The 288358-nt window shown below is 39.1% G+C and overlaps 1 protein-coding gene across 2 annotated transcripts; it reads right to left on the reverse strand.

The window, feature by feature from the left end:
* Positions 1–90223: 90223 nt before the first annotated feature.
* TRPC6 (transient receptor potential cation channel subfamily C member 6) lies at positions 90224–238762 on the reverse strand. 2 transcript variants are annotated; one of them, XM_053562170.1, is made up of 13 exons: positions 238531–238762; positions 146059–146833; positions 131872–132054; positions 130021–130185; positions 113603–113819; positions 107993–108226; positions 105176–105440; positions 103782–103977; positions 102346–102549; positions 100631–100705; positions 92573–92656; positions 91119–91194; positions 90224–90640 (listed from the first exon to the last, which is right to left on the reverse strand). In XM_053562170.1, the coding sequence occupies exons 1-13, from the start codon at positions 238704–238706 to the stop codon at positions 90489–90491; spliced, it is 2802 nt and encodes a 933-aa protein (XP_053418145.1). In that variant the 5' UTR covers positions 238707–238762; the 3' UTR covers positions 90224–90488. The 2 variants fall into 2 exon arrangements, with proteins under 2 accessions (XP_053418145.1, XP_053418146.1); XM_053562171.1 differs by lacking the exon at positions 238531–238762 and adding an exon at positions 162629–162675.
* Positions 238763–288358: the final 49596 nt, after the last annotated feature.

The following is a 288358-nucleotide window of genomic DNA, read 5'->3' on the forward strand; positions in this document are numbered from 1 at the left end:
AAATTAATGAAACAAGGAGTTGGTTTTTTGAAAAAATAAATAAAATAGATAAACCATTGGCCAGACTAATGAGGAATAGAAAAGTAAAATCTTTAGTAACCTCAATCAGAAATGATAAAGGGGAAATAACAACTGATCCCACAGAGATACAAGAGATCATCTCTGAATACTACCAGAAACTCTATGCCCAGAAATTTGACAATGTGAAAGAAATGGATCAATATTTGGAATCACACCCTCTCCCTAGACTCAGCCAGGAAGAAATAGAGCTCCTGAACAGACCAATTTCAAGCACTGAGATCAAAGAAACAATAAAAAATCTCCCAACCAAAAAATGCCCTGGTCCAGATGGCTTCACTCCAGAATTCTATCAAACCTTCAAGGAAGAGCTTATTCCTGTACTGCAGAAATTATTCCAAAAAATTGAGGAAGAAGGAATCTTCCCCGACACATTCTATGAAGCAAACATCACCCTGATACCAAAACCAGGAAAAGACCCAAACGAAAAGGAGAATTTCAGACCAATCTCACTCATGAATATAGACACAAAAATTCTCAACAAAATCCTAGCCAATAGATTAGAGCTTATCATCAAAAAAGTCATTTATCATGATCAAGTAGGTTTCATCCCAGGGATGCAAGGCTGGTTTAACATACGCAAGTCTATGAACGTTATCCACCGTATTAACAGAGGCAAAAATAAAGATCACATGATCCTCTCAATAGATGCAGAAAAAGCATTTGATAAAATCCAGCATCCTTTTCTAATTAGAACACTGAAGAGTATAGGCATAGGTGGCACATTTCTAAAACTGATTGAAGCTATCTATGACAAACCCACAGCTAATATTTTACTGAATGGAGTAAAACTGAAAGCTTTTCCTCTTAGAACTGGAACCAGACAAGGTTGTCCACTGTCACCTTTACTATTCAATGTAGTGCTGGAAGTTCTAGCCAATACAATTAGGCAAGACAAGGAAATAAAGGGAATCCAAATGGGAGCAGAGGAGGTCAAACTCTCCCACTTTGCTGATGACATGATCTTATACTTAGAGAACCCCAAAGACTCAACCACAAGACTCCTAGAAGTCATCAAAAAATACAGTAATGTTTCAGGATATAAAATCAATGTCCACAAGTCAGTAGCCTTTGTATACACCAATAACAGTCAAGATGAGAAGCTAATTAAGGACACAACTCCCTTCACCATAGTTTCAAAGAAAATGAAATACCTAGGAGTATACCTAATGAAGGAGGTGAAGGACCTCTATAAAGAAAACTATGAAATCCTCAGAAAGGAAACAGCAGAGGATATTAACAAATGGAAGAACATACCATGCTCATGGATGGGAAGAATCAGCATTGTTAAAATGTCTATACTTCCCAAAGCAATCTACCTATTCAATGCCATTCCTATCAAAATACCAACATCGTACTTTCAAGATTTGGAAAAAATGATTCTGCATTTTGTATGGAACCGGAAAAAACCCCGTATAGCTAAGGCAGTTCTCTGTAACAAAAATAAAGCTGGGGGCATCAGCATACCAGATTTTAGTCTGTACTACAAAGCCAGCCAGTGCTCAAGACAGCATGGTACTGGCACAAAAACAGAGACATAGACACTTGGAATCAAATTGAAAACCAAGAAATGAAACTAACATTTTACAACCACCTAATCTTTGATAAACCAAACAAGAACATACCTTGGGGGAAAGACTCCCTATTCAATAAATGGTGTTGGGAGAACTGGATGTCTACATGTAAAAGACTGAAACTGGACCCACACCTTTCCCCACTCACAAAAATTGATTCAAGATGGATAAAGGACTTAAATTTAAGTCATGAAACAATGAAAATCCTCCAAGAAGCATAGGAAAAACACTGGAAGATATTGGCCTGGGGAAAGACTTCATGAAGAAGACTGCCATGGCAATTGCAACAACAACAAAAATAAACAAATGGGACTTCATTAAACTGAAAAGCTTCTGTACAGCTACGGAGACAATAACCAAAGTAAAGAGACAACCTACACAATGGGAAAGGATATTTGCATATTTTCAATCAGACAAAAGCTTGATAACTAGGATCTATAGAGAACTCAAATTAATCCACATGAAAAAAGCCAACAATCCCATATATCAATGGGCAAGAGACATGAATAGAACTTTCTCTAAAGACGACAGACGAATGGCTAACAAACACATGAAAAAATGTTCATCATCTCTATATATTAGAGAAATGCAAATCAAAACAACCCTGAGATATCATCTAACCCCAGTGAGAATGGCCCACATCACAAAATCTCAAAACTGCAGACGCTGGCGTGGATGTGGAGAGAAGGGAACACTTTTACACTGCTGGTGGGACTGCAAACTAGTACAACCTTTCTGGAAGGAAGTATGGAGAAACCTCAAAGCACTCAAGCTAGACCTCCCATTTGATCCTGCAATCCCATTACTGGGCATCGACCCAGAAGGAAAGAAATCCTTTTATCATAAGGACACTTGTACTAGACTGTTTATTGCAGCTCAATTTACAATCACCAAAATGTGGAAACAGCCTAAATGCCCACCAACCCAGGAATGGATTAACAAGCTGTGGTATATGTATACCATGGAATACTATTCAGCCATTAAAAAAAATGGAGACTTTACATCCTTCGTATTAACCTGGATGGACGTGGAAGACATTATTCTTAGTAAAGCATCACAAGAATGGAGAAGCATGAATCCTATGTACTCAATTTTGATATGAGGACAATTAATGACAATTATGGTTATGGGGGGGAAACAGAAAGAGGGAAGGAGGGAGGTGGGTGGGGCCTTGGTGTGTGTCACACTTTATGGGGGCAAGACATGATTGCAAGAGGGACTTTACCTAACAATTGCAATGAGTGTAACCTGGCTTATTGTACTCTCAATGAATCCCCAACAATAAAAAAAAAAAAAATACAGCTCTACAAAACTACTTCCTGATTTAATGTGTAAAATTTACTTTCTGAAATAATATTAACTTAGAATTAAATTTTAATTAAATTAAATTGAATATATGAATTTTCTTACCTTAAAATAACTAGTCCAAAATGCCACAGCTAAGTTACTGGAGTATGGGCTTGAATCGAAAGTTATCCGGCCTCAAAGTAAATCTAGGGTATCAACCATTATCAAATAGTGTGCTTCATATATGTACATAGGTACGTATTGTTATTTCAATATTATTATCATTAAGTGGAATTTCAAATATCAAAGAAAAAGAGGTGTTCACATATATTCATTTGGGGGTGAATCATTTTAATTGCTTACTATACCCCCAAAAGGAACAGTTTTAGAACAAAGCCAGAAGGAAAAGAAAAACTAGTTTGGGTGCATTTTTTGAACTGAATTCTTATACCTCCATATTTAATTGTTTAGACACATGCTATTATAGCAGCTATTACAATCTAATCTTTCTGTCCTCTCTTGGAAAAGTAAAAATGAATTTTCAGAGCAACCACAGAATTGTCTATGACTAGCAACCACATGAAAATTGATGCACTTCTTAAATTAGATTTAGGATGATGCAATGCTCCATGCATGATATTGAAATTGTGAATAAATACTTAAGTCCATTATTATTTAATTACATCGAGTAGGCTACTTATCTTTCAGTTGGAGGCACTGGAAGCAAGGAGGTTGGGGTGAGCAGCCCAAAATGAGATATTCTTAGTCTTTATACAATTTTCAGACAGTTGTGATTATGAGGCCTCGAGTTTATATTTTAATCATTCTAGGAAGCGTTACTAGAGCCCTGAATTTTACCTCTACTCTTTCAACCTTTTACAAAGCAAACTAAGAGAGCTAGTCCTTTCTTTATGGGACGTGAAGTCCATCAAGCTGTTCCCGTGGTCTCAAGACTTCTCTCTTCATTCAGACTCTTGCCATATCCCAGTGGAAAAGAACCGTCTTTCATTCAGCTCATAAGCATTTATTGACAGACTATAGTACTTTATGGTTAGCATTCTGTTAGCTATTGGGAAAAGAAAGTCAATTAAAGACAAAAATACAATCTGTATTTTCAAGAACCTTATTGTCCAATCCAGGGCTATTTGTCCTGGAGTCCATGGAATTCCTTAGTCAATCCGTGGGAGATTCTGCATATGACCTGAAATTGTGGGAACATTTTTGTAGCAAGTGGGTCTGACGTATTTATTAGAATCTAAATGATTTACATATAAGTGGGTCCCTCAAAAGGTTGAAAGTCTGATGAATGCACACACATAAAGAATAATTTTGATAAAGTATGCACTAGTTTTGTGGTAGCAGAGAAAGGTCATAGAACTGAAACTGGGCGGTGCAGAAGAGGAGGATAACTACCCTGACTTCTGAATACTGGATAATTACACGGAAGGACAGAAGAACATCCGAGGCAAAGCTGTGTTGGTAGGAGTAAAGGCATTATTCGCAGGAACACAAGGCCTTTGAGTTCCTGAAAGTTCTTTGCTGGAACTGAGAACATAAGGGTGATGAGGAAGCAGGAGGCTTGTGGGGAGGCCCGAGTACTAAGCCTGGAGAGACAGGGAGGGAGAGGTCTTAGGCACAAAGTCTTTAGTTTACCCAGGGTGTGAACTCCTTCTGATACTTCCCATAATAGTCAGGATAAATATCGAGTCAAGACAGTTTGATTGGAAACTTTGGAAACCCTAATCTGCAGCAAGAGGACAGGTGAGGACAGGCTGGCTGCAGAAAGACTATCTCAGAGCGACGAGCCTGATGGAAATATTGGCAGGTCATAGAGAGGGTAGAGCTGGGGGAGGTACTGATGAAGCAGAATTCCGAGGCCTTGCTGACTTTCTAAAAGAGGCAGGGCTGAGAGGCGGTAGGGGTCTCCTTCAGTCTTTTATCCTCTCAGTGGACTGTGGGCCACTCCAGGGAAAGGGATTTCGGGAGGAGAAGCATATGTGAGGGAAACTGAATAGGGTTTTGAACATAATTGAGTTTAGGCTCCAAGATAAACAAGTGGAGTTTGACGTGGGTTTGGAGCTGGGTGGCCGAGGAGTTTTCAGGCAGGTAACTAGTGCGCTGGATGGGATCCTGGCTGACGTGTAACTGTATTTTCTGTTCTGCTGGTGAGTAGTAAGCACATCTTTAACATCATCTCCTAGAAGGATCCAGTCCAGATTTTCCATGTTAGAATTGATCTCTCTCTCTCTCTCTCTTTTTTTTTTTTGGTTAAATTTTATTTTTTTTTATTAAGTCATATACACATAGATCATGAATACATTTATGCATATGTGGGGTACAATGTGTTGATTTTTTATACAATTTGACATGCTTACATCAAACTAATTAATATAGCTTCTTAGCTCAGTATTCTCATAGCATATTATCTAAAACTTTATGTTCCTTTCCACCTTTTCTATTTTATAATGTGTATTTCCTTCCCTCCACTAGATTGTGTCTTAAAGTATGGCAGAAACCATGTATTACTCATCACTGCATTGAAGACAGAACCTCTGGAGCTCTGGGCATAAAAGAGGTTCTTAATACATATCTGCAGAACTGAATCACATTGTAGTTTTGGTGGATATGCCCCATTTCCTCTGTTTGACTACATGCTGATGGAATGATTTTTGTTTGTGGAGTGATATTATTGGTACTTTGCTTCCACAGATCAATTTTCTCCTGACTCATTTCTTATTGAAATTATGTAACCGGGGTTTTAGGTAGCACTCAACCAGTAATTCCAAATTCTTATTTTGCCACATGGCCCTATCTCAGGTAGTTTCATTAAATTTTCAAAAAGATTTAAACATGAAATTTACTCTAAATTTAGAAAATTTGCCCATATTTCCATTTCTCTTTAGAGAGGAGGGAGCACTGATGTTTGGAAACCTAAAATGTTGTGCTGCAGAATTTCATAGCTCTGAACTGTTTGTGTATCAAAGTTTTGGATGTTCTTGTCTGGTATAGGAAAGGAAAAATTTGTAATATACGTACAGATCTTGAAATCCTGATCTCATCTGTGAGATTTTGCTTTCTTTTCCATCTTTTCTACAAAATAAGATTGTGGGTGATTCCTGCCTACCCTTCAAAATGAATTTACTCTCTCCCTCAGCGGCTACTTTATTTTTTTTTTATTAAATCATAGCTGTGTACATTAATGTGATCATGGGGCACCATACACTGGTTTTATAGACTGTTTGACAGATTTTCATCACACTGGTTAACATAGCCTTCCTGGCATTTCTTAGTTATTGTGCTAAGACATTTACATTCCACATTTACTAAGTTTCACAGATACCCTTGTAAGATGCACCTCAGGTGTAATCCCACCAATCCTCCTCCCTCTGCCCACCTCCCCCCGCCCTCCCCTCCCTTTCCCCCTTCCCCCTATTCTTAGGTTGTAACTGGGTTTATGGCTTTCACATGAAAGCAGCTACTTTAATGTAAACAAGGGCTTTGGAGTCTCTGCAAGCTTTTTTTTTTTTTTCTTTTTTTTGTAGAGACAGAGTCTCACTGTACCACCCTCTGGTAGAGTGCCGTGGCGTCACATGGCTCACAGCAACCTCTAACTCTTGGGCTTACGCGATTCTGTTGCCTCAGCCTCCTGAGCAGCTGGGACTACAGGCGCCCGCCACAACGCCCGGCTATTTTTTGTTGCAGTTTGGCTGGGACTGGGTTTGAACCCGCCACCCTCGGCATATGGGGCCGGCGCCCTACTCACTGAGCCACAGGCGCCGCCCAACTCTGCAAGCTTTTATCATAATAACCCAAGCCAACAAACACAACTGCAGAAAAGCAGAAGCTATGGTTTCTTCTCAAGTAGAAAATTTCTGCAAGACCAGCCTGGAAATTTTGTTTTATTTACATTGAGTAATGATTCCTATAGAACATTTAATATGAGAATAAAGATTTTGACAATGTTCAATTGTTAACATACTCCAAACTTAGAGCAGGGGGTGTACTGTGGAATGGGTCAAGAAGTCTGAACTTCAATCCTGACTCTAACCCTCACAGGCCTTGTGAGCCAGGACTTGTTCATCAGGGGAGACCCAGGCCTGAGCAGGGATGAAGCATCAGAATCCTGAAGTTTGGATCTAAGTCACTCTGTCTGCCCTGGGGCAAATTGCTTAACGTCTCTAAGGTTTACTTTTCTATAAAATGGGAAAAACTGACATAGTTTTTACCTATCAGGTAACATTATTATGAAGCAGAAATGGGATGATTATATGAGACACCCCAGGCATGTTATGACTTTGACCTTCCTCCTTATAATATTCACTCATCCTTCCAAAGTGCATTGAGGGACTAATATGTGCTTGTTACTATAGATACTTACATATATCAGGATCTTATAAGAAGAACAAACGAGATCGCAAGGGCTGGTAGAACAATCGTTGGTCTTAAACACAAAAGGCAGATTTATGAATTTGAGTTTATGAATTGATAGTTCATTTCCTTGTCTCCTAAGAAGGAATAGTAGCAACTTCCCAGCTGGACTTCAGGGATGTTGATAGGACCCAGGTAATATGTGTAAATAACTTATGTACAGTGCCAAGCGTTATTGATAACATTTTGCTACTATTATGATTTGCTCTAACTATTGATAACAATATGCTATGATTCCTCAGGCTAAAAGGACAAAAAGGGGGAAACTCATTGGTGACTAAGAATCCACCTCTCAGTATGATCAGGAGAGAAATGGACTGGCTGAAGACTATTCAGACTTTCCCCTCCTTGCTTTTGGAATTCTGTTATTTGCAAAGTCCTGAAATCCAAAATCATCTCAACTCCAGAAAGGATATTTTCACAGGATTTAAAGGTTGAACTTGTCTATGATAATGTGACATAGGCAAAGAGGTTTATTTAGTGTAAGCAATAGTTTCTGCCGTAATTCTTCTAGCTCTAATGTTGCCAAATAAATGACCATTCCATGCAAGACTAACCGTGGGATGCCCCACCCAAATCTAGATATCTCAGAAGGTGATTTAATCCCACAGAAATTCAGGTGGATTTGCTAGTATTTTGTTGTTCCACACAACACGCTGTCAATCTGTGCTGGCCTGGCTTGTAGGGGAATTGTCCAGACCAGCAACGTGCTGCTTCGTACTACCTTATTGGTAACCTGTTTTCTTCAGTTTCTTGTAAACAATATTTGAGACTTACAGTGTGTTGAGTGGTTCATACTGACAACAAGCATTATTGGCTGTTGCAGTCACAGTCTGTCCTGTTTCTGTGTGTAATCTAGAAGCCTAAAACCTTCAGTCTAAGAAACTATGAGGCAGTCAATAGTGGAGGTGCGAAGTGTAAAGGAGAGCTGGCCTTTAAACAAGCCTGGGAGCAGCTGTGAGATGCAGCATCTACATCCTGACTGGGTTTTGTACTTTCTCACATGGGGAGAAACAATTTGCTTTTCTGATACCAAATCTTTTTCCTGTTGTTTTCTCTAGACGAGATTGTCAAGGTGATGCCTTTATAAAAATCTTCATGTTCAAGGTTGAGAGTTAAAAAAAAATCATCTCAGAGATGCATTTTCCAAAATCTGAAAATGTTAGGCAAATATTTGTATTTAGTAAAATAACTTTTCTCTGAAGTAGAGATATTTTCTTACGTTATCCCCAGAAATATAAGTGGTTGTCCTGAGTGGCGGAACATCAAAGGCCATACATTTCTAAAAGACAAGAGAGCTTGACGCTGGAGTAGGGGCCCTATGTGTTGATAAAGAAGTCAGGATCTTTGGTGGTATAACGTTGTCAGAAATATCTCACCTCAATGCCTAGATCGCCCAGAGTCGCTCCTTTGGGAAACTGTTAAGGAAATAGGAGCAGTATTAGACAAATGGGCAAGCAGATCAAGATTCTGATAGAAAAGATAATATTGATAGAATGGATACCTTTTAACAAGGAGGAAACGCACCATGGAATCGTCTAGGTTTTCTTGAAGGTACTATGATGGTACTGGGAATATTAATTGGGGAGAGGCAAAGACAACTATGCTTCGTTTTTTCCATTAATTCAACAAATATTTAAGAGTATAAATATGTTAGGCTATAAAAATACATAGTTTCCTAGCTCAAAAAGCTTATGGTAGTGGGAGGTGTAAATGGGTGTAAATGTAAACAGTTAATTTTAATACCCCGTAGGGCAGACTGCAATGGGAACGTTAAGGGAAGACCCAGGAACGTAAGAGAGAGGGCACCTGACCACCCGGCCTCCCGAGCTCTTGGAAGAGGGGGATTTCCAAACTATGGCATTTGTAATGTCCAGGCTAAGAGAGGGATATTAGAGGAAACACCATGCTTTCCCTCTCCCTCCAAGGCCGTATTTCAGAACTGCAGTGAGTTTGGTACAGTTGCAATTGGGAGGAGATATTACCAAAAATGAGGCTGTTTAACATGGATTCCACCTGCCATTGTTAGGAACTGAATTTTATCCTAAGGGCAATAGGAACAGTGCATTTTCAACAACTCTTTGAGAGGAGGCAGCAAAATAGAGTGTTTAGGATTATGGGCTCCGGGCCTGAGTTTCCTTACCCATAAAATGGGGATGACAATATTAAAACCTCTCTTGGGACTGTTGAAAGAACTGAACGGCTTAAAACAATGAAGCCCTGGGAGCAGTGCTGAGACAGCGTAAGCGCTCTGTGAATGCTAGCTGTTGGCTTGGGACACGGTTTACTACAGGGAATGGCGTGATTGGATCTGTGTGGTGAAGAATCGCTCTAACTTCAGGAGGAGGAATGGTTTCTCAGAAAGAACTCCAGTTTATCCAAGGAGAGCACTCAGATGCATGTCTTAGTTGTGGGTAAGGGATGCAGGGGTCTTCCAAATTCACATTTTACTCAAGCTAAAGAGAAGAGCTTTTCAGTTTTAAAACCGAAAAGAATATTATATGATCATTTAGGTTTAACCCTTTTATTTACTGTATGAGTAAAGTGAGGCTCAGAGAGGTTAAATGACTTACTCGAAGTCCCACAGCCAGTGGGTGGCAGCTTGGTAATATGTATTGGGCTCTTTGGATCTTAGTCCATAGCTTTTTTTGGTTCTTCTGTCTTTAAAGGAGCGGGAAAGGAGTGGGTCAGCAATGGCTAAAGCTTGTTCTGTAGGCCCTTTTCTCTTTGGCAAGTCTTATTCAAGCTACCAGGAAATGCTCTCTCCTGCATTTAAATAGCCTCCCCAGGCACGCTCCCCTTGTTAGTGAAAGACTTTTTGTTGATTTTGTTTTCTATCTTACATTTCCAAATGATAAAAGGAGCTGTTATTTGAGGATACTCTATCTATTTTCCAATTTCTGAACCAAAACTCTTAGGGAGAGGGGAACCAAAAACAAAAAGGAAAAGAAAAAGTAAAAAAAACCTCTTGATTGCAAGTGGTTGTTAGGAGTGAAGACAAGCTGGGGAGTGTTTTTTTCCCCATGTCCCATAATATAACCTTTTAAAATCTGCTTCAAGAACAGCTTTTTTCACTGAGGAAAATGGGGAGCAATGTTGATGTTGCTTTGCATTACTCAGGGCTTTCTTTGAGCAAAGAAAGCGTTTAGGGCCTCGGGTTGCATTGTTCATCAGAAGGTCGCAGTGGCCTCGTCTGTGTCTAGATCCGGAGGTAGGATCATGGGGTTTGGTGCTGGCATTGTTTGTTCTGTGACTTTGTGAAAAAGATTTGCTCTTCCTTTTGACCCATCTATGAAATGAGAAAGAATGAAGTGATTTATAAACACTGCTCTCCAGGATGACATGACACAAAGCATTCTAGAGGCTTTTAACTCAAAAAATTGAGCACTGTTTATATTACTTAAAAAATAAACTGATTGGCAGAAAAGCATCATTTTTTTGATGCAGGTGCTGGGGTTACTAACATGTAAATGTGATCTATTGACACCTACCTCTTGCCACTTCTAAGATGGGGAGGGCTGCTAATAAAAATACTGGCTGTCAGAACAAGGAATCTCAACCCAACTCTTTTGCCTACAACCAGGCATACTGATAAGCAGGGTTGGATAATGACCAAGGGAAATGGGCATTTGCCTCATGATTTTATCTACTTGATTTACTCTAATACAGGGTGGGAAAAGGAATAAATAGGGTCTGCTACCCTTGGAAATGGAGCCTCACATTACTCAGGGCTAACTGGGGGACTTCTGTTTTCAGCATCTACCGTAGAGTAGTGACATTCTGAACAAGGCTCAGTGCAAAGTGAGTGAGTGTTTATTTTTTTAAGGAAGTAATTCAAGTTAACAGAGTTTATTTCACATGTATGTAAGAATAGAAAGAAGGAGGTAATCAGTGGACCTTAGTGAAGCAGGCATTTGGAAGTTGGAGAGATACAAATGTACTATTGAACTAATATTTTCACTGTTCATTATATTCTTCATATAATTATAAAGCATTTCTTTTTATTTTTTTTTTAGACAGAGCCTAAAGCTGTTGCCCTGGGTAGAGTGCCATGGCATCACAGCTCACAGCAACCTCCAACTCCTGGGCTTAAGCAATTTTCCTGCCTCCGCCTCCCAAGTAGCTGGGACTACAGGCACCCGCCACAATACCTGGCTATTTTTTGGTTGCAGCTATCGTTGTTTGGCAGGCCTGGGCTGGATTCAAACCCGTCAGCTCAGGTGTATGTGGCTGGGTGCCTTAGCTGCTTGAGCCACAGGCGCCGAGCCAGCATTTCTTTTCTGTAAAGGTATATCCCATCAGAAGATTTTCTTAATGACTTTCTGGCTAGAGCTTAGTAGAGAATAGTAGTATAATCCTGACTGTGGTGAATATTAATGGATAATCATTACCTAGAATACAGTGTACACTCAGAGAGTCCGTCATTGTACTAGACGCTTGGTCACTTGGTGAAGAAATAGTTCATTCACTTAAGAAATATCCTGGGAAGATCCTAGAGTTAGGAGAGTTAGTCCCTGCCTTTGACCAACTTTTGTTTGGGTAGGAAAGACAGTCCTTTCCCACATTTTCTTCATTATGAATTGAACTAGATAAATTATCAGTGTTAAACTCAACTCAATGACCTGAACCTCCCCATCATCATCTTGTTGCACTGAGTTGGGTTGAGCCTGAGTCCTAGTACAATAGGTTCTGCGACTCTGGATAAGTCATTCAACTTCTGACCTTCCAGGGTCTGCAATGTAGGGCACCGACAGGGCTGGTGGATAGGGCACAAAAGCTTTGGAAGGTTTTCAGCCCAGGATTGACATGATCTGGATTACTTTTTCAAAAGCTTAACTCTGTCTGCTATGCTGGGAGGCTATTGTACAAGTTCAAGTGGGAGGTCACAGCACCTCAGACAAAGGTAGCAGGAGATGTGGGGGGAAGTAAGCAGCTTCTCAGTGTGTTTTTGAAAGTGGAACCAATCAGATTTCCTTGTCAAATTGTCTGTAAGACATGAGCTAAAAGAGAAGTGAAAGACAATTCCAAGGATTATGGCCCCAGTAACTAAAATTCTGGAATCAACGCAGCTGCACTGGGAAGGTTGTCAGTGAATCAGAATTGGTTTGGGGTGGGGGAAGTGAGGCATGATTTGCAGTTCAGCTTTGGCACATTAAATTTGATATTCCTCTTTTTATTAACAGTTTAGAGGGAAGTCTTAGTCAAATGAGGTTAGAGTCTGAGATTTCCAGGCTCCAATTTTATTGTCTCATGGCTGTAAGATGACTGCTTTAGCACCAGGCACCTTGGCACCTTAAATAAATAAATAAATAAATAAATAAAACATAGTTGTTTTCTTTTATTAGTAAGTGATCTCTTGTAAAATATTTTCTGAAAAATTTCTTCTTGCCTAGAACTAAGGAATAAGCCCACCTCCAGGTTACACAATAGGCCACAATTTCCTGAAAGCAAGAGATCCCTTCTCAATACTATGACAAACTCAAGGTCCCATTTGTTTTTTTTTTTTTCTTTTTTTTTTATTAAATCATAGCTGTGTACATTGATATGATCATGGGGCATCATTCACTAGCTTCACATTTGTAAGAAAGAGAAAAAAGGCTGGCTTTTGGGTAGATGTCTGCCACAGTCAGTAATTTCATATGGATGGAGTGTATAAAGTGGGGAGTGGTAAAAAATAAGATTGGCCTAGTAATTGAGGAAATAGACCGTGAAGATCCTTGTATGTTATGCTAAGTAGTTTAGTTTTTTGTTTTAAAAGAAGTGAGGAATCATTTAACAGGTTTAAGAAAGAAAGTGCTTTATTGGTTCAGGAAAATGTACAAATGGAATATATCTTATTTTTATAACAATCTTATATATAACTGCTATATAAATTATATGATATTTTGTTCAAAAGTTTTTTCTTCATCCTATGTTTTTTCTACCTTCTCATTTTCTCATTTAAAAGTAAAACTCTCTCATCGACTATTATCCTAAATAATAATACTTGGACTTGTATAGTCATTTAACTTGTTCAGAAGTTACATGGATGTGTACAGGTATCTATCAATACCAGCTTTAATTCTGTGTCACTGAAATTCTTTGCCTGCTACTATACGTCTTAGTTATGTAAGTGGGCGAGCATCGGTGACTTAATCTATTTATTGTTGGATAAATGACTCTCATACTTTTACTACCCCAGTTGAAAAAATAGAAGACTTTTAAAAGTGCTATTATGACAGGCTAAATTTCATAAAGAACTTATCTGCCAATATACTAGATCCTGCATATTATAAAAATAATTTTTTTCCTGAAATTCCTTGACTTTTAGAAAGTAATGAAATCTATAAGCTTACTCCAGTCCCCAGCTTCTCAAGATAAAATTGTGAACTAGAAAAGCAAAGGCATCCTGAGGATTAGTGATGTAGCAGGGAAACTAAGGCACAGACAGTTGGCAGTGTATCATGATGCCCTAAATTCTAATAACAAAATTATCTTGGGAGAAAATACTTCCATTATAATGGCTTATGATTCTGACATATTAAGTTCAACAAAATATGATTTGCATTAGAGCATTACTGCACTCTATATGAACAAATCACTGTAAGGGATCAGCAAAACGGGGGGTGTGTGACTCATGGGGAGTGTGGGGCCGGGGGGCGGGGGGTGTGACTCATGGGGAGTGTGGGGCCGGGGGGCGGGGGGTGTGACTCATGGGAGTTGCGCCATATGGATGTGTTGATGTTGTTACCACAGAAGTGGATTAGTTATCATAAGAGCAGCAAGTCTGGGAGGCACCTGTGGCTCAAGGAGTAGGGCGCCAGCCCCATATACCAGAGGTGGTGGGTTCAAACCCAGCCCCAGCCAAAAAAAAGAGCAGCAAGTCCACCCCACGTGTTTTTGCCCTTTCTTACCTGCCGACTTCCCTGTCCACTTCTCTGCCATGTTCTGATGTCATAGGAAGATCTCACCAGATGCTGACCGGATGCAGCCACCTAATTTTGGACTTCTCGGTTTCCAGAACTGTGAACTAAAATAAACCTCTTTCCTTATAAATTACCCAGTCATAGGTATTCTGTTACAGCAACAGAAAACCAAATATATCAATTACTCTAATATGTGTAAATAACCCAAACTTCCCAATAAAAAGATAGGAATTGTCACTTTCAACAGAAACAAAAAACGAAAATCCATGCTGTTTATAAAAAGGTTCATGGAAAATATAAGGTCACAGCAATGTGACCACACACAGCTACTTGAGGGGACAGGAAATGTTTTCCTTATTGTATTTCAAAGCTTATCACCTGGCCTATAGCTGATGCTTAATAAATATTCAGCCAATGAGTTCATGAGCACAGCTTTTGAATTCAGACTGTCAATCTCATTTCATTGTATAAAAGGATAGCATGTAGTTATATAAATAAGATATAGACTAAAACAGAGGGTGTGGAAACACAGGAAAAATGGCTATTGGTAAGCAATGATTAGTGTCAGCATCAGTAGTAAGGCTAGAACTTCCACGGAAGGGTTTTAACTTCCGCTCTCTCCCTTCTCCCCCTGGCTTACTACCTAGTATGTGGCTACTGCTAATCCTGAAAGCATCTGAGAGGCAGCGCTTAAAACACCACATTTTGTTGCTATAAAAATTTGCTTAAGGAATAAATAGATCCCAGAGGGAAATAAGAACAGTAAAAAAAAAAAAAAAATACAATGCTACACATAGAAAATATTAACCACTTACATACTCACTGTCTTAATATTGTCATTCTCCCTTATGATGTCTTCCTATAATTCCTGCCACAGAGTTGCCAGACATGAAAGACTACTTCCTACTTATCTTCATTTGTAAAATAAGATTCATATCGTTGCTGCTTCCTGATAATTGATCTACATATTGCCCTCTGTTTTTCAGTGGAGAAAAATTACGTTCTGAAATAGAGCACAGATTTGTGTTTATCCCTGAATATTTGAGAGTTGACCATAAGAAATGAAGCTTCTATGTCTTTACCTGTTATATTCTGAAAATTGACTTGTGCTAGAAATGTTTTTTTAAGAATTATCTTCCTCTTGAGTCCTTTTGCACTTTCATTTTTACTTTAATAACTTGGTTTCACCAGGAAGAAGCAGCCATGTGTGGATAAACATTCTTTAGAATATAAGTAAGTGATTTTGCTGTCCAAAGTTAACATGATGAATAATGCATTTCTAGTGACTTACTTTCTCATTGTGTATGATTAGACAGGCATGAAAAGGTTCGTGGAAAAAACAATCGTTCATGTAAAGTTATTATCTATAGGAAATTCCTCTCAACAATTTCTGTTTTCCTCTTCTGATAAAATTATATTTCAAGATTTTTTCATTAGATAGATAGAGACTACTCACTGTTCAACCTTGTGTTACCTTTGATAAAGCACTCTAATTTATTGCCCAAAGGACTGCCAGCACATTTTGGTTTCGGGACTTTTAAGGACATTGGATTTAAATTTGTTTCGTTTATTTCCACTTCCATGGAGTTGCGATCAATTCTACAAGTGGTTCATAAACCAGCAAGCAGAACTCATTGAAACTAGGATTTGTTGTCTGTAAGAGTAACATTTCTCAAGTTCCTGTTTTATTTTGTTTTTTTAACTGCATTGTGATTGCTATTATTGAGCAAAGAGTTATACCTCCATATAACATCCATAACGTGCTGGAGCATTTTCTCAGTTTGGAATACATCTTCATTCTACATTTAGTTATTTTTCTTTTGATGGTCAGATCATAGGTATTTTGCACAAATTTATTTGATTTTTTTTTTTGACAACTCAAATGTAACATGTTTGAAACAAAATCTAGAAAGAATATGGACTTTAAATGCAAGATGTAACTTAAAATCTCAATTTATTCATATATAAACTGTATGTCTCTGAGATAGTTAATAGATCTGAAGCCTTAGCTCAAATAAGAATATTAATAGACGCAGCTCCAAGGATTATTGTGAGAATTAATAAGACCCAATGTGTACAATAGTGCACTGCTGAGTATTCAAGAAATGATGTTTGTATTTGCATTTGCATTCAAGAAATGATAGCTCCCTTCCCTTCCATTTTGTACAAGAGGTCAAGTTGTTTATCAGCTCTCAGTAGGAAAAAAAAAAAAAGAATTAGTTCCAGAGTTGGGAAATAATCCTTCCAACCTCTCTTCTTCTCACTTGCTTACAGCAATTGATTCACAGAGATTCATTTTCCTGCCTCATATTATTTTTAGAATTGGTCTTCTTTCGCCATCTCTAACATCACTAAAGAGTCTCTTTTAACTGAACATTTCACTTGTGTTTTAACTGGTCTCCCCACGTCCACTTTCATTACTTCCTCCTGCCTTTCCATTTTCTGAGCTTATTTTACTCATGATGGATGATCAATAAATGTTAGTCATTTTTCTTTTCTAACATAATCTTTCAAGGTTGTAAAATTATTGCTATTGCCTTAACTACATCCCCCACTTTTGATATGTTGTGTTTATTGAGTTTTAGATATTTAAAACATTTCATTGTGTTTTAAAATTTCCAAACATACACAGCTTATTTAGATATCTTTTGTCATTATTTCCTTTTTAATGTTATTGATCTCAGAGAAAAATCTCTATGATTTCTTTTTTTTTTTTTTCAAAACATACCTCCTTTTATTATCCAATCTACATTCTATTTCTATAAATATTCTGTCCAGGGTAGACAAAACAAATCCATATCCTCTTGTTATGTGCTTCCATGTTCTATATATTATGTACATCAAATTTAATTTGTTTTATTCAAATCTTCTATAATTTACTGATTTTTATCTGCTTAATTTGCTACTTAGACAAATATACAATCGTATCCTCAATACCTATATAGCAAAAATTCACAGATCATGGAGATATGTGTGTTACAAAACTTCTGCTGCTTTTTTTTTGTTTGTTTTTGGCCAGGGCTGAGTTTGAACCCGCCACCTCTGGCATATGGGGCCAGCACCCTACTCCTTTGAGCCACAGGTGCCGCCCAAAACTTCTGCTATTTTAAGTGACTACATTTTTAAAACAGTAAACTCTTCTTGGTGAATTGATTGCAATTTTGATAAAGTTATTGACTTCATTTCTATTAATACCTTTTCTTTAAAGTACATTTTATCTATTATTTGCATATTTTAAGTAGTTTTAGTTAGTGCTTAACTAAAATACAATTCTCATCCTTTTACTTTGAACATTTCTGTGCCCTTATCTTTAAACTTTTTTTTTTTATGTAGAGCTTATCCTTAGGTTTTGTTTTTATAGTATTGAGTCGGCAATTTTTCATTTTCAAACCAGGGAATTTAAGTCATTCATATTTGGCTGAGCGCCCCCAATGGCTCACACCTATGGTACTAGCACTCTGGGAGGCCAAAGCAATTGGATTGCTTGAGGTCAGGAGTTTTAAACCAGCCTAAGCAAGAGCGAGGCCCCATCTCTACTAAAAACAGAAAAAACTAGCTGGCCATAGACACACAATAGTCCAAGCTACTCTGGAGGGTGAGGAAAGAGGACTTCTTGAGTCCAGGACTTTTCAAATTGCTGTGAGCTAGGTTGATGCTACAGCACTCTACTCAGGGCAACAGAGTAAAGACTCAAAAAGAAAAAGTTACTCATATTTATTAAGATTACTGATACATTTTAGTTTGTATATACCATATTATTTTTTGCTTTCTATTTGTTCTGCCTTTTCTATGTTTTATTTCCCTCTCCTTACTAGTTTTCCTTTGGACTGATGGAATTTTTTTCTCCTATTTTTTTCACCTGTTTGAAAGTTTTATATCTTTTTTTCTTTACAAGAAGCAAGAAAAAATTTCCACATGCATACTAACTTCTCAAAACCTAAAGTTAGTCAATGTCCTAATTACTTCCTAAATAATACAAGAACTCAAAACAGTTTAATCCCATTTAAACCCACTCTTGTTTAGCATGTTTTATTTTTATCTCTCTTCAAAACGGAACGAGATATTATTATTGTTATGATTATGCAGTCAATATGTGTTAACGTGTATTTAAATTATTTAAAAATTTATTGGTTCAGTTTTTGTTCTTGGGCCTCCGTCATTCCTTTTGGTAGCCATCACTTTCCTTCTAAGCGATACATCCTCAGAACTTCTTTTACTGTAAATTTGCTATAAAAAAAGCTATTCTCCATTTATGTTTGGAAAGGTTTTTATTTTGCCCTCATTTTTGGAAGATGCTTTGCCTGTACATAATCTTTTAAAATACTGTTGGTTGAACCGTGGTACACAGGCAGATGATTGGCAATTCCTGGTGTTCAGTCTGGTGAGCGGAACACCCCCACAAAACCACTAATCAGACAGAAACAGGATATCCTGGGGCCCCTAGACCATCCCTTCTCCCTAACTTCCAGAGGTGACTTCTATCCTGACATCTGCCACAGATAAAGGTTACTTGTTTTCAAACTTTATATAAGTCCAGTACATACTCTTTGATTTCTTATTTTGTTCAGTAGTATGCTACTGGGATCCATCCACATAGTCGGTAACAATAGTTTGGCCATTTCCACTGTTCTAAGTGTTCCATTGTATAAATACAGTAATTATCCTTTCTATGGTTGACGGACATTTGGATTGTTCTTGTTTGGGGCTGTTACAAATAATACTGTGTGACATGTTCGAACATGTTTTCTATGTACATGTATTAATTTCTGTTGGTTGTATACCAAAAAGTAAAATTGCTTGGCCATAAAGTATGTACACGTTCAGCAATTCAATCAATTCTACCCAACAGTTTTCCAAAGTATTTACACCAGTTTCTACTTCCACTAACAATGTATAACAGTTGCACATTCTTGCCAACTCTTGGAGTTGTTGGTCTCCTTAATTTTAGTAATTCTAGTGGGTAGGGGGTGGTATCTCATTATGGTTTTCATTTGCATTCTTTTTTATTTTTTGAAGAAAAATCTTCCTTTGGAGAGGACTTAAAGTTAAGGTTGAGACACATATAATAATTTCAATTTAATTAGAGATTATAATTGTTTCAAAGCTGGCCTTCGGGGGTTGTATTTATTTTTAATTCACTGCTCTTCCTAGAGTGTAGCCCTTTTGGACCTCCATCTGACAGCCTGAGGTGTTTATTGGACCCCCAAATCCTAGCCCCCAATTTTTCCCAGCCCTTAAGACTCTTGAAAGTTCTGCTCAGCTTTTCAATCTCTCAGTGTAGCTTTCAAGACAGCATAGGCCTTAGTGAGAAAAATGACAATAAATGTGAATTCACATCACTCACACTTTCACATGAAAGGTAAATCACAACTATAGCCCAGGATGTAGGAGGGAAGATGAGGGGAAAGGTTGGGGGGAGGTTTGATGAAGGGAGAATAAACGGTGGGACCACACCGATGGAGCATATTGCAAGGGTACATATCAAATCTACTAAGTATAGAACATAAATGTCTTAACACGATAATTAAGTAAATGAGGTGAAACCCTATATTAACTAATTTGATCTAAGCATTCCAAATTGTATATAAAATCAGCACATTGTACCCCCCAAATGCATTAACGTATACATGATCTATGTGTATAAGATAGTGTATATGATAATAAAAAAAGAGAAGAAAAAAAACAAAAAAACAAACGTGCATTTACTTCTCTGTGCTTGGCCCCTCAAATTTTTGCTACCTGCAGGATAGGTACATGACATTTTCAAACACATTTTTTTTCTAATTCTTTTTTTTTTTTCATTTCTTTTTTTTTTATTGTTGGGGATTCATTGAGGGTACAATAAGCCAGGTTACACTGATTGCAACTGTTAGGTAAAGTCCCTCTTGCAAGCATGTCTTGCCCCCATAAAGTGTGACACACACCAAGGCCTCACCCCCTCCCTCCGTCCCTCTTTCTGCTTCCCCCCCCATAACCTTAATTGTCATTAATTGTCCTCATATCAAAATTGAGTACATAGGATTCATGCTTCTCCAACTAGAAAGGCTGAACAAAATGTAAAGAAATAGAAAAAAAAAAAAAAGAACATTTTTCTTTTTCTATTTCTTTACATTTTGTTCAGCCTTTCTAGTTGTATTTGGGAAAAGTAATGACCTATAGCAAGCTGGTTTGCCATTACCGGAGCATATTACAAAGTATTGTAGACTGAAGATTTTATTCTACTACATCTTCACTTCCATTGTGTTGCTTTTGATAAGTTGATTCTCGATGTTATTATTCTCTTTGAAAAACTATTTTTGTATGTTATGTTATGTTTGGTGTTCAGTACTTTCATTATGAGCCTAAATAGGGATGATTTTTTTCTGGCTTGGGAATTATTGAACTTATTGGATTTGTGAATTGGTATCTTTCATCAGATTTGAAGCATTCTCAGTAATTATTTCTTCAAATATTGCGTCTTTCTCTGTGTTTTTTGGAGTCTGGATTGATACATACTGGACTGTCCTACTCCTTCCTCCTTGTGTGTTCATTTCTCTACGTTTTGGCCCTTTTTCTGCCCTGTACATATGTTTTCTTGATGTATTTTCCAGTTCACAAATTCATTAATTTTATCTAAACCATTGTTAATACTACTATAATTATTTTAAATATTATATTGATAATTTTTTCTTACATTTCCACTTTATACTTTAATATATTTTTTCTGGGTCATTTTGCTTCCTTGTACCTGCATTGATATTTAAGTTATTTTTATCACATTAAACATAATAAACATAATTATTACATATTTTCTACAGGTGTATTTCAACTGTTTGTTGTTTCTGTTGGTTTTCATTTGATGCTTACTGATTTATTTTTATGTTATTTTTACTGCAATTTGCTCATTTTCTTTATAGGTTTATTTGTGAGAATTTTTTGAAGCTTAGGATAAAGGCAATTTCCTTCATGTAGATTTGTTTTACTTTTCTAGCAACTAAAGACAACACCTGTGTGAGACCACTTTAATTAAAATCACCACATAATGTATTTTGCTTTACCCCCTCAATGTGAATTTGAGCTACAAACTCATGACAGAATCACTCGTGTCACACTTCTTAGGAGTGTTTTCTCCTTTTTCTCATTGCCATCATTGAAACAGAAAATGTCTCTTGCAGTTTTCCCTGGCAAGAGAAGGTCAGGAAGTTATTAGTTTATTTCTAATTCATCCACATGCTGAGGGTACGACTTCTGGAGCACAAGATTTATGATAATAGTCTGTTGTTTTTTTCTTATACTTTTCTTGTCCCTGCACTGTGTCTCATTTTACCTGTACCAAAAAATCATGAAAAACAAAGCTTGAGTTCAGCATGTTTAACTGAACTCAAGCCAAAACATGGTTTCTGTGTTACTTTTATTTAGATGGGTTCCTGTATTGATGTGGATTTTGATGTCAATATTTCATATATGCCTATGATGTATGTTTTTCATATTTTACCTGGAATTTTAAGTTGTTTTTTTTTTTTAAGTGGGAAGTATGTTTTGGTTTATCTATTATAACTGAAAATGGAAAGCTCTTCCAAACTATTTTCTACTGACTATCAAATTATTTATTTTATTTTTGTTTTTAATTTGTTGTACTACATCAAAGCTGAAAACCCAACCCTTTAATGGATTTCTATTTCCCTCAGGATAAGGTTGAAACATCAGCTCGGCTTATGAAGCCTTGCGTGGTCTGCTTTCCTAATGCTCCAGTGCCATCTCAGGCCATATCATCCCTTGACCTTCTGTGCTTTGGTCAAACTGTTATTTTTATAGTTCCTCACATGCCTCTTTCAGATAATGGGTGATTTTTGATTGTGAGTTTATCTCTGAATTTAAGAATTTCTGTTTTCCCTTTGGTAGGTACTACTTATGTGCTTGTGGTAAAGTGTGGGATGTACCTCACCCTGGCTTCTAGATGTATGTGATCTCTGCTTCTCTGAGAGTGAGAACCTGGCTATTGACTCTGTCAGTAGAACTGAGAATTTCAGCTAGTAGTGCTGCTGCCCATTGCTCAACTCAAGTGGGGAAGGGCAAGGAGCCAAGTGGTCCATCTGCTCTACGTACAGAGACCAAGTTCATAACCCTGACAATTGCCCAATCACTCATTTCTGTTCATTATATCTGTTGGTGCATTGTGCAGAATAAAGTGGATTCTGGAAAAAGCCCAAGCATGCTCTTTTCCCCATATGTGTTGGACTATAATTTCCAACTTTCTCAGTAAGTAATTAGGATTGTCAACCACAACCCTTTTTTTTTTTTTTTGGAATTCCTCAAATATCATCTGTGATGGTTAATTTTATACATAAACTTGGCGAGGCCACAGTATACAGACATCTGGTTAAACATTATTCTAGATATTTGTATACACTTGTTATAGTTTTCTTCTAATATTTCTTTCTATTTTCTCACTTCATGGGTATTTTGTGGACAGATGTGTTCAATATGCAATATTGATCAAAATTTCTAGAACCTTTCTTTGAGAGAATCATTCAATAGCTGTAGAAAAACTGGTGAAAGTTTCATTTAAGTTTTCTAACTTGAGTCAATTTTGTTGACACATTTTTCTTCAGAATTTTTTTATTAAAAATATTTTTCACATTGATACAGCATATTCTGATTGCTTACCCTCCATGCCAATGGTGTTGCCTTGGCATTTTCTGCCTTTCTACCAACCTATCTTTTATCAAAAGATAAAAACTACCAGTATATACAGGCTTAAGGGAATGAGAGAGAGCTGGGCCCACATATAAAGAAACTAAAGTTGACATGCTATGAAGTCAAACAATTAAGTTCACAAACTCATCCTAGAAAAAGTTTTGCATACCTTACTGCTGAATATCACTATGGTCACTTTCATCATCTTCAAAGTACTCCCCTTAGCCATCTGGTGACCACAGTGATATTTAGCAATGAGGTACGTAGCACATTTTTCTAGGATGAGTTTGTGAACTTAATTGTCACATCTTGTATGACAATAGATCTGATGGCTATTCTAGAAAAGGAGTTCTAAGTTGCTTTGAAGGGTGAACTAGGCAGTCGTGTCAGTGCATAGCTTCCCAAGGAGAGTGCCTTGAAAGTGACCATAGTTATATTCAGGAATGAGACATGTAGCATTTTTTCTAGGATGATTTCATAAACTTAATTGTTGACCTTCGTAAGATGGCTAGAGAATAAGATCAATGGAAATGCTTCCCCTAGGCTATTGTATTTATTCAATACTGAATAAATTTTCCTTTTCTACAAAAAACCTTACTTGATCATGATATGGTAATATTCTGTTTCTAATATTGCATATAACTCAAAAATGGTTTTATTTACATTTCTTTATTGACATAACAGCTTAAGTGCCAACTTATATATTTTTCGTTGACCACGTTTTTGCCTCAATATTAAAATTGTGGGATCAGAGTATATTTCTTTTTCTTTGTGTACCATAAGTCTTACACTTTTAGTTTTGAGAGCTGTGAGCCTTTTACCTTTTCCAAATGAAAGAAATCAGCCTTACTTATACCCAGTGATAACTTTGAGTAACTCTTTTCACCAACTCTTTGCCTTCACCAGTGAAGTTTTTGGTCGCCTGTGATTGCAGGGCTGTCATGGGGCTTCGGGAAATATTTCACTCCCCCTTTTTTGCCAAGAACCTTGAAATGACTCAGAGGTTATTATTGAAATTGCATAGGAATGGAATTCAAACCACACAGGGTCAAAAACAAAAAGACGGAGTATAGTAATTTAAAGCTAAATTGTCCCCAAGAACCAAATAAAACCTGTTGCCAATGTGCAGACATTCTAAGTCTATCCTTTTGGAGATAATCTCAGACTTCTTAATGTATCAGCTGCCCCTGGAGACCCCATGTTGCTTGTATTCCTGAGCTGTGGACCTTTCTTGGCCCCTTATTGTGTGTTGGTACCTTGGTGGTATAAGTCACAGCTTTAATTATACTCTTATGCTGCTGACTAGGGAAATGGGAAAGATATGGTCCTGTGCTAGGAGCAACCAAGGGGGTGTTTAAGGGTAATCTTGAATCCATATGGTAGATTATTGTTTTACTATCTCTAACTGGTTTTGGTTGAACCCCCAAATTTGTCTTAAAATGATAGATGTTATAGGGTAGAATTAGTCTTCTGCCAACAGTCCTCTCAGGGTCTTTCTATGAGGCACATATCCTCAATGTCCGCATACTTTTCATCTTTTATTAGGCTCAAAGAGCATCTGCTTTCTTCCAGGTCTGCATTACATTATGAAACTTTCTTCAGGTTACTTACCTTGAGGACATTAAATCCCTTTGGCCCTTTTGGATTGCTTTGCCTCAACTCTTATTAACTGCAGTGTGAGTTTGTTTGTGTGTGTGTGTGTGTGTACTTTGCCATGTAACTGCCTTATTTCTGCTTTAGATTCACTAGCAACTACATCAAAATATTTATTATGAGACTGGAAATCTCACCAAAGTAATTCATTCATTTAGAAATATGTGCACATGTACATATGTAAACATATATGTAGTTATTGAGCATGTGATGTCCTACAAAATTCCAGTTGATGCAAAAAGAGAGAGACAAAACAGACAAATATATTCCCTTATAGTAATGGAGATTGGAGATGGCATATAAATAATTCAATAAATAGGGAAAGTAGTTTCAGGTTGTGATAAGCACTATAAAGGAAAAGCACAGAAAGAGATTGTGAGATGGAACACTGCTATTTTTGATGGAGTGGTCAAGGTTGCTCTCTCAGAGACCATCCTTTAATGAAGGATTAAAGTGACTTCAATAGGCAGATGTGGATATATTGTGAAAATGAGAAGACTGATCAAGAATTTAAATGTGGGTAACTGGCCCCCTCACCTGGGTGGGAGCTGTTGGACCTTTCCTGCACGGAGCAGCTCTCAGAGCTCCTTTAGTCACTGTCCCAGAGCCTATCTTCTCTGCTTCTATATGTGTTCTTCTGAGGAAAAAATACTTTAGTCAGTGTCCAAGTTATGGGATATATAGTAAAGAATTTTTTAGTCTTCCTTTAGAAAAAATTAATTCTGTGTTTCACAGTAAGGCATTCCTTGTCATTAATCCTTTTGTCATTCTGAATAATTTTTTACCCCTTTGGATTCACAATTTTACAAGTCCATTCAATTTGGGATTGCACATTAACTTTTCTCCTTGTTTCCTGCAATTGTCTTGCCCAACTAGGCTGGAAGAATATGAAAAATCCACTTAGCTTTCTACATATGCTTTGAATCTGAATATGTCTGTGGCAATAATCACTTGTCTTTTTAGACTCAGGACAAGTCAGATTACCACTTTTAGTGATATAGAACAATATTTCAACAGTCTTGCTTTCTTCTTGCACTGATTAAATACAAAATGACTGTCAGAGTTTCTGATGCTCCAGACTTGAAATGTGAGAGACAAGAACACAGTGGGCCTTTATCAAATTTCTCTATTGGTGACAGTCTGATTTTTCTTCTAAGGGAAAAGAGTGGTTCTTTTTCCACATGCTTTAGTGGAGTTATCAGAGAGTAAGTTAGCACAACATTCTTCTGCTAAGGTTAAGTGATAAATGGTAATAAAAACATTCCAATTATATACAAGTGGATTAGAAAATTAAAAAAAAAAAAATATATATATATATAAACCTGCTCTGGTTTTTGTAAAAAGAGGAATGCCTGGAAGAGAAGAAGCCTCATGAAAATAAAATAATAATTAAAAGAAGATTTCCCTGAATTGAGAAAGAATTAAAGAAATTTAAGAAGCATTTATTAAGTGTTCCCTAAGTACTAGTCACCATGCTAAGTGCTGAGAACTCCAAGGTAATCAATATGTTATTTGTGTCCTTAAAAGCCCTTTGGTCCATTATCATATGACAGTTTCACATTTTTGGCACATCATTTTGGTACTTCTATTGGACATGTGAATGAAAAATGAGGAAATACAGCAGAAAGGGTAGTAATCTATATTGAGGAGAGATCTACAAAGATGTCCTGAAAAATGTGACACTTGAGCTGCAAAAAGGGTATAATTGCAGTTAATTTTGTGGCTAGGGTGGGGGACTGGTAGTGGTTGAGTTGAAAAAGCATTTCAGGCAAATACAGATATATGCAAAGTCTCAGACTCATGAAATAGCCTGGTGAATGCAGGAATTCAGAAACAAGGTGGTCCTGGTAGGTTATTGATGCTCCAAGGCACTTGGTCACAGGCACAGGTGGCTCACAGTGTGACAGGAAAGAGGGGTTCCGATCATGACAAGTCTTATGTTTTCAGTAAAAATGCTTGATTTTTATTTTTAGGGCTATGATTCAAATCTTGATCTTGACCCCAGATTAGCCCCGTGGCATTATTCCCATAAACTTGGATTAACATGTGCCTGATTTCACTCCCACTCTTGCCAAATTTAAAAAGAACTTTAATGTTTGTTGCTCTAATTCAAGCTCCTACACTCTTGTGACAGCCCACAAAAACAAAAACACACAGCAATAATGAATGCCACTCAGCAAGACACTGCCGCACACTATGAACACAGCTGTTAGCACTGGTATACCAAGGTTATGAGATCTTACGGAGCTATGTGTACAGTGCTGCCAGTGTAAGTACACGGTGGCAAGTTCCTAAATTTAGTTGTCAGATTTGTTTGTCTGCATTTCTTGTTATGTGTGATAATATATTTCTTTATTGTTTGCCAGTTTGGATAACACTTCCAGTAACAAGAAGTATCCTAACCATGGATCAAATGCTCACTTTTTTGAAAACAGACAAATTTATTTTGAGTTTTAATAGATTGGACTGAATAAAAATAAACTTAGAAATCTGCCTTAGATCTGATTTAAACTTACTGTGAGTGGAAAAATAATTCTAATTGAATGAGAAAAGTCTCAGGACCATAATGGTGCATTAAGAACACAAGTGAGAAACTGTGAAACCCATGGAATACTAGGTTCCTGGAACAAATATGGCTTTGCTGTGACTCTGGGTATACTTGTATTTGCAACACCAGCCTCCAGGGAGATCATATGACATAAGGCAAAGTACAAGCTTCAGAGGATGACTGAATTAGTTTTACTTTATTACTAACTTAACTGTGTGAGGCTACTTAACCCCAATGAGCCTACCTTATGGTACCATGGAGAAAATGCTGCCTACTTCGAAGAGTTTGTAGTGAATATTAAATGAGATTTTATAAAGTATTTAGCACAGTACATGGTAAATAGTTATAAGAGTTACAACAGCACTGGTAAGAATACCCATTTGTTGAGTGATTACATGGAGAGAGAAAAGAACCATGTTCGGTAGTGCTGGCCCCACTGGGGTTGTTCCAGACTAAACCTGGTGGCCCAGAGCAACGTCTAGACAGACTTAGCCCCCAGAAAAGATGGTAAGGAGCATCAGGTATCTCATCGTCTAAAAAAATCTTAAGCAACTTAAACATAAGAGCCTTTCTTTATTCAGTGTAGAATTTCCACAGGATGTTGGAAATTCCACTGTTTTTATAAAAAAAAACAGAAATTGTAGTAAGCAGCATAATAACTTCATGCAGGAAAAATTTGGTACATCCTTAAAATACTTGAATGATTGATTACCTTTCAACTAGATTTTTGGCCTCTTTTCTTAGATCAACAGTCTGAATTTCAGGAATTAAGGAGTTACTGCATAGTGATTAATGTCCCACATGCTGAAGTGATGCTCAGACTCTGAGCATTCCAAGATAGATGAGATTTCCCTGGGAACATGGAACGTAATTTTTTTAGAGTAAAATGGCAAAACTATAAAATTTGCAAGGATGTCAGGGCAGAGAATAAAAAAACATATAAAAACAAGAATACTCTTTGGAGTAAGAAATGATGTTTAGTGCCAAGTAGTGTTACTTAGGAGTTAGGCGAGAGGATCTTTAAAGAATGGATGCAATTGAACTGTGAAACAAAATGAGGTGAAATTTCATGGACAAAAAAGCCTAGAATGAAGAGTATTGATGGACTGTTAGGAAAAAAAATGTGAGACTAGCAGGTTTAAGAAATGGACTTCTTCTCAGGATTGTTCCTAACCTTCTTTTTCATTGTCATCAGAAATCTAATCTGGTCAAAATCCTTACTCAATTTATTTTCTGGGTCATGCTACTCAGCCAACTCCATAAAAATCCTCAAATTAAGTTAGAGTTGTCCTCTGAGCCCCGCCACCACCTAGCCGTGTGCACAGCACTGCATGTGTTGGGTGTGTTTTTAACTTGCTCTGCAGCATAAAAAAATCTCATGTTGTAAAAATGGCAGAAACTCATCAGGCATTTAATCTTTCAAATAAAAAGCAAATAAAGCATGCAAGAATATTCTGTAAACAATTTTATTGTATAATGGAGGTTTTGTTTTTACTGTTATAGTTTTATAAACATTATCTCTGTTTTAGTTGTTATTCTTTAATAGAATGGTCATAAATTCTATGTCGATAACATTTTAAGTTAACTGTGAGAAGCATACCATGATTGACATGGGTATCTATTGTATGACTTTGTGTCTATTTGACTTCGTGCATTTTTTTAAAAATTCATTTAAAAATAATAAGTAACACAGATTAGACAGGTTACAGATTTCTGTAACCTTCAAAATTGTACTGGTTCAACTCCTTCATTACACTAATGAGGAAAAAGACCCAGACAGTAAAGGATGACGTACATAAGATGGTACAGGTAGTAAATCAAGGCCCCGCATCTCCTAATATGAAAGACCTTTCTAAAGTACAGTTTATGCCTGTCAACCAAATATGCCTGGTTATTTCCTAGAAGAACGTAGATATTTAGTTTAAGAATTAACTTTTTCCCATAACTTCTTTATCTAAAAATGTTTTATTTTAATTGGGTGATTATGAAATGAGAAAATAAGATTAAAACTTAAGGTGGTTTCTTAAAATCCATTAGTAATCTTTTGCTGGACCCAACTAAGTTTAATACATACAAAGTCAACTTAACTTTTCTAGAATTCTGTCATCAGAAAATTATTTTCTGTGGTGTTGGACAGGTCTCCAAAAAATATAAATGTCTCCCAGAGGTATTATCGGGAATCTCAGTTAGTTACTTACAAGTTACTGCTAATCATTCTAATCAGCCATCTCTTCACTCCTACCCCCAACAACAAACGTAATTTAAAACCCTATTTTTCTATGGAGAAAGGGATCTGATAGCAATGTGACCAGTAGAGATGGATGATGGTAGGTGATTGAAGATTGCCCCTTGATGGCGGATTTTCACTTACTAACAGGGACAGAGTAGGTGAAAGAATTCAAGGCACATGAACACAAGGAAACAAAAAACTTCAGGAAGATGAGTCAGCTTGGTCTCCCTGGCAACTTTACAGACATGGTCCTTAACACCCTCGTTCTAATAAATTAGACTTTCTTTTCTTTTTTTTCTTTTTTTATTGTTGGGGATTCATTGAGGGTACAATAAGCCAGGTTACACTGATTGCAATTGTTAGGTAAAGTCCCTCTTGCAATCATGTCTTGCCCCCATAAAGTGTGACACACACTAAGGCCCCACCCCCCTCCCTCCGTCCCTCTTTCTGCTTTTCCTCCCCCCCATAACCTTAATTGTCATTAATTGCCCTCATATCAAAATTGAGTACAAAATAGGATTCATGCTTCTCCAGTCTTGTGATGCTTTACTAAGAATAATGCCTTCCACTTCCATCCAGGTTAATACGAAGGATGTAAAGTCTCCATTTTTTTTAATACCTGAATAGAATTCCATGGTATACATATACCAACTTGTTAATCCGTTCCTGGGTTGGTGGGCATTTAGGCTGTTTCCACATTTTGGCGATTGTAAATTGAGCCGCAATAAACAGTCTAGTACAAGTGTCCTTATGATAAAAGGATTTTTTTCCTTCTGGGTAGATGCCCAGTAATGGGATTGCAGGATCAAATGGGAGGTCTAGCTTGAGTGCTTTGAGGTTTCTCCATACTTCCTTCCAGAAAGGTTGTACTAGTTTGCAGTCCCACCAGCAGTGTAAAAGTGTTCCCTTCTCTCCACATCCACGCCAGCATCTGCAGTTTTGAGATTTTGTGATGTGGGCCATTCTCACTGGGGTTAGATGGTATCTCAGGGTTGTTTTGATTTGCATTTCTCTAATACATAGAGATGATGAACATTTTTTCATGTGTTTGTTAGCCATTCATCTTTCATCTTTAGATAAGGTTCTATTCATGTCTCTTGCCCATTGATATATGGGATTGTTGGCTTTTTTCATGTGGATTAATTTGAGTTCTCTATAGATCCTAGTTATCAAGCTTTTGTCTGATTGAAAATATGCAAATATCCTTTCCCATTGTGTAGGTTGTCTCTTTGCTTTGGTTATTGTCTCCTTAGCTATACAGAAGCTTTTCAATTTAATGAAGTCCCATTTGTTTATTTTTGTTGTTGTTGCAATTGCCATGGCAGTCTTCTTCATGAAGTCTTTCACCAGGCCAATATCTTCCAGTGTTTTTCCTATGCTTTCTTTGAGGATTTTTATTGTTTCATACCTTAAATTTAAGTCCTTTATCCATCCTGAATCAATTTTTGTGAGTGGGGAAAGGTGTGGGTCCAGCTTCAGTCTTTTACATGTAAACATCCAGTTCTCCCAACACCATTTATTGAATAGGGAGTCTTTCCCCCAAGGTATGTTCTTGTTTGGTTTATCGAAGATTAGGTGGTTGTAAAATGTTAGTTTCATTTCTTGGTTTTCAATTCGATTCCAAGTGTCTATGTCTCTGTTTTTGTGCCAGTACCATGCTGTCTTGACCATTATGGCTTTGTAGTACAGACTAAAATCTGGCATGCTGATGCTCCCAGCTTTATTTTTATTACTAAGAACTGCCTTAGCTATACGGGGTTTTTTCCCATTCCATACAAAACACAGAATCATTTTCTCCAAATCTTGAAAGTACAATGTTGGTATTTTAATAGGAATGGCATTGAATATGTAGATTGCTTTGGGAAGTATAGACATTTTAACAGTGTTGATTCTTCCCATCCATGAGCATGCTAAGTTCTTCCATTTGTTAATATCCTCTGCTATTTCCTTTCTGAGGATTTCATAGTTTTCTTTATAGGGGTCCTTCACCTCCTTTGTTAGGTATATTCCGAGGTATTTCATTTTCTTTGAAACTATGGTGAAGGGAGTTGTGTCCTTAATTAGCTTCTCATCTTGACTGTTATTGGTGTATAGAAAGGCTACTGACTTGTGGACATTGATTTTATATCCTGAAACATTACTGTATTTTTTGATGACTTCTAGGAGTCTTGTAGTTGAGTCTTTGGGGTTCTCTAAGTATAAGATCATGTCGTCAGCAAAGAGGGAGAGTTTGACCTCCTCTGCTCCCATTTGGATTCCCTTTATTTCCTTGTCTTGCCGAATTGTATTGGCTAGAACTTCCAGCACTATGTTGAATAGTAAAGGTGACAGAGGACAACCTTGTCTGGTTCCAGTTCTAAGAGGAAAAGCTTTCAGTTTTACTCCATTCAGTAAAATATTAGCTGTGGGTTTGTCATAGATAGCTTCAATCAGTTTTAGAAATGTGCCACCTATGCCTATACTCTTCAGTGTTCTAATTAGAAAAGGGTGCTGGATTTTATCAAATGCTTTTTCTGCATCTATTGAGAGGATCATGCGATCTTTATTTTTGCCTCTATTAATATAGTGGATAACGTTTATGGACGTGCATATGTTAAACCAGCCTTGCATCCCTGGGATGAAACCTACTTGATCATGATGAATGACTTTTTTGAAGATAAGCTATAATCTACTGGCTAGGATTTTCTTGAAAATTTTTGCATCTATATTCATGAGTGAGATTTGTCTGAAATTCTCCTTTTTGTTTGGGTCTTTTCCTGGTTTGGTATCAGGGTGATGTTTGCTTCATAGAATGTGTTGGGGAAGATTCCTTCTTCCTCGATTTTTTGGAATAATTTCTGCAGTACAGGAATAAACTCTTCCTTGAAGGTTTGATAGAATTCTGGTGTGAAGCCATCTGGACCAGGGCATTTTTTGGTTTGAAGATTTTTTATTGTTTCTTTGATCTCAGTGCTTGAAATTGGTCTGTTCAGGAGCTCTATTTCTTCCTGGCTAAGTCTAGGGAGAGGGTGTGATTCCAAATATTGATCCATTTCCTTCCCGTTGTCAAATTTCTGGGCATAGAGTTTCTGTTAGTATTCAGAGATGATCTCTTGTAACTCTGTGGGATCAGTTGTTATCTCCCCTTTATCATTTCTGATTGAGGTTACTAGAGATTTAACTTTTCTAATCCTCATTAGTCTGGCCAATGTTTTATCTATTTTATTTATTTTTTCAAAAACCAACTCCTTGTTTCATGACTTTTCTGAATGATTCTTTTGTTTTCAATTTCATTGATCTCTGATTTGATTTTGGATATTTCTTTTCGTCTACTGAGTTTAGGCTTAGATTGTTCTTCTTTTTCCAATTCCATAAGGTGGCTTGTAAGATTATTGATGCGCTCTTTTTCTGTTTTTCAAATGTAGGCATCTAAAGCGATGAATTTTGCTCTCAAAACTGCTTTTGCAGTATCCCACAGGTTTTGGTAGCTTGTGTCTTCATTGTTGTTATGCTCAAGGAAGTTAATGATTTCCTGTTTTATTTCTTCCTTCACCCATCTGTTATTCAACAGAAGATTGTTTAATTTCCATGCCTTTGAGTGGGGTCGAGCGTTTTCGTTAGGGTTGAGTTCCACCTTTAGTGCCTTATGGTCTGAGAAGATACAAGGTAAAATTTCAATTCTTTTGATTCTGTTGATATTTTTTTTGTGTCCCAGGATATGATCAATTTTGGAGAATGTTCCATGGGGTGATGAGAAGAATGTATATTCTTTATCTTTGGGATGGAGTGTTCTATATGCGTCTATCAAGCACAGTTGTTCTAGGGTCTCATTTAAATCTTTTATATCTTTGTTTAATTTCTGTTTAAAGGATCTGTCCAGCTCTGTAGACTATTTTCTTTCTAAGCCATGCTGGTGAGTAGTTGCCTGACACCAAACATTGTAGTATCACCACTGCTGTTGGAACCACAAGGGACATTCTGTCCTCCAGCTTGCATTTCTCAGTGCCTCTTAGCCCCTGTCCCTGAAGGCTGCTGCCACAGACTGCCCAGCACCCCGGGGCTTCTACCCAGGGCGCTGAGCGTGCCCCAGGCACTGCACCACTGCTTCCTCCAGCCTCCCATGTGAGGCTTTCTTTAGGTGGAAACATCTTCTCCCTTGACGGCCTCTTTTGGAAAATGACTTATCTGTTATTTTCCTTCTCAACTCCCAGTGATTCGAATGCCTTAACAGAAATAGCCTCAAGTTCCAATGTTTTCCTGTTTATTCTTTGGCCTCTCTCTCACACTAGAACGTGAAGGACCTGGATGACAGGCAGTCACTGTCACCTACCGCTCAATAGTATTCCATGGCGTACATATGCCACAGTGTATTCATCCATTTATGTGTTGCAGGGCACTTGGGTTGTTTTTACAGCTTTGCAATTGTGAATCAAGCTGCAATAAACACTCGGATGCAAATGTGCTTATAGTAAAATCCCTTTGTTTCTTTTAGGTAAGGAGATTACTGGATCGAATGGTAGGTCTACTCCTAGTTCTTTGAGAAATTTCCATATGTTTTTCCATAGAGACTGTATTATTTGACAGTCCCACCAGCAGTGTATTAGTATTTACTTCTCTCTGCACCCATAACAGTATCTGGTGCTTTGGGACCTTGTGATGTGGGCCAGTCTCACTGGAGTTAGGTGATATCTCAAAGTAGTTTCGATTTCTCTGATGATTTCCATTCTGGATGTGGAGATCTAGCTGGATTTTGGATTACTGAATGTTTTTCAGCTGGTTGTCAAGGAGATGAGGGCTAGTTTTCCTATTCTGTTCTGGGAGTGGAAAGCTGTGCTGGTGTTGAAGCCCTTAGGGGTGGAGCCACGGGACTGCAGAGTATGCCAGACATTCTAAGGTATGGCAACCCAGTTATGTGACCTGTTAGGGTGTTATATGACTATTCTATGATGGGGGTCATGCCTCAGTGATGCAAGTGGAGGTTGAAAGGATGTCCATGGGGAGAATGGGAACTCCCTGATATGGTTAGTGGAGCTACAGAACCAGCCCAAGGATGGCTGCCCAAGCTTGGAAGGTGGAACCAAAGCTGGCCATGCAGCTAGTCCCTAGAAAGCTATGCCAAGCTGGGCCCATGTGCACTCAGCAGATTCAGGGCCTTAGTAAGCTGTGCCCACCCTGAGTCCTGTTGAAGTGGGTGGAGGGGTACTGTTTCTCCAATGCCTGTTAGGCAGCCAGGAATCTTCTCCTCCTATTCCACATCTGGACCTCCTGGTGCTTTGTGAGGAGACTGGCCACAATTTCCTGGCTTTGTCCCAAAGAAACTGCAGGTTAATCCACACTCTCTCCAGCCCTCCACAAAAGGGTGGTGTTTGTGCCACTGACATTCCTGTATGTCTCAGCTCCCACTCCCTTCATGCCACACCCTCCAGCCAGAGAGACAGGCCCACTCGGAAGTTGGCTGGGTCCTTGGTTCATGCCCACAGGGGATTTGGGGGAGTGGAGGAGGTTCTCTGGTGGCACTAATTCACCCATGATTCCACATACAGGCTCCTTCCCTGGATCATCACACTTCCCTGCCCCCACTTTCTGTGCTGGCCTCTCTCTTTTCTGAGCTTTTGCACTCCTGGTATCCCAGGCTGTCACTCTGTGCCTTCACAATGCTGTATCCAAGTGGGATAATCCACATGACAGCAGCTGGTTACTTCTCTCCACAACTCTCCAGAAAGAAGTTGGTGAGAAGTCTCTAAACCGCCTTCTTGGAGCACTTTCTCTATGTGTCCATGAGATGTTGAAAGCTTGTGTCCCCTGTGTCATTCAGGTTGAGGGATCTTTTGGTTTCCATCTTAATTTCATTATTGACCCAATAAACATTCAGTAGCAGGTTATTTAATTCCTATTACTTTGTGTAGAATTGAATATTTCTCCTGGAGTTGATTTCTAGTTTTATTCCACTGTATTATCTCATGTTTTTAATTTGGTAAGGCGTATTTTGTGACCTAAGATACAATCAATCTTGCAGAATGTTCCACATATTGATGAAAAGAATGTGTCTTGAGTAGTTTTTGCGTAAAAATTTTTCATAAATGTCTGCTAGCCCCATTAGTTGTGGAGTCCTGCTTAAGTCCAGTGTTTCTTTTTTTATTTTCTGCTTGGGTGATCTGTCCAGTTCATTGAGTAGGGTATTGAAGTCCCTTGCTGCTATTTATTTCTTTGCTTAGATTTAGTGGAGTTTTCTTTATAAATCTAGGCATTTCTGTATTAGATGTATAAATATTTAGGATTAGTTTGTTTTCTTGTTGAATTGTTCCCTTCACCATTATTTAATGGCCATCTTTATTTTTCCTTACAATTGCTGATTTGAAGTCAGTTTTATCTGATATGAGAATGGCTATGCCTACTTTCTTTTGGCTTCCACTGGCATGTAATCTTTTTTTCCTATCCCTTCAAATTTAGTCTGTATGTGTCCTTGTGGGTTAGATGTATTTCCTAGAGACAGCAGATTCTTGGGTTGTATTTTTTCATCCATTCACCCAGCCTATGTCTCTTGAGTGTGGCATTCATACCATTCATGTGGTTGACAGACTTGATATGTTTTATTCTCTTCATCCTGTTGGATAGCACCTTACTGCTTTGTTTTACCTCTTGTGCTATTGTTTTGTATAAGCTCTAAGCTTAAGCTTTTGTGTAATTTTACACTTTGGGTGTCTATTGTACTGGTCCATGTACAATGCAGTTATGAATATTTCCTGCAAGACGAGTCTTACAAATTCCCTCCGTGGTTGCCTGTCTGGAAAAGTCTTTATTTCTCTTTTATGTAAGAAACTTAGTTTTGTGACATACAAAATTCTAGGCTAGCAATCGTTCTATTTAAGAATACAGAAGATAGGGCCCCAATCCCTTTTTCTTGTAAGGTCTCAGTTGAAAATTCTGCAGTTAGCTTGATGAATTTTCCTTTGTAAATTACTTGATGTTTTTGCCTCATGGCTTACAGGAGTGCCTCCTTCTTGTTGACTTTGGCCAGTCTGGTGATGATCTCTTTGTGATGAATCTCCCAGATGTTCATTGAGCTTCTTGTGTCTGGTTGTCTAACTCTGTAGCAAAATCAGAGAAGTTATCATCAACTATTCCTTTGGATAGATTTTCCAGCCCACATGCATTTTCTTCTACACCTTTGGGGATGCCCATGATTCTTATATTTGGCCATTACACATGACCCATATTTCTGGTAGGCTTTGTCCATTCTTAATTTTCTGTTCTTTACTTTTGGCTGATTTAATTAGAAAGAGTTGTCTTCAAGCTCTGAGATTCTTTCTTCTGCCTGGTCAAGTCTATTCTTAAAATTTTCCATTGTGTTTTGTATTTCCTTAAATGAATTTTCCATTTCCAGAAGTTCTATTTTTTTTCTTTAATATGTTGATCTCTTTAGTGATCTTTTTCATTCATTTCTGGAATTGTTTTTCTGGTTCTTTTGAGCTGCTTTTCCATTTTCTCTTGGATTTCATTGAGCTTCTTTACAATCCATATTTGGAATTCTTTTTCTATCATTTTAATATTTTCATTTTGGTTGGTATCCATTGCTAGAGAGCTGGGGTGTTCCCTTTTGGAGGTGTCCTTTTGCTTTGATTTTTCTTACTTCCATAGTTCTTTTGCTGATTCCTTCTCATCTAAGTCAGCTGTTATTTCTTATTTTTAGATATTCTTTCATTTATATGCCTCCTCCCCTCCCTCTATTGTATGGGTGTGTTTGTAGCATATGTTGGGTAAGAAACTTTGGCTTTGCTTATGGATGCTTTGATGGCAGTGGTTCTGAATGGATTTCTTGGTTATAAATATCCTTGGTGTGGGGTTTTTCTCAGTTGCCAGTTGTTTGTAAGGTATAGCATTGGTGTGCCATGTGTATGCACACATTCCCTGTCTCTCTTTAATGAGAGAGAATGGAGGTCTTTGAATTCTTTTCCTGTTCCTTAGCTCTGTGGTCTTCTTAACAGTGTAAATCATATGGAACACCCAATTTAATCTCTGAGACATTAGGTGTTGCTGTGGGTGAGAATCAACCACAGCCTGTATGTTTCAGTAAAGGTGAAGAGCTGTGCAAATTGACCTCCCTGCCAGTAGGTGGCATTTGCCAGAAGAAACAAACAGCAGTGTTGTTCGTGGTATCTGTGACTGGATCTAGCCCCTCAGAAGAACCACTCAAGTACCCCAGGTGGTAGGGCCCTGGAACTTCTGGGTGAATTCTCCATCATTACAGAGGCAAGGCTGGGAAGAGGGCTGGGATTCTACAAAAGCTGGTAGGTAGCTGCATTGGCAGGAGTCAAAGGTTTGCTGCCAGCTCTAGGGAAATCCATCAGGGTGGGAATGAAGTGTCCCCACCTAGTCAGAGAGTCAGCCTGTGGAGATGGAGCCATCTGAAATCTACAAGCTGGCTGTCTGCAGTGGGTTTTGCTCTTCTCCCTCTGGCATCTACCAATAGGCTCAAACTAGCTGAACTCCCCTTTGATGGCACTGTGAGTTGTTCCATTTCTGTCCAGCCACCCTGAGCTGACAGCATGAACTTCTGATGTGGGGAGGGGTGGACTCTGTGAGTGCACTGGGGCTGGGACCCACACTGTGCTTTCTTTTCAGTTCTCCCTACATGGGCTCCCTTGCCTCCTGAAACTAGAAATTAGCTCACAAATCTCCCCTTTGTGCCCCTGAGCAACACAATCAAGTCCTGAGAGTATGGGATCTAGCCCATGGGACCATCCCCACATCCCCAGAGATTAATCCCTGACCATGCCAGAGAGAAGCATGCTGGTCCCTTATTGCCTGTGGGGTGCTCAAAAAAGCTTAATGTCCCTTCACTTCAGGGTGTGCCATATTCTGATGGAGAAGCTGGGCATACAGCACTGAGGAGGGCCTGCAAGAGGAGAACTCATAGCCCGAGCACCCCTTAGTGCTCTGCAGGTCTTCAAGAGGAAAGGCTTGAGCCCCTCTTTGGAAGGCTCAGTGTCTGCACCAACGTTGGGGGGCAGGGGCAGGGAAGCAGTGGCTCCTGAGAGCCCCAGCTCAATCATCTCTCTCAGCCATTACAGGCAGGGAAGGGAAAGGAGGGGAAAAGAGTCTGGGTGGAGGAAAGGTCATACTCAGATCCTCTCTGTCCTTCTGTCAGGAAGGCAGCCGCCAAGAATGTCCAGGCTCTGGGGTCACTCAGATCCCCTGGAGTCACTGGCTATCTGTGGCTCCCACAGTCTGGGCCAGAGTTGGGAAATGTTTATGTAAGGATGAGCAAGATAAAAATCAAGGTGCTGAAAGCCCCTCTGAAAGACAAAGGTGTAGATAGAGAAGTGATATGGTACCTACGGTCCTGGCTTGGGCTTTTGGTAACAGAAAGCACCTCAACAGGGCTGGCAGGCTGGTGCTTTGTCCTCAAGAGGCTCCCGGTTCACTGGCAGCAGCAGGAGCTTTGGGGATCATTAGGGTAGAAAGGGTGTCCAGTGCTTGGGAGCCTACTGACTGCCAGAGATCTGAGTCGGGGAGAAACAAACCACCCCACCTACCCTTCCCACTGGAGTCCAAGCCTCTGGGGGGGTTGTCCTCTGCTGATATCTTGCTCTTTCTTGTTTTGCTCCACAACTTCTTCCTGTGCAATCTGTTATAGGTTCTAGCAATTTTCCCTTGGAATTACACCCAATCTATGATTGTTTTTCTCTTTTTTATCTAGAACTTTTTCTTCTTTCTGAGATGATCTGGCAGCTGGTGTTTCTGGTCAGCCATCTTGTCTTACTGCTGGTCATTTTGTATTTTCGGTGCCTGGTTTTTACAGAATTCCTGTAGCATTCATAAACCATTGGTACCTTACTTCCTGAAAGACTATTAAATAGCATTAGTTTGGGTTATTTCTGCAAATACAAACCTTGCCTAAAACTCTATGTTTGTTTTAATCATATGATTGCCCCAGATAAACATGACAGATGTTGTTGTGGCCTTTGCTGTTTCCTCTTTGAAGATTAATGTGACAAACTGACTATGACTTCAGATTTGCAAACCCATGTCAAGGTGTTTTGTTTGAAATCCTACTCTGACACAAAATAATATGTGACTCAAATGGAGTATCTAAAAAGATCAGAGCACAAAGATAAAGATATAATCTCTTAAATTCATCTGTGGAAAGCTTTTGAAAGCCACTCCATGGTACCATAGGCTCAACAAGGTACCGCATCTTGGCATAACAATAACATATCCTAAAATATAAACATTTCATTTCCACATATATTGTCTCTCTCATTTCTATAACAATCTTCCAAAGTAGGTGTTGCTATGACCTTTACTTATTTTAAAATTGTTTCCAGCTTTATTGAGATACGATTTTTATATGTATGATGTGATGATTTGATATATGTATACATTGTGAAATGATTACCTTATTAAAATTAACACATTTATTACCACCCAGAGTTGCTATGGTGTGTGTGTGGGGTGGGGGGTGAGTACACTTAAGATCTACTCTCTTAGATATTTCATACCCTTAAAATGAGTGAGGTAACCAAGGCAAGCAAGATGTAGTAGCACTTAAGTTTCAGGACCAGGATTTAAATGCATTCAGTCAGCAGCAAGAGAGCCTAATGGTGGAGAACACAGACATTGTGATCAGACAGATTATGTTCAAATCATGCCTCCATTACCCATTAGCTGTCAGACAGTTGACAAGTTTCTTAACCATTCTGTGCTTTGGTTGAAATAATCATTATACTTACTTTAAAGGATTGTGTGAAGATTCAAAAGGACATTCTCTATGGAGATTATTAATTATCTATTATTACTAGTCTCTCTTCAGGTTTATTATTCTTTCCACTCCATTTCAGTCACAAGCAGACAGTCCTGGGTCAGAAATCAGCTTCAATCCAGCTGCTGGCAAGACAGCCTCTCGCCATCTCCCGAGTGCCTTGTGCAGCCATTTTTATCGTCAGTGCAGAACACACTGACAAGGAACAGCAATTTTTTCCTCCAAAACTACATCTTGAAGTGAAAATGATATTTGTTTCTTCCTTTAAGCTTATAATAATGTGAACACAATTTCCAATATTGATTACTGTAAAACTAAAGTATTTGAATCTCACCACCTGCCAAAGAAGATGAATTTCTTAAACACAGAAGTCTAACTGTATAGTTCCTTCTCAAATTCTTACAAATATCCCCTTCTAAAGGAGTAAATATTGAACCACAGGCAATTGTGGTCTCTGTGCTTGCAGAATAAAGAAATGAGGCTTCTTGCTTCTCATTGAATCTAGAAGCAAGAAGCAATGGTCATAGGGCTGGCAAATAGTAAGGACCAGACCTGCAGCAGCACAGGGAGCAGGGAAGGGGCTGGGAAGAGTGAGGTTTGTGGAAGACCCGGAGGCAGCCCTGCAGCCCCAGGGAAGCCATTGTTAAAGCACCTACATCAGGGTGAGAGGTGGGGACATGGGGTTAGAGGACTTGAAAGGGAAGGGAGTCTGGGGGGCTGGTCAAGTGTCTTAATTCATTCAAGCTACTATAACAAAAGGCCATAAACTGGTGGCTTGGGAAAACTGTCCTGGAGGCTGGGAAGCCCAAGATAAAGGCACAGACAGTGTCAATGTCAAAGGATGGCTCACTTTTGGGTTCACAGATGGTACTCTCTTACTACATAGCAGAAGGGATGAGGGAGCTCTCTGGGGCCTCTTCTTAAGAACGCTAATCTCATTCATGAAAAGCCCTCATCACCTAGTCACCTCATAACACCATCACCCTAGGGGTTAGAATTTCAACATATGAATTGTGAGACGATCCAGACATTCAGCCTATGGCAAGAGCTGTCAAAGTCTGAACACTCAAATAATACTTGTACAAGAATAGGAAGCTGCCTTTTAGCTTATGGACAGATCCTGTCTCAAATATGATCTCAAAAGCTCTCAAGCTCATAAAGAAGTCCAAAGTGGTAATCTTTCCTGGACCCTGTGCAGGCTGCTTCCAAATCCGGGAGGAATAAAGCCGGCTTGCCAGGGGATGATCTGCCCCTGGTCAAACAAGAAGAGAGAATAATTTCTTATTTTTTCTTTCTCCCACAGCAAAATAGAAACACATCCAAGGCCACGTAGACCTGTTTTCCAGGACATCATGACCCTTCACATCTCAATCTGGTCCAGTAAATAGGGCAGGATGCGCCACTTAAGTCATATATCTAGTTTGTAAAATTATTTTGCATTCAAGTTTCTAGAAAATGCCATGTTGCACACTTGTTTCTTATTCAAGATTTGATAAATGCAAATGCTTGAACATGAGATAAAAGTATAGATTTTGATAGATGCAATCCAGAAGATAATTTTCTGCTCTTTAGTAATTTAATACCTTTTGCAATGATTTGTCAACAACCATAAGTAGAATCAGGTTTAATTCCTCTCCCCTAATTCCATTTTTATGTCAAAGTCAAAAGTAAAGGTGGGTAAAGCATGCTGGAAGATACCATGTAGTCTTTGTAATGGTTTTTTGTCAAATGTTGACTTCATTGATAGTGATACTGAGACTCCATTTATGTCAAAATAAATTTTAGAAGAGCAATGCCAGAATAAAAGTTTGACTAAAGTGAAATTTAATTGAAAATAATTAAGCCTATCATTCTAGTCATTATAAATAGTAACACAGGATAAAGAAATAAAGTGAGAGGGATCGCAAATGCTAAAAATGGTCCATCACATCTTTTCTCTGAATCTGCATTGTCAACGATATTCTGCGTTATATAAATAATATAATCCATTCTTTGGAAATTGTTCCAAAAGTGGAAGAATATCATGACAGTCTTATTTTATTTCTAAAATGCAACTTTAAAAAACATTATCACACTCTGATGAAGCCATTATTATTTCAGCAGCATATGAACAGAAAATCCCAAATATGTCATGTTCTCAATTAGTTTTTGCTAAATTATACATTTTTCTAAAGTCATCCTAGATCAGCATTCAGATATACCAAGTGTTGCCAAAGACCTGATTGTGCTAGGAAATAGGTTGAAGATTCTTACATATTTTATCACATGTAATTCCTACCATAAGCCTTTGGAGTTGGCTGTATTCCCATTGTAACTCAGCCTGGGATTGGGTTCTGGCTCTTTCCCTTTGGAGTCATGTAACTCTGTACATGCCAATTGGCCTTAGATAAGGATTTTGTCTTGTTTTTCTTACTCTTATGTACTATAAAATCCTAGGGAGAAGTGAGCAGCATTTCTCAACAAGGGGATTTTACTCCACAGGGTGGATTTGGCAACATCAAGAGACATTTTTATTGCCACGAGGAGGGTGCTATTGGCATCTAGTGGGCAGAGTACATGGCTGTTGCTAAACATTTTCTAATGCAAAAGGATGTACCTTACAACAGTGAATTATTCATGCTAAGATGTTAACAGTACTTGAGAAATCCTGAACAAAAAAAGATGGCTAAATCATGAAAAAAGAGTCTTAAACTAGCAGTAAACATGAGCTCAACACAATTGAAAGAACAGAAGCATTTTTAAACTGCATATTTTTACTCATCTTTTTTTTTTTTTTGACAATCCAAGGGATTTTTTTCAGAAGCAGTGACCATAGATTTCCATATATTCAATATTTATTAGGCATTGGTTTGTGCCAAATATCATCCATAAGAACATAAAAATAAATATGACATATTCGCTATCCTTGGGAAGGTCAAAGCCAAATGAGGGGAGGCCGGCTGAAATCCTGGTCATTTTTACATAATGTGTAAGTGCTGTGATAGTCTCACATGCACAGGTCAAGTAACTCTGTCTGGGTCAGTCAGAATGGCTTTCAGTTATGAAAATTGGAAAAAAAAAACCATTTGGAGGATTTAGAAAGTTTGGCTACAATTTGAGATTTATAGTATGCTGGTACAATCTCAGCCTACTGGATTTTTTATGTGCTTAGTCATTATGTACTTTCTAGTATGCTTTTAAAATCCCAGGATTCATTTGAAATTCATTAATATGGGCTTATGCTTTTATCAAGCTGAGCAAACTAAAAGATGTTCTCTACAGTCTTTGTGAATAGAGCCACAAGTCCGAGTTAATAGTCTTTTTCTGAAGAAAATGGCCACCCCAACATCATCCATAGCATGTAAATTCTCAGAATTCTAGTAATACATTCACCACAGTCCTTTTTATTGCAAATCCATCAGAGTCATGTTCTGCTTATTCACATCTCATCATTGTCTTATCAATCTTTACATCTAGATAATTTTTATGACCTTTCCTGTCTATCTACTCCATTTCCCCGAAAATAAGACATCCTCTGAAAATAAGACCTACTTACAGGAAAGATAAGACGTCCCCTGAAAATAAGACCTAGCGCATCTTTGGGAGCATACCTTAAAATAAGACACTGTCTTATTTTTGGGGAAACAGGGTAGCAACACTTAGAAAGTAAATCAACGTCTCTTCAGGGTCATTTGGAAATAGGTTGTTGCATGAACTGATAAAAAAAGTGTACAGAACACCTATTCTGTGACAGATGCTATGCTAGGTAGGGGTCTACAAAGAAAATTAAGAGGGAGAGGCAAGCAGAGGAATGGAGATGACCAGTTTGCTATGTGCAATTGCCATTCCGTCTCTAATTCTGCTCAATGCCTTTTCAATCTGTGCACGTCTCTCTAACTTCAGAGTCATGACTCCAGCCAACGTCACTAACGTATTTCTTTGGTATCTTGCAATAGCTGCTTAACTGGCCTCCAAGCAATCGCTCAGGCTGTAGAACAAGCAATGGCATGGACGGGGGCTAAGAGTGATCTCATATTCAATTTTAATCACTTTACTCCTCTGCTTAAAGCTTCTACTAGTTACATAGGTCTTTTAGGAAGATTTAACTTTTAGAAAACCTTGCAGGAAATAAAAAAATTATCAAAATGACCAAACAAAAGGTACTTTATATTTATTTATAAATGCGTGTCATTTAGCTTTTCAAATTTGCTTCATAGTCTGCAAACTACTTTTACTAATTTCTGATAAAATCCATTTTTTTTTTTAGTGCTCATTTTTTTTTTTTTTTTTGGTCTTTGTACCTTCTTCCTTTTTTGCTTTATTCAATTACCCAGTTTCTTATCTATTTTATGGTGTGCACCTTTAAGGCACATCATATATGTACTAGTGCTCCCACTGTTTTTCCTAATTTGTAACTCATTAGTGTTTTTTTTATTCCAAGTTACAAGTTTCAAGGCATGTAGCTCATTATTTTATAATATGCTACCCTTATTTCCTTTATTCTTATAGTTTAGGTTCATTTTGTTGCCTTTTTCTGGCTTCTTGAACTGAAAACTTATGCTACTAAAATTATGTGAACTTTCAATAAAAATGATCTACACACTCAAATTCAAGTAATGCACTTTCTTCTTAGATTTAGTCATTTAGTAGATTTTTTTAGCATATTTGATATTAGTGTCTCTTAGATGTTCTGAAATTTTCTTTTTATTTCTTTGAAGCAGTTGTTTAAATTAAAAAATTAGCCATAGAAGTTTTTACTTTTATAGTTTTCTTTGAAATTATTTTCTAATTGTATTGCATTTTTGTCATATAATTTCTAATTTGGTAAATTTATTGAATTACTTTGGCGATTTAATCTTTGGTTAATGTTTATAGAATGTTGCATGAGCACTTTACTATGAATCTAATGAAAAGAAGGTCTATTCTGGTAAAGGTCTTTAGGTCATGGTGATGAAGAGAAGGTATAGTATTGTAAAAACAGTTGATGTCATAGAGGAAGATTCAGAAGTCAAAATTTCTGAGTAGAATGATTTCAGATAAGATCAAGTTACAATGTATTACCATAGTAACAGACAAGATGACAAGAAGCCAGATGTGTAAGACTTAAACAGTAATGGAATTAAGGCATGAAAACATCAGTGAGAAATTAGAAGGATCCTGGCTATGCCTTTTGAAATTACCTTATGTAAAATGTAAGAGAGAATAAATATCCCTCATGGAAGAGGGCTTCAGAAGAAGTTAGCTGTTGTTTTGGTCCTCTTATGTGGAGGAGGTAAGCTCTGGTGCTTCTAGTCAGCCAACTTGATGGACCAGTGCATTGTTGTAGTTAAGGAATTCACATGAAATTGTTTTCCCTTTTTTATTTTTTAATTGACGCTTTATACTTGTTTATATTTATGAAGTACAATTTGATGTTTCAATACATACATACAAGGGCTATCCGGAAGGCATCCAGGCATGTAACGAAACTTAAGAGACATACATGAATGGGTACTTTCTGGACAGCCCTCATATGATGTACAATGGTCATATCAGGGTAGTTAGTGCAGCCATCACTTTATATGTTTATTATTTCCTTGTGATAACAATGTTCAAAGGTCTCTCTTCTAGCTGTTTTGTAACATAGACTACCTTTTAGCCATTGTTTGCTCTACAGTGCAGCAGAACACCAGAATTTATTTCTCCTATCCACTTGTAACTTTGTGCCCATCCACCTTAGTTTCCCTGACCACCGTTGTACTCTCTGCTTCTATGAGATCAACTGTTAAAAAATTTTTTTTTAGATTTCACATATGAGTGACACCATGCAGTATTTGTCTTATGGTGTCTAATTTATTTCCCTTAACATGATGTCCACCAAGTCCATCTAGAGTGTCACAAATGACAGAATTTTATTCTTTTTATATGGCTGAATAGTATTCCATGATGTATATTTACCACATTTTTAATTCATCCATTCATTGTTGGACATGTGAGTTGATTTCATATCTAAGTAATTGCAAATAGTGCTGCAATAAACATGGAAGTGCAGGCATTTCTTTAACATACCAATTTCATTTCCTTTGGATATATACCCCCTAGTGGTATTTCTGGATAATATGACAATTCTATGTTTTTTTTAAATAACAATAACAATGTTTAAGGTAATAATTAGAAACAAAAACCTTGTGAAGAATGAACGAACATAAATACATTCAGAAAAGGAATCAGACAATTGCTTCATCAAAATATTAAGCAATAATAATAATAATGCAAAGAAAGTAACATTCACATTGTCAAATAAGAGTATGTCTATTATAGAATGCTTTGACTCTGAGATTCAGTATGGAGTCATCAGTGAACTTATTATTTTTTTAAGTATCAAAAAATAGACAACGAATATTTATAAATAAAAGTAAAAGATAATTTAAAAAAACAGATCATGCTAAATCTTATAGACAGTAGAAAAAGAAGAAATACATCAAAATCTTTCTACTTGATCTGGGTACACCTGATATTAAAGTTGGAGAAAATATATTATTATTAAGGAGAAATTATAAACATATGTCACTTATAAATGAGGATACAATATCCTAAACAACATATTAACATGTTGAGTTAAAAATTAATGTTTAAGTAATATACTTTGGTCAAAATTAAAACCAATTTATGTGAAAATTAGTCACTATTTTCTTTTCTTTTCTTGTTCTTTTTTTCTTTTTTTCCTTTCCCTCACCACTTCCCTTGTTCTCTGTCTGCTCTCCCCTTCCCCCATGCCCCACCATGTCATTAATTGTCATTAATTGTCTTCAAATCAAAATTGAGTACATAGGAGTCATATTTCTCCACTCCTGTGATGCTTCACTAAGAATAATGTGTTCTACCTCCATCCAGGTTAGTACAAATGCTGAAAAAAATCTCCATTTTTTGTGACTGAATAATATTCCATTGTATACATATACCACAGCTTACTGATCCTTTCCTGGGTTGAAGGACATTTAGGTTGCTTCCACATTTTGGCAATTGTAATTGGGCTGCAATAAACAACCTAGTACAGGTGTCTTTATAATAAAAGGTTTTTTTTTCCTTCTGGATAGATGCCCAGTAATGGGATTTCAGGATCAAATGGGAGGTCTAGGTTGAATTCTTTGAGGTTTCTCCATACTTCCTTCCAAAAAGGTGTATTAGTTTGCAGTCGCACCAGCAGTGTAAAAGTGTTCCTTTCTCTCCACCTCCATGCCATCATCTGCAGCTTTGAGACATTGTGATGGGGCCCATTCTCACTGAGATTAGGTGATATTTCAGGGGAGTTTTGATTTGCATTTCTTTGATGATTAGGGACGATTAGCATTTTTCATATTTTTATTTGCCATTCATCTCTCTTCTTTAGAGAAGGTTCTGTTCATGTCTCTTGCCCAGTCATATATGGAACTATTGGGTCTTTTTTGTTGATTAATTTGAGTTCTCTGTAGATCCTAGTCATCAAGGTTTTGTATGATACATAATATGCAAATTTTTCCCATTCTGATGACTGTTTGCTTTGGTTGTTGTTTCTTTAGCTGTACAAAAGCTTTTCAGTTTATTTAAGTCCCATTTGTTTATTTTTGTTGTTACTGCAATTGCCACAGAAGACTTCATAAAATCTTTCCCCAGGCTGGCATCTTCAAGTGTTTTCTCCACACTTTCTTCAAGGATTTTTTTGTTGTTGTTTTTTCATGTCTTACAATTAAATCTTTTATCTATCTTGAATCAATTTGTGTAAGTGGTGAGAGGTATGGGTTTCAGTTTCAGTCTTTTACAAGTGGTTATCCAGTTCTCCCAACAACATTTATTGAATAGGGGTTCTTTTCCCCAGTGTACGCTCTGGTTTGGTTTATCAAAAATCAGGTGGCTGGAACATGTTAGTTTCATCTGATGGTTTTCTATTCAGTTCCAAATGTCAATGCCTATATTTTTGCATGAGTATCATGCTTTTTTGATCACTAGGCCTTGTAGTATAGCCTAAAGTCTGGTAGGATGATACCTCCAGCTTTGGTTTTATTACTAAGAATTGCCTTGGCTACACAGGGTTTTCTCTGGTTTCATACAAAATGAAGAATTGTTTTTTTTTCCCCAAATCTTGAAAGTATGATGATGGTATTTTAATGGGGATTGCATTGAATCTGTAGATTGCTTTGGGAAGTATACACATTTTGACAATGTTGATTCTTCCCAGCCATAGCATGGTATGTTCTTCCATTTGTTAACAGCTTCTCCCATTTCTTTTCTTAGGATTTCATAATTTTCTTTGTAGCAGTCTTTCACCTTTTGTTAGGTGTATTACTAGGTATTTTACTTTTTTTGAAGCTACTGTGAAGGGAATTATGTCCTTGATTAGCTTCTCATCTTGGCTGTTATTGGCATATACAAAGGCTACTGATTTGTGGACATGGATTTTATATCCTAAGACATTACTGTATATTTTGTTCACTTCCAGGAGTCTTGTGGTTGAGTCTTTGGGGTTCTCCAAGTATAAGATCGTATCATCAGGAAAGAGTGAGAGTTTGACCTCCTCTGCCCCCATTTAGAGGCCCTTTATTTCCTTCCTTGCCTGATCATATTGGTCAGAATTTATAGCACTATGTTGAACAGTAGCAGTGATAGAGGATGACCTTGTCTGCTTTCAGTTCTAAGTGGAAAAGCTTTCAGTTTTACTCCATTCAGTATAATATTAGCTGTGGGTTTATCATAGATGGCTTCAATCGGACTAAGACATGTTCCCCTTAAAGATGCTAGATTTTATCAAATGCTTTTTCTGCATCTATTGAGAGGATCATATGGTCTTTGTTTTTGCTTCTGCTGATATGGTGAATTACATTTATGGACTTGCATATGTTAAACCAGCCTTGCATCCCTAGGATGAAACCTACTTCACCATGCTGAATGATTTTTTTGTTTGTTTTTTTAGACATAGAGTCTCAGTCCGTTGCCCTCAGCAGAGTGCCATAGTGTCACAGCTCACAGCAACCTCTAGTTCTTGGGCTTAAGCTATTCTCTTGCCTCAGCCTCCCGAGTAACTGGGACCACAGGTGCCTGCCACAATGCCCCACAATTTTTTGTTGCAGTTTGACCAGAGCCAGGTTTGAACCTGCCACCCTCACTATATGGGGTTGGCATCCTTCTCACTGAGCCATAGACGCTGGCCCATGATGAATGATTTTTTTTAAATATGTATCTGTAATCCATTGGCTAAGATTTTATTGAGAATTTTTGCATCTATATTCATTAGTGAAATTGATCTGAAGTTCCCCTTTTTAGTCGTATCTTTCCCTGATTTTGGTATCAGGGTCATGTTTGCTTCATAGAACATGAAGGGAGACTCCTTCCTTGTCAATTTTTTGAAATAATTTCTGCAGCATGGGTATAAGCTCTTTTTTGAAGGTTTGATAGAATTCTGGTGTGAAGCTATCTGGACCAGGGTGTTTTTTTGTTGGGAGGTTTTTTATTGTTTCATCCATCTCAGTTCTTGAAATTGGTCTGTTCAAAAGATCTATTTCTTTGTGATTAAGTCTGGGGAGAGAGTGCGATTCTAGGTCCTGTACATTGTGAATCCATTTCCTCTACATTGTCAAATTTCTGGGCATAGAGTTTCTTCTAGTACTCAGAACTGATCTCTTGTACTTCTCCGGCATCTATTGTTATTTCCCCTTTTTCAATTCTGATTGAGGTTTTTAGAGATTTTACTTTTCTATTTCCAGTTAACCTTGCCAAAGATTTACCAATTTTATTTATTTTTTTGAACAACCAACTTTTTGTTTCATTAATTTTCAGAATGATTCCTTTGTTTTCAACTTCATTAATCTCTCATTTAATTTTGGTTATTTCTTTTCTCTGCTGGTTTTGGGGTTAGATTGTTCTTCTTTTTCCAATTCCATAAAATGGTTCACGAGTTTGTTGATGTGCTCTCTGTCTGTTTTTCAAATGTAAGCTTCTAATCCAATAAATTTCCCTCTTAAGACTGCTTTGGCTGTATCCCATCATTGTTGTTATGTTTGAGAAATTTAACAATTTCCTCTTTTATCTGTTCCTGAACCCAACTATTATTCAGTATAAGGTTGTTTAATTTTCAAGTCTTTCTGTAGGATGAACTTTTTTTTGGAGTTGCACCTTTGTTGCCTTTTGGTCTGAAAAAATTCAAGATATAATTTTTATTCTTTTAATTTCTCCGGGTTTTGATTTGTATCCTAGGATGTGGTTTATTTTGGAGTATATACCATGGGCTGATGAGAAAAATGTATATTCTTTAGCTTTGGGATGATGTATTCTGTATATGTCTATTAATCCCATTTGTTCTAGGGTCACATTTAAGTCCTTTATACCTTTGTTTAGTTTCTGTTTAGAGGATCTGTCTAGTTCTGTCAGAGAGGTGTTAGAGTCCCTGGCTACAACAGTTTTATGGGGTATCATATTGCTCAGACCCATCAAGGTATGTTTCATAAATCTGGAAACATTTAAGTTGGGTGCATAAATATTTAAAATTCAAAGGTCTCTTGCTGTATTGTTCCTTTGACCAATAGAAAGTGTCCATTTTTTACTTTCTTAACTTGATTAGCTTTAAACCTGCTTGTATCTGAAAATAAGAATGCTATTCTTCCTCTCTTCTGATTTCCATTTGCTTGAAATACAGATTTCCATCCCTTAACCCTAAGTCTTGATTTGCCCTTCAAAGCTAGGTTTGTTTCCTGGAGACAGCATATGGATGGCTTGTGCTATTTAATACAGTCAACCAGCCTATGCCTCTTCACTGGTGAGTTCAATCCATTGACATTTATTGAGACAATTGTAAGTGTGGTGGAGTTCTATCCATCTTATTTTGTGAAAGGCCGTTGTGTAGTTTTATCCTTTATGCCATTGTGGAAGCTAAATTTTGGCCTTTAGCTTCTGGGTATTTACTTTGCTAGTGGTCTATAGTGATGATCAGGGTTGAGTACAGGTCTAAGTATTTCCTGTAAAACTGGTCTTGTGGCAAATTTCCTCAGTGTATGTATATCCACAAAAGATTTGATTTCTCCATCAATTTTGAAGCTTAGTATACCAGGATACAGAATTCTTTGATGAAAATTGCTTTAAGATTGTTGAAGGTGGTGTTCTTCTGGTTTGGAAAGATTCAATTGAAAAGTCTACTGTCATCCTAATGGCTCTCTCTCTGTAGGTCAGTTGGTACTTACTCCTGGCTGCTTGCAGAATTTTTTGTTTCATCTTGTCTTTAGACAGGTTCATTAAATGTGTTTTAGAGGAGCTCTGTTTGAGTTGGATGACCTGGGGTTCAATATCCATCTGAAAGGCGTGTGTCAGGATTCTTAGTAAAACATAGGAAGTTTTCATTTATGATAGTCTCCAGTAGGGCTTCCACTCTTTTGAGACAATCTTCTTCCCCTTCAGGAATCCCTGTTATTTGTATGTTTGAATGTTTCGTGGAGTCTCATAGTTCTCTAAGCAACTGTTCTGCTTTTTCTCTCTTCTTTTCTGCCTCTTTGACTACCTGGGTAAATTTGACAATGTTATGCTCTACTTGGAGATTCTTTCTTCTCCATGGTCTAACCTATCTTTGATACTTTCCACTACATCTTTACATTCCCCGATTGTCTCCTTCATTTCCTTAAGCTCTGCCATATCGTATCTATATTCTACATCTCTCTCATCCGACTTTTGGTCCTGTCTTTCCATTTCTCTTTCATTCTTTTTATTGTCTTTATCATCCATATTTTAAATTCCCTTTTTGTATAGTCCATTAATGCTTTGTAGGTGGAGTCTTTTGCAGTATCTGCCTCATGGTCCCTTGAGGGAATTGCTCTGTTTATGTTTTTCATGTTGCCTGAATTTTTCTGTTGGTTTATCCTCATGTGTTCTTTCTACTTGTTCATCTCCTTGTCCTGCTTTTTCCTTCTTGCTTCCTCCTTTGCTTCAAATTACCTTGTCTCAGAACTTAAGTCAAAAGGAAGACAAGGGTAATGTGCAAGCAGGGAGAAACAAGAGGAAAAGAGACAAAGAAGAAAAAAAGAAGGAAAGAGGAAAAAACAACAAAAAAAGGGAAGGGAGCTAAAAGGAAAGAATTGAAGAACAGGCATATGAGGACAAGAAGAGAGAATGAGAGTCATAGAAGAAACGGTATTGAGTGGCATGGTTTTAAGGCCACACCTATAGTTCAAGAATTTTGAGGGGCTTTGCTGGGTGGGTTCCCAGAAACCAGGAGCTTCTTGCTAGCCTAAGCATAGCCAAACTCTTCCTTGTGACCAAAAATTAAAGAGTCCTTGCTCTTGATGGACCAAAAAATAGAAGTTAAGACTAGAACCAACCAAACAAATTAGCAAAAACAAAACATCAAAACAAAACAAAAAAAAGCTCAAATAGCCAAAATCTGCAGCAACCTCAGCAATATAGAAAATAAGGGAAAGAAATAAAGAATAAAAAAGTTTTTTAAAAAAAAAGGCAGTGCCTATGGATCAAAGGAATAGGGCGCTGGCCTCATATGCCGGAGGTGGCAGGTCCAAACCCAACCCCGGCCAAAAACAGCAAAACAAAACAAAATTAAACATAAAATTAAAAAATACTAAGAATAAATTTATATATAGTGGAAAGGACCAACTTTAATAGGACTATACATGTTGCAAAATGTTGCCAGGACACCAGGTGTTGCTTTGCTTTTTTTTAGAAGACAGAGAATGCAGCAGGCAAGATCTGTGATTCTTATTCCTAACTTAGTTGCCCTCAGTGATCACCTAATTATTCCTTCAGCATTCAGACCCTGCCAAGTGGAATCCTAAAGCTCTCCAGAATCCTTCATGGGAAGATTTCACAGTGCCCGCTGACTCTAGTTCCCATGGGGTATGGAAGTCTCTCAGCCTATCCCAAGAGTGGAGTTCTGATCCTGGCAGGTGGAATTAAAACCACTATACTTTAGGCTCCTGCTGGGACCTTCTCACAACTTTCCCATAATGGCAGCCCCTTGCTGCCGAGACCTTCTCAGTATGGATGCTTCACCAGCCATCAAACATATGGTAAATCCATTTGAACCAGCATTCAAATCTTGTTGCTGTATACTGTTCAAGTCTGTCTACTCTTTCAAGATTTCCACTTCACACAGAGCTTCCTCCAACAACTTAAAACTCCAGAAAGGCTTCTTAACTCCTGGACCTCCATGGGGGCCAGCCAATGCCAGTGGGTCACAATCACTTGCATAATTCATCAGATCTCCACCACTCCAGATCATACACTGTATCCAGCTCACCACCTCCTTGCTGTGCTCCCTGAACTATGACTCTGGGTAAGGTACCCCATGCCAGTATGGCTGGGTTCTCTCTTTTTCCTCAGTCATTTGAGGAATGCTCAGCCAAATGGGTCCTTCTGGTCCACCATCTTTGTCCACTCCCAACAATTCCACTTTTATTTACAGAAAAGTTGACAATTCTAGAAGTATGATGTGTTTTTATTCTTGTTTGTTCCAAGAAATTTTCATTGGTTACTTAGGAGTATATTGCTTAATTTCCATGTATTTGCACATTTTCTGAAGTTTTTCTCTTCATCGATTTCCACCTGTATTCCTTTGTGGTCCCAAAAGATACATGATGTGATCTTTATCTTTTTAATGTTGTTAAGACTGGTTTTGTGGCCTATCATATGATCTTTACTGGACAGTGTTTCATGTGCAGAATAGAAGAATGTATATTCAGCAGCTGTTAGATGAAATTTTCTGTAAATGTATGTTAGGACCATTTGGTCTATGGTTTAGTTTAAGACCAATGTTTCTTTGTTGATTTTCTATTCAGATGTTCTGTCCATTGTTGAAATTGGGATGTTCAATCCCCTACTGTTACTATATTGAAATCTGTCTCTCCCTTTATATCTAAGTATATTGCTTTTATATATTTAGGTGCATGAATATTAAAAATTGTCATATCCTCTCATATGGATTTCTTTATCGTAATATAGAGTGGACATAATGTTCATGTGGAATTTTATTTTATTTTTCATGTGGAATTTTAAATTGCACATAAACATTATGGCCACCCTGTATAATGGCCTTTTTGTCTCTTTTTATTATCTTTTATTAAAGTTTATTTACCTGATATAAGTATGGCTGCTTCTGTTCACTCTTGGTTTCTGTTTACATGGAATATCTTTTTTAATCCCTTTACTGTCGGTGTATGTTTTTCTTCAAAAGTGAGGTAAGTCTCTTATAGTCAGCATACAGATGAGCCTTTTTTTATTTTTAAGCCATTCAGTTACTCTACGCCTTCTAATTGGAGAATTCAGTACACTATATTTAAGGTAATAATTGACAGGTAAGGACTTGCTACTGCCAATTTATTACTTGCTTTCTTGCTTTACATATTGTTTCTTCCTTTCTTCCTCTCTTTATATCTTCCTTTGTGGTTAAGTAATTTTCTTCAGTAGTACGTTTTAATTTCTTGCTTTTTTAAATTTTTTTTATTGTTAAATTGTAGCTGTGTACATTGGTGAAATCACCTGTACCCATTCTAAGATGAACCATAGATGTGGCCCCACCCATTACCCTCCCTCCACCAAAACCTCCCTCCTCCCTTCCCCTTCCTTGGCACTTTCCCCATAGTCTTGTGCTATAGTTGGTTTATAGTCTTCATGTGAAAGCTATAATTTAGCTTCATAGTAGGGCTGAGTACATTGGATACTTTTTCTTCCATTCCTGAGATACTTTGCTAAGAAGAATATGTTCCAGCTCCATCCATGTAAACATGAAAGAGGTAAAGTCTCCATCTTTCTTTAAGGCTGCATAGTATTCCATGGTATACATGTACCACAATTTGCTAGTCCATTCATGGGTCGATGGGCACTTGGGCTTCTTCTATGACTTAGCAATTATGAATTGGGCTACAATAAACATTCTGGTACAGATGTCTTTGTTATGTTGGGACTTTTGGTCTTCTGGGTAAAAACCTAGTAAAAGAATTATGGGATTGAATGGCAGGTCTATTTTTAGGTCTCTAATTATTCTCCAAACATCCCTCCAGAAGGAACATATTAGTGGGCATTCCCACCACCAGTGTAGAAGTGTGCCCTTTCCTTCACATCCACACCAACATTTCTGGTTTTCGGATTTTGTTATGTGGGTTACTCTTCCTGGGGTTAGGTGATATCTCAGAGCAGTTTTGATTTGCATTTCTCTGATGATTAAGGATGATAAGCTTTTTTTCGTGTTTGTAGACCTTGTGTCAGTCTTCCTTAGAGAAGTTTCTCTTCAAGTCCCTTGCCCACCCTGAGATGGGGTCACATGTTCTTTTCTTCTTAATACATTTGAGTTCTCTGTGGATTCTGTTATTAGACCTTTATCGGAGGTATAACCTGCAAATATTTCATCCCATTCTGAGGGCTGTCTGCTTGCTTTACTCACTATGTTCTTGGCTCTGCAGAAGCTTTTTAGTTTGATCAGGTCCCAGTAGTGTTTTTTTGATACTGCTTCAATTGCCTGGGGAGTCCTCCTCATAAAATATTCACTCAGGCCAATTCCTTCAAGAGTTTTCCCTGCACTTTCTTCAAGTATTTTTATAGTTTCATGTCTTAAGTTTAAATCTTTTATCAAGTGAGAGTCTATCTTAGTTAATGGTGAAAGGTGTGGATCCAATTTCAATCTTCTACAGGTTGCCAGCCAGTTTACCCAGCACCATTTGTTAAATAGGGAATCTTTTCCCCACTGAATGTTTTTAATTGGCTTGTCAAAGATTAAATAACGGTAAGTAGCTGGGTTCATCTCTTGGTTCTCTATTCTGTTCCAGACATCTACTTCTCTGTTTTTGTGCCAATACCATGCTGTTTTGATCACTATTGATTTGTAGTGTAGTCTGAGGTCTGGTAGCGTAATGCCTCCTGCTTTGTTTTTATTTCTGAGTAATGTCTTGGCTATTCGAGGTTTTTTCTGATTCCATATAAAATGAAGTATTGTTTTTTCAAGATCTTTAAAGTATGACAGTGGAGCTTTAATAGGGATTGCATTGAAATTATATATTGCTTTGGGTAGTATAGACATTTTAACAATGTTGATTCTTCCCAGCCATGAGCATGGTATGTTTTTCCATTTGTTAATATTTTCAGCCATTTCTTTTCTTAGAGTTTCATAGTTCTCTTTATAGAGATCTTTCACGTCCTTTGTTAGATAAAATCCCAAATATTTCATCTTCTTTGGCACTGCTGTGAATGGGATAGAGTCCTTAACTGCTTTTTCAACTTGACTGTTGTTGGTGTATATAAAGGCTACCAATTTATGGATGTTGATTTTGTAACCTGAGACGCTGCTGTATTCCTTGATCACTTCTAGGAGTTTTGTAGTAGAGTCCCTAGTGTTTTCCAGATACACAATCATATCATCTGCGAAGAGCGAGAGTTTGATCTCTTCTGACCCTATATGGATATCCTTGATGGCCTTTTCTTCCCTAATTGCGGTGGCTAAAACTTCCATTACAATGTTAAAAAGCAATGGAGACAATGGGCAGCCTTGTCTGGTTCCTGATCTGAGTGGAAATGATTCCAATTTAACTCCATTCAATATGATATTGGCTGTGGGTTTGCTGTAGATGGTCTCTATCAGTTTAAGAAATGTCCCTTCTATACCGATTTTCTTAAGTGTTCTGATCATGAAGGGATGCTGGATATTAACAAAAGCTTTTTCTGCATCAATTGAGAGAATCATATGGTCTTTGTTTTTTAATTTGATTATGCGCTGGATTACATTTATACATTTACATATATTGAACCAGCCTTGAGATCCTGGGATAAAACCAACTTTGTCTTTATGTATAATTTGTTTGATGTGTTGCTGGATTCTGTTTGTTAGGATCTTGTTGAATATTTTTGCATCTATGTTCATTAGTGATATCAGTCTATAATTTTCTTTTCTTGTTGGGTCTTTTCCTGGTTTGGGGATCAGGGTGATATTTGCTTTATAGAACGTGTTGGGTAGTCTTCCTTCTTTTTCTACATTTTGGAACACATTGAGTAATATAGGTACTAATTCCTCTTTAAAGGTTTGGTAGATTTCAGACTTGAAACCATCTGGTCCCGGGCTTTTCTTTTTAGGGAGGTTTTGTATGGTTGATGCTATTTCCGAACTTGATATGGGCCTGTTCAACATTTCCACTTGATTCTGGCTAAGTCTTGGAAGGTGATGTGCTTCCAAGTATTCGTCAATTTCCTTCAAATTTTCATATTTCTGAGAATAAAGTTTCTTATAATATTCATTAAGGATTTTTTGGATTTCTGAGGAGTCTGTTGTTATTTCGTCTTTGTTGTTTCTCATTGATGAGATTATAGATTTTACTCTTTTTGTCCTGATTAGGTTGGCCAAAGGTTTATCTATTTTATTGACCTTTTCAAAAAACCAGCTTTTTGATTTATTGATCTGTTGTATTATTCTTTTGTTTTCAATTTCATTTAATTCTGCTCTAATTTTGGCTATTTCTTTTCTTCTACTGGGTTTGGGAATGGAATGTTCTTCCTTTTCCAGTTGCTTGAGATGTGCCATTAAGTTGTTAACTTCCTCTCTTTCTGTTCTCTTGAGGAAGGCTTTCAGTGCTATACATTTCCCTCTTAGAACTGCCTTTGCATTGTCCCAGAGGTTCTGATAGTTCGTGTCTTCATTGTTGTTTTGTTCAAAAAAATTGGCAATTTCTTTCTTAATCTCATCTCTGACCCAGCTATCATTCAGCATAAGGTTATTTAACTTCCATGTTTTTGTATGAGTTTGCAGGTTCCTGTTGTTACTCAGCTGAAGTTTTATTCCATGGTGGTCTGAGAAGATGCACGGAATAATTTCTATTCCTTTAAATTTACTGAGCTTAGACTTGTGACCTAAGATGTGATCAATTTTGGAGTAAGTTCCGTGGGCTGATGAGAAGTACGTGTATTCAGTTTTGTTGGGATGAAATGTTTTGTAGATGTCTGCTAAATCCAAATGTTGGATGGTTAGGTTTAAATCTAAGATTTCTTTGCTCATCTTCTTGTTGGAGGATCGATCCAACACTGCCAAAGGAGTGTTGAAATCTCTGACTATTATGGAGCTGGAGGAAATCAAGTTGCTCATGTCTGTTAGAGTTTCTCTTATAAATTGAGGTGCATTCTGGTTCGGTGCATAGATATTAATAATTGAGATCTCATCATATTGAGTATTACCCTTAACAAATATGAAGAGACCATTCTTGTCCTTCCTTACTTTTGTTGGTTTAAAGCCTATTGTATCTGCAAATAAAATTACAACACCTGCTTTTTTCTGATTACTATTTGCCTGAAATATGGATGACCATCCTTTCACCCTCAGTCTGTATTTGTCTTTTAAGTTAAGATGTGACTGTTTTATGCACAGATAACTGGCCTGAGTTTTTGTATCCAGTCAGTTAACCTATGCCTCTTTAGAGGACAGTTTAAGCCATTCACCTTAATGGAGAATATTGATAAGTCTGGTGAAGTTTTGGGTATCGAGTGTTTCAAAACTCCAGTGGGCATTTTTAATCCTTTCACCAGTGTGGAAATTGGAGTTTGATCTGAAGTTTCTGAGTGAGTTTACTTTTGTGTTGTAGGATTGGGTTGGTCATTATGGAGGATAGGTCTGAGAATATCCTGAAGAGCTGGTTTAGTTATGGAAAATTTCTTCAACATATGAATGTCATTGAAGTATTTAATTTCTCCATCATAAATGAAACTCAGTTTAGCTGGATACAAGATCCAGGGCTGAAAGTTATTTTGCTTTAGGAGATTAAAAGTCGGTGACCACTCTCTTCTGGCTTGAAAAGTTTCGGCAGAGAGATCTGCAGTCATTCTAATATTCTTCCCTTTGAAGGTAATGGTTTTCTTTCTCCTGGCAGCTTTGAGGATTTTCTCCTTCATATTAACTTTAGTGAAGTTAATTATGATATGCCTGGGGGATGTCTTATTGGGGTCGAGTCGTGCTGGTGTTCTGAAGCTGTCCGCCACTGAATTTCAGAATCTCTAGGCATGTCTGGAAAATTCTCTTTCATAATTTCATGCAGAAGGGCCTCTGTGCCCAGCGAGGCCACTTCATCTGTTTCTGGAACTCCTATGATTCGGATATTTGCCTTCTTCAAATTATCCCAGAGCTCTCTGAGAGAATGATCTGTTTTTGCTCTCCATTTCTCTTCCTCTTTGAGAGTTTGGGAGTGTTCAATGGCTTTATCTTCCATGTCAGAAATCCTTTCTTCTGCTTGCTCCATTCTGTTGCTGAGGGATTCTGCTGTATTTTTCATATCTTTGAGGGCTGCAAATTCTTGCTTCAGTGTGTCTAAGTCTTTGGTGGTTTTGTCTTTAAATTCGTTAAATTCTTGAGACAACTTTTGAATTTCTCCTCGAATTCCTAATTCCACTTTGTTAATCTTGTCTGCAATCCAAATTCTGAATTCGATTTCTGACATCTCAGCCAGTTGTTTATGAATGGGATTTTTAATTGCATCTGCCATATCTTTCCCTGGTGGGGGGGGGGGGTGTTGATCTATTCTGGTTATTCATGCTACCAGAGTTTCTTCTGATTCCGGCCGCTGGTTGTTTTACTCCCTCTGATTTTTTTCCCCTGGGGCTTTGTCGAGGGCCTGTACAGTGTTGTGGCCTGAGAAACTGGGACCCTGTCTGGTTTGGTGGGGCTAAGTGGTTCTGTCTTGTTTTCAGCTCGTTTCTGTTCCACCCTAGTGAAACAGATACTCTGAATTGAAGTCTCAGCTGTGGAGAAATATCAGCAATTAAGTCACCCCACCCCCCACCGGCAAACAATTGGCAAAGAAAAATCAAACCTTCCTACCACCATGCACCCAGGGCACCACCTGATTTGTCCTCAGGTGATTGGTTCAGTTCAAAAAGGTCCAAATCAATTGTCTCAGTCTGCATCTGTCTTGGGTGAGAGAGTTTAAGTGGTATCTGGGAACTGAATCACAGGGGTCTGTTGACTACTCTGGTGTGGCTTGTTCCAGTGCTGCGTGGAGTCAGGAGAAGCCACCCAGCCAATAAATCAGTCTGGGAAGGTTGCTGCCTCCTTCCCCACCTTGCACCACTTCACACCCAGTCACTGATAGCCCTGCAGTTGGCTGACCCAGTTGCCTGTAGTGAATCGGTACTCCAGGAGTTTGTACCTGCCTGAATCACAAGGAAGTCTGCCAGGCCACTGCACTCTGCCTCTCTCCAGCAGGAGGAGGTGAGGCCTGACAACCTCGGGTGCTAGATGAAGTTTGAGGGGTTTTCACTCAGGTCCAGTCTCGCCCCTGATTAATGTTAGTGACAGAACAGAACAGAACAACTCTGCGGTTCCCCTGCAGAAGAGAAGCTGAATTGAGTTCCAAATCAGCTTGTCTTTGCTCTTGTATTGTCTACAGGCTGATGATCCCCTGAGGGCCAGGTGCGTCTTAGGTTTAGTAAAGCGGACCTCTGGGTCAGCCCCACCCTGGGAGTTTCCCTGGTTTGCATGTTGGAGTTGCCTCAGGCAAACTCAGAGTCTCTTGTTGCCCAGGGAGACAGGGGGTGTGGCTTCAGAATATTCGGTAGTGAGCTGTATTGCCAGCAAAAGAGGGCTGCTGCTTTATGGCTCAGGCAACCACTGCTCCAGTGTAGCTCCCCTCCGGCCAACCGTCCTCTCTCTGCTCCCGTACCCCAGAGTCTGCACCGATCGGCTGCAGCCCAGCACTGTCTACACCCCTCGAGCAATCGCCCAAGAGTCTGGACCCCTGGGGAAAGGCCTCCAGACCTTGGAGCGAGAGCAGAGGGTAGTGCGGGGAGCGCCGGGAGTCTGGGGCTGTGGGCAGAGAACACACCCAGCTTTACACAGTTTTATGCCTGGCCATATTGTCACCAAAAGATGGCTGTCGCACTGTGCCTCAGGGAACTGCCACTCTGGTGCAGTCCCCTCTCCACCAACCGACTGGGACTGGCCTCCAGACCCCAGTGTGAGCGAAGGGGAGTGCTGGAAGCTCAGAATTCCAGGTAGAGCCTATATACAGTTTATACAGTTTTATGCCTGGCAGGAGGACGTCGTGGCACCCTAGTAGGGGAGGTAGGTCCAGTTTTTAGAGGGTCTGTACCGTGGAGTGTAGTGGGAGGACCTTTGAACTCTGCCCAGTTGTTTTTGGGGCACTCTGAGCTGTTCTTATGGGGGAGGGGACTCCCGTCTGCTTGGTGATGGATTTTGTACCTTTTGTTTGTATCCTTGTGGTCGCAGCTCACCTCAGCGAGGTTGACGTGCATTCTACAACCTTCTCTCTTAGTGCAGCTCAAATCCACCAGGTTACTTGCTGAATTTTTGTCCTTTAACTCTCCTTCTGGACGGGAGCCTCTCAAACGGCTTCAGAGAAGATCTCTCCGAGGCGTCCTGGTGGAGGTGGCTGTCTTCCAGCCCGGTGTCCAGAAAGCCTTTCAGCTCCTTTGCGATCCCCTGATCCTGCCGACTACGCCAATATGTTGTGTGACCGGAGACAAGAGCGAACAGCAGCTTTGCCGTGGGTGTAAACTCGCTCTCAGGCTGGTCTCGAACTTCTGATCTCAAATGATCCTCCTCCTCAGCCTCTCAGAGTACTCGAAATGATTTCAATTTAACTCCTTTCAATACGATATTGGCTGTGGGTTTGCTGTAGATGGCCTCTATTAGTTTAAGAAATGTCCCTTCTATACCAATTTTCTTAAGTGCTCTGATCATGAAGGGATGCTGGATATTATCGAAAGCTTTTTCTGCATCAATTGAAAGAATCATATGGTCTTTATTTTTAAGTTTGTTTATGTGTTGAATTACATTTATAGATTTACGTATATTGAACCAGCCTTGAGACCCTGGGATAGATCTAACTTGGTCATGCTGTATAATTTTTTTGATGTGTTGTTGGCTTCTGTTTGTTAGGATCTTATTCAGTATTTTAGCATCTATATTCATTAGTGATATTGGTCTATAATTTTCTTTTCTTGTTGGGTCTTTCCCTGGTTTGGGGATCAAGGTGATGTTTGCTTCGTAGAATGTGCTGGGTAATATTCCTTCCTTTTCTATATTTTGGAAGAGGTTTAGTATATAGGTATTAGTTCTTCTTTAAATGTTTGGTGGAATTCTGATGTAAAGCCATCTGGTCCTGGGCTTTTCTTTTTAGGGAGATTTTGTATAGTTGATGCTATTTCAGAAGTTGATATAGGCCTGTTCAACATTTTCACTTCATTCTGGCTAACTCTTGGTAGGTGGCGTGCTTCCAGGTATTGGTCGATTTCTTTCAGATTTTCATATTTGTGAGTGTAGAGTTTCTTCTAGTATTCATTAAGGATTTTTTGAATTTCTGAGGGGTCTGTTGTTATTTCATCATTACCACTTCTGATTGATGAAATTAGAGATTTTACTCTTTTTTTCCTGGTTAGGTTGGCCAAAGGTTTATCTATTTTATTGATCTTTTCAAAAAACTAGCTTTTGGATTTATTGATATGTTGTATAATTCTTTTGTTTTTAATTTCATTTAATTCTGCTCTGATTTTGGTTATTCCTTTTCTTCTGCATTTGGGGTTGAAGTGTTCTTCTTTCTCCACTTGCTTGAGATGTTCCATTAAGTTATTGACTTCCTTTCTTTCCGTTTTCTTGCGGAAGGCTTGCAGTGCTATAAATTTCCCTCTTAGGATTGCCTTTGCAGTATCCTAGAAGAACTGGTAATTCGTGTCTTGATTGTTGTTTTGTTCCAAAAATATGTGATTTCCTTCTTGATCTCGTCTATTACCCATGTATCCTTCATCATAAGGTTATTTAGCTTCCATGTTTTGTATGGGTATGCAGGTTCCTGTTGTTATTTGGTTCAACTTTTATTCCATGATGGTCTGAGAAGATGCAAGGAATAATTTCTATTTTTTTAAATTTGCTGAGGTTAGATTTGTGGCCTAGGATGTGGTCGATTTTGGAGTATGTTCCGTGGGCTGATGAGAAGAATCTGTATTCAGTTTTTTGGGAATGAAATGTTCTGTAGATGTCTGTTAAGTCCAGATGTTGAATGTTTGAGTTTAAATCTAAAATTTCTTTGCTTAGCTTCTTTTTGGAGGATCTATCCAGCACTGCTAAAGGTATGTTAAAATCTCCAACTACTATGGAAGTGGAGGAAATCGAGTTGCTCATGTCTGTTAGAGTTTCTCTTATAAATTGAGGTGCGTTCTGGTTGCTTGCATAAATATTAATAATTGAGATCTCATCATATTGAGTATTACCTTTAACAAATATGAAGTGTCCATCCTTATCCTTAATTATTGTGGTTGGTTTAAAGCCTATTGCATCTGCGAACAGGATTGCAACGCCTGCTTTTTTCTGTTTTCCATTTGCCTGGAATATAGATGACCATCCCTTCACCTTGAGTCTATATCTGTCTTTTAATGTAAGATGAGATTCTTCGATGCAGCAGATATCTGGCTTGAGTTTTTTTATCCAGTCCGCCAACCTATGCCTCTTTAGCGGACAATTTAAACCATTCACATTAATTGAGATTATTGATAAGCCTTTCGAGAGACCGGTGGACATTTTTAATCCTTTTGCAACTGTGGAAATTTGAATTTGATCAAAAATTTTTTGGGTGAGTTTACGTTTGTGGTGGAGAATTACGCTGGTCTTTATGGAGGATAGGTCTAAGAATGTGCTGGAGAACTGGTTTAGTTGTGGCAAGTTTCTTCAACATGTGAATGTCATTGAAGTATTTAATTTCTCCGTCATAAATGAAGCTTAGTTTAGGTGTGTACAGGATCCTGGGTTGAAAGTTATTTTGTTTTAGGAGATTAAAAGTCGATGACCATTCTCTTCTAGCTTGAAAGGTTTCGGCAGAGAGATCTGCAGTTATTCTGATATTCTTCCCCTTATAGGTAATGGTTTTCTTTCATCTGGCAGCTTTCAGAATTTTCTCCTTCATATTAACTTTAGTGAAATTGATTATGATGTGTCTGGGGGATGTCCTATTTGGGTTGATTTGTGCTGGAGTTCTGAAACTGTCTGCTATCTGAATTTCAGAATCTCTTGGCATGTCTGGAAAGTTCTCCTTCATCATCTCATGGAGAAGAGACTCTGTGCCTTGTGAAGCCACTTCGTCACTTTCGGGGATCCCTATAAGACGAATATTGGTTTTCTTCAAATTATCCGAGAGCTCTCTGTGAGAGTGGTCTGTTTTTGCTCTCCATTTCTCTTTTTCTTTGAGGGTTTGGGAGCATTCGAAAGCTTTGTCTTCAATGTCAGAAATCCTTTCTTCTGCTTGCTCCATTCTGTTACTGAGGGATTCTACCGTGTTTCTCAGATCTTTGAGGGATTCAACATTTTGTCTCAATGTGTCGAAATCTTTGGTCATTTGGTCTTTGAATCTGTTGAATTCTTGTGATAACTTTTGGAATTCTAATTCGATCTTATTTGCTATCCATATCCTGAATTCAATTTCTGACATCTCAGCTATTTGTTTGTGCATGGTGTCTTGTGCTGTTTCTGCCCCATTGATCCCTGGGGGAGTTGATCTACTCTGATTATTCATATTGCCAGAGTTTTTCTGTTGATTTAACCTCATGATTGTTTTTCACCATTGCCTCTGGCTGTCCTCAGATTTGGGGAGGTGTCTCTCCAAGATTAGACCCCAGCGGGATCTCTATTGTTGCTGGATCTTTGTAGGGAGTGACCCTGTGTAGTTCCTCTGGGGCTGCTCTAGCTAGGGAGTTCTGGTTGTGGAAGCAGCTCTGGTTTGTGACACACCCGGATCCAGCAACAGGGCTGGGGGTGGTGCGCATGGTTCTGGGAGTGCCAGGCACCCAGTGACTTTGGCACAGAGAGCCCAAGGCTCCAGCAGTCTCTGGCCAGGAAAGGAGCTCTGTGCAGAGGCAGGGAGGGCTCCAAAGGGCACGCAGCTACCAGAGTCCCTGTCCAGGTGAATGGGCTAGTGTGGAAGCTGGGAGGGTACAGGAGGGAGGACGCAGGGTTGCGTGGCTCCCACAGTTCCTGATCAGGGAATGTGGAGGCCCAGTGGGTGTGGGTCACCGCTCGGGGGTCACTTTACAGCTCTTATGGAGGCCTGGGCGGCGCCAATCCCAGGAGTTTGAGGTTGCTATGAGCTGTGATGTCACGGCACTCTACCCAGGCCAACAGCCCAAGGCTCCAGTGTGCCAAAACCATCTCACTCTGCCCCTAAGGATTAAGGCTGTAAGGCAGCTCAGCCCCTGCCTTTAGGGTGCTCAGTCAGTAGGTTACTTTGACCCACCCAATCCTTGCTCTGAGACCTTGAGGGCAGAGCTTGCCAGGGCAGTTCTTTCACAATGGCTTCCTGAGCCCAACTCAGTGGCTCAGTCTGGGGCCCCAGACAATGCCCAAAGTTCTCCACACTCCTGCTCAAGCTCTCCCCAAGGCAGTTCAACTGAGTGCCAAGTTCAAGAACACCGAAACAGTTCACAGGTAAGGCCTTTCTGGTTTGCAGTCTCACTGCTGCTTGTACTTACAGTTGCCGACTTGATTAGGTCAATGGCACACACGCAACCACTTGCCAGTTTTCTACTGTTTTTGTCCTCCTCTTGGGGTCCAGAAGTCCCTTGCTAGCTCCCTGTATCCTCAAAGGGATGATTATAGGCATATCCCACTGGCCAGAAATGCCTGGAGTCTTGTCTCCCCAGACTCGCTGTTCCCATTTGCAGGGAAGCTGTTACTCAACCGTCATCTTTAGTCTGTCAATTTCTTGCTTTTTAATTTTAGTGTATCTGTTTTAGGTTTTGAGGTTTTCATAAGACTACAGTTTTAACCAGTTATTCAAATTTGATAATGACCTAACTGCGATCATGTAGAAAAAGAAATAAACAAAATAAAACTCAACAATTTAGCTCCAATTTTGAAATTTTTGCTGCCATAATTCCCATATTTTTATATTGCCTATTCCTTTGCAAATTGTTACAGTTGTAAACATTTTTTCATTCTTTTTATTAAGGGTATAAGTGGTTTATGTACTATAATTACCACATTGTAGTATTCTGAATTTGTCTCTGTAATTTTAACAGCAAATATTATACTTCAGATATTTTCTTGTTATACCTCTTCTTTCAGTTTGAAGAACTGCCTTCAGTATTTCTTGCAGAAGAAGTTTGGTGGTGATGAATTTTCTCAGGTTTGGTTTGGCTGGGAAAGTATTTATCTCTCCTTCATTTCTAAAGGATAACATTGCTGGGTACAGTAATTTTGATGGGCAATTTTGTTCCTTCAGCACTCTGTATCTCTGAATATGTCATCCCACTCCTTCCTAGCTTGTAAAGTTTCTCCGGAGAAGTCTACTGCCAGGCATGTTGGTGACTTTTATAAGTTATTTGCTTCTTTTCTCATGCTACATTTATAAGCTTCTCTTTGTCTTTGAGAGTTTGATTATAACATGTCTTGGGGTAGTCATATTTGGCCTGATTCTATTTGGTGATCTTTGACCTTTTTGTATTTAAATGTTTACATCCTTTTCTGTGTTTAGACACTTTTCTGTTATTATTTCCTTGAATACTTGTCTACTCTTTTGTCACTTCAAATCCTTCTTGTACTCCAATGATATTAACATTTATTCTTTTGATGTTGTACTGTAGGGCTCATATACTTTATTTGTCTTATTGTGTATTTCAACTAGTTTGTCTTCAAGCTTACTGGTTGTCTCTTTGGCTTGATCAACTTTGTTATTGTGGTCTTCTATTATATTTTTCAGCTCCAGGATTTCTGTTTGACTTTTACAATTATTATAATACCTTTGATAAATTTCTGCATTGCTCTTCTGTGTTAATCTAGAGTACATTGATTTTCCTCAAAAGTGTACATTTTAAATTCTTTATCTGAAAGATCACACACTGTCAGTCCCTGGGTCTTTGTTTTGCCAAAGATTTGAGGCTGAGGCTCCCTGTTCACTCTTGTTTCTTGTCATGTATATTTTTGCCTTTGCATTAAATTATTAGGTGTTTATTTTGGTATTCTCTCATTGACTTTATTTGTGCTAGTCTTTCTATAGCATGTTTGTCTACAGGTCCTATGCACATTGACTGGTGAGATCCCTTAGCTTAAGATTGTTCACTACTTTTTAGCACTAGATAACACCCTAAGCCAAGTTTTGCCATGGCTCTTGCAAAGGTTCTGAGTTTTGTGCAGAGCCTGTCCTGGATGGGCCTGGTCGGGTGAATAACTAGCTATGTGTGAAAGTTGTCTAGGGGTTCACACCCAAAGGACTCGTGGAGTATGCCTCCTACAGCATAGGGCTACTGAACAGGCTCTCTAATTTGACAGCTCCTTTGAAATGAAGGGCACCACCATGTTTTGTGCTCTGACTGATCTAGCCTCACCTCCATTCTTTGGCTGTAGCTGGCCTGAGGAATTTTTGCACTTCAGGCAAGTATAATATGCCCTATGTGTTGATGCAGGAACATTTGTCCTGCAAAGGAACCCAGGATGGTGAGGAAGTCAGTTGTCTGCCTCTATCTCAGTTTCCTAGTGTAGAAACAATGAAATGGGGGAGGGAGACCTTTCTATGTGCTATCCTACAGCTTGGAAGAGGGGTATCACAGATGCAAAGGTACATTTCCCCTGCCTTCTGCTCCTACTTTTTCACTTCCCTGTGAACTCAGGCATCGTCACAGCCTCAATTTTGAGTTCTAGTTTATTCTAAGTGATAATCTTACACTTCATAGTTGTTTTGTTTTTCTGAGGAGAACTATAAAGCCAGATTGCTCCAACTTTGCTATTTAATGATGTCACCAAATCCACAATAAATTTTCAATAAATTATTTGCTATGGGTGGTTGGAGAAGACACTTCAATGTTGGACATGTTAGGGAAGGATAACTAAGTGAAGAGGTTACATGGCAGAGTCAACTAAACAGCAGCTGTTACTAGAGAAGAAGGAAGGGCAAAGGGAGTCTCTTATGGTTCCTCTTTCTCATTGGTTTTAGGACTCATTCTTATAGAGAAGCAATCTTCCCTTTCACTCCCTTTTTCTTGAATTCTGTGGTTATTGTTATTGTTCTTCATTTTCTGCCTGCTATTTTAATTTTGAATTTTCATTTTTTACTTAAAATGAACACTGCTACACCATTCAGTTTTTGTTTTCTTCTTTTGCCACCTTATTCTATATTCTCCCTCTGCCTCTTATCCCTCTTCCATTTTTCATTTGAAGAGTATTTGGTAGGAAACAACTAGAGGGATAGTTTGTAGTTTATAGACTAGAACTCTTCAAGTTGTATATAGACTTCCCCAGAATGTCATTTCAGTGTCAGGCATGTCATCAGGGAAGCCACGTAGTACCAGGGAGAATGTGATAGCCTTGAAAATGTGCCACTAGGTTGCTGTCCTTCTGTATCCACCCCCTCGTGTTTGTGCTAGAACCATGTTTCCCATGGACTCCTCCCAGCTTACAAATGAGCATGGTGGGGTAGGGACACGGCCTAATAGGTGTGGGCCTATTCTTGAAAAATACAGGACTCCTGTAACAGGTGACTATACATGAGAACTTCCATTTGGATAAAACTGTCTTAGAACTGTGCTGCATCAGGGATCCTTACTTCTCAATCCCCCTTAATTCCTCCTTCAGAAACTCCAAAGATGTTTAAATGTTGAGAAAGGATGAAAAATGTTGAATAAAATTAGGATCCTAGAAAATAGGATGGGGCATCTGGATGGATGTCCCGAGGATGTTGGCTCTGCACACTCCTCCTTGGCACCCTGACAATTCTTAGAGCTTGCAGCAGTCAGGTACCCTTCTAGAGTGAGAGCTAATAGTACCCCCTTTTAGGAAGATACAGCAACAAGGCAAGAAGTACCCCACTTGAAATCTGCCCCTACCTCCTCTCCTGGATTCCTAGATAATAGCTAGCTGAGGATATGCTAGGCTAGATAAAGGAAGGAAGATACTATCTATATATACCGAAGAAACTACCAAAAGTAGCTAGGTTATACCAGTATTGGATCTTAAGGATGTCTTATCAAGGCTGCTGGAATAACAGAGTGGATAGGCAAGAAATCATTGTCTTGGGGGAACTTCCTCAAGACACTGAATGTAAAACTCTGACAAGGAACCCAAGGGATGAGTAAACTCATTGCTCTGGTAGCTACATATTAGAAGCCTGGGGACTGTGATGGCCCAGTCTGAGTCAAGTATCAATGCCTGAGTTACTCTGGAAGATAATAGAGGAGGGAATAAAGAAACAGCGGGACATGGGCACGAGTGGACATAACATGTGAAGTCAGAAGATCCAGCAAAGGATTCCGTCTCACAGGAAAGTCCAGAGGATACACCATTCATGGAGGCAATGAACAATGCAAGAATGACAGTGGCCACAGAATCACTGAAAGTTTAGTAATGGCTATCCTCCTCAGCCCAGGGCTGACATTGGAAGAGGCAGTCATAAAACCCACAGGGCAGGGCTTGTTGCTATCCATGACAGCAAAAGATTTTTGAAGTATTAAAGGTTAGGTGGTGGTCCTTAACAGCCAGAGACCAGAAAACCATAATTATCATAATAACTAGCAGCCAAAGGGTCAGGATCTTAGGGAGTTTTGGAGGTGGTTAATTGGGCATATGGTTTCTGGGAGCAAAATATATAGGAGCCAAAAAGGTGCTATAAAAATCTAGATTTCTGCATCTTGCATCTCCTATCTCAAAGAAGGAAGCACACAAGAGGCCCTTTAGAGTCAATACATTCCACCTTTAAAAGTGCTGACTTGATCCATATTCCAGGTGACACAGGGCTGCCAGCTTTAAGAGGGGTTTGGAGGAGGGAAGGTGTCTAGAGCAGGTCCAGGGTACTGTGCAAGCAGCCCTGCCCAGGGGGCAATGCGGGCCATGCATTCCAGCCAGTGGAAGAAAAACTTCAGTGTAGAGCTTGTGGTATACCCCAGTGGGAGAATCACAGTTCAGGCCCTTGGCATTTCTGGAGCAAGGCTATGGTTTCCATAGCTGAGAATTAATTACACAGCTTTTGAGAGAAACAACTCCTGATATGGAACATTTGGCTTGGAGGTGCCAAGTGACCATATATACAAAATTGTCCAGATGATAAGAGCCCTATCAGATCTACCAAAGGATGCAGTTGGGAAGGCCACCCTTGTGGCTGACTCAGCCAGTCACTGAGCACAGTGGGAGTACACTGCAGGCTCATTCCTGTGAGAAACAGCAAGTTGGGCTGACGTATTTCAGTCCTTTGGCTGGGGTAATTGTCACCTGGCTGACACTTCTTAGGACTGCACTGCGGTTTGCCACAGGTAGAGTCCCCTCCACCCAGGTGTTCCTGCCCTCTCTTCCTCACAGGTGCCTGTCTACCCACGCTCTTAATCCTCCCCTTCCTCCTTTCAGACAGTTCCCCAATAAATCTCTTATACATAATCTCTTGTCTTTTCTTTCTAGGAGGGTCCAGAGTAACACAGAGAAGCCTTCTGGTATTAACCTATGAGGGAAAAACCCAGGGAAAGTAAAAATGTCCATAAGGACTTGATTTCCTTGAGGAATTTTTCACCTGGAGTCCCCCCAACAAAAAATTTGGTAAACAACTTTCAAATTCAGTTTCCCAAGGCAACTCCCTCCCCAGTAGAATATGATAACACTCACTACAGCGGGGACTGAAGAATACGAGTTCCAGTTTATACTTCCAAGGCCAAAGGGCTCAGATTCTATCCTCAGGGCTCCCATTTCAAATTAGTTTTCAATTCGTGATTGTGAAAACAAAGGGAGCTGCTGATCATGGCCCTGTGTGGTCTCTCTGTGTGCAGAAACTTGTCTCTTGCCTCCTCCCTTTACCCCCCTGTTTAACAGTGTCCTAAGTGACCCATTAGGGAGCCATCTGGTCCATTCCCACACACGGCCCACCCCAGATGAATCCTTGTGTGGTTCTGATAAAGCCTCAGGATCCGTCACACCCAGGGCTCTTGTAATTTGACAAGAGCTGCCTTGGGGGTTGATGGAAATATCTAGAAGGGAGGGCCCAGGTTGTACCAATCACCTTCCCTGTGAACTATAATTACTTTCACTTTCCGCTTTCACTTTCACTTTACCACTTTCACATTCACCAAACACACCCTCCCTTTTAATTAAGACTCCTCTATTGCTATTGGCTGTCTTTGTCAGGCATTCCAGGGGGGCTCCTATATTATGTATTTATGCAAAAATTCCTCAGTATCCCTCCTCACCTGGAGTCATACACCATGTTAATTTGCTATGCAAGGTTATGAGGTGCAGCTTACTTTGTTATGCCTTTCCTGAAATATGTATTATGAGACAGTAATTTCTTGAGATATTAATCGTTTTTCAAAAGCAAATGGTTTCATAGTCAAATCAAATAAATTTAGAAAATACTGAGTTAAATATATATGTGTGTGTCTGTGTTTACAGGAACACAAAAATATTTCACTTTGACTTCACAGGGTCTTTAAGTTGACTAAGAATATTGTGAATCTTGAGAGACATACATAGAGAGCACGGTTCCCAAATTTATTTGGTTCCCAAAATTATTTATCACAGAAGTCATGGCATCCATCCTAGTTTCTGCAGGATAACTTTTCTCAAGTAATATACCTCAGGGCTGGCACAGAAGACTCAAGGCTAAGTGGTGAGAAGCATAGAGGGTGCCTGTGCCTTCCCCTGTCTAACAAGGAGTCTGCCGGAACCAGACCTATCCCTGTTGTCCCTCAGTGAAACTTTCTTATCATAGGCAGAGCCGTCGTAACTGGGAATGATTTGAGTTTTAAGTCCTAGATGCTTCAGTGGCAACATGAGAGTGTTCACCTCTTGCCCAGTCTTCAACTTTAAACACAGCCAGAACCAGTCTGTGAGGTGGCAGTTAATTATGTTAGTTCCTATTTCTCCCAGGTTCAGCTGGGTCCTATCAAAAAATAAAGCTCATGGAAGCTGAGAAAAACAGGTCACAGTTGGAATTTATTTGGCAATGGACGGTATTGGATTATGTCCCTGAATATCTCCCTTGACAACACTAAAACTTCCAAGCTTTTGCTAAACAAACTAATCCTGTGTGTGTATGCTACACTGTAAGCCACAAACCCAGATCGCCCTTCTGTTTGAAGGCCTTCTGAGTTGTAGTTTATATGCAAACCTATTGCACATCAAAACCCAGTGTTTAGCAAACCCCTCCAAGGTACATACACATCCAGAGACTTTCCGGTATGGCCTATGGTCTGATCACTACCCGGATTGCTTTAGAGTAGCAAAGGGGTCGCGACCCCTTTATAACAATGAAATACATTGCAGCATTAGGAAGGTTGAGAACTACTGCTTTAGAGTGAACACCTTTGCCAGTTACATTCTGGAGTTAGGGATAGATCAGTGTGACAGACCCAGACAGGAAAAGCAGCCTAAATCAAATGAAAAGATGTAAGTGCTCTGCTGATAGGTGAAATCCTAGGGATGTAGGTAGGATATGGGAGAGGTTCTTTTATTGCTGGTTTTCTTATGGGCTTGGGGCTCAGTTTGACTATTGAACATAATCTAATATTTAAATACTCAAGGGTCAGCTCCATGAGGCTCGCCTCAGGTAAATGTCTGGGAATATAGAGGGAACTGCTGTCACACTGTGGAATATCTAGTTATTGCATGCAATTTCTTAAAAAGTTTCCATAACTTTTCTTTATATACCATTGAGGATTTATTTATTTTCAGTATTTATTTTTATTTGAGTACATATCACTCACTCTGTTCTACTAAGGATCTGAGCCAGTGGATTGACTCCAAAAATATGAGATTTTTCCAAATCCACAAGGCTCATTTTCTATTTTTATTTTGCTCATTTTGTATCAGTTCCCCCAAAGTGGACCACACTGCTACCCCTACAGGGATAGGAAGCCACACTTTTCTCTATCCTTTTTGTCATTTTATTTTTCCTGGAGAAGTGTGGCAGTGTTTCTGGGGGAGGCCTGTTTGCTATAAAGCAATAGTTAGAAAACAAGCAAACAGGCAGAATGTCCAGAAAATGAGGGCTGGTGGAGGATCTGGTTAAGAAGGGAGGAGGGGACATTCGGGACAGAATTAACGATCATGTAAAGAAGTACAAGAGGTCAGGGTCCCTATCTATTTGACTTTTCCAAGTATCCAGTTTACCCACATGCATTCGCCTGTGGCTTAATGACATGGAGCCTTGACAAGGCCTTTTTCCTAAGGGAAACATTGGCACTTGTGGCTGGCAAAGACAAGAACGCTCCGACTGAATACAATCTCCAGGATCTTCTTTTTATGCCCCCCCCCCAAAAAATGTAAGGTAAGGGAATAATGAAATGAATGCATCTGGAGGCACAGCCCCGATGGCTGGTGGCACCCCCGGCAAGTGGAAATGATGGGATAGCGGCAAGGCGGGCAGACAGGCAGAGCAGCAGAGGCTCAGCTGCTGGCCTGGGGTGAGAGAGTGCTGGGAAGGGTCTCTATCTATGTATTAATAGACGAGATAGTCCTTTAACCTATCAATGCTTTTTAAATCAATTTGCTGGAGTAAAATATTAGGATTATGTACTGAAAAGCCATTTGCCTTCCTTAATACGGTGTTTTCATTTCCATGAGTTGAGTTTTCTATAATTCTTATTCCACAGCAAAAGAGAGAATCACTCCCTTATCTTTGTAGCTGTTGTGCCTGGATCTGTTGTTTCAGTTTCCATGCTATTTGATGACTTGTCTGTCTTCTGTATTAAACTAATGCTGGAAGAACAGCTAGCATGGTCACATTTATCTCACTTCCTCAGTGCCAAGCACAGTGCCAAGTATTCAGAAAGAACTCAAACGATGTTTATTAGACTTAATTGAATTGAAGGTGGCTACAGTGAGAGTACGGAGAGGTATAAAACTTATCTTCTTTTCATACTCAGAAGGAAATTAAGGACAGCATTCTTAGAATCATTAAGCGTCATTTTCCCACCTGCAGCCAAAAAAATGTGCTAACTCCAGTTAATTTGGCCCAAACATGCAAACATGAACCACACACCCTACCTCCATTGTAGCTCAGGCTGAAAAACCAAGGCTGTTCCCCATAGCTCACAGCCTGAACAAGCCAATCTGGGTTTATACCAGCTACCAGCTGCTCCTCATCTTTGTCAGACTGAAAAATAGATACATGACCTATAGATGTCACAAATTACAGTGCTCTTGCTTACCCAGAATAGGACAAGCTGTTCTTTCTTTTCTCAACAGTCAATCAGCCTAGATGTGGAAAACCCATTAGGGCATCTTTGCCCTGCCTCCTTCATCCTCTCAAGGCATCCCTGCTGGAAAAACTCGAGGCCTAACTATTCCTTTTTCTAAATTAATTAAGGCAGGGGACAGCCACTGCTCCTGATAGCAGGCAATTATACACATGAGCAGATTTTATCATTAGTGCCTCCCTCTTAAACTGTTCCATACTTAGTTTTCCATGGCTCAGTTTCATTTATTATTCCTAATTAGAGCCAGTGCCTACTTAATTCATCAGGTAATTTTCAAGCATATACCCTGAGAGTAAGGCTTTGTCCGTTACCACCGGCAGAGAAAGGACAGATCTAAACACTCCTATGCTGCTTGATCCTCAGCAGGCTTACTCTTTTTTTTTTTTTTTTTTTTTGTAGAGACAGAGTCTCACTTTATGGCCCTCGGTAGAGTGCCGTGGCCTCACACAGCTCCCAGCAACCTCCAACTCCTGGGCTTAAGCGATTCTCTTGCCTCAGCCTCCTGAGTAGCTGGGACCACAGGCACCCGCCACAACACCTGGCTATTTTTTGGTTGCAGTTTGGCCGGGGCCGGGTTTGAACCTGCCACCCTCGGTATATGGGGCCGGCGCTTACCGACTGAGCCATAGGCGCCGCCGGGCAGGCTTACTCTTAATACCTGCAAGGAGGTCAGCTCAAAACCATGGTAGGATGAGTAGCTGGGGAGCGTGGAGATCACCTTGCTGCTTTCTTTAAGCAGAGGCTACATTGACTGACTCATTCATTCATTCAACCACAATTTATTTATTTATTGTTTTCTTTTGAGATAGAGTCTCACTAGGTCGGTAAAGGGCTGTGGCATCACAGCTCACAGCAAGCTCAAACTCTTGGGATTAAGCGATTCTCTTGCCTCAGCCTCCCAAGTAGCTGGGACTACAGGCGCCCACCACAACAGCTGGCTATTTTCTTGTTGTAGTTGTCACTGTTTTTCGACAGACTGGAGCCGGGTTCAAACCCACCAGCCCCGGTGAATTTGGCCAGAGCTCTAGCCGCCCAGCCACAACCACAATTTATTAAGTGCTTCCTATGGACAGAAGTTCCTGCATGGCCCCATGTCTGGTAAGGTGGCTGGATAGAATTTGGAATTGGTAGTGGTGGTGATCATTCTATAATTATCAGTTTAGTAAACTCTCTGATTCTTCTGGAAGAACTGTGCAAAGCTGGTTATTTACAGACTTGCCCTCGCTTCCTCAAAGAAAGAAAACAGCATGGGCTACTATTTGCCATCCTGGGTCTCACTTAGTCATAGTGCAAACATTTTCTAGTGAGCCAAAAATATCCTTCAAAGTCAGTTTCAAACATACCTAGATATGGATACATATCTGCATCCATAATGCTCAGCTCCCTAGTAACTACAGGGATATTTTCTCACTGATCTCCTACCTTTCACGGAAAGAAGATGTAGGAGGTTTATGACCTTAGAAGTTGGGGCTTCTCCCCCGACCTCTTCCTGGAGGAAGGCCGGTGAACGCCTTGGGAGCCACATCCACAGGGAGGGGCAATGGCACCCTCTAGTGGCGGAACTATGTCAGGATGCTTTCTGCTTCTGCCCTGGACTGGCAAGAAACTGAAAGAAATTTGTTTCTACCTAACTTCCCTGCTGACAGCTGGGAGCAATCTGACCTGAGGATGATTTCCACTCTTCCTCTTGGAGAAAGTCTCTTTCGCTGTGACCGTACATGCTCGCAATCCCAGTAAAGTACTGGGGTTAGAATCATGGTTTTGGGTGGGAACAGTGGTTGCCACTTCTTGATCATATAAGCAAACGTGGTAAGACGTAATGTGGAAAAACATCCAGAGAAAAATGGTACACATCTAATAAGCATTCTATCCCGATCATCTATTTTTTTCTTACTCTGGGTATCAGAAGCTCAACTTTAATAGTCAGATGGGATCCATTTATATGAAAATAATTGGGGGGGCAGGGGGACACACGGATTCTCAATAAACCTTTCCACTTCCTTTATAAAATATTCAGTTACGTGCTTTACAAGGATTAAGCAAACTTATGCCTTTACCAGAAACTTCAGTATCCGTTTTTGGTCAACTATAGTGCTCAAGCTCTAAGGTTTTCTTTTTGTTTTCAGAGGTGGTTTTGTTCTCATGTTATCACTTCTCCGCCTTTCGGGTAAGCCAAGTGTTTTAACCCAGGTGACGGAGGGAAGAGAGGAGAACGCGCAATGAATGAGCAACACTCATTGCTGAGAAGATAATGCAGTGAATGACTTGGGTAAGGCCCTGTACAGTCAAGGCTGTGATTGCATTTGCTCTACTGACGGTCTTCAGGGCCCCATCTGAAACGCCATGATTATGAACAGGATTGTTAGAGCTGCAGTGACCTCATAAAGTTGAGGAGCCAGCGTGTCGGGGTGCTCGGGCCAGCGGGCAGGCTGCTCAGCAGCTGAGGACCAGGTTGTTCCGGGGGTGGGGGTTGGGGCTGCCCACCCAGCCCCAGCGGGCAGGACCACGCGGCCCGCACCGCGCTCTCTGGCCGCAGGGTGGCGCCCGAGGGACTCAAGAGAATGCGGCTCAGGGCCGGCCTGCGTCTGCCCCGGAATACTGGCTCAAGACAGTTAATTTCTAGAAGAAAAAGGAATTAAATTAACAGCTTTTAATTTCATTTTTTAAAATTAACTTTCCTATTTGCCTATAATTTCTTGATGCAAGCACTATGGTGATTTTATTGCCATTTCTTCACACAGAAGAACAGGGTGATGGAAGCATGGAAACTTACAAGTAAGCATCAAACTGCCTATTAACTGTATCAGAGAAAACTCTGATTTCTTTTTTTGCCAAAGAAATTATGAGGAAAGGGTAGAAGAAAGCAGGGAAGAGAAGCTGGCAGGAAAAGAAGGAAGCGTGTGGGGAAGTGGGCCAAGGTCAGAGTGTGAACAGAAGTCTGACTGAGCCAGGTCAGCTCCAGCAAAGGTGTGCAGAGAGTGTAACCAGGGGGTTCTTTAACCCAGCCAATTCTAATGCTCCAAACATCACACCAGACTTCCATTCAAGAGATGATAGTGATACAGGGTTCCCCCCATTCAAAGCTGGACAGGGGACTCCAGTTTTCCTGGCTTGGGCAAGTTCATGAAGGGAACACCCTGACTTTTTGCCCTGAGCTGGAGGGACTGCATTCTTCCTTTGTCAACAACACTCAATAATGATGAAAACATGTTTCTATTTGCCAAGTCCTGGCCAAGTGTAATTCTCAAGACCTAATAGCCCTAGACAAAGAGTCCAACCCAACTAGGAGTAGAGACTCCCCAGTTAGTTTAGTTCTTTGCCCCCTTCCAGAAGCTCTGGTGCTTATTACTTCTTCTATATTCCTTTCTAACTTTGAATAAAAAATCGTATCTTGCGTGGATGCGGAGAAAAGGGAACACTTCTGCACTGCTGGTGGGAATGCAAATTAATACATTCCTTTTGGAAAGATATATGGAGAACACTCAGAGATCTAAAAATAGATCTGCCATTCAATCCTGTAATTCCTCTGCTGGGCATATACCCAGAAAACCAAAAATCACAACATAACAAAGGTATTTGTACCAGAATGTGTATTGCAGCCCAATTCATAATTGCTAAGTCATGGAAAAAGCCCAAGTGCCCATCGATCCACGAATGGATTAATAAATTGTGGTATATGTATACCATGGAATACTATGCAGCCTTAAAGAAAGATGGAGACTTTACCTCTTTCATGTTTACATGGATGGAGCTGGAACATATTCTTCTTAGTAAAGTATCCCAAGAATGGAAGAAAAAATACCCAATGTACACAGCCCTACTATGAAACTAATTTGGGACTCTCACATGAAAGCTATAACCCAGCTACAACTTAACAATAGGGGGAAGTGGGAAAGGGGTGGGTGGGTAGAGGGAGGGGAATCGGTGGGATCACACCTGTGGTGCATATTACAGGGGTATTTGCGAAACTTGGTAAATGTAGAATGTAAATGTTTTGGCACAGTAACTGAGATAACGCCGGAAAGGCTATGTTAACCACTGTGATAAAAATGTGTCAAATGGTTTATGAAGTGAGTGTATGATGCCCCATAATCATATCATTGTATACAGTTATGATTTAATAAAAAAAAAAAAAAGAAGAAAAAAAAATCGTATCTTACCACTGATAGTCCGTGGGTTCATTCTTTAAATCCCCGAAACCAAGGACCTACTGAAGAGTGAAATTCCGGTATCAATACCTCTGTGTGAGCCCCCTATGTCGCCCCATGGAGCTTGTGTGCTCCACTGGAGACTTGATACTCCAAGATTCATCTGTTGTACAAGGGATATGCTGAGTTCCTCGTGTGTGCCAGGTACTGTTCTAAGTGAAGAAGACATCAGGGAAAACCTCAGCCCCCTTGTGCAAAGTGCATTCAGGGAGGCAAAAACAGACCTGAAGCAAAACAAGTGAGATCCATAGTGTATTACAGGTGTTAGGAAGAAAAATATGAGAGTTAAGGGAATTGCAGTTTTAAATAGGGAGGTCTCAGAAGGAAAGACCTGCAGTTGGTAAAGGAGGGAGCTAAGCAAATACGTGGACGTACTGGACGGGGTCAGCCTGAAGACAAAGACCCAGAGGCAGGAGTGCCTCTGCTGTGTTTGAGCATCAGTGAGGAGGAGAGGGGGCTGAGACCCAGGGAAGGGGACAGCAGGAAGAGATGAGATCAGAAAGGGAACAGACGGCCACGTCACAGAGGGCCATGAAGGCTGTGGAGGGCAGTAGCTTTCCCTGTGAGTGGAACGGGAAGCCATGGCAGGGTTTCAAAGGGAAAACACCATCATTCTCCTCTAGCTGTCATGGGTGGGGGCTGTTTCTACCCTCATTTCTAGAGCTGAGTCCTGTTTTTCCTTAATTTACATTGCTATTGATATCGGAATTTCATTCTTTTTTTTTTTTTTTGGTATTTTAATTTATTTTTATTTTTTTCTTACCTAGTTGTGAATTAATTTTTATGGTATTTTTTATTTATTATTTTTTATTATTAAATCATAACTGTGTACATTAATGTGATTATGGGGCACCCTACACTGGTTTTATAAACAGTTTGACACGTTTTCATCACACTGGTTAACATAGCCTTCCTGGCATTTTCTTAGTTATTGCGTTAAGACATTTATATTCTGCATTTACTAGGAATTTCATTCTTTAGTAGATCCTTCATCTTGGGTATTTGAGGAATGGACCCACAGACCACAGATTAGTGGCAAGGCAGGATTTTTATTAGAAATTAGAAAGGAATGCAGAAGAATTAAAAGGCACCAGAGCTTCTGGCAGGGGAAAGAACTAACTAACTGGGGGCGGGGGGGTCTCTATGTGGGCTCTTTGTCTAGGGCTATTAGGTCTTGAGAATTACACTTGGCCAGGACTTGGCAAATAGAAACATGTTTTCATCATTAATGAGTGTTATTGACAAAGGAATGAATGCAGACCCTCCAGCTCAGGGCAAAAGGTCAGGGTGTTCCCTTCATGAACTTGCCCTAGCTAGGAAAACTGGGGTCCCCTGTCCAACCTTGAATGGGGGGGAGAATCCTGTATCAGTATCAAGGTGGGAGGTTCTAATACGGCAGGGTTTAGGAGTGCCTGTGTGGCTAAGACTCGACAATATACCTTACTAGTGTGTGGGATGGTAACTCTGCTGACTTTGAGAATAGGTTTAAGAATGGAGGCACCAGTGACTAAGCCCCTCCTATCAAGGCCCTAGATACATCAGAAAATAAACCCAGGAGTAAGCTCTGTCCCCACCAGAGAGAGCAGACGTATGCGGAAGGCAAGACCAGTGTGAAGCACAGAGGTGAAATTTAGTCAGGACCCAAAGTAACCAAAGTTACAGACAAGGACCGGGTATATTTTCCTTGTCCTGCCTGGCTCTGCACCACAGCTTCCTATCTCCACACCCTGCTGTCTGCGCTACACCACTTACCATCTCCCCGGGAATGGTCTGCTCATGTCTCAGCCTGGTCTTTAATAGCCCAGATGCCCATGTGAGGCTTCTCCTGGGATTATTTTACAGGCATGAATAGCATCTCAAAATCAAGCTGGGTGTCTGGTGTCAAAGACGTTTAGAGCATTGTACCAGACTGGTCTTGACATCGGTACTCCACTGTTAGATCCTCAAAGACCAAGGCCTTTGCATATGTCTTCTTGTTTATCCTTCACTTGACCTCATCAAATTGGCATTTTTTAAATGAATGAGGAGATTGGGCCTCAGAAAGGTTCAGCATTTGTGCAGGCTCCCGTGGGAGGTAGTAGGGGGCAGCTCAGGGATTTCCCTCCAGGTATGTTTCTGGAGCAACATGAATGTCTCAGAACCACCTTTGTCGCCTGCCAGCAGCACCAGCAGCTGTAGCTTCTCCTGCCTCCTGTCACCAGGCTTTCTGAACTGTGTTAGTGTCACCTCTCAGTCTGAAGAGAAGACCACGTGGGTTGGCCAGCATCCCGGTATGACAGAAACAAAGACAGCCCCAGTCAAGCCAGGTTCGTAGGTTCTTTCTGACAGCCAGGCAGAGAGGTTCTTCCAAGCACTGGAGATCCACATTCTCCACTAGGTCTCAGTGCTGACTCTGCCTGGAGAAGGTTACTGAGGCATCTATGTCCATGAGGCCAGCGAGTATTGAAACAGTCTGGGAGTTTTCTCTGCCTAGAGACTTCCCATTTACTCCCTTCCCAGACTGTGTGCCAGCCTCCTAGGGTTGCAGGTGGCATCAAACAAAGGATTCATTCAATAAATATACTCATTCGGTAAATATTTTTTGAGCACCCAGTGTGGGCCAAGACCACTAAAAGTGCCTCTGAAATAATTTCTTAGATTATGGGTCTTGAAGGTTTGGGCGAGGTCATTTTTGGTGGTAACAGGAACATGAGTAGTCCTGTGAACTAGGTGACTCAAGGGAAGATTAGTCACTGTTGCTCATTGCTGCCCTTGGCCTTCTATTCCTACAGCTATCTACTAATTCCTGCTGGCCCTCAGGCCAAGGGCGCTGCTATGGTGTTCTCTGTTCCAAAGTGGCCTAGCAAAATAACCCCATATTCTAGATTCTTTCTTAGATCTACCCTCACCTAAAGTTACTAGTTCTTTAGAGGTCCAGATAAATTCTTTCAGGTTAATTCTTAGCAGGTAGTTAATGTATAAACCTCATTAAAATTGCATTTCAAAGGAATGGTTATATCTCCACTTAAAAGAGTGATAATCAGTGGTCAATTTGAAGGCCCTACCTGCCTCAGGAGGGAAGAGGTTGTTCCTGGATATCCCTGTAGCTCTCGATTGTATCATTTAGTTTGACAGAGTAGCCACCTCTGGAAACAGCTGTGTCCCCAGAGAGTAAAGACGTCACTTGGTTTAACTCCAGGTAACTCAGACATTCATCGATTTCATAAGGATCTGATCCATGTCCTCTGCGAACTCAAAAACAGATACTTTCCTCAAAATCCTGAAGTTCCATGAAAAGCCAAATAGCATTTTGGCTGAATAGAATTCTGGTGCAATCTAACCACAAGAAATGCTGTCCTTGGCACTGTGTGTTGAGTGTGGAATGAATGTTCCTCCCAGATCCCTTTTCAGTGTGTTTCTGCAAGAGGACCGTGGGCTTTTGCTTCTCAATGCCTGCATCTGCCTCTCTCTCCTGAGGCCTGCCCTCCGGATACTGGATGGAGCCTTTGCTCAAAGTGCCTGGGAGTTTGCATCCCTGAGTCGTTTGCCAATAACTATGGGCAAGTAGGTATAAAAGTCTATCTCAGAGGTATACCTTCAGAATTCCTCTTCAGGAGCAAGCTGAAATTACCCTTAGCAGGATTTTGCCCAAATTACCCAGTTGCTTGGCTTTCTCCTTCCCTGTCCTCCTTTTCCGACCTCTTTATCAGTTTTTCCTGGGAGGATTTCTTCATAAATCACTTGCACATGAATCCTCGTTCCAGGCTCTCCCTTTCTGGGGAAGTCTAATAAAGACAGGGTACATGAAGACAAGCGGTATGCCAAACATACATTTTTGGCACCATCATCCCAAGGAATGGGAAACCTTCAGTCTAAGTTCACATTTCTCCAAAATGTGTGACATTTTGCAACAGAAGTCCCTTTGAACCAAAAGTCCAACTCCCCTCCTCCCACTCCCATAGATACACCTAGATGTTCCACCTGGAGGCTTCCACGGCATTTAACAGGCTGTACGTCTTAGCCAGAACTCCTTGAGGACAGACACTGTGTCTTAATTATTGCTTGGATTATAAGTGAAATGATCAAATAAACCACATATTGCTGAGCACCTACGAAGTCCCAGGAGCTCTGCTAAGTAAAGAGATGCATAAATGCCATTGGAATGAAAATGACATCAGATACTCCTCTTGCAAATCACATTGAGTACCACATCCCTGTAATCTTCTGATTATGCATTTCTTATGGGTATTTTTGCAGTTTTCATGAAATATTGTAAAATACTAGGCCTGATGCCTGTATGGAGAGGTAGGAATTAGAAATGATAGCTTATCTCATTGGGTACAAGCAGCTGCAGATGGGTTACAATTAATGTCTAGTTTCTCACAGCAGGCATAAATTAATTGCTAGAAAAAATCATTATGTCATAACCTCAGGCCAGACTTCTTAGAGGAAAAAGTTTATTTAAATAAAAACAACTGCTGATCTTATGACATACTACATGCTTTTATCAACCACAAACAACATTTCAGGACTTCCAATTTGTCCTGATTGATAGCATTCAAAGGCCATAGAGGGCCTTAACAGCTCCTCACACAAAGGTTTTCTTACAAGTCCTCCCTGAACTCTTAAACCATCAGCAAGATGTCAATAGTTTAGGAGAGAAAAGCTTAAATGTATCATTAGGTCAATGTTGTATTTGGGATCTGTAAGAGAATCTATTAGGTCCCAAGTGCACAGTAGCAGCCAAAAGTGACCAAACTGAGATTCACTGTTGATGTCCTCATTAGTGAGGTTAAATGTCAGATGAATTAATGGCACCTGCCAAGGGCTAATTGTAACCTATTAGGGGATCATGGAAGACCCTGCATCATGGCTCTGAGGCAACCTGATAAATGAATTAACAGAAAAAGTTGCATGTGAGTAATTTATTATTTACTTCCACTTCTTGAGACACAGGATAAATTTCTTATTAAACAAAAGTGTGGAGTGAATGAGTCAAGAGCCATTAACCTCCCAAAGGAAGAGAGAGATCAATCAGGACCCCTCAGTCATTGACTAGATCACATCAAGGTTTTCTCACATGGGTTTGGTATGTCCTCTAAGGAAATGAAATCACGAAGTGAAGCAGGTAAAACTAAACCTCAGACAAATTAATCCAGTTTCCTTTACTACTTTGGAGATGATGAAGAACTTCTCAAGAGTTGTACATACAGCTATACAGGATGAATAAATTAAAGCAGGCTTTATGGAACTACCTGGTATTAATGAGGTCTGTTATTTATAAATAGATTACTTGTGTTCTGTTTCTAGTACTGCTATTGAAAATAGCACCCAGAACATTGTAATGAACATTGCAGGTTTCAAATAAAAGTTTTATAAGCAGGATCTAATATGGAACCTGACCCAGACAACATTATGATTCTATTATAAAATCACACAAAATTATTATGGTCAAAAATAATAAAAGTGCTTTGAAATTTTCCCAAATATTGGCCAAATGTGATACATCTTTTTCAAGAACGGCAAATCGTGGCATGAGGGTCAACTTCCTATGTCCACAGCAAGCATTGTTCAATGTCTGTCTCTCTCATTCTTTCCTACTGATTATGACTGGGCCTCAGAATCCTTCTTAGTGTAATGTTCAAGGCACTATGTACCAACTGGTTGGAGAAACATTAGTTAAAACCTAAATTTCATTAGGCTTATGAGATTTTAGAGAGGGTCATTTAAGACAGGGTGGAGAATAAATTTTGTATTCACATTCTTTCTCCATAATGGCTACCCTAAACCAAATGCTTACTATAGGTCACTATTCTCTGAATGTAAAATGTATTAATCCATTTTATCCTCATAAAATCTCAATGCGGGAGATGCCATTAATTTCTTATTCTATATAATTGGGATAATGAAAGGTTAAGAAACTTGGTGAAAGATACCCAGCTGGTAATTGTCAGAGCTGGGTTTTAAGCCACTTGTTCTGGCTTCATATCCTCCGCTTTGAACCACTAGGCAGAATAGAACTTAGAAGAAAAGGTAGTAACATAGGGACTAGAAAAAGAGTGAATCATTGAAATAAAGTATAAAAGAAAGTAAAATAACAGTAAAAAAAAGAAAAGCATTCTTTTCTAGAATTATGAATAGCTATGCTTTGAAAAAGTCTTTGATCATATATACATGTATGTGTATTATATGATTACCTATTATATTTCATGGCAGACTACATATATATCCATATGTGCATATATATTCTACATGTTAACAGTAGCTACAATATGACATGTTAATATTTTTCAAAATACAAGAAAACTTTGTAAAATTTAACCTTTTTCAGTTAGTCCAGCGGAAGTCTATTTTCTGCAGAGAGTGCAGGGTAAATGTCATATAGCTGAATCACAGACTACTGAAAAGGTTAAGGCAAAAGCAGAGCCTCGCTAAGTTTTTTGGCCTGAGACATAATAATAAGTAAACTTAACTTTATTCTGAAAAGATTCTTCTTATGTTGGTATGAGAGTCTATTTTCATGAACGGTAATTACAAAAAAAAAAAATGCAAGACAATGAAGTGAAAGATCCACTTCTTGAATGTCAGCATCAAGGTTTTATCACATGATTTGGAAAAAAATTCATAATGTTCTATGTCTTTCCTGGAGGATATACCTGTTTGTCAACCTTTTGTATTCTGTTCCTGCCGTGGGCAATGATTAAAGAATTGTGGGTTTCAGGATAAACCTTAGAAAAGGAAAAATGGTAAGAAATTCTTAGATTCTATACATACCAATCACTATGGTCTCAATGATTGTGTCCCCTCCCCCAAATTAGTATGTTGAAATTCTAACCCAATGCAACTTAATGGCATTTGGAGCTGGGGACCTTTGGGAATATTAGGTCATGGGATCAGAGCTGTCATAAATGGGATTAGTTTCACAAACCAGCACAGGGAAGGAGAAATAACCTGAGTGGGAATGGTAGGAAATGAGAAAGGAAAGAGACGAGGGAGTGGATGGGATTGGGAGGTCTGAAGCAGCTGATGACTGCAGCCAGCCCGAACTGTGGAAATAGCTTTATTTATACAGTATCTTTAACAAGGTAAATCTTAACACCTGAGGTAAAGATTAACTTTAAGGAGGAAAAGATGTGTGCTTGTCCATACTAAGGAAAGTACGCATGGGCTATGTGACTTCTGGTAGGTGAAAAGAATGTTTGTTGTTAATGGAGGAAAAGTGGTGGTGGGGAGGCTGTTCCCTGAATGTCTCCCCAGGCTGTGGGGGCTCTGCCTCCTCACAGCCCATATTCCACAGATTAGTGCCCCAGTGAAAGAGGCCCGGGATGGCTCTGTTGTCCTTCTTCAGTGTGAGGACACTGCCAGAAGGTGCCATCTACAAACCAAACCCTGACTCTGCCAGCACCTTGGTCTTAGACTTCCCAGACTTCAAAACTGTGAGAAATAAAATTTTACAATTTATAACCTGTCAAGTTTATGGTACCTTGTTATAGTAGCCCAAATAGACTAGGAAACCAATATTCCTTCTGTTTTTTTTCCTTCAATGTTCCAAGCAACATCATAGTTACTTAGGAAGTATAACGGTCATTATGAATATGTGATCTCCTTAGTAGATATAATTACCTTTACTATTGACTAAGATAGGTTTCAATGTGTCATTTTCATGAGAGTTTGAAAAATATGAGTCACTATCCCTTATGATCCTCTTATCCTGGTTAAATTGACAATCCATTAGATGGCACTAATACAAAATAAAACCTCCTCTCCCATGGTTGGTCAGTGTCTCTAGCTATTTACACAGTCATACAAAAGGCTCTAATAAAGGGAAAGTTTTTGACATATGTTATCATCAAATCCATCCTGGGGAAATATTTTTTAAATGTGTATAGCTGTAGCTATCAACACAGAGTAAGGAAGAAAATTCACACAGTCATTCCAAAGGTTCACAAAAAGAAAAATGCATTTGCCCCAATTACGCAGGTCTTTTAGAGAGTTCATTGTGTTACCTCTCACCTCAGCTAGCCACATATGAAAGGAAACACTCAGATGATGAGACAACATTTTGTACAGTAACAGATGTTTAGCTGAGTTTTCAATTGTCTCCTTTTTAGGATGCTGGGCTGCACTCCCACACACGCCCTAACTTGGAAACGTGTGCTATCTACCTCAAAGCGCAAAGACTCTCCAGCACAGGAATCCATTCCCAGTGCCATTCAGCAGAGCTGTAGGATGGCTGGTGTGACTCCTATAAACCATGCTTGCCACCCCTAACAAAGGAAGGTTTCAGAGACTAGGGAGATGACAGCAGCATGTTGGAATGAGAAGGGATGCAGGGCACAGTTTGAAAGTGCCACTGGAGAAATGTCATCTGTGTCTGCAAGTCTTCCTTGGCCTGAAGCAGGTAATGTGTCCTGACAGCAATTTCACTAGGAATTGGTCAGTCGACTTCCCCAGGGGGACAAATACTGACTTACAGTCTCTCCATTTTAATTGAAAGTTTGGTTTGTTTTTACTATTCACATGGCAGCAAGAACAAGAGTCTCTCAGATGGAAATCATCCTGGAAGGGTGGGTGGGATAGGGGAATGTTTGCTCCCGATCAATCCATCTTCCTCCCTGGCGCATAACCTCTGAGTGTGGTGCTTGTCCCTGACGAACTCCCTCCATGTCCCGACTACCATAAATATATATCTCCGTCCTTTATAACTGTGATGGGGTTCAGAACATGCTACTCCAAAATGTGAAACCTTGGTACATTGACTATTTTTAGCTGAAGGAATTTGAGAAATGGCATATGACCTTCCTGCTTCTGCCATTTCTCGAATTGTGGGGAGGATTTTTTGACCTTCTCCCAAAGCAGATCATAATGCTTTCATTTGAGAGTTGTCCTCCCCGTACCAGGTGAAGGAAACATCCTTATCTCCAAAGTCACAGAGCCACAGACAAGAATATGAGCAGAAGGGCCTTGCTAAGTCCTCCAGTTCACACCACGTCATCAGGTGACGTTTCTCCATGACTGTTCACTCTTCACCAAACTTAGCATAAAAATACATAAGTTCAACTTCTTTAAGTCTTCACTTTTGATGGCTCCTGTGTCACATTAAACACATTAAATAAACGCGTATGGTTTTCTCTTGTTAATCTCTCTTTTGTGTAGGAGCCTCAGCCAAGGACCTCGAATGAGTAATGAAAAAACACATATTTCTCCTCCCCTCCATTTATAATCCTTTTTAATCCAAATCTTCTCTTTATCCACCATCTTCCTCACTTAATGCTATTGTCTATCCCTGGCCTGAATGATGGAAGTTGGGATTTTCTAGGACAGTCCATTTTTCATCACCTAGAAATGGGACACAATGAAACAACTCCACTTCAATAAGGCTGACCAATTAAGCAGTGGGAAAGGGGAAAATTCATACCTACCAGGTACACTCTCCCCAGGGTATGGACACAATTATAACCTTGACTCAAACTATAGAAAAGTAATGCACGTAACCCAAACCTTTATACCTCCCATAACATTCTGAAGTATAAAAAGAAAACACAGTAATAATTTTTTTAAAAGACCACCAGGAAATGAGAGACAGGCATAGGTTTTTTCCCTGGCCCTGACCCTTAGCCCTATTTGCAAGTTACCTAGTCTCCACACACCTCAGATGTCTCATTCCTAAAAGGAAGATAATAGGATTTGCCTCATACAGTTATGACAAACATTGTTATATTAAATTTGTCGGCACATGGAAAACATTTACCACAGCGCACATGGTGGGCGCTCAGTAAATATTTCTCTTAGTTGCATGAGGTCACGTGACTATTTCATTGCAAGTACGTGGAGTTCACACACTCATTTTCTGTTCCTCTCAATCCCTGGTAGTTTTAAGCAGTAGCAGATTCTGGTCATTTATTTTATATGCCCAGTAAAATCATATGGATGGATGGAGTTTGTGCTATTTCTCAGTTTCAGATACTGAGAGCAGCAGAAAGTAAAACCAGGCATTGGTAGAGAAAACAGGCAGGGCTTGTGTGGCCACAGGGACCAGCATCACCACTCTTTCCTCCTCGTGGCACCCTAATGCACCTCCAGAAAGCACCAACTCGGAGGGGAGAAACACAGCAGACAGAGCAATTGTGGTAAAAACACAATTAATCTCTTTATTTTAAAGGGTGACCTGAATGTAGGATTTAAGCCAATGGTCTTGCAACCTCCATCCTGCTTATGATCATCTGTTGACAATGTGGCTTTAATTAACCTCTTGTTGGAATTTTAAAAATCTTTCTTAAAATATGTTTGTTTCTTTTTTTCTTTTCCAGTTTAAGGGAAACTAGAAGAGCCGCCATTTCAGTTGCACTTTGAGGAAAGTCTGCTGACTACAGGTGACTAATTTTGAACAGCTGGAACCACCCAGAGGGTGATATGTTTTACTGAGGAACCCACTGTTGTGCCTGCTGTATCTCCCAAAACTTTAATCTTGTCGAGTCATTCCACCTTAAAAAACACTGAGGCATTTGAACATCTTTTCTTGTGTCTTCCGCTGTTGCAGAGCAGTCCATGGCACGCAAGCCCACCCTCTGCCTGGCAAAACACACAAACTTTGCAGGTGTTAGATTATTTTAATTTGCTGACAGCACATTTGGTGTGAAGTTGATTTTTCACAAATGCTGATTCAAATATTGTCACAAAACATTTCAAAATGTAACTTCTTCATAAGTAATACCCACAAATACAAAATCACTGAATAAAATTTTCAGCTGTATTTTCTGATTCGGTTACATAGATGTTCTTGATTTTAAACTAAGCTACACAGATTTCCTGTGACCATTTCATTTTTAAAAATGAAGCTAAAGATTTGCATTTGAAGTCTCCCTTAACTGAATCAAAAGCAGCATTTCCAAGTTAATGCCCAGCATCATCTGAATGTCAATAGTCTTTGAGGAAACAGCTACTCCTTCATTTCTCTTCCTTTAGTTAAGATACCTCTCATATCATCAGGAAATAAAAACTGCTGAATGCACCAGAATGCGAATTCCTATTTTATATATTTGGGTAAGAAAATGATACATGTTGAGAATAGCAGATAAGTGTTAACAAGTTCCCATGTTGCGTTTTCCTTTCCATCAATGGCAAATGTGGGAATTTATCTGTAAATGCCTTTGGAAATGGCACAAAATTGTGCTACAATTGGACCAGATAACCACATTGCTTGTGGCTTTGATACTTCCCCAGTAAAAGGTTCTTATTTGGAATGAAGAGATCACAAGTCCTCCTTGTTTGTGGTCACAACAAAAAATTATAGCATAAAGAGCTTTTGCACATCCCTATTAGCTACAAAAGAAATGGCAAAAGACATACAAAAGCATCTCATGTGTGTGCACACACGTTCACATACATACATACAAAATACGCACGCTCACACACAAACACACAACTGGACCACCTGTCTAGGGTCCAGTGGAGGAAACACTTTTTCCATTGCTAATTATAATGTTCTCAAAGAGACGAGTCAGAAAAAAATTACCATAAGAAATATAAGCCCAATTTGTGCAAATAGTACCGATTATATTCTCTGGGGGCTACGTGGAATAGACAACGCTTAAACAGTATTCTTTAAATGGCCATAGATTATTATTCCCCAAATTTCAGGGATGGGAGTCACCAACAGAGAATCCACAGAGGACACAAGAAGGTTCCTGAAATTATCTTCCAGGAAAAAACCACATGGAAAATACTGTGTTTTTGCCCCTACCAGCTGAGACCCTTCCCAGGCAGATACTACATGCTGATCACATTAGCACAACAATTACACCCAAGAAAACAGTTTATAAAACAAGCACCACGCAACTGGGCATCATTTTCATTATAATCTACAACCTTTATCCTGAACAATACAATCTAACCACCAAAATACTAGGTACTGCAGTTCTAGATAACAGGATGGCCCAAATTATCATTCAACTTCTTTTCTTGTTTAAAAGGTGGGTCCACTGGCACTTAAAAAAATAAGTCAGAAAATAATATGGCTTCAAGTGAACAAATAAATAAAAATTTCTTCGGAAGTCTTTGCGTTATCTACGGCTTTCCTCTTGATCTGGTTCCGTGGATAACTTTTCCCCCAGTTTTCTAATAAGTTCTGCTAGATCTTCTGTGTTCTGAGATTTTTCTTCCAAGAGTTCATAGCGGAGACTTGAGATGTCCTGCTTGATTTCCTTCAGTTCCCCTTTGAAAAGTGAGAGGCACACTAAGTCAGCCGTTAATACGTACCACATAATGCCAAGTGACTCTGGGGTGGGACAAAATCAGTCCTAATTTCACATACATGTGTGTTTTGAATCCTTGGAAGGGAAAAACACTTCAAAATGGAGCAGGTTTCTATTTACTCAGGTTAGTATTTTGGTGAATCACAAGTCCTACTAAAATAATATAAAAGCGTGGCAGCCACTCACTTTTCTCAACCACTTCCTGCTCCCTCCAACCCTCTCTGAAAACAATAGCTTTTGATCTAGCCAGTGACATCTGTCCTCCAGCTGTGGAGAAATAGCCTATTTCCCACTATTTATGGGAACCGATGGTGGGTGAGAGCCTGTTGTCCTCATCCCCTGAAGCTCACTCCCCAGGCCCCTGTCTCCAGCCCTCTCAGCTCTGCGTCAGGCCCCAGGTCACATGTTGGGGCTCATTTGTCCCTGTGTCATACTCACCTTCATTCACTTCATCACTTTCCTTGTCTATCTGAGCTTGCAGTACGTATCTTTTTATGAGCCTCTTCATTATTTTCTAGACAGAGAAAGGAGAAATGCACCTCAGTTTTATGTTCCTGAGAAATCTCTCATTTGCAGTAAGTTTCTGAGTCACCCTTCCTTTGGAAGTGACGGCTATCAGAGATTAAGCTGACAGAGCATGCAAAATATTTCCATTTTTGTTTTCTTTTTTTTTTTTTTTTATTGTTGGGGATTCATTGAGGGTACAATAAGCCAGGTTACACTGATTGCAATTGTTAGGTCAAGTCCCTCTTGCAATCATGTCTTGCCCCCATAAAGTGTGACACACACCAAGGCCCCACCCAGGCTAGGACTCAAGAGTGAATTCTTGAGACAAAAATAAGTTTCTGACAAACATCTAATTCTTTATGTCCACTGCTTATATTTGATTTGAAAAGTATTAGAGCTAGACAGAGCCTTTCGGTTGGCAGGTTAAAGGTAAGCAGTATTGCATGTGGTAATGAGGATTAAGCGAATGTCTGCTCATTTACGCCCCACCCTGAACCCACCAAAAATGTAGCCAGTTATGATTTTATACTTGCTGTTAATTTAGGAATGGCCAGTTTCGATGTATTAAAGTGTCTCAGTATTTGATGTCGATCATGCAGACATTGCTTTTACTGTGTAGTTTTCATAAAAGACTGGAGTCTTAAGGTATGCTGAAGGAAGTCTTGGATTAACATATGGCTAAACCAATTTCACACCTAAGTCCAAGGTTAAATGGTGGGTAGTAAAATCTTGCTTGCAAGAATCTATTTTTAAGAATATAATCTGGTCCATGGACGAGAATGTTCAGATTAGTAATACTAACAATAGTAGAAAAAATAAACCCCTAAGTGTCCGTCAACAGGGAATTATCGTAATACATCTTCATTTATTTATACAAAGGGATAGGATACATTCACTAAAATCAAAAGTATATATTTTATAGAGAGAAAAACAGACTACAAACTATTACTTGTAAAAGTACTATTTAACTTGTTTATATAATATTACATGTACGTTTATATAATAATAAAAAAATGTAAAGTGCCTGTAAAATTATGCACATAATTTTACCCATACAGCCATCTGGCAGAATATTAAGCAAAATAAGCTGTCTTTGTTTCTTTATGATTTTTGTAATTTTATAACGTTTCCCTTTTTGCAATGAACATGTAAACTCTAAGCTACGTGATTCTAAAACTTAGTCTACTTGTTTTCTCATGCACCTCTAGTACTTATAAAATGTCTGGCACGTGGTAGTTACCCAATGAATTATTATTTGTTAAATTAATGCATTACTTTGATTTTGATAAAAATATCTTAATAGTTCAATTTCCTTTAAAGAATCACATAGTTCAATTCTAAATATTATAACAACTAGCCTTACTTCTTTCAAAATTCATGCTTACCTGATATTGTCTTGGAGGATTATTGAAACTATTTAAATGGAAATCTTCTGAACTCCTTATACTTAATTGTTTATTGTGCCCAACCTGTAATTTGTAAAGGATTGGAAATTGATTCTTAGTTAATTTTTCTTTTAAATAATAACATGAATTGTTAACGAGTTATATATATGAACTAATGAAATATCACATATAAAAATTACATTATCCATAAATATAGTGCCATTTCACTTCACATGCTTAATATTTTATCTTCCAAAACAAATGAGTGGCACCCTGAGTGTGTTTGGCTTCTCTGTGGCTGTTAGAGGCTGTCTGAGGAGGCTCTTAGACTTCATGGCTATCCGTCAGGTCATGGTGAGAGTCATGCTTCAACCTTCCCCAAGACACACACATGGCAGAGAAAGAGGCGAGTGAGTCAGGGAGATGATGGTGGTGATCTCAGAAGTCCGCTGATGAGGGGTAACAATCAGCCTGAGGGAGTCAAACATCCATACCTGTGCCAAGGTCTGATGTGGCTCCTAAAGAAACTCCCGGGGACCAACAACGTGGGACATAATTTAGGTACCAGGAAAGCATTAATTAATCCATCTGAATTTTAGGTGCCATATAATATCCCATTTTGTTGGCACTTTTCAAGTCATATATTTGCCTATTCAGGCAAATAACAAATTAAAAAAATGTGAAAGAAAAGTGGTCGTGGACCATGTTAACACGTAAAAGGATGATTTTTAAAACTTTTAAAATGCACTTTCTAATGGGGAAAAAAAAACAAAACAAAACTGGTTTTACAAAAAGAAAAAAAAATATGTAGAGGAGTCTGGGCCAAACAGAGCAGCCCCAGATTTGCATGTGCGTGACCCACAACTGTCTTCTAGGTGAAAAAGAAACTTCAAGACTGACGTCAAAGACATCCATGATTTCTATTTCTCAGTAACATTGAAGGTGCTATAAGGGAAGCTCGATGAGACTGAATTAAACCCTTGCCTTAACATGAAAGTTTTCATCCTTTAAACGGCCACATGCTGAGTTAAAACCACCGTGCACACATTTATCCATTGAACAAATGTGAGGTGCTGTGCTAGGCTCTGAGTATTCAATGAAGAACATAAACAATTACGGTCCAATTATGTTATAATAACAAGAAAAACATGGCAAAGCTGATAAGATCCATAAAAATGTATAAATCTGAAAATATTACATCACATAACTTTTCATGCTATTGCCTTTTTCCTTTCACTTCCTCTAAAAATGTCAGCAAAATATCCATATATTTTTACTTATATTGACTTTCATGAGGATAAAATGACATAATTCGCCAAATTAATCAAAGAGAGACAGCTTGGATACTCAGAAAGAGCACTTGAAGGGAACCTGAAGACCAACTACCATCTGGTTCCTCCGCAAGCTAGCAGATTGTTGAGATGCTTAAACTTTGTCTAACAATGCAGGGAATAGTCTAGATCACTTCTATCATCCTTCAAGCCCTACTAAAGTATGACTTTGTGAAATATGTGAAAATGTAAACGCAACATTTTAAAGAATTTAACGGGAACTATGGGTTTTAAACTGTAAGGTATGTCTTAAGGATGTCATTAAGTGTGAGGACCTTGGTTTAAGCTCATGTCATCCCATTATGATAGAGCATGGAAGTGAAGACAGCCTCATAACCACAGAGGAGTTTTCTGGACAAAGGAAATACGTGCAGATCATGCCTTTGATTTCTTCTATTCATTAACTCACTATTGACATTGTGGGCTGGATAACTCTTTGATGTGTGCAAAAGGGATTGTCCTATGCATTGTAGAATGCTTAGCTGTATCGCTGGCTTCTGTCCACTAGATGCCAATGAAAGCTCCCTCGTCAACCTTGTGACAAGCAGAAATGTTTCCAGGTATTATGAAATGTATGTTGGTAGAGATGGGGGGAAAAATCACCACTGGTTGGGAACCACTAGTATAGTTAAATGATACATAACTAAACAGCTATACATTCATTTACAGCATTTTTATATGACTAGTTCTGCTCTAAGCCTGACAGTTTTAGATGATAATAGAACTTTTTTGGGCAAAAAGAAATTTGTAGTCATTTTCTAATGCATCATAGAAATTCAACACTTGTTAAAAATTGAATAATATAGAGAAATAGTTATCTAAGAATGGTGCAAAGAAGCATTATTACCACTTGGTGGCAGAAAATCCTAATATATAATTGGTTCCATGTACAATTACTAAAATAATTTCATATCTGGAAAGTCATGTCTATAATTCTTTTGCACATATAAGGAAATTCAACTTGCAATATGAATAGTATTTAAACCATAGGGATTTGTGTATTTATAGATTGTACCAACAAGTATAATGCCACAGGAGCCAGAAGTGAGCAGCTGCTTGACTGGAAGCCATGGAAGGATTGGGTGCGAGCTTTGTTCTGGACTAATATACAAATAAACACTCTCTTCGATACAGATTGAACCATTGCCTATCTTTTTTCATACTTTCTACTGCATTTTCTCCATTCTTTATGCTTTTTCTTTTCCCATTTCCTAACAAATAGTGGGATATTAGCATTTCTCATCTTGTAGGTTCATTGTAGGGTTAGAGTTACGAACATTAAATAACTTGTCTGTTATTCATTAAAAGGAATAACTCTGAAGTTTTGGCCTTCAGAATTTCTTACATTGATGTACATAGCAAGAGTTCTGGGAGTCTCCCACTTCCCACAAGCATTAAGGTCCTGAAGCCAGGAACAAAGCTGTGAACTAGAAGGTATAGGCAATATATTCAGATGGAAAATGGGGCTGGATTGGACAGTACCTGTAAACATTTTGCTTTGGAATCAAGTAGAAATGGATTTAAATTCTGGCTCTATCACTAATCTGAAATAGGACTTTGGGTGGCAAGTCATTTCACTGCTATAGTCCCAAGATCATCCAGTACAGAATAGGAAAAATAACATGACCTATCTCCTGGATATGTGAGGATTAAAAGAGAAGAGGTGTGTAGAATTTGTAGTGTGGCAGATAGAAGGCATTCAGTGATTGTTGATAACTGCTACCATTATATAGAAGGAGGAATATCTACTTTGTGGCTTTAGGTCTGGTTCATGGTGAGCTTTACTCTACAGATGATGCTGGATTTACAATAGAGTCGTGTCCTGACAAACCTATTAGAAACTGAAAATGTTGTAAGTTGAAAGCGAATTTAATATGCCTAACTATTGAACATCATAACGTAGCTTCGCCTATTTTAAACATGTTCAGAACACTTACCTTAGCTTACAGTTGGGCAAAATCAGGTAACACAAAGCTGATTTTATAACAAAGTTTTAAAAACTTCTAATCAAAATTTTAAATTTGAGGTATGGTTTTCACTGAATGCAGAGTGCCTGCACACCATCATAAAGTCAGGTGAACTAAGTAAGTCCCAGACTGTAGTCAATCTATTCTGCAGATAGTTCACCAAATATTGCTTTTTACCTCTGCGCCCAAGCACATGTAAGTCACTCAGAGAATGAAATATTCAGTGATTCTCACACCCAAATACCTTGAATCTCCCAAGGTATTTCCAGACTAAAAGATGTATTTCCAGACCTTATGGCCAGAGGTTTTACTCTAGACATCCGGAGAGGAGGATTGGAAATTTGTACAAAATCACATGCAGACTGGTCCTACTGAAACTGACCCAGCTGGAACCATGACTTTCATCAGATGATTAAAAGAATATTCTCTGCCCTAAGTAAAAGGTAAACCACAGTTCCTGGTACATAACCAATTAAAAAAAAAATCTCACTCAATCCAGTGTAGACTGGGCCTATTTTACAGCACATAAACATCTGCTCTGAAACGGACAGCCTCAGAGTGACCTATGCAGAAGCTGGAACTCGGCAGCTACTCAAGAGATAGTTTGGCGTTTTCAGGTTTACAATGTCATAGTGTATGCAGAGATGGATTTTTAATTCATGCCATCCTTTCAGATTGTTTATCTGTAAAGCTAATGCTAGCAACCACCTTTAGAGTTGAAGGGTGTGACTAAAGATAATGAATGTATGCCTTGTTTCAAAAAATATTTTATATATGTAAATAGAATATAAATAGTTGCTATACTATACTTCTTTTTATTTGTATCATTTTTAACTGTTTTCTTTTTTGTTATTTTTTTCCTAATATTTTCAATCCTAGTTGGTTAGATCCATGGACGTGGAAACCGAGGCCACTGTGCGTGGCCAACTGTGCGTACATATGTGCACACGTGTGTGTGGTCTACACAGTCAGTTGAAATGCCCTTTGCAAAATTATAGGAAGTCTCTTTTGTATTAGATATTTTGTATGTCATAAATGGGAATAGGTGAAAAGAGAAAGAGTCATGTCCTTGGATTATTCAGTTAAGAATTAGTAGTCTGCATTGTCAATGTAGTGAATGCAGACTACTCATTGTATGCTTTAAAACAATTAAAATGGTAAATTTTATGCAATTTATATCTTACCACAATAAAAATAAACTTAAAAAAATCAGTTGTCTGTATATATATGTACTAAACTGAAGTTATCTGGGCTATTATGCATCTATAGATTTTGTAGAGGAATACTGTTATTCTCAAGACCAATACTTCATGACTCTTAAGTGTAAGAAAATACAGTGAGCTATATTGTCAATTAGAACTCAGCTCTCACGGGCGTAAGTAAGTCTAAATAATATTACTAGCTGAAATTTCACCCGGTCTTTACCCTTTAAGCAACATAATATTTAAAATACATAGATGAATCGCATTAATGTACACAGCTATGATTTAATAAAAAAATACATAGATGAAGTTAAACTTGTAAGATGGATGACATCATTTACAAATGTTTGCCCCTTATTGAACTATTATTATTTATTACTTACTACACATGGCACAAGTGATTGGGACCAAGCAGCGTGTCACCAGGGATAGGACTTATTTCCGAGTATATCCACTTATTAGTGAAACCTTTGGGAAAAATCATTCAATCATTTCGCTTTGCTCCACTTTTCTTTTGTGATATGTGCATATGATCTAATGACATAATTGATGAAAATGACCTATCGAATTATTAAATCTTTTCAGTTGGATACTTTGGGGAGAGATGCTATTCATACTCCTCCGTTCTCTCCTGCCCCTTCGTCCTCCTGTCTATGTGTCTATCCTTCCGTCCACTCATGCCTTCCACAGACGCCTGTGAGTACCACAACACGGATATTAGATCTGTCCTCCTCAAGTCCACACCTTCGTCAGTTAGGCTGCCTCGGCTTGGAGAGGGGGATTAATCAGTTAACACACGGTGACGAGTATCACCAAGGAAGAAGAAAGGAAGGAACGGACTAAGACGTTAAGTCGGAAGACACATTTCCTACCACGTGCTTCGTCAGGCCTTTTATTCCATTCATGTTCATGACCCTTTGAGGTACAAACGAAGTAGCTCAGGTCTGAGAAGGCCATGAAGCTTGTCCAAGTCCATTGCTAGAAAGTGATGGGACCACAAGATGATGTGTGCGTATGGGTGTGTGTTGCTGGCAACCATACTCTAAAAATCTTCATTTTGTTGCCATTATAGGGTTAATGTATGCTGACTTTCAAACTTACTCTGATACTACTGTTATCTTGACTATTTCTTCTATTCACTACTTACTTTTTTTCAAATTCGTTTTTCCAGATTTGTAACTTCTTTCATTTTCTGTTGGCATTCTTTCTCTATGACTTTCAGCCCTGGTAATTATTTCTCTGTCCTTAATGGACTAGTATCACTACCAAGTTGTGTGGTTCTATTTATTCTTGCTGTTCTCTAATAACAATAAAAATAACAAATCGCTATTACATACCTACGTGTTATGTGCCAGACCCTGTTGTAAGAACTTCAGTGTATTAGCAAATGTAATGTTCAAAACAACTTTTGGATGTTAGCATAATTCCTGCCTATGTTCCACAAATGAGTAAATAGCGTTAGTGAGACGCCATTTTAAGTAGAACACACACAGACATGCATTATAATAGAAATTGCTTATAAAATATTTGAGCTTAATTTTCTGTGTTTCCTTATCATTTTATTCATGATAATCAGGAGACTGAGCTGGCAGACTTTTTCTGTAAAGTGCCAGATAGTAAATATTTTAGGCTTTGTGGGCCATATAACAATCTCTGCCACTTATTCTTTATTTTTTTCTTAACCCTTTAGAAATGTTAAAAAATAGCCGGGCGTTGTGGCGGGCGCCTGTAGTCCCAGCTGCTTGGGAGGCTGAGGCAAGAGAACCGCTTAAGCCCAGGAGTTGGAGGTTGCTGTGAGCTGTGTGAGGCCACGGCACTCTACCAAGGGCCATAAAGTGAGACTCTGTCTCTACAAAAAAAAAAAAAGAAATGTTAAAAAAAATAAAATAAAAACTCTTTCATTCTAAACAAAAACAGACTGAAGACAAAATGTGGCAGAGGGCCCTGGTCTGTTGACCCTCTATACTGACCTTCTCAGCACCAAGCTGTCTTTTCTAGAGTGAAATTGATTTCTAGCTCTATTATCTGCCTTATTTCCTATTTCATAAATTTCACTTATCTGAATCATTCGTTAATGCAACCTAGACTCACCTGGTAATCAAGAGGAAGCCAAATAAATCTGACCCAAATAGCAAGATTCTACCAACTTGTAATGGTCTAATCTGTTGACTGTCTTGGAAGACCAGGGATATATCCATTTTTGCCTTCTAGCTGCCGCCACATTGCTGTGGTTGAGTCCCAGACCATGGCAGGTCTCACAGAATCTGCACTTAGATCTGCACACACCTGCCACCTCCTGCTGTGGCCCTTCTTGCCTGTGTGCTGTTCTTTGGAAGGGGACTTCTCCCCTACAAACCTCCTACTCTTACTAGTGCCATGGCCCAGGGTTTCTCTTATCCTCAAGCTCTCCTTTGTGTTCTGATTTGAAATGGGAATGGTTGACAAACTTGTGGCAGGGCCGATCAGAAAGAAAGCTGGGAGGCTGGATACCACATAGGCCTTAAGAGGATTTCCATGTGGTTGAGGGAGGTAATGAACTCAGCTTAAAAAAAAAAGAAAGAAAGAAAGAAAAACAACAACAACAACAAAAATAAATAAAAAATAAAATAAAAAATAAAACCACATGGACTCTGTCCCTGGCATTTGTGTTTTGTGGAGTGGGTGCATAGCACACCTCTGGCCAGTGAGACATGGTAACAGAAACTGTTGGGAGGTTTTTCTTAGGCTGGCAGCAGATTCAGCTAGCAAGCCTCAGCTTTCGTTTGCCCCACTCTTTCTACATGCCTGAAAAGTGACTGTGATGGCTGGAGGTAAAGATGTCATCTTACATCAGACGAGGACAAACAATCTAGGAGAATCACAGAGTCTCACCCCTGACAACAGCCGTGTCCTGCCTAATTCTGGACAGTTATGTAAGGGAAGGGAGAAACTATTGTCTTGGTTTGGATTTGGATTTTACATGACTACGTGCAATTGAAGGCAAGTCCTACCTGACACTACCCTTCTCCTAATTCATCCTTTCATCATTCCCCTTTAGCAACAAGCATTTATTGCCCCCCTATTGTGTGCATGCTACAAGAAGGAAGTGCATGTCCTCAACATTGAGAAGTTTGCTGCTCCTAGTTAGGGAGCAGACGCATCTCTGGGGCACACTGGTCATTATTAACTGTGTCAGTCTCAACAGTGCCCCTCCTTGTCACTTCGTCATCACTGACAAGTAAGGGGCACCACGGGCTGTGCAGAGAGCTAAGTTAGTCAGACCCTCCATCAGGTTCTCGACAGATTCCTCCCTTATTTTAATTTTCCCTCCCTCACATCACCACTTTCACATCTCATTACAAGCACCCATAACCATGTGCTCAATGTCTTAAACCCACATGTGGTTCCATTTGCTAACCTAGCCACGGCTTACTTCTACCTCTCAATAACTGATTGCTTGAGAATTATTAAAATAGCTAATTCTTCCTTTCGAAATTCTTATTCTGAATATTCGTTCCTTTCTCTGAAAGGATAATCCTGATCACATGTGCAACTCTGTATTTTCAAACGGCACCTTACCTGCTTTTTGCCGAGTGATAATTTTGAAAGGTCTTCATGACTTCCTAAGATTCCAAATTTCTTTTCTTCATTTCTCTTTTAAAGGTAGAAAGTACAATGAGTCCAGTAGCACAGCCAATTTCACCGTTCAGTCTGTATTTTAAAAACCACCGGTCTCATTTCCCCAATAACTTTTAAGGAGAGAAGCTTATCCTTCCTGCGTTCCTCCCATTCCCAAGTGCTTGGACACTTCCTCTGGACCCTGGATTCCCTCGCACGCAGCTCTCACCAGACCCGTGAACTACACACCTAATGACGTTACTAAAGTAAGGGAACTGCTACTCCACTGAGTTCTACAAGTTGTGCAGCCAGAAGAATGCCAAAGATGGCATATTTTCCAAAGTTCCTACATAAAATAACCATACTAACTACATTTAAAGAGGGCTTTACCATTCTCAAAGCACTTTGACATATTTATCTGATAGGTAGGATTTTTATTCCCAAATTACAGTTGAGGAAACTAGAACTCAGAGAATTGGATACATAGGAGAGAATCCCAAGCAGTAAAGGGCAAACCCAGCATGATTAGAATGTTTCTTTTTAATTCAATGATGGAATCTTATCATTACAAGGAACCTTCATAATCATTTGGACCAACTGTCCACCCAGTGCAGGCAGGAAGATATTCAGTAGATTCCTAACAGCCATCTGGCACTCGTAACTATCTCCACCCATGGGTAGCTCACGCCTTCCAACGGCAGCTCCTCCCTCTGTTGGGCAGATCTTGCTGCTACGAGTTTGCTCTTCCATTGAACTAGAATTGAACTATTTGAAACTCTTGCTATTAACCCTCTTTTTATTTTTGAAGGGACAAAAAAGCAAGTGTATTCTCTAATAAATTGGGAATTCTAAAGATATTCTTGGTCCCCTTCAATCTTCTTTTCTTAGAAGGAACAGCCAGCTCCTTCACTCTCCCCTCTTAGGACACTGTATCCATAGCTGTCCTCCTCCTGTGGCCCTCCCAGTGGCCCAGTGCTCCCTGAGGACAGTTTCTGCACTCAGCAGCGATGGCTGATCAGGGTCAGCCTCCATCTCCCGCCTCCAGTTACACACACTGTGTTCTCTACACACGGCCTAACATACTGTGATCATCCTGCCTCCTCGTCGAAGCACTATATCACGTTTCTGATGCTTCATTGCCTAGTGAGATTATTGTTTCTAATTAGTACACTTATAGATTTCCCATATTGCATGTCAGCAACTAATTTCTGAGTTTTGCAATGGAGAACTTATTTAAGAGTCTGTCAGGTTCCCCTGAGTCATGATCAGCTGATGATTCTTTACCTCGCTCTGTAAACTAAAGGTGAAATGAGGGACATGTAACCACATCAGCGAAAACAGAACCTAGAATTGCTCTCCCTTTCCGTACTGACTCCAGATAATATAACATTTTATTTTAGCTATATTTCACAAATTTTTCATATGCCCTTTTAATTATGAAATGTCCAATGAGCTCATATTAAGCAGACAACAAGTCAAAGGACCAGGCTACACTAAGTGACTGCGTCTGAGACTGGATGGACATGTCATGTGGAACCACTTCTTTTTAAATAAAAAAATGTTTACATTATTATATTATATTAATATATAATATAAAATGTTTATATTATTTTATTCTAATAATCAAAGAACTGAAGAATACAATTATATAATAAGATATTGAGCCAAATATATACCTTGTTCATCTCTGCATCCTCCTGGAAACCTTTTTTATGACCCTGGAACAGCTCAGAAATCCATTTTTTAAGCTTCAATAAGAGATAAAGCAGAGACTTTGGACTTGGCACCAGGTTGAAGGGAACAGGAAGTGTTCTCCCCTCTTCAAAGTAGGAAAACCAAAGTTTGGCCCTTGCGAATTTCCACTCCACATCAGCGTCATCCTATACACACAGACGTGAGATTCAGCAAGGAAACACGTACACAGAGCTGCTGGGATGCTTCTAACCTTGTGTGGCGAGCTGGAAGAACAAGGTCTGCGGATACTCTCAGACCTCAAAGAATGCTCCAGGATTTTTTAAAACGTTAGCTTTACACACTCTTTCCTAAATCTGTCAAAAATTTTCTCAGGCTTACAGGACTATAGACCTCAAAGCTAACATATGTTTATAGATATTCTGAAAGATATAAATGTATTTTCCTACATTCTGAAAAACACTATGGAAAATTACTCTTTCATTCTGCCCTAGGTGACTCATTAATTTAGGACACAAACCAAGACTGCTGGAATAAAAATTTTACATTATCACTCTTAACTTGGAAAAGGGTCATTTTTGAACATCACTCTAAAAAGACTAGGGGAACAGTAGTATTCATAAACAATAATGTTAGAACAAAATATAAATTCATGCTGATCTAGTATTCTTAAAGGTTTTTTTAATCAATTAAAAATCAAATCAGACAACATTTCTACTTCTCATGCCTTACTGCCCGACCATGTGCTAAACATGTTGCATGTTGAGGCAAAAAGTTAACATTTTCTAGATTGCTGACCAAATGAGATTGCATGAATCATTATGAAAGTTTTACAATACACAAAAATCAAGAATGATAAAATCTGCCCAAATGAGGGCGGCGCCTGTGGCTCAGTCGGTAAGGCGCCGGCCCCATATACTGAGGGTGACGGGTTCAAACCCAGCCCTGGCCAAACTGCAACCAAAAAATAGCCGGGCGTTGTGGCGGGCACCTGTAGTCCCAGCTACTCTGGAGGCTGAGGCAAGAGAATCGCTTAAGCCCAGGAGTTGGAGGTTGCTGTGAGCTGTGTGAGGCCACGGCACTCTACCGAGGGCCATAAAGTGAGACTCTGTCTCTACGAAAAAAAAAAAAAAAAAATCTGCCCAAATGAAAACAAATGAGGCCCTCTCAGCAAGACTGATAAGTCAACAAGTAGGAACTTGCAGGATGAGGCAGAAAGGACGCTGTCAACTGTGTTTTTTTAGAAGTGAAATAACAGGCCATAACCATTTGTCTCCACAATTTCGTAGTGACCCAAATATATGAAATAGAAAAAACAAAAGAGGAATAGCCCTCCATGCTTTCCTGCTCATTGATGTGTCAGCCGTTGGAACAGTGAAAACACATAGGCGTGAACCATGAAAAGAAATATTGATTATACCTCAATTTCCTGGAATGAGCTGTTGATCATTGCAATTAACATATTTAGTAAAACGATGACCATCGTAACATTATAGACTCCATAAAGAACGTAACCAATGTTTTCAATGAATTTATGATTATAGTTGATGACCACTGATTTCACTTCAGAAAGTCCAAATATAGCCCAGAACAGTGTCTTAAAACTCTCTTCCACTCTGGGGAAAAATGAAAGAAAGAAAAAATAATAAGAAAGTGTATAAATAAATAATAATAATCCCACAAGAGTGATTTAATTTAGTGTCTTTGCAAATACTATTTACGAGAAAATTCTTTACTTCTCTGAACCTAATTGTTCTCTTCTGTAAATTAAATGAGGCATACCAGGATTGTTGCAAGGATGAAGTAATATTATCATGTGAAGTACATACTCAGAGCTAAATATCTGGCACATTATAAGCTCTCAATAAATGCTAATGACATAACCTTATTACCATAGATATTAACATTTAAATACTCCATAGCTCTGGCAATGTATTAATAAATGTATTACTCAAAAATAATAACATTTCTTAGAGCCCTTTCAGGTTTCCTGCTGATCTAAATTTCTACACATATCCAATAAATAGAAAATAAAATAATATATGTCTTAATATCAAAAATGACAATATGTATAAACAGACAATGTAACTCAAACCAATGAGATGTTTCAGGAAATTAAATGCTTTAGACATAACTTATTGACCAAAACTAAGACCAACTACTTAACACAGGTGGTTTCATTTCCTGCATTTCAGACGAATACGGTAAACAATAGGTTATGCTTCAGCTGATGCTTCTTGTTGTAACACTGAAGACCCAACATTTGAGTAACCTGTTCCAAACATACTTGATAAAAAACACATGTGCCCATAATGACCTAAGTTAAAACTCTTGTCAGTACTAATAACTCAGATCTTCTCAATGATAATATGGGAGAAATTGAATTAGGACAGCAGCTGTTTTCACAGTCGGTTCCCCAGGAGTCCCCAGTTGACATAGGGACTAAAGAGCTACAGATGTAAGAGGCAGTAACAAAGGGTCACATCCTTGCTCTTCCAAATAGTAGCAGTTATGGAACATTCAGCAAATTATTTAACTTTTGTGAAATTCAGTTTCCTCATTTTGTGAAGCACAGATTGTGAAGGGTTGCATGTGAGGTATTTACCACACCCGGCTCTAAAACTAGTTGTTATCATTTAATATTAGGAAAGCTCTTACATCTTAGAGTTTTTCCAACTCATTTTAAAATTCTCTCATTTTGTGAAAGCATAGAGGTGAGGTCTTCATCAAAATATGATTTATCCCCTGAACTTACATAAACAAACATTTATTTAATTTGCAATAACTATCACCAGAACATCTGAGTTCACATACGTTGTGAAAGCTTCATTTTGTTTTGCCCCAATGTAGTAGGAGTAGAGGTTGAACATTCCAATCATGAAGGCCACAAACACCATGATGAATATGACCATGAACTTGAAGATGTCCTTCACTGTTCTCCCAAGTGAGATCTGCAGAGGTCCAAAGCTCTCATTTGCTGGTAAAATATAAGCTATTCTGGAGAAACTTAAAACTACAGCAATTGCATAAAGACCTTCAGATATAATTTGAGGATCAGAGGGGTCCCACTTTATCCTGGCTAGGAAAAAGCAAAGGCAACAATTACGGTGAGTTTCTTTAAGTTGTTTATTTGGATAACTTCTTTTCCAAGAGAGACATATAATTAGCAATCAAGTTCTTAAATGGAATTCTCAGATCTTAAAGGGCTTAAGTGTCAACCATATTTTAGCTTCTGAATTTATTGAGAAGATGACCCCTTAGGTTTGCTAGCAAGTTTCCAAAAGATATAGTATAACAGTGAAGAGCTCAGATTCAGAGTCTGTATCTGCAAAAATTCACACACACATATATATATACACACAAATATGTACACACAGAGGGTGCCAAAAAATGCATATTTTAAGAAAGAAAAAACTGTATTAAAATTGTAATCTCAATACATTTGACTTTGACGATTATAAGAGATACAAGATACAAGATAATAAACATTATTGGTGTATACCGAGAATAACAATTTTAATACAGTTAATGTGGGTAATACATATATATAATTCACATATATAAAATCTCAACTGAGAGAACTTGTGAAAATTACTTAGCTTCTCTTAGTTTTTTCTCCATTTTTGAAAATGCGATAATATAACTCCTACCTCTCTCATCTCTGTGAGAATTCAGTAAGTCAACATATGCTCAGTGTTTAGAAAATGCCTGGCACTTAATAAATGGTGGCATTTATTCTTTAATCTTAAGCTATAATGACACTATAATGTAATCTAGGGCTTGTAGAATGCTTGTAGTTATTTAAACTTATTAGAAGCAATTTTTATTGGTCATTCAAACAAGTCTATTTTTACCATAAAATGTAGGAATTATTCACTTATGAATTTTTATGGCATTATTACATCAAGTCATCAAAACCCAATTAAGAAACCATTATGAATAAAAATGGAAAACAGTATGCTAGAAGGAGGAAAAGTATGATTATAAATTTGTATTTATTTGCTGAGAAGTAAAATTAGGAAAGGATAACAAGAAACTAAGAAAAGCAGCTTCCTTCTTTACAAGTGCTTTGAATATAAGTATCATCTATGAATAGACAACTGTGACATCTAAAAATCTGTATATATTCTAACCAAGGCTGTGGTAGGGGCCTGTAGTACCAGCTACTTGGGCGTCTGAGGCAGGAGGATGGCTTGAACCCAGGGGTTGGAGGTAGCTGTGAGCTAAACTGACACCACAGCAATCTAGCCTGTGCAACAGAGTGAGACTATGTCTCAAAAAAAAAAAAAAATCTGTATATATTCAAAAAATGTTTGAATTAAACATTAAAACAGATACTAAAAATAATAATTAAAAAGAGTTTCTGGTGTGATATAACAATAAATCCATACAGGTGCCAAGTGAATGTTAACTGATTTCTAAAAAGAGGGAAGGAGGGATTATCCCACCGTTAGTCACTTTCCTCCTGCTAAATCGGGATGAATAACTGGGCGTCCGTGACTCAGCAGAGAATTCTCCTCTGGTCTTCCCTGGAGGAATCTCACCTGATGACCCTTGCTCCTCTGCGCCTTACCGGGAGAACTGCCCTGATGCATTGTTTCTGGAAATTGGAGGATACATCTGCCTAATTCTGGGATATTACTGAGTCCACTGGCTAATAGATTCGCGTCTATGTCATCCACCCTGGATTTTATCAGGATTACAGGTGTGATCTGGTCTGCACATTAACTTCTTGTTTTATTTCTTAACTAGTTTGGGTTCTGGCTGGGAAATATTTATTAGATATCCCAACAATTCTTTTGCTTGCAAATAGGTTTAAATGGACATGGTACTCAAATGTAAGCTTTTTGTTGTACATATTTATAGGATACGATGAGATGTTTCACATATGTCTATATTGCACAAAGATTAAATCAAGCTAATCAACATATTCATCAACCTACATACTTACCATTTTCTTCGGTGTTAAGAACATGTAAAACCTACCATGTTAGCAATTTCCAAGTTTACAGTATGTTATTATTAACTATAGTCACCATGTCATACGATAGACTCCAGAACTTATTTCTCCTACCTAACAGAAACTTTGCTTCCACCCTAGCCCCTGGCAAACACCATCACTCTCTCACTCTATGAGTTTCACTTATTTTATGACTCCACCTATCATTGAGATGACTCAGTTTTTGTCTTTCTTTGCCTGGCATACTTCACTTAGAATAATGTCTTCCAGCCTCATGCGTGTTTTCACAAAAGGACAAGATTTCTTTCTTTTTTAAGGCCAAGGCCAAATAGTATCTATTACACATACGTGCCACTCAAATGTGAACTATTTTTGACAGAAAGGAGGAAAAAAATAAATCCAAGACGTAAGAAAGACATTTTCAATGAAGTTTGAGATAAAAGATGATTTCTTGTGACCTAGGGAGGCCTCCAGCAAGTGGAAAAATCAAAGGAAGAAGCAGAGTGTACGCTTCTTCAGAGAGGTGCTCATTCTTTAGATGAAGATGCCGAAGCTAACCAAAAAATTCATGAAAATGGGAAAGTCACTCAATTACTACTGGCATCTACTAAACAAGAAAATTCTGAATTTTTATTAATTTACTATATGTTGACTATGTACTGTAAACTCACCCAAATTGTAGTATTTCACATTGTCTCCCAATGTAACTTTTGTCAAGTCCTTCAAAGTGTCATTTGCATCAATGATGCTCTGGGCTTTGGAAGCATGCCAAAAAGCCATGAATCTCGCAATGAAGGAGGCTGCAAAGATGGCCAACATGCCAAAGTCAAGCATATTCCACAACTCGAACAAGTATTCCTTGGGACCCTGAGTCCAAATTTCTTTACATTCGGCCCATATCATGCCTGCATTAGAAAGGGGTCAAAATGTCAATTCAACTTCATTCCAGCCTTAGTTGTTCAATAAAACAAAATAAATTTTAAAGGTCTCAGTATGACATTGAAAATTTAGCTCCAACCTGCTCATCCAGCCATAATTCCCACACTTCCACAAATCCCAAATCCCAGCAATGTCAGTGCATTACTTGGAAGCAATTTGACAAAGTTCATTGACAGCCTGTTGATCACCTTGGTTCATGCATTATATTTTGGGCCGGGCATGGTGGCTCATGCCTGTAAACCTAGCACTCTGGGAGGCCGACAAGGGTGGATTGCCCAAGGTCACAGATTTGAGACCAGCCTGAGCAAGAGTGAGAACCAGGCTCTATAAATAACTAGCCAGGTGTTGTGGTGGGTGCTTGTAGTCCTAGCTACTCCAGAAGCTGAGGAAAGAGAATTGCTTGAGCCCAAGAGTTTGAGGCTGCTGTGAGCTATGACGCCACTACACTCTACCAAGGGTGACAAAATGAGACTCTGTCTCTTAAAAAAAAAAAATATATATATATATATTTAAAAGGTGTTTATTATAGGATACATCATAATAACCAAAACACACAAACATATCCACACCAGCACCCTGAAATATAAATTATCACAGAGCTTTGACAGATGGAGTATTTTGAAGCCATTTAATATAATATTGTATTAATTACCTTGGAGTAGTGGCTATGAGAATGTCCCTAGCTCACTGCCATCTATAGGAGGACTTCAGCTACTACTCTCTGAAAAGCATTGCCACTTTTGTCCAAGGCCATGCTTCCCCTCCCAATGATTGAGGGTGCCTCTTCTTGGGAGACATGGAACTCCTTTGGTGGATGACTGGCTCAACTATCTCGTGGCAGCCCTGCTAAACTTTGGTTAGACAGAAAGAAGATCAAGGATGCTTCTGTCCCTCTTTATGCCCCCCGCTAATCCCATCCCTCAACTTGCGTCCCACTCTAATGGCCCTTGTGACCTTCCTCAGAAGTTCTCTCCCCATTTTCTCTCGTAAGACATTTTCCTTGATAAAATTTCCATTGTCCTTAATAAAACTCTAGTACATTTAACCTTTGTGCCTACTTCTTAGAAGACGTGAACTAATGCAATTTGGAAAATCTTTACATCATAACGTTAAGTAAGAAAGTTTAAAATGTTATGTAATCTATGACTTCATCTTTAAAACAGGCTTTGTAAAAGACAGAAGAAGTTACAGGAACATATTAATAGTAGTTATCTTTCTCTGATGGAATTACTAATAATACTGTACATGTGGTATTCAGGACATTGGAATCAGACTGCCATGAATTTGAAACCTTGTTCTTCCTCTTATTGTCTATAAAGTCTCCAGTAAGTTACTTAAACTTTCTAAAATTCAATTTGTAGAATGTGGAGGATAGAATTATTACAAGACAAATAAAATAGTACACGTAAAATGCACAGCATAGTGCCTGGCACTTGGAAAGAATTATGACTAACACAGAGCACTTACCACTTTAAATTTTTCTTAATTGGCATATATTTTCTTTCTTCTTCATTTGAAGAAATCACTTTATTTAAAAAGAAGTTACATTACCCCCATTGTCTTTAAGATACCCCACTCTGACATCCTGCCTCTTCTTAGAGGCATCTGGAGAAATAAAATACAAACTCCCAATAATCAATCCAAACCTACCTCCATCAGAAAGTCTTTCATAACTTCTGGCTGAAGTTAATCTTCTCTTACCCTCAGCAAACATGTGCCCCAGATTCTCACAACCTTTGTCCTGTCAGTCATAGAAGCTGCTATGTGAATGGCTGCAGAGCCCTGTAGGGCTTGTTAAGAACACACCACAGCCTCTGCTCTCCAAGGGTACATCCTGTGCTCTTTCTCAAACCAGCAATCAGTCCAGCACAAAGGACGTGGTCTAAAGAGCAGACAGCGTCATTACTTATTTTGAGTTACTTCGGGTTAAGAGGTAATGAGTATTGAATTCACATATACTCTAGTGGATCAAATCTACTTAATATAACAGGGAATACTGTAGGGGCCCTTGAGCACACACAACCACACTCAACTATGAGTGGGAGTGACACAGTCCAAAGGCAGACTCTGTCCGTGGTCCCTGGGCTCCTGCCAGCCTCCGTCGGAGGTGAGGACAGTTCAGAGTAACAGCCACAGGAGCTGAAGGGACATTGAACTCGTATGACTTAGTCGTTTACAAGGTTTCCACTCCGCTTTCCCCTCCTCTTCTCCTCCATCTTTGTTTCTTTCTAGATAGAATTCTTGGTACAAATAATGTCTCACTGAAGCTCAAGAACAAAAACAAATACATTGACCTCTTCTGCCAGAAGGAAGAGTTCCTGTCTTGGTTCTCCCCAGGACCCCCGGAAGCTGTCAAGCACAGTTTGAAATCTGCCCTGTAGTCCAAGCTCTCTTCCAGGCAGAGGACTCGGAGGGCTCAGGCCTCCGCGAGAACACGCCTGGAGACAAGGTGCTTACGAATAATTCTGACGGTTGCTCATTCTGTTGTTGAATTTTTGAATTCCATGTGGAACCACTGGTTCCATGTTTGCCCCCTAGAGCAGTAGCAAATGGGTTACCTCCCTCTGCCTTCAAATTTCGGAAAATAAAAAAAAAAAAAACTCAAAAAATCCCCCAACCACCTGTGTGCTCATCCCTAGCACAGGCAGATTTACCATGAAGGTAATGAAACTCAAATTTCAAGCCACTTACTTGTCCAGACTCCCTCTACGTCATTGTCTGTCTCCTTTTTATTTTTTTTAATTAATGGGGCTCTCCAAGTAAACAAGCCTCGGGGTCCACAGTGTGTGGGTCCCCCCTACTCCTCATCCTCTAGGGCCATCTAGAACCCAGTCCCTTAAGTGAAAGCCCCTCACCCTTCTGGCTGCTGGGCTTGGGACTCCCTCTTTTGTCTATGGCTATGGGTGGTGCCCAGAGCCAGGCCCAGTCCTGCAGCTGTGGTCTGGCCAGGGGTAATCATAGCCCCGACTGTCATCCCCTCCTCTGTTAAAGAGTCACCCAGCACTGCTTCCTCCACAGCTCTCAAGCCACCAAGCTACAGGAGCCGCAGAGGACCTTCCACGGGGCTGTCCTCAAGCATGTCTCCTCCCTGTGTTCCTGCTACACGTCCTCCCGTCAGTTTGAGTTCACCATCTGTCTTGTCAAGATGTCCTGGAACACCACTTCTGTCATTCAGCCTTTCAAATATTTTGTCAACTACAATTTGCTTTCTGTGACTAACAGTGTCAGTTTTCTCCCTCAAGCCAACATCACACATTCAACATCCAACCTAAGTAGTCTAGTTCTTACTAATATTTCCAGAAGGTGCAACAACTTTCTTTGAAAATAAATACCAGTGTTGAAAACTGAGCCCGGAATCTAACACATGCTAGAAATGCATCAGTTGTCTGTTCTGAGTTATTTATTAGTTTCCCATTAGATAAATACTGTGAGGTAATCTCTGAAGCCAAATACAAAGGTTGGTGGAGATCAGCCCTATATTAGGCTGGAGGAGAAGGCAGTCGGGAGCATGCGCATTCTATCACGGACCCGCTTACTCTGACTCTGTCTCCTCTCCTGCCTGCAGAACGCCAGCACGGTGTCTCTCTGCTAAAGATTACCAAGCTCTGCTAAAGACTAAGGTCTGTCTATTCTAAGAAGAATGCTTTACTCTAAGATAGCTCTCTCTCTCTCTCTCTCTCTCCCCCCCCCCCCCCCCCCCCCGTGGAAGTAGATAGCCCTCAGGCACCTAAGAGAAATTGCTCCTAAGCAAGGTAGCTTAGCAGTCCATGTCCGGAACCTAGTTAAGCCGCCCGAGACCTGGCCAGTCCCAGGCCCTGACAGGATAGAACCAAACTTATGGCCAGGAGCTGTACTTTCTACTACTTCATGAACATTTCCACCTGAAAATCCCATGGGCATCTCGAAGTCCACCACAAGGCAAACTTAATGATGAGCTTTCCATTCCCCAGTCCCAAGCCCGACCTTCCTTTTATAGCCTGCCTCTTGGAGAACTGCAGTCTCTACCTGCTGACAGAATCCGCAGCTCCCCTTGTTGATGTGCAGTGATCTCCAAGTTCTTCGGAGTGTATCTTGTAAGTAGCTCTCAAGTCCTCTCTCTCTCTGTCTCCTGAGTTCTAGCCCTCATGCTTCTCTCAGAGGTCACTTCAACTATGTCTCTGAACTCACTCCTGCTTTAAACCACTGTCTATCCCACAACCAGAGGGACCTTTCCAAAATGGATCTGACCCCATCGCCAAACACTGACAATCATCCTCTGGCCATTTCAGTGCCCTGATCTCCCATCACCCACACCCACACCCACACCCACAAATGCTCCTGGCACCAGCTCTGCCTGACTCAATGTCTCAAGTGCCCCCCTGTTGTCATAGTTCCACATCTCTGCATCTGGTTCTGTGCCCTGCCGTGTCCTTCTGCCCCAAACACAGCCCCATTAATATCCTCTTATCCCCAAGTCTCAAAGTGAGGGTACTGCCCAGGGAGGGAGTCTCTGCCCCTTCTACATCCTGCCCCACTGAGATTAAATGCCCGGTCTTTGTGTGTTGATAACACCCTAACAGATGCTCAGATAGGGCATTGTCACACTGGGTTTTAATTTCCTTACTGACATTGTCCCAGACTTAACTAACTTCCTTGGGCACAAGGACTACATCTCATTACCCATCGCATCCTCATTCCCTGACAATGGCACCTCGTTGCTGTTGAATATATTTATTCATAAATATTCAATTGAAACATTTGCATATTTAGTGATAAAACACATGTATGATTGATTCTGAAGATAAACAGTGTAATCATTAAGACCAGATTCTTTCTCTTTCACTTACATGGGAGACATATAGCAAGGTAATTAAGTCTCCCACAAATCTTTTTCAAAAAAATCTAACTCTATGTTACATATTGGAAAATTGAGGCACAGCGAAATTACATGATGTAAAGAGGTTTGAATAATTCCTGGAATGTAATAAATAAATAAATAAGAATGGCTACTAGCTTCAGTTCCTATTGAACATGAACTCATTTGGTTGTTTTTAAGCTTGAAATTATAGCTTTTCCAAAATATGAATGGCTGATTTTTATTATTGGTGGGGTTTGATTAATACTATCCTGTTGGTTTTCTTCCTGGGATTTTTTGTTTAGAAATACAAAAAACACATGGCATGCGAGATGACTAGGGCACTGAACACAAAGCAACGGTTCTTCAAGAACACAAAGCAAATCATGATGCGTGGTGTGCTATGCCGCGCAGCGCACGTCTGTATGACTGACACGTAAAGAATCAGTGCCATTCAGTCCAACTGCTAAGGCTGCAAAAAGAAATGATGACAGAGATTAGTCTTTACCTATTACCCAGGATATAATGAGCATCTCCATCCATGAGAAGCAGGAGGTTTTCATCCTGAACAGCTGTTTTGCATTATCTGTGCTGGTTTCATTAGGAAGGAGTTTGGTGCCTTCAAATCTGTCAGCTGCGTTCATGACGAGCAGTCCCAGAAAAATGGTGAAGGAGGCTGCGTGTGCTACAAACTTCATGAACGGCCCGCGCATTATCTTCCCCATCTGCCACGACACACACCCAAAGAAAATGTTAATTTGTGTTGTACATTTTGCAAAATACACAAGAATCAATATCCACATAGCCCCATAATGCTCGCTTGTACAATGAGTGATAGAATAATAATAGTTCGTGCTGTTCTGAAACGTCAGTCTCACTCTCCATCACCATGTGCTGATGCTCCTGATCGGTAGTTAAATAAACTTACTTTGCTATTGAAGGATTTTTAAGTTCTTAAAATATTATATAATGTTGGTGACAAACTGCAGAGCATAATATCAACATTAGTCATGGAGCAGGAATGGCTGAGGAAGCATTAATGAGAATAGGAAGCTGAGTCTACTTTGCATGCAGACATGCCTGGTTGCTGTCCTCCAGTAAATCTCACTGGTACGTATGCAGTCCAGGCATCAGCTGATGCTGCTGTCTTGGTGATATTGTAAGTGGAGGAGAAAGTCGTAAGTACCAAGAAAAACTTCCAACTGAGGACAGGGCAGCAGGGCAGCTCCCAGAGCATGTTGAAACAATCTCCTGGGGGGCACATTGATTTTAAAGTCCAGAATTTTCTTTTCAGGTTCCAGTTTCATTCCCTCATTAGCTGAGTGACAATGAGGATATTTCCTAAATTATGTGAAAACCAGCTTTTTTCCTATGAAATATGGGGATAATGAAAAAGCTATTGTGCCACTTACAGGCAAGACTCATTTCCGCCTGAGATCTTAGCCTGGGCAGAGAGAGAATCCAGGTGTGTCTCCTGGGCCCTGGGCATCCTCTGAAAGGGTGAACAAAACTCAGAATGTGCGTACAATGTGTTTTCTCTTTTCTTTCTTTCTTTCTTTCTTTCTTTCTTTCTTTCTTTCTTTCTTTCTTTCTTTCTTTCTTTCTTTCTTTCTTTCTTTCTTTCTTTCTTTCTTTCTTTCTTTCTTTCTTTCTCTCTCTCTCTCTCTCTCTCTCTCTCTATTTCTCCCTCTCTTTCTTTATTTCTCCCTCTCTCTTTCTTTCTTTCTTTCTTATACGACCAATACTGAGTCAGTATCTGTATATGCCAAGTGCTGTTTTAAGTGCTTTGCCCTGTTAATTCGTGTAATCATTACAATGATCCAAAGGGGAGGTGCTTCTAAAATGCCTGTTTGCGTGAAGAAATGGAAGAAGTGAGGCCAGGAAACTTTTCTTGGGTCACACAGCTCCTACGTGGCAAAGCTGGATATGAACACAAGCATTCTTGTTCCTGAGTTAATTCTTCCATTTGATTTACAAAACAATTTCACGTTTTCTTCTCAAAGTGCACACATATGTAAATCATTAGAGAAAATAAAGAAGTATCTTTTAGGACTTGGAAAAGATAAATGCTATAGTGGAAGGAACTCAAGGAATGTTCTGTGTTCTCATAAGCTTTATTTGTCCGCATGTTTTTTTAAATCATAAGTTAGGAATGATTTCATAGTTCAGTCTCTTCTCTCAATATTTTGAAACGTGCATGTGTGTATAGGTATCCTGGATATATATAGATAGATAGATAGATACCCATGTTCCTAGGTATACACAGGGGATTGCTTGTAAGACTTTTAGCAGATACGAAAATCTGAAGACGCTCAAGTCCCCAACGTAAAATGGGATACTATTTACAAATGACCTATGTCCATCCTCCTGTGTACGTTAAATCATCTCTCGATTACTTACATAATATCTATACCACCTCTGGTATATGGGGCTGGTGCCCTACTCCTCTGAGCCACAGGCGCCGCCCTATACTACATATTTTTAATTGACATATATTTGCCCACATTTGTAGGGGTACACCGTGATCTTTTGATATGTACAATGTGGTAGTAATCAGATTAGGGTAATTTGCATATCCTTCATCTCACACATTGATCATTTCTTTGTGTTGGAAACATTCAACATCTTGTTGAGAGAGTAAGGGCAAGAATAAAAAGTCTATTTCTGTTCACTACAGACACAACTTTTTTTCAAATACTTTCAGTTTTGTGTTGGTTGAATCCACGGAAGCAGAATCCATGGATATGGAGGACCAACTCTCTCTCTCTCTCCCCCATGTCTGTGCATGGGCCATATATTTAAACATTATTTATATCTATATGTGAATATACAGTATACATATCAGTATGTATAAACATGTTAAATCAATAGGTCCAACTAGTATTCCAGAGCAAACCCAAAATTAGTTAAAATTTGCTGTTAAAAAGAAACATACTTCCATAAGATTATTAATTAAATTGATTCAAAGAGTATTTTTTTGGTTTTTTAGGTTATTTTAAAATGTAACTCAGGCACCGGGATCCTGAGATCAGCACCCTCCCACCTCTGGAAGAGCTGCGCCGGGACCCGTGATTGGCACCCTCCCGGACCTCCGATCCACAATTGGCACCCTCCCGGACCCCTGTAACAGCTGCATTGGGACCCTCCCAGACCTCTGGAATTGCTGCTCTGGGACCCACGATCAGCACCCTCCTGGACCTCTGGAAGAGCTGCTCCTGGACCTGCAATTGGCACCCTCCCGGACCTGGTAAGAGCTGCCCCGGGACCCATGATTGGCACCCTCCTGGACCTCCAAAAGAGTTGTGCCCACCTGGATCCTGGTAAGAGCTGCCCCAGGACCCACTACCCCTCCCGCAGGGCCTCCCCATGCCCTGACCAGGAACTCTGGGAGCCACGTGCCCTCTGGAGCCCTCCCTGTCTCTGCGTGGAGTCCTTCTCCTGGCCAGAGACTGCTGGAGCCTTGGGCCCTTTGCGCCAAAGTCACTGGGTGCCAGGTACTCCCAGAACCGTAGGCACCACCCCCTGCCCTGTTGCTGGATCCAGGGGTATCACACTCTGGAGCTGATCACACAACCAGAACTCCCTGGCTGGGGCATCCCCAGAAGAGCTACACAGGGTCACCCCCTACAAAGATCCAGCAACAATAGCGTGATCCCACTGGGGTCTAATCTCAGAGAGACACCACCTGAACTCTGAGGACAGCCAGAGGCAATGGTGAAAAACAATCATGAGATGAAATCAAAGGAAAAACTCTGGCAATATGAATAATCAGAGTAGATAAACTCGCCCAAGGAACAATGGGGCAGACACAGCACAAGATCCCATGCACAAACAAATAGATGAGATGTCAGAAATCGAATTCAGAATCTGGATAGCAAATAAGATCAAATTAGAATTCCAAGCAGTAACCCAAAAGATGTCTCAAGAATTCAACGAGGAGATGGAGCATGATGGCGGATGGGACAGCCGTGTAGCCCACCTCTCCCAAGTCATCAGGTGAGAGGAAGGGGGGTCTGGACCTTTCCCTCACATGGATTATTGGTGTGGACAGACAGCTGGAGACACACAGCAAATTGGTGGATTGCTGTATATGAGGGGCAATTTAAAACCACAGACTCTGTTGTCGAGATTTTCCCTGCTTGGCCGTGCTGGCCAGCATGCCCCTCCCTCATGGGGGACAGCATCTAGTAATTCCCGGCAAAACCCAATTGACGAAAATTTATTCCTGAGTTTAGCACCCGGAAAGGGGTCCCACTCAGAGTCACAAGGGGCTAAGCAACCCAATGGAAAATTGAAGGGAAGGGATCCTGCCTGGGAAACAGACATTTTGAATTGTCTGAAATGGTGGACACCTTCCCCCAGAACAACAGGAGTGATTAAATAGACCGGACCATTCCTGCTGGGGAATACTGGGGTGGGCTGGCAGTTCAGGCTGTGCAGCGAACTGGCGGGTGGCTAGACTCAAAAGTCCAGATTCAAAAGGGAGACACTGAGCCACAAAAACTGAGGCTAAGGTCTCCGTGCACTGCAGCCATGGGAGCCGGCAGCAGCTAAAACCGGCACAGCCAGCACCCTCCCCAATAGCTGATTGCAGTTGCCAGTTTACAGGAGAACGTGGGAGCAGAGTGGAAAGATCTGTAAAGTGTGGACTCCTGCACCAAGTTGGGAGGTTGGGTAGGAGTGCTGTCTGGAACAGAGCAGCTGAGATTGGATAATAATTAGACAATAAACTTTTACAGAAACTGCAAAATGGCGTTTGGCCAGGTAGGGTGGTTACCATGGTAACAGTGTAAACTGTGAATCAGGTATAAGCCTGGGAACCACTCACAGCGCCACCTGGTGTCCAGAAAGTATATTGCATTATAAATATATTCCTATGAAAGTTGATCCCTCCGTCATACATATAGATGTATGTTTCTACATATATGCAAGAATGATATTTTTGTGGTTGGTGCCCTTTTTTTCTTCTTTTCCTCATTATTTTCTTGGAGGAGCTATTGTTAATTTTTTTTTATTTTTTTTATATATTTTTTATTTTTATTTTTTCTATTTTTAATTTTCTCTTTCTTCTTTTTAAACTTTTTTATGAGCACCACTTTTTATTTTTCTTTCCTCCTTCTCTCTTCCTTATCTTCCCTTCTTATGGTTTCTGAGACTGCTTACATCAGATTTTTAGAGTTTTGTTTGTTTGTTCATTTTGTTTGTTTGTTTTCTGCCTTTTTTCAATTATTTTTATGATTATCATTATTTTATTGTAGTTTTTGTTGTTGTCTGTATGTCTATGTGTTTCTGATTGTTTGTGCATCTGTGGGCTTTTGTGTCTGGTAGCCTTTTTATCTGTTTATTTGCTCATTTGGACTCAATGAGTTTGGTGTTTTGCTAAATCTTCGGGTTGGCAATTTTTCCTAACTCTCATTTTCACATTTAATAAGAACAAGAGGGCACAGGGGACAATGGCTAATTGGAGCCAGCTCTCAATATAAGCCCCAGTCCAGAGGGAGAGATAACGACCAGGAAGAACCCACCAAAGCTGCAGGAGGGGAGCCGAGCTAGAAATGAGGTAGATAATTGCTCATCTTCCCTGCTGAGGCAAGCTTTGACTCCAAAGAAACGATTTTCAGAGGTGGAGACAAGATGGCTGACTGAAGCCAGCTTTCCACAGAGGCTCCCATCCAAAAGGAGAGTTAAAGGACAGAAATTTAGCAAGTAACCTGGTGGATTAGAGCTCCTCCAAGAGAGAAGGTTGAAGAAAGCACATCAACCCCTCTGAGATGAGCTACAACCACGAGGATACAAACAAAAGGTACAAAATCCATCACCAAGTGGATGACAGTCCCCTCCCACATGAGAATGGCTCAGAGTGCCCCACAAACAAACGTGCAGAGTTCAAAATATTTGAGTTGTCAACAGACCCCTGTGATCCAATTGCCAGAGACCTTTTAAACTCTCCCACCTGAGACAGGTGCTGACTGAGACAATTGATTAGCACCTTTTGAACTGAGCCAATCACCCAAAGACAATTCAAGTGGTGCCCTCGGTGTGTGGTTGTAGGAAGGTTTGATTTTCCTTTTCCAATTGTTGCCTGCAGGGGGAGGGTGACTTAATTGCTGGTATTTCTCCACAGCTGAGACTTCAACCCAGAGTAACTGTTTCACTAGGGTCAGACAGAGACCAGCTGAAAGCAAGACAGAATCACTTAGCCCCACCACACCAAACAGGTCCCAGTTTCTCGGGCCATAGCATTGTATGGGTCTTCTATAAAGCTCCAGGGGAAATGTCAAATGGTGTAAAATAATCATGGGGAAGAATCAGGGGAAAAACTCTGGTAACATGAATAACCAGATTAGATCAACCCCCCCCAAAAAAGACATGGCAGATGTAACTGAAGATCCCATTCATAAACAGCTGGCCAAGATGTTAGAAATTGAATTCAGAATTTGGATTGCAAACAAGATTTATAGAATAGAGGAAAATATGGAATTAGAAATTCAAAGAGCAATTCAAAAGTCAGAATAAGAAATTCGAGGAGAAATTCAAAAGTTGTCTCAAGAATTTGATGAATTTAACGACAAAACCACCAAAGATTTTGATGCACTGAAGCAAGAATTTGCATCCCTCAAAGATCTGAAAAATACAGAATCCCTCAGTAACAGAGTGGAGCAAGCAGAAGAAAGGATTTCTGACATTGAAGACAAAGCTTTTGAATGCTCCCAAACTCTCAAAGAGGAAGAGAAATGGAGAACAAAAATGGATCATTCTCTCGGAGAGCTCTGGGATAATTCAAATAAGGCTAATATCCACCTCATTGGAATCCCTGAAAGTGATGAAGTGGCCTCACAAGGCTCTGAGGCCCTTCTCCATGAAATTATGAAAGAGAATTTTCCAGACATGCCAAGAGATTCTGAAATTCAGATAGCAGACAGTTACAGAACCCCAGCACAACTCAATCCGAATAAGAAATCCCCCAGGCATATCATATTTAACTTCACTAAAGTTAATATGAAGGAGAAAATTCTGAAAGCAGCCAGACGTAAAACATCCATTACCTACAAAGGGAAGAAAATTAGAATGACTGCAGATCTCTCTGCTGAAAATTATCAAACCAGACGAGGGTGGTCATCGACTTTTAATCTCCTAAAGCAAAATAACTTTCAACCCCAGATCCTGTATCCAGCTAAACTCAGTTTCATTTATGATGGAGAAATTAAATACTTTAATGACATTCATATGTTGAAGAATTTGCCATAACCAAACAAGCTCTTCAGGATATTCTCAGACCTATCCTCCATAATGACCAGCCCAATCCTCTACCACAAAAGTAAACTCACTCAGAAACTTTTGATCAAACTCCAACTTCCACAGTGGCAAAGGGATTAAAAATGTCCACTGGATATTCAAAATCTTGATACCCAAAATTTTACCAAAATTATCAATATTCTTCATTAATAGGATGGCTTAAACTGTCCTCTAAAGAGATACAGGTTAGCTGACAGGATACAAAACCTCAGGTCAGATATTTGCTGCATACAATAGTCACATCCAACCTTAAAAGATAAATATAGACTCAGGGTGAAAGGATGGTCGTCCATATTTCAGGATAATGGTAATCAGAAAAAAGAAGGTGTTGCCATTTTATTTGCAGATACAATAGGCTTTAACCAACAAAAGTAAGGAAGAATAACAATGGTCACTTCATATTTGTTAAGGGTAATTGTCAATATGATGAGATTTCAATTATGAGTATGTATGCACCCAACCAGAATGTGCCTCAATTTATAAGAGAAACTCTAACAGACATGAGCAACTTGATTTCCTCCAGGTCCATAATAGTTGGAGATTTCAACACTCCTTTGGCAGTGTTGGATCGATCCTCCAATAAGAAGCTAAGCATAGAAATTTTAGATTTAAACCTAACCATCCAACATTTGGATTTAGCAGATATCTACAGAACATTTCATCCCAACAAAACTTAATACACATACTTCTCATCAGCTCATGGAACATACTCCAAAATCGATCACATCTTAGGTCACAAGTCTAACCTCAATAAATTTAAAGGAATACAAATTATTCCTTGCATCTTCTCAGACCACCATAGAATAAAAGTTGAACTCAGTAACAACAGGAATCTGCATACTCATACAAAAACATGGAAGTTAAATAACCTTATGCTGAATGATAGCTGGGTCATAGATGAGATTAAGAAGGAAATTGCCAAATTTTTGGAACAAAACAACAATGAAGACACAAATTATCAGAACCTCTGGGATACCGCAAAGGCAGTCCTAAGAGGGAAATTTATAGCACTGCAAGCCTTCCTCAAGAGAACAGAAAGAGAGGAAGTTAACAACTTTATGCGACATCTCGAGCAACTGGAAAAGGAAGAACATTTCAACCCCAAACCCAGTAGAAGAAAACAAATAACCAAAATTAGAGCAGAATTAAATGAAATTGAAAACAAAAGAATTATACAGCAGATCAATAAATGAAAAAGTTGGTTTTTTGAAAAGGTCAATAAAATAGATAAACCTCTGGATAACCTAAACAGGAAAAAAAGAGTAAAATCTCTAATTTCTACACTCAGAAACGACAAAGACAAAATAACGACAGACTCCTCAGAAATTCAAAAAATCCTTAATGACTATTACAAGAAATTTAATTCTCAGAAATATGAAAATCTGAAGGAAATTGACCAATACTTGGAAGCATGTCATTTTCCAAGACCTAGCCAGAATCAAGTGGAAAAGTTGAATAAGCCCATATCAAGTTCTGAAATAGCATCAACCATACAAAATCTCCCTAAAAAGAAAAGCCTGGGACCAGATGGCTTCGCATCAGAATTCTACCAAACCTTTAAAGAGGAACTAGTACCTATATTACTCAATCTGTTCCAAAATGTAGACAAAGAGGAAGGCTACCCAACACATTTTATGAAGCAAACATCACCTTGACCCCCAAACCAGGAAAAGACCCAACAAGTAAAGAAAATTATAGACCAATATCACTAATGAGTATAGATGCAAAAATATTCAACAGGATCCTAACAAACAGAATCCAGCAACACACCAAACAAATTATACATCATGACCAAGTTGGTTTTATCCCAGGGTCTCAAGGCTGGTTCAATATCCATAAATCTATAAGTATAATTCAGCACATAAACAAATTAAAAAACAAAGAACACATGATTCTTTCAATTGATGCAGAAAAAGTTTTTGATAATATCCAGCATCCCTTCATGATCAGAACACTTAAAAAAATTAGTAATGAAGGGACATTTCTTAAACTGATAGAGGCCATCTACACCAAACCCACAGCCAACGTCGTATTGAATGAGGTTAAATTGAAATCATTTCCACGTAGATCAGGAACCAGGCAAGGTTGCACATTGTCTCCATTGCTCTTTAACGTTGTAATGGAAGTTTTAGCCATTGCAATTAGGGTAGAAAATGCGATCAAGGGTATCCATATAGGGTCAAAAGAGATCAAACTTTCACTCTTAGCAGATGACATGATCGTATATCTGGAAAACACTAGGGATTCTACTACAAAACTTTTAGAAGTGATCAAGGAATACAGTAATGTCTCAGGCTACAAAATCAACACCCATAAATCTGTAGCCTTTATATATACCAACAATAGCCAAGCCAAAAAAAACAGTCAAGGTCTCTACTCCTTTCACAGTAGTGCAAAAGAAGATGAAATATTTGGGAGTATACCTAACAAAGGACATGAAAGATCTCTACAAAGAGAACTATGAAACTTTAAGAAAAGAAATAGCTTAAGATGTTGCCAAATGGAAAAACATACCATGCTCATGGCTGGGAAGAATCAACATTGTCTATACTACCCAAAGCAATACATAATTTTAATGCAATTCCCATCAAAGCTCCATTGTCATATTTTAAAGATCTTGAAAAAAAAATAATACTTTGTTTTATATGGAATCAGAAAAAACCTCGAATAGCCAAAACATTACTCAGCAATAAAAACAAAGCAGGAAATAAATAAATAAATAAATAAATAAATAAATAAAAACAAAGCAGGAGAAATCATGCTACCAGATCTCAGACTGTACTATAAAGTGATCAAAACAGCATGGTATTGGCACAAAAACAGAGAAGTAGATGTCTGGAACAGAATAGAGAACCAACGGATGTATCCAGCTACTTACTGTTACTTGATCTTTGACAAGCCAATTAAAAACATTCAGTGGGGAAGACATTCCCTATTTAACAAATCGTGCTGGGTGAACTGGCTGATAATCTGTAAATGACTGAAACTGTACCCACACCATTCACCATTAACTAAGATAGACTCCCACTGGATAAAAGATTTAAACTTAAGACATAAACTATAAAAATACTTGAAATAAGTGCAGGGAAGACTCTTGAAGGAATCGGCCTGGGTGAATATTTTATGAGGAGGCTCCCCAGGCAATTGAAGCAGTATCAAAAATACACTACTGGGACCTGATCAAACTAAAAAGCTTCTGCACAGCCAAGAACATAGTAAGTAAAGCAAGCAGACAGCCCTCAGAATGGGAGAAAATATTTGCAGGTTATACCTCCGATAAAGGTCTAATAACAAGAATCCACAGAGAACTCAAACGTATTACAAGAAAAGAACAAGTGACCCCATCTCAGGATGGGCAAGGGACTTGAAGAGAAACTTCTCTAAAGAAGACCAATGCACAATCTACAAACACATGAAGAAAAGCTCATCATCCTTAATCATCAGAGAAATGCAAATCAAAACTACTTTGAGATATCACCTACCCCCGGTAAGAGTAGCCCACATAACAAAATCCCAAAACCAGAGATGTTGGCGTGGATGTGGAGAAAAGGGCACACTTCTACATTGCCAGTGGGAATGCACACTAATGCGTTCCTTTTGGAAGGATGTTTGGAGAATACTTAGAGATCTAAAAATAGACCTGTCATTCGATCCTATAATTCCTTTATGAGGTATGTACCCAGAAGACCAAAAATCACAATATAACAAAGACATCTGTACCAGAATGTTTATTGCAGCCCAAATCATAATTGCTAAGTCATGGAAGAAGCCCAAGTGCCCATCGACCCATGAATGGACTAGCAAATTGTGGTACATGTATACCATGGAGTATTATGCAGCCTTAAAGAAAGATGGAGACTTTACCTCTTTCATGTGTACATGGATGGAGCTGGAACATATTCTTCTTAGCAAAGTATCTCAAAAATGGAAGAAAAAGTACCCAATGTACTCAGCCCTACTATGAAACTAATTTAGGGTTTGCACATGAAAGCTATAACCCAGTTACAACCTAAGAATAGGGGGAAGGGGGAAAGGGAGTGGAGGGAGGGGCAGGTGGGTAGAGGGAAGGGGATTGGTGGGATTACACCAGCGGTTCATCTTACAAGGGTATATGTGAAACTTGGTAAACGGTCTGTAAAGGTAGTGAATGATGCCCCATGATCATATCAATGTACACAGCTATGATTTAATAAAATAAATAAATAAATAAAGTAAAAAAAAAAAAAGAATGGAAGAAATAGTATCCAATGTACTCAGCCCTACTATGAAACTAATTCATAGCTTTCATATGAAGGCTGTAACCCAACTATAGCACAAGAATATGGGGAAAAGGCCAAGGGAGGGGAAGGAAGGGGGGAAGTCAGGGTGGAGGGAGGGTAACAGGTGGGGCCACACCTACGTGCATCTTAGAATGGGTACAGGTGAAACTTACTAAATGCAGAATACAAATGTCTACATACAATAACTAAAAAATGCCATGAAGGCTACATTGAACAGTTTGATGAGAATATTTCAGATTGTATATGAAACCAGCACATTGTACCCCTTGATTACATTAATGTACACAGCTATGGTAACAATAAATTAAATAAATAAATAAAATAAAATGTAACTCACCAAGAGGGACTTTACCTAACAATTGCAATCAGTGTAACTGGCTTATTGTACCCTCAATGAATCCCCAACAATAAAAAAAAAAAAAAAAAAAATGTAACTCACCAATAATCAAATGAGGACAAATCTAAAACAAATGTTAGACAAAATAGGTTTGATTTTCTTTTGCCTACTGTTTTTAGTTCTTTTTTCATTTTAAATATTAGCAGTTAGTAAATAAACATCAATGTGACTTTAATATCTTTTTCCATGGTGTGCCATGTATATAAGTTTAATTCTATAATTTTTATGATTTATTTTAATCATATATTAAAGAAAATGAAGATTCATTTCAAGATTCTGTATCTTTTTCATGGGAAATTCTATTGTAAATCTTACAAAGCAGTATGGTGCTGGCAGAAAACAGATACAGAGACCAATAGAACAGAACAGATAACCCAGAAATAAGTCCATCCATTTTCAGTCAACTAATTTTTGACAAAGGTGCCAAAAATATGCACTGGGGAAGGGATAGTCTCTGTAATAAATGGTGCTCAGAAAACTGGATGTCCACATGTAGAGAATGAAACCAGACCCCTATCCTGAACAAAAATCAATCAAAAAAAATTGAAGACTTAATCCATTAAGGCTTAAACACTGGGGGAGCACTCCAGGACATGGGTCCGGGCAAAGATTTCTTGAGTTAAACCAATTTTTAAAATGCTCAATTTATTTGACTATTTTGAGAAAACCAGTATTGGGGACAAAGACTATTATTAGTGAAATCCACAGCAAAGTTATTCATCACCTGCCTTATTTCAGAAAGAATAAGCAGCAGCCTTCAAGGACATCAAAAATACCATAGAGCATATATTAAAACAGAACCTAATTAATTAATTACAAAAAGAAAAAGTGAAATTGGGGACTAAAATGGGCTTGAAAATAAAGCCATCCACTTTGGAATGGGGTGGCAGTATAAGGGCTCTGGAACTGTGGTTGAGCTGTGCTGGACACATTCAAAGGCAGTGTCAGGGACCAGGGCAGGGGTCTGATCTGAGCGGTGTGCCTCGCCCTGACCTGGCTTGCTTTCCTTGTCCTGGACACGTGTAAAGGCCCTTCCACTGGGCCACTGGACCTTCTGTAATATTGCTCCTTCTTTATTTCATTAGAAAGGGAGAGAGGAGAATCAAAGGATTTTGCTGTTTAATAAAGTTTTAGGGCTTACTTTAGTTTTGGTTTTGGTTTTTTAAGCAAGCAGACAAAAAGGAAAAGCAAACAAAAACTTGATTGGCTGGAAACAAAAGAGTCGCATGTGAATCCTCACATCCTTTGCTTTTCATTTTGTTTGTTTGTTGTTTGAGACAGGGTCTCACTCTGTTGCCCAGACCAGACTGCAGTGGTACCATTATAGCTCACTGCAGCCTTGAAGCTGTGGGCTCAAGTGATCCTCCTGTCTCAGCCTCCCACATAGCTGGGACTATAGGCATGTGCCACCACATCTGGCTAATTGAAAAAAAAAAAAATGTAGAGACAGGACCTCTCGGTGTTGAGCAGGCTGGTGTTGAACTCCTGGCTTTGGCGTCCTGACACCTCAGCCTCCTCAAAGTGCTGGGATTACAGGCATCAGCCACCGCATTCAACACCTTTGCTTTTTATTTTAAAAATTGAGTTGCATTTTTCTTTAAATTAGGGTGAATTTTGGCATCTTTCTGTGGATTTTAGGAATTGAAGTGAGTTATCTACGTTAGTAAAATGTGTTACCTATATACTCTGTGATATAAACAAATTTCTACAAAGTAACCATAACTGAGTTGTCTACGTTAGTAAAATGTGTTACCTATATAATCTGTGATATAAACAAATTTCTACAAAGTAACTGTAGAGACTTACTTGAATAAGTACCCTGTTTCCCGAAAATAAGACGTGTCTTATTTTAAGGTGTGCTCCCAAAGATGCGCTAGGTCTTATTTTCAGGGGACATCTTATCTTTCCTTTAAGTAGGTCTTATTTTCGGAGGATGTCTTATTTTTGGGGAAACGGGGTAGAATAGCTGATGTGTCAGCTAATTTATTGAGGGTAAGCATCAAAATAAATACAATACTTCCTTTTAAATATTATATACCATATTCTTTTTCAGGTATTTAGTGATGACCAAATACCTAGTTATGTAACACATCAAAATGAAAAAGGTTGAGATTTGCTGAAATGATTTGAAATACAGAATGAGCATAAAACAAGTGACATTCAGTTACAGGAGAAGAAAGAGAACAAGAAAGACAAAAACTCCCTGGGCCGGGCACAGTGGCTCAGGCCTGTAATCCCAGAACTCTGGGAGGCGAGGCAGGAGGATCGCTTGAGGTTAGGATGTTTGAAACCAACCTGAGCCTTGGTGTGTGCCACACCTTCTGGGGGCAAGACATGATTGCAAGAGGGACTTTACCTAACAAATGCAATCAGTGTAAACTGGCTTATTGTACCCTCAATGAATCCCCAACAATAAAAAATAAATAATTAATTAATTAATTAAAAAATTAAAAAAAAGAAAAAGAAACCAACCTGAGCAAGAGCAAGACCATCTTTACAAAAAATAGAAAAAATTAGCCAGGCATTGTAGCACACACCTGTAGCCCCAGCTATTCCGGAGGCTGAGCCTGGAGGAACCCTTGAGACTTGGAGTCTGAGGTTGCTGAGAGCTATGCTGACACACACCACTGTACTCTAGCCCGGACAACAGCATGAGACTCTAAAAAAAATCAACAAACAAAACAAAAAAACTCCTGAAAGGGGGAAGCGAGAAAACTTGAAAAAGAAAACCAACTAAATAACTTTAAACAGAGATAGGACTCAGTCAGGATGCGTAGGCCTGCAATTTGACCTGCACTCATTTCCATGTGTATGTTGAGAAATTTAAAATATTTAAATATATTTTAGATAAAAGCATCAATTTAGCTAGAGCAATTCACCACCCCTTCCCCCCCACATGATCAATTCTGTGACCTGTAAATAATGTTTATGTTCATTCCCAGTGGAAAAATGTGAAACAGACTTTATCATGATGCTTCAAAGGATAACTAACAGTTAGGAAAATAGAAAACTTTGACAGTACCCTTTTAATTTGGTTATTTGCCTCATTGTACATAAATGAGGATGGAAATAGAAGCCAGAAGGAAATACAGGCAGGGAAGAATAAATGGTGAAGGAAATCAGGTGAATTAGAATTCAATCAAAATTTAAGAAATGTGTAACTCTAAGGACTGCCAAAAATAGTCTGTGTCAAAGCACCAGGCATTCTGAAAGGCATTATGCTTTTGACCTAGCTGGTTATGGAAAAAGAAAATTATTCACTTCAGGAAAAGATTATAATTTAACTGATTACAAAGTCATAAGAAGAATAATTCAGAAACTCCTCCCTTTCAAATTCAGTTTAATTTCTGATGACTTAGGAATTGTCAATAGAAACAGAATGAAGAAAGATGTAGCTTATGTTCTACTGAGGACAACTGAAAAGTTGGTTTTCAAGGTAAAGTCTGATATTCCTTTGAAAAAAGGATACAAACTTTCTAGATGCAATCTATGCTATAAATGTCATTTCCAGTAAATTTCACAATTTTCATTGTATATTCCTCATTTATATTCGATTTATAGGAGATATTAACTTTTGCCCTTATGTATTTTTAAGGGAAAAGAAATCCATGACGATGAATTTCATTCTCATGAGAAAATGCCCAGTTTCCAGCAGTTCCTATCATAATCACTAGACATAGTTATGAAGTTTCCACTGCGTAAAAGGCTCAGCACTAGCTTTCCAGCATGAGTCATTCGAAAGGTCTTTACGTGGTTAAAAAAAAAAAAAAAAAAACACCAAATATATCACTAAAGTGATACACAGACAATATGTTGGCAATGGTGGTGTATGTGTTTGCATTCAGGTTACAAATATTTGAAAATGAGTCATGCCCATGTTTAAGAATGGCAAGTATCATGGCGGCGCCTGTGGCTCAGTGAGTAGGGCACCGGCCCCATATATCGAAAGTGGCAGGTTCAAACCCGGCCTCAGCCAAACTGCAACAAAAAATAGCTGGGCATTGTGGTGGGCGCCTGTAGTCTCAGCTGCTCAGGAGGCTGAGGCAAGAGAATTGCATAAGCTTACCAGCTGGAAGTTGCTGTGAGCTGTGATGCCAGCACTCTATCAAGGGTGACAGAGTGAGACTGTCTCTAAAAAAAAAAAAAATGGCCATATCCAACTGGTTTCTCTACATAGCACGTTAATAGATGGTCTTGCAGGTACTGTAGCCATTTAGCAGTAGAATTATTTCAGTCCACCTCTCAGAATTAAAACTTAAACTGACAGAGGAATGTGGCTTCAAAACATGAAGAACAGGCTTGTTAGTGAGGCAGGACCAATCTCTCTGCCTATGAGCAGGATGACAGGTCAACATTTCTCAAACTTGTTCTGCCACACTAATGAGAGGATAGGTCCATCTGAATGGATTATTTTCACCAAAGTTGGACAGGTAGAAAATCTTTGCCACTGGGCTCTGGTGTACATTGTCCCTAAATTGAATTCCTTGTTGAAACAAGCACTATGTTAGTACTGACATAATGGTCCTTTATTTAAGATTTATCTGCTCATATTAGCTAAAAGAAATACCAAAGAAAAATTTTATCTCAAATTTTGCCAGAGGATAAACAGAGGAAAACTGTTCATTTGTCATTTGAAATATCTATTCAATGATACTATGACTTATTAAAGTATATAAAGGTATGTACATAGAGAAAAGAATAAAAGGAAATAAACTAACATAATAACTGAAGTTTTCTTTCATACATTGATAGTGGTGATATTATGGATGAACTTTCTCTTTTTTCCCTTTTTCTGCATTTCCTATAGCAAATAAGTACTGTTCTGTAATATAAAAAAAAATAAAGATTATTTAAACCCAACTATACTTCCCTGAAATTTTCATTTTGGAGATAAAATTTTCCCCCATATAAGACATAATTCTAGTAAACAATGGAGCTCCGGGCTTCACATACCTTGCTGCATGGAGCAAACCAGTATACGAGAGCCAGGAAGGGCAGGCCAATGGCTACGGCCAGGACCACAAGAAACTTGACCGCCATCGTCTGCTGCCGTAAACCGGAGAGATTCTCATACCATATAGAGAGTAGCTGCTGTTGGCAGTTTGGATGAGCTACGAACTGCGGGGGAAGTGACAAAACATTTAGCAGCTTAGTTAAGGTTCAGTATAAACTATTTTCCCATGTGCTAATATTTAGTTCTGTACCTTCCCATGAAAAGTATCATTAGAATTAAAGGACAAACATTAAACATCTAATTAATACACATTTGAGGATTCCAGTTTATCAAACTTTACCTTTATGACTAATGGGCTTTCTTTGAAAGTACAGAAAACTTTTTGAAATTCAATATTATAAAAAGATTCATCTATGTTTTACACGAGGATAAATTTTATGATTATATATTTTTCCATCTAGAAAGAACATGGTAAAGATCCTACTAGTTGGCTAAATACTGCAAGAAAAAATAACTCTCCAGGAATGACCTGAAAATGCCACACCTGTTTTCTACTAAATTTCTATTTGTATGTGGGTCTGTTTCTAATTGCTTATCTGTACCATTGATACTTCCTTTTATTCTTGTGCCAAAAATTCTTTCAATTAAAACCACTTTAAAATTCAATTTTTATTTCTTCAAAATTTTTTATTTAATTTTTTTCAAATGAACCATACACATGGCAGAGTTATTTAATATACAGAAAGCAACAGCCCAAGACAAAAATTGGCAAAGAATATTAAAAGGTTATATAAAAGAACCACAGTGGATTCTTAAGGATAATTAACCTTGAAGGTAGTTAAAGCAAGACACGATGTTTATTCAGAATGGTGAAGTTTGTAATGCCTGTTGTGCAAGGAAGAAGTAAGCACACTCACATATCATTGGTGTGTGTGGAAACTGGAACACCTTTTTTTGAAGGGAAACTTAGCAAATGCTTTGAAATTTGATAATATTTAATAAAAACTTGACATATTCCACAGTTAAGAATTTTTATCTACAGATGAAACTCATGCAAGTAAGCAAGCTATATAAACAAATATGCTTACCATACCAAAAATAAATAAAAGAACCTGGCAACAACAATAACGTAAAAAATAAAATAATACAGTAATATAGTAACGAAGCCTGTAAAAAGATGATGTGGACATTTACTGGCTGACGTGTGAAGCTGTCCAGGGAAGATGTTTGTGGAGAGAGACATCACAGTGGTTCATTACTCTCCACTAAGAATTAGACTGAGAGGGAGCACGTCTATATAGTTTGAAAACATAGAAATAAGCATTACTTTTATTATAAAATCTACCTTTAAAAACGTGCTAAAAGATATACATATAACCTAAGAAAGTAGGCAAGGGGGTGGAGGCCACTACATGAAAAAAGAGACTAACAATATTCCACAAATAAAGATACAGCTGGAGGAAATTCAAAGGCACTAAGGAAGGAATTGAAGGCCTTGGTCCAGCACTGGAAAATAGCCACAAATGGAAAATGGAGTCTTAAGTAATGACACTCCAATCACGTGACAAATGTCGTATAATCTGGATGCACAAAGTCTTTGCTATACGATTAGTTAAGTCAAGGAAAGTGGCAACTATTGCAATGTTCTGTAAAAATAAGTCCAGATTTCAAAGACTGCCATTAGGTAGGTGAAGTGCTTCACAACTAGATGCTTACGATTCACTAGGGAATCTGCCCAAGGTAACTGTTAATTAGAAGAATCCATGTCAACTTATCAATGCCAACCCTTTGTCCTTATCTAGCACCACTAAGAACTAGGATAATGAAATGGGCTTCGTGCCTGATCTTACTTTTTTTACTTCATATTTAATGGCAAGTTTTAACCGGCTGAGATTTGGGCGACCGTGATCTCCACTGTGGAGCGTTTCAACATCCCCATTTAGAATGGCCTCCACTTCCTCAGTATTCCTGCACAGATCAAGGAGTCCAACAACAAAATCTTTGCACTGCATCGACAGTTTTTTATAGTCATTCTAGGAAAGAAGAAGCAAAACAAACATAACCAGGTCACAGTAGCACATTTTATTACGTTATGCAGCAGAATTTTTCTGAGACTAAAAGGAGAGTACACTTCAAGAGAAAAATTCGACGTTTAGTTTTACTGTTCTTTTAACATATTTCAATTGCTGTTCTGCTGACTGACCTCTAAAATATTTTGGCACCCTAAAGATTTTCTTCATACCCTGCAAAATGAAATTTGCCTAAAGGAGTGGTTCTCAACCTTCCTAATGCTGCAACCCTTTCATACAGTTCCTCACATTGTGGTGATCCCAAACCATAAAATTATTTTCATTGCTACTCCATAACTGTAATTTTGCTACTGTTATGGATCGTAATGTAAATATCTGATATGCAGGATGTATTTAGGCGACCCCTGTGAAAGGGTCGCTCGACCTCCAAAGGGGTCATGACCCACAGGTTGAGAACCGCTGGCCTAAAGCATAATCAAAGGTTTTAAAAGAGAATATGCTAGGTCAAACTGACCTGTTGATTCAAGAGAAATATAAAATAACAAACTTTTCCACAGTATGATGACAGTACTTTACATGCATCATATTCTTTTTTTTTTTTTTTTTTATTGTTGGGGATTCATTGAGGGTACAATAAGCCAGTTACACTGATTGCAATTGTTAGGTAAATCACATACCCAGATAATGTGCATTTAATAAAGCTTTGGAAAATTTTATAAACTGTGTTGGAAAGGTTGAGGAACATAGAATGTTTAGAAAGGTTCCGGAGAAAAGCAAGCACATATATATGACCTGCTTAACAAATTGCTATTGAGGAACTTTACATGCCAAGCACAGGGTCAGTAGAGGAAACCTAGATATACAGTCTGCAAGATTCTTTTCTTTAAAAAAAGTATAATAAAAATGCTCTTGTTGGTGTCGTTTGCTGATGAATCAATATTCTACCGGGAAGATGTAGGGTGTGCCGGTCACATGCAGATGACCATAAACCTATGTCACCCTTCCACAGCATCTGCTGACATATTCATTCAGGTCTTTCTAATCTTTGCTCCCTCTTTATTCTCTCACATTAAGGCCTACACCCAAGCGTTAATCAAGAACATTTATGACCTAGGGCTTCTTGTATTACAAGAGGGTGACATCATCATGCGTAATCTTCACAATAATCTTGCTCAAGTTAAACAATGTGTCCAAAAATCATGTGGCCAGAGTCAAAACCAGGCATCAAATCTGAACATGTTTGGTCCAAACTTCATGTCTTTTTGATAGAATTTTTCTTTTCTTCCTTTCCCTTCCCTTTCCTCTTCCTTTCTTTCCTTCTTCCCTCCCTCCCTCTCTTGCTTCCTTCTGTCTGTCTCACTCCGTTGCCTAGGCTAGAATGCAGTGGTGCTATCATGGCTTACAATATCCTCAAACTGCTAGGCTCAAGTGATTCTCCTGCCTCTGCCTCACAAGTGGCTGGGACTACAGGCTCGCACCTCCACATCTGGCTAAAATTTTAATTTGATTGATTGATTGATTGATTGAAGCCTCACTATGTTGCTCAGACTGGTCTCAAATTCCTTGCTTCAAGTGATCCTCCTACCTCAGCCTCCCCAAATCATGGAATTACAGGTATAAGCCACTCTGCCCATTCTAGAAGCTTTTCTACCTTGAGTTTTGAAACAACCAAGAGGATGGCAAACAGGGCAAATATTATTCTCATTTTGCACATAAAAAAACTAAAGTTCTCTGAAGTCACATATTTTCAATGACAGAGTTTGTTCTTAAACTTAGTTTTTCAGATTCAAATTTAGTTGTCTTCCCCTTCCTGGAACTGCCTGTGTGTTGCAGAATGAAAAGATCCCCTTGGGAGGATCAAAAAAGGTGCTGGAGAAATGTGTGTGGTTCCGGATGTCTGTTCATAAGTCAGTATTTTGGGGTAGGTTATGTGTAAAATGCATGCTTGAGCTCCTCTGTAAATCAGGCTAAAAGCAAACTTCAATACAGTTTAGTAAGCTAAACAGGCTACACTTTGCTTCAGGTCCAAATTGATAAAGCACATTGTGTTTTAGCTGAAAATAGCTTAAACTACTTCTAAACAGGTGTCTGGGTAGACAGTATTGCCCTTCTATAAAATAGTCAATTAAGGTCATGGGACAAGACTTGAGATCTGTTGCCCACGTCCGCTGTAGAACAGTCCAGTAAACAGGAACCTGGGCTTCTAGAGCTGGACACACACGTCCTCAGTCTAGCTCTTCTGCTGCTTAGCCATGTCCACTCAACGAAGTCAAACCACTCTGTGAGGGAGAGGCGAGTATTGCTCTATTTTACAGATGAGAAAACCGAGGCTTCTTAGATTAAATAAGTGTTGATGAGACCATGCATGCCTAGTACCTAGCACGGGGCTCAGCAGCAAGCAAGCATTAGGTAAAGTGTACCTATTTTATTTTATACCATCAAAGATACCTTCAAAGGCTTACAATAGTCCATCTCCTGAAATTCACCAAAAAACATGGAGCTATGGGGCGGCGCCTGTGGCTTAAGGAGTAGGGCACCGGTCCCATATGCCAGAGGTGGTGGGTTCAAACCTAGTCCCAGCCAAAAAAAAACACACACACAAAAAACATAGAGCTATGACAAAATCAATGCACCTGACACCTCCTGTGTGTGTGCAGCTCAATTATAGAAGTACATGTTCTGAGTTCTTTTAAAGGCAACAAAGTAATAGTGAAAATCTGTGCTCTCCAGAATTCTAAGAAAGCTCAGGGCAATCAGATATTTAAAGAGTGAGTATGACTCTTCAAGTGTGGGGTAACATTTCAGTAGAAACCCCGGGGGCTGACAAAGTGAAGTACAGGCCTTTGTGGTATTTAATGCTTTAACCCCCCAATGTTTTTCTGGTGGCAGAGTCTGGAGAAGGGGCAGCAGTGGCATGTCTGCCCCCAAAGATGGCACAAAAAAGCCGGTGAAACAGTCCAAGAAGCAGGCCACGGACAAGCACCAGAAAGGTGACGCATTCACACAGAGCAGGCCACGGACAAGCACCAGGAAGGGGAGGCGTTCACACAGAGCAGGCCGAGGACGCACCAGGAAGGTGAGGCATTCACACAGAGCAGGCCACGGACAAGCACCAGGAAGGGGAGGCGTTCACACAGAGCAGGCCACGGACAAGCACCAGGAAGGGGAGGCGTTCACACAGAGCAGGCCACGGACAAGCACCAGGAAGGGGAGGCGTTCACACAGAGCAGGCCACGGACAAGCACCAGGAAGGGGAGGCGTTCACACAGAGCAGGCCATGGACAAGCACCAGGAAGGGGAGGCGTTCACACAGAGGAGGCCACAGACAAACACCAGGAAGGGGAGGCGATCACACAGAGCAGGCCACGGACAAGCACCAGGAAGGGGAGGCGTTCACACAGAGCAGGCCACGGACAAGCACCAGAAAGGTGAGGCGTTCACACAGAGCAGGCCGAGGACATGGACCAGGAAGGGGAGGCATTCACACAGAGCAGGCCACGGACAAGCACCAGAAAGGTGAGGCGTTCACACAGAGCAGGCCGAGGACACACCAGGAAGGGGAGGTGTTCACACAGAGCAGGCCACGGACAAGCACCAGGAAGGGGAGGCGTTGACACAGAGCAGGCCATGGACAAGCACCAGGAAGGGGAGGCGTTCACACAGAGCAGGCCATGGACAAGCACCAGAAAGGTGAGGCGTTCACACAGAGCAGGCCACGGACAAGCACCAGAAAGGTGAGGCGTTCACACAGAGCAGGCCGAGGACACACCAGGAAGGGGAGGCGTTCACACAGAGCAGGCCACGGACAAGCACCAGGAAGGGGAGGCATTCACACAGAGCAGGCCACGGACAAGCACCAGAAAGGTGAGGCATTCACACAGAGCAGGCCACAGACAAGCACCAGAAAGGTGAGGCGTTCACACAGAGCAGGCCGAGGACACACCAGGAAGGGGAGGCGTTCACACAGAGCAGGCCACAGACAAGCACCAGGAAGGGGAGGCATTCACACAGAGCAGGCCACGGACAAGCACCAGAAAGGTGAGGCGTTCACACAGAGCAGGCCACGGACAAGCACCAGGAAGGGGAGGCGATCACACAGAGCAGGCCACGGACAAGCACCAGAAAGGTGAGGCGTTCACACAGAGCAGGCCGAGGACACACCAGGAAGGGGAGGCGTTCACACAGAGCAGGCCACGGACAAGCACCAGGAAGGGGAGGCGTTCACACAGAGCAGGCCACGGACAAGCACCAGGAAGGGGAGGTGTTCACACAGAGCAGGCCACGGACAAGCACCAGAAAGGTGAGGTGCTCACACAGAGCAGGCTGGGGACATGGACCAGGAAGGGGAGGCATTCACACAGAGCAGGCCGGGGACATGGACCAGGAAGGGGAGGCGTTCACACAGAGCAGGCCGAGGACACACCAGGAAGGGGAGGCATTCACACAGAGCAGGGCAAAGATTCACTAGGAAGGCCAGGCATTCACACAGAAACAGAAAGAGGAACAGAAGAAACTTTACGAGTTAAAAGCGAACACCTCAGAAAATTATCCCCTGGATGTAGAATAAAGAAATCTGTCTAAAAGTCAGCTGTCCTGTGCCTGTGACCCTTGATTCCTGTTTAAACTTCTGTATTCCAAGCCATAACACCTTTTACCCCCATAGCTAAAATGAAGTGTTGTCTTAGAGCAAGACATTTCATTTAAAAGTAAACTTCTGTAAATAAAAATTTTTTTGTAATTCACTACTAATTCTCAAGACATGTTCTCAAGCTAAAGACAACTATTTAAAAAAAGAGAAAGAAAGAATAAGACTGCTTTTAGAAATAGACTCTTTAAAATGGAGAACCCATTACAAATGCATTCACATTTTAAATTATTGACATTAATTTTATTAATTTTTTACTTAAAATGAAATATTGGTAATGGTCCATCAGCAGTGTGATTTTGGTTCCCTGAGAAGAAAAGTGAAGCTGCCAGGCGGACTCAGTCCAGAGTCCTGTCTGTGGGTCACACCCCTCTCCACACCCTCATAAATGAGAGATAGGTGCTCCCCTGTGAACCTCTCAGCTGAAGAGGGAGAATGACTGACAGTGGGCTCACAGAACAGACCTACCTCCTCAAAGGGCATCTTAATTGGATTTCACACAGTAGAAGAGGTGTTATGCTTTGCGATTTTAAGCTCTCGCTCTCCTTTCTACATAAAGAATGAAGTTCACTTCATAGAAATCAGGGGGAGAGGAAAATGCAGACCTTCCTTCTCAGCCATCAACTGTGTGGGCTTTGGAAAAGGCAGACCTGGGTTTGCAATCAGACTCAGCTGCTCACTAGCCATATGACAGTGGACAAATAAATTAATCCCTCAGTGCCTTAGAATCCTCATGCGCAACAGGGGATAATATTATACCTACTTCTAGGGTATCTGTGAGAATTATTACAAGATAATGAACTCCAAGTTCTCAGCACCGGTTAATACTGGTCAGGGGTTATTATTTTTGTAGTTTTCATTGCTTCACAAGCAAAGTCCAAGTTTTTCAGCCCCTCATCCCAAAACTGTGCTAACAAATATAAAGGCATGTTGGGGGTCCCAGGATATCATCTGAAAACATATCGATAATAAAACAATTATTCGTGCAGGCATTCTAGGCACCAGTGCTGTGATAGATAACATATTCTTACTAAAACAGGAGTTTGTAAAGTGAAATTATATCAGCGATGAGTGATAGTGAAGAATTGGTCAGCCACGCTTCGTGGAACCACATGAACTCTGGTCCTTTCTCCTGGTTTGGGATAATTGTCACCAAATGGTACATTGCTTGTTGAGCTCTGTCACAGCTGATGTGGTGATGACTAGCAAGCATTTATAGGGCACTTACTATCTGGGATTCTGAAGGACAAAGTTAACCAGACACTGTTCTAAGAAAAGGGGAAAAAAAGGCAATAAAGTTTCAAAACAAAAGTTGCTGAAAAACATTCCTTCGATACGTTAGATGCTACTGCCTTTCCTGTTGATTTTCACCATCAGGGATGGTGCTTATTTAACTTAATGCAGAGTTTGGTAACCAGCTTTTATTCTTCCTTTCCCTTGGGAATGTTCAGGTCCCACTGAAGCTACAAAGGTTGGGCAGCAGTGGTGAGTGAACAGGTGGTTTCAGGGGCTGGAGAGTCTCTCCTAAAGCAGACTGTCGCACTCAACTTCCCTCCCTAACTGTTCACTCCTCATAGCCCTAAAATTATGCCAGACTGAGGTTCTCTCTGCCCATTTATTTCAAACTGCGATAGGAAATTCTAAGGCAAGAACAAACACACTCTCTCTCCCTTCCCCAATACCACTTTGCTGCCTTTATTAAATCCTTTATAAACAGCTGACAATGATCCACAAAGCTCATCCAAGGCCCATTTCCTCCTTCCTCTCTGTTCAGGAGCAAGCCCTGTGCTTCTGGTGTTGTGATTCTGCCTTTCTGGCTACTTTGCAGGGAACACAGCCAAGCGATACCCTTTGTCATCCTGTTGGGGTTTGATAATGGTCATCCAACCTTTTTGCTAACAAAAAAACACTTTTCAATCAGCCAGTTTCTTGGAGGGTATTTATCTTTCGACAATGCCAGACATTTTTGTGCAGTATACAACATAGCAACAGTTTAAAAACAGATATGGCAGAAGTCTCTCTACCCTTCCTCTTTCTCAAAGTCAGTGGCAGAGGCATCTGGAGGGCCATGTGCACATCTGCACATGGACCTGTGGGAAGACAGAAGGGGGTTGGAAAAGCTCCCCAGAAGCTGTCGACACAGAATGACAGAGGTGAGGACAATCCCTGTTGCATACAAGGGAAGATGTGAAGGTTGGAATAAAAGGAAACATCGTAGGTTCCTACAAACAACCTAACATGTAAACAGGTTCACAGAAGAGTTCAGACATAGTCATGGGTACAAATTGAGACACTAAACAGAGACTAGGACATTAGAAGGATACATCTGCGGACAAAAGCATTCCTTGTGTTGATGTTCTCATCCTTAAGTTTGCCATTCCTAACGTGAGCTTAAATTTGAGTCCAGGAGAGAAGCCAGGAGTTTTGCTGTCTCTTTTTTTTTTTATTGAGACAGAGTCTCACTGTGTCACCCAGGCTACAGCAACCTCAAACTCCTGGGCTCAAGCAATCCTCTTGCCTCAGCCTCCCCAGGATGCTGGGTAATTTTTTCCTACTTCTAGCAGAGATGGGATCTCGCTTTTGCTCAAGTTGTTCTTAAACTCTGAGCTCAAGCGATCCACCTTCCTTCCAGAATGCTGGGATCTCAGGTGTGAGCCACCGTGCCTGGCTTACTATCCTTTAGTATCAATGCCAGTCAAGTTCTGGCCTTTCCATTTGTTTACCATTTTGTATTTCTTGTCAAAAGTATTTTTAATCCAATTTCAAGCTTACAGTGGCCAAGGACTTACACTACCAAAGCCTGAGACTATTCATAAAGATTCAGAGTAAAAATTGAATTTGAATCAGTAAAACCTTTAAAAATATGTTTTTCCCCATTTTTTTTAAAGACTTGCCACTCCCCAAGGTCTACTGGCTTTCTTCTTGTCTCTGTGTCTCCATCTAATTGTTAGATTTCTCTGCTGTGCTGTGGTGCCACAACAACTACAGATCTGGTGAAATAAGTAATAAAGCTATTTGTTTGGCTTACAAGACTCTAAGCATGGGGTCAAATTGGCTGAGAAACTCAGTAACAATTCTTACAGTGTTAGAATACTGGACTGTGTGTTGTTAGGGAAGGGGAGAATTAATTCGAAAGGAGCTTAGAAAAGCTACATATTGGTGTTCACGAAATCATGAAGGTTTTCACTCTGTGTCTTAGATTGTGTTTGAGCAGAGATGTTCTCAGGGGCTGTAGAACCCTGATTATTTTTAAGGAATCAAGTTCAAGATCCTTACTTTTGCTAGAAGTGATTTCCTTGAAAACGTTCGCTCTTTTGCAAAATAATTTCCCACTTTCATCCATTCATATACCCAAAACAGAGAGTTCCCCTTTAATGACTAACCCACATACTAGAAACCCAGAGGGGCTTCCTGTACTTCTTAGCCTGACTTCAATTCCTGTTGAAGATGAAGCTTAGTTATAGTAATGCGACCCATGGGCTCATGTTGGGATGTTCTGAATTCAGATGTATGGTGTGGTGTGCAGAGAGAAGCAAGGATCATTTGGAATGTGCTTCGCCTCTTTACTTGCCAGCGGTCATCAGGGAATGCACATTTCTGAGTGAGAGTCCAGAAAAAGCAGAGCAAAGGAGGCGTCAGTGAGGAATACTAGACACAAAAAATGGCATTTTCATGTATTTAAATGTAAATGATTCTTTTATTCTTAATACTCATCTTTCAGATGCATCATTATATAGAATAAAGAGCATCTCAAACAGGAAAGGAAAAAAATGTGAAGATGATTCTTTTAAATATGACTTGGAATGGTCTCTAGGACTCAAAATTTTCACAGGACCTTGGCCAAAACTCATGGATTAAACTTTTATGTGATTTCTTTTAGATACAACATTTGTAATTCAGTAAGAAAGTTATAAAATCATATCAAGAAATATTTACACCAACTACAGTCACCCTCGTCTAATTTTATTCCAAAAAATCTTTAATAATTTATATATCCTATGTGCTGGTAGGCATACCAAGTAGTTTTTAGCTACGTATGATACACACACATTTTTCTTTCATTAAATACACAGCAAAAGTGTGAACATGATTAATACCACTAAACATACATTTCCAGTAAGAATTGTGTCATATAGTTAAAATTTATTTCTTGAAATGTGTATATATTTGTTATTTTGAACAACTGAGTTCAATTTATGTAGATTTGATCAAATGTACCCATAATAGATATAATAGTAACTCTTTCCAGCATATTTTTAATATCTAGAGTCTTATGATCACAGTAAATAAAGTCTAATTTCATATATGTGTGTTACATGCATGTTTATTTACATATGATATATATGGTAACATGTAGATAAGTGTATTATAAGAGACTTTACAACAAAAATTCATTACATTAGGAATCACATTTTTGGAGGAAAGTGGACTAGAAATATAAGCGCAAAAAGAAATAAGAATGATGCAGCTTTTGTGAACATTAAAGAAGAGGTTGTTCATTTATTTTTTCAAGAGGGGATAGTGCAGATCAAATCATTATAGATTTAGAGTCTCCTGGGTATAGGTGAAAGAGTAATTCAAGGGTTCTATTTTTAAATGGCAATATATACACTATGCAGAAATCACATCCCTTAAAATATTTAAACTTACAAATGAAAATATATGTATATATGATTTTATTTTATTTTATTTTATTTATTTTTTTTGTTGTTGCAGTTTGGCCGGGGCTGGGTTTAAACCCGCCACCCTCGGCATATGGGGCCGGCGCCCTACTCACTGAGCCACAGGCGCCGCCCATTTTAAAATATGTAAATATGCCCAGAATTTTTCAAATATCCTAAGTGGAAAAGGAGTAAAATAAAGACCATAAGCAGGGAGGATGTCCTGTGACCAACACAGCCCCTCGGGTTCCTGTGGGGCAGCCCAGGCCTGAGTTGTCCAATCTCTGTGATCTTTGCTTCCTGAGACGCTAAGGGGATTAACTATTAAAAAAAAAAAGAAAAAAAGACTGGAAGGATATGTACCAGCATGTTTGCACCCTACTAGTGTTTATTTCTTGGTGGCAAAATTGGCAATGGTTTTTAAATCTTTCTTTATTTTTACATTCTTATTTTTTAACATGGCTATATATTATTTAAAAATAAGAAAAAATAAGTTACTTTTGAAGGAGAAAAGTAGCACACCTAGCAGAAAAGTTCACGTGAGAGACACTAACTTCTTTAGCACTGTGGTTAATTGAGGTTGGGACGCTGGGAACAGAGTTGGTGTCACAGGAGCCATGACAAGGCCACTGGTGACCTCCCCTCACAGGACCCTGTTCTTTCCTCTGCTGCCCGAATTAGTCTTGGAGAACAGAATATTTGTACTAATGCTTGATACACGACAAGGAACGTTTTTTTTATTGTTTTGTGTTTATAAAAGGCTTTGAAAGAAAAGCCAAGAACTTCCCTTTCTGTTTGTGCAAAGATGTTGAATCAAGTTTCTAGTCAGGAAAATTGTTTGTCAGGTTAATATATCCTTAAAAAAATAAGGATTTGTTTTTTAAATATTTTTAAAACTGCTATCCTCTTTTAACAGTAAACAAATTTTAGAAAATTGTTTTTAAAAGACACTGAGAATACAATCTACTATGGAGATGTATGTTTTCAGAAATTATTTTTTCTTTGCCTTCAAACCTGCACAGAAGCAGGACTCTAACAAAAAGCTGTGTTCGTTTAGAGGATCTAAGTAACTGCTGAGGACAGTGGAACTAACAGAGGAGCAGAAATGGAGGCACGTGTCTGATCCATATACATCACACCTGCCGGGGCAGAAGGAAATGAAAAGAATAAAAGTCCAGATCTCTAAAGCTTTGTGATCCTATGGGGACCTCCACATTCTGCAATGCATCTAGGGACAATGAAGTGTTCACATCCTGGAGAGATGTGATTTTTCTCACGTTTGAGCCACTAGCCGTCACCTCAGACCATGAGGTCATGCCTAATATGACAGTTACTACACACAGGTCTCTCTCCCATGAGATTATAAACTAAATGAAGACAAGATTGCTGACTGAATTGTCTTTGCACTTTGTCCTCTGTCTCCATCTCCATCCTAACCATCCCTGGCACAATATTTGGTACAAAACAAGGGCTCAAAGGATGTGGGTAAGTACATGAATGAATGAGTCTTCAGTGATTCAGAGAGAGTGTTCAAACAAGGATATACTGCTGAACCAGAACTGCTGAAACCTAAGCAGTGAAATCACTAAAAATTAAAGATAGATTGAAAAATATTAATATGAATCAGAGTTCAAAAAAGCAGCTTTAACTTGAATCTGAAAAAGTTATTTGAAGCACCAGGTCCTAGGAGTCCAGTGAAAAGCAGTAAACACTCAACACTCTGGAACAGAGCTGGAAAGAGTGTCTGCTCGCTCGACGATCCTAGCTGCCAGGGAACTGGAGGAAAAGCACCTTCCTTCACACTGGGAGCACACACTGAGGGGCCCAGTGGCTGTTTCCTCTTCTCCCCTCCCTAGATAGATACAACCTGAGGACAGATGGACACACCACCCCAGGTGACAGGGGAACACCATGCTTTCAGTGACAGTGGTACCAAGAAGCTGCCTAGAGAGACTGGGCTGTAGTCTCCCAAGGTGTGGAGCACAGAGGCCAGCTTTCCCACAACATGCAAAACAGAGAATATAAAGTCAATGTTCATTTTTGTAAAACACTGGATCAATGAATCAGACCTGGTTCCAACCCACATCAAGTTTAGCTAAAGAGGAAAGCACATCATAAGTAATGACAGTGCAGAGGATAGTAGGGCGAGTGCCCCAAAACAGCTCAGATAAACAGTGGGCAGAGTCTAGTGGTGTGGGGGGCATAACCTTAGGCTGGGAATCCGAGCCCACGTCCTCTCAAATGCAGTACAGACCGTATGGATGCAGGACATCCCCTATCATGTGGTGGCATCTGACACCAGTTATCCCTCCAGACACTTTTTTATTAAGGGACTGACAGCTCAAGGTTCTCTAAGTGCCTCTTTCAGATCTACAATCTTTTGCTTTTGCTGTTACATTGGCCTAAAATAATCTCTCATTCCCTGCCTTCCAAACTCCACTCTGTTCTGCCATGTACAAGTGAAAGACCAATTTCTATGTAACTTTGCTTAAACCTAACAGGAATTAATATTGCTTTCTCTGAGCTCCTACAGAGCATGGCTGAAGTTCTATCTACTACCTGTTTGCTCTGGGTCATGTTTATCTGCATGTGCGTCTGTCTCTCCAATCAACTGAGACTTTTAAGCTCGTTCCTCTTTCTGACCTCAACAGCATCCATCACTGTGCTCTCACCCCAGAACCCATACTTCATAGGAGGAGCAGACTGAGTGTTAGAGGGCAGCACTCATGGATTCTGGATTCTGATCCCAGCTCTGTCATTTCCCAGTGGTTCCTCTCGGGTCTTACTGAACCCTTCTATGCCTCCATTTCTCCTACTGGCTAGTGATATCTTTCTAAGGTTTTGATAAGGGTTAGATATAACCATAAAATGTCTGGGAAACAGTAGATCAGGGGTTATCAAACTACGGCCCGTGGGCCACATGTGGCCTGCTGAGGACATTTATCCGGCCAGCCAGATGTTTTTGCCACAGCTGGCTGTCATGCTTAGCAGCCAACTCGTCCAGAGCCGCAGTGCGCATGTGTGGAGTGTGCGCCAACTCTCCAACTCCACTCCTTCTCTGTCTCTCCCCGCCCCTCCTTCTCTGTCTCTCCCCGCTGGGTGTTTTTGCCATCCTGCTTAGCAGCCCACTTGTCCAGGCCCGCAGTGCGCATGTGTGGAATATGCACCAACTCTCCAACTCCACTTCTTCTCTCCAACTCAGCTCCTTCTCTCTCTCTCTCCACCCCTCCTTCTCTCTGTCTCTTGACTCTTCCTCACAGTCTCTGGTGTAATCGGAGGAGTCACCAGGTTGCCTGTGCAGAGCCTGCTGCTGCCTAAGGACCGAGGTAAAAACAAGTTAGGATTTATTTATTTTTTTAAGTTAGGAGGTCTATTTTTTTTTTTTAATTTTGCAGTTAGTAGGGCCTTTTTTTTGCAGTTAAGGGGGGGCCTTTTTTTTCTGAAGTTAGGAAGTCTTTTATTTTTTGCAGATAGGGGGAGCCTTTTTTTGAAGTTAGAAGAGCCTTTTTTTGAAGTTAGGAGAGCCTTTTTTTTTTAAGTTGGTTAGTTGGTTGGGGGTGGTTTCTAGGGGGGTTGCATCACAATGATAACGCAAATAGTCAGCGCTCAGTGCTAATGCATTAAACCACAGACAATTTCAGGAATTTCTGTCTGAGCTAAATGTTACCTGTGAAGATATTCCGTACCACACAGAAGTCTGTTGGCTGAGTTGAGGGAGAGTTTTGAAACATTTCTATGACTTACTTCCACAGATTACAGCTTTTCTGCTTTCAAAAAATAAAGAAGTACCAGAGCTCAATGATGCAGAATGGAAACGGCACCTTGCCTTTCTGACAGATGTAACAGAGCTACTTAACAGTTTCAATGTGCAACTTCAAGGAAAGGGGAAGCTCATCTGTGATATGCAATCACATGTAAAAGCATTTGAAGTAAAATTAGGCCTCCTCATCAAACAAGTGAAGGAGAAAAATTTCTGCCATCTCCCCACAACTCAAAATCTGTTAGCAGAAAATCCATTGGTTGCATTCCCAAATAAAACATGTGTGGATTCACTGGAAAAGTTGCAAAAGGAGTTCTGATTTAGATTTAAAGAGCTTCAGCTCCATGAACAGGACATACAGCTTTTCCGTAACCCATTTTCTATTGACATTGAACATGTGGATACGATTTACCAAATGGAACTGGCTGAAATTCAGAATTGTGACTCTCTGAAAGACGCATTTAAGTCAAGCAGTGGCAAATATGGAACCGGACATTGACCATCTCATTAGCCAAAAGCAGGCCCATAGTTCCCATTGAAATACTGGTAAGTTTGTTGATTTAATTTTATTTGATCTTTATTTTAAATATTGTATTTGTTCCCTTTTTTTTTTTTTTACTTCAAAATAAGATATGTGCAGTGTGCATAGGAATTTGTTCATAGTTTTTTTTTTTTTTAAACTATAGTCTGGCCCTCTAACAGTCTGAGGGACAGTGAACTGGCCCCCCCCCCGTTTAAAAAGTTTGAGGACCCCTGCAGTATATCATCTCAAAAAGGTAGTGATCACAACTTTTACTATGATGACTACAGTTAGAGAGCTCGTTGAATAAACATACGCACTTACCTAGTGATGGCAGTAACTAGCACAGAGCTGCGTGCATGGGGAAGCTCGTAAGTGCACCTTAACTGGGAGGGTGACATCCCTATTGTTAACAACCTACCTTGAACTCTTTCTCAATATTGGCCAGCACTGCCAGCTCATTGCTAAGTTCTAAAGCCGTCATGACTGGGTCTTCACTAGACAGTGACAGGTAAGCCGGACTTGCCAGGCCTTTATAGGCATTAATTCTGGATCTGGAGTGGCTGAAGGAGTCATGTTTCTGTTTCTGGTTGCATTCACTGCACTTGCAGAAGTAGTCATGAGGCCGTTCGATCCTAGCACCCTTCCGTAGTAGGGTGTGCACAATTTCATATTCCTGGCAATGGGCAGCCAGAATGATCGGAGTCACATCATGGGAGAACCGTGTCCCATCTTCATCATAGGCATAAAAATCGTCTTGCTGCAGTTCAGACTGGCTAGGGCTAGTTGCTAACCTCTTGCCTTCAGCAAAAGCTGGATGACTAAGAATGGCTTCCACAATTCGCACATAACCTTTACTAATAGCTAGAAGCAAAGCATCCCCAACACGAGAGAGGTTTTCTTTCTTGAGGAGAAGCTCTGTAATCTCCAGATGCTCGTTGGCCACGGCCAGCTGCAGGGCATTCTGGCCCATGTAATCCACACAGTTGACATTGAGGGAAAGGCATTCCTCTAACATCTTCCGCACCACTGGGATGTTACCATACTCTGCAGCATCTAAAAAGCGTTCCTCCTCAACAGATAGGCTTGTAGCATGATCATTAAACATGTATGCTGGTCCTCGATTAGCCAACCTTCTCCCCTTCTCTCGGAGAACTGTCTGCCGCCGATAGGCCAGTCTGTTGTCCGTGTCCCGGCTACAATAAAGCAGAACAAATCACATTAGGAGCATTTTAGTGTGTCCAATGACCTGCCATCCATCTAATGCATTCCTCAAGTATATTAGATGTTGTCTCATCATCTCTAGACCTGCTGTATTATAAAATGAAGATGCATTTATTTGCTAATCAATTTCAAGAACTTCATACTTAAGAAAACTGAGCACTTTGCAGATGTTAACATTCCAGTTTGGGGTGGGGACTCTGGCAAGTGCCATAATCTGTCTCTGCCCTTTACACAGAGATTAATGTGTTTCTCATCCACGGATGAATCAGACTGAAGAAAGACAAACTGGCTTATCCATAATCAGTCACCAATATAATAGAAAGTGTGAACTAATCAGTCACCAATATAATAGAAAGTGTGAAACTGTGTTTAAAAAGTAGAGACAAGTGGTCTGTAGATGTCTGTCAGATCTAGTTGGTTTATTGTATTATTCAAGTCCTTTATTTCCTCACTTATCTATCCATTATTAAAAGTGAGATACTGAACTCTTAACAATTATTATAGAAATGTATTTCTCTGTTCAATTATGTAATTTTTTGCATAAAAAAGTAAAGACAACAGCAAATCCACTGAAGTCAATGTATATTTATTGAATCCCTTTGATGCCAGGGTCAGGCACTGTATTTGACTCAGGAAAACTAATGGTGAGAAAAAGTAGGTATTTTTCTGCCCTTACAAATCTTATAACTTAAAGGGAGAAAGGGGGCAATCAGCACATTGCTTTGTTGTCAGCTATTTAATTATCACAATAAGCCTAAGCAGGGGCATCTAAGTCAGCTTCTGAGCGAAAATGACATGGAAGGATGGACAGGAGTCAGCTGAGAATTTGGGCAGGTGAGACAAATCTGGTGCAGGTAGGGAATGTCAGCAGCTGGATGAGCTAGATGCTAGAGCTTAGGTTCCATTAATAGGGACCAAAAGTGTTGGACTCTGTTGTCCTAAAATTCACTGCAAGCTTGAGAAAAATAACCAAGATTCCAGGAAGGAAGGAGCACTCCCTCCCATGACGGAGGCAGTGGCCAGAGCAGAGGCCAGCCTTCAGAGCAGGCCTTCAATCTGTGATTGGAAGGGAAAGCAATTCTTCCCCTGATCAATGCTGCAGGAGATTTTTTCTTTATTGATTCTTAACTTTATGCCTTAAGGTTTTCTTGACATTGAAGAGCTCTCATTATGATTAGAGGTTTACCTCTTATCACTGTGGTTAACAAGAAACCCAAAGAAGGTAAGTTCTACAGAACTGAGCAGGGACAAGTTATGAGGGAGTCAGAAAAGAAAGGAAAAGGTATGATAAATAAGCATTGCTTCTTCTCTTTGTAAATGTTCAAAAGGTCATCCCTCTTTAAAACAGTCACAACTTTCTAGTATGAAGAGAACATAAATGGAGCCAAAGACCCCATAAGTCATCTTTCCCTCCAATTGCCCAGTTCTGGAGATTCTCTACTGACCATTCAATCTTGATACTAAATCTCCAGCCAATGGAGACTGTGGCAACGCTGTGCTCAACAATAGAAAAGAAGTTAGTAAAATTTCAGCAATTCACATATTATGGATCTCCAAATAGGTTGAAGACTATGCTGCCACATTCACGAATGTTTTTCACGTATTTCCTTAGCTCTCCAAGGCCTTTTCAAAACCATCCAAATTGATTTTTTATTAAAGAAACAATTTTATCAATTAAAAAAAACACACACTAAGGGCCAACAATTAGTCATACAATATTATTTTAATACATTCAACATATTATGTGTTTGTCCATCAATTTTAGCTTCTTGAAGAATTCTCTTGACCTGCTAGTCAAGCTTAGATGCTATCTAGACTTGACACATGTATGTTGGCCTTAAATCTTCCTTTTAGTATCATTCCAAGGATTCTCTTTGCATTGTGTTCTTTGTTTTCTGCAGTCCAGATCTCCTACTTTCCTAGTTTACTTCCTTGTTCTAGTACAGCATATCTTCCAGCTGCTAACTGAGAAAGTATGGATAATAGATAAAGTTTTTGAGAAGTTGTGTGTCTAAAATGGACTTTGCCCTACCTCTAAACTTAATGGATAGTTTGGCTGGGTAGAGAATTCTAGGTTGACAATACTTTTGAAAGCCTTGCTCTATTAGATTCTAGTTTTTGTAGCTACTATTGAGAAGTATAATGAAATTTTGATTCTAAATACTCTCTTTGTGTCTGGTGTTCTAAAATTACAGGGATGGAACTGCAGGATCTTAAGTTAAGTGAAATAAGCCAGGCACAGACAGACAAATATTGCATATTCTTATTAATACGTGGGAGCTAGAAAGGAAATTGTACTCATGGAGATAGACAGTAGAATGATGATTACCAAAGGCTCATAAGGATAGTGGGAGGTAGAGAAAAAGAGGGGAAGTTTAATGGGTACAAAAATACAGTTAGATACAAGAAACAAGATCTAGCATATGATAGCACTTTAAGGTGAACAAAGTTGCAATAATTTCTTGTGTATTTCCAAATAACTAAAAGAGTGGAATTTAAATGTTCCTAACACAAAGAAATGATAAATACTTAGGCAATGGCTACTCTAATTACCCTAATTTGATCATCACACATTACATTTTTGTATCAAACTATCATATGTACCCCCAAAATATGTACAACTAATATGTATCCATAATATTTTAAAATTATATTTAAAAACACTCAAAAATAAAAAATAAAATTATATAATTGTTTCAAAATTTCAGATTGATATGAGGGGACAGATGTTTAGGTTGCATTGTTCCCATTTCTAAGGCAAAGTTGCAGTTGAGCCCTTCACCCAGGGGGTGTGCTGAATACCCTCATGCTGTGCACAGTAGGTGAGATCCCACCAGTCACCCTCCCTCCTCCCCTCTCCCTCTTCTTCTCTCCACCTTGCTATGCTATACTTGTCTTTTTCTTTTGCATCTTTTTCTTTTCTAATGTGGGCCAATGATGAGCATTTTTTCATGTGTTTGTTGGCCATTCTCCTGTCATCTTCAGAGAAGTTTCTGTACAAGTCTTTTGGCATTTATAAATGAGTTTGTTTGTTCTTTTCTTGTTGATAATAATCTGAGTTATCTGCAGATTCTACTTGTCAGCACTTTGCAGGAATAATAACATGCCAAATATCTTCTCCCATTCTGAAGGCTGTCTGTTTGTTTTACCTGTGGTACCCCCTTAGCTATGCAGAAGCTTTTGACCTTGATCATATCCCATTTATTACTTTTGGTGTTGCTGCAATTGCCAGGGGAGTCTTCATAAAATCTTTTCCTAGGCCTATTTTGTCAAGGCCTATTTTCCCAGTGAGAATAGCCCTCATCACAAAGTCCCAAAGCTGCAGTGGTGGGACTGCAAACAATAGTGCCTCTATGGAAAGAAGTATGGAAAATCTTCAAAGAGCTAAAAGTAAACCTTCTATTTGATCCTGCAATCCCATTACTAGGTATCCGCCCAGAAGAAAAAATATCATTCTACTATAAGGAAATTTGCACTAGAATGTACATCACAGCTCAGTTCAGAATTGCCAAGACATGGAAGCAACCCAAGTGCCCATCAACCCATGAATGGATTAATAAACTCTGGTATATGTATACCATGGTATACTATTCAGCCATAAAAAGATGGAGATCCTATATCTTTTGTATTAACCTGGACGGAGTTGGAGAACTATCACAAGAATGGAAAAGCAAGTATCCAATGTATGCAATACTGATATGAAACCAATAAATAAACAACTACATGCCCACACAAGAAACACACACACACACACAATTAAACTTAAGAGGAGTGAGGAGGGAGAGGGGAGAAGAGAGAGATATTGGTACGCTCTCACCTAAAGGGCACAATGTAAGGGTATACAGCACACTCCCTGCGTGAAGGGCTAAACTACAGGTTGAACTTTACCTACTAACACAAACAATGGAAACCAATCCTTTGCATCCTTATGTTAATCTGAAATTAAAAAATAGAGAGAGTACAGGAAGCAAACACACAAACACACCCAATAAAGGCAATATACAAAATCAGTAGCATTTGTATGCTCCAACAGTAAACAACCTAAAAAAGAAACCAAGAAAATAACCCTACTTACAATCACTACAAATAAAATAAAATACCTAGAAAGAAACTTAACCAAAGAAATAAAAGCTCTCTATAATGAAAACTTCAAAACATTGACAAAAGAAATTAAAGAGAACGCAAAAAAAGGGAAGATATTCTAGGTTCATGGATTGAAAGAATCAATGTTTTTAAAATGTTCCTAACCCAAAGCACTCTACAGATTCAATACAATCCTCATCAAAACACTAAGAATATTTTATACAGAAATAGAAAAAGCAATTCCAAAATTCACATGAAACCACAAAAGACTCAGAATAACCGAAGTCATTCTGAACAAAAAGAATGACACCAGAGGAATCATATTACCTGACTTCAAATTAAACTACTGAGCTATAAGAACTAAAACAGCAAGGTTACTGACATGAAAATAGACACAGATAATAATGTAACAGAACAGAGAACAAAAAAACCAGGTATAATGAACTTATCTTTGACAAAAATGCCAAGAACATACAGTGGGGAAGGGACAGTCTTTTTTTTCTTTTTAATTAAATCATAGCTGTGTACATTAATGCAATCATGGGGCACCACACATTGCTTTTACAGACCGTTTGACACATTTTCATCACACTGGTTAACATAGCCTTCCTGGCATTTTCTTCATTATTGTGTGAAGACATTTAAATTCTACATTTACTAAGTTTCACATGTACCCTTGTAAGATGCACCTCAGGTGTAATCCCACCAATCACCCTCCCTCCGCCCATCCTCCCCCTTCTCCTTCCTCTCCCTCTCCCCCTTCCCCATATTCTTAGGTTATAACTGGGTTATAGCTTTCACGTGAAAGCCAAAAATTAGTTTCACAGTAGGGCTGAGTACATTGGATACTTTTTCTTCCATTCTTGAGATACTTTACTAAGAAGAATATGTTCCAGCTCTATCCATGTAAACATGAAAGAGGTAAAGTCTCCATCTTTCTTTAAGGCTACATAATATTCCATGGTGTACATGTACCACAGTTTATTAATCCATTCGTGGATTGATGGGCACTTGGGCTTTTTCCATGACTTAGCAGTTATGAATTGGGCTGCAATAAGCATTCTGTTACAAATATCTTTGTTATGATGTGATTTTTGGTCTTCTGGGTATATACGTAGTAGAGGAATTACAGGATTGACTGGCAGATCTATTTTTAGATCTCTAAGTGTTCTCCAAACATCTTTCCAAAAGGAATGTATTAATTTGCATTCCCACCAGCAGTGTAGAAGCATTCCCTTTTCTCCACATCCACACCAAAATCTCTGGTCTTGAGATTTTGTGATATGGGCTAATCTTACTGGAGTTAGATGATATCTCAAAGTAGTTTAGATTTGCATTTCTCTGATGATTAAAGATGATGAGCTTTTTTTCATATGTCTGTAAGACATGCACCTGTCTTCTTCAGAGAAGTTTCTCTTCAAGTCCCTTGCCCAGCCTGCGATGGGATCACTTGTTCTTTTCTTGCTCATATGTTTGAGTTCTCTGTGGATTCTGGTTATTAAACCTTTGTCGGAGAAATAACCTGCAAATATCTTCTCCTATGTGAGGGCTATCTGCTTGCTTTACTTGCTGTGTTGTGCAGAAGCTTTTTAGTTTGATCAGGTCCCAGTAATGTATTTTTGAAGATGCTTTCATTGCCCAGGGGGACCTCCTCATAAAATACTAGCCCAGACCAATTTCTTCAAGGGTTTTCGCTGCACTCTCTTCTACTATTTTTATAGTTTCATGTCTGAAGTTTAAATCTTTAATCCAGTGAGAGTCTATCTTAGTTAATGGTGAAAAATGTGGGTCCACTTTCAGTCTTCTACAGGTTGCCAGCCAGTTCACCCAACACCATTTGTTAAATAGGGAATCTTTTCCCCACTGAATGTTTTTAATTGGCTTGTCAAAGATCAAATAACTGTAAGTAGCTGGATTCATCTCTTGGTTCTCTATTCTGTTCCAGACATCTACTGCTCTGTTTTTGTGCCAGTACCATGCTGTTTTGATCACTATCGATTTATAGTATAGTCTGAGGTCTGGTAGCATAATTCCTCCTGCTGTGTTTTTATTTCTGAGTAATGTCTTGGCTATTTGAGGTTTTTTTCTGATTCCATATAAAATGAAGTATTATTTTTTCAAGATCTTAAATGTACGACAGTGGAGCTTTCATAGGGATTGCGTTAAAATTGTATATTACTTTGGGTAGTATGAACATTTTAACAATGTTGATTCTTCCCAGCTATGAGCATGGTATGTTTTTGCATTTGTTAACATTTTTAGCTATTTCTTTTCTTAGAGTTTCATAGTTCTCTTTATAGAGATCTTTCACATCATTTGTTAAATAAACTCCCAAATATTTCATCTTCTTTGGCACTACTATGAATAGAATAGAGTCCTTAACTGTTTTTTCAGCTTGACTATTGTTGATATATACAAAAGGCTACCGATTTATGAATGTTGATTTTGTAACCTGAGATGCTGATGTATTCCTTGATCACTTCTAAGAGTTTTGTAGTAGAATCCCTGGTGTTTTCCTGGTATGCAATCATATCATCTTCACAGAGCGAAAGTTTGACCTCTTCTGATCCCATATGGATACCCTTGGTCACCATTTCTTCCCTAATTGTAATGGCTAAAATTTTCATTACAATGTTAAAGACCAGTGGAGACAATGGGCAGCCTTGTTTGGTTCCTGATCTGAGTGGAAATGATTTCAATTTAACTCCATTCAATACAATATTGGCTGTGGGTTTGCTGTAGATGGCCTCTATCAGTTTAAGAAATGTCCCTTCTATACCAATTTTCTTAAGTGTTCTGATCATGAAGGGATGTTGTATATTATCAAAAGCTTGTTCTGCATCGATTGAGAGAATCATATGGTCTTTGGTTTTTAATTCGTTTATGTGCTGAATTATACTTATAGATTTACATATATTGAACCAGCCGTGCGACCCTGGGATAAAACCGACTTGGTCATGACGTATGATTTGTTTGGTGTGTTGCTGGATTCTGTTTGTTAGGATCTTGTTGAATATTTTTGCATCTATATTCATTAGTGATATTGGTCTATAACTTTCTTTTCTTGTTGGGTCTTTTTCTGGTTTGGGGATCCGGGTGATGTTTGCTTCATAGAACGTGTTGGGTAGTCTTCCTTCTTTTTCTACATTTTGGAACATGTTGAGTAATATAGCTCCTCTTTAAAGGTGTGGTAGAATTCTGACACGAAGCCATCTGGTCCCAGGCTTTTCTTTTTAGGGAGATTTCGTATGGTTGATGCTATTTCAGAACTTGATATTAGCCTGTTCAAAATTTCCACTTGATTCTGGCTAAGTCTTGGAAAGTGACGTGCTTCCAAGTATTGGTCAATTTCCTTCAGATTTTCATATTTCTGAAAATAAAGTTTCCTGTAATATTCATTAAGGATTTTTTTAATTTCTGAGGAGTCTGTTGTTATTTCATCTTTGTTGTTTCTTATTTATGAGATTAGAGACTTTACTCTTTTTTTCCTGGCTAGGTTAGCCAAAGGTTTATCTATTTTATTGACCTTTTCAAAAAACCAACTTTTTGATTTATTGATCTGATGTATAATTCTCTTGTTTTCAATTTCATTTAATTCTGCTTTAATTTTGATTATTTCCTTTCTTCTACTGGGTTGGGCGCTGGAATGTTCTTCATTTTCCACTTGCTTAAGATAGCCCATTAAGTTGTTAAACCCGTCTCTTTCTATTCTCTTGAGGAAGGCTTGCAGTGCTATAAATTTTCCTCTTAGGTCTACCTTTGTGATATCCCAGAGTTTCTGATAATTTGTGTCTTCATTGTCATTTTGTTGCAAAAATTCGGCAATTTCCTTCTTAATCTCATCTCTGAACCAGCTATCATTCAGCATAAGGTTATTTAACTTCCATGTTTTTGTATGAGTTTGCAGATTCCTGTTGTTACTGAGTTCAACTTTTAAACCATGGTGGTCCGAGAAGATGCAAGGAATAATTTCTATTCCTTTAAATTTACTGAGGTTAGACTTGTGACATAAGATGTGATTGATTTTGGAGTATGTTCTGTGGGCTGATGAGAAGTACGTGTATTCAGTTTTGTTGGGATGAAATGTTCCGTAGATGTCTGCTAAATCCAAATGTTGGATGGTTAGGTTAAATCTAAAATTTCTTTGCTCAGCTTCTTATTGGAGGATCTATCCAACACTGCCAAAGGAGTATTGAAATCTCCGACTATTGTGGAGCTGGAGGAAATCAAGTTGCTCATGTCTTTTAGAGTTTCTCTAAAAAATTGAGTTGCATTCTCGTTGGGTGCATAAATATGAATGATTGAAATCTCATCATATTGAGTATTACCCTTAACAAATATGAAGTGACCATTCTTATCCTTCCTTACTTTTTTTGCTTTCAAGCCTATTTGGTCTGCAAATAGAATTGCAACACCTGCTTTTTTCTGATTACCATTTGCCTGAAATATGGATGATCATCATTTCACCCTGAGTCTATATTTATCTTTTAAGGTAAGATGTGACTCTTGTATGCAGCAAATATCTGGCCTGAGTTTTTGCATCTGGTTTTTGAAAGCTCTTTAGAGGACATATTAAGCTGCTCATATTAATGTAGAATATTGAAAAGTCTGGTAAAATTTTGGGCATCGAGTTTTTCAAATGTCCAGTGGACATTTTTAATCCTTTCACCTTGTGGAAGTTGAAGTTTTATCAAAAGTTCCTGAGTGAGTTTACTTTTGTTTACTTTTGTGGATTGGGCTGGTCATTATGGAGGATAGGTCTGAGAATATCCTGAAGAGCTGGTTTGGTTATGGCAAATTTCTTCAAAATATGAATGTCATTAAAGTATTTAATTCCTCCATCATAAAGGAAACTCAGTTTAGCTAGATACAGGATCTGGGGTTGACAGTTATTTTGCTTTAGAAGATTAACAGTTGATGCCCACCCTCTTCTGGCTTGAAAATTTTGAGCAGAGAGATCTGCAGTCATTCTAATATTCTTCTCTTTGTATGTAATGGATTTCTTACGTCTGGCTGCTTTCAGAATTTTCTCCTTCAAATTAACTTTAGTGAAGTTAATTATGATATGCCTGTGGGGTGTCTTATTCGGATTGAGTCGTGCTGGGGCTCTGAAACTGTCTGCTATCTGAATTTCAGAATCTCTTGGCATGTCTGGAAAATTCTCTTTCATAATTTCATGGAGAAGGGCCTCTGTGCCTTGCGAGGCCACGTCATCACTTTCAGGGATTCCAATGAGGCGGATATTACCCTTCTTCGAATTATCCCAGAGCTCTCTGAGAGAATGATCCATTTTTGCTCTCCATATCTCTTCCTCTTTGAGATTTTGGGAGCATTCACAGGCTTTGTCTTCAATGTCAGAAATCCTTTCTTCTGCTTGTTCCACTCTGTTACTGAGGGATTCTACTGTATTTTTCAGATCTTTGAGGACTGCAATTTCTGGCTTCAGTGTGTCAAAATCTTTGGTGGTTTTGTCTTTAAATTCGTTAAATTCTTGAGACAACTTTTGAATTTCTCCTCGAATTTCTAATTCCGACTTTTGAATTGCTCCTTGAATTTTTAATTCCAAATTTTCCTCCATTCTATTAATGTTGTTTGCAATCCAAATTCTGAATTTGATTTCTGACATCTCGGCCAGCTGTTTATGAATTGGATGTTCAGTTACATCTGCCATATCTTTCCTTGCAGGGGTTGATCTATTCTGGTTATTCATGTTACCAGAGTTTTTCCGCTATTCCACCCCATGATTGTTTTACACCATTTGATTTTTCCCCTGGAGCTTTGTCAAGGACCTGTACAGTGCTATGGCCTGAGAAAGTGGGGACCTGTTTGGTGCGGTGGGGCTATGTGGTTCTGTCTTGTTTTCAGTTGGTCTTTGTTTGACCCTAGTGAAACAGTTACTGTGGGTTGAAGTCTCAGCTGTGGAGAAATACCAGCAATTAAGTCGCCCCGCCCCCTGCAGGCAACAATTGGAAAAGGCAAATCAAACCTTTCTACAACCACACACCCAGGGCATCACTTGAATAGTCCTCGGGCGATTGGCTCAGTTCAAAAGGTACAAAACAATTGTCTCAGTTAGCACCTGTCTCAGGTGGGAGAGTTTAAAAGATCTCTGGCAACTGGATCGTAGGGGTCTGGTGACAACTCAGATATGGCTTGCTTGGTACTCCGTGGAGTCATGAGGACCCAACCAGGAAGTAGATCAGTCTGGGAAGGTTGATGCCTCCTTCCCTACCTTGCACCTCTGTCACACCTAGTCACTGATGGCCCCGCAGGGTTGTGATCCAGTTGCCTCTAGTGAACAGATACTCCAGGGGTTTGCACCTGCCTGAATCACAAGGAAATCTATATCTGCTCAGCCTGGACGCTGCGCTCTGCCTCTATCCAGCAGGGGGAGGTGAGGCCGGACAACCTCAGGCGCTTGATGGAGGCTGGGGGGTGTTCACTCAGTTCAAGCCTCACCCCTGATTGATGTTACTGACAGAGCAGAAGAGAACAACTTTGCAGGAATTTGTTTCTGTCCCTGCTAAATTCCCCTGCAGAAGATAAGCTGTTCTGAGTTCCCAGAGCCTGCGCCTCTGGCCCTGTCTTTGCTCCTGCAGGTTCATATTCGGTTAGCTGTCAGTTCTAGCCTCCTGCCAACCGTTGTCTATAGGCTGATGATCCCCTGAAGGCCAGATGCATCTTAGGCTCAGTAAAGCTGACCCTGGGAAGTCCCCAGCTCTGTGTGTGTGTTCTAGTCCCCATGCTCCACCCAGGCTGGTACCGCCTCAGGCAAACCCTTTACTCACTGAGCCTGTGTTTCCATCCCAGATCTGTCCCATGGTGGTTTCCACCTGAGAAGATGCCCCGCCTCCTCTGGTTACCCAGGGAGACAGGGGGTGTGGCTTTGGAATATCTGGGAGTGAGCCCTATTATTGCCAAAAAACGGCTGCTCCTCTGCGCCTCAGTGCACCGCCATTCCGGTATGGTTCCCTCTCAGCCGATCGTCCTCTCCTCACTCCTGTGCCATAGAATCAGCACTGACCAGCTGCGGTCCAGGCCCTGTCCACACCCCTCGAGAAATCACCCTAGAATCTGGACTCCTGGGGGACAGGCCTCCAGAACTCAGAGTGAGAGTGGAGGGGAGTGCTGAGAGCTCAGAATTGCAGGTAGAGAATACATATAGTTTCATACAGTTTTATGCCTGGCAGCAGAACGCTGTGGCACCCTAGTAGGGGAGGTAGGTCCAGTGTTTAGAGGGTCTCTCCCGTAAAGGGTAATGGGAGGACCTTTGAACTCTGCTCATTTGTTTGTGGGGCACTCCGAGCTGTTCTCTTGGGGGAGGGGACTCCTGTCCGCTTGGTGATAGATTTTGTACCTTTTGTTTGTATCCTTGAGGTCACAGCTCACCTCAGCAGGGTTGATGTGCATTCCTCAACCTTCTCTCTTGGTGCAGCTCTAATCCATTGCTAAATTTCTGTCCTTTAACTCTCCTTCTGGATGGGAGCCTCTGTGGAAAGCTGGCTTCAGTCAGCCATCTTGTCTCTGCCCCGGGACAGTCTTTTTAATCAACAGTGAACTAGATATAGAAGTATGAAACTGGACCCTCATCTGTCTTCATATATAAAAATCAAATCAAAAATGGATTATGGATTTATATGTAAGACCTAAAACTATGAAACAACTAAAAGAGAATGAACATTGAGGAAATGCTTTAGGACATTGGTCTGGCAAGGACTTCTTTAGTAATAACCCCAAACCACAGGCTACCGAAGCAAAATTGGCTAATGGGATCACATCAAACTAAAAAGTTTCTGCACAGCAAAGTAGCAACCAACAAAGTGAGGAGAAACCAAAAGAATGAGAAAACATGTTTGTGCACTATTCATTTGACAGGAAATTCATAACTAGAATATATAAGAAGCTCCAACAACTCAACAGAAAAAAATATGAACAATCTGATTAAAAATGGAAAAAGCTGGGCGTGGTGGCTCACTGCTATAAATCATAACACTCTTGGAGGCTGAGGCAGGTGCACTGCTTGAGTTCAGGGGTTCAAGACCAGCCTGAGCAAGAGCGGTCTCTGTAGTAGAGACTTGTCTCTACTAAAGATAGAAAAACAAGCCATACATAGTTGCCTATGCCTGTAGTCCCAGCTTCTTGGGAGGCTGAGGGAAGAGGATTGCTGAAGCCCAAGAGTTTGAGGTTGCTGAGCGACACTCTATGCAGGGCAATAGAGCGAGACTCTGTCTCAAAAAAAGAAAAGAAAAATTAAAAAATAATAAATAGATAAATAATGGAACAAGAATCTTAATAGACATTTCAAAAAAAAAAAAAAAGATGCAAATGGCCAGTAGGTATATTGAAAAGCTCAAGTTCATGAGTCAGCAGAGAAATGTAAATCAAAACTACAATGAAATATGATCTCAACCCAGTTAAAATGGCCTTCAACAAAAAGACAGGCAATGATGAATTCTGGCAAGGATGTGGAGAAAGGGGAACACTGTTGGCGGGGATGTAAATCAGAGCAACCACTGTGCAGAACAATAGAAGCTTCCTCAAAAGACTAAAAATAGAACAACCGTATTCTATCCCTCTGCTGGGTAAACATCCACAGGAGGAGAAATAAGTGTGTCAAAAGATGTCCTCACTCCCAGATGTGCTTCAGCACTTGGGTCCACAATGGCCCAGGTTTGGGTCAACCTAAGAATCCATCAATGGAAAAACAGAATGAGAAATGGTGGTGCACAGACACAGTGAAACATTATTAATATATAGCCATGGGGAAGAATGACATCCTGCTGTCCTCAACAGTATGGGTGGAACTGGAGAACCTTCTGTTAAGTGAGATAAGCCAAGCACAGAAAAACAAGTCTCTCACGTTTTTACTCATAGGTGGGAGCTAATGTACATAAGAAATAATCAACGTTATGTCATTATTTTTAAGTTACATGAGAACTTCTCTTGCAATCTGTGTCAACTTTATGTCGTTATTTTTAAGTTACATGATTTTTAATTTCCGACTCTTTCAGAGAGACAGAGTCTAATGATGGTTACCAGAGGTGGGGAAGTAGAGTGCAGATAAAGTGGGGAGGGTTAATTGGTGCAAAAATACAGGTAGAAAGAATGAACAATATATGATACCATTAAAAAAAAAGTTAACTAACATCAACACTAAATTAGGGCAGGCTTTGAAATGACTAAAAGAATGGAATTTGAATGTTGCTAACACAAAGAAAAGATAAATGCCTGAGTTGTCAGAGACCCCAATTACTCCCATTTGATTAATTCACATTGTATGCCTGCATGAAAATATCACATGTGCCCTATGAAAGATACATCCTTAATAATTTAAAACATTGTTTTAAAAACATTTTCTTTTCTTTTTTTTTTTTTTTGGGAGATTGGAATCCTGAATTTTATTTATTTATTTATTTTTTATTTTTTTTTATTGTTGGGGATTCACTGAGGGTACAATAAGCCAGGTTACACTGATTGCAATTGTTAGGTAAAGTCCCTCTTGCAATCATGTCTTGCTCCCATAAAGTGTGACACACACCAAGTCCCCAGCCCCCTCCTAAAAGAACTAGACTGAATCCCACTTTGGTTCTGGCACATGATTTCTGAGTTAGAGCTGAGTTTCCAGCACGGCAGTGTGTTTTCCCCGTGAACACAGTATATGAGACAGACGAAATAGGAGATCATCAAGGTTTGCTACATAAGGAACCATCCGTCATCTTCCTGCTGAAATGCTGAGCCCCCTTCCCTCCCTCTGTCACTTTTCTGGTTTCTACTAACCTCATTAGTTTTTCACTTCCTCTCTCGTCTTCTGTATTTATTACTTTTCCATAGTTTCTGTTTTAGACAAGAGGAAGTTCAAAGATGAGGGGGAAAGGAGGTGTCTGCTGAACATGGAGAATGCTTTGAAGAAATCGTGAAATTAGAAAGAAACCAGCTAGGGTCAGGGCTGTATCTATAAAAGTGAGATGAAAGTGCTGGGCATGAGAAACTGCGAGAGACGCGCTCGTGTAACTTAACAATAATGACATAAAGTTGACACAAAACAGTAGCACACACCAAAAGATCAAGAACCAGCCCTCCTTTTTTATTCTTTCTCCTCCATTAAAATGGGAGAAGTAATTATTGCAGCCTATCACCGTGGGTTATTTTTAGAATCAACCAAAATTATGAATGTGGAAAGCAATTAAATTTGGATTTAATTTTTTTAACAGCCACAGGAGTACGCATTTAAATGAATAAGAAGGACACTTGGACTTTATTTTTCAGTTGTTATTTCAGAAGGCACATCAAAAAGGCAAGGTTTGTGATGGTCATTGATAGAAGGTATTTTTGCATTTTTAAAGAAAGAAGAACTGTTATCAGTGACTTTACTTATATCTCCAATTTTAATCTGATTTACAAAAATTTTATTGTTCATATAAAACTTCTAAGTTTGCATTGAGTTACACTGAGATAGAATAATCCTGAGTTGTGACATCTTTAATTCTAAAATTTTAAAAATGACAATTCATGATTTTAATGCCTACTGATTTGAAAAACGTTAAGTTCTATCCTGGCAAGCCACTAATCCGAAGGGTATGTCCTATGCCCTCTTAAATTACTACTACAGCTTTCAGAGCTACAGCTCCACCTCTTGAAAGAGCAGCAAAGACATTCCCTGAGAAAATGTTTTTTAGGTTTTAAAGCATCTCCTATCTCAGTCCTTGTGACCGCAATATTAATCATATGCAATGACTTAAATTTCACAAACACTTGTAGAAAAAATCCTGGATTATCATCATCTTTTTAGCACTCTGTCAACATAAAAATCAGATAAAGAATGTTTATAGCGGCACTTTCAATTGCTTTAGCAAGATCGCAGAGGCCACACAATGAAGTCAGCAACTGTTGTGTGTGTAGTGACATAAGCTATAAGCTGCTTGCATGTTGGCCGGACAGAACGCTGCCTTCCTGCTTTCCCTGTCTTTCTTAATTTTAGTCTAGAGAAACAACAAAAAACTCTATGTATGTTTACGTTACAAGTGGTGTTGCTTAATCCCCTCATGTTCATATGAAAAAGTCAAATGTGGGGCGGCGCCTGTGGCTCAGTGAGTAGGGCGCCAGTCCCCAAGGGTTAAGAGGTTGCTGTGAGCCGTGTGACGCCACGGCACTCTACCCGAGGGCGGTACAGTGAGACTCTGTCTCTACAAAAAAAAAAAAAAAAAAAAAAGTCAAATGTGCAAAATAACTCTTTAAGTAACAAATATTTGAAAACACTCAAGAAAGATACTAGATATCACAAGATTATATTGAAAATCTCCTCTGCAAATGGATTTTAAAAAGCTATTGTAGAACTGTACATTAACAGCAAATGGAACCTAGCAATGGAATCTACTTAAAAGAAGAACTGCTCAACTCCAAAGTACTCTATCAACAAAGGAGATATTTTCATTTCAGCTAAGGGGCATATTTCTGCAAAGTTGGAGCTTCTATTTAAGGAAAAAATGTATTAAGGGATTTTCTTCACCTATTTAGCTATCCTTAGCATGGTCAGATGTTAGTAAGCTACATTTTTATGTCTGTATTATTTAAATGTGTTTTATCACAACATATAAATACTAGTTCTAGGACAGAGTATAATTAGCTACCACTTCCATAGCATACAAATATCCATTAGGTATCACAGAAACCAAGTTTGCACGTACCTCATCTTCCTGCTCTTTTCACTGACAAAATAGCACCTGTTGTCCCAGATAGCGAGAGCTGGAATAATCCATCTCAATTGAAAATGCCGGCAATGCAAATTAGCTTCTGAGTAGAATGGGCTGTGTGCTGAGTCCAGAGTGTGTGCAGTAATCTCCACTTCCTGTTCAGATAGGAGGTACTTGTACCAAGTGCAACTGCTCCTATACAGACAGAGCTCCATCCTAAGTACCCAGCTTAACTTTTGCTTTTTCCTTTACAAATCCTTGTAAATAATTGAATGAAAGCACAATTCTACCAAAGCAGAAGTATTAAAGATATAAATGGCATTTAACTACTCCAGGTAGGGTGGAGACCACCAGAGCAGACTTGTTAGATTCCTCCTAGGAAAGCAGAAATAAGGGAAATTCCAGAATATGCATTTTATTACATGCACAATTATTCATGGGAAGAATTAAACTTGGATATTTAGAGAATAAGAGTGAACACAGCAAGCGTGCAGACTGCTGTAGGAGGATAGGAGTATTAACAGTTTATTCTAATTTTATGACATGGACACTATTTTTTATCCTGTTCCCTTAATCACTGGCCACACACCCTAGGCTCATCCTTGGGGGCTGAGGAAACAGCAAGTAGAGTGGTTTTCCTTAGTCCCATGAGAGCAAGCAGTATTTTGCCTTGTTCACCACCGAATTCATCACTTAGCAGAGAGACCTATTGCAAACACTCAGTAGTACACTATTGTTAAGTTCATGAATCCCTCCCGTCAAAGGAATAAGGTTCAAAGCTTGTTTGCTCCCTATTAACCACACAGCGGACACCACAGCACGCAACTCCATAACCGAAAAAGGAACAGAGCACAAAGTCTGCACCACAGTGTATCCCGGTGCATATATTTTATATTCATTCCAAAAAACAAGATCAACAGGAAACAAGAGAAGTTGAAAGGCATATTTTTAAATGGCATCCTTTGTCTTGTCCTCCAACCAGAGGCAAAGACTTTCTGTTCTTTCTAATACCCTCTCCCCTGCTGGGCTCTCTGTGCATACCGACCAGGACCACCATCTTCAGAATGCAACACTCTCTCCCTTTAACTTCCACAGCATTTTCTAGGTAGCCATTCTTCAGTTTGATTCAGTTAGCTTTGATTTTCCCCCACACTCTCCTCTCGTTTCATCAAACACTAACTTTCTGTTTGATCAGTCACACTGCATCACAGCCTGGCTCCGTACTCCAGGAGCAAAATGATAAGAGCATGAGCTGTGCATCATGTTCAGTTTGGAGCCAGCAAAAGTGTGACTGAAAAATGTCTTGTGCATGTCACATATTTTGGGTTTGTTTGTTTACATTATCAGTTGACATCTTGTTTGTATAAATTAGATGCCTAACTGTGACAAAGAAGGAAAACCCACCAATAAATAATGAAACATCTATAGAAACTTGGCTTTGTATCAAAGTTATGTCTAAAATACCACTGTTTCTTTTTAGCATTCAGTTTGTGGTTTAAATTATGTCTTATCTTCCTTCTTTGAAATGGTCTTTGGAAGATCTCTGAGAATAGGCCTTTATTTTGGTTTATTTTGATAGAGTACTGATGGGAATATTAAAATGTTTATATAATACAAGCAAACTGTCTCCATCTCATCAAAGGAACAGGTTTAAACACTTTGCTTCTATTATGAACTGTCAGAATCCTGTGTGTCACACAAGTGTATATTCTTATTCCACAAATAAACTCAGTATACGGTGGATTCCGGGCAGGAAAAAGACAGCGCACTTAAACCGGATAATCTCACGAGTTTAACAATGGGACTCTAGGAATGTGCGGGCAGAAGTTAGGGAAATCCAACATGGGCCAGGCAGTGACCATCTCCAGGACAATGTAGGCTTAGGAGGCTTTAGGACAGAGCCATTGCCAGAAGTTAAACAGGATGAATGAATGTAAGACAAAGGCCATCTGCCAGATGCGCTGACCTTTAATAGAGGGTCACAGCTGACCCTCAAGGAGATCTGCCAGATGCGCTGACCTTTAATAGAGGGTCACAGCTGACCCTCAAGGAGATAGCCAGGGAAGTTGGCTGCAGGGGCCCCCCATGGGCCAAGGCTGGGGGAGAAGAGCCGCCTGAGGAGCCCACACAAGCATGCACTGACCCTGTCCCCACAGGCACAAAACAGCGTGCCAAGGGTGAAGGGTGGACCACAAGGACGGGGCAACAACCCCCAGCACACGCTCTGTGAGTGAATTTGATTTGGCCGTAATTAACTCCTTTAGAGAGTACTGATGCAACACACCCACAGAGAAAAGGGCAAGTGCGTTTTTTATGAGTCATTGATGCATCAGCACTTCACACCGTTTGAGCTTATTTTTCCCTTCTATAAGCTATCTGTCAGGAAAGATCCCACCCACATTCAAGTTCAGGCAGCCCGTTATCTTAAAAAACGAACCTGTAACTGTTTAAGCCAAAATTAAGTAAAGCTTATTAAGGAAGAGAAGGGTAGGCTTACAGAGTAAGGAAGCTTTCAAAGCAGGATACGGTCATACACGTAGCTAATAGGCCTCTTTGGCCAGGGCCAAGTAGGCAAAGACATGATCCGTGTGAATTTTAAGGTGGTGTTCATATGATGCTTCAGATGAACAGCTCTGATTCTGAGGGTGAGATAAAGAGTGATCCAATGTCATGAAAACATTCGAAATGGTTATGAAAAGCACGAGCTCCAGCTGCTGATCCCCGGAGAGAGCAGCATTAAGGAAACAGTCCCAGTGACAGGTGTGGAGCACATGCTGCACTCTGTCACAGGGGCTAGATCCAAATGTTCCAGTGCCAAGTTTCAGCAGACACCAGACTGCCGTGTGTAAGAGAGATCACATACGAAGAAAGAAAACGTTGGACCAGGGAGTACACAGTTTTCATTTATTGAAACGGAAATTGTGGAATGTCTTCCTTTGCGGATGTGGAATGATCGCATATGCCTCTATCAAACTTCACACCCACCACCAGGATCTTAGCGGCTCGTTTGTTCAGTCACCAGTTCAGATATGCACGGAACAGCTGGATGGGCCTGTTCCAGGTACTGCGCTCGGCATGCGGGCACAGCAAGGAAAGACAGGGTAAGGGAGAGAAGAGAGAGGATGACAGGATGACGCACGGTGTCAAAGGGAAGTAGTGTGCTGTACAAAGGGACCGCAATCACTTTCCAAACTAGTCTGGGGATCAGAGAAAGTCTTCTAAGGAAATGTCACTTACTCTAAGAATGAGGGAACATTAGCAGGGAGGAGGGAAAAGGAGAGACAGCCTTCCAGGCAGAGAAAACCATGTGTGTGTGAGTAGTCTGGAAAAACATACCTCACATATGTCCATTATGGCTGGATCACGTGATTTGAAGACCTCTGTGTGCCTCTGGGAATTACCATCTTAAACCCAGCAGGGAACCATTGCCTGGATTTTCTGTTAAACAGTCTTTTGATTATTTTTAATAGCTTTTCCATCTTTGTATGCCCTACATGACATATAATAACTTGGAAAATGTAGACACTTAACACAACCCCAGCAGAATACGGAGGGGAAATACTGCCCCTGACACACTCTTGGAGGAAGCCTCCTCAGGGAGATAAGTCCATGGCTCACCGTCTGGTTCTAGCTTCCTGAGGAGCTACAAGGGCCCCTGTGGGTTAGTCAGAAACCGACCACAAGTGAATTCTTGAAAACACAGGGCTCCTCAGAGCTATAACGTGTGGCTGTGCAACAAGTGAGGCCGCAGCCTCCTTGCCACGCTCCTGCGGCCTCCACTTTGCCACAAAGGAGCAGGTCAGAGCCCCAGACCTCAGATGGGAGCTACTCACGCTCTTTCAACACCTCCACATGGCTTTCAGGAGTAAAGCCATAACCATGGCATTTTGTCTCCTAGCCCCTTTTATCTTTCTCTTTTTTTTAAACCAATTTTACCAAAACACTGAATGTTACTGAAAGCTACAGAGTATGACCAAGCAAGCAGCTGGCCAGATGCTGATTACGCTGAGTGGAGGATGGGTCTACTTCCCTTTGCAGCTATATCAACCTTAAAGGACGAGGTCCATGTGCTTCTATTTAAAATGAGATTTTCCAGGTGACAAGCTATAAAAATTACATGACTTCCCTAAGTAAGGCGAAAAGGAAAACACAAACTCATTTAAACTGGTAAAGCCGCTGCTTTAGTACGACATGCAGCAAACCTAGCTGGCTAAAGCCTGCATGCTTTGCATGCCTCGATGAACAAGAAGCAAAGTTCCACTTTTCTGCAGAGACGTTGTTCTTATCTCATTCTTTTTCTCTTATGGTGAAAATGCACTTCTCAGTCCTTCATACATATTTTTTATTAATTATGTTATGTTTTTATGCTAGTGAATTTAAGCTTGAGACCTCTGCTTAAAGGTTCTTTAAGGTTCTTATTCCCTCTACGCATCCGACACTGTGATTCTTTATTAATACCATTAATCGCCGAGTGAATATTACTTACTTAAATGTTTGCATACATGAAATATATTTATTTGTTACTTCTGCTTTCCCCAGAAAAGTAATAATAATAGACCCACAAACTGGAAGTATCAGAAAGGCATTTACAGACTCTCTTTTTCAGCCTTGGCACTTTTCAAGTATCTGCCTTAAGTTTTTCTAGAAGAGGAAATGTGTGAAATTATTTTAAATTATATAGTTATTTCCTAGACGAAGAAACTAAGGACCAAAGTAACTTGCCCGGTGTTAATACAGCAGTTTATAATTCTGAATTGTTTAAGTATTTTCACTCCAAGATGCTACTCCAACATCAAATCACAAATACAATTTGCTATTATAATATAAATAAATGTGTCCTTCGCCTGTAGGAAAGTGTTAGGTGTAGCTTCGGTGCCAACATTATAATAGAGTTCTTTGAGTAAAATCTATAAAACTTACAAACTCTATTACACTGATTAGAAGCAAAAAAGATTGAAAACATATCATCAATACTGAGGATGAGAGAGGTGACGTCATACAGTCCACAGAGTGTAGAGGACACCAAGAGCCAGATGACCTCTGAGCAAGATGATTTGCAGCTGGGGGGCGGACCCTCTGGTGATTCGTCCACAGGTGCACCTTGCGGAGAAAGAGCCCGAGCCCATGGTGATCCTTAGGCACACAGTCATTGTCTAACCCTCCCCTCACCTGTCTTATGCTATCTCAATAAAAGGCTACTGCAGAGGCTGCTCGGGGCTACCCCGCAATCAAGGTTAGCCTGCCTCCTGCAAGCTTGTACTTCTAATCCGTGTCACGCCTGGTTCCTTCCCGCGGGGATCGAGACCAGCGTCATAGGAGCTGCCACAAGAGAGGTTAAAAGGATGATAAGATATTACAAACTAACCCTTGCCTGTGTACTTGACAACTTGAATAGCAAAAGATTTTTAGACATAACACCGAAAGCATGATCCATAAACTTAAAAACTGGGCAAATTGGGCACTGTTCAAATGAAGAACTTGTCTTCTTCACGTCCTGGTCTACCAAGGCACATTTTTCAGGACTGTTCAGACTTAGGGTCCACCCGGCCTTCCCAGCTGTTTTAGACAGTCCTGAAGCTGTACACTAGCGTCCTCGTCTCCCTGTAGTTTTCCACAGTCTGCACTTGCTTGCCCCAAAGTAGGCCTGGGCACAGGAGAAGAGGCAGAGGGCGGGAGATCTACACTAGGATTTGATAGCGTTTTTCCTTTTTCTCATCAGTTATTTTGATCTGGTTATTCATCCTTCGTCTTCAAGTTATACCACAGCACGGTTTCTGTGAGGTTTTATTTTCCCCTTTTTATTGTGTGTTACACGTATCTCTGAGACAAGAAGTAGCTAAGAAGTGCCCTTAGTTTTTATATACCCAGAATTTTCTGTTCTTTCGTCTTTCTTGTAAAATATTTTAAATCAATAGTAGCATAAATAAAACACAGATACCATTAAACCTTGGAAAATAACTCTGGGATTAAGTCAATTTCAATTCTCATTAGAGTGTAAAAGGGCAAAAATTCTCTATTTTCTCTTAAGTTGGACAGGAGTTCATTTCACAGATACTTATTGTTGGCTGAAATTGAATAGAACAAATTGAAAAAGATTAAACCATTTCAGCAGTTCTCCATTTGGGATAAGAATGTATTTAATCTCTACTCAAACACTCTGCTGTACTTACAATGATCATTTAAGGCAAATGTAAGCGAGTAGAAAATAAAGTTGTTTAAAATTTTTTTGTTATTGCATGAAATGATTAAGAATGGGTATGGTTTTCATGCAAAATTTTCTGCCCCTTTCCCTGCCAACATTTTAATAAAACATTTTCCTCGGTTACTCCTTCCTCCCTGTATTCTTTGGCCTTGAAATTAGAATGGCTGTTGATTCGGAAGGCATCTCTGTAAGAGGAACAGGCTTTGTCCTTGACAAACTTCGCACAAGTGTGGACTCAAAGACAGCCAGGTGCCTGGATGTAGTTAGTCACGATTCCTCCAGTGCAAACGTGGCCTCTCATTCATTTCACTTTTTAATTTCACAATAGTTTTCATTCTATAAATTTGAGATTGTAGGTCAATCATGGCCCGTCAGGTGAATTTGCTAGTATATAGAGAGACAGGGGCTTTGCTTTCTGTCAGGTCTCTTTTATCCCTTAAATTTAAATGTATTTAAGTCACAAATGTAATTCTACCATCTACCCCACTGCAAGGGGTTTGTTTCAAAGCTTTGCCTTCCATCTCAAAATAGCATTAAGTAATAGGTAGGATAATATGTATGCATACAGTGTTCCACACACAATCTTCATCTATAAAAAGGAGGCAGCAAAATTCGATGCACTGGTTAACTGTGGGTGGTATAATTATAAGTGATTTTATTTTTCACTTGCCTTTTGTAATTATTTTATGAATTTCCTACAGTGTGCCTGCAATGTTTTTTAAATAGTGTATCTTTCCCTTGATAGAAAATTAAATACTGTTTTTAATTCACTGTCCAATTATTTCTCAATTTCTATGCCTTGGAGAAATACACATGAAACTGTCGAGTCCCACTGCCTCACTTAAAATAGGCATTGCTTTAAGCAAAAATCTTAAAAGAACTGTTGAAGAGATGAAAATGTTTGAAAGTCTAGTGCTAATTACATTACCACTGATTTTTGTATAACCATGGAAGAAGCAACTACATAAAATGAAGTGAAGTGTCACAAAGTAATATCACTTTGCAGCAAGCACCCAGTGGTCATGAGCATATCCCTTGCCTTGGAAAGAAAGTAGTAGGGTAGAGCATTTTGGCTTCAGTCCTAGCTTTGTGATTTATTAAGTGTGTGATTTTGAGCATGTAACTTGATCTCTCTTAGGTTCATTTCACCACCTGTGACAAAGGAACAAGAACACCAACCTTGCATGTCATTTTAGTGAGTAGGGAAAAAACATTAAACTAGCCCACAGCAAAGATAGCTGGTCTTAGAATTTCCAGGATCTGGTGATGGACTGAATGGATAGGAGGTAAGGGGAGGCGACTGGGACGGCACTTGTAGTTCTCACTCAGATGAACAGATCTGAGCTGAGGCCTGAAGGGTGAGTATGAATTAGCCCACTGAAGTTCCAGTAGGAGGAAGAGACTATTCTAGAAGGTGGGAATGCATAAACAAAAGCCAGAAGATGAGAGAGAAGGCAACATGTTCTTGGAACTCAAGGTAGTTTAATTGGCCTTCAGAGTCAAGTGCAACAAAGTAGAGATGAGAGGGAAGGGGCAGCCCTCTCAGGAAAGAACGTTCAAGTTAGGATGCAATGTTTGGACTTTATCCTGAACCTGACGTAGAGTAACTGAAAGTTTCTGAATCAGACGTGGAGTTGAGAGGTCATCTGAATCAGGATGACCAGTTCAGAGACAAGCTAAAAGTTGGGTTCATACAGAGATGGCTGATACAGGTATCAGCACTAGGGACTAAGAGATCACACCAGGACAGGCTTCCAGACTTTCTCCTCACTGCAGAGCACTTATCGCAGCACGCTTTAACCATGCTGTAGGATGTTTTCCAAGCAGACAAGAGACACGCTTTGACTCCAGTACCTCACACAATTTCTGGCACATGGAGAGTGTTGAATATATGTGCGTCAATGAAAGAGTATAAATACGAAGCTCACTGGCCTCCAACGTGCCTCTCTTTTCAACAATGACCACTCATAGGAATAATGCAGACACCTCCAACTAATGAAACTGCTTCCCTCGATAGCAAGAACCACGCCTTTCAGGGCTAATTTCCATATGAAATTGTATTAGACGCTGGATATACACGTATTAAGTTAAATACAGCATATATTCTGCCTTCATAAACGTACATAGAAGACACTTTCTTCAATTTAAAAAACTAAATTTTGGTATATTTTAGTTTCCTTTTCCCTGTCCACATCAATAAATACAGTTTTTTTTTACTGAGTGGACCTTTCCAGGGGCGTTATGCTTAAATTGTTTCTTTTTTTGTATATATAAATGCTTTCCAGAATTTTATCAATATTAACAGATGATTTAATGAAATAGGTTTTGTTCTTAAACTATAGGAACTGTATTTTTTTTTTTTTTTTGTAGAGACAGAGTCTCACTGTACCGCCCTCGGTAGAGTGCCGTGGCGTCACACAGCTCACAGCAACCTCCAACTCCTGGGCTTACGTGATTCTCTTGCCTCAGCCTCCCGAGTAGCTGGGACTACAGGCGCCCGCCACAACGCCCGGCTATTTTTTTGTTGCAGTTTGGCCGGGGCTGGGTTTGAACCCGCCACCCTCGGCATATGGGGCTGGCACCCTACTCACTGAGCCATAGGCGCCGCCCAGGAACTGTATTTTTTTAATGTATAACTGACTAGATGATATTTCTAGTGAGTTACCCTATTCACTGAATATATAAACCCAGAATGAATGAATACAGCTACAATTTGAAAAAATATTGTATAGGTACAAGGCTGTGAGGTATTTTATAAAGCATAGTAATGACAATGGAGAAGAAAAAATTCCTGGCAATAGAAGAGCCATTTTAATTATTTACAATTTTTCAGGAATATTGTTTTTCCTTTTTGTGTTCCATTAATGCTATATATATATGTTTCCCTCTAAAATGTATACTTCCCTTGAAAATGCCGAATGGGGGTCTAGGTTTTGCAAATTACTGACTGAATTACTGTCTCTGAATTAAGTCTTTGTTAAATATGTTTTCACCAATTTTTCTCAAATTTGAAAAACAACACATGAAATCATTATATTCGATTATAACAGTGACTTCTAGGACACAAAAAAATGACAAAGCAAAGTCTTTCCCATAATCATTTCATGCTCATAATTATCTGACCAGGTAAATAATTGTTCTGATGTAACAGGGAAAACATAGATTTCATAATTCACATTTTGATGACAGAGTTCTAATACTATATGCTATTAACAGGTGAACAGGAAACTATATGCATTTTTGAAGTGAAGTTGTCTGTGGGTGTTATTTAATTATTTAATTATTTTCATGGGCATTTTGCAGCTTTTATAAAAGCAATGGTACATAATTTGGAAATATGTCAGTTAACCAACTTTATGAAATTATTTGTAAAAGAATGTTTGTAAATGAAGCCACTGAATAATTGCTTCTTTTAAGGTTTTTTTCTTGTTTGTTTCGTTTTGCTTTGTTAAAATTCTTTATAACACAGACCCTTTTGGAATGTGACAGACTATAAAAAGTTTTTGTCTATTTCTGTATGTCCGTATTAGTAGCTCTATAAATTTATCTATATGAATAAATAAATCTATGTTCAATTTATATATTCTTTATTATCTTAAAGCATGTGTGATTAAGAAAACAGTAAAAGTCAGATTAATGGAGTATTATCCAACTTGAGATACTGACATGGAAAGATGTCTGCCACAGGTGAGTGATTTGCAGAAACAAAGTAGATCATAAGCTAGTTTATGGGAGACAATCTTATTTAACATGAACTTATTCTAAGATACTTAAAATGGTCCTTAAGATGTAGATATTATGGGCCGGGCATGGTGGCTCATGCCTGTAATCCCAGAATTCTGGGACGCTGAGGACGGCAGATTCCTTGAACTCAGGAGTTCGAGACCAGCCTAGGCCAGAGCAAGACTTCTTCTCTAAAAATAGCCGGGCGTTGTGGCGGGCGCTTGTACTCCCAGCTACTGGGTAGGCTGAGGCAAGAGAATCGCTTGAGCCCAAGAGTTTGAGGTGGCTGTGAGGTATGAAGATGTAGATAGTAGCTTAAAGGATTGTTGGCTTCTATATTAAACACTTCATAAAGAGCTGCTTATTTTGGCCCTTGACACACATTAAACAATAAATGCTACTATTATTATTTTATGATCATTGTTGTTATTAACTCTTACACGTAGTCTGCTTTCTTCTTATCATAGAAATCTGTGTGGGGGCAGGACCATGGCCTTTGTCAGGTGGCACTTTCTTATCCTGTGCATATTTGAAATATATAAGCATGCTGAGGGTTCTGAAGCAGTATGTAATGAATTGCATCAAAAATTCTTTGAGCCAAACAGATTTTTTTTTTTTTTTTTTTTTGGCTGGGGCTGGGTTTGAACCCACCACCTCCAGCATTTGGGGCCAGTGCCCTACTCCTTCGAGCCACAGGTGCCACCCGAGCCAAACAGAATTTTGACAGACTGTAAGGTTTCTAAGTGTTTTTTGTAGGTTTTTGTAAGTTTTGTAAGGCTGAGAGTACAGATGAAGAAATAATTTCTAAAAAATATCAATTGGCATCAGAATTACGAAAATATTAACGAGTCTTCTCAATATATACATCCAAGAAAATTACAGCGTCTAAGTACAGCCACATTAGCAAGCAGGAGGAATAAACAACGGACAGGTACCATTTTTCTCCTTTTCACAACTAATGTCTAACAAATGAGAAGTGAGGAAGCAGTACGTTTTTTGAGGAATCCCCGTGCACTTTAAATACCAGACTTGGGGAGCCAGAAGACTTCCTTTTGTGACAATGATGAAAAGGTTAGAAAAACTTCAAACTTCACTGAAAGCCTAGATTAGAAAGAATTAAGTCGGGTGGCTCAAAGGGATAGGGTGCCGGCCCCATATGCAGGAGGTGGCGGGTTCAAACCCAGCCCCAGCCAAAAACTGCAAAAAAAAAAGAAAGGATGAAGCAAGTTCACCACCTGCTCCCTGCTCCCAAGGATGACCACAGGATATGCACATACAATCTACTAACTAGGAATGGTGGAGAGATGCAGAAAAAACGGAATTCTACGCTAAAACCAGGGCACCATCCTGGCAGCGGGAGCCCCACCTTTGGAACACTCCCCTGGGGGAGTGAGTAGATGCTGCTGCTTCCTAAAAGGAATTAAATAGCCTGGATAAAAGCATGAGGGCGTGCTGAGCTGTCTCTTGTCCTTTAACTACAGCCTCCAGCATACACGGTGTTTTAAAATTGTCAAAATGCACAGTCATTTGAAAGGAAAGTAAATCAGTGCTAAAGCTTCAGCAGAAAAGGTGGTTCTACAGAATGAGGTAACTTCAGAATCAAAAGTGAGCTTAGAAAACGTGTTTATTTATGAAATACTTAGGTACTTCCCACTCTGTACATGTCAGGTGCAATTCTAAACATTATTTTATAAATAATAATTCAATCCTAGTGGGTACCATCATAGGATACCCCTGTGTGTATCCACAGCAAGAAGAATTTGACAGCCATTAACAGATAAAAGTATCTCTGTGGGAGCTTTGGGATCAGGGAAGAGCACAAAACCCCGGGGGAGCCCCCAACCAAGGAGAGCTGTTCTGAGAGGGTAGCAGTTTCACTGACCGTGGTACAGCCACAGACCGCCAGTGACCTTGTCTCCCTGTGAACTAAGCTGCAATCCGGTTTGTCTTTGATTCTGCCACCACAACCATCTGCCAAGGGCCCCTCTGCCACTCACCTATGCATGAGGTGACAGGTCCACTGACCAAAGTCCCAGCAGTGGACACCAAAGCTGCCCTTTAACTCAGCTCCAGCCCCTCTCACCTCCAGCCTGAGGACAGTGGTACTGCCCAGGGAACACCAGGAGTCACACCCATCTCTGCCTTGGGAGGCAGGCTCATTGCCCTCAGGCCCACAGCAAACTCCGGAAAGGCTCCATGAGTTGGCTGCATCCCTGGTCTGAAAGTAGTCCTGCCCACACAGGGTCCCACTGGGAGCCACACCCAACGGTACCCTGGGAGGCAGCCTCACCGAGCTTGGTTCCATAGGAGATCCTGAAACAGCCCTGTAATTCAGCCCCAGTGCCTCTCAGTTGTGGTCCAGTCCTGCCTTCCTAGGAGCCCAGCAGGGGTCTTACCCATCTGTGCCCCCAGAGGAAGGTCTGCAGACCTAAGTCTCAGCTGTGGATGCTGAAGCAGCCCTGTAACTCAGTTCCAACACCTCTTACCTGCAGTCTGGGGCCAGTCCTGCTTGCCCAGAGACCACCAAGTGACCCCATAGGACCCCTCCCAGGGACCCAGAGGGGCCCACACCTCTGTGAATAGCTGGTAAAAGGCCTGTTGTCTGCAGACTCCAAAGTGGACCCTCATACCAGCACCAGCCCCACCAGCTAAGGTGCTGGAGGCGTGCCAGTCTGCCCAGGGACCAGACAGGACATATCCCTGCTCCAGCCATGGTGACAGGCCCACCAAACACAGACACCACTGCAGACCTAGCAGCAGCCACGCGACTGGCTCCAGCTCTACTCAGCTGGGATCTGGAGGCAATCCTATCAGCCTTGGAACCCAGCAAAATCAGGAAAACAATGTATGAACAAACTGAAAAATTTTCTAAAGAAACAGAAATGATATATTAAAAAAAATCAAACACAAAGGCAAATACTATATGTGCTCACCTATTTTCAGAATCTAAAAATGTCAAACTCTTAGAAGCAGAAAGGAAAACAGTGGTTGCCAGGGGCAATGTAGAAATGTTGGTCAAAGGGCACAGACTTTCATTGATGAGACAATAAATTCTGGGAGCATCCTCACCTCCCACGCACACCCCCACAATGGTAACAATGTTTGGTGATGGATGTATTGATTACCTCGATTATAATTATTACATAGTGTATATATATCAAAGCATCATGTTGCACACCTTGAATAGATGCGATTTTTATTTGTCAATTCTATCTTAACGAAGCTGAAAAAAATAATTCAATTCCCATTAGAAGTCTACAAGGTATATGCTACGGTAGAACACAGCTGACCACCTCCCTACGTTGACCACCTCCTTAAACTGACCCAATTTTCATAGACCAGTCATGCCCCACATGTATGTATCAGTACAGCAGGCCTAGTTCCTTATGTTGACCATCTCTGTATGTTGACCAGTTTGTAACAGTCCCTTGGGTGGTCAACTCACAGGGGTTCTACATGTATTAGTAGATGAGAAAACTGTTTGGTGTCAGTGGCACAACTTCTTAGTGGCAGAGCAAAGATATGACCCAGAGAAACCCGGCCCAGAGTCTGCATCTTTAACCTTTTAATACACGGCCTTTTTTGTGGATAGACAGCCAGCGTTACTCTTTCTAGGTATGAAGGTTGTGTCTGTGCATGAGCAGCACCCAGAGCATTTATTCTAAAAATGATCTGCCTTGCAATCTTGATTCTAGGACTATCTGTTTGGTTGTGCTAAAGGAAGATGACTTGCTAATTACTCTTCCCAAACCTTATGAATATGATCAATGAAATAGACATAATATGCGGCTTTTTGTATTTCATGTGATTCTACTCCTTACCATATTTTCATCCAATTAAAATGTGCAAGGCCCAAATCAGCAACTTGGTCCATCGTTCCCACTCACGGTTACTCAGAAGCAACATTATATGTTTTCCATTTTCCACCTGCTATACGCAATCAAGTTCATTCTCTCCTCTCTCCATTCATTTTCCAATGAAGGCCAAACCCTTACATCCAGATTGTCGCCAAAGTGTCCTAAGCATTCTTGCCCTCTCCCATGTGCCTGGTTTAACCATAGCAGAGATAGCTAGGTAGGAGGACTTGAAGGGAACATGGCTCTGCAGTGTGCAGATGAGGCAGGAGGTGTCCTAAGATAGAGGCATAGTTACATGGACAAGAATCAGAATGAGATCAGCCACTCCGATCAGTTCTGCTAAAGCAAAAGCAAGTCCACAGTGTAAGCAACCACACTGTACAGCTGCACCCCAGACACATGTGCCCTAGAGCTGGGAACTCCACCTTCACAGCCTGTCACTGGCATGGGTCTCTTTCCAGGCCTTGAGAGGTGCTCTATCTAGTAAGGGCTCTTAAAACTACAGAAGCACGAGGCCCCACAAAGCCAAACCTTCTTCTGTTCAACTAGATTAGGAGTGCATAGAGTTATTAATCTTTTGTTCCACAGTATTTTGTCAAAAAATAATGCTAGGTGATTTCCTTTGTTTTACGATAATATGGTTTAAATAACTTTACACCATGTTTTCTGTTGTATCTTGAAATAACACTTCAGTGTGGGAAGTAGCACAGAGAATATACGAAATGAAGGGGAATTGGGGCCTAATTCAGCAACATTAAGGAAGGAGAAGAGCAATTCCTAACCAGTGAACCTAATTATGGAAAAGCAGCCTCCTGGGCTAGATGGAATGGAAGCTCCAGATATGTGTCTGGAGCACAGCATTCCAAGAAGAGACAATAACTAGTGCCGTGGCCCTTTAAGCCCGGAATGTTTGAGGAGTACAGAGAAATCCAGTAGGTCTGGAGAATCAAAGAGCTGGGCGGCACCTGTGGCTCAAGGAGTAGGGCGCTGGTCCCATATGCCAGAGGTGGCGGGTTCAAACCCAGCCCCGGGCAAAAACCACAAAAAAACAAAACAAAACAACAAAAAAAGAGAATCAAAGAGCTAGAAGAAAACAGTGCCTCTCTGGGCTCACACAGTAACTTGAGACCCTGGCATTCAGGCCACTAGAGCCACTCTTAGGATTCTAGGACTCCACTGAAGAGTTTAAAATATGGAGGGATGCAATCAGGTGAGTTTTACAGAGTTACTTTTCAATGTGAGGCATGGATCAGAGGGTGGCGAGATCAGCTGCAAGGAGAGGTTAGGAGACCACTGTAGTACTCCAGCTGAGAGATGCTGGCACCAGTAGGGTGGGAGTGGAGTGGGTGGATTTGAGAAATACTTGACAGGTGGAATTGACAGGATTTGCAGACTGGGTGGCTATTAACTGCAAAAAAGAGGGAGGACTCAAGTATTTAAAGATCTACCTGTGTTTACCAAGTTTCTGGACTGAACATTTGGGGTTATAATGGCTCCACGTCCATTAGGAATTCTAGGACTTTGGGATAAAATAAGGCAGTCACTGAACATCATTTTCTTTAGGAAATTTTTTTAAAACATAAAATTCAACTCAAATCCAAATTCAGGACTACAGTGTTTTTCACTTAACCTCTTTTATATTATGTCTGTACCTCTTTTCATTTACACCAAGACTTCTGATTCCCAACAACACACAAGATCATATAATATCTATATATTTCACTTTATCCCACATTACACACCTGACAGTCTCATAATAACAATACTAATCCTGCTATTGCCTATGTAATTACTAAGACTAAGTTAATCTCTTTTTCTCCCTGTATTTTTTTTTGTAGTTAAGTTATATTCTGTCTGAGTATATAGCTATTATATGCTATATTATCTCTATTTCAAAATCATTTAGTCTGAGCTCTGAAAGTACTCTAAATGAAAATCATTTAGATTTTGAAATCATATATTTATAAATATATGTTTATATATTTAATACCACCACATGGACTTCTGTTAATGTTTCTCTAGTCATTTTGGTTGTCCAGAGCACATTCTCTAGAAGCTTCTTCAGGAAGGCGTCTTGGGAATTATTTCTCTAAATTCTCATGTATTGTCTGTGGTTGTTCTATACCCTTCAAACCTGAAAATCAATTTGCTGAATATAAAATCCTTGTCTCATATTTCTATCCTGGAGTATCTCACATATATTACTCTATTTTCTGGTATCATAGAACATTGATGTCAACAAAAATTTGATGATAAGTTTCTTTCCCTTATAGATCACCTTTTGGTGTGCCTTAGATATCAAATTATTTTTTCTTTAAGATGTAATTTTATGGCTTGGCACCTGTGGCTCAAGCGGCTAAGGTGCCAGCCACATACACCTGAGCTGGCAGGTTCAAATGCAGCCCTGTCTGCCAAAACAACAATGACGGCTGCAACCAAAAAGTAGCTGGGCATTGTGGTGGGTGCCTGTAGTCCCAGCTACTTGGGAGGTGGAGGCAGGAGAATTGCTTGAGCCCAGGAGTTGGAGGTTGCTGTAAGCTGTGATGCCACAGCACTCTATCAAGGGTGATAGCTTGAGGCTCTGTCTCAAAAAAAAAAAAAGATGTAATTTTATTAGAATGTATATTGACATTGGTCATTCTTGGTGAATATTCTGCTCTTAATATGTAATTTCAAAAATATACATATTTTTAGCAAAATTTTCTTGGGTTACACTATTTTTTCTGTCTTCTTGTTTTGTTTTTAATGATTTTCCAGAAGCCTCAATTACCTTTGTGCTGAATCTTATTTGCGATTTGTTTTCTTCCTTTCTAATCTTTGTTACACCTCTTTAGTTTTTTTAATTTTTAGTTTTTATTTTTAATATGTGACTCTGTTGTCTCTTTTCACCTGTTTCTCTTTTTTTTTTTTTTTGTAGAGACAGAGTTTCACATTATTGCCCTCGGTAGAGTGCCATGGCGTCACACAGCTCACAGCAACCTCCAACTCCTGGGCTTAGGCGATTCTCCTGCCTCAGCCTCCCGAGTAGCTCACCTGTTTCTCTTAAAGCACTCTCTTTGGCATTTCCTCTTCCTCATGTCATTTTTCCCTGGTCTATGGGTCAACTCGGAAGGTTTCGAGACACACTGTGTTATGGTCCATAATTTCACTTCCAAGAAACACATCGACAGGGTCCTTTCGGATTCACTGACGGGTGCAAGGTCCAACTTGGTCGGCTTTTGGGTCTTGCTGGGAGGCTTCGTTAGTTTCCATCCATGTGGATTTTACATTTCTTGATTTTTGTGTCTCTCAAAACTTTGGTAATGACCCAGAGATTTCTAATATCTGTTCTACACATATTGCCTCCTTTCTGAATTTTTCTCATTAAAATGAATATTCTTCTTATATAATCTTAAGTCTTTTAGCTTGTTTTTAAAATAAGAAGCTACTTCTAAACTTTAATATTGCCTGTGCTTATGGGAAATTGGTTCCTTTGAATTTTTAGGATGCACCTGTCTGGGGTAACTTTCTAAGGTCACAGGGTCCTTCTTCTATCATTTTTCTGTAGCACCTCTGCTTCCCAAGATTTCCTTTCTTTGCTGTTCCCTTCCCAACCCAAGTGTGGAGGCTGAATGGTCTCCCAAAGATGCCTGTATCCTAATCCCTGGTATCTGTGAATATGTTACGTTACATGGCAAAAGGGATTCTGCAGAGGTAATAAAGATTATTGACCACACAACCAAGTCCAGGGGGATCATGCTGGATTATCGACATAAACTCGATCTCACCACATGAGCTTAAAATCAGAGAACTGAAGGCAGGAGAGATGGGGAAGAATGCAAATCAAAAGGCCTGGCTACTCCAGGACAGACAGCCAGGAAGTTGAGGAGCCAGGAAATCAGCCCTCAGAGGACTTCACGTGTAAAAGGACTCTTCCCAGCGTCTCCTAGCCGGAGCCCAGACAGCAGATACCTTGATTCTGCTTTGTGAGACTCGGAACAGAGGAACTGGTAAAGCCCGCTCAGACTCTGACTCGCAACTGTGAGATGTATGCTGTTTATGAAATGATTTTTAGCACAGAATTTTTAGCAGTGTGTTACGGTAGTAATTTGGAAATAAACATACCCTCTTTTATTCAAATATTTTCCCCCTTCCTTTCTGCCATCTGTATGGTTGATTTTGTCTCCGTTCCTCATTGTAGGGTCTATTCTTGGAAAGAAGCTCTAAAATCTCACTTTTGAGATTTCACAGGGCCAGACTGCTCCGCCCCAGGGGTTAGACTGCTCTCCTGTTTAGAATTTACCATAATCCCCTACACTTTACTACTGGTGTGGTGCAAAACCCTCCCGGTCTTAGTTGCTGTTCTCAAATCGCCTGGGCCTTCTAATAAATCCCTATTGCTGTGTGCAGTCGCTGTGTTCTCGGTTTCTCAGATGTCACCCTGAGCCTCCCTCTGCTTTCTGCAGCAGAGACACTGATGCCAACCAGGCCTTGGGGCTCCTGCTGTCTTGTGTCAGAAGCCGACATTTGGGTGGAGATATCCTGCCACCAATTTTGCCATCAATTCTGTCCACCTTGTTTTGCTTTCGCTAAAGAGTTGCCTTGGTTGTTTATATGTGAGAATTGACCATTTTAAAGACTGTGCTTCTGCTGTCCGCATCCTCCAGAATCCCGGGCCTAATCTAGACATCTTTTTGAACAATTGCTCATAAATACTATTTGTAAAACTTATTTCAATCACCCACAATGGGGCGTCTGTATAAGGGGAGTTTTTTAAAAATATATTTATTTATGTTCTAGGCCATTTGTTTTATGATTTGGGGGTGTTTGTGAAGTGAGGACTGTCCAGGTACATCAATGCTGAAGAACTGTAGGTGGTGATGGACCGGCCATTCCAGGTCAGGCACAGAGGTTTCAATGGGATCATTTGGTTTTGTTCTGTGACTACTTATAGATTTGAAATACTAAATCATTTTTAAGCCTCTAGTTATGTCAAAATACAGCAAAGAATTCTGTGAGTTACTCAAGAAGATGAGAACTTTTTTTTTGTTTCTTTTTGTTTTTTTGTTGTTGTTTCCCTCTTTATTTTTTTCCTTTTTTTAAATTAATTTTAAATCAGAGCTGTGTACATTAATGCGATCATGGGGTGATGGAGAAAGTTTTTAAAAACTTTATCTTCTCTTAGCACTGAGCTATGCACATGTGTCAAGACATCCTGTTTTCTAGGAAATGGTGAAACAATTATCAGCAGTGGAAATGAGGCAAGACCAATGGGCTGGGCACACAGCAGATGCCTACAGCAAAAAATATTGTATGCATTTTCTTGTTACGTGACTACATCACACATGCTTGAAATATATTAAAAATCATTCTTGTTAAGTGTTGTATTGTCAAATGTAATGTTAATGGACATCCTAGGCAACTGAATATATAATTCAAATGTCACAGATATTTCATCAATGTGAAGATGGTAGAGGAAATGTGTACACACATAATGTAATGGTAAAAATGATCCTGACCTAAAGAGTTCAGATAATTTAGGTATAATTATTTTTTTTTTCTGAAATATCCAATTTGTTTCGAGTATACACACTGAATAAAGCTGAGTTAAAAACCAAAATATTGTGGTTATATTCTTAATTTGACTACTTTTTTTTTTTTTTTTGAGACAGTCTCACTCTGTCACCCTCGGTAGAGTGCCATGGCATCACAGCTCACAGCAACCTCCAACTCTTGGGCTTAAGCAATTCTCTTGCCTCAGCCTCCCAAGTGGCTGCCTACCTGCACCCACCACAATGCTTTGCTATTTTTCTTTTGCAGTTGTCATTGTTGTTTAGCAGGCCCAGGCTAGGTTCAAACCCACCAGCCCCGGTGTATGTGGCCGGTGCCATAACCACTCTGCTATGGGGGCCAAGCCAATTTGACCACTTTTGTTTAGTCAGTTTTCTGAGTATTTTCACATCTGTGAAGCAGAGATAAAGGCACATAGGAATTGGGAGAATCAAATCAGATACCCTACACAAAAACCTTTAAGAAACTATAAGATTCTTTACATATATAAAATTTTTAACCCAAAAACAATTTTTTGAAAGGTGTTTAATGCATAAGGGAAGCAAAATAAAACTAAGAATGCAACTACACAATGCCACGGTCTAACAGACCAGGATGTGAAAAAAACGTGAACCTTATTTTATGAATTAATGGGGAAAATATATTAACATTCACAAGTAAGGAAACTTGTTTGGAACTTTCATGAGCCAAGAGATTTTTTTAATTATGCTAACCTCAGAAATACGTTTCCCTGTTTTTACAGGATGTTTTAAATTTCAAAATATTAGGGGGGTACAAATGTTTTGTTACATGGATACTTTTATAATGCTTAAGTCAGGGCTGTTAGTGCGCCCATCACCCAGACAGTGTTCACTGCCCGTGTTAAGTAGTTTTTATTCCTCTCCTCCTTCCTTCTTCCCTCTTCTGGATTTCCAATGACTTTTACTTCTCTCCGTGACCATTAATTAGCTCCAAATTATTAGAGGCTACATGCGTGTTGTTTTTTCATCTTTGAGATACTTAGGATAATGGTTTTCAGTTCCATCCAAATCGCTGCCAAAGACATTGATTCATTTATTTTTATGGCTGAGTAGATTCCATGGCAGTGTATGGTGTGTGTGTGTGTTAATCCACACTTTGTTAATCCACTCATGAATTGGGGGGCTCTTAAGTTGATCCCACATCTTTGCAATTGCCAACTGTGCTACAATAAATATTTGCAGTTGTTTTTTTTTTGGCCGGGGCTGGGTTTGAACTGCTACCTCCAGTATATGGGGCTGGTGCCCTACTCCTTTGAGCCACAGACGCCATGTGCTACAAAAAAACATTTGAATGTAAATGTCTTTTTGATAAAATGACTTATTTTCCTTTGGATGAATACCCAGTAGTAGGATTGCCAGATCAAATGATAGGTCTACTTTTAATTCTTTGAGGAATCTCTTTGTTGTTTTCCATAGAGGTTGTACTAATTTACTAATCTATATCAACATCTATCATTTTTGGATTTTTTTTAATAATAGCCATTCTGACTGGTGATATTTCAATATGCTTTTAATTTGCATTTCCCTGATGATTAGTGACGTTGAGGATTTTTTTCATGTTTGTTAGCCATTTTTCCCTTGAATAGATAAAAGCCAAGTCTTTGGGAGGGGGGCAGTTGTATGACAAAAATATATTAGAAATGTTTTAAATTATTCAGCTTTCTGGTTATCCATCTTTTGATCATGTCAAATTTTTGGCAAAGTCGGACACAGGAGTTGTGATGCTTTAAACAAAGAAGCTTATTCCTAAAATGGCTGTGTTTCTCATAGTCTATCTGACATCGAAAACTTAGACCCTGGGCCGGCACCGGGAATGAGACATGGCGAAGGAATTCTCCATGGGCAGCTTCTCCACTCATGCCAATGACCGAAAATCCCCTGGGAAGATGTTAGGCTGGAGGATGCTAATTGCCACACAGTGCAAGAGGAAAAAAATTACTTTATTAGTGTTCTTAATAATGTAAGATCTAATGCTCGGAGCATGAGAATGTATATGTGTGGTCAGCATTGGTAATCACAATGCTTTCTCAAGTGCCTTAGAGGGAGGACCTCACACAGAGCTTTCCAACAAGAAACCACAGACACAATTTGTATTATCTTGAAAAATATACTACGTCTGGAAGTTTGAATCATCTGGAAATATCAAGCAACTCTTGGACAATTCAGATGGAGATCAGCAATTTCCAGGTCTAATATGTTATTGGGAAACTGGCTGGTGCGTTCTCTACTGAAAGAGAAAAAAGATCCCCCAGATAGATTCTTAAAATAATGGAAAGAATTGAAATTAGAATCATAATTTAGTTTACTGTTTATGCCTTGACTATTGTAATTTCAAGAACACAATAAACTGGGGAACAGTATCAAATAGAAGCACGGCAGCTATTGGGCACCTGCCTGGGACTCCATTTGAATAAGTAATAAATTGATAACTGGAATCAATCATAAATAGGGAATGAAATCTTCATGACTGAAAAAATATAAAGTGATCACTCCGTTTAGACCCACTGATAAAAACAATGCCCTTCAATGAAAATGTAAAACACATCCCTGCTGGAACTAATCTAGCTCTTTTGTGAAAATTTGTCTTCTGTAAATACTGATTTCAACTTGCAGATAGTCCCCACTAATAAAGTCAGCAGTCAAACCCAGCTGATATTCAGAAACCAAATGATGCTTATATGAGGCTTTTTACCTTGAGTGAGTGATTCATTCCCTAAGATTTAAACACTTCCTTACAGATCCTAAAAAGCCATGCTATTGATAAAAACACACAAGGTAACTGAAAAGAGAATAGTGTCTCTAAAAAGTAAACATATTTTGCCATTGTAAAGGTCTGTAAATAAAGTTAAACAAATTCCAAATGTCTTCATAGCTAGATTCATATAAGCTATTATTATGTGTAGTGAATGTGGTGGATATATAAGCATAAATGATTTAAAATGGAAATGAAACATAAACCGAAATAGATTAAAATTCTTTGGACTTTAGACCTCAACATAATTGAAAACAACTTTAGAAGAAAACATGAGAAAAATCTTTGTGATTTAAACAAAGATTTCTTACAGATAGAATATGAAAACCATAAATAGTTTAAAATGTGATAAGACCAATACTCCTAATCTTCCATTTTTTTTCCTCTTCCTTAGTCTTCTTCAATTTAGCAAACAGCTCCTTCATCCTCCTTAGGCCAGAAAGCTTGAAGGAGCTGTTAATCTCTCTCTTTTCTCTACATCTAATACCTTTATAGCAGCGGTTCTCAACCTGTGGGTCGTGACCCACATGAAAGGGTCAGAGCATTAGGAAGGTTGAGAACCACTGCTTTTTCAATATATATCTGGAATCCAATCACTTATCTTTATGCCTGCATCCAAAATTCTGGTTCAGGCTACCATAATCTGTTCTCGAGTTCCAGGAATAGCACACACACACACACACACACACACACCCTGCCCTGTCTCTGCATTCATTCTGCTCCCCTGAATACTTTCTCACAATACATAATCAGACTATGTCTTTGCTTTGGTAAAATACAAACAACCCTTAATAGTTTCCCATTGCACTCAAATAGTACAAATTTCCCAAAACAGATCAGGAGAAAAAAATCAGAGAGCTGGCAGCTTGATTACACGTGGCTCATGCTTCTCCTTATCTCCCACTATGCTCAGAGACTCCGGCTTTGATGTCATCATTGTTCCTGAAATATGTCAGGCCTACTCCTCTTTCAGAGCCTCTGGATTCCACTTGGAATGATCCTCCCTCTAGATCTGAGTCTCATCACTGAGCTCTCTTTTCCTCAGACTGCCTTGCATAGCATAACGAAAGGAGCTCTCCATCCTGTCACATTATCTCACTGTCAATTTTATTTCCTAAAATACTTACCACTTTCCAAAATTACTTTATTTCTTTTATTTATGTATTTATCAGACTTTGCCCATGAAAATATAGGTGCAGGGGTAGAAACTTGGATCGAAACATTAGGTTGCGGTCATGAATAAATAATTAAATCACCAAATGAATGGTTAGGAGAATCTGCTTCTGAACAGGTAAGACACAGTCCCAGGGCAATGAATCCAGGTGAAGAAACAGCAATGAAGGAGAATCACAAAGATCTTTTACATCCCGGGTTCTCAAAATCTTCCAAATACATGAATATAGCAAATTTCCCTTTTGATATGGGAAATTACAAAGCATCCAAAGTACTCCAGATTACATCCTGAATGCAGGGTGTGGAACAAAGGTTCTGCTTCCGAGAACATTTTGCAAGAATCAAGTACCTCATTTAGAAATCCCCAACACCTTCTTGGTTTAAACTAAGGTAAACCTCTGTCAGTTTAGCACAAGCCCTATCAATCGTGCCAAGCACGCCCTAAGCATATCTGTTGGGACCACCAATTGCTGCTACCATTCAGCCTTTATAAATGTTTTCCCCTGGCTGTAATTTAGAAAGCAGTGGGTTATCAAAAACTTTGTGTAGAAGACAGACTATATTAATGCTTATCCAGGTGGTAATTTTTCTATGTTTCTGTCTTGTGTCATAAAAGATGCCCAAAGCCCAGGCATACGCTAACAAACAGGTGTGGAGAATGGATGGGCTACCCACAGACATTTCTCGTTTGGTCCCAGTGGTCATGGCATGATCCAAGCCTTTCTCTCCCTACCCATTAGTTCTCAATATTCAGAATCACATAGCAAAATGAGGAACGCTAAAATAAGACTACTAGACAATCCTGACACCAAAACGTAACTGTTATGTCAATAAATACTCTACATCCAAATATACTCACACATAATTCTCACATATAAACTGTCTCTAGGAGATGCCAATTATGACTTTAAGATTCCTTAAGGCTATTTGGAGCATAAAAACATTGCCATATACAATGAAAATATTTTAGTAATGGGGCTAAAATGAGATTCCCTTTAAACCAACCATAACACAAGAGAGCTTCAACTAAGTAGGCTTTATGAAATGTTCTCTCCTTTCCAGTCTTATACTATATACCACTCATTGAAAATTCCCCATCCCACTTAATGTTTCCACAGCCTATGAAAATAGTTATTATATTTATACCACAGGTGAGAAAAGTGAGATTTCAAGGGGTGAAGTTACTTGTCCAAGAACATTAAGAATCTAATCTTTTCCGTTCTTGGCACCAATCTGTGGGATAGCAGACCCACACCCTGTCCGTTGCAAGAGACGCCGCATCCATGCACAATCATGCTTATTTATAAAAAGAAAACTGAGATGAAAATACTATTAAAAACTCCCTAAAAAAGTATTTCTACAGAATGGAATACAACGTAGCTATTAGAAAGAACAGGATAAATCTGTAGTTGCTATAATGCAAGATTCTACAAAATACTTTTTATTGAAGAAAAAAATCGTGGTGTAGAAGAGAATGAAAAGACAATCTGATTCTGCTTTGTCAAAAAACATACCTGGTTGCGTATGCACAACACATTCTGAAAGAGTAAGGAAATATCACAGAGTGATTGTGGGAGGTAGCACCAGTGGGGGGCTCATGCAGAGAGTGAAATTTTACCTTTCTGTATTTTCTGTTTGTTTTATGTTCAAATATCATCCTTTTAAATTAAAATACAACCGTGTTATAACATGGTGTCATGTTCAGATCAGAACAAAGGTTTCCTACTAGGAGGAATTAAATATTATTACTATAAATGCCTGCTTTAAACACCTGAAGTGACTTAGGAACAGATAAGGTATAAAATTAAACACCTATGATATGAACAGAACTCAAAACTAAGAAATACACCTGACTTATTCAGTAGTTTGATTAAAGAAAGGACATATCATAAAATTAAAGTTATTTATTGAAATTATGTGATGATTTGTCAGCTATATGGAAAAATAATTACTTATATGTACACCTCATATAACAAAGCAATTTATATATTAATAAAACATATCCACATGTTTTATTTAGCTAACTAAATAAAAATACATCCAACAATACCAAAAAAAATTAGCAATTTGATATTTATTAGGTCTTGTATTGGTAGTTATAAACTTTGATGAGTTAGAAGAGGCTATAATGAAAAGGAGGACTTAAATGTGTATAATAAAATAATTTCAATAAAATAAAGTGCTTTTTTTTTTTTTTTTTTTTGTAGAGACAGAGTCTCACTTTATGGCCCTCGGTAGAGTGCCGTGGCCTCACACAGCTCACAGCAACCTCCAACTCCTGGGCTTAAGCGATTCTCTTGCCTCAGCCTCCCGAGCAGCTGGGACCACAGGCGCCCGCCACAACGCCCGGCCATTTTTTGGTTGCAGTTTGGCCGGGGCCGGGCCCGAACCCACCACCCTCGGTATATGGGGCCGGCGCCTCACCGACTGAGCCACAGGCGCCGCCCATAAAGTGCTTTTTAAAAAATTAATCAAGTCCTATTTAATTCATTTTGATGTTGCTGTAATGGCTTTGGGGGTCTTAGTCATAAAGAAAATACCTAGAAGAATTTTTCCTGAATTTTCTTCTAGAATTCTTACGGTTTCATGCCTTACATTTAAGTCTTTTTCCCATCTTGAATTAAGTTTTGTGAATTGTGAGAGCTGAGGGTCCTGCTTCATTCTTCTGCATGTAGCTATCCACTATTCCCAGCATCATTTATTGAATAGAGCATCTTTTCCCCAGTGTATGTCTTTGTCTGCTTGGTCAAAGATCAATTGGCTGTAGGTAGTTTTATTTCTGGGTTCTCTGTTCTGTTTCATTGGTCTATGTTTCTATTTTTGTACCAATACCATGCTGTTTTGGTTACTATAGCTTTGTAGTATAGTTTAAAGCCTGGTAATGTGATGCCTCCACAATTGTTCTTTTCATTTAAGTTTTTTTTTTTTTTTTTTTTTTTTTTGCTATTCTGGCTCATTTTTTTCATTTTTGGTTCCACCAGATGACGTGTAGAATTATTTTGCTCTAGATATCTGATTTGTGATGTTGGTACTTTGATGGGGATTGCATTGAATATGTAATTCACTTTGAGTATTATGAACATTTTAACAATGTTAATTCTAAAAATCCATGAGCATGATATATTTTTCGATTTGTGTCATCTACAATTCTTTACCTTCGTACAGCAAAGAAAATACTCAACAGAGGAAATAGACAACTTACAAAAGAGGAGAAAATATTTGCAAACTATGCATCCAATAAAGGGCTAATATCCAGAATCTATAAGGAACTCAAACAAATAAGCAAGGAAAAAAACAAACAGTTCCATTTAAAAGTGGGCAACGGACATGACAGAAGTTTCTCAAAAGAAGACAGACAAATAGCCAACAAACACATGAAAAAATGCTCAATATCACTAATCATCAGGGGAATGGAAATTAAAACCACAATGAGAAATCACCTTACCTCTGCCAGAATGTCTACCATTAAAATGCCCCAAAACAATAGATGCTAGTGTGGCTCCAGAGAGAAAAGACCCATTTAGAGACTGCTGGTGTGACTGCAAATTAGTGCAACCTCTATGGAAAACAGTATGGAGATTCCTCAAAGAATTAAAAGTAGACATACCATTTGATCCAGCAATCCCACTATTGGGTATCTGTCTAAAAGGAAGGAAGTTATTTGATCAAAAATATATTGGGTGGTGCCCATGGCTCAGTGGGTAGGGCACCAGCTATGTGCACCAAGGCTGGTGGGTTCGAACCCGGCCTGGGCCACTAGAGCAACAATGACAACTGCAAAACAATAAAAAAATAGCCAGGCATTTTGGCGGGAGCCTGTAGTCACAGCTACCTGGGAGGCTGAGGCAGGAGAATCACCTAAGCCCAGGAATTTGAGGTTTCTGTGAGCTGTGATGCCATAACACTCTACCCAGGATGACAGCTTGAGACTCTGTCTAAAAAAAAAAAAAAAAAAAATATATATATATATATATATATATACATACATACACTTGAACGTTTATTGCAGTACAATTCACCACTGCAAAAATGTTGAATCAACCCAAGTGCCCATCAATTCATGAGTGAATTAACAAATTGGGGTATACCTGATCTGGTGTGCATATACACCAGAGACTGCTTACTACTCAGCCACACAAGAAATGAATTAGTGTCTTTACAGCAATTTGAATGGAACTAGAGACAATAATCCTAAGATAAGTTATCTCAAGAATGGAAAAACAAATACCTCTTGTACTTTGTAACAACCTGGAACTAACTCATGAGCACACATGGGCACAGAAAAAAGTAAAAATTGTTAGAAATCAGGAAGGGGAAAGGGGGAGGAAAGGAAATATAAACATCTGTCTAAGAGGTACAATGACTTATTCAGGTGATGGTCACACTTATGGCCCTAACTAAAGCATTAGAAAAGCTCTCCGTGTAACAACGAATATTTTTACCTATTAATATTTTGAAAATTAAAAATTTAAAAAATCCCCAAGCCTATAATAAAATGTACAAAAAAAATGTGTGGGGTCAATAAAAAATATTCAAGTCATCCTTAAATAAATAAGTTAAAACAAGAAAATCACACAGAGGAAAACATTATATTGAATAAGGTACCAAAAGTGTTTGTTAATCACATTTAAAACTGAGAAAGAAAGAGTCTGGCCCTAAGAGATGAACAGGGAAATTTCATATAAATATAATCAAAACAATAAGAAATATTAATGTCATTACTAAAGTGACACTTTGAAAAAACATTCCATCAACTAGTATTTGAATTCAAATTAAAAGCAATATGAGGTGTTATTTTTTCCATGCTAAATTACTAGTAAAAAGGATAATATCATCAAAAGTATGTAAGACTCAAATTAAATTTATATCCTCTCTTCTTGCTGATGACACAAAAATTGGAACATTTTTGCACATTTCATAATTTAGTCTAAAACTCATGAAAACATTTTTATTAATTTTTTGTGCTTCGGAAATTCTTGATGGATTTTATTAATTTTTTGTGCTTCAGAAATTTCTTGATGGAAATTCTTAATAAGATGTTTTTGGCAACAATAATTTAGAATCAACTTATATGTGCCCAATGATAAGAAAAACATTAATCACACAATAATTAATTCCTCAATAAGACGTTCTCTGACAGAATTTATGTGTCTTTTATCATGATTATTATGAACATTTTTTTCTTTTGCTCAGTTTTTTTTTTTTTTTTTTTATTGTTGGGGATTCATTGAGGGTCCAATAAGCCAGGTTACACTGCTTGCATTTGGTAGGTAAAGTCCCTCTTGCAATCATGTCTTGCCCCCAGAAGGTGTGCTCTATTGATGGCCAACCTGGGGTGCCAAAATTAATAAAATATTTTTATAAACAGTTTGTCAAAAATAAACATATTGAACAGATGAAAAACCAGGTATGATGTTATAGTAAATTTAAAAAGATACAGACATACATGCTATGATATAAATTATGCACATATATAGCTGGATACCATAAGATAACTAATAGAAATATAATTTGATTAACGGTTGGAGTTCAGTTATATTGAAACTTTTTTCTTAATTTTGATTTGATTTCTGTTAATGCTATTATAAAAATATTTGTGCAACTAACAATAATTTTCATAACCTTAAAACAGAGTAATGTTTTTAAGCATCAAAAAGGATTTTAAAAAGTTAATTCAACAGCAAAATGTGTAATATAGTGCTAATAACTATATGGCGCTATAACTAGTAATTCTAACTCGTCATAGCACTAACAACTTAGAACACAAAGCAGTTGAATTGTGAAATGATTCTTTATATATAGATGTTTCTTGAGGCCTTTGTAAAGTGATACATTATAGGAACAGAGATTAAGTAAAACAAACGCATAACGTGCATGGCAGACTGGATAGGTTTGTTACACCTAGAAAAATGTGTTTCTATCAAATGTAGTCATTTTTAATATTTCATTTTTATTTAAAAACTAATATCTGTACTTGATTACATGTTCACTGGGTTCACCTAATGTTGTGGGATAAAAGATGATTCCTATATTTTATTAGATTGTAATACTTAAAAGAAACTGAACCATGTGATTTAATAATGAAATGCTTAATATTGGTGCTGCATTAACCAAAGTTAAAAGAATCGTTTCCATTAAGAGGAGCTATATAGATACAAAGACAGTGCTTAGGACACAGTAGGCAGTGTCCAGAGTCTAGTTTGCTCAAATAAAATATTTCTGTACTTTAGTAATCAGAAAAAAGTTTCTCTGTATAAGAGCATATTATTAAGTCAACATACTTCTATAAACAAAGAGTTCAATCTGAAACTTGCTAGAAATGAGTGTTTAACTTTTTTTTTTTTTTTTGCAGTTTTTGGCCTGGGCTGGGTTTGAACCTGCCACTTCCGGCATATGGGGCCGGCGCCCTACTCCTGTGAGCCACAGGTGCAATGAAACCCCTAAGTGTATTAAAAGGATGACATTAATATCACAAATGGGCACTCATTAAGTGCAAAATACTTTAAAGCATTAAAGAATAAACTCTATGGATGGCCAACCTGGGGTGACAAAATTGATAAAACATTTTTATAAACAGTTGGTCAAAAATAAAGCCAAAAAATATCATATTTGACCATTTAAACTATTTTGCTTTTTTGGCATAATTTCTCTTTAAAGAAAAATAAATAAATGCATTTAAATTATTCTCCCAAGAGAAAACTGGATTGAGAAAAACTTGATTCACTATTTTCAAACCTAAGGTAAATTGCTTTTATTACTTCCTCATTTAGTCATACATCTTCAATTGTTCTCTGTAGCTCTATAAATTATTATTTTGAGAACAACTCCTGCCCCCTCCCTCCCAGCAAATTGTCCCTACCAATTACTCAAAAACACACCTAAAATTCGATTATTCACAGGTGGGCCTAGAGTTCTATACATCTTGTGTGTAAGGCAATGTTTTCCCTTTGATTCAAACTGTCATTTTCAAAAATGTCTGTAAAGTAAACAGCCTGAGAAGATAGAGTGTCCCTCTGCAGGGCCTCGGGGCAGTCAGGGTGATTTCCCATTACAGAAGATTGAGGTTCTCTGAGCTCAGAGTTCCTCTCCTGTAACACAACTCACTGGAGTGCAGGAGCCATCTTCTGCTTTTGCGTCTCATTGTTGGAAACTGGGCTCCTGTTGTTGCTATGATTAAACACCGTTCTTCATCTCTGACCCCGGAGGTTTGTGTCTTTTATCATCAGCGTGAAACTACGGCAGGTCAACATGTAAGTGTGCAAGTAAAAATCTCAGACCATTTACAGATCTTGACACCAATAAGATCATATACATTAGTTAGGATTTTAAAATTATATTTGGGAACGAGAAGCGTCTGATTTTCTTTAAGTGAAGCCGGGGCCCCTCACTGCACATTTTCCATTGTGTGGCAGGTCACCTCTAACTATAAGAAACAAGAGAGACAGATGATGAAGAGACCTCAACATAGCCCGTGTGGGAAACATCACGACTTATATTTGAAAAAATAATGAGAAAGCCACATGAGGCTGATTTTTCCAATCATCCAAAATGATGTGGCTCTAAGTATTTTATTGCCTTCTGTCCCAGTTGTTTATATGTCAAGAAGTAAAATGATTCACCGAGTATTTGTACCAAATCATAAGGCTTTAGTCAATCCTTTCCGGCACAAATAGAATCCAGAGATGTGACTCAGAAACTTCTAGTTTTTCTCTTGAGACATCTTTTCTTCTCTCTATTTAGGTTTGTTTATTTGTTGCCCAAATCAAAAAGAGAATGTTGGTTGATGTTTCAGCAACAAATTCTAAAAGAAATATTGTCTTAGCTCTCAGTTTACCTGTTTTTTTAAAAATTCTGTGTCTATGGGGTGGTGCCTGTGGCTCAAAGGGGTAGGGCGCCGGCCCCATATGCCAGAGGTGGCGAGTTCAAACCCAGCCCCTGCCAAAAACTGCAAAAAAAAAAAAAAATTCTGTGTCTAAGATCATGAAGGTCTCGAACTCTGCACTTATTTTCTAGAATCCCTACAATTATTATTTTTCTATTAGTCCTGAGTGTATACCTTACCCCAGGGATGAGGATCAGGTCTAATTCTAGGTTTTGAGTAGTACCTGAGACAATATACGTGCAAATTATGTGACATGAATATGAATGATAAGGACAAACGTTGTACAGACCTCATCCAGTATAGCTTTTCTCTTTCAAGTAGGAGAAATGAAGTGGAAATATCAGAACGACAAAAAAAAAAAAAATCTAAATAATAGTAATAATTCTCTTCTCAAATAATGGAGAAAAATATATTGTATACAGCTGATGCGAAAAAAGAAGCTTTCTTTATAGACTGGGTTTGCAGACGCGCAGGAAGTAGGGTATTAATAGGAAGCAGACAGGGGCTACAGGGGGGAGCACAGTCAGACAGAAGCAGTGTCAGTACTTTCTTTCAAGATCACAGCACTGAGCCAGTTCTCACCAGTGCAATTACTTTTGTCAGGGAAGCTACCGCCAAAACAACATGGAAGTTTACTGCTGAAACAAAGCTCCCCCTCCAACCAGGGTAGTTAGCCCTACTCTGATACCAGCCTAACTTTTCTTTTTAATTTTGCTTTTGTTTCTTACTGACTAGGTTTTGTAATTGTTCCCTGAATGTTTATCATAGCTGGTATTTTATTTCAAACTGGGTAAGTAATAAAAATTATTAAGATGACCTCTAGTCTAAATCTGAATGTGTCCTTGCCCATTAACTCCTAATGCCTTGTGCACCTGTCACAGCAGCCGCTTCTGGACACCAGTGTTAGTTTACAGTTCTATGACTTTGGACATGATGCTCTGTGCTGCTGATCCACCCTTTAGGATCCACCTGGATTGTGATCCTAATAGTTTCCAGCTTTCTTCCCTCAACTAGCTTGGCAAAGCAGTTGAGATCTCATCGTACTTTGTATCACACACACTAAGAATTATCCTATGTTCTACCACATATATATGAAAAAGCTCCTCTATACATATCTCATTTACTCCGATGTTTAATTTTAAAAGAGAAAATGCATTTATTCATCACTCTTCCCCTCCAGAAAATGTCCTCATGATTTATCGTGTCCTAGATATCAACCCCAGCAATAGGAGGTGTGCAAAGCAAAATGAGACCATTACAAACAAGAACTATTTCTTTTCTTTAAATTTCAGGTTGATCGGAGGGTACAAATAGGTTAAGAAGTTTGCATTCGTTACATAGAGTCCCCCTTATAATTGTGTCCTGCCCCCAAGAGGTGTGCCACACACCCCTTGTTTCTATTAAGTGTGAGCACACCCAGCTCACCTCCTCTCTTGCCCCTCTTTTCTTCTCCCTCCCCACACCTTGAATTGATTTGAGTCTTTCTCTTATTTGGACGGTTATGAGGTTGGCTCCTGGCTTATACTATATAGTATTGGCGAACCATTTCTTTTTTTCTTTCTTTTTGTAGAGACAGAGTCTCACTTTATTGCCTTCAGTAGAGTGCCATGATGTCACAGGACTCACAGCAACCTCTAGCTCTTGGGCTTCAGCGATTCTCTTGCCTCAGCCTCCCGAGCAGCTGGGACTACAGGCGCCCGCCACAACGCCCGGCTGTTTTTTGGTTGCAGTTCAGCCGGGGCCGGGTTTGAACCCACCACCCTCCGTATATGGGGCCGGCGCCCTACCGACTGGGCCACAGGCGCCTTACCGACGGAGCCACGGAACCATTTCTTAAATGCCTGCTCTGTACCACATGCCATTGCAAGCGTTCATAGATCAGTGGGCAAATGTTCACGGGAGTGCTTTTCCCACACGGTTGCAATGCTGTACTAGGGGTATGTGTGATGCACACGTGAGCACGCAATTACAGAAACTGACAGAAGGAGCGCTGCCTGCCATTATGGAGCTGAACTCACAAAAAGGTGACTTTTACACGTGTGATCACATGCAGAGATTCTATAAATTAAGAGGAAGTAGAAACCAGCGTTCCCAGCAGACAGGCCAGCGTGTACCATGGCATGGACGCGCCACACAGTATACTGCACACACGGTGCCATTTCAACAGGAAGGGAGAAAATAAAAACTGTGCCTTTTTACTTCTGCTTTTTTATTAAGGGGCCAGTTGCATAGAAGCTGGACCAAAAAGAGAAAACTTTTAGATTTGTAGATATACATTTTTTAAACTTTCATTTGCATCTACGTTATGCTTGGTTATTAACCGGGCAACTAAGCTTATTTCAAAGCAGAGCAACAATGACAAATTAACTAAGAGAATACACAATAGCCTGATTATGCATGAATCTGTGTATATGGATTGGGAACGTGACGGGTTTCCCTGGCTCCCAGGGGAGTCCCCTCTTCAGTGCCTGTCAGTGGCCTGGACAGGTTCAGGTGGCGGCTGCCCAGGGCCAGGCAATGAGAAGAGGCAGATTATCAGCCTCGCTGTATCATTTTGCCTGCTTTTCCTGTGTGTGAGTGAGTGAGGAATAAATGAAAAATAACTAATCAACCAATTTCTTTACTAAGAATATTAATTCATTATGAAGTTCATACAAATTATTCTAAACTCTAGACTAAGGCCAATGCCAGTTGATCATCTTTCACAGCTGGATAATCTCTCCACAATCGCAGCCCTAGTTCCTTGCTCTACCCTATCCTCTGGCAGGTGTGGGCACAACACCCCCTACACTTTCTCTCTGCTCTGTAAACTTGGCTTGTTCCCCACGTCCCGTTCCTAAAACAGGCACAGAGAATGTACTGCACAAGTTCATGGACACGGTCCATGTTGCATCAGGTTTTTCTCTCTTATTGCCTAGATAATTTTCGTTCTGAGATGGTGTGGTCTGGTGGTCACTGAGCCCTTACCTGTGCTAGGCCGAGGGACAATGAACAGAAGAGCTGCAGCCTTTGCAGTTCGTTCTCTGTCTTGGAAACAGTGCACATTCACCAGATGACTACACAATAACTCTCTTTTTGATGAAATCAGTCTTCTTTACCTACTCTTTAAAGAAAAGATACTTTAGGCTTGGTGTCAACTGGTCACAGAACATATGGAGGCTCAATATTATTTCCTCTATTCCAACTTTTGTCATTTTTTTTCAGCTTTGCCTCCTGGCATCTTACTCTTTCCCCATTCTGAAATGCACCTCTCTTCTGTTCAATCATGTTTTTAGAGGCTTCCTGTAGGCTCCTCTAACTTCCTTTTCCTGTCTCACTGTATTTAGTCATGATCTGAGCTTGGTAAGTGGTTGACCTGGTATTTTCTGCTCATAGTTATCAACATGAGTCATCAGCTTTTTCCCGTCCTGGTATGAGCACCCCTGAGCATGTGGTATGACCTAGTGACATACAAAGTTATGGATAAACATATTTCATCCTTTTGGAAGAAGGGGTGGTGGAAAAAAACAACTTTATTTTTAGATGAACATGGGAACACTATGGAGCAGGATGTAAACTTTTAATGTAAAACAGATGTTAAGGAATATTTTTGCTTACAGTGGGCTGCACCAGATTTCTATGAGAACCAGCATGCTTTTCTATATCCAGGGATGTAAAATGTTCAGAATTTTATATAAATAAAATTTTATTATTGAACTATAAGGAGCAGTGCCCATGAAACATTCTTCAAGGTAGGTCACATATCTTAAATTTGCTGAGGCACAAAACAAGCCTCAGCAAATTTAAGAGTACTGAAATTACATGAAGTATCTTTGCCAACCACAATGGCATGAAACTAGAAGTTTATAAGGAGGAATTTTGAAAAATTCAAAAATACATGGATATTAAACAACATGCTCCTGAGCAACAAATGGGTCAATAAAGAAATAAAAAAGTGAAATTAAAAATACTTCTTGAGACAAGCAAAAATAGAAACACAACATACCAAGATTTATGGAACACAGCAAAAGCAGTTCTAAGAGGAAAGTTTATAACAATAAATGCCTACGTCAGAATAGAAGAAAGCTCTCAAACAACCTAATATTATACGTCAAATAAACAGAAAAAGAACTAATAAGCCCAAGGTTAGCCAAAGGAAGAAAATAATAGAGATCAGAGCAAAAATAAATGAAATAAGATTTTTCAAAAATAAATAAGGTCAACTAAACTCTGTTAATTTTTTTTTTTTTAAAGAAAAAATTGTAAAGCATTTAGTTAGGCTAACTAATAAAAAAGAAAGAGATTCAAATCAATAAAATCAGAAATAAAAAAGGAGATATTACAGCTGATATCACTAAAATACAAGGGATCACGAGAGAGTACTAGGAGCAGTTACATACCAACAATGGAGGAAATACAAAAATTCCTAGACACATGCAGCCTACCTACCATGACTGAATCATGAAGAAATAGAAAATCTAAACCTACCAATAATGAGTAAGGAGATTAAATAAATAATCAGAAATAAAAATCTCTCATCAAAGGACAGTCCAAGACCTGATGGCTTCATCGCTGAATTCTACCAGACACTTACAGAAGAATACCAATTCTTTCCAAACTCCTCCAATACATTGAAGAGGGAAGAATACTTCCAAACTCTTTTCTTGTGGTAAGTATTAGCATGCTATGAAAACCAGACAAGGACACTACAAGAAAATTCAAGATCCTTGATGAACATAGATGCAAAAATCCTCAACAAATACTAGAAAATCAAATTTAACAACACATGAAAAGAATCACCCACCATGATCAAGTGGGATTCATCCCTGGGATATAATACATTAAAAGAATAAAGGACAAAAATCACACGATCATCTCATTAGATGCTGGAAAAGCATTTGACAGAATTCAAAATCTTTTTATGATAAAAACACTTTAACAAATTAAGTGCAAGAAAAATGTGTCTCAATGTACTAAAGGTCAACCACAGCTAATATCATACTCAATGATGAAAAATTGAGAGCTTTTCCTCTAAGATCTGGAGCAAGGCAAGGATGCCCATTTCTGTCACTTCTATTCAACATAGTACTGGAAAGATATCCTATATTTGAGTATTACAAGAATTAATACTATTAAAATAGTCATACTATTCCTAGCAATCTATAGATTCAATGCAATCCCTACCAAAATTCCAATGTCATTCTTCATAGAAATAGAAAACCAGTTCTAAAATTGGATACAGAACCACAAAAATCTCCAATTAGCAAGTTAAAGAGCAAAAAGAACAAACCTGGAGGTATCACATCACCTGATTTCAAACTATACTGCAAATCCATAGTAATTAATATAGCATTATACCAGCAAAAAAAAAAGACTTATCAACCAATGGAATAGAATAAAAAGTCAAGAAATAAACCCATGCTTATAGATTCAATTGATTTTTGACAAAGGTGACAAAAATATGCAATGAGAAAATATACCTGGATATCCACATACCCATATACCTGGATATCCACATACAAAAGAATGGAGCTGGACCTTTATCTCACACCAAGTACAAAAATCAACTCAAAACATATTAGAGACTTAAATGTAAGATTAAAAACTCTAAAACAACTAGCAGAAAACATAGAAGAAAAACTACATGACATGGTCTATGTAATTTTTTTTATTTGACCCTAAAACACAGGAAATAAAAGCAAAAATAGACAAATGAGATTACAGCAAACTAAAAAGTTTCTACACAGAACACAAAACAAGTACTGGTGTGCAGAGACAGCCTACTGTTTGGGAGAAAATATTTGCAAGCCAGGCATTCAAAAGGGATTAACATCCAAAATACGAAGTTGTTCAAACCACTCAATAACAAGAAAACAAAAATCCCAATTAGAAAATGGGCATGAGATCGGCATAGGTATTTCTCAATAGAAGACATAAAAAGACACACACACACACACACACACACACACTCAGTCTGACAATTAAGTTCATGAACTTGCCACCCTGACAGTACTATACAAAAAACTCAGGAAGGTCCAATAACCTTAGTGTATCGGCTGTGTTTCTGCCAACGTGAGTCAATGTCCTGCTAAATGGCATTCATTATTGTTGTTGCATGTTTTTGTGTGCCACCATGAGAATGCCAGAGCTTGTATTAAAGCAATAAACAAACATTAAATTTCTTTCTCATTAAACTTGGCTAGAGTGGAAGTGAAATTAGGGAAATGTTAGTCCACATTTATGGAGATAATGCCATGAAGAAAACTGAGGCTTGCAAATTTTCTGAGGAGAGGGAAGGTATCACCCGTGAACAGAGTTCAGGGCAGCCAGTAACAAGCAGAACCGATGAAAACATTGCAAAACATCATCAAATTATGGATCAAAATTGTTGACTGACTGCAAGAAGCATAGCAGACCAAGTAAGCATAGACAGAAAAACAGGAAAATCCTTACTGAAAATTTTGGCATGAGAAAGGTGGTGTCACTGGATGGGCAAAGGAGTAAAGAAGAGTTCAGGTTTGCCAAGACCTTTTGGAAAGGCAGGATATGTTTTGGGCCATGTATCACTGGTGATGAAACATGGGGTCCCAAGACAACCCCTAAACAAAGCATCCAAGTGAACAATGGAAGTCAGCAAAGTCTCCATAACCAAAAAAGTTTCATCATTCCACATTAAGAGTCAAACGATGTTGCTAACCTTTTTTGATATAAGAGGGATTATTTATTATAAATTTGTACCAACTGTAAAAGTTAACCAAGTTCACTATTTGGAAATGATGAAAATGCTGCATGAAAAAGTTGGACGAAAACAACCTGAACTTTTCTCCAACAACTTATGGCTCTTGCATTGCAAAGATGTCCCACCTCACATGTCAGTGTCCGTGAGGGAATTTTCAACCAGTAAACAAATAATTGTATTGGAACATACAATTATATTTCAATTATATTCCCTGCTCACTTGATCTGGCCCCCTAATGCCTTTTTCTTTACCCATAGATAAAGGAAATACTAAAAGGAAAACATTTTGTTGACATTCAGGACAACAAGGGTAATATGATAACAGCTCTGATGGCCATTCCAGGAAAAGAATTCCAAAACTGCTTTGAAGGGTGGACTAGGTGCTGGTGCCAGTACATAACTTCCCTAGGGGGGTACTCTGAAGGTGACTGTAGTGATATTCAGCAATGAAGTATGTAGCACTTTTTCTAGGATGAGTTCATGAACTTAATTGTCAGACCTCATGTTGAAAAAATTTTTTCAACATACCTAATCATTAAGGAAATGCTAATTAAAACCATAAGAAATACCATCTCACACCTGTCAGATGGCTATTATCAAAATGACAAAAGATATTGTGAGGATGTATGGAAAAGGGAACCCTCGTACACTGTTGGTAGGAATATAAATTAGTATAATTTATAATTATATATAATTTCATAAATTATGAAAAACGATATGGAAGTTTCTAAAAAAACTAAAAATAGAACTACCATATTATCCAACAATACCACTTCTGGGTATTTACCCAAAATATTTGAAACCAATTTGTCAAAGAGACCCCTGCAGTCCCATGTTTATGGCAACACTATTCACAATAGCCAAGTTACGGACTCAACCTAAGTGTTCTTCAACAGATGATGAACAGAGTAAGTCTGGTGTATGAACACAATGAAAAGTGGTCTAGTGGTTTCTATTCAACCTGAAAAAGGAAGGAAATTCTGTCATTTGAGACATCATAGATAGAACTGGAAGACGTCGTACTAAGTGAAAAAAGCCAGGCACAGAAAGGCAAATACTGCGTGTCCTGCGTTCTCCTGTGTGGAATCTAAAACAATCAGATTCACAGAAGCAGAGAATATAATGGTGGTTACGGAAGCTAAGGGTTGGGGGAAAGGAGAGATGATATTCAAAGGGCAGAAAATGTCAGACTAGGAGAAAGGTGAGTTTTTTAATTCTGTTGCATACAGTGGTGAATACAGTTAAGATAGACTGTATTATTTAAGGTACAGTGTATAGATTGTTAGAGTAAATTTCAAATGTTCTTACACCAACAAATGTGAAGTATTTGAGGTGAGGGATATGTTGGTTAGATTGATTTAATTATTCTACACTGTATTCATAAACCATAACATCACTTTTTACTCCATAAATTTATACAATTATAAATTGTCAATTTACAGTTAAAAAAAAAAAAAACCTTGGAGGAACATTATCTCAGCTGCTCCTTAGGAGAGATTTTCCATGAAATTATTGCTATAGATTTTAACAAAATACTTTAAATCTCAATAACCATGACATATCATGGATATACCTCTAAATAAAAGTGAACTTTGTAAATAGGGATTTAAGAGAATTTAGTGGTAGTTTGAAAGGATATTTATTGCACTGATTTTTCAAGATTTATTTCTTTGTAAGTTTAAAAGCATCTCCCATCAATTAACTCTGTCTTTTTTATAGTTCATTTAAAGTAACACCTGGCCATCTTGTAAAAAAGTTACATCTGTCAGCCCAAATTCAGAAATAAAAATGAAATTCATATGACCCCAAGATGATTGCTTTATTTTGTTTAGCTTCAGATCAGTAAAGTAGTAGACTTCATTATGGAAGCAGATGAACAAATACAGCAAAATTTGTTCAACCTCTAATTAGACTTTCATGAAAACCGACCTGTTATTTATTCTAAATCTTTAAAAATTAGAGTTAGAGCTGGGATGTAGTTCTTTTGGACCATTTAGCATTTGAAAAATCAAAATACTTTGCATGTAAAACCTTATTTCTGGATTCTCTTAAAAAAAAATTCAGAGAATTTAGGAACACAGGCCTCTAGTGCCTCATGGCAAAAACTGACCAGGGCTGATGGAGACTGTCCTGTTATATAAGGCGTCCTCTCAAGGGCACCATGTCTCCAACCCTCCCTGCCTTTACATCAGACTTGCTTTACTTGTTTTCATTACTTGGGCATTTGACTTGGCAAGACCGGTTCATGCAATCATCTTTCCACACACAGGACATTTTTAGATATTTTGTGTGGCACACTGTTCTGTAACTAAAAAGTCTATTACTAAGCCCTACCCTATGTCTTCAAACACCCAAAAGTCCCCTACAGCAGGCACAGAAATAAATCATGGTACCATAGTTTGGTAAAAGCAACGGCATAGATTTGTCGGGAACATTATGAGACATCTGAGAATCAATCCAGAGTGCAAAGGAAAGTTCATGGAATGATTCTCTGGAGGGGTGTTTCTGATGAAAAAGGAGTCAAAGGTAGACAGAGGGCATATCGTGGGAAAGAACAGCAGTCAGAAGCATTGGTAATGTATTATTAGAGCACAAAGATCAGGAAGAAGGTGAGGAGAGGTGATGTCGGCAAAGGAAGGCCAAAATCAGACTGCAGAAGCCAGGACACCGAGCTATCCCACAACAGGGTCTCAGACGACATTTGATTGTTGCCAAAGAGTTCATCCACACAAGAGGACATTCTAGCTTAATAGCATGTCTTAGAGCATGAACATTTTTGTTAACATTATATTGGATTTTAAATCTTTCTAAAATGCCTTGCCTTGCATCTCTTCTTTTCTTAAATCACGATCACAGGGCTTAATTTACGTGTCTTTTGATGATTCACAGACACCACTATTACCGTCCCTCCATGTAGCCGCTGCTCATTAAATATCAATGCTCTACGTGGGTTTGGGGCTAATGGGACTTTTCTTCCTACACTAACATTATTCTGCCTGAGTAATGCATCTTTTCTTTCAATATAAAGATGTTAAGCAATGTGATAGCAACAAAAAGAAGTCTCAAGCACTGACGCCGCCTCCTCGTGTGCTGTGCCTGATACACTATAGGCTGATAAGATAGGACCAGACTCATCAAAATTTGCAAAATAAGTCTTTAAGTTAGGATGACCACTCTTATAAATTGTATACATGAGGTCTGTGCCAACTTTTTTATTTATTTAGAGGATCCCCTCCTTCTTTGTTTTTACTTTAAATTTTCACGCAGACTCTTGACAGTGGTTTGCATCCTTTTTATCTTTCTCTGCTACTACATAAGGTCTGGTGAATATACAAGGACTGGACAGAGACGGTTTAGTCTTGAATATGCACAAGCCCCATCCCTCTCTCTTTTACTCAGAACATCTTAGAAGGCATGTCCATATTAGAGAGTGTCTAGGTATAAGCTTAAATCCTCTAAAATTTATAATGTTATATGAGAGAGAAGACCAATTGTAATATAGGTAGGCCATAGTACGACCTCATTTAATATACATGTATTTATAGAGAGAGATAGTAAAGGGTATACAAACTAATTTATATATTTATATGTATATTTATACATGCATATTAATTTACATATGTATGTATAAATAGAAAGCTATTAAAGGATATATATAACAATGTTTTTTTTTTTTGGCCGGGGCTAGGTTTGAACCCGCCACCTCCGGCATATGGGACCGGCACCCTACTCCTTGAGCCACAGGCGCCGCCCATAACAATGTTTTTAAAAAGCAAATTCCTGGGTGGTGCCTGTGGCTCAAAGGGGTAGGGCACTGGTCCCATATGCCAGAGGTGGCAGGTTCAAGCCCAGCCCTGGCCAAAAAACTGCAAGAAAAAAGCAAATTCCTTTAAGAGATTGGTTCTCTAGTTCTCATTATTAATAAGTTGGCATGGTACAACCAGATATGTGGCAGCTGTGAAATCGTCACCACAATCAAGATAATGAACACAACTGTCATACAATGTGCTTTTGATGAGTCTGCCACAAAGATGCTCTTTCCCATGACACTGATCTACGTAATCATAGATACTTGATATGTTCAAGCTCATTTACATTTTGCCAATTTGGTAATGCCAAATGATATCTTTTGGGGGCTGGTTTGACATTTTCCATATTATTAATGAGACTGATGATAATCGCTGGTCATTTGTGTTTCAACTACCTTGAGAAAGCTGTGTGCATCTGCCTATTTTTTAGGGAATTCATACATTGTCAGTATTTTACATGTTGTATCTTTTCTCATTCCCTAATCTTGTCTTCCTTTTCTATTTTTGATAAACAGAGTTTCTTAATTTTTATATCGTAAATGTATCAAAGTTTATAATTTATTTTTTGTGGGTTTCTGGTGAATCTTCTATGCCAAAGTCATTAGAATTTTTAGAAGAAAATTAAGGCAGATTAATTTTCTTAAGTTAAAATTCATCTGGAATGTATGTTTGTGTATGATGTGAGGTAGCGATCTAATTTTCCCTTTTTGATATGTAGATAGCCAATTGTCTGAACACTATGTAATAAAAAATCAATCATTGCTTCATTGATTTGCCCTCTTTCATGAAAATTAGATTCATTTCATGGAAATTGAGCCTAGTTCTCACAGGCTATTGGCATAGTAAGCATAACCTTATGATATATGATCATTGTAAGATTCTGATGTAAGACAAGCCTCCCAGATGATTCTTCTTTAAGGGGGCATTTAATTTGGTTCTTTGCACATCTGTGTAAATTTTAGAATCAACTTGCCAATCATACTCTTGTAATTTTTACTAAATTATGGTGAATTTATAGATAAATTTGTAAAAATAAAGACATCTTTAAAATATTGCTTTAATGTCTGTGAAGATGGTAATATCTTGTACTTAGTACTTAAAGGCTCTTTAATGTCTTTCAACATGATTTTAAATTTTATTCCATTAAAGTCACACATGATTTTTGCTAGATTTATTTCCAGTGATCGTAAGTTTTATTGTTTCTATCAACAGTCCTTTTATTGGGTTTTCATTATTGATATACATGAGTGTAAATATTTTATTGATTGATCATATACACAATTTGTTTTTATCATGTCTAAATATTTTTCTGTGAAATTTTTGAGCTTTATTATATAGACAATCTTATGCTAAATATGGCACTTTCATTTCTTCCTTTACAAACTTGCCTTTTTTTTTTTTTTTTTACTTCTCTACTGTGCTAGTTAAGGCTCTGGGACATGTTTAGAGAAGCAGTGATGAGATAGCATCGTCTTGCTCCTGAATTTAAAAAGGAAGCTTCTAATATGAAAGCAATTGAAGAAGACACAAATAAACAGAAAGATATTCTGTATTCGTGGACTGGAATAATCAGTATCATTACCCTGTCCATAATTCCCAAAGGGATATACAGATTCAAAGCAATTCCTATCAAAATTCCAATGGCATTTTTCACAGAAATAGAAAAACAATTCTGAGATTGTTATGGAACTGCAGAAAAACCCAAACAGCCAAAGCAATCCTGAGAAAGAAAAACAAAGTTGGAGGAATCACACAACCTGCTATCAACTTTATATGAGAAAGCTACAGTAATCAAAACCGTATAGAACTGGTATAAAAACAGACACAAAGACCAATGAAACAGACTAGAGAGCCTGTTAATAAACCCAAACACGTAGGGTCAATTAATTTTTGACAAGGGAACCAAGAAGACACAGAGGGATGGGGGACAATCTCTTTAATAAATGATGCTGGTGGGGCGGCGCTTGTGGCTCAGTCCGTAAGGCGCCGGCCCCATATACCGAGGGTGGCAGGTTCAAACCCGGCCCCGGCCAAACTGCAACCAAAAAATAGCTGGGTGCTGTGGCGGGCGCCTGTAGTCCCAGCTACTCGGGAGGCTGAGGCAAGAGAATCGCTTAAGCCCAGGAGTTGGAGGTTGCTGTGAGCTGTGTGAGGCCACGGCACTCTACCGAGGGCAATAAAGTGAGACTCTGTCTCTACAAAAAAAAAAATAAATAAATGATGCTGGTAAAACTGGATATACAGAGGCAAAAGAAGAAAATTGGACTCTTCTCTTACACCATATACAAAATTCAACTCAAAATGGATTCAAGATCTAAACATAAGACCTTTTTTCCAGAGGAAAACCTAGGAGAAAAGCTCTGCTCCTTGATGCTAGTTTTGGCAATAATTTTTTGGATAGGACATCAAAACTACAAGCGACAAAAGCAAAAGTAAACACGTGGTATTTCATCACACTGACAGCTTCTGCAGAGCAAAGGAAACAGTCAACAAATTGAAAAAAAACATAAACCTATTCAAAACCTCGTAATATTCAGAAAAACAGAAATCTAGTTATGCGATGATAAGTTTAGTTAATAGCAAAATTTTCACTCCTTTGGAAAATTTTATCTCATAAAATTTTGTGTGATTTGAGAAAAAACAAAACAAACCAAAATAAATTCCCTCCGTACTTTCTGAAATTACAGAGCTTAAAGATTGTACTGAGAATCCAAATAAGGAAGAAAGTCCATATTCAGAATAAATTAAATTTAAAGTCCATATTAAGACAAAAATTAAATTTAAATTTAATAATTTAAAATTATTGCATCATGTTTTATTTAAGAACCAAACCCAAAGGGGAATTTTTGCCATATACTTTCTCATTAAAAAAAACTCTGTGACATTACTCTCCTGACATCAAGCATAACACAGAGGCCCACGATGTAGGCGCCTAAAATGTGTCAAGAATAGCACCTTGTAGATAGCAAATATTTGATGAAAATGCACTCTTTTCCAATTTGTCTGATAATGCCTGGTCCTAGGTAGAAAGCATAATTCTTTAATCTCATATTTTTTGTTCTTGGATAAATACAAAGTAAGATTGAAACTAGGCTTATTTTTCGACTCTGGTTTCTAGAGTCAATCTAAAATAGCTAGAATAACAGGTTTTCAAAACTGGTTACACATTAGAATCATTTAGGCCATTTTTGAAAATATAAATTATTAATAGACCCTATCCCCCCAATTCTGATTTACTGGTATTTAAGACTTCCGTTACAAGTCTTAAGAAATCTATATTTTTAAATATTATTCAAATGATTCAGATATATAACCAGATTTGAAAAGCATTGATTAAAACATTTTTAAATCCCCATAATCTAATGTACATGTTTAGATAAGAGCTTGGTGATATTTTCTCTGTGTTAGCATACTTAAAGAGAAACACTCCTTTTTTAGTAATATCTTTCCCTATAAATTATTAGTGAAGGGGTGGCAGAATTTTGCAGGTAAGAAGGGAGTTGGGGATAATTTCTAACCCACTTGGGTTATAAAGGGCGCTGTAATCCAATTCGAAAATAATTGATAAAATTTCTAGAAGACAGATTACAATGAAAATCAAAAAAATAACTTTGTAAGTTTTGCCCAAGTATGACTTGGTCCAAATCAAAATTATATAATCAATATTGCATACCCATTTTTGCTTGTTTTTTTCATACTTTCTTGATTTTAAGTTGAATTATTTCATTTTAATATTTAAGATTTTTCTGGATATAATGAGGATGTTCATTTTCACAAATCTTTTCAACTTAAATAATAATTCAAGGAAGTTCAGGAAGTTCATTTTCACAAATCCTTCAATTTAAATAATAATTCAAGTACCTTTCCTCTTACAGACATAATAAAACTAAAAGATATAAATCCCCATGGGTATTCTATCAATATGACATAAAAAAGAAAGTGTTTATGTTACTATTTTCTTGTATGTCTTTAAGTATGGTGCTTGTTAAAGTAAGCTTACTTTAACACTTTAAGCTTAACAAGTAATGTGCAAAACAAACACTTTAAGCTTACTTAAAATATTTAACAAGCACCATTTTAGATGCCAGACATATATCACGAAGCTTTTAGAACTCATCAAATGACATAGCTACAAGAATATAAGTCTCATATTGTAATGTTTCTTAAAAGGCTAAGATGAAAACATGTTATCCTAAAGGCAAAATCTAGTGATACCATATGATGCCCATAGAGGAAAGAATTATAGATAGAAAGCCCATACACTGAAGTTGTTTTGCATAAGTCAGGCAAAATTTATTGATTTATTTATGCAGCAAAAAATAATTACTAGCCCCTACCAAATGCTAGTCACTGTTTACACACTAGACCCCAGTCAAATATCAGCCCAAGTACTGACTCAGAGACTCAAGAGCCATTAATTTGTAGGCAAGTTATTTCACCTTTCTGAATTTCTGTTTTTGCATTTACAAGTAGAAATAATATTACATACCACACAGGTTTGCTGTGAGGATCAAGTAAAGTATTTGCTGTACTAATAAAGTACAGGGCTGGCATGCTCTTGACTGTGTTTTAATGTCAGCTAGAGAATAAAATCCAAACTTAAATTCTGAACAGATAAAGAATACTGTTGGCCTTGTAACCTTCCCTGTCCCCTCTTCTCTCTCATTTACCCTAACTGTAGCAGACTGAACATTAATTCTAAGACACATGTTTCTTAACATCTCTAGATAGAACAAGTCTGATAAGTCTTCTTGCAATTGCTGTCAGTCACATGTCAGCCATTACCATGACATCATTTTCATCACCCGTGCATGTCCAGACATTAAAAGCAATGACATCCAAAGTTTCAAAATGGATGACAGTGGCTTAAAAAAAATCCTGAAAATAGTAGTGGGGCACTCTTTTCCAGCCTAAGAAAAAATCCGTGTATCCACATGTACACATGGCTGGGGAGGGTGGGAAGAACATAAGGACTGGTGGGGAATCAGATTTGTTTAACAACCTTCTGGAACTGTTACTCAACTCCCTCATAGGCTAGTTCTATATAATTGCAAAGTCAGTTTCATGGCCTAGTGCCAAAGGCTTTTGGTCTATCATTAATTCTTTGGATATTTAAAGAAATAAATGCTTTTAGGGACAGAGGACAACGCTGTGGGAAAACATGAGAAGCGAAGATTCTGATTTAAAAAGTGACTTCAGAGAGTCCATCCTTGAATGTGAAGGAGCTTTAGTAGAACCATAACAAAATTTTTAAATTGTATTTTCTTTTTTATTATGTGCATAAGAGTTATATGTGTAGATGGCCCAAATCGATATCTAATTAAATACAAGGAGCTGTTTCAGTAGATATAAAATAAAAATCTAAGACAGTTAAACTGATATCACTGTTTTGTGTTTATTTCTTGAAGATACATAAGAGATTAGAATAGGTTACAAATGATAGAATCTTAGACTTGATGAAATATGGTGTTCACAGCTGCCAAATAGGGTGCCTAGCACATCAAAAGAACTTAAACAAATGTTTGTTAAAATAAATTAATGAGGCTCAGCACCCATAGTTCAGTGAGTAGGGTGCCAGCCACATACACAGAGGCTGGTGGGTTCAAGCCCAGCCCAGGCCTGCTAAACTACAATGACAACTGCACCCAAAAACCAGCTGGGCATTGTGGCGGGTGCCTATAGTCCCAGCTACTTGGGAGCCTGAGGCAAGAGAATCGCTTAAGTTGCTGTGAGCTGTGACACCACCGCACTCTACCAAGGGCAATATGGTGAGACTCTGTCTCAAAAAAGAAAGAAGGAAGGAAGAAAAGAATAAAAGAAAGAAGGAAATAAATTAGTGAATTCTTCAGGATGGAATGTAGTCTCTATCCCTGAGTGACCCTCTAAGAGCCTGATTCCCACAACAACCCTTCCCATGGGTAAGTGTGGGGATTTTCACACTGCCCAGAGTTACATCCTCCACCCTGCAATCTACTCAAGGCAAAATTTTATTTCAAGAAAGCTAACACAGTAATAACAAAAATGAGTTTTATCTATAACTGTTTAACTCCCAAGCCCTAATCCTGAGCAAGTGCCACCACTGCTAGTTTGTGCCACAGGTTCCCAGCCATGCTACCACTGCAGGAAGGAAGACAGCGCCAGGTAAATTGCAAGCACACCTCTCCATCCAAGAAAAATTTCCCTCATGGCCACTGGTGGGAAAAGATGCAGGGTCCAAACTGCCATTGGAAGAGTTTATCCTAAAGCCACCATTAGAAGGAGACATCAGGAGGAGGGAAAATGGCAGTTTAGAAGCAGCCCACACACCCGCAGCTCCCAAGGATAGAAGAGTAAATCGGGAACAGTTGCCTACCTATGGACAGCTATTCTGGGAAAAAATAATGTGAAATGACAGAGAAGCAGTGCAGGACCCTCAGTGTGTGGGGGGAGAAGGTAACAGGGCAATACATTTGATAAGATCAAAGCATGGGCAGGGAAGATTAGCAGGATAGAGCACCGGGGCCCCGTGCTCACCCTGAGAGTGCTGTGGCCAAGTTGTAATAGGACTTTTTCCATTTCCACAGACTGGACACCTGCCTGGAGTCTGTGCAGAGCCATTGGGCCAGACTACAGGTGCAAATGGGGATCAGGCAGCAGCTAAAGCCATACTGAGAACTCGAAGCATGGCATCAGGTATGCACAGGACTCAGCCTGTGGCCGTTGCCTTCATATTGCCCCACCAAGCTTCAGAGAGACAGACCAATGGAAGGCTCCTCTAAGTTGAACCTGGCGACTGGAAGCCAAGCACCTCTCCCCAACAGCACAATTGGATCTGAACCCATGGGCTCCAACCTAGGAAGATGTGGATGACTACTTTGTTTGGTCCTGGGAGTACAAGAAGACCTGTGTGATCCTGGCCACTAGAACCAACCTCTATCCCTTGGCATCTGGTCCCCATGCCCGTGGAACAGCTCATCGTTTGCTTGGCCCCAACGCTGCTCTCCAGCTCCCAACTGCCCAATGCCTGCTCAACCCTGACCTCACTCTCCAGGGCAGATCAGCCCTGTCACCCCCAGGGCTCTGCTGCTGGTTCTAAGGGCCCATTCAGAGAGCTGCTTCTGGCTCCTCCCTAGTCTCAGCTCTGAGGCTCTCACACTAGATCTCAGGGCTCCATTTCTGTGACTCCAGAGCTTCTGCTAGGCCCAGGAAACTGCCCTGAGATTCTGATGCTGAGCCTTGGCCTTAAGACTCCACCCTAGATTCTCCACCCCTACTATAGGAATTGCTCCAAAGTTCAACACCCTGCCAGGGAACCCCCAGCCCCAAACCACCAGTATACCAGCACCTGGTTTGAGCAAACACCCATAGCCCAGGAACTCATGACCACTTCCTGGATAGCCTCACCCAACTGCCACTGTCCCCTCTGTGGGAGAGCCCAAACAGACCAATCCCCATAAGACCAGTCTCAGGGAAGGGGTCTTTTTGTCCAGCTCTCAACTCAAACATCCTGCAACTATCTGATGAACACTCCAACACTCAGTGCGAACAGCATCCAACACATGCTTGAACAGAGCCAAATGCAGGTGAACAAAACAAATTAGGACAGTTGTGTCACAAGCTTCTAGTGGACATTCCTCTCCCTGGCCATGACGACACTCTGGAATAGGAGGAAAAAAAGCACCATATAGGGACCCCCCTTCCAATTAAGCAGGAGAGTTCCCAGCAAAGAACAGGTGCCCTGTATGCAAGAAAAGAGGTTTCACATGAGAAGAAACCAACAAAAGAACCCTGGCAACATAAAAAATGAGAACAGATCAACACCCCCAAGGTATCAAATGGAGTCACAGTAGCAAACCCAAACTATACAGAAACTGTCAGAAATGACAGAAATGGAATTCAGAATATGGACGGCAAACAAGATCAGTGTAACTGAAGAGAAAGTTAAAAAACAACAAAAAGAAGCCAAAAAACTTTCAGGATAGTAAAGAAAAATTCACTAAAAAGACATCAAAGAGTCATTTAGGGAATTTCAAAACACAGCACAAATATCAGCAACAGACTAAACCAAGGAGAACAAAGAATCTCAGAGTTTGAAGACAAAGCTCTCCAGCTAATTCAATCATTCGAAGAGGCAGAGAAGAAAACAAAAAAGGGGGAACAATTGCTCAGAGAGGTATGGGACTATGTGAAGAAAACTAACATACAGGTATCCCTGAGAGAGAAGAAAGTACTGAATGTATGAAAAATCTATTTAAGAGAATTATTAAGGAAAAATTCTCTGGTACCAACAGAAATACAGACATCCAGAACCTTGAGAATATTCATAGCAAATAGGACATCTCCAAGACACACAGTAATCAACCTAACCAAAGTCAAAATGCAGCAGGTAGACATTAGCAACAATTGACAACAAAGGAAACTCCATCAAGCTCACAGCAAACTTCTCAATGCAAATCCCACAAGCCAGAAGGGAGTACACAAGGCCCCATCTTCACTCTTCTTAAACAAAACAACTGCAAGCCTAGAATTTTGTATCCTGCAAAACTGTTTCACAAACAGTGGGAAATTGAAGTCTTTTCCAGATGAGCAAATACCGAGGAAATTTGTCATGCACAGACCAGCTCTGCAGGAAATAATCAGAACTGCATTTTACACGAATCCATACAGTAGATGTACACCAATATAAAACCACCAAAAAAACTCTAAAGTTCATAACTCTTATAAAACAATAAGACAAAATGGGAAAGAAACAAAGCAGTCAGGTACCACCCAACATAATGAACAGAACAGCATCCCACATATCAATTCTATTTCTTAATGTTAACCATTTAAATGAACCATTCAAAAGACATAGTCTGGCTGAATGGATGAAAAAACACAACATAAGTATCTTCAGTCTCCAGGAGACACATCTAAACCATCAGAATACATACAGGTCCCATGTGAAAGGATGAAAAAAGCATTCCATTCAAGTGGAAACCCAAAGAAAGCAGATGCAGCCAGTCTTCTATCAGATAAAATTGGCTTTAAATCAACAATGGTGGGTGGTGCCTGTGGCTCAGCAGGTAGGGTGCCGGTCCCATATACCCAGGGTGGCAGGTTGGAACCCAACCTTGGCAAAACTGCAACAAAAAATAGCCGGGTGTTGTGACGGGCGCCTGTAGTCCCAGCTACTCAGGAGGCTGAGGCAAGAGAATCACGTAAGCCCAGGAGTTGGAGATTGCTGTGAGCTGTGACGGCACTGCACTCTACTGAGGGCGATAAAGTGAGACTCTGTCTCTAAAAATAATAATAATAATAATCAACAATGGTAAAGAAATATAAGAGAGTCATTATACAATGGTAAAGAGAGCAATTCAACAAGAAGATATAATAATATTAAACCTTAATGCAACTAACACAGTAGTGCCTAGATTCATAAAGTAAACCCTACCAGACCTAAGCAAAGAGATAAACAGCAGTATTATAATTCCTGAGGACTTCAATACCTCACTGATAGAATTGGAAAGATCATCCAAACAGGAAATAAATAAAGAAACTCTGAAATTAAAGAGGATTCTAGAACAAATACCCTTGACATTTACAAAACATTTTACCTCCAAATGCTGAATATATAGTCTTTTCATAAGCACATGGAACATTCTCCAAGATGAATCATAATTCAGGCCACACAATATGTCTCAACAAAGTCAAAAACATAGAAATAATACCATATATCTTCTCAGATCACAGTGAAATAACACTAGAAATAAACTCCAAGAGAAACACTCAAGTCTATACAAAGTCATGGATATTAAACAACCTGCTATTGAGGAATTGTTGGGTCAATAATGAAATTAAGATGAAAATCAGAAGGTTCCTCCAACTGAATGATAAAGAGGACACCAGTTACCAAAATCTGTAAGATTCAGCACAAACAGTCTTATGGAGAAAATTCATAGCCATAAATGCCTATATCAAAAAGACAGAAATATCATAAGTTAACAATCTAATGATACATCTCAAGGAATTAGAAAAGGAAGAACAAACCAAACTCAAAGCCAGCGGAAGAAATAACTATAGTCAGAGCAAAACTAAATGAAATGGAAAACAAAAAGGAATACAAAACACCAATGAAACAAAAATTGATTCTCTGAAAAGATAAAAAAAAAAAAAATGATAGACTACTTGCTAGATTAACCAGAAATAGAAGAAAAAGGATCCACGTAAACTCAATCAGAAATGAAAAGGAAATATTACAATTGATAGCATAGAAAAACAAAATGTCATCTGTGAATACTATGAAAATCTGTATGCACATAAACTCAAAAATGTAGAAGAAATGGACAAATTTCTAGAAACACACGATCTCCTAAAACTCAACCAAGAAGAAATAGAACTCCTGAACAAACTAATAATGAGCAACAAGATTGAAGCAGTCATAAAAAAGATTTTCCAACCACAAAGGACCCTGGACCAGATGGATTCACAGGAGAATATTACAAGACCTACAAAAAGAAGCTAGTACCATATTGCAGAACTTATTCCATAACATCAAGAAAAAAGGAATTCTCCCCAAATCATTATGTGATGACAGATTACCTTGAACCAAATCCAAAAAAGGACACAACAAAAAATGAAAACTATACCACAATATCCCTATGAATATAATGCAAAAATTCTCAATAAAATACTAGCAAATTGAATTCAACAGCACAACAATAATTAAGGATAGCCTTAAGAAATTAAGGATATCCAAGTTGGGAAAATAAAAGTCAAGTGATTGTTTCTCACTGAGGGTATTCTGTAAAACCCCAAAGACTCCACCAAAAGACTCCTGGAATTGGTAAATAAAATCAACAGTCTCAGGTTGCAAAATCAGTGCACACAAATCAGTAGGATTCCTATACAGAACAACAGCCAGGCTGATAGTGAAATCAAAGACTCAATACTATTCATAATAGCTACAAAGAAAATAAAATACATTGAGGAAGGAAACTGTAGACAACATAAACAAATGAAAAAATACGTCATATTCATGGATCAGTACAATGAACATCGTTAAAATGTTCATACTACCCAAAGTGATTTACAGATTAAATGTAATCCCCATCAAAATACCAACATTGCACCGCAGGTATAATCCCATTAATCAGGAAAGCTATGTTAACTAGTGTGATGAAAATGTGTCAAACAGTCTATGAACCAAGTGTATGGTGCCCCATGATCATACTATTGTACACAGCTACGATTTAATAAAAACAAACAAACAAAAAAATACCAACATTGTATTTTGCAGATCTAGAAAAAATAATTCTACACTCTTTTTGTAACCAGAAAAGACTCCAATAGTCAAAGCAAGCTTAAGCAAAAAGAAAAAATCTGGAGGTACCACACTACCAGACTTTAAGCTACACTACAATGCTATAATGAAGAAAAACACGGCATTGGCCCAAAATAGCACACATACTAATGAAGCAGAAGAGAGAACCCAGATTTAAAACCAACCAGATACAGCCAATTGATTTTTTTTTTTTTAGAGACAAGTCTCACTTTGTCGCCCTAGAGTACGGTGGCATCACAGCTCACAGCAACTTCCAGGTTGCGATTCTCTTGCCTCATCCTCCTGAGTAGTTGGGACTACAGGTGCCCACCACAACATCCAGCTGATTTTTGACAAAGCAGACAACAATATACACTGGAAAAGAGACGCCCACCATTCAACAAATGGTACTGGAAAAATTGGATAGCCATATGTGAAAGAATAACACAGAATCCATGTCTCTCACCACTCACAAAAATTAATTCGAGATGGATAACAGACTTGAATGTAAGGCATGAAACCATAAGAATTCTAGAAGAAAGTTTTGAGAAAAAAATCTACTAGATCTTGGCCTAGGCAAAGAATTTATGAAGAAAACCTCAATAGCAATCACAGCAACAACAATAACCAGAACCTACAAAGAACTCAAGCAAATCAGCAAGGAAAAAAAAACAACTGCTTTAAAAAGTGAGCAAAAGAAGGGCGGTGCCTGTGGCTCAAGGGAGTAGGGTGCGGGCCCCATATACCAGAGGTGGCAGGTTCAAACCCACCCCTGGCCAAAAACCGCAAAAAAAAAAAGTGAGCAAAAGACATGAACAGAAGCTTTTCAAAATTTGACAAATGATCAAACACACATATGAAAAAGTGCTCAACATCACGAATTATGAGGGAAATGCAAATTAAAACCACAATGACATATTACCATACTCTGGTTAGAATGGCTTTTATTAAAAAGTCCTCAAAAAATAGATGTTAATGTGGATGCAGAGAGAAAGGAACATTGATACACTGTTGGTGGGACTGCAAATAGTGTAATCTCTACGGAAAACAGTATGAAGATACATCATTGGAATAATCTCTATGGAAAATAGTATGAAGAACTAAAAGTAGACCTACCTTTTGATCCACCAATTCCACAACTTAGTATTTACCCAAAGGAAATAAAACCATTTTTTCAAAAAGACATCTATACTCAAATGTTTGTTGCCACACAATTCACATTTACAAAGATGTGGAAAGAACCCAAGTGTCCATTAATTCATGAATGGATTAACAGAATGTGATAGATGTATACCATGTGCGTAGCATGCTGTGATGAAGGATGTATTATGTCCTTTTGCAACAATTTGGATGGAACTGGAGACCATTATCCTAAGCGAAGTATCTAAAGAATGGAAAACATGACATGTATTTATTAATAAACTGGAACTAACCAATGAGTACACACGTGCACAGAGGGAAGAAACCCTCAGCGGAAGGAGGGAGGACAAAAATCCACCCACAGTAAGTACAATGAACAACAACGGGGGGGAGGGTACTTATAGCCCTGACTCAAGCATCACAGAATTGGTACATGTAACAAAAAGTTTGTATCCTCATAATATTTTGAAATTAAAAAATAAAATTATGTAAAAAATAAAAATAAAGTAATAGAACGAATTAAAAAGTCTAACGCACCAAAAGAACTTTTAAACGACCTTCAGAAATCACATTATTTCCGATTCTTACTACACCTCTCAGGATAAGGAAAGCTCTTCCCAGTGTTGTGTGAGGGTCTGCCCTGATTCACCGTGGGTCAAGACAAAATGCTCTTTGGGCAGCAAAACAAAAGCAGTTGTAACTGAGACAGGAAATCTGCCTTGAATAGGCAATCAATCTTGACTACCCACACTGTAATGGATTACTGGCAATTTACACCTTCAGATAAATACCATGTAAAATGCTTCTAAAAATTATGCAAATCCTAAAATCAAATATCCAATTTCACACTGTCATCAGAGTCAGTTTCTCTAATCAATCTGCATTATGGGATAGAAGCAATTTCATCCATAGGGAAGAAATGAAAAGTAAAAGAAAGTTTCATCTTTTGTAATCTTTAAAGAGTCATCCAGTTTGTTAACCTTTAGCAAAATTACTAAATTTTAATAAAATTAGTAAAATTGGTACTTAATCTACAGATTCCTTAGTTTCAGTACATTCATAGTCTTCCTTTGGTGACAAGAACTGGTAATTTTTCAAAACCTAGTTTCACTATTTGAGATAAGCAGCACAAGAGAATTTTTTGCTCGTTTCTTTTTTGCTTGCCATTTCTGCCAACTACTAGCTGTGCACCATTTGGCGTATTTTTTTTTTTATCAGTACAATGGGGGTTATAAAGAGAATAATTTGTTATAAAGAATAAACAGGTTAATACATAGAAAGCACTTGGAGAAAAGCCCAGCGCACAGAAGTCTGCAATAAATCCAGCTGTTGTTTTTATTATTACTGGGCACAATCATATAAGGTCAATGAGAGATGAATAAATAACGAATTCAGAGATCAACAAATGAGTGAGAAGACAAGATAGAAATTGTGACATTTCAGGCGGTGCCTATGGCTCAAAGCCGGCCCCATATACCAGAGGTGGCGGCTTCAAACCCAGCCCCTGTCCAAAAAAAAAAGGGGTGACATTTCACAAATGGTCAAGATTTCCACAGAAAGACAAAGGGAAGGATAAACACACTTATTACCACTATTCATAACCTTCTCTTTCTGTCCTCTGCCCTCAGCCAAGTGTAACTTAGAGATAATAAGCACAGCACAAGAAATCTAGTTTCAGTAAATCACAGCCAACCAGTGTCTCCCCAAACACTTTTAAAAAGAGAGAGGAAAAGGAATGATGAATGGCTGTCCAAGAGCATGACCACCTGTAACCAGCCATTCTTGGCCCAACCATGATTATCTGGGGTGCTGGGAGGGAAGGGGACTTACAGCCTGCCAGCCCTCTGTCCACGTGTTCTGGCCAGTACTGAGATGTATTGGGTTTCCCCACTGAACAGCAGCGTATAAGATGTGTGATGTTCTGCACATTTTTTAATATCTCTAAATTCTAGCATCATCCTTTATAACATGGAAATTAAAAACAGCCAAGTGGCTTTTTTGATGAGCAAATTACATGTGTATGACAACCGTGAAAGAACCTCTGTTTAATACCTGTGTAGGTATTAAAAAATTGTTAGTCACTCCTAATACATGTCAATATTTTAGATTAGCGCTCTACAAAAACAGCAACTTATATTGAACTGTATTTAATTCTAAGTTAACAGTAAACATCACTCCTCCTCTTTGTTGTATAAGTTACCTAAATTAGGCAAAAAACAGTTATGGTGAGATCAGATATGTTGTACGGGTTATCTTCAACACTTCTTTCTAGATGCTGCTACAAAAAAAAAAAAAATTCTTTAAGGAATGTGATTTCATGTTTCAATGGCTTAAAGAGTCTTGAGCAGCATATCAAATTTTAGATGCCAAAGTTTAACTGAAGTTTAGCATATAGACAAGCACTTCTCCATCTATTGAAATCCAGCAGAAGATTCCTGAACAACAAGCAATCACAAATGGTAATTGTGTCCAATGGGATCAAATTATATTTAGCATTTTTTATAAAAGAGAGAGAAAACAAGAATGGACTCAAGAAAATGTTTTCCTTTTATGATGTTTACTTTCTTTAAGAGGCAAAGATGAATTGCCTTATGAAGTTACTTCTTATAAGTCAAGGAACATAACTGTCTAGAGAAAAAAATGCGATGTCTTTCTAGAGGTAAAGAAACATTCTGCCACAGAATAAATGTAGGCATTCAAGAACATCTGCAATCATTCCATAACTTACAATGTTGGCACCCTAAAAATATGTTCCATGATAATAATTTGTCACCAGTGGAGTTGATTAACTTCAAGGCAGGGAGGATTTGGAAACATAATAGGTGGTTTCTGCCATGCAGAGCACAGACCTCCAAAGTGGTCAATTATAAGAGAGGCACCATTAATTCAAGTGGCTGGAGGAAATGTTGATTCCTAAATGAGGAAGGAGAGCCATATCCAAGGGTGATTTTTACAATTGTTTTCCCCTGAGGAGCAGCTTCCAAACTGCACACCTTTAACCAAAATCCAAGTCTTGGCTTTATGATTAAAGCTGTTATTTCAAAGGACATAATAGGTTTTAGGATTCTCTCTGAATTCTAAACCACATGTATAATAGATCATGGTATCACACATGCTCCGTTTAATTTATTTCATATAGCATTTGATAAATGTGTCTTGTAAAGAAATGCACCCTTGACTTTTATTGGAAATCCTTTATACCACCTACTCATGTTCTGATGTGACTGCCTCTAAGAGGGTCAAAGAATAAAGTCATATCTCTGTGAGTAAGTAGTGGTATCTTTGCTTAAAGAACTGGACAAAGCAAATGTCAAATATCAAGCAAAGGAGATTCTTTTTATAATTGCATTTAAAAAATTGTACTTTCTTTGCATTATTATTATTATTGCTTAATATTTCAATGCAGCAATAATCTGATTCCTTTTCTGAATGTATTTATCTTCTTTACACGGTTTTTGTCTCTAGTCCTTATCTTAAACATTGTTACTATTATTAAATTTTAAGACTTTTTAATTTTGTGAAGACAAATAGTGGAAACCTAATAAACACATGTATATGAAAAAAAAGAAAGAAATGAAATTTGAAAGGTGGAGCTTACACAGAGGTAAAAGCGTGGAGTATCTTTCTTTAGTCTGATTTAGGATTGATTATTAAGGACTGGATTGACTGAGGATGACTTGAGGGAAGGGAAGCCAGCTGGATGAAGGTTGATGTTAGGCAAGGATCAGTCCTTAGCAGATTCCATAAAGGAGCTGGAGAAGTTACAGCCAGCCATGAGGTTTTCCTCTGCATGTTAATTCTCTTTGGTTCTCCCTGAGAATTTGACAAATCATGGTGCCATGAGTTTTCTCTGTATGCTAATTCTGTTCAGCTATCCGTGAGTATTTAACAAGTCCTCGTACACATATAGCCTTATCTCATGTGTGCACAGGGAATGTAAGGGGAGGGCCTCAGGCTAGAATGCTAAAATTAGAGTGGCATGGAGGTGGCATGATTAGCAAACAGATTCTCCAGAAGAAGGTGAGTCTTACAGATAGTCATCTCTAGGTAGACATTCACTCTTCTACCTAACTTAAAAGATCTAGATGATATTTCATTATTTTGTTCTTTATAGGATAAATAGTGAGGAGGAGAAAGATGTATTTGTTGAGGAATGAATCAATTGGCATCTTCTCTTTGCCAGGCAGTAATGCCAAGTGAAGGGGAATGAAGAAGCACAGCCCCACCACCAGTGCTTCCAGTCTAGTAAGAGGAACGCGTAAATGAAGTGTTAAAAAATATAACATAGGAGTTGCACGGTGACCCGCGACCCACGCCTGCCTGGACTTCTGTACAAGCAGCGCCAGGACCCACGCTTCGCACCCTCCAGGCCTCCGCAAGCCCTGACCAGGAACTCTAAGAGCCGCACAACCCTGTGTCCTCCCTCGTGTACCCATCTTGCCTCCACAATGGCCCGCTCATCTGGCCAGGGACTCTGGTAGCCATGTGCCCTCCAGAGCCCTCCCTGCCTCTGCGCAGAGCCCTTCTTCTGTCCAGAGACTGCTGGAGCCTTGAGCCCTGTGTGCCAAAGTCACTGGGTGCCAAGCCTCCCAGAACCGTGTGCCCCCCCACCTCCTGCCCTGTTGCTAGATCCAGATGTGTCATATCCCGGAGCAGCTCCCACAACAAGAACTCCCTGGCTAGGGCAGCCCCAGAGAAACTACGCAGGGTCACTCCATACAAAGATCCAGCAACAATGGAGTGATATCCCTGAGGTCTAACTATAGAGAGACACCTCACCAACTCTGAGGATGGCCAGAGGCAACGGTGAAAAACAATCATGAGGTGAAATCAATGGAAAAACTCTGGCAATATTAATAATCAGAGTAGATCAACTCCTCCAAGGAACAAGGGGGCAGACACAGCACAACATCCCATGCATAAACAAATAGCTGCGATGTCAGAAATCGAATTCAGAATCTGGATAGCAAATAAGATCAAATTAGAATTCCAAGCAGTAACGCAAAAGATGTCTCAAAAATTCGATGAATTCAAAGACCAAATGACCAAAGATTTTGACACATTGAGACAAGAAGTTGCAGCCCTCAAGGATCTCAGAAACACAGTAGAATCCATTAGTAACAGAATGGACCAAGCAGAAGAAAGGATTTCTGACATTGAAGACAAAGCTTTTGAATGCTCCCAGACTCTCAGAGAGGAAGAGAAATGGAGGGCAAAAACAGATCACTCTCTCAGAGAGCTCCGGGATAATTAGAAGAAAACCACTATTTGTCTTATAAGGATCTCTGAAAGCGATGAAGTGGCTTCACAAGGCACAGGGTCTCTTCTCCATGAAATTATGAAAGAGAATGTTCCAGAAATGCCAAGAGATTCTGAAGTTCAGATAGCAGACAGTTTCAGAAATCCAGCACGACTCAACCTGAATAAGACATCCCTCGGACACATCATAATCAATTTCACTAAAGTTAATATGAAGGAGAAAATTCTGAAAGCAGCCAGACGAAAGAAAACCATTACCTATAAGGGGAAGAATATTAGAATCATTACCTATAAGGGGAAGAATATTAGAATAACTGCAGATCTCTCTGCTGAAAACTTTCAAGCTACAAGAGGATGGTCATCAACTTTTAATCTCCTAAAACACAATAACTTTCAACCCCGGATCCTGTACCCAGCTAAATTGAGTTTCATTTATGACGGACAAATTAAATACTTTAATGATATTCACATGTTGAAGAAATTTGCCATAAATAAACCAGCTCTCCAGGATATTCTCAGACCTATCCTCTATAAAGACCAGCATAATCTTCCACCACAAAAGTAAACCCACCCAGAAAATTCTGATCAAATTCCAACTTCCACAGTCACAAAAGGATTAAAATTGTCCACTGGACTCTCGAAAGGCTTATTAATATTCTCAATTAATGTGAATGGTTTAAATTGTCCTCTAAAGAGGCACAGGTTAGCTGACTGGATACAAAAATTCAAGGCAGATATCTGCTGCATACAAGAATCGCATCTTACATTAAAAGACAAATATAGACTCAAGGTGAAGGGATGGTCATCTATACTCCAGACAAATGAAAAACAGAAAAAAGCAGGCATTGCAAAGCTATTTGCAGGTGCAATTGGCTTTAAACCAACCAAAATAAGGAAGGATAAGAATGGACACTTCATATTTGTTAAAGGTAATAGTCAATATGATGAGATTTCAATTATTAATATTTATGCACCCAACCAGAATGCACCTCAATTTATAAGAGAAACTCTAACAGACATGAGCAACTTGATTTCCTCAAGTTTCATAGTAGTTGGAGATTTTAACACCTCTTTAGCAGTTCTGGATAGATGCTCCAAAAAGAAGCTAAGAGAAGAAATTTTAGATTTAAACTTAACCATTCAACATCTGGACTTAACAGACATCTAAAGAACAGTTCATCCCAACAAAACTGAATGCACATTCTTCTCATCAGCCCACGGAACATACTCCAAAATCAACCACATCCTAGGCCACAAAACTAACATCAGTAAATTTTAAAAAATATAAATTATTCCTTACATTGTCTCAGACAAGTATGGAATAAAAGTTGAACTCAATAACAACAGGAATCTGCATACCCATAAAAAAAAACATGGAAGCTAAATAACCTTATGCTGAAGGATACATGGGTTATAGACGACATTAAGAAGGAAATCACCAAATTTTTGGAACAAAACAACAATGAAGACACGAATTATCAGAACGTCTGGGATACTGCAAAGGCAGTCCTAAGAGGGAAATTTATAGCACCGCAAGCCTTCCTCATGAAAATGGAAAGAGAGGAAGTTAATAATTTAATGGGACATCTCAAGCAACTGGAGAAGGAAGAACATTCGAACCCCAAACCCAGCAGAACAAAAGAAATATACAAAATCAGAGCCAAATTAAATGAAATTGAAAACTAAAGAATTATACAACAGATCAATAAATCCAAAAGTTGTTTTTTTGAAAAGATCAATAAAATAGATAAACCTTTGGCCAAGCTAACCAGGAAAAAAAAAAAGAATAAAATCTCTAATTTCATCAATCAGAAATGGTAAAGATGAAAGAACAACAGACCCCTCAGAAATTAAAAAAATCCTTAACAAATATTACAGTAAACTTTACTCTCAGAAATATGAAAAATCTGAAAGAAATTGACCAATACTTGGAAGTACGCCACCTACCAAGACTTAACCAGAATGAAGTGGAAATGTTGAACAAGCCTATATCAAGTTCTGAAATAGCATCAACTATACAAAATCTCCCTAAAATGAAAATCCCGGGACCAGATGGCTTTATGTCAGAATTCTACCAAACCTTTAAAGAGAAACTAATACCTATATTACTAAACCTCTTCCAAAATATGAAGAAAAAGTACCCAATGTACTCACCCTTATTATGAAACTAATGTAGGACCTTCACATGAAAGCTATAACCCAGTTACAACCTAAGAATAGGGAGAAAGGGGAAAGGGAGGGGAGGAAGGGAAGAGGGAGGGGGAGGGAGGAGGAAGGGGGAAGGAGGGGGATTAATGGGATTACACCTGCGGTGCATCTTACAAGGGTATATGTGAATCCTAGTAAATGTGGAATGTAAAGGTCTTAGCAAAATAACTAAGAAAATACTACAAAAGCTATGTTAACTAATGTGATGAAAATGTGTCAAACGATCTATGAACCAAGTGTATGTTGCCCCATGATCATACTAATGTACACAGCTATGGTTTAATAAAAAGAAAAAAATATATAGAAAAAGAAGGAATATTACCCAACACATTCTACGAAGCAAACGTTACCTTGATCCCTAAACCAGGGAAAGACCAACAAGAAAAGAAAATTATAGACCAATATCACTAATGAATATTGATGCAAAAATACTCAATAAGATCCTAACAAACAGAATCCAACAACACATCAAAAAAAATTATACACCATGACCAAGTGGGATTTATCCCAAGCTCTCAAGGCTGGTTCAATGTACGTAAATCTATAAATGTAATTCAGCACATAAACAAACTAAAAAATAAAGACCATATGATTCTCTCAATTGATGCAGAAAAAGCTTTTGATAATATCCAGCATCCCTTCATGATCAGAACACTTAAGAAAATTGGTATGGAAGGAATATTTCTTAAACTAATAGAGGCCATCTACAGCAAACCCACAGCCAATATCATATTGAATGGAGTTAAATTTAAATCATTTCCGCTTAGATCAGGAACCAGGCAAGGTTGCCCATTGTCTGCATTGCTCTTTAACATTGTCATGGAAGTTTTAGCCATTGCAATTAGGGAAGAAAAGGTGATCAAGGGTATCTACATAGGGTCAGAAGAGATCAAACTTTCACTCTTCACAGATGACATGATTGTATGTCTGGAAAACACTAGGGATTCTACTGCAAAACATTTAGAAGTGATCAAGGAATACAGCAATGTCTCAGGCCACAAAACCAACACCCCTTAATCTGTAGCCTTTATACATACCAACAATAGCCAAGCCAAAAAAACAGTCAAGGACTCTATTCCTTTCACAGTAGTGCCAAAGAAGATGAAATATTTGGGAGTATACCTAACAAAGGACATGAAAGATCTCTACAAAGAGAACTATGAAACTTTAAGAAAAGAAATAGCTGAAGATGTTAACAAATGGAAAAACATACCATGCTCAGGGCTGGGAAGAATCAACATTGTTGAAATGTCTATACTACCCAAAGCAATATATAATTTTAATGCAATTCCTATTAAAGCTCCATTGTCATATTTTAAAGATCTTGAAAAAATAATACGTTGTTTTATATGGAATCAGAAAAAAACCTAGAATAGCCAAAACACTACTCAGAAATAAAAACACAGCAGGAGGAATCACGCTACCAGACCTGAGACTGTACTCTAAATCGATAGTGATCCAAACAGCATGGTATTGGCACAAAAACAGAGAAGTAGATGTCTGGAACAGAATAGAGAACCAACAGATAACCCAGCTATTTACCGTTACTTGATCTTTGACAAGCCAATTAAAAACATTCAGTGGGGAAAAGATTCCCTATTTCACAAATGGTGCTGGGTGAACTGGCTGGCGACCTATAAAAGACTGAAACTAGATCCACACCTTTCACCATTAACTAAGATAGACTCTCACTAGATAAAAGATTTAAACTTAAGACATGAAACTATAAAAATACTTGAAGAAAGTGCAGCGAAAACTTTTGAAGGAATCGGCCTGAGTGAATATTTTATGAGGAGGACTCCCCAGGCAATTGAAGCAGTATCAAAAATACATTACTGGCACCTGATTAAACTAAAAAGCTTCTGCACAGCTAAGAACATAGTAAGTAAAGCAAGCAGACAGCCCTCAGAATGGGAGAAAATATTTTCAGGTTATACCTCCGACAAAGGTTTTATAACCAGAATCCACAGAGAACTCAAACATATTAGCAAGAAAAGAACAAGTGATCCCATCTCAGGGTGGGCAAGGGACTTGAAGAGAAACTTCTCTAAAGAAGACAGACGCACGATCTACAAACACATGAAAAAAGCTCATCATCCTTAATCATCAGAGAAATGCAAATCAAAACTACTTTGAGATATCACATACCCCCAATAAGAGTAGCCCACATAACAAAATCCCAAAACCAGAGATGTTGGCGTGGATGTGGAGAAAAGGGCACACTTCTACACTGCTGGTGGGAATGCACACTAATACGTTCCTTTTGGAAGGATGTTTGGAGAATACTTAGAGATCTAAAAATAGACCTGTCATTCAATTCCTTTACTAGGTATATACCCAGAAGATCAAAAATCACAATATAACAAAGACATCTGTACCAGAATGTTTATTGCAGCCCAATTCATAATTGCTAAGTTATGGAAGAAGCCCAAGTGCCCATCGACCCACAATTGGACTAGCAAATTGTGGTACATGTATACCATGGAATATTATGCAGCCTTAAAGAAAGATGTAGACTTTACCTCTTTCATGTTTACACAGATGGAGCTGGAACATATTCTTCTTAGCAAAGTATCTCAGGAATGGAAGAAAAAGTATCCAATGTACTCAGCCCTACTATCAAGCTAATTTATAGCTTTCATATAAAGGCTATAACCCAACTATAGCACAAAAATATGGGGAAAGGGCCAAAGAAGGGGAAGGGAGGGGAAAGGTTAGGGTAAAGGGAGGATAATGGGTGGGGCCACACCTACGGTGCATCTTAGAATGGGTACAGGCAAAACTTACTAAATGCAGAATACAAATGTCTAAAACAATAACTAAGAAAATGCCATGAAGGCTATGTTGAACAGTTTGATGAGAATATTTCAGATTGTATATGAAACCAGCACATTGTACCCCGTGATTGCACTAATGTACACAGCTATGATTTAACAATTAAAATATATATATATGTAAAACATATATTTGAATAAATATATTTACCAAAAATGAAGGGAAGGTAGCAGGCATATATAACAATGTAATGATCCAAAGGCCTGGATCCATACTCTAACTTCAATCTTAAACTTATTTAACAGACTAGCCTCCTCTATCAGCAATTAATTTCAGGAAAAAAAATTCCAGCCTGCCCTCTGAATAATTATTTATTCTTTATTTATACAAAGTTATGTGCAAGACTGAATTTATTTTGCCTGAATAAAAGGTAGCTCTCTTTAGGGGATTTTGCTTACTTGAAGTCTCTCATATTATATTACTAATCTCTTTTTTTTTTTTTTTTGAAAGAGAGAGACAGAGTCTTATTTTGTCACCCTTGGTAGAGTGCTGTAGCAGCACAGCTCACAGCAACCTCCAGCTCTTGGGCTTAGCTGATTCTCTTGCTTCAGCCTCCCGAGTAGCTGGAACTATAGATACCCGCCACAACACTCGGCTATTTTTTATTGCACTTTGGCTCGGGCCGGCTGGAACCCGTCACCCTCAGTATATGGGGCCAGCGCTCTATTCACTGAGCCACAGGCACCACCCTGTATCACTAATATTAAATCACAACTTTGAAGTCTGTGTTCTAGGGTTCATAAATGAGTTTCAGGTCATCCAAAACCCTCCTGATGTCAATAAAAATTTCAAAGGGCCCATGCCCATTAAACAATCATTTTTTACTTTCAGTATGTAAAATAGGGGATAAGATTAAGAGTTGGTCAGCCACCCTTTTTTAAAATTTTCTTTTATTACTTTTTTTATTGCTTAGGATTTGTTGAAGGTACCAAGAATTAGGTTACACTGATTGCATTTGTTAAAGTCCCTCTTGTAATTGTGTCCTGACCCCAAGAGGTGCGCCACACACCATGACCCCCATTCCCCTCCCTGTCTTTGCTAGGCAGAAATGTCAAATGTAGGGGAATGAAGCTCAGCCCCACCACCAGTGCTTACAGCCTCCCCTCTCCCTGCTACCTAATTCCCCTACCCACACCCTTATATTAGCTCCTCTGTTGCCTTCATATTAGAATTGAGTATGTTGGATTCTTCCTTCTCCATTCTTGTGATGCTTTACTAAGAAGAATGTGTTCCACCTCCATCTAGTTTAACACAAAACATGTAAAGTCTCCATCTTTTTAATGGCTGAATAGTATTCCAAGGTATACATTTGTTATACTTGCTTATATAAGTAGTATATACTTATGTATTTGTATTGTATATTGTATATAAGTAATAAATACTTATATATTTGCTTGTTAATCCATTCCTGGGTTGGTAGGCATTAAGGCTGTTTCCACATTTTGGCAATTGTAAATTGAGCTGAGATAAACAGTCTAGTGTAAATGACCTTATGATAAAAGGATTTTTTTCCTTCTGGATAGATGCCTAGTAATGGGATTGCAGGATCAAATGGGAGATCCAGTTTGAGTTCTTTAAGGCTTCTCCATACTTCCTTCCAAAAAGGTTGTATTAGTTTTCAGTCCCACCAGCAGTGTAAAAATGTTCCCTTCTCTCCACTTCCACACCAGCATCTGTGGCTTTCAGACTTTGTGATGTGGGCCATTCTCACTGGGCTAAGGTGCTATCTCAGGGTAGTTTTGATTTGTATTTCTCTGATGGTTAGGGACAATGAGCATTTTTTCACAGTTGTTAGCCATTCATCTGTCTTCTTTAGAGAAGGTTCTATTCATTTCTCTTTCCTGGTGATAAATGGGATTGTTGGGTCTCTTTTGTGTTTAATTTGAGCTCTCCATAGATCCTAATTATCAAGTTTTTGTCTGATTCATAATACGCAAATATCTTTTCCAGTTCTGAAGGTTGTCTATTTGCTTTAGTTGTTGTCTCCTTAGCTGTACAGAAGCTTTTCTGTTAATTAAGTCCCATTTGTTTATTTTTGTTGTTGTGGCAATTGCCATGGAAATCTTCTTCATGAAATCTTTCCCCAGGCTGATATCTTCAAGTGTTTTCCCCACACTTTCTTTGAGGATTTTTGTTTCATGCCTTAGATCTAAATCTTTTATCCATTTTGATTCAATATTTGTAAGTGGTAAGAGGTGCCGGTCCAGTTTCAGTCTTTTATATGTTGTTATCCAGTTCTCCCAATACCATTTATTGAATAGGGAGTCTTTTCCCCAGTGTATGTTCTTGTTTGGTTTATCAAAGGTCGATAGCTATAAGATGTTAGCTTCATCTCCTGGTTTTCTATTCAGTTCCAAATGTTAATGTGTCTATTTTTGTGCTAATACCATGCTGTTTTGATCACAATGGCCTTATAGTATAGCTGAAAATCTGCTAGGGTGATACCCCCAGTTTTGTTTTTTCTAAGAATTACCTTGGCTATATGGGGTTTCTTCTGGTTCCTGACAAAATGAAGAATTATTTTTTCCAAATCTTGAAAGTATGATAATGACATTTTAATAGGGATTGCATTGAATCTGTAGATTGCTTTGGGAAGTATTGACGTTTTAACAGCGATGATTATTCCCAGCCATGAGCATGGTATGTTCTTCCATTTGTTAGTATCTTCTGCTATTTCTTTTCTTAGGGTTTTGTAATTTTCTTTATAGAGAGGTCCTTTACCTCCTTTTTTATGTATTCCTTCCTAGGTATTTCATTTCTTTTGAAGCTACTGAGAAGGGAATTGTGTCCTTGATTTGCTTCTCATCAAGGCTGTTATTGGCATATACAAAGGCTACTGATTTGTGGACATTGATTTTATATCATGAGACATTAGTGTATTTTTTGGTCACTTCCAGGAGTCTTGTGGTTGAATCTTTGGGGTTCTCTGAGTATAAGATCATATCATCGGAAAAGAGCAAGAGTTTCACCTCCTCTGCCCCCATTTGGATTCTCTTTATTTCCTTCTCTTGTCTGATCAAATTGGCCATAACTTATAGCACTATGTTGAATAGTAGTGGCAATAGAGGACAACTTTGTCTGGTTTCAGTTCCAAGTGGAAAAGCTTTCATTTTACTCCATTCAGTATAATATTAGTTATGGGTCTGTTGTAGATGTCTTTGATCAGATTCAGAAATGTGCCACCTATGCCTATATTCTTAAGTGTTCTAATTAGAAAAGGATGCTGAATTTTATCAAATGCTTTTTCTGTATCAATTGAGAGGATCACATGGTCTTTGTTTTTACTTGTGTTAATATGGTGAATTACATTTATGGACTTGCATATGTTAAACCAGCCTTGCATCCCAAGGATGAAACCTACTTCATTGTAATGAATGATTTTTTTCTTTTTAATGTGTAGCTGTAACCTATTGGCTAGGATTTTATTGAGAATTCACTTATTCATCAGTGAAATTAGTCTGAAGTTCTCCTTTTTAGTTCGGTCTTTTCCTGGTTTTGGTATCAGGGTGATGGTTGCTTCATAAAAAATGTTGGGAAGAGTCCTTCCTTCTCAAATTTTTGGAATAATTTCTGCCATATAGGTATAATCTCTTCTTTGAAGGTTTAATGATAGAATTCTGGTGTGAAGACATCTAGACCAGGGCATTTTTTTGTTGGGAGATTTTTTATTGTTTCTTCCATCTCGGTTCTTAACATATGTCTATTCAAGAGATCTATTTCTTCTTGGTTAAGTCTAGGGAGAGAGTGTGATTCTAGGTATTGATCCATTTCCTCCACATTGTCAAATTTCTGGGCATAGCATTTCTTGTAGTACTCAGAGATGATCTCTTGTATCTCTGTGTCATCTGTTGTTATTTCTACTTCATCATATCTGATTGAGGTTTTTGGAGAGTTCACTTTTCTATTTCTAGTTAATCTGTCCAAAGGTTTATCAATTTTGTTTATTTTTTTGAAAAACTTTTTGTTTCCTTAATTTTCTGAATGATTATTTTGTTTTCAATTTAATTAATCTCTGATTTAATTTTGGTTATTTCCTTCTTCTGCTGGGTTTGGGATTAGATTATTCTTCTTTTTCTAATCCCACAAGATGGTTCATGAATTTGTTGATAACACTCTCTTTCTGTTTTTCAAATGTAGGCATGTAATGTGATAAATTTCTCTCTCAAAATTGCTTTTGCTGTAACCTATGGGGTTTGGTAAGTTGTGTTCATTGTTGTTATGTTTGAGGAATTTAATGATTTCCTCTTTTATCTCTTCCTTATCATTCAGCATAAGGTTATATAATTTCCAAGTATTTGTGTGGGGAAGAATGTTTTTGTTGGAGTTGAGTTCTACCCTTACTGCCTTATGGTCTGAGAAGATACAAGGTATCATTTCTATTCTTTTAATTTTACTGAAGTTTGATTTGTATCCTAGGATGTGGTTAATTTTGGAGTATGTACCATGGGCTGATAAGAAAAATGTATATTCCTTAGCTTTGGGATGGTTTGTTCTGTATATGTCTAAAAATACCATTTGTTCTAGGGTCACATTTATGTCCTTTGTATCTTTGTTTAGTTTCTGTTTAGAGGATCTGTCCATTTAGGTCAGAGGGGTGTTAAATTCCCTAGCTATTATGGTGTTATGGGATATCATATTGCTCAGACCCATCTAGGTCTCTTTCATAAATCTGGGAGCATGTAAGTTGAGTGCATAAATATTTAAAATTGCAATGTCTTCTGGCTTGGTGCCCACTCAATGGTTAGAGTGCCAGTCCCATGCACTGGGGAAGAAGGGTTCAAACCCAGCCAGGGCCTGCAAAAAAAAACAAAAAAAAAAAACTGAAATGTCTTCTTGTTGTATTGTTCCTTTGACCAGTATAAAGTGCCCATCTTTGTCTTTCTTAACTTCAGTTGCTTTAATTCTGCTTGTATCTGAAAATAAGATTGCAACCCCTCCTTTCTTCTGATTTCTATCTGCTTGAAATGTGGATTTCCATCTCTTAACCCTGAGTCTTGATTTGTCCTTCAAGGCTAGGTGTGTTTCCTGGAGACAGCACATGGATGGCTTGTGATTTTTTTAGCCAATCAACCAGCATATATCTCTTTAGTGGTGAATTCAATCCAGTGACATTTATTGAGAGAATTGATAAGTGTGATGGGGTTCTATTCACCTTATTTTATGAATGTCCATTGTGTAGGTTTATCCTTTGCACCATTGTAGAAGCCAAGTTTTTATCTTTAGCTTCTGGATATTTACTTTGTTTGTGGTCCATTGTGACGATCAGTGTTGAGAATTGGTCTAAGTAATTACTGTAGAGCTGCTCCTATTGTGGCAAATTTCTTCAGTGCCTGTATATCCACAAAAGATTTGATTTCTCCATCAATTTTGAAGCTTAGTTTAGCAGGATACAGAATTCTGGGCTGAAATTTCTTTTGTTTAAGAATGCTAAAGGTAGATGACCATGCTCTTCTGGTTTGGAAAGATTCATTTGAAAAGTCTGCTGTCGTCCTAATGGCTCTGCCTGTGTATGTCAGTTGGCACTTATTCCTGGCTGCTTGCAGAATTTTTTCTTTCATCTTGACTTTGGACAGGTTCATTACAATGTGTCTCAGAGAGGCTCTTTTTGAGTTTAGGTGACCTAGAGTTCAATATCCATCTGAAAGGAGTGTTTCAAGGTCTTCAGTAAAACAGGGGAGGTTTTCATTTAGGATAGTTTCCAGTAGGGTTTCCATTCCTTTGGGATGACCTTCTTTCCCTTTAGGAATCCCTATTATTCATATGTTTGAATGCTTCATGGAGTCTTGTAGTTCTCTAAGCACCTTTCTGCTTTCTCTCTCTTCCTTACTGTCTCTTTAACCACCTGGGTTGAGGGAAAATATTATCCTCTAGCTCTGAGGTTCTTTCTTCTCCATGGTCTAACCTGTTTTTGATACTTTCTACTGCATCTTTACATTCCCTGAATGTCTCCTTCATTTCCTCAAGCTCCACCATATCCTCCATATCCTTCATTTCCTTAAGCTCCACCATATCCTTTCTATATCTGACTTGTGGTTCTGTCTTTTCATTTTCTCATCCATTCCTTTTATTATCTTTATCATCCATATTTTACATTCCCTTTCTGTCAAGTCTATTAATTTTTTATGGGTGGAGTCTTCTGCAGTGGCTGATTCATGGTCCCTTGGAGGAGTTTTGGCTTTTCATGTGCCTGAATTTTTCTCTTGTTTCCTCCTCAAGTGTTCTTTCTTCTTCTTCACCTCCTTGTCCTCCTTTTTGCTTCTCACTGCCTCCTTTGTTTCAAACAGAAGTCCTTGCCCTTGATGACAGTATGTTGTGATATGCTATCTGGGCACAAGGGGGCTCTGTGGTTATTTTTAGGATACAAAGAGCACAGCTACCAACCTCTATGGTCCTTAATCCAAAGTTAGTTGCCTTTAGTGATGGCCTGTTTCCTCAGCATTTAGGCCCCACCTGGTTGGGATCTTAAAGCTTACAAGAATCCTCACAGTGTCCCCTGACTCCAGTTTTCATGGGGTGCAGGAGTCCCTCAGCCAGTCCCCAGAGTGGAGTTTTAATCCATTCAGGCAAAATTAAGACAGCTGTACTTTAGGCCCCTGCTAAGACCTTCTCATGACCTTTCCAAAATGGCAACCCTCTGGCTGAGACCTTCTCAGTATGGCTGCCTCACCAGCCACCAAACCTATGGCAAATCCACTCCAACTGGCATTCAAATCTGATTGCTGTATACTGTTTGAGTTTGCCCACTCTTCCAAGCTTTCCACTCAACGCACAGCTTCCCCCAACAACTGAAAACTCTGGAAAGGCTTCCTCCCATCTCAGACCTCTGTGGGGGGCAACCAATCCCAGATGTTGCAATCGCTTGCTTAATTTGTCAGATTTCCACTGCTCTGGATCATACACTGTATCCAGCTCACCACCTCCTCACTGTGCTCCCTGAGCTATGACTCTGGGTAAGTTCTCAACACCAGGTGTGGCTAGGTTCCCTCTTTTTCCCCAGTCCTGCTAAAAACGCTCAGCTGAACAATCCCTCTGGTCCCAGTTAGTCACTGTTTAAATTCTTTTGTACCTATCCACATTTAAAGAGACCCTATCATCAATGGAACACAGACTCTGTAGAAAATACTACATTCATAATGAGAGAATAAACAATACCTTTTATGTAAAAGAAAAACCATAGCTTTTACAAGCTATATATTATATAACCAATGTATCAAAATACATTGAGTTCATTTCTATTGTAAATAATTTTGAACTTCAAAATTCCTTCAAATCTATGTCTCTTGATTAATTTTTAATATTTCCTCTTGCCTTTGGTGTTCTGTAATGTAAATGAGATATTTAAAAAGAGTTTTTCAGTTTCACACTAATATCGTTATTCTTCATGAACATGAGAATTGATCCTTTCTGAAAAATTATCATTATTTATTCAAATGTTCCCCCTCCCTCTGTATTTTCTCTTTCTGGAATGCTTACCTCTAACTCCAATTCTTTTAACAATTTCTATATTTTCCACTTTATACGTCTCTGCCTTTTGGGTACTATCATCAATTATGCTCTGTCTAATCTGTATTTCAACTCTTCCATTGAGTATTTTTCTATTTCCAGAACCATATTTTTTCATTTATAAATGTTCTATTTGTCTGTTTTGTTAAATGTCTTGTTAACACTTTATAATTGCTTTAAACATATTTATTTTATATTCTTTCTTGTTGTTATATAATCTCAAGTTCTTAAGGATTCAGTACAGCATGTCGTATGTTGATTCTCACTCATGGCTCGTATTGTCTATGGGCTCTCACTCTTGTGTGATTGTTTCCTTGTGCATTTTAGCATCAATATATAAAGCAATATTTTTACCAGATCTTGCTTTTTTTTTTTTTTTTTTTAATCCTAGGCAGTTTAGATGGTTGGTGCTATTCTTTCATAATGGTTTCATGTTTTACTCTTGTAGAAGATGCAGTAGCATTTTTCAGCTTAAGGTTTTCTTGGTCAGTCAAATAGTGCAAATAACAAAAACTAAAACTTGTGTGCCAGGCAGGCCCCCAAAATGATATTCTCAGAAGACTTCTTTTCTTCTTACTGATAAAATTCCTTGTTTTCATGCTGTACCAGGAACAAGAGGGCATATAAATTTTTAGCCTAACTTTTCTTTTTTTTTTGGCCGGGGCTAGGTTTGACCTGCCACCTCTGGCATATGGGACCGGCGCCCTACTCCTTGAGCCACAGGCACCGCCTAGCCTAACTTTTCATTAACAGAAGGGTCCTGGTTTTATGGTGGACTCAGGCATGTCTCACTTCCAGCTCTCTGCCTCACCAGGGACCAAGGCCCTTCCTTCTTTCTGTCTCATATAGACATTAGACTCCAAGTATGTCGGTCACTAAGACTCATAACTTTCTGAGACAGCCACAGTACCCCTTCAAAATCTATACTCTGTCTTTTAACTTCTTTCTTTGTGGCACATGGTAATCTCTTAGTTTTTGAAAAATTGGATAATGTTTCCAAATCATTTTAAATATTTTATCCTGAATCGTAACCATAAGTTTTTCAGATTGTCTCAATTTACTGTATTGCCAGTTCCTTAGTTTACAGTTTAGTGTTTTATTATTCATAATTAATCAATCTAGGGGAAAGTTTAGTTGGACTCTGTTTCAGATTTTGAGACTTCAGAATCCCTTAACTTTTTTTTAAAGTCTGGGATTCTTACTCATGTTCAGAAGTGATGGTTTAGAGACATAATAAAGAAATTTTGATATGATTCCTGGGAGCTTGCCAGCACATGGACCTTTCTTGCTAATCATCATTACAAATAAATCATTGATTTATTTTCTATTAAAAGTTGTAAAATGAGAAAATTTGAATCATTTTCTTCTAAATGCCATTTCAAAATGTCACTATACTATTAAGCCCTAATAATATGTAATTACTCTTAAGCAAGATAATTTACCACAATTTTTCAGTAAAAGCCATATAATTACAAGTTAAAAATCTTTCCACATAAATAAACTATAAGAGAATCACAGAATGTATCCCACATAAATGACAGCTGACAATGATTTGGGATCTTATAAAGGAAAATCATAAGGACTTGATTAAATATGGCTATTTACATATCTAAAGTGTACTAGGGATAGCCATGTTCACAAACAATACATCTCCCACTCTGAAAAAAATATATTAATTTGTATAAACCACAAATCAAAAGCATACAGAAGAGCTTATTTGTACTCTCTACCAGAGGGAATAATTTTCTTAAGCTCTTTCTCATATATTAAAAGTGTGAAGCACTGGTTGAAATTTCTCAGTTACTTGATTATTCAACTGGAAAAAAATAAGCATCTTGTCAGAGACAACAGTGGATGAGAAGATGAAAAAGTCACTGTAGAACTTTTTAGAAATAATAGGTTCAAATAAGACCAAACTGTAATTCCAAGACAGGGCTCACTCTTTTTATTTTCGGTATTAAATGCTACTACCCACCTGACCCAGAGGTGTACATTCTGAACTGGAGCACCTCTTCTGCTCAGTTCTACTCCTGAACAGTATTCTAGGATTCCTGAACTAAGGCAGAAATACCTATTCTGTAAATAGTAAACAATCTAAAGAATTAGATCAATAAATTAGGCAGTAAGCCACGTTTGAAGATAGCTTTGGGGAAAGTTTTCCGAACAACTTGGAATTATTCCTTTATTTAATCTGTCAGTACTAAGACATAACCCCAAGTTTTAAAATCAAATCATTTTTCCCACAGACACAGTTGCACGTATTTACTCAGCCTGTAGACTAGTACAGAGCTTATACGATAAAAAGAGAAAGATGATTTTATGGGACAGTCTAATTTCGAAACAGCAGAATAGATTTTTTAAGTTACTCAATTTATCCAGCCGATAATGTTGCCAAAGCTGCACCCTCAGACACAGTAGATCTCAAATTTCAGCCAATAAAAAAAGTCAATCTATGTTTTAGACATATACCTTCAAAGCAAATTTTAAAATAGCTGCATTCGGAATATCCAGGATTCATTTATTTTTCTTTCTGTCCTTTTTTGTTGTTCTTGACATGTGTCAGGTTGCTATTCAGAGTGTGGACCATGGACTGGTCATTTCTGCATCATTTTAGAGACCGCCAGAAATGCGGAATCTTGGGCTGTACTAAGACCTGCTGAATCAGAAGCTGCATTGTAACACCACCTCCAGGTGATTCTTACGCACCTTAAAGTTCAAATAGCACTACCAGACGCAGACCTATTTTCCAATTTAATATCAAGAAAAGAGTTCTTTGGCTGATGGTGAAAATGTCCTCAGATACCAGTGATGTTTGCACAACTTTGTGGATATATTAAATAGCACCGCATTGTACAACTTAAATGGGTGAATTTTATTTGTGTGAATTATCTTACTTTTTTAAGTCAAAAACAGATACTACAAATGCTTTCAACTTGCATGACGCAAAGGTGAATGGAAACAGTTCCAACTTTCTTTTACCCTTCAGCACAATTAGATGCGCGGTTTCCTGGGGCTCACCTCTCCCGGTGAGGGGGAACACAGCAGGCGGGACCGTGGGCATCCCTGACTGGTGACCCAAAGGCGCACCTAGCCCTCAGGAGGGTCTGCCAGGGTCCTGGGGGCACCGCCCTCCCTCGGGAAATCGCCTGCGGATGACTTTGCCAGGTCAGGAGAGGTGGCTACCCACTTGAGAAAAGGGACAAAGGATTAGAAACACTATCGCCGGCAGCATCTGTTGTCACAGAGGCAAGGGAGGGGAGAGTTTGCTTCTCGATTCCACTCTCGAATCACCCCTGACCTCTCCTCAATCCCCTTCAAAATGCCCCACATCCTCTTAATAAAGGCTTCTCCTCAGGGGCCCGTACAAACAACCCCAACGCACTGACTTGTACAGTTGGCGAGTCTCCCCTCACCGCCCCCCCAAAAGAGGTGGTCTCCCCCCGTGAAAAAGTCTACCGCCTCCATTTCCCTGTCTTAGCCGCAGGCCTGAGTCCAGGGGAGAAGGTGTCGGCAGAGGGCATGGGGAGACCAGGTCCCCACACTTCCCTGCACGCCTGCCAACCCACTGTCCGTGGCCGGGACCTGCGCGCTGCACCTGACAGCAGAGCAGAGACTGCCCGGCACAGGGCTCCGGAGCTTCCCGCACGCACCAGGGCGGCTAGAGGACCCCGGGCTTGTAGTCAGACGGACGCTGAGTGTCCCGGGGGCGCACACGGAACCAGCCCCCGGCTCAGACCCTGCCTGCCGCCCAGGCATTCTGAGTCTACTGCGGGTGCGGGGTGCAGGGGTTGATGAACTTGACCCGCCCTCCGGTCGCCCGCAGGGGGGATGGTGCTCCACGGTGTCACTCTCGTGGGCCACACGTCCATGCGTGCGCTCCAGGAGCAGCCCGGACCCGCGCGCCGTCCCGCCCTGGAGTCCCGGCCCCAGGAGCACAGACCCGGCTCGCAGCCTCCCACGCCCGCCCGCGCCCGCCCCGACTCACAGGCTGGGGTAGTAGCCGCCGCCGTAGGGAGGCAGCGGGGGCTGCGGGCCGCCGTCGTCGCCCAGCTCCGAGTCCATGAGCAGGTAGTCCCGGCTCTCGTTGCGCCGCGCGCCGGCCGCAGCAGCAGCCCGGGGACAACCGCCCCTCCGGGGCCCGAACGCCGGACTCTGGGTCATGGCGGGCAGCTGAGCCGGGCCTGGCCCCGTGCCGCGGGGGGCGCGTCTGCCGTCCCGGCGGGACCCGGGGAGCTCAGGCCGAGCTGGTCCCCGGCAGCCGGCGCCCGGGCACGGGCTGAGGCCGGGGGCGGACGCGCGGGGTCTGGACTCCGAGCGGCCCCCAGCCGACCGGGGGGCGGTCAGCGCTTAGAGCCAGCGGCGGGGACCTTCGCTGAGCCCCAAAGGCCGAAGGGACCCTGCGCGCTGCGGCCGGGGCTCCGGACAGAGCGCGCACTGGGGGCCGCGAGCGGCGGCGAAGCCTGGGAGCCAGAGGAGCAGGGACCGCGCCGAAGAGTTACTATGTCAACCGGGCCTCGCCGGCCCCCAGCTCCCGCCCTCTCCCCGCTCGCTCCGTCACCGTCCCCACCTTTAAAGGGTCGGGACGGCGGCGCCGGGCCCGTCCTGCAGAGGCAACTTTCCCGGCTGGGATGAACCCAAACCAGGCGGGGCCAGGCGCGCACTGTTTTATTCCCTTCTGCTTTCAGAGTCTGCTTACTTAGAAACGACACAAACCGAGGACATTGTAGGAAGCTTCCCCTTAAGTAAGACTATTGCGGAACCAAGGAAACATGTTTTTCAAAAGAGACACTAACCTCTCCTTTCTCCATCCTGCCTTCATGCCCCTGGGCATTTTCTCTCTTACTCCCAGCTCTGACGTTTTTACTACTGTACCTTAAAATGAACAACGTTCTATGTTCCCAACACCAGATGTTCCCAGTTCCTAAGCAAACCGACAAAAATAGGCGAGTGTTTTCCAATGATGCTCTGCTTACTTCAGAGAAAAACTTTCCTTCCATTGCTGTGAATGCTGGAGTATTCTCCTGACAGATGTTCCCCCACATTCGCAAACGGTTTTTAATTTTAAGACTTAGCTTTAAATTTGGATCAGTATGTACACATGTGATAAGTAAAAACTTCTCAACAAGGATGAATCAGTTTGTGTGGCCATTGAAGTAGCAGTTGTCAATTAGGAATCCATTCATTCATTCCACAAATACATATTTGATGGATGCCAGCTGTGTCAGGCACTGTTTTAGGATTCAGGCGTGAACAGATGAGGCCCTTGCCTGCCTTCATAGCACTGCCACAGAAGAAAGGGAGAAAGAGATCAAACAAGCAAACAGGCCAATGAGGTATTATCAGAGACAAATTCAACGATGAACATAAAACAGGTCTATGAGATGGCAACTGGGCCCTGAGTCATTCAGATGAGGAAGTTAACAGAGGCCTCTCCAAGGAGGTGCCAGCGACGTGGGGACGTCCCATGGCAAGGAGCCAGCCGTGAGAAGATCAGAAGGATTGGATTGAAGAAAGCCAGACGGTCTGAAATCCTGCCTGTGGAGGTTAAAATGGAAGTTGGAGACGTTCAGCGAACCCAATCAACCTGACAGAGGGAAGAGGGCGCATGCTCAGAATTTCTGACCTTGCCAGTACACTGAGAACTGGAGTTCTCAGAGAGCAGGAACCATCGTGTCCTGAGGGCTTAGCTCTGTTTGGCGTAGTTTCCTGGGAAGGATGCATTAATCCTGAAAAACTAACCCGGATCCTTCTGAAGTATGTTATTTCTCATTTAAGAGCCTCCTTTTTCGATCTTTCAACATGTGGAGCCACGTTTTAAAATTCTCACAATTTTCTAGTAATTACACCTACCAATAAGATACTTTACTTGCAATTCATTGGCTTATGGCAACTGCTATCTATCAGTGAGTAGTCATGAATAAATTAGTTAATTAATATTTTCTTTAAATAGTGCCAAGATAATCTGTCTGGGAACACAACCTATGTGGGGGGAAAAATATAATGGGGACAATAATATTTTAATGTTTTTGAGTTGAAGCAAAGTTAGAAAACATGAGGCTAGTTGAAGTGTTGGTCTTTAATGTAAGAGAAAAAAAAACTTGAGACAAAATTTATTTTGCTGTTGTTATAGTTGAGCTGTTTGTGCCTTTTCTCATAACACTGTTTTTCATTCACAGGTAAGCAAAACTTCACACTGCAAAAATTATTACATTAAACTTTTAGTATGAAATTATTGTACTGGTTGGCAAGATAAGACATGCTTTTCTCTGTTATTTGAAGTGCAGTGAGTACTAGACCAATAAAACCTGGGGCAATTATGGAATTCCCAGAGGGGTAAGGTGATGGAAAAGGGATTACAACATTCTGAAAGAGTAATATGATGAAAGGAGACCAGTAGATCAGAAGTCTGAAAACCTGGATTTTTCAATCCACAGTTTTCCTAACTGAATCTGCATGATTTCAGAGAGAACATTTAATCTCTCTTTGCCTTGGTTTATTCATCAGTAAGCAGATATAGAGAGACAGTAACAATGAAACCAATAAAAAGTCACAAAGTTTCTCCATCAAATCACGTATTTTTAGACAAAATATGAAAGAGTTGAGTTGATCTGGAATAATAGAGAAAGTTGGGTGAATGAAGAAACAGTCCTTGTAAGAGTTAACAAATTGTTAGATGGGTGAAGAACATATTTCTGACCAAGCTGGATATTATGATGCAATTTTAGGTTATGTATGTTTATGTTGTGTGTTTGTAATATTGAAATTAAAAAAGACACTCAGTTGTTAACTCTGAGATGAGAGATGAAGGTGAGTTATGTGTGTGGAGATGAAGGTGGAAAAAGAGATGTTAGGAAAGCAAACTTTTGCTTCATCGTACACATTGGCACTGTTTGGTAGATTAATTTTATAAACACTGATATTATAAATACTCTAATGTGGCGTTTTGAAAAGTCAGTAGGGGCAGAATGAGTAAAGAAAAACTGTTTTCCTCTAGAAGGTCTCAGGAAAGAGCCTAAGGGGAAAGAAAAAGAAATTTCTACTAGAGGCATAAGGTTGAGAACAAGTTATTGAATACTAAGTGACCCAAGAAGAAGCTAAGAAGACATTATTCAAAGACTTAAGGCAGCTACAATTTGTGAGTTGCTACTGCTGATGGAAAACCTCCTAACCTAGGAGGCTTTCTGCGAAATGCAATTTGGGGTTAGTTGGCCAGAAATACAGGTATGTGCTTGGAGAAGGGAGAGTGAAATGACTGTGGGGACATTGCACAGGCCACATTATGAAGGGGGAACACAATTCAGGACACAATTCTACCAGAGCCCAGGGAGCATTTAGACCAGCCCTGGCCCGAGGGGACTCTTCTGTCCCAGAAGGAGAAAGCTAGATGCTGGCTAGCTCCACCACCAGCTAAAAAAAAGTGGTCTGATCCCCCAGGACAAATGAGTAAAGCAAGCCCACAGGACTGCAATTCTTGTGCAATTCTTGTGGTTCTGCTGGGCTCAGAGCCAGTGGGCTTGGGGTGCAAGTATCCTAATGAGACACTAGCAATGGCAGCCAAGCAGTGTCCATGTCATTACTTCCCAATGCCAGGCAGTACAGCTCTGGGAAAGTCTTTTTCTGCCTGAGGAAAGGAAAGGGAAGAGTACAGAGGACTTTGTCTTGCAACTTGGGTACCAGCTCAGCCACAGCAAAACGAAATATGAAGCAGACTTTTTAAGCCCTTATTCCAGGCCTTCACTCTTGGACAGCATTTCCAGACCCACCCTGGATCCAAAGGGAACCAACTGCCCAGAAGAGAAGGACCCTCTCCCAGTAGTATTCACAACCTCTTGATTGAAGAGGCCTTGGGCTTTGAATAACAAAGCACTAGAAAGGCAGGAGTTGGTATGGATTGGCACCACCCCAGCTGTGTTGGCCATGAGAAAGAGCTCATGTCACTCATCCCCCAACTTCAGGCAGCCCCGCATGGAGAAGTAGACTCCTGTTTGGGAAAAGTGGGGGGAAAGAATGAGAGGCTTTGCCTGGCAATCCACAGAATTCTTCTATCTCTTATGTAAGTCCACCAAAGTGGTATCCTCAAGAGTCTGCAAGACTTGCCCTGTTAGTAGACTTGGGACACCCCTAATGTTGATATACCTCCAGTAACCAAAGACTTAAAGCATGATACTCGATTTCCTTTGAATACCTAGAAAGCCTTCTCAAGAAGGTTAGATACAAACAAACCCCGAATGTGAAGATTAAAATAAACACCTAGTCTTCAATGCCCAGACATGGATGAACAGACGTAAGCATCAAGAACACCCAGAAAAACATGATCTCATCTAACAAGCTAAATAAGGTACCAATGACCAATCGTGGAGTGATAGAGATTTATGACTTTCCATACAGAGAATTTAAAATAGCTGTTGCGAAGAAGCTCAATGAACTTCAAGACAACATAGGAAAAGACGCCATAAGCCTATCAGAGAAATTTAATAAAGGGATTGAGGTAATTTTAAAATGTAAGCAAAAAATTCCATAGCTGAAGAAAGTAAAAAATAATGCATCAGAGTCTCCCAACAACAGAATTGATCAAGCAGAAGAAAAAATTAATAGCTTAAAGATATGCTATAGGAAAATACACAGTCAGAAGAGAAAAAAGAAATAAAAAGAAATGAGGCAGGACTTTAAGATCTAGAAAATAGCTTCAAAAGGGAAAATCTAAGAATTATTGGCCTTAAAGAGGAAGTAGAGAGTGGGGTACACATTTTATTCAAAGACAGTAAACATTCTTAAGAAGGATAATAGCCTAACTGGCTAGAGCCCTGCTCCAAGTTGTAAGTCACACCCTGCTATGAAAATATAAGAACACTTACTTTTTCTTTTTTGGGTACAGTTAATTAGCAGACATTGATGACCTACGATCCCCTGACCACAGCTCTTAATATCTCCCCAGATTGTTTTTTCACTGAAACAAGGAATCCAAAGTGAGTTTATTCTCTCTCCTATTGGCAGATAGGAGAACTTTGTAGAAATAAAATGCTGGCAACCTTGTAGAAATAAAATGATCTTTTTCTGCTAAAAAAAAAAAAAAAGACAGCTTTCCCAGCCTAAAGAAAGATATCAATATTCATGTACAAAAAGGTCATAGAACACCAAGCAGATTTAACACAAACAAGACTATCTCAAGGCACTTAATAATCAAGCTCCTAAAGGTTGCAGGTAAAGAAAGGGTCTCAAAGGAAGCCAGAAAAAAGGAGGGAATAACATATAAAGGGGCTCCAATACAGTTCTCCTTCTCAGTAGAATCCTTACAGGCCGTGAGAGTGTGGCAAGACATGTTTAAAGTACTAAAGGAAAAACAACCTCAATCCTAAGATAATATCTTGCAAAAATAGCCTTTGAAAGTGAAGAAAAAATAATGACCTTCCCAAGCAAACAAAAGCTGAGGTATTCTGGGTTTGATTTTTGTTTATGTTTTACTTATTCATTTATTTTTATTTATTTATTTATTGTAGAGATAAGTCTTGCTGTGTTACCCAGGCTAGTATTGAACTTCTGTCCTCAAGTGATCCTGTCCTGCATGAAATACTAAAGCAAATTATTCAATCTGAATGAAAAGGACATTAATAAGCTATTATCTGAAGTTATAAAACTCACTGGTAATAGTAAGCACACAGACAAATACAGAATATTCTATCACTGTAACTGTGGTGTGTAAGCCACTTATATCTTAAGTAGCAAGAATAAAAGGTAAACCTATCAAAAATAATAACTATGACAACTGTTTAAAAGAGAGAGAGTACAGGGTGTGTGCAGTCGCTCTCACCTATAATCCCAGCACTTTGATGAAGCAAGAAGATCACTTAAGGCCAGATGTTCAAGACCAACCTGGGCAACATAGCAAGACCTATCTCTACCAAAACCAAAACCACACACACACAAATTGCCAGGTGTGGTGATGCATGATAATAGTCCTGGCTACAGGCTGAGGCAAGAGGATTGGTTGAGCTCAGGAGTTCAAGGTTGTAGTGAGTTGATCAGGCCACTACACTCCAGCTTGGGTGACAGAGTGAGACCCTATCTCTAAAAATATATATACAAATTAAATTCAAGTTTTTTCACTTAACACTTTTTTAAAAATATAAAAAGATATAAATGGAAACAATGTAAGCAAAAGAAATCAACAAGCAGTGGGGGATGGAGCCAAAGTGTAGAGGTTCGTTTAGCTTTCTCTTTGCTTGTTTGTTTTTTTTAAGCAGAGTCAAGTTGTCATCTGTTTAAAAGAATCGGTTATAAGACACTTTTTTTGCAAGCCTCATGGTAACCTCAATCCCTCAAACCTACAAAATATACACACAAAAATGAAGAGCAAGAAGTTAAAATACACTACTAGAGAAAATCGGTTTTACAGAAAGGAAGACAAGAAGGGAAGAGGAAAGAAAAAAGAGAACCACAAAACAATTAGGACCAATCAAAGAACAACTATGTATGTATATATTGTCTACAAGAAAACCACTTCACCTTTAAAGGCACACACAGACTGAAAATAAAGGAATGGAAAACTCATGCAAATTGAAACCATTAAAAGATCAAAAGTAGCTATACTTATATCAGAAAAACAGGTTTCAAGACAAAAATTATGAAAAGGGACAAAGAAGGTCATTATATAATGATAAAAGGCTCAGTTCATCAAGAAAACATAAAAAATACGTACCCAACTCAGTAGTATAATTTGAATTCATCCTAGAAAAAGTTCTACATACCTCATTGCTGAATATCACTACAATCTCCTTCGAAGTACTCCCCTTGGGCAGCTATGCATCAATGCCAATGCCTAGACTACCCTTCAAAGCAATTTTGGAACTCTTTTTTTGGAACGGCCATCAGAGCAGTCATCATACAAGATCTGACAATTACGTCGCAAATTCATCCTAGAAAAATGCCACATACTTCATTGCTGAATATCATCACAGTTAACTTCAAAATGCTCCGCTTGAGAAGATACGTTCTAACACTAACACCTAGTCCACCCTTCAAAATACTTTTTCTAGGGTGAGTCCAAATTGTACTACAGAGCTGTACTAACCAAAGTAGCAGAGTACTAGTATAAAAACAGACATGTGGACCAACAGAACAGAGTAGAGAACCAGAAACAAATCCATACAATTGTAGCTAACACACTTTTGACAAAGGTCCCAAGAACATAAATTGGGGTAAGGACAGTCTCTTTAATAAATGGTACTTGGAAAACTTGATATCCATATGCAGAAGAATGAAATTATACACATATCACTTGCCACATACAAAAATAAAATCAAGATGAATTAAAGATGTGAAATTATGAAACTACTAAAAGAAAACAATAGGAAAACAATCCAGGACATTGGTCTGGACAATGATTTCTTGAGTAATACTTCAACAGCACAGGCAACTAACGCAAAAATAGACAAGTGAGATCATATCGAGCTAAAAAGTTTCTGCACAGCAAAGGAAACAATCAACCAAGTTAAAAGACAACCCACAGTATGGGAAGAACATTTACAAACTGTACATCTGACAAGGAGCTAATAACAGCAATATATAAGGAGCTCAAACAACTCAACAGAAAAAAATCAAAATACATGAATAGACATTTCTCAAAACATACAAATGTTCAACAGGTACTTGAAAAAATGAACATAATTAGTCATCAGTGAAATGAAACTGAAAACTACAATGAGATATCTCACCCTACTTAAAATGGTTTTTTATCAAAAATACAGGTAATAACAGATGCTGGTGAGGATGTGGAGAAAGGGGCACCCTTGTACACTGTTAGTGGGAATGTAAATTAGCACAACCTCTATAGAGAACAGTAGCGAAGTTCCATAACAGACTAAGGAGAAGGGGGGGAAAGGGGGGAAGGTAGGTGGAGGGAGGGGGACTAATGGGATTACACCTGCGGTGCATCTTACAAGGGTATATGTGAATCCTAGTAAATGTGGAATGTAAAGGTCTTAGCAAAATAACTAAGAAAATGCCACGAAAGCTATGTTAACTAGTGTGATGAAAATGTGTCAAACGATCTATGAACCAAGTGTATGGTGCCCCATGATCATACTAATGTACACAGCTATGATTTAATAAAAAATAAAAAATAAAATAAAACTAGAACTACCATATGACCTAGCAATCCCACTGTTGGGATTCTAAAGAAAACAAATGAGTAGATCAGAAAGGGAGAAGGCATGGAGAGGGCACAGCGAGAAAATCTAATGAATGTTTAAATGGAATCAGAAGATGAGCATAGAGAATGGAGCATCTATATTTGAAGATATAATTGTCTGTACTTCTGTCTTTTTTGCAGTACTATTCACAATTGTTAATATTTGGAATAAGTTTATTTGTGATTGGTTGAATGGATAAAAAACGTGTTACAGATACACAATGTAATATTACTCACTCATGAAAATGAACAAAATCCTGTAATTTTCAACATACGCTGGAACTGGAGGATTTTGTGTCAAATGACATAAGCCAAGCATGGACAGAAAAATTTCATATGTTCTCACTCATACGTGAAAGCTAAATATTAAAACAATTGATCTCAAAAAGACAGAGAGTAGAATGATGATACTATCCAGCCTCTGGGAAGTATAGAAGGCAGGGGGGATAAAGCAGTGATGGCTAATGGGTAGAAAAATATAGACAGGCAGATAGAATTAATAGTATTTGATAGCACAGCAAAGTGACAATAGTGAGCAATAAGCTATGGTATAATTTAAAATAACCGAAAGAGTGGAATGTTCCTAACGCAAAGAAATGACAAATGCTTTAGGCGATGGATACCCCAGTTAGATTATTACACGTGTGTATCTGTATCAAAAAATCACATGTAAACTTATAATGTACACAACTGTTATGCACCCATAATAATTAAAAATAAAAAATTATTTGAAAAAGAATTACAACATAAAAAAATTATCCACCGTGAAGTTGGAGGTATGAAAACAATTAAAATGGAATTCAAAAATGCAAAAAGGTTAAGAATTTAATGGACAGCCAGCACCTGTGGCTCAAAGGAGTAGGGCACCAGCCCCATAGGTGGCAGGGTCAAACCCAACCCTGGCCAAAAACTGCAAAAAATGAAAGAATTTAATGGATGTTTTCAAAAGCACATTAGACGCAATTCAACAAAATTATTAAACTTGTAAAACCCAAAAAAGTAGCATCCAGAGTGAAGTCTACGGAGACATAACAATGAAAAAATAGATGAAGGGGGAAGACAGGGAGAGCACCCAGAGACAGAGTATGATGAAGGTTTACATGGAATCGCAGGATGAGCCTTGAGAACGGAGCATCTGTATTTGAAGATTCAATTGTCTGAGAACATCCCAGAAAATGGGTGATAACCATCCTTGGATTAAAGTAGCCCTGTGACCCTCAGGAAGAAAAAATGAAAATAAATCTATACTCTAGAACCACCCTACGGTCATGTGTTGCGTAATGACCGGGATATATTCTGAGAAATGCATCCTTCTCACGATTTTATCATTGTGTAAACATCATGGAGTGTCCTCTCACAGACCTGGATGGCACAGTCTTCTACACACACGGGCATAGGCTGTCTAGGAGAGCCCACTGCTCCTCAGCTACCTGGACAGAGTGTTACTGTACTGAATACTGTAGGCAGTTTTACCTGCAGGTAAGTATTTGTGTATCTAAGCATAGAAAATACCTATTAGAAATTTGACATTATAACCTTAGGGGACGACTGTCATATATAGAGTCCATTATTGACCAAATCATTGCTATGTAGCACATCACTGCAATTAAAAATCTGAAAAGCAGACAGAACAATTCAGAAGAGTATGTTGTGCTAACAAAAATCCCCCAAATTTCAGTAACTTAATAAATGTTGATTCCTTACACTACATGTCCTTCTTGGTTCAGATTGAGACTCCCTTATCTCCTCTGGCACAGACACTGATACAGCAGCCCCTACTTGTAACATTGCCATCACTACGAGAAAGGAGGAAAAACTCTCCGGAGTTCAAATTGGTAATTAAAATCTCTGGGTCAAAAGTGACAGTCACATTATTCACAATCTGTTTTGCAGGACTGTGTGTATGGATGGCCCCCTCCAACTGCCAGGGCCCAGAGAGTACGGTCCTTTCATCTGCCCAGAAATCAAAGATTCACGGACGTTTGTGGAACAACATCAGTCACTGCCTTGATACACCCACAGTGTCAGTCTCGCCCTCTCTTCCAAGTGCAAAACTCTTTAACTCTCAAGAGAATAACCAAAATGTCACAACCATTCACAGCATTGAACTCCAAATCCATTTTCTGTTGGTGAAGAACAGTAATCTTGGCTGCAGGCTTGGGAAGTTTGTGATCTTTATAGCAGCCATGAACTCCTTTTCTTTAGAGAACGAAAAACAACAACAAAAAGTGATTTGCTGAAGACATACCCAACATACAGTGATGGAACTGGGACAGAACAATCACAAGAAAATACTTTCATTGGAAAAGACAAATAAGCCAGGTGTGGTTGCTCACACCTGTAATCCTAGCACTCTGGGAGGCTAAGGCAGGTGGATTGCCTGAGCTCCTGAGTTCAAGAACAGCTTGAACCAGACGGAGACCTTGCCTCTAAAAATAGCCGGACGTTATGGTGGGCGCCTGTAGTCCCATCTACTTGGGAAGCTGAGGCAAGAGAATTGCTTGAGGCCAAGAGTTTGAGGTTGCTGTGACCTGAGATGCCACGGCACTCTACCCAGAGTGACAAAATGAGACTCTGCCTCAAAAAAGAAAAAAGACGAATAATACAGCAGCAGATCCTTTTCTGAAGCAATTCTGAAATCCTTCTGGGCAGACATTGTGAAGGATTCTACAGTAGGGACTGGAAATTTTTCTTGACTGGGCCTTGATTCTGCTTCCTGAAAGTGGTTTCCCAGCCCCATTCCCTATGGTCTTTGACTCGGTATATGGAAACTTCTCCCTTCTCCTTTATCCTCCTTGGACACCCTTGAATTAGAACTTGGAGAATGTACCCTCCTTGTGGGTAAAGCCGCCATCTCAGCTTGTTCCCTGCTGAATCCAAAGGTCACTTAACATTTTTTTAAACATCAGATATTTTAGCCTAGACTCATGGTTCCTTTGGCAGAACACTCTTCTAAGACTTTAGAAAATTTCTTTTCACATATTTGCAGTCAGCTTTTTTATGTGCCAAAGATTACACACACTTTTTTCTGGTTAATACTCATAGATGTGCCGTAGATCATTGCCTTTCTTACTCTTTCAGTCTCTTACCAATGCACCCGTCTTAGGCATAACAGGCCTCAGTAGGCATATTGCATCCTTAGCCATATCCTGCAATTGAAAGGATTTACTCTGTACCACCCAAATCGATCAGGATTTTAACAAGGAGCATGATGGCAAAAACTTTAATTCAACTTTTGATGTAAGCCTAAAATTGATAGATCTTCGCGGCTCAAATAATTTTTCGATTCTATATTTTAATGTTGGGGGTGAAAAGCAGTGGCCTCTCTAACCCTTAAAGGTCTCTGCATTTGAGGACTGTTTCTCAGTTTTGCTTGCAAACCTTCCAATGCTATTATTCTGAGCCCATCTTTCTTCTGTGAAATTGCCAAATTCCCAAATACAGGAACAACAACCAACACTTGCTTTAAACATTCATTTTTTTCAACACATCCTTACAATTAAAACTTCCTTGGTGCGTGCCACACCTTCTGGGGGCAAGACATGATTGCAAGAGGGACGTTACCTAACAAATGCAATCAGTGTAACCTGGCTTATTGTACCCTCAATGAATCCCGAACAATAAAAATTAAAAAAAACTTCGTTGGTTACATTGTCTGCCTTCCAAGTAATAGAAGGTAACAGTTCTTGATATTTTTTCCTACCGCACAAGACCACAAAACGGGACTGCCCTCTTTCCAGCGTCTGATAACAGATTCTTTGTCAATCACTACCTGACGTCTGAGCAAATGATACATTTTAAGTGTTTTGTTTGATTACACAGAACCATCCCATTTCAAGTTCCTAATTTCTGTGACAGGGATAAAAGAAAGTCTCTTGATAGTGACAAAACATTTAGTTTTCTAGGACAATAAAGTTACATAGCACAGAGCATCCTACACATTAATTGGTTTTTTAGTTTCCTTTGTGTCCAAACTCTACAAAAGGCACACAGCTCTCATTACAACATCTTTGGATTATATTTCTAAAAGGTAAGTTTATATTTTCATCCTTAAGACTGGAAACATTCACATACAATCTGTAAAATATCATCAAATTCCATTAGTAGATATTTTTGTGAGACGTAGTCAGGTTTATTGAGAACCTTCTGCTGTGACAGGGGTGGGAAGTATTTAATTAATTATCTCTTTTATATTTTTAATTTTAAAACAATTTCAAACAAAATGTAGAGAAAAAGTTTTTAGAGAGTAGAAAGAATTCATATATATCCTTCACTTAAATTCAGCAATTGTCTCATTTCTATTTGTGTATCATATTTGCTGTATCATCATCTGTTTATATAGATACCATTAAATGTTTTCTAACCCATCTGATAGTAAGTTAAGGACCTATTAGCCTTTTTACTCTGAAACACTTCCATACAAACTTCCCAAGAACGAGAATATTTGGGTACAGCTATTAAAAGCCAGAGCATTTAAAATTATACATTGCATTTTCTCATCTGCAGCTCGTTATCTGATTTTTCAAATTGTTCCAATAATGTCCTTTTTGGCAATATTGTTTATTTGATCCAGGACCCAATCCAGGTTTGCACACTGCACTTACTTGCTTTATCTTTTTATTGTCCTTTGATTTGAAACAGTCTCTCAGCTTGTTTTTATCACGGCATTGGTGACAAGTTACTTATTCTGGGGAGTGGCCCTCAGTTCAGGTTTGTCTGGTGTCTCCTCATCCTCAGATTGAGGTTATGCATTTTGGGCAGGGATACCACAGAAATGAGGAAAGCTTTTTTTTTTTTGGTAGAGACAGAGTCTCACTTTATGGCCCTCGGTAGAGTGCCGTGGCCTCAAACAGCTCACAGCAACCTCCAACTCCTGGGCTTAAGCGATTCTCTTGCCTCAGCCTCCCGAGCAGCTGGGACTACAGGCGCCCGCCACAACGCCCGGCTATTTTTTGGTTGCAGTTTGGCTGGGGCTACAGAAATGAGGAAAGCTTTTATTGTCCTGCCATTCCTTCATTTATTATCCATTGATTCACAGATATATACTTTATTGAAGAGATTAATATCCATTATTTATTTTGATACTCAAAAGGTTCTAGTTTGGGCACTTTTGATCAGCCTCTGAAAGTCACTGTGTCAGTGTATAGAAATCCTTCTCAAACTTTTTTTTTAAATAGATGCACAGTACTCCCTGGTGTAAATCAGATGTTGGCCAGTTATGGTCCACAGGCAAAATCTGACTCATCATTTGTTTATACACAACCATGCACATTTTTTAATGTATTGTTTATGGCCATTTTTGTTTACAACCACAAAGTAGTTCATTTATATTTAGTTGTGCTACTTTGAATCTGCCCCTCTGCATGTGTAGTTGAAGCCAGACGTGGCCAGAGTTATTCACATATTCTGAAAATCATCCCATTCTGTCCTTCCTCTTTGAGGAATCTTCCCTGACTTCTCTGCTTCTAGGATTGCCTTGAATGCTGTCCTCTTGTCTTCAAGCCCATAAAGATGATAAATTTTCTACTAGCGATTTACCCACCGGCCCTAGAGGCTGTTTTAAAGTCATAAAAGGGGAAAAGGTCATTCGTGTGGGTCTCTCTCCCAATTTTTTACTCCCCTCAATAGTTATACTACTTTAATTCATGTTTTTTTTATATTTTCTCCAGAGTGAGTAGTTGTTACATATGGCAGGTTTCAGTTTTGTAGAAACTTATTTTGCCATATAGAAATAGGCGCATCATAGTGTAACTGCTGTAAACCATCAGACAAGGAGATATCTGGCAAGAAGCAGTGGAAAATGGCACAATATACCCAGGGGAATGACAATTCAATTAACCAGTGTTTTCACTTTAGAGAGCCAGAAGACAGTGGCATACCTTCTTTAAATCTTATTGAAGGTAGACTTTGAGCTTTATTAGCTTGCCTTCCCCTGCAGCCAAAGTGTGGGAGAAGTGCACTTTCCAGTGCCTTCATTTTTATATCTATGTACCTGATTCATTTTGGAGTTTATCCTTGTGTAACAGGTGAGTTATGTCTTCAATTGTATCTTTTTCCAAATGGTTATTCACTTACCTCAGCAGCATTTATTAAAAACTCTGCCTCTTCTGTCTCTAGGACTGAAAACAAAACCTCATCACTCTACCAGGGTTTTTAGATCTCATCTTTATCACATACTTAGTTTCCATGTGTACTTATTTCAATTTTTAGACTTACAATCCTATTTTATCAATATCTTTGATTATTCATTTGTGAGTTCCACACTTTACAGGATTCATAATATATTTTAATGTATTTTAAGACTGTTCTCTTCTCTTAGCACTTTTCTGTATTTTCCTAGCCATCTTGCCTGCATATTTTTCTACCAATACTTTGGTATCAACTTTTCTAATACCAGGAAAAAAAAAATGCTTGTTAGCACTTTTGTTACAGTTACATTACATTTATAAATTAAGAAAAGCTGACATTTTTATGATGTTGAGTTATCGTCTCCAAATACAAGGGATGTCTTTTTTATTTGAGCAAATCTACTTTTGTGTCTTTCTGAATCATTTTAAAATTTTCTTCATATAAGTTTTACATCTTTCTTGTCAATCACATTCTTAAGTTTTTTAATTTTATCACTTATTGAAATATAATTTTATCTTCCATTATATTACCTAAATTGTTATTTTTGTTGACATTTAGGCCATTAATTTCTCTGTTAGTTTTATATTATGTACATTAATAAATTGTTTCAGTTATTTTTATCTTTGGTTATTCAGGATTTTCTGGTAGTAACTGTCATATCATTTTCAATTAGAGATAGTGTTCTTTTTTTTTTTGAGACAGAGTGTCACTTGATCACCTTCAGTAGAGTGCAGTGGTGTCATAGCTCACAGCAACCTCAAACTTCTGGGCTCAGCAATCCTTTTGCCTCAGCTTCCAGAGTAAGCTAGAACTACAAGCGCCACCACAATAACCCCTGCTATTTTTAGAGACAGGGTCTTGCTTTGGCTCAGGCTGTTCTCACACTCCTAAGCTCAAGCTATCCACCTACCTCGACCTCCCACATTGCTAGAACTACAGGCGTGAGTCACGGCACCTGGCCTCATGTTTCTATGTTTTCAAAACCTCTGTGACTCTACCTGTTTAATATTGTCTAATTGCATTGGGTAATACCACCAGAATAATGCAAAATAGTACTGTAGTGCAGATAATACATAATTTTATTAATAAAATTAATAAGCCTATTGAAGACATCAAGAAAAAACAGAAAATACCAAAGAAATCAATTACAGAATTTCAAAATGTAACATAGCTGTGCATCTTACAGACATTAAATAATGAAAAGATAAAAACAAAGAATATTCATTAAAAAATACATCTTATCAAAACTAACACAAGAAGAAACAAGAATTCTTACAGTTCCTAATTAAAAGACTGAATGCAAGGGCGGCGCCTGTGGCTCAGTCCGTAAGGCACCGGCCCCATATACTGAGGGTGGCGGGTTCAAACCCAGCCCCAGCCAAACTGCAACCAAAAAATAGCCGGGTGCTGTGGTGGGTGCCTGTAGTCCCAGCTACTCGGGAGGCTGAGGCAAGAGAATCGCTTAAGCCCAGGAGTTGTAGGTTGCTGGGAGCTGTGTGAGGCCATGGCACTCTACCGAGGGCCACAGGATGAGACTCTGTCTCTACAAAAAAAAAAAAAAAAAGACTTAATGCATATTTAAAACTGTTCCATAAAGAAAACAATGTCAATGACTTCATTGGCAAATTCCTCTAAACATTTCAAGAAGCAATGATGCCAATCTCACTACAACTTAGCCTCAGAATGGCAAAATTCAGACTGGCGTAGCCTTAATATCATAACATATTAGAAAATGTGAGAAAAGAAAGTTATAGGCAGTTTTACTCATTACCGTGCACTTCATAAATACCTAAAAGTCAGCTATTGGCTGCATTAATTGTGTTAATAAAAAACTCAAAACATCACTTGTGTCCTAATTCCTACTTTCAGTTTTTATGTTATGTACATAATCAGAGACGTAGGCAAAGACTTTCTAAAAGTCTTAATTTTCACCCTTTCCTCTTTCTATGTCCTTTACCATGTGACTTTGCACTTTCTCCTACTAAAGCAGGGAGTCGGTTTTCTCGCCGTCAGTTCTGAGGCTGGCTGTGTGACTTGGTTGGCTGAGGGGTGTTAGCAGATGTGGCTCCTGCAGAAACCTGTAGAGGTGTTGGTTCTGCCTTCCACACAGAGAGCACCGGTGCCTTAAGGCCTTAGTTGTCTGTGTTCCCTCCATCTGGAATGACCCTCCCTGGGACTCTCAGTACAGCTGACACCAGGCCTTCATTCATGTCTCTGTTCTCTGTTTCCTCATCAGAGTAGCCTTCTCCAAATATACAAGATAAAACAATGTGTTCTTGCAAACAAAGTTCAGGGCATCACTCTCTGTTCTGTTTTCTCAGTTCTCTTTCTATCCTCTACCATCATTTGACGTATAAAGTATTTCTTTATTCATTGGCTGTCTCTCATGATAGGATTATGGGATCCACTAAGGGCAGGGACTTTTTCTATCCTTCTCATCATTGAGCTCTTAGTACCTGGAAGACTGTCTGGGGTAAGGTCAGTACACAAGGATTATTTGTCATATTATGACTACGTCATACATATTGCAACTAATTCAACTACTTCGATCTTTATTAATTTAGCAAAATGTAAACCTGACACAGGTTTAGGGAGTGAGTGATGAAGTCAGAGGAGTGTTAGAAACTGCAGAAGAATGGAATTGTTATTCAATACTTTAAGAAATATCTTAAAGTGATAGAAATATACTGAAAACTTGTCTGAACTTGTCATTGATCTTTCCAGCTATCCCTTACACTTGGAGAATCAAACTTAATCTGCATAAAAAGTCTTATGAAGGAATAGTGATGTTGGATATATTTTGGAGAACTTGAAAGGACGTGGAAAAGAGAACTTGAAAGACATAATGAGCTTGACCATGGATAAAGCACTAATGAACAGTGATCACAGTGTGCAAGAAAGAAAAAGAAGAAAGTTTCTTGACTTGATTAAAACATATGAGTGTGAAAATAAAATCACAAGGACTTAAATACTCAAGTGACCTATGAAATACAGAAACCAAAGAAATGAAAATGTATAAACTATTCCATATTCCTGTTATAATCAAAATATATAGATGTTGAGAATATGGTTGCTTGCATAATTGAACATGTTGTCAGTAATCAAGGAGATGATATACGATTTGTGGTTAGCATAAACTTGATTCATAATAAAAGGTGATTGAAGAGAGAAATAATAGATGCTGAACAAAAGCTGAATTCTAAAAATTACTTTCATTGATGTGTCTCAGAATGTACAGCAGCCTCATCAGTCTTGTTCATATCACATAGATGCGTTCATAGAATTAATAACTAGATGTTTGAAAAGGAAAAGAAAATAGCTATGTACAACAGGAGAAATAGCTTGCCTCACTGAGCCTAAATTAGTCTAACTTATTTTTAGTCTGTAATTCTTCCCTAGTAGGCCCTTGGGAATTGGAGGGAAATATGGACAGAGAAAATTTCCTTTTTTCCCAGCTTAATGATACTGAGATAGTCCTGAAATACATTCTCAAAGGCTTTATGTTCCAAAGACAACTCAGTGTCTGTCAGTCATAGAGAAAATAGAAAGGTGGAAAGTTTATATTTGAAAAACAATATTTCCTCCAGTGGCCCTCTCCAGGGTAACTACTGAGCCCGACTGCAGGCTATGGAAATCATGAGGGATATCAACTTTGAGTGGATTAAACACATGTAAGTTTAACAAAGAATCTGGTTTCATTTTGGAAAAATTCTTTTTATATATATATATATATTTTTTTTTTTTACGTATATCTCTGATCCCCTCTCAATCCAAGTTAATTCTCAGTCCAACATCACTTGTTTCACACTTTTTAAAAGATATACATTTAGAGTTTCACTTGGTGCTTGGCCTTGTTGGAGGCACCAAGAATACATTGTTGAATCATTTACATGACACCAACTCCAAGGAACCTCATTCTAATTTTTGCTTTCTGGGCGAAATGGATGCACTGTAGTAGCCCCCATGATAAGGAGAAACACAATGGTATGGAGGAGACTGAGTTAGGGACTTACTGCATTCTTAGCCTCGGAGGAGATATCACAGCATCTGACATCACTAGGAGTTAGTGGAGAAGGGGGGCTTGTTCCAGGAAAAGGAAATAACCTGAATGTGAAAGGCAGTGTGGAAGATTCAGGGACCCCTAAGTTCAAGATCAGTGGGACACAGATCGAGGCTACCTCGCTGTAGAGATTTCTAAATGGAAAATTTAAGTTCCCTTCTAGAAGTCTCTTCTTTCTCTTCCTAAAAACTCTGTTCTCTTCAGGAATGTTGTCTAGACAAAACATCTCTTGCTAACTTTCTTCCATGTACTCACTCTCCTATGTGAAGTTCGATTCCATTCATTCTCTTTATCCTAAAATCGTAGTCATCTTTTAGAAGCTGGGAAAGTTTGTTTTTCACAATATATAAACTATCCATCCCATTGTCTCATCTCCTGACAGTTCGACCTGAGGATAAATAGATCCTGACACTGCCTTTCCTATTTGTGTACAGAGGATAAAAGAGCATGCCCTGCAAATGCATTCTCCAGATTTCCCTGGCCCAGAAGCAAAGAAAGACATATTTTAATCTGTATGTGTATGTACGATGGGGAGACCTCTAAGGTCATCAGATTTTAGGTAAATCCACACTGGAGTCCTGAACTGTTCTGCTGATGTTCTACATAATATTTTCTTATCTAGGACAAATCCTCTAAGATTCCTCTGTCCCCTACACTGTTAACACACTCCGTGCTGGGGAAGAGGATGATTCCAGAGCCCAGCAGTTTTCAGGAATGCAGGGTGGGGATTCACATGCTGGAGGGCTGAAAGAGGATTCACTTCCTGAGAGAAACATGAACCAACGAACATGTGAGGACGGATAAGTTCTGTAAGTTCCGGTAGGCGACCACATGGAAATCCTGGGGAAGGGCATTAGTTCTTGGTGTGCTTTTCTCATGAACTGTGGAGATTATCTCATGACACATACAAAAACTACTGTGGTCCTTTCCACCAAACACATATTATGATTTCTTTAAGTCGGACATTTCTTCTTTGCATGAGGTCAACATGGGGTGAAAAAGGAAGCCTGTCCTGCTGCATGGTCACATCTTCACCAGCTCAGACACAAAGGAATCAGCAGCGCATGAGTGTTCCTGAAAGACGTTCCTCTGATGGGCTTCTCATGGAGGTCATTCTAGTGCCTAAAATACTTCTCCTTTTATATTACAGGCCAAATACTTATGTTAGAAAATATAAACAGATAAAACATTAAAAATAATAATCATACCACTCTAAAACAGCCATTGCTAACATTTGATGTACATTCTTCCAAAATTGTATCTTCCTATTTATACTTACCTTCTCTTTTACCAAAACAACACAGTCTATATATACTTTTTTATATCGCACGTTTTTATCGAATCACAATTGGTAATATCTCCATGGGTACTTTATTCTATTGTAATAGCATTTTTTTGTACACATGACAGAGAAAGTCATATGTACAATACTCCCAAACCAGTTCATTTCTCCATATTTTTATGTCTGTATAGTATTGCATTGTATAGATGTTTCGTACTTGTGACCTCAAGCTTTTCAAAATATTTGAACAATGGCTACCTCAGAGAGTTTAAAATATTTGAATTTTAGCTCTATTTAGCCAAAATTCAAATATTTGGAAATTTGGCTCTATTACTCTTTCTTTGTTCAATAAACACTTAAAAATCTCCATCTAGGTTCCAGACACTGTGTTAGGCTTAATGAGAACAATAAATTTAATAAATGTTCTTATTAGTAGTTTTTGCAGTTCTGAGGGAGCCTTAACCTACTTCACACTGACACTAACCCTACTAGCAGAAGAAAGGTTCAGACATGAACCTCAAAGAGTCACTTGAGGTGAATTTCAAGGGGTGGTTCGGAGTTTGCCAGCTGAAGAGTGAGGGGAAGGAATGTTTCAGACAGAGAAAGTCATATGTGCAATACTCCCAAACCAGTTCATTATTCCAAGACAGAACAGGGACAAGAAAGGTAAGACTGTAGAAATACACAGGGTCAACTGTGCCCAGAGGTTGACTCATTATCCTGAAGTTTGAGGTGACTCGTTGGAAAGATTTTAGTAGGCAAGTGACAGAGTTAGGTTATAGAACTAGCACTTTATTTCTACAGTAAGAATGTGGGATGGGTTGGACTAGAATGAAATAAAACTTGAAAACATGCTAAGGAGAAAATATTGACTCGAATGTCCTAATTCAAGATCATTGAAATTAATGTTGCTATTTGACATATCACCAGATACTACCTTCCAAGCTGGCACCAATTCAGTCATGGGCACTCACTGACTATTTCTGCTTAATCAATTTTGAAACTATCTGAAGTTCCCTAAACTCCTGTCTACATTTCTCCATTAACTCCCAGAGCTGCTATTATGACAGTCTTTTTACCTTCTGAAGTCTAAAGGATTCTTGATCCACTGGTAATCCCATCAAAAAGAAAATTAAATGAAATATATAGAATAATAAATTTCCTTTCTCTCAATATCTCCTTTCATGTGACTTAATGTGAGCAGAAAACTCTCTATGGAGGTTCAGGTCTGCCTGAAATTTCAAGTAGAGCTTAAATAATACCCAAATGTTAAGAGATATTAAGGTCCCTGAAGACCTACCAATTTCCCCACTATTCTAATAAGACAGGAAGTCTCAAAAGCTATTAACTATATGCACTTTCCATCAGAGAGGATTTAAGTGAAGGCTTAGAGGATGATCATCTAAGGAGTATATATTACAAGACGCAGCATGAACTCCTTTATTCTCTGCTACTTTTGAGCTACCTTGCAAAATGCAGCTCCGATTGCTATAAACAGGGTATATTTTACTTGTCATAATTAAGTTTGTTTGATAATATTTAAACTTGAGCCATAACCTTGTTATTATCCTACAATTTTTTTTTCAGATTCTCACTGCCACTGATAAGACTTTGGTACACTATTATGAGAATCTGAAGCTGGATCCCAAAGGAACTCATTGGACTGGAGGAGATCGTAGACCTGCCAAAATCTCTCTCTACCTGCTAACATTTGAAATAGACATTTACTTTTTCATCTTGATGTTACATATAATGGAATCCCATATTTTTCATATGCATTCATTACTATTATAATTGCTTAATATATTATAGAAATTTAATACTAAATTTTAAGCAGTAGTATTGCATTAGATTTATATTGAGAGATTTTAAAGCTGTAATTTGATCTTGTTATTCTTTGGCAAAATAAATTCCAACTCCTTACTGGAGCTCAAAAACCTTAATATTACCTTCCTTTTCTGGTTTCTGTTTTTTGTTTGTCGTTGGATTTTTTTTTTTTTTTTTGGTTTCAGGGGCAGTTGGTGGGGCTTGGGGTCTCACTATACTCACAGGAGTGCAGTGGCTTTTTACAGGGGCAATGATAGCACACTGTAGACTGAAATTATCCTCCCACACCTAAGCCTCCCTAGGAGCTAGGAACACAGAGGGAGCACCGTACTTGGCTCTTTTCTGGCTTCTTAATACTTCTTTCACATCATGTTTTACCTTCCCTTGAGTTTGTGGATTTTCACATTAAGCATAGACATACATGCAGATCCCTCATAACCCTCAGTCTGTGATAACAGAAATTCAGGCAGTTCAAGGAATGGGTTCAACTTCCATATAGTCAATCTGGGCCTAGTGCTCTCAAGACTGGTCAATAAAGCCTAAGGGATCCCCCTACTTTTTCCTAATATTTATTCTTGTCAAAGAACAAATTTGACAGTGTCAGGAGAACTTCATATTGATTGCAGCAACCTGGCATAGGCATCCTTTGATTTGTCTTTTGTCCAGGGAAGCAGATTACAATTACTGAACTACTTGACATCATTTGCCTCTGAAGGAAACAGTATATAAGATGTCGGGGCCTCATGGTCTACCCAGCACCTGTGATTTAGCAGGAAGGCCACAGGGATAAAGTAGAGAATACCAGGGTTCTTGTCCTGGCTTTGTCACTATCTGATACACATGCCTGGCACATGGTAGACCACACAAATATTTAAGAATAAATGAACGAGTTAGGTGACTTTGACTATGTCTCTTATGATCTCTTCAGCTTGCTTGCTTTCTTTCTACTGTAAAATGTAAATGTTGGAGTATTTAATTTCTAAGACCCCTGTCACTCCAAAATTGCATGATCTGAGAATGCTTTCTAGAGCTCATTTCTACCCTACACTAAGACTTTTGGGGGAAAAAAAGAAATTGATCATTAATTGGCTGAACAAAAACATTTTTAAAATTTATTTTCCATTACCTGGATGTTGAAAGCAGAGAATTTAGTGATCTAAAGTGCTTTGATTATGGCCTAAAGTTCCATCCCATTTTGTTAATACAGAACTCTCAAAAAAATTCCCTTCAAATGTTTATTTTGTATCCTCTATGCTAGGTTTTGCTTATCTAGTCTCTTAATAACTAAATTTTGTATGAAAATGTAAGTTCTGATTCCAAAGTGGAAATGATTCATTGGCTCATAGGCGAGGATAAGTGTCTGGTGAGGTTCAATCCCTTGTCCGTGTCAGACCAAAGAGAGAGAACCATCCAGAGAAGCTTAAAGCACCTCACAAGTATTTTCTAATTTCATCTTGCCTTTCTCCATCAGCCACAACTTCCTTGGAAATTTAAAAATCAGTTGCTTCCAGTGCAGTATTGTAAACTCTTTCTGGTTTCGTGGTCCTCTTCTTGTTGTGATCCCTCACTTTCATTCTTCCCGAGTTTGACCTAGAATCTCATTTTTCATCCAAAGGACCTAGAGTTCCAGAAAGTGAAGGGCACAGGTGTGAGCCGCCTTAGCTCCCGATCTGTTCTGAGTGATTGACCTTTTTGTTTTTCACACCCACTCCTCCTAAGATTTGCTTTTTACACCTGCCGGCTTTCCTGCTGGCGAGGGAATGAGGCACCACCATCTCTCTCTCATCCGGTCTTCACACATTTAAAGAAATAAACTACCATGTAAACGTCTCAGATGTTTAGTAGATATATATTGGACAAATCAGCACTTGAGCAGCTACTTTAGATAAAAGTTTTTTGTTTTTCACTCTAAAAAATGGATTTAAATTAGAAATTTGGTGCTATATTTCAATATATCAAAATTCACTCTCTTAGATTTTGAATAAATGTTCACATATTTACAAATTTCTCAGGAAGAAAGTAAAATGGATTTTCATCTGGTGCTGGACCCAGAACAGAAAGTACCTTATTTTATGATTATTTACAGGTGATATTTACATATCCCAGGTCTCAAACCCTGCATATCAGCTCCCTTAAATTTGTTTTGTTTTCAATGAGTCTTTGTCGTCTTATGTCTTGTGAGTATTTTCTCATTGTGGGTTTTGAACATTTCACACAGATGGACTTTGTTTAGAATCCAGTGGAAGTGAAAAAGTCCAGCAGTCAGATAACACAGACAGTCTCAACTTCATTCTCTGTTAAGCCCTTAAATATATTTTGGTCTGCCTCTCCTCTCCCTGAACAGCAAAAACAAGCAAGGGTGACCTTTACTATTCTGCTTAAACAGAACCTGACTGTTTCCGTTGAGCCTCCCTCTAAGGATTTACTGGACGTCACACCCCAAGTCCTATGATCCCTCTTTCCCAGATTCACCTGCTCCTTGGCTTGCCTTTTCATATGCATGGAATTAATATTGCAGGAAAGAATTTGGATTAATTTTTGTTTCTCTGAAATAATGGGACATACTTTCTAATAATAATTCAAGCTCTGATGACAACTAACATAGACCTAAGGAACAGTCAGAAACTCATTCTCCACATGTCAATAAGAGGACATGTACGGTCATGCTTCGCCTGACTATGGGGATATGTTCTTAGAAATGCATTGCTGGGAGATTTCATCACCACGGGAACATCATAGAGTGAACACAGGACTTACCCACACCCAGGTGGTGCGGCCTACTAGACACCGAGGCTGTGAGGTGTGGCCTGTGGCTCCCATGCTGCAGAGCGGCACAGGATGCCACTGTGCTGAATACTGTTGGCAGCTGAAACATAACGGTATGTGTCTGTGAATACTGTGAATACTGTTGGCAGCTGAAACATAAGGGTATGTCTCCGTGTATCTAAACAGATCTGAACACAGAAAGAGTACAGTAAAAAGACAGGATTATAATCTTATGGGACCACTGTCATGTAAGTCTGTCATTGACCAAAAAGTAGTTACAAGGAGGATGACTGTAGTTTCTACTCTATACCACAGTAGGCCAAGTGAGTGGTTTTCAAATGGTTTGAGAGAAAGGAAGTGAAGAAGATGATTCGGAATTTGTAGTTGCATTTTGTTCATGACTAAGTGCCTACAAATACCAGTAGAACAATTTTGCCTTTTCCATTCTTGTTTTCATAACCTAAAATAAAGTGATTGTATGAAAACTACCTTTGAGCAATTATATCAGGAATGACATGCACTACAGATTTTTTACCCCCGTGTTTTGAGAAACTTGCCTGAGTATGTCAGAAAGTTAATGTAAAGCTACTTGAATTAAAGCCCTGTGATCTCAAATATAGGACCGTTCCTTTTTTTTTTTTTTTAACCCCAATCCACATGATGAGCTAGGCAGGATGTATATGATCAGGGGTTGTGAGGACTAAAACTTTTCCCAGCTGCAAGGGGTGAGTGATGCAATGAGGCATTTCATTAGGTTAGAGAAGCGAGGGGCGAAGAAAATAGCAAAGTGGCTAATTGAGTAGAGTTAATGGGAAATCATTTCCACTGGTTATTCTGCTCCCCTTAACTATTCACTGGGACTTGGCTTTAGAAATTAGTTTTTGTTCCAAACACCTACTAGAGGCGCCGTATGCTTTAGTGTTTCTGAATACTTACCTATGGTAAAAAATTTTAATGGTCTCAGTTAAAAAACAAAGTAAGAACTCTAATGAATTTTAAACATAATTCAAAACATAAACATAAAACAAAAATTATCAAATTGATGTAATATCCTATATTTTGAAAGATGTCCATCTTCTCACTTCCAAAATCCTGGCATTAAAAAATGTTAAAGTAAAAGTAGTTTCTAGCTTTTATCTTGCTTTTTTTTGAAGCTAAGTGAAAATACTCCTTGAAATCATAATGCTTTGTAACCATGATTCTGAATGATGCCAATTTGAGAGAGGGTGATTTAGGAAGATGAATATAGCAGGCACATGTAGGAATGGAATATGGGGTTGAAGAAGCAGTTTAAGACATCATTGCAGTGATCCATCGTAGGGTGAAGAGCCCGTAGATCTATGGTGGCAGTGGAAATAGAAAAAAGGTTGGGCTACAAGGCATTATTTCAAACGATAAACCAGAAAGACGTTATGCCATTAAAAAAAAAATTTGTTAAAAGGATGTAGTGATGGTATGACCAGCAAAGCAGCTGTAGTACCCTACCCAACTGTCTTCAAAGTAACTCCATAGCTTCAAATCCAATGAGATTTCCACATCACCAAAAGAAAAGCAGTCTGAACGACAACCTGCCTGAGAATATGTAGTATTCTAGCAGTTTAACAGTGGAGTGAAATAGTTCTCAGCTCATAGTAGGTGCTTAATGATTATTACTCTCAGCTATAGGATTTTTTAATCCTTTTTTTTTTTTTTTATTGTTGGGGATTCATTAAGGGTACAATAAGCCAGGTTACACTGATTGCAATTGTTAGGTAAAGTCCCTCTTGCAATCATGTCTTGCCCCCAGAAGGTGTGGCACACACCAATGCCCCGCCCACTCCCTCCTTCCCTCTCTCTGCTTTTCCTTCTCCCCCCCTGACCTTAATTGTCATTAATTGTCCTCATATCAAAATTGAGTACATAGGATTCATGCTTCTCCATTCTTGTGATGCTTTCCTAAGAATAATGTCTTCCACGTCCATCCAGTTTAATACTAAGGATGTAAAGTCTCCATTTTTTTTAATGGCTGAATAGTATTCCATGGTATACATATACCACAGCTTGTTAATCCATTCCTGGGTTGGTGGGCATTTAGGCTGTTTCCACATTTTGGCGATTGTAAATTGAGCTGCAATAAACAGTCTAGTACAAGTGTCCTTATGATAAAAGGATTTTTTTCCTTTGGGGTAGATGCCCAGTAATGGGATTTCAGGATCAAATGGGAGGTCTAGCTTGAGTGCTTTGAGGTTTCTCCATACTTCCTTCCGGAAAGATTGTACTAGCTTGCAGTCCCACCAGCAGTGTAAAAGTGTTCCCTTCTCTCCACATCCACGCCAGCATCTGCAGTTTTGAGATTTTGTGATGTGGACCATTCTCACTGGGGTTAGATGGTATCTCAGGGTGGTTTTGATTTGCATTTCTCTAATATATAGGGATGATGAACATTTTTTCATATGTTTGTTAGTCATTCATCTGTCTTCTTTAGAGAAGGTTCTATTCATGTCTCTTGCCCATTGATACATGGGATTGTTGGCTTTTTCATGTGGATTAATTTGAGTTCTCTATAGATCCTAGTTATCAAGCTTTTGTCTGATTCAAAATATGCAAATATCCTTTCCCATTGTGTAGGTTGTCTCTTTGCTTTGTTGTTGTCTCCTTAGCTGTACAGAAGCTTTTCAGTTTAATGAAGTCCCATTTGTTTATTTTTGTTGTTGTTGCAATTGCCATGGCAGTCTTCTTCATGAAGTCTTTCCCCAGGCCAATCTCTTCCAGTGTTTTTCCTATGCTTTCTTTGAGGATTTTTATTGTTTCATGCCTTAAATTTAAGTCCTTTATCCATCTTGAATCAATTTTTGTGAGTGGGGAAAGGTGTGGGTCCAGTTTCAGTCTTTTACATGTACATATCCAGTTCTCCCAACACCATTTATTGAATAGGGAGTCTTTCCCCCAAGGTATGTTCTTGTTTGGTTTATCGAAGATTAGGTGGTTGTAAGATATTAGTTTCATTTCCTGGTTTTCTATTCGATTCCACGTGTCTATGTCTCTATTTTTGTGCCAGTACCATACTGTCTTGACCACTATTGCTTTGTAGTACAGACTAAAATTTGGTATGCTGATGCCCCCAGCTTTATTTTTATTACTAAGAACTACCTTAGCTATACGGGTTTTTTTCTGGTTCCATACAAAACGCAGAATCATTTTTTCCAAATCTTGAAAGTACGATGTTAGTATTTTGATAGGAATGGCATTGAATAGGTAGATTGTGTTGGGAAGTATAGACATTTTAACAATGTTGATTCTTCCCAGCCAGGAGCATGGTATGTTCTTCCATTTGTTAATATCCTCTGCTATTTCCTTTCTGAGGATTTCATAGTTTTCTTTATAGAGGTCCTTCACCTCCTTCGTTAGGTATATTCCTAGGTATTTCATTTTCTTTGAAACTATGGTGAAGGGAGTTGTGTCCTTAATTAGCTTCTCATCTTCACTGTTATTAGCATATACAAAAGCTACTGACTTGTGGACATTGATTTTATATCCTGAAACATTACTGTATTTTTTGATGACTTCTAGGAGTCTTGTGGTTGAGTCTTTCAGATTCTCTAAGTATAGGATCATGTCGACAGCAAAAAGGGAGAGTTTGACCTCCTCTGCTCTCATTTGGATTCCCTTTATTTCCTTGTCTTGCCGAATTGTATTGGCTAGAACTTCCAGCACTATGTTGAATAGTAAAGGTGACAGAGGACAAACTTGTCTTGTTCCAGTTCTAAGAGGAAAAGCTTTCAGTTTTACTCCATTTAGTAAAATATTAGCTGTGTGTTTGTCATAGATAGCTTCAGTCAGTATTAGCAATGTGCCACCTATGCCTATACTCTTCAGTGTTCTAATTAGAAAAGGATGCTGGATTTTATCAAATGCTTTTTCTGCATTTATTGAGAGGATCATATGATCTTTATTTTTGCCTCTGTTAATATGGTGGATAACGTTTATGAACTTGCGTATGTTAAACCAGCCTTGTATCCCTGGGATGAAACCTACTTGATCATGATGTATGACTTTTTTGATGATAAACTGTAATCTATTGGCTAGGATTTTGTTGAGAATTTTTGCATCTATATTCATGAGTGAGATTGGTCTGAAATTCTCCTTTTGGTTTGGGTCTTTTCCTGGTTGTGGTATCAGGGTGATGTTTGCTTCATAGAATGTGTTGGGGAAGATTCCTTCTTCCTCAATTTTTTGGAATAATTTCTGCAGTACAGGAATAATCTAAGCCTAAACTCAGTAGAAGAAAAGAAATATCCAAAATGAAATTAGAGATCAATGAAATTGAAAACAAAAGAATCATTCAGAAAATTAATTAAACAAGGAGTTGGTTTTTTGAAAAAAAATAAATAAAATAGATAAACCATTGGCCAGACCAGCGAGGAATAGAAAAGTAAAATCTCTAGTAACCTCAATCAGAAATGATAAAGGGAAAATAACAACTGATCCCACAGAGATACAAGATCATTTCTGAATACTACCAGAAACTCTATGCCCAGAAATTTGACAATGTGAAAGAAATGGATCAATATTTGGAATCACACCCTCTCCCTAGACTTAGCCAGGAAGAAATAGAGCTCCTGAACAGACCAATTTCAAGCATTGAGATTAAAGAAACAATAAAAAATCTTCCAACCAAGAAATGCCCTGGTCCAGATGGCTTCACAACAGAATTCGATTTTTTAATCCTAATAATGCTCAGAATTAGATATAGTCCACTTTGAAAGTTCAAAAGCTGATGTTCAGAGAAGCTAATCTCACATGACTAGAGGTCTGCTCTTCCTAAAAAGCACCACCTCAGGGCTCATTTACATAAGACATTATAGTAGCAGACAAGACAGAAATGGAATCCTCTTGGTAAGAACATACTGCAGTTATAAATTCTTTACCTAGGCTAATGTCCAGAGAAGTTTTTTTCACATTTTCTTCTAGAATTATTATGGTTTTATGCCATCCATTTAAGCCTTTAATCCATCTTAAATTAATTTTTGTATATGGAGAGAGATAGGGATCCTAGTTCTGCATGTGACTATCCAATTTTACCAGCACCATTTATTGAATAGGGCTTCCTTTCCTGCAGTGTCTGTTGTTGTCTGCTTTGTCAGAGATCAGTTGGTTGTAAGTAGATGGTTTTATTTCTAGAGCTTTATTCCGTTCCATTGATCTATGTTTCTACTTTTATACCAGTACCATAGTGTTTTGGCTATTATAGCCTTGGAGCGTAATTTGAAGTCAGATGTGATGCCTCCAGATTTGTTCTTTTTACTTAAGATTGTTTTGGCTATTCTGCCTTTTTAATGGTTTTAAGTGAAGCTTAGGATTATTTTTTCCAGATCATGAAATATGATGCCAGTATTTTGATGTGGATTGTGTTGAATCTGTAAATCACTTTGGGCAATATGGACACTTTAGCAATGTTGATTCTACCAAATCCTGAGAAAGAAATGTTTTTCGACTTGTTTGAGTCATCTGTGATTTCTTTCATCAGTGTTTTGTTGTGCACTATCCTTGTAGAGGTTTTTAACTTCCTTTGGTAAGTATATTCTTAGGTATTTTATTTTTGTTGAAGCTATTGTGAATGATTTTTTAGTCTTTGATTTGCCTCTCAGCTTGACTGTTATTAGTATATAGAAATGTTACTGTTTTATGTACTTCAATTTTGTAATCTAAAACTTTGATGAATTTATTTATCAATTTCAGGATTCTTTTGGTGGCGTCATTAGGGTTTTTCTATATACTAGATCATGTCAGCAAAAAGTGATAGTTTGACTTCCTCTTTCTCAATTTGGATGCCCTTTATTTTTTTCTCTTGCCTGATTACTCTAACTGGGACTTCCAGTATGATATTGAATAGAAATGGTAACAATGACACTCTCATCTTCCTCCAGTTCTTAGGGAGAATGTTTTCAACATTTTTCCATTCAGTAGAATGTTGGCTGTGAGTTGTCACATTTGTTTATTTATTTATTTATTTATTGTTGGGGATTCGTTGAGGGTACAATAAGCCAGGTTACACTGATTGCAATTGTTAGGTAAAGTCCCTCTTGCAATCATGTCTTGCCCCCATAAAGTGTGACACACACCAAGGCCCCACCCCCCTCCCTCCTTCCCTCTTTCTTTCCCCCCCCATAACCATAATTGTCATTAAATGTCCTCATATCAAAATTGAGTACATAGGATTCATGCTTCTCCATTCTTGTGATGCTTTCCTAAGAATAATGTCTTCCACGTCCATCCAGTTTAATACTAAGGATGTAAAGTCTCCATTTTTTTTAATGGCTGAATAGTATTCCATGGTATACATATACCACAGCTTGTTAATCCATTCCTGGGTTGGTGGGCATTTAGGCTGTTTCCACATTTTGGCGATTGTAAATTGAGCTGCAATAAACAGTCTAGTACAAGTGTCCTTATGATAAAAGGATTTTTTTCCTTTGGGGTAGATGCCCAGTAATGGGACTTCAGGATCAAATGGGAGGTCTAGCTTGAGTGCTTTGAGGTTTCTCCATACTTCCTTCCAGAAAGGTTGTACTAGCTTGCAGTCCGACCAGCAGTGTAAAAGTGTTCCCTTCTCTTCACATCCACGCCAGCATCTGCAGTTTTGAGATTTTGTGATGTGGGCCATTCTCACTGGGGTTAGATGATATCTCAGGGTTGTTTTGATTTGCATTTCTCTAATATATAGAGATGATGAACATTTTTTCATGTGTTTGTTAGCCATTCGTCTCTCGTCTTTAGAGAAAGTTCTATTCATGTCTCTTGCCCATTGATATAAGGGATTGTTGGCTTTTTTCATGTGGATTAATTTGAGTTCTCTATAGATCCTAGTTATCAAGCTTTTGTCTGATTGAAAATATGCAAATATCCTTTCCCATTGTGTAGGTTGTCTCTTTGCTTTGGTTATTGTCTCCTTAGCTGTACAGAAGCTTTTCAGTTTAATGAAGTCCCATTTGTCTATTTTTGTTGTTGTTGCAATTGCCATGGCAGTCTTCTTCATGAAGTCTTTCCCCAGGCCAATCTCTTCCAGTGTTTTTCCTATGCTTTCTTTGAGGATTTTTATTGTTTCATGCCTTAAGTTTAAGTCCTTTATCCATCTTGAATCAATTTTTGTGAGTGGGGAAAGGTGTGGGTCCAGTTTCAGTCTTTTACATGTAGACATCCAGTTCTCCCAACACCATTTATTGAATAGGGAGTCTTTCCCCCAAGGTATGTTCTTGTTTGGTTTATCAAAGATTAGGTGGTTGTAAAATGTTAGTTTCATTTCTTGGTTTTCAATTTGATTCCAAGTGTCTATGTCTCTGTTTTTGTGCCAGTACCATGCTGTCTTGAGCACTATGGCTTTGTAGTACAGACTAAAATCTGATATGCTGATGCCCCCAGCTTTATTTTTGTTACAGAGAACTGCCTTAGCTATACGGGGTTTTTTCCGGTTCCATACAAAATGCAGAATCATTTTTTCCAAATCTTGAAAGTACGATGTTGGTATTTTGATAGGAATGGCATTGAATAGGTAGATTGCTTTGGGAAGTATAGACATTTTAACAATGTTGATTCTTCCCAGCCAGGAGCATGGTATGTTCTTCCATTTGTTAATATCCTCTGCTATTTCCTTTCTGAGGATTTCATAGTTTTCTTTATAGAGGTCCTTCACCTCCTTCGTTAGGTATATTCCTAGGTATTTCATTTTCTTTGAGACTATGGTGAAGGGAGTTGTGTCCTTAATTAGCTTCTCATCTTGACTGTTATTGGTGTATACAAAGGCTACTGACTTGTGGACATTGATTTTATTCCTGAAACATTACTGTATTTTTTGATGACTTCTAGGAGTCTTGTGGTTGAGTCTTTGGGGTTCTCTAAGTATAAGATCATGTCGTCAGCAAAGAGGGAGAGTTTGACCTCCTCTGCTCCCATTTGGATTCCCTTTATTTCCTTGTCTTGCCGAATTGTATTGGCTAGAACTTCCAGCACTATGTTGAATAGTAAATGTGACAGAGGACAACCTTGTCTGGTTCCAGTTATAAGAGGAAAAGCTTTCAGTTTTACTCCATTCAGTAAAATATTGGCTGCGGGTTTGTCATAGATAGCTTCAATCAGTTTTAGAAATGTGCCACCTATGCCTATACTCTTCAGTGTTCTAATTAGAAAAGGATGCTGGATTTTATCAAATGCTTTTTCTGCATCTATTGAGAGGATCATGTGATCTTTATTTTTGCCTCTGTTAATATGGTGGATAACGTTTATAGACTTGCATATGTTAAACCAGCCTTGCATCCCTGGGATGACATTTTTTTTTTTTTTTGAGACAGTCTCACTCTGTTGCCCTGGGTAGGGTGCCATGGTATTATCATAGTCACAGCAACCTCAAACTCTTGGGCTTGAGCAATCCTCCTGCCTCAGTCTCCCGAGTAGCTGGAACTACAGGTGCCCACCCCAGCGCCTGGCAAGATTTTCTACTTTTAGTAGAGATGGGGTGTCACTCTTGCTGAGGCTGGTCTCAAACCCCTGAGCTCATGCAATTCACCTACCTCATCCTCTCAGAGTGCCAGGATTACAGGTGTGAGCCACCACACCTGAACTTTTAAAATTTTGAGGTATGTTCCTTCTATGGCTAGTTTCTTCAGGATTTTTAATCATAAAATTGTGTTGGAGTTTATCAAAAGCTTGTTTTGCATCTATTGAGATGATCACGTGGTCATTATTTTTGTTTCTGTTTATATAGTGAATCACATTTATTGATCTGAATATGTTAAACCTCTCTTCCATCTTTGGGATGAAACCCACTTGATTAATGTGGATTATCTTTTTTATGGACTATTGAATTTGGTTTCCTAATATTTTGCTGAGGATTTTTGCATCTATGTTCATAAGAGATATTGGTCTATAGTTTTCTTTTTTTGTTGTGTCCTTTCCTGGCTTTAGTATTAAGGCGATAGGATGAGTTAGGAAGGATTCCTTTCTTCTTGATGTTATGAAATAATTTCTGTAGGACAGGTATCAGTTCTTCTTTGTAGGCCTGGTAGAATTCAGCCGTGAATCTGTCTGGCCAAATATAGCGCAACAGAAATAAATAAATGGAACTTAATCAAATTAAAAAGCGTCTGCACAGTGAAGAAAATAATCAACAGAGTGAACAGACAACCTACAGAATGGGAGAAAATATTCACAAACTATACCTAGAACAAAGCCTGAAAATCCAGACTGTACAAAGAACTCAACCAAAGAAAATAACAAACAACCATCAAAAAGTGGGCAAAGGGCATGAACAGAAGTTTTCTGAAAGAAGGTAGACAAATGACCAACAACCATATGAAAAAATGCTCAATAACACTAATCATAAGGAAAATGCAAATTAAAACTTCAGTGAGATACCACCTTATCTTCATCAGAATGCCCAGTATTTAAAAGTTCAAAAACAATAAATGGTTGTGTGGATGTAGGGTGAAAGGAATGCTTATACACTGTTCATGGGACCACAAATTCATAAAATCCCTGCAGAAAACAGTATGGAGAATTCTCAAAGGATTAAATGTAGACCTGCAATTTGATTCTGAAGTTCTAATGGTAGATGGGGACTTGCAAAAAAGGAAGTCATTTTATCAAAAAGATACCTGCACTCTAATATTTATTGTAGCACAATTCAAAATTGAAAAGATGTGGAGCAACCCTAAGAACCCTTCAAATTATGAGTGGATAAAGAAAATGTGATATATGAAGGTCTGACAATTAAGTTTGCAGACTTGCCACCATGTGCTTACATTGGCAGCACTTTACAAACAGTTTGGTAAGGTTTCATAACCTGGTTATTGCCGTGTCTTACAGCTGTGCTTGTGTTGGTGATGGTAGTGTCTTGCTAAGTGGCCTTCATCATTGTTATTGTGTGTTTTTGTGTGTTATTGTGAGAATGTCGGAGCTTAAATTAGAGTGATGAGCAAATATTAAATTCCTTATTAAATTTGGCATGAATGGAAGTGAAATCCGGGACATGTTAGTCCAACATTTTGAGCATAAAGCCATGAAGAAAACAGCAGTGTACGAATGCAGTAAACATTTTTCTGAGGGAAGAGAAAGTGTCAGTGATAAAGAGAGGTCAGGGCAGACAGTAATGAGCAGAAATGATAAAAACATTGCAAAAATTCATTGAATTATGCATCAAAATTGTCAGCTGATTATGAGAAGCATAGCAGACTTAACTGAAAATTTGATCATGAAAAAGATGTGTGCAAATATGAAAGAGTTCACTGATGAAAAAGAGCAAAGGAGAGTTCAAATTTGCCAAGATCTTTTGAAGAGGCAAGATGATATTTTGAGCTGTTACTGCTGGTGATCAAACATGGGTGTCCCAATACAACTTGAAAGAAAGAGACAAAATGCACAATGGAAATCAGCCAATTCTTCATGACAAAAAAAGTTCTGTCTACCCAAATCAAGAGTCAAATGATGTTGCTAACCTTTTTGATACTAGATATATTATTTATTACGGATTTGTACCAACTAGACAAGCAGTTAACCAAGTTTGCTGTTAGGAATTGCTGAAAAGTCTGCATCAAAAAGTTAGACAATAATGACCTGAACTTTTCTTCAGCCACTCATGGCTTTCACATCACAACAATGCACCAGCTCACATGGCACAGTCTGTGAGGGAGTTTTTAGCCAGTGAAGAAATAACTGTATCAGAACACCCTCCCTACTCATCCAATTGGCCCCCAGTGACTTTTTTCTTCACTCAAAGATAAAGGAAATACTGAAAGGAAGACGTTTTGATAACATTCAGGACAACAAGAATACAACATTGACAGCCATTCCTAAAACTTGCTTTGAAAGGTGTATAGCTTCCTAAGGGGAGTATTTTGAAGGTGACCATAATTGTCAGACCTCCAAGAAAGAGAGAGAGAGAGACCATTGAGTACTACTTAGCCATAAAAAGGAATTAAATACTGTCATTTGCAGCAATGTGGATGGAACTGGCAACCATTATCCTAAGTGAAGTATCACAGGAATGGAAAACCAAACCATATGTTCTCATTAATAAGTGGGAGCTGATAGATGGGTACACGCAAGCATAAAGTGGAATAAAAGACATGAGAAACCAAGAAGGAAGGAGTATGGGACGATGGACATGGAAGAACTTACCTATCATGTACGGTGAACCCTATTCAGGTGATGAGCATGTCAAAAGCCCTGAGTTAAACATATTACAAGATATCTATGTAATAAATATAATTGTTCCCGATGGACATGAAATAAGAACTTACCTATCGTGTACGGCGAACCCTATTCAGGTGATGAGCATGTCAAAAGCCCTGAGTTAAACATTATACAAGATATCTATGTAATAAATATAATTGTGCCCCCTTAATTAATATTTTGAAATTTAAGAAAAGAATATTCTGCAGTTAATTTAATGATAGCAAATAAGAAAATATCTACTTGGTCCCTTCTATGTACCAGAAAATGTGTTAAATCCTGGGCATCAAGAGATAAATAAGATACATTCTGCCCCCAGAAGAGCTCAATGCCTAGTATCAGGCTAGTAGGTAGTCGCATTGTGTAGGTAGGACACAAACTCTCCAGTAGGAACTCACCACTGCCAATTTTTTTGTGTGGGAAAAATCATACAGATTTTGCTGCTTCAAAATCTAGAATGTAAGATCACCAGATTTAGATAGAAAATTTAGTTTTATGAAACTATATTTTTAAAGCACCAGTATAAAAATTTTATAAACTTTTTAAGTGAAAAAGAAGATTAACCTTGTTCTACATTCGTTGAGTAAAGCCAGGTAGTTTTAATTCTGACATGCATACACTTGCAAGTCTCCTCTGCCTTCATATATCATTCTCATGAAAAGTGTGGATTTTAGTTTCTTTTATTTTATTTCTCTTTCTTTAGTTTAGTTTCTGATGGACCTGCAGGTAGGTATTGTTAAGAACAGCCATCACTTAAATTTTAAATATTCAATCTAAAAGTATTTATTTTTTTTTTTTTTTTTTTTTTTTTTTTGTAGAGACAGAGTCTCACTTTATCACCCTTGGTAGAGTGCCGTGGCGTCACACAGCTCACAGCAACCTCCAACTCCTAGGCTTAGGTGATTCTCTTGCCTCAGCCTCCCAAGTAGCTGGGATTACAGGCGCCCGCCACAACGCCCGGCTATTTTTTTGTTGCAGTTTGGCCGGGGCTGGGTTTGAACCCACCACCTTCGGCATGTGGGGCCGGCGCCCTACCCGCTGAGCCACAGGCGCCGCCCCAATCTAAAAGTATTTAAAAGAAGAGATCAAAGAATACAAATTTTCAGTTAGATAAGAGGAATAAGTTCAAGAGATCATTGTACAACGTGGTGACTATAGTCATTAACAAGGCAACGTATTCCGGAAAATTGCTAAGAGTGTAATTTTAAGTGTTCTCTCCAGATCCCTCAGTGTAAAATACGTATGTGAGCTAATCTATCAATTGAATAAATAAGTAAAATATTTTTAAAAAATATTCAATCTGGATGTAAGTGCAACCAGAGCTTGCAAGATCCCAGTTTAGACACTGTACTTTTCCTGTCCTTGCTCTTGTTTAGAGACCAGCAATGACTCTCTATTGCCTACCTCTTTCTAAGAATGGTTAGTCTCTATGGTGAAATAATAGAGAAATTATTAATTCACAGTTTTTCACTAAGAACAAAAATCAATATCTCTCTCTGCCTGTTTTTTTTTTTTTTTTTCACTCTAGCAGCTCCCCCCTGCCCCTTTCCACAGGCCATTAAGGAGCCCAGTAGACCAAAGGGAAAATGTAAATTTCCCTTACAACCTCTAGACTTATTAATTCTTATTAATTCTGCCTTTTAGAATTTGTTCCTGTAAAGCTCCCCAATGAACAATGTAATATAAACATCGGCCTCAGGATTGGAAACACCTGGGAAAATGTCTGCCTTCAACCTTGCTGGAGGAAACAATGGACACAGCATTCACATTCACAGCACCTCATGAAATTGGCTAATTATCTTTTTTGTCTCCTTTAAATTCAACAACTGATTGACTTCAACTGAGGGTATTCTTCCTTTTCTTTCTTTGGGATGCCATCGCCCTGCTCTTTCCTCTCTCTCTTCCCCTCTCGCTTCCTCCCTTTCTCACTCTCTTTCTAAGATAAAATAAACTTATACTTTTGCATCCTACTCTTGGCCTAGAGAAATTCTTTTCTCGGTCCACTGAGAAAAGAATCTACTGAGCTTTTTCCACCCTATTGCTCTTCACTCTGGTTTTCTTAACTATGACCACTTGCTACTGGCCTAGACATACTCCTCCTAGGGCTCCCATGTGACCTTCTACCCTCCTAGCAGTATCATAACTCTCTCCAGCACAAACCCCCACTCTATCCTATCCCCTTCTCCCAATTCCCACCCTCCCTACCCCACATACCCAAGGTGAGTGTTGTGCCAATGCTGAACATGCTTACCCTTAAATCCTTTCCCACCCTTCCCCTTATATGCCTTAACTGTAGGAGGAAGCACAGAATTGGGTGGGGGGACTTTCCAGCTGCACTCCCCGTTTCCAAGGAAGCTGGACTCAGCTAATGAGAAGCATTCCCTAGAGACTGGGGTTGGAGGAAAGGGGAGAGATCAGAGTATGTCTCTCCCTCTCTTTCATCCAAAGGCTTGTTCTCCAGCAGCAGGGCCAGATTTTCTGTAACTCCCCAGCCCACCATGGTTCCATCTTTCACTGGGTGACCTTGGTTATAACATGGACTCTCCTCCTCTCCCTCCAGCCTAAGGATGGTGGTAGCTGCCTGTTACTCCTAATCTCTGGGCTGCCTCCCTGACCATCTGCAGTCTCTGTAGATTTTCCACTACCTGTGTGACTAATTATGAGCATTGCATTTCTTGTTTCAAATGTTTGAAGGATTTTTATTTACCTGACTGGATATTTACGATGTGGTACTCAATAAATGGCCAGGCACCGTACTTTTTATGTTCATCTTATTTGTTCCATAGTACAGAGGGCTGGGTTTTACATTTCTGTGCTGTAGGATAGGGAAGTGCTTCATCTCTCTAAGCCTCGAAGTCACATAGTTAGTGACTGAGTCCAGATTTTAACTAAATCTAATGACTTTTCATTCATTTTTCACTTATTTATTCAATTTGATCTTAAGCTTTAGAGTGTCCTTTTATCTCCATGGTATTTGCACCTTGAGAACAGCATAGACACAGCCTCAATAATACCAATTAACTAATTGGTCATTGTGTAAGAAGTATTTCAGGTATTTGTTGCCATCCATTTTTCTCTCATCTCATCTGACACAGGAAAACACCGGGGAGGAGAAAATTCACAGGAGTGAGGATGCTCCGCTAGGTGGAAAAAATGTCTGATCCTAGGAAAGTGTAGCCATCAAGGTTCACATCAAATAACAAAGCCTTAAGATTCACCAGGAAAAAAAAAAAAGAAGTTTGTTTTAGGAGGGCAGAGAAGAGACAAAAATGGCAACTGGATGTCAGGTGTCAGAGACAAACCCTGGATAATCTCCTTCTGAGATGAACTGTGAAATACTCAACATTGGTCGGAGTCCAAAGAAGTGAAGCTGGGTAGGAATGAGAAAGGAATGCAAACCCCGGCCAACCGGCTGGGATACAGCATGAGATTCCCAATGGAGTCCAGGGATCTAGCAGAGAGGGGAAGAAATCCTGAAGCCCAGAAGACTGGATAAAGTGAACTCCCCGGAACAGCCAATCATTAGTGTCTCCAAAACTCATGCCTAAAACCTTAATTCTTTCTGATATTTTAGCACTTTGGTATGAAACTACATCAGACCCTTCTCCACCACTGGGAGGTGATCTCATGCCCAGCTCAGCTCTACTGTCTCAAGAAGACAAGTTGTGGATGACAGCTGATTTGTATCTGAGGTGCTGGCTGGCAGAGTCCCCTCTCCTAGAAACTATATGAATGTCTAGATTTCCTTTCCAAGAGAAATGTGGTATTTTTACCAGGAATCTCAGTTATTGAGATGTATTTAATTGACACAAAATAAGAGGTTTGGCCTGGAAGATTGTTGGGGATGTTAGGACTCACTGCCCAAGTCCTTCTTTCCGAGAGTTATCTGTTCTCTCCTCACCTAGCATTACTTTCCTCTTCTTTCTCTTTCCCATCAAAAACTTTAGCCCTTCCCTATTTAAAAAAGACAGCAGAAAACTAAGAGGAAGCATTCTCACAGAGACAAGTGAGGAAAGAATTTAAAGGAAGAAGAGATCAACAGAATCAAACTCAGTAGCAGAGTTTTGAAAAAGCAAGTTCCATAGGATTTGGTAAGATGTAAGTTGCTGGAAACCTGTGCCAGATTTAAAGACTACACGAGTCATTACAAACGTTTGGAGATACACAAAAATCAAGAAATATAAAATCTACACAGATGGAAAGAAATGAAATCCTTCCAGCAATACCAATAAGCCAAACAATTTGAAACTTGCATGGGTGAATCAGAAAGGATGCTGCCAACCGTGTTTCTTAGAAGTGAAATAATGGACCATAACACAGTCTGTCCAAAAACTTTCATAGTGACCCAAACATAAAGGCAGAAATCAGATTAAAGTGAATAAGTGAAAAACTCTATGTTTGCTCCTTTTTAAAGAAGTTTGGCTGGAAAAACAGAGAGGGGAGTAGGGTGTTGGAGGACATGGGTTGATTAATGGAGCATAGTCATGACAAGATGACAGCTAGGTAGGTTTAGAGATTTGCATTAAGGAAGAATCATGATTTCCTTGAGACAGTAGGTAAGAGTATTTGTTATATTATTACATGATAAATAACAATACTAGTTGTTTCTTAGAAACTAGAATAAGAATTCCTCACACAGCAAGCTCAGGCTCTCTTGGCAAACTGCTTGTAGATCTCTGAGATGGGAAATAAGTCCTCCAAAAAAGGCTGGGAGGTTTCAAATTCCTGAGAGAAAAACTGGAGGAAGGAAGCAAGAATCAATGAGGTGACAGTGATTCTACTTGAAGGAGAAAGAGAATAAACTCCCTTTCTTCTAACTCCTTGGCTGAAAAAGAACTTGGGGGTTGAGGGGGGAGTCCATTGTCATGTCTTTTCTTCCAAATTCTTGGCTGTGGAATGTGTGAAGTAAATCTCCTGTCTCTATGAAGGCTTCAGAAAACTTTATGTACTTTCCTCGTGTTTTCACGTAAGTGAACTCAAAGAGGCTGATAGGAGAAAGCTGGTAAATGAGAGAACAGCTTTTAAGGGAAAACCAAATGTCTCTAACCCAGCTTCCACTTAAGTAAGTATCATCCACTTTGCAGTCTTCTGAACTTGAAGATATGGAATGCTACCAAATAGAAGGCCCACTCCTTAGGCATGGATTTACCCACCCAGAGGGTACAGGGAACACTATCTGGGTGAAGGGTACACGTCTATCTTTGACTTATTGCATACAAAAACAAACTTTATGACTAAAATTGTGTACCCCCATAATATTCTGAAATTTTTAAAAATAATTTTAAAAACAGGGGGAAAGAAAGACTCCCTTATTCATCCACAAGGTCATCTGTCCTGGAAAGTAGCATGTTTGCACACTTCTTGAGTTGGAAAACAATTGTCAGACTAAAATATTCAGGGGAATTTTGAATTTTATGTTACAAAGTTTTATAACAATACTGACCTTCATTCTGGTTCACACAGATCTGAGGAATCAGGAAGTGGGAGGAGGGTCACTGAAAATGATGACAGGAAGTATTACTAGAAGTCACTTTTCATGACCTGCCCCGGGCAAAAAGAAAAAGAGAGAGAGAGATAAATAAGTTTCTTTGAAGAGCACATTCTCTTGTAATTTTCCGGGCAATCACACACTGCCTAGTGTCCAGGATTCCTTTCCATGGCACCCAGCAGTTCTCCAACCACATGTATTTCTCTGAAGAGTGCAAGCTCCGTGTGCACCTATCTGCACAGGCAAGCAGCTTCTAAGGAGAAAGAGCCACTAGACCCAGCTCTGTGCTCTGAAGGCTTAGAGACATAATTGGGTCAGTGCCTGGAGGGGTCACACTCTGGGAACATGACTCACGCTTACTCAAACCCACGAAAGATCAGTGTTAGCCAGAGGGAAACAACTGTCCCAGGGACAGAAGGCACAGGACGAGCACTGTCTGCTCTCCTAAAACATCACTGGGAGCCCTGGCAAAGCCACAGAAAGTCTCTGCCTCAGAGACCAGAAATACCTGACAACCTTACCGTCACCGTACTTTTTCCCTGCGGGCAGACCTATGCATTGTCTGAGATGTCCCTTTGTGAACCCTGACTCAGCTTGAATCTAGCACAGTCCGAGGCTCCTGCCCACAGGTCTCCCTACACTGCGCTCTGCTAGCATCAGCGAGGTTACCCAGTAACCAGTCTGGGTTAATAGATGCTGATAAAAGGAAAAGTGATTCCTACACACACACAAACATGGAAAACTGTCACATAATCTTTCCTGACAGAGTATACTCATCCGTGGGCATTTCTCCAGTACACAACGCTATGTGGAGACTGTTAAGTAATTGAGAGGCTCTGTGATCACGTTCCTCAGATTACAAAATGTGCTTGACTGAGTTTTCCCCTTCAAGTGGGCTCTTCTGCCTTTCATGAAACGAGTCCCAGCTCAATCTGGATATTTGGATCCTAAGGTGGCCCACACTGTGGGGTGATTCTTTTAATAACATCTGGCAGGTGAAAGCTGGGGGACTGACCCTGCTTCTTCCAGTAATCTTCTTAGAAATCTTTGGCCTTTGAGCCACCGTTTATACTATCAAGTTCATGGAGTCATTCTCATTTTATAGATGAGGAAAAGGAGGTATAGCATTCTCACTTGCTAAAGCCGCAAGATGGCAAAGCTGGTTTCTGGTCCATTTGTGGATCAAAGCAGGGGCTCTGCACAGGACCTCACAGCGCTCCAGCAATGCCTGAGCCCCAAGCTCTGGTCACGTCTGTGACATATCCCCCTTTCTGTCTTAGCAGTGGACCTTCCAGGGTGAGTGATGGCAGGATATCCATAACTGCCCCCAGGTCCTGATAATTCAGAAGGAAGTAACTTCAGAGTGAATCTTAGAGAAAGTTTTCAAATGCCTTGTAGCAAGTATTAAACATCTGACTACATCATACGTTTATCTGCAGCCATCGTGTCACTTCTGACAGACCACTTTGTTATAGCACCTTCCTGTCCCAAGTTGAAGGCTATGAAGTAGCATGTTTAGGTATAGAGTATGAAGATGTATGTTCAAATCCAACTGAATCACTGCTTTTACCTTGAGAAAGTAATTACAACTCCCTAGGCTTTAATCTCTTCATCTGCAAATATTGGATCATAAAGGCCATTAAGTCAAGAGATTTTTGATGTTTAAATGAGATGGTATATGAAAGCTCTTGACAAGGTTGTAGCCGTAGAAGTAATAAATATAAAAGTAGTGATAGAAATAATAGTAATCATAGAAGACACTAAATATTATTACCAGAAATATTTTTACATAAATTATCTCATTGTAGCTGATTATATTATTACCCATCTTACAGATGAGGAAACAAACTTACCCAGCTTAGGTCACCTGCTCAAGACCAAGTTGATAAGTGCCAGAGATGAAACTCACAAGTCTTCAGATTTTTAATTCTCTCTGCTTTCTGCTACAATAAGCAGTGGAAATGTGTTCTCCACTGGTCATGGTATGTTTATGTTTATAACTTACATATTTAAAAAATAAGAGAGAGTGTAAATAACTTGCCTAAGGTAATATCTTGGTGAATTATTGGGCCAAGGCTTAAAATTAAAGTTGGTGCACTTTTCTTCAAGTCCCTCTGCTTCTAATGAATGCACCTAGATCCTAGTTTTCTTGTCTATAATTTTTAGGGAACATCTACATTGCAATACTGTGTGAGGGAGATGAGATGAGATGACACCAAATAAAGCACTTAGAATAAGGCCTGGCTTATAGTGGACATCAGAATCCTCATCTCTTTCATTTATTTGTCTGAGGACACAGTGGTCCAGAGAGAAGAAAGACAGGTGCAGAGTCACTGGCCTTGTCTCTGAGTGACATCTGCAGGTAATTCAGTGACATTAAAATTGGATATTCTTGCATCAAAGGTCATCTTTCTATGAGCTCTGTACTTGGCAGGGTGGAGTTGAGTGGTGGGACCAATTGCTTTAGGAATTCTACTATACATGGGAAAGAAATATCATGGAAAACAAGTGGTGGTAAGAAAAAATAGAGAGACTTTTAACCAGAAACCAGCCATATTCCACTCTCTGGCTCCAATATGTTCCTGCCTGCATTGTATGATAAGAAAAGGCCACGATCAGGCACGTTGCCCTTGTTCATTCCATCCATCCATCCATCCATCCATCCATCCAAACATTCATCCATCCATCCATCCAAACATTCATCCATCCATCCATCCAAACATCCATCCAAACATACATTCATCCAAACATTTATCCATCCATCCATCCATCCATCCATCCATGCATCCATCCAAACATCCATCCAAACATCCATTCATCCAAACATTCATCCATCCATCCATCCATCCAAACATCAGTATTTATTCAGCAGCCACCACGTGCCAGGGTTTCTATTAAGAACAAAGGATGAACAATCAAATAAAACATGATTTAGGACCCAAAAGAGCTCACTGACTAAGTTCTAGGTGCTTTAATAGGTAGCTTGTAACACATGGGTGCTATGGGAATTTAAATAAGGAGAAGGGTTAAGTCAGGCCTCCTGAAGGAGGCAACCCATGAGTGATTGGAGGACAGTGTTAGCTAAGGCCCTTGGCATGGAACAGCAAATGGGGCTCGACCTTATCAGCTGTTATGGAGGGAAGCCAAGAAATATTGAGTGGCTTCAAATATACTTCTGTATTCAACGATGCAATCATAAACCTTTACCATTTTTACACTACATCATTATTCCTATTTTGTTAAATTTGCCTTAGAAATACCCTGTAATGCTTTAGTCTCTTAAAGGCACTAGTAATTCTTTAAACTTTTAAAGACAAACTGCTTATAACTATTTTTAAATAGCAAAATAAAAGCCTTGTTCTAACTCCACTGAGGACAGATCTGAGTAACACCAAGGTACACAGAATGCAGAGAATGAAGCTGGGCCCCATTGGCTCTCATTTAATTTCTCTGTGGTTGTAAAACTTAGCACAATGCTTTGGGGTCTAAAAACGATTCCATGAAAAAATATTGTCTTTGATTCATAGTAGCCTTTTCAGTCCAATGTTAAGATCACTCGTGTTAATGTTGAGATTCTCAGTCTAAGAAACGATAAATAAGAGGATAAATTTACCATCAAGATCTCTGAATGCCCAATCCTATAATTCCTCTACTAGGCATATACCCAGAAAACCAAAAATCACATCATAACAAAGATATTTGCACCAGAATGTTTATTGCAGCCCAATTCATAATTGCTAAGTCATGGAAAAAGCCCAAGTGCCCATCGATCCACGAATGGATTAATAAATTGTGGTATATGTACACCATGGAATATTATGCAGCCTTAAAGAAAGATGGAGACTTTACCTCTTTCATGTTTACATGGATGGAGCTAGAACATATTCTTCTTAGTAAAGTATCTCAAAAATGGAAGAAAAAGTATCCAATGTACTCAGCCCTACTATGAAACTAATTTATGGCTTTCACATGAAAGCTATAACCCAGTTATAACCTCAGAATAGGGGGAAGGAGGAAAGGGAGGGGAGGGAGGGGGACAGAGGTGGAGGGAGGGTGATTGGTGGGATTACACCTGCAGTGCATCTTACAAGGGTATATGTGAAACTTAATAAATGTAGAATGTAAATGTCTTAACACAATAACTAAGAAAGTGCCAGGAAGGCTATGTTAACCAGTGTGATGAAAATGTGTCAAACGGTCTATAAAACCAGTGTATGATGCCCCATGATCGCATTAATGTACACAGCTATGATTTAATAAAAAAATTAATTAATTAAAAAAAATTAAAAAAATCTCTGAGTGCCCAGAGATCTAAAAATAGATCTGCCATTCAATCCTGTAATTCCTCTGCTGGGCATATACCCAGAAGACCAAAAATCACAACATAACAAAGGTATTTGTACCAGAATGTTTATTGCAGCCCAATTCATAATAGCTAAGTCATGGAAAAAGCCCAAGTGCCCATCGATCCACGAATGGATTAATAAATTGTGGTATATGTATACCATGGAATACTATGCAGCCTTAAAGAAAGATGGAGACTTTACCTCTTTCATGTTTACATGGATGGAGCTGGAACATATTCTTCTTAGTAAAGTATCTCAAGAATGGAAGAAAAAGTACCCAATGTACACAGCCCTACTATGAAACTAATTTGGGACTCTCACATGAAAGCTATAACCCAGCTACAACTTAACAATAGGGGGAAGTGGGAAAGGGAGGGGGGTGGGTAGAGGGAGGGGGATCGGTGGGATCACACCTGTGGTGCATATTACAGGGGTATTTGCGAAACTTGGTAAAGGTAGAATGTAAATGTTTTGGCACAGTAACTGAGAGAACGCCGGAAAGGCTATGTTAACCACTGTGATAAAAATGTGTCAAATGGTTTATGAAGCGAGTGTATGATACCCCATGATCATATCAATGTATACAGTTATGATTTAATAAAAAAAAATCTCTGAGTGCCTATGTAGATTACTAAAAATTAGAATATATTGATCTAGTCTCATTAAATCCTTACACAATGAATATATATCTGCATTCATACTTTTATTTTTAAGGTCTTAGGTAAAAGGATTTGAATGTGTTGTTCAAGAGTTTTTTAAGCAATTGCTCTATTTAAGTCACTATGGATACAGATATTGAACAAAAACACAATCCCTGGCTTCAAGAACCTCCTGAGTTAATTGTATGGGAGACCAGAAAATAAACTAATGATCACTTTGCAGGATGTAAGGATGTGTGCAGAGTCTCATGGGAAGGAGCCAATGGAAGATACATAGTTAAAAACCCTTAGAGATGAGGGCAGTCAGGGAGGGCTTCCCAGAGGAGCTGATATTGAGCTACATTTGAATATGGGGCAGCTTTTGCCAGACAAAGAAAGTAGAACTATAAATATACTAGAGAGAGAGCTCTGTGCAAGGAAACAGGAAGCAGGAATTTGGATAGCATCAATACATGTTTAGAATGAGTAATCTTAGGATCAGGGCTGGATGGGAGATGGAGGCAGGATGAGTACCAATACATGTAGTCTTCATGAGGTCTCAGAATATATACTATAAAAATATGGCTCATAATAAGGTTCATAAAATGGTTTAGAAGGAAGAGAGTCCCTTCCTTCTAAACACTCTCTCTTCCTCCCCCACCCCCTTCTCCATCTTCCTCTTTGTTTCCTTGGGTGATTTTATTCTTTCATAACTTTAGGTTCCCTTGCTTAGCATGACATTTGCTTAGCAAATGGCCACAGCCCTCAGTATCTGTGGAATTAGTAAAAGTGCCCTTCATGAGGATAATATATATTGAGCAAAAATTAATTCTCTTTGGAGATTAGGCATATTTCACACTCTAAGCTACAGACATCCTCAGGCTAGAAACTGCTGGCATCAGTATAGAAACTGGCCCATCTCCTACAGTCTTTTCTTCACAGCATAAAAAACCAATTCCCAATGCCAACCAATATTTCAAATGATCCAAGTTTTATTTGCTCTCTCTGTTTAGTAGAAAGAGTTACATTGCCACAGAACAAACTTATTTACTGTAGATTCTTTTTATCATCTTGTTTTATTTTTTACTGGCTTGTAAAATCAAGGTGTCAAAAGAAAATTTCCTGGCTGATTCATGATTACAAATATTTGGGTCTGGTTATGGGAAGCTTCAATGTATCCATTTACAAATCTGGTGCTTTAATGAGGAACAAAGGGTCATCTAATGTTTCCCAGTGACTATGGCATGATATACCTAGTTACTGTATCTCAAATCCCTAATTAGCATCTATGGGACTTGCAATTTTAATACAATAAATGACCCATTGAAAATGCTCTGCACTGCTTTTCTCATCACTGTCTTTGTATTTACAATTACAGAAAATCAAACACAACAACACAGACAGCCCGTTAGCTTCTCTATCACCCATTACTATAGCTCTTCCAGTAGTAGAATCAGTTTTTCTGGACCCATTCTGTTCAGAAGTGGGACTATGAATAGACTTACCATATCTGCTTCCCTTATTGATTGATCCACTGATGCATTCATTGACTTATTCATTCATTCATGTTTTTCACATATGCTCTAAGTGGACCAGGCTGAATCATTTCTGCAGTCACATAGACCTGATTCCAGTGAGTCCTAATTGCAGAATTGCCACTGACATCTTCATGGCAGCAAAGCTGTTCCACGGAGGGACTGACTCCCTTTTGCATGACCTTTCCTAGATGACATAGCTCTAATTTACACCCTCATTAATCTACATTTAGACTAGGGTAATCATGTCCTAATAAATGTTGCATATTGGATTTCAAAAAAAAAAACGGACTCTGAGATGGATTTTAGGATGCAACATATTTATTAAGGCATGTCTTTGGGATCAACACCCATGGAGGGAAGAGGAGGGAACCTGGAGTAGACAGAGAGAGAAGTCAGGCTGCAGTCAGGTCCAAGGACAGCCTGGGCCCACCACCAATCCCAGGGGAAGTTCAGAAGCTGGAGATGTTCTGAGTTTGGCCAAAACTTTCATACCTTTATACTCACACATAGCTCGGCTATTAAGACAATAAACAGCCACCGTAGGGCAGTGCCTGTGGCTCAAGGAGTAGGGCGCCAGTCCCATATGCCGGAGGTGGCAGGTTCAAACCCAGCCCCGGCCAAAAACCAAAAAAAAAAAAAAAACAGCCACTGTAAGGCTCCTGATCTTGGCTGAGATAACCCACTGAACTTGGTTGAGATAACTCTGCCAGAGAGGGAGTCGATGGCCAGTCTGACACCTGAAGGCTGTGTATGAAAAGACCCCTAGCGTGCTGCCTCACTTGGGGAGCACATCCCATTGCCCACTGCCCACAACACCTGGCCTTCCTCCCTTCACCTCTCCCCATTATAATTCACCATATTAATCTTCCACCAACTGAGTTCAATAATGAAATTCCACTGCCTCCGTACCTTTTTAGGCTTCCATATGGCTACCAAATTCCATACAAATTAAATTTGGCTAGCTCTTCATTATTACCCCCAAACCACCTCTCTAGGTTTTGTCCACAGTAGTCACTTGTGGCTATTCAACAGAGCCTAACAACTATTTCATGAGACAGTTCAAGGCTCTGTTGTGGCCAGATAAACAGTGAGTATTCCTTGGACAAACAGGAAAGATAATTTTATGAAAGATCTTGGTTTATACCTCAAAAGTTTATTTTACCTTTGTTTCTAATGTTTCCTTTTTTAATATTCTTCCCCATAATTTCTAGCTGAAAAAAATCCTATTATTCTCCTCCACATAATTCTGGGGGTTTTTTGTTTGTTTTGCAGTTTCTGGCCGGGGCTGGGTTTGAACCTGCCACCTCTGGCATATGGGGCTGGCGCCCTACTTCTTTGAGCCATGGGTGCCACCCTCCTATTCTTTATGTGGGGAATGTCCAATTGACTTTTATGAACCAGAATGTTTACTATTAAATTGTATGTGATTTGAAGAAGCCCCAGAGGCCTAATGATAAGGCATTGGCCTCCTAAAATTGCATGTGGTTCAGAGTACTACAATATATCTCCCCCTTATCCTGCCAAATACAGACTGCCCAGTGTGAGCGATGCTTCAGAAATATCACAGATATAGACTGTGCTTCATGTCTTAAACTTCCCAGGGATAAGAGGCAGAATGCCTCAGGAGGGAAAATTTGGATAACACCAAGAGTTCTCAGTAATATGAAACTAGAGTAGAATAAAATCACAAAAATTTAAATCCCTGCCAAGTTGCAAACAGGACAAGACACTACTCCTTCCATAGAAGGGATGAAGGATGGGAATTTCTAAATATTTAAATTTTAATTATTAAACTAATGAGCAATTCCATGAATGCAGAAGACCTGGGAATTGCATGTACTGCTTATAGTTGAGTTTCCTGTACCAGATGAGCAGGATAGATTAGATGTTTTCCAAGTGTCTTTCTTAAATTCTGGAACCTAGGTAACACTTTATATATGCATAACACTTTGTTCGTGTTCACATTGGGAGGTTTTTGAGGGCACAGGTTATACCTAGGTCATCTTTCTATTAACTAATAGACCGTGTCTTACATATAGCAGATATTCAGTGAGTGTTCTGTAAATGTTTTTTTTTTTTCTTTTTTTTTGTAGAGACAGAGTCTCACTTTATGGCCCTTGGTAGAGTGCCGTGGCATCACACAGCTCACAGAAACCTCCAGCTCCTGGGCTTAAGCGATTCTCTTGCCTCAGCCTCCTGAGTAGTTGGGACTACAGGTGCCCGCCGTGTTCTGTAAATGTTAATCAAAGGAATCCTCCTCATAAGTCAGTTCACCATGATAAAAAATAGTCAATGTTTACTGTTTTGCGGTGACAGATTTAATTAGATAAAGAGCTTCAAATGAATGAGT

Source organism: Nycticebus coucang, chromosome 14 (genome assembly GCF_027406575.1).
Source record: "Nycticebus coucang isolate mNycCou1 chromosome 14, mNycCou1.pri, whole genome shotgun sequence".
Taxonomy (NCBI): Eukaryota; Metazoa; Chordata; class Mammalia; order Primates; family Lorisidae; genus Nycticebus; species Nycticebus coucang.

What these genes read in the sequence shown, in the direction of transcription:
- TRPC6 (XM_053562170.1), bottom strand. Translation starts at nt 238,706, where the DNA reads ATGACCCAGAGTCCGGCGTTCGGGCCCCGGAGGGGCGGTTGTCCCCGG. An exon ending in GGCGGCTACTACCCCAGCCT is followed by an intron (nt 146,834 to 238,530) that starts GTGAGTCGGGGC and finishes GCTTTATTGTAG; the next exon opens with CCGGGACACGGACAACAGAC. An exon ending in AAGTGATGAAGTGAATGAAG is followed by an intron (nt 90,641 to 91,118) that starts GTGAGTATGACA and finishes CACTTTTCAAAG; the next exon opens with GGGAACTGAAGGAAATCAAG.